Below are 257394 nucleotides of genomic sequence, written 5' to 3'. Positions count from 1 at the left end.
TCCATAGGAATCATTAAAAACGACAGATCCTCTTCCTATATGGCACTCTTGCCATCCTTCTTTATCCGTACTGTCTTTTTGCGGACAATTATAAGTAGGATTTTTGGTCATGATTAAATTGTAAGAGGGAAATAAAGTCACAATAAACTGAGTATTATTATTTTTGAAGATAATTATGGTCCGATTTTTAACATGCATACAGGAAGGATGGTTACTAATGCATAAGGGTTGATGATCAAATGGTAATATGAGATTATCAATTCTTTGTCCTTCTTCATAGGGTTTAATTGGCAACCAATTATCAATTGGTCCAGGGAATATATGGGTCTTATTCAGATATATATGAAAGAATGGATCTTTCCAAGTTAACACTCTAAGTAATGGGGGGTTAGGTATATAGGCCCAGTAAGTGTAATTACTGGCAGCTTCCTCATTACTTACGATCACCATCATTAGAAGTTGTAGAAGACCCCATCTCTTCATTCTGGGGTTTAATCCTCTTCGCAGGTAACCAAATTTGTTCTCCATTTTCTGAAATGATAAGAGCATAGCCTCACCCCCATACTTTAATCTGTCTTTTTTCCATTCATTGCTTAAAATATCTTTCCAGAATATTGGTTGATCTTCATTTCCTGCGTCCTCTGTAGATATTTGACATTTTCCAAAGTGACATTGTGGGGTGTCAATGAATTATAAACATTAAGAAAATTTAAAGTAAATAAAGCTTTTGTCAATTGATCTTTTGGTGTTATAATACCATTATTTCCCCCTTTTTGTTTTAAAAGCATAGTTTTTAGGGTATGATGGCTGCGTTCAACTATGGTTTGACTGTAGGATTATAAGGAATGCTGGTAACATGTTTAATACTATATTTTAAACAGAGAGATTCAAAAGATTTACTAATGTAAGAAGGTATATTATCAGTTTTAATTTTCAGAGGGCATTTCATTACAGCAAAAGTAGACCATAAATGTGAACGAACATGATGAAAGTGTTCACCACTTTTGTGCAGTAGCCCACATAAAATGAGAATGAGTGTCAATATAAGCATGAACAAATTGTAGTTTACTAAAGGATGGTATGTGAGTAACATCCATTTGCCATAATTGATTAGGAGTCAGGCCTCTGGGATTAGTTCCAGCCTGAAAAGGCACCGCTGTTAGTGGTCCATAAGTAGGACAAGTGCGAATAATTTCTTGTGCCTGTAGTTTTGTTAACTTTTGATATGTATTTCGCAGGCCTTTAGCATTAATGTGAGTTAAAACATGGTAATCACGAGCACTTTGTAAACACCCTACTAATAAATCAGTTCAAGCATTGTTTGCTGTCATAGGACCAGGCAAAGGGGTATGAGAGCGTATATGAGTAATGTAAATAGGATGCTGTCTTAACCTAATGAGATGTTGTAAGTCAGCAAAAAGTTGAGATAACTCATCAGTAGCAAAGATATGAGCTGTTTCAATATGCTTGACAGTAAAACATACGTATTCAGAGTCAGAGAAAATGTTCAAGGGCTCTCAAAACTTTTGTAAAACTTTAACGATGGCTGAAAGCTCTGTGTGCTGAGTAGACGAATATGGAGTCTGCTAAACCTGTTCTTCTTGAGATGTAACATATGCTGCTTTTCTATTACTATTACCATCAGTAAAAATTGTACAAGATGGTTGGGCTATGCACATAGCCCTGAGAAGCACTGCAAAAGTCTATTGTTTGTTTTTTTTACAGATAGAGGAATGCAGCTGGCTTGATTTGTTTAAGAAGACACTAAAGAAAGTCTTAGCAAGTTTTAAAACAAAGTGATACCAATACAGCTGGACATTAATTTTTTGCAACAAATTAGCAGTGTTTGGGATTGCTGCATACTACAGTGTTGTTACTTTCATCTATGATAAGAAGTTGATTCTGTGACACACATTCTTTTATAATAATTAAAACTATAATTAACCACATCATACTTTTCTTTAATATTATGCTGAAATATTGGTAACTTTATATACTCTTAAGCATTTATAGAAATCTTTTACTCATACAACTTTAATTAACAGAGGGTTAAAGAAGAAAAAACTTGTTAATTTTATAACACTTTAAAATACCTTCTATTCAACTTATAATATATTAAAAGAACTTAATTATTACTTTAATTTTTCTTTCAAGGTAAAAGAACAAATCTTTTATAATTAGTTTGGAATAAAAGGTTACTTTTTAGGATTTGGATTTGAGAAAGCAGTTTTGAATGTTATGTTCTTTTAAAAGAGATAAAACTTTTTTTTCTTGGAACATCACGGAAATGATGAACACAAGAAGTACAAGAAATTATTTTAAAGCACAACAAGCTATTTTGATAAAGCAGACTTTCTTTGTATACTGATTAATGATTTGAGAGGTTTTGAGAAAGAACAAAATTTTTAACTTTGTATCAGTATACTACTTGATACTAAAACCTTTAAAATTTTATAGATAGACCCATCAAATCTTATTCAACTTTAACCATAAAAATTCCTTTTCCACGAACCTTCTGTACTTTCAGTATTCACTCAGGTTTTGTTATATATTTTACTCTTTCTTAATAACCAATCATTTTATCTTACGACAAAATTATCTTCTATTTCCTTAATAATAAAAACACATTCCATATAGCCCACATACGAAGTTATCAAGCAAACTTCTTATAATATAATACCATCAACACTAAACAAGCTTGTTAAAATAATGAACTTTTTTTCACTTTATAGACTTAGTAGCATGCAATATTAGAAACAGTTTCCTAGAAGCAAGTTGTCAAGGGAGGCTGGCTGCAGCCAAGCTTTTATGTTATAAAATTACCTTTTATTATTATTATTATTAATTCAGGTTTGTTTAATACTGATCTTTTGGAATTAGCCACTTAAACACTTTAATTTAAACAATGCTTCATAAGACTTTTTATAATTATTTATAACCATATAGACTATAATTATATTATTTTAAGATAAATTTTACCTTTACAGAACACATTTCTTTACTTAAAGTTACCACAATACTTTCTACAACTTGCCACATGCATTTAAGTTCCAAGAGTTTATGAAAATTAGCTATCCTACTTTAGGACAAAACACACATTTTTTGCAAAAAATTATTAAATTTTAGTTAGCATTCTCACAAACTTTTAACCTTCTTAATATTCATTTAATTTTTACATCCTTCATAATATCCTGTGAAGAAAAATAAGCTATTTATTTTAATCTAGGCAAGAACAATTTTTTATAAAAGGACTTATAGTAATTTTGTTAATCAAGACTTATGATTTTTATCATTGTAGAGATTTTATTAACATTTAAACTTAAGTATTAATATAAGTGCTTATTTCATTTTTGGCCATTTGAATAGAGCTCTTTTATAAATTTTTATTAATTTATATTACCATCCAGAGGTATCAAAATATACACTGATATTGAATGAACAGACAGACATAGAACAATCACAACACAATAACAGAAACATACAGTTTACAATTAACCCATAATTTTTACTTTATTGGTATAGCTGTTTTTGAGTTCTCCATTATATTACATCTTAGATTTCCCTTTTTAAGATTTCTTCTGGAATCCATGTTGCCTGTAATATGCAAGCTTGTGCTTGGAAACATTGTTATTAGTTTAGTTATGGTTAAGCATTGTTCAATGTATGGGGCGGGACAACCAGCCTGAACCTTTGGAAGGGTCCATTGTCCCTCACGTTTTAAAGCATGAGAAATGCTGTTTCATAACATCTGAGCATAGGGGCTATTAAGACCATCTTCTTGAATGGCTTTACAAAGGTGAGTAATGGTTTTATGATTCCAAGGAGCCCCAAAGGGAGGGGAAGTGTCACTGTGGTAATTCACAGGAAAGAAGTGAGGAGGAGTGAATGGGTGGTGGTTAAGGACAATTGCAGTAAGTAGAGCTGAAAGAGGAGGTGTAGAAGGCGCGGCAGTGAAAGAGTCAGTAAGCAAAGCTGAAAGGGGAATTGTAGTAGGTGTGGCAGTGAGAGAATTAGGCTCTGGCAGTTTCAGCCAGTGTCTAGCGGGGCACCTGTAAGGCAGCCATGAATAGCTAAAAGAGCGGGTATGAGACCAAAAGGGAAGGTTTTGCCTTCGTGGGCCTCAGCGGATTTGACTCGCCTGAGCAATTTAGCCCAAGTGACAGGATCCCATATTGCAGCGGTGGAAAGCCATGGGTTAAAACGGACAAGTATGTCCCAGTACTGACTTAATTCTTTTTCAGTGATCTTAATGCATTTGCTGGCTAAGAGGGCATGTAGGGGTCGGGCTTGAGGTGCTTTCTCTGATGAGGAAAGGTTCCCTATCTGGAGCTCACTCACCGATTACAAGAAGAGGCCTGGCCTCGCTGAGAAACGTTGGCTGGGGTCGAGAAGAGCTGCATGGAGTGGGGAGCAGGTGATCAGGCTGCCCCGCGATGGGCGCCAATTGTTGTTGTTACTGTGTTCTCTCCTCTGTGTACCCAACCCGGATGAGTGTGCCGGAGCTGAGGAATCACATATAATGAACACTCCGGGGACACAGGCTCGTGGCACAGGTCTGGTTTATTGAAAAAGTGCAGTAGTATATATGGGTGCGTGAGGGGAGGTTGGATGGTGTGTAAGAACTGGATTGGTTTGTTAATTTGATAAGGCTGATTGGCTCCAGAGGTTTTGTTACTGAGGACGGGGGCAGTCTAGGCGGGCTCAGTGGTTGTTTACTTGAGCACTTCAGCGCCATCTTTGAGGAGTGGGTCTTTTGTCTCACCCACACCTTCTAAGGTGAGTAATTAGTTGTTGCGTGTGGCTCTTTCTACACCCAAAAAGGAGCACAGAACCTAGTTGGCCTCTTTGGAGTTAGTAGGCAATATTTTCTGTGTGCTATTCCTGCTAGTTTTGAGTGGGCCCCAGAACAAAGGAGGAATCTGCAACATGTCCAGTCTTCATGCAAGCTGTTCTGTCACTTGGACCATATGTTGCAGCAGATCTAATGGCTCTTGAAATGCCAGTGGCAGATGAAGATGTTGTTTGAAGTATTTGGGAGGCCTAATAGGTGAATCACAGTGCAGACACTAGGATTTTGGAACAAAGTTACTATAATCCACTGAAAAGGCAATAACATGGAGATAAATACTCTCCTTTTGAATAAAGGATGCCCGAGATTGAGGTTTTGATATGGAGTTTTGATTTGGAGTTAGATGCTGGAGTCTGGAGCTGGAACCCTGGGAATTAAGCTCACAGAGGAAAGAGAAGGAATCTTCAGCAAGAGTGGACCTGAGCCAGGAGAAAGCAGAGGAATATAGACAGCTCCTTAGACACAGCAGAAACCCAAGGGGGAGAGATAGAGCCATTCACCTGATAGCCTACAGCTGACCTTGTGGAGAGAGACAAAGCCTAGAGAGCCTCATAGTCTACAGCTGACCTTGTGGAGAAAACAGAGGACCTGAGCCCAGAGAGAAGCAAGATCCGTGAAGAGCGGAACCCAGGAAGCCTGAACCATGGCAGACGTTGGCAGCCATCTTGCTCCAACATGTGGAAATAGATTTTGGTGAGGGAAGTAAGTTATGTTTTATGACCTGGTATCTGTAAGCTTCTACCCAAATAAATACCCTTTATATAATCAACAGATTTCTGGTATTTTGCATCAGCACCCTGTTCGACACATTGTATCCCCAATAAGGCACCATTCCCCCGCGTAATCAGTCAGCTACCCTGGTGGCTGATAGATCACATCAGACTACTTTCATTATGGAAATAACAGTATCTTATTCTTCCTGGAACAGTTACTAGTGGTGCAAGTTGGCCTTCCCTGCAGGCAAAGTTTATGCCAAAACTACTAGCTATGGATTTAGATTTCCTTATCCACCATCCCAGTAGTACATACAGCATTGTTCCTAATCAAGGTACTCACTTCACAGAAAAATGAAGGATGTCAATGCACCTATGCTCCTGGAATTCCTGCTCTTAATTTGGTTCTCATCATCCTGAAACAGCTAGCTTGATAAAGAGTGAAATGGCTTTTTGAAGAATCAGTTCTAGTGCAATTAGGTGGCAATCCCTTGCACAGTTGGGGCATGGTTTTCTATGAAGTTGTAAATGCTTTTCTCAGTGTCCATCATGTGGTTCCATTTCTCCTATAACTGGAATTCACAGGTAGGAATCAAACAGTAGAAATGGAGGCGGCACTGTCCATTACTATTGGAATTTATTATTGTATTTATCTGGACCTAGAATACAGTTTCAGGAGATGAGAATGGGTGATAAATTGAGAAGGGGTGAACTGCGATGGTACATTTTATAATTCAATTTGAGTAGTATTCAGATGATTGGGAAAACACTAATCCAGATGTTCCACTTAAGGGATTTTGATTGAAGTCTATATTCAGTTTTCATAAAGTAAAGGATATTACCCTTGATAATGTGGGTAAGCCTTATCTCAAGAGTCGAAGCTATTAAAAGCAAAAAAAAAAAAAAAAACAAAAACAACAATTCCCAGAGAAGAAATTCTATCGAGAACCGCAACATCAAGTCTTATTTGAATTTCTAACATGCTGGCCTCACCTAATGATATCGGTTCTATTTCTCTAGAACACCCTGATGGATAACTAGCCTATTTTTAATGTTCATTCTCTATCTTTCTACAGTCTATGAAAATCCTGTGCCATATTCACCTTCAAACTAAAATTATATCACTTTTATGACCTTGAAAATTAATAAATAGCCTCCTAACTACTTTCTCATTCTGCCATTATCAATCTATATTCCATTCTTGAGAGAGCAGTTCAAAATCTTCCAATATTTTTTACTTATTCACAGAGTAAAAACTCCAACTACTTTAGTCGCTTAAAGGATGAACCCAATTTCTTTTCATTAATTTCCTGACATATTTGCTGTCTTATCATGCCACTCAAGACCCAAAGCTTTTCTTTTATTCCTAGAACATGCTTATCACACTATTGCTACAAAGATTTTGCCTTTGATGCTCTCTCTGCCTGAAATACTGTATTCTCAGGTATCTGCCTGGTTTAACTCCTCCTTTTCACAACCATAAAATCCCTCCCTATGCTATTAAAAATTAATTTATTCTCTTCTTCCATTTCCTATCCTTTTCCTCCACCTTTATTTTCTTCATAGCATTTCTCATTATTTGATGTGCTTTTCATCCTATATATAAAGAAGTTTATCTTCTCTACTTGAAAGTAAGCTCCATGAGATCACAGATTTTGTCTGTTTTTATCACTACTGTATTCTTAGAGTCTACTAAGACACTAAGTGTCTAAATCTACTCAATAATTATTGTTCATTATTATACCTTGTCACACAATTCTTGAACATTCCACTAAGGGATCATAAAACTTTCTCAGACATTTTAATTTTGGGTTAACTGCCCTTCACTATATATTCTCCTATAATTCTATGTGTCCTTCTGTATTGCATGTATGATTCTCATTGTGGTTGATTGACCTGTCTCCCTTATATCAGTTTTAAACTGCTAAGTTTGTAGCAATGTTTGTCAACATGACACAGCTTAGCTATGTATTATGTGAAGGGTCCTTCACAGCCTGTAATTGAGGTGCCAGCTGCAGCTGCTGCAGTCTCATCTGAAGGCTTGACTAGAGAAGCATCCATTTCCAAACTCACTTGGTTATTGGCAGAACTCAGTTCCTTGCAGGTGGTTGGACTAAGGTCTCAGTTCCCTATTGGCTATTGGCCAGATTCTTCTCCCAGTTCCTTGCCACTTAGTCCTCTACCTATAGGCCACTTACTTCATTAAAGTGTGTGAGCTGAGCAGGCAAAAGAGGAGTCTGCTAGCAGAACTGACATATCAATCCTTGTCACAGAATTAATGTCCCTTCACCTTTTCTATATTCTATTGATTAGAAATGAATCACAAGTACAGCTCACACTCAAGAGGAGGGATTATATCCGGGCGAGAATACAAGAGGTGGGGATCATTGTGGACCATCTTTAATTCTGTCCACTACTCATTTATGAATTATAAGCATCTTGAGAGCATCATCTGTCATTTGTGTCCTTTAAGACATATTAGAAAAAGGAGATGTGCCTGGCAGTCTGAGATAAACTTCTTTCCCATTATGAAGGGAAGATAGATTATGTAACTACATGCTATAAGGCATGATATCAGATTATGGAAAAGCATTTGAATAAGTTAAAAATGCACATTTTATAAGGCATCTTAAATGACAAATGAATATCACAATGGCCTGATAAAGCTTCACCAAAGGAGACCTGCATTACACCAAACTGTCTACTTTCATTGATCAAGACCCTAGACTTTTGATTCAGAAAGAGGAAGGGAGAAATGATGTCTCTGCACTACAGAAAATAATTAGTGAAAAACAGAAAAATATTGCATGGAGTATTAGACATATTTGTAGCCTATTCAATGACAGGCTCAAGGCTGCTAACATTTAAGAAACCATTTTCTCTTGGATTTGCACAAAATAAGTAACATAAGTCCATTATAATTACCCACTAGAATCTTGAGCAAAATATATTTAGTGAACATTTAATACATAGAAGAGATTATAGAGACAGTCTCTGAAGACATTTATTACTGCTGCATATACAAACGACATTTAAAAAATTAGAATTGGAAAATTTCATCAACCTCATGTATCCTTAAGATCCAAACCATTGATGACCTGTCAGCCCAACCAAGAGCAGAGGCATTCATTTGTGAGCTTCTTATAATGACTTCTTCTGTTCTAGTCCGGGGAGGCCCTTTTTCCAAAAGATGAACATGAAAATCTATATTAGACACAGTGGATCTCTGTGCCACATGGGAGGTGAGTGCTGTTCCTCAGAAGAGTAAACTCAGATGAGAAAGCCCAGAGAAGGGTGGTGTGGTTCACTCCTCCACCAGTAAGAATTTAGGACTGTCCCTAAATGAACCTCAACCTGAGTGCTCTCAAAAAAAAATTTATAGCCATGTTTGGACAAATGATCCCAAAATTCTCTAGAACTTTTAAAATTATTTTATTCTTCAGTAGCTGTTTCCTGGCCTTACAATGTGACCTAGCCTCACAAGGGAAGCTGACTTAACCCCATGGCCACTGAGTTTCTGTAAAAACAAAAAAACCTTCTCCTGGAAGATGGAAGAGGGAAATTTTCTATTGCTTCTAGAAGGATATCTGGAAGTTGGATTTAGAGTTATATTAGTATTGTCACTTTCCTCAATCCTATGTTCCAAAGTGAGTGTTTGGCACACATAAAATCTCAGAAAAGCTACTGGAATTCCAAAATCACCTATATTCCTACCTTCAGCCTAAACCTCCACTGGAAATAAGAGTAAGATATGTAGAATTTTCATGTCCCCATTTGCATTTTGACAAATGTTCAGAAATTAAGTTTTTCTGAATAATCTTGCTCTCTTCAGTTAATCTGATTCTTGTTCATCTTTTTAAAAATAATTTAGGTAGAAGTTTTATCTCTGGAACAGAATTTCATTGAAAAGTTTAATCATAAAAAGTCCAGTTAGCTCAATGACTGCCAATGCCTATCCTTCCTCTATTGTCTGATGCTCCTCACTGGGCAAATGAATCTCTGTACTTATCCTCTCAGGAGATGAGGAAGATCTTTCCCATTGACTGACCTATGGCTGTGGTTCCCAACCTGATGCCCAGCCTATCATATGGTATTCCATGTGTCAATCTAGTATGTTTTACCATTTTTCAGCCTGCTTCTTTCTATACTCAAATGGAAGATATTCCGACATAGTGAAGGCATACTGAGCAGCTATTATGTATTGGGCACAGGGAATAAAAGTCCCTGCCTTCATTGTTCTGGCATTTACATTAAAGAATACAGAAAATGAACAAATGAAGGGGTAAACAAAACTGGTCAGATGATGATAAGTTATATGGAAACAATAAATAAGATAAGGAGAATGGGCATATCATGGGGGAGGTTTCTGGTGGATTTGCAATTTCATAGGCATCTAAGTGAGATCTTCATTGAAACTGAGTCATTTGAGCAGAGGTACATAATGAGGTGTGAATCTTGAGATACCTTAAGGAAGACTATCTAGGGGACAGGAAGTTCAAAGGCATTTATGTACTAGGGTGGTTGTAACCAAAGAACAGCAAATTCGATCATAAGAATGTAAGAAGATAGAGTGCCAGAGGGAAAATGGGGATCAGATCTGGAATGCCATTTTAAGAAGGACTTTGACATTTGTTCAATATGAACTTGGAATTCATCAGAGGGTTTTGATCTGATTTACTTTTTCCTAAGGCGGTTGTATTTTGCACTCTCTAATCCAGCAGCCACTAGGTATATAAGGTTATTTACATTTACATTAAATACATATCAAACCTATGAAAAACTCAGTATTTCAAGCACATATTTTATTAGGTAAATAGCCACAGTTTTCTAGTGTTTATCAAATTAAACAGTGTGGACATGTATTATTTCCATCATAAGAGCAAGTTCTGTGGAAGAGCACTGTATCTAAATCCTGTGGACTACAGACAAAGAGAGGAGAGGACAGAAGCAAGAAGACTGGCCAGCACACACTTGAAACAGTCAAGAGGAGTAAGGAAGATATGACAGCATGGAGACAATGAAGGTTGGATTCTGGACCAGTTCTGAAGGCAGAGATGACAGGGATTTCAGCTACAATGGAATAGGGGTGTGTGACAATGAGAAGAACTGATTAATCCTGAGATCCTTGATCTGAGGCAATGGGAAGTTGGAGCTGGCATTCACTGAGATGGTGAAGACTGCAGGAGGAACAGCTTAGAAGAGAAGATCACTACATCTGTTTTGGACTTGGTTAGTATTCAATGACTTATTTTTTTTAGACTTTTCTTGTCTTTATTTAATATTACAATTAAAAAATAGGAGGTCCCCATATACCCCCCACCCCCCTTACACCACTCCTCCCCCCATAACAACAACCTCCTTCATCATCATGAGACATTCATTGCATTTGGTGAATACATCTCTGAGCACTGCTGCACCTCATGGTCAATGGTCCACACCATAGCCCACACTCTCCCACAGTCCACCCAGTGGGCCATGGCAGGACAATGTCTGGTAACTGTCCCTGCAGCACCACCCAGGACAACTCCAAGTCCCGAAAATGCCCCCACATCACATCTCTTCCTCCCACTCCCTACCCCCAGCAGCCACCATGGCCACTTTCTCCACACCAATGCCACTATTTCTTCAATTACTAATCACAATAGTTCATGAATAGAATATCAGTAAGTCCACTCTAATCCATACTCTATTCCTCCATCTGTGGATCCTAGAATGGCTGTGTCCACTCCACATCTATATCAAGAGGGGGCTTAGATTCCACATGGATGCTGGATGCAATTCTCCTGCTTTCAGTTGTAGGCACTCTTGGCTCCCTGGTGTGGTGGTTGACCTTCTTCACATCCATGTGAAGAACTCACACACTCCCAGGAAGCCTATCCTGCATCAGATTATCCCCTTTAAGTGTCTTAAACAGGTAACCTTCCTTATTATATTTTTGAAAAAGTTTTCTCAGCATTATACTCTCAACCAAATACCTGACAATCTCATATGTTCATATGTTCCCACACCCTTCCCCCAATTTCTTGGGCAATATTACCCATCCTCCCATCCATAGCCCCTCTCAAGCCCGAAAAGCCCCACCCAAAGGTAACCCTATGCCACCATTTTATCCCTTCCTTGTACAAATATTACCTCCAGCTTATCATAGATTTCACCTATGTAGGTGTCAGCTTGCATCCTTCCTGTACCCCCAATTTCCTTTGACCTTATAATCCAGTCTCTAGCTCTCTGAGGCAGCTTGGTTTCCTTATTTCATATCATTGAGGTCATATAGTATTTCTCCTTCAATGCCTGGGTTGCTTCACTCAACATAAAGTTCTCCAGATTCATCCATGTTATCACATGTATTTGTAATGTATTCATTCTTAAAGCCAAGTAGTATTCCATTGTATGTATATATCACATTTTATTTATCCATTCATCTGTTGATGGGCATTTGGGTTGATTCCAACTTTTGGCAATAGTGAACAATGCTGCTATGAATATTGGTGTGCATATATCGGTTTGTGTCCTTGTTTTCAGTTCTAATGGCTATATACCCAGCAGTGGAATTGCTGGGTCATATGACAACTCTATGGCTAGTTTTTTGAGAAACCGTCAAACTGTCCTCCAGAATGGCTGGATCCTTCTGCATTCCCACCAGCAGTGGATGAGTGTTCCCATTCCTCCACATCCTCTCCAGCATTTGTAGCCTTCTGTTTTATTCAGAGCTGCCAATCTTATGGGAGTAAGATGGTATCTCCTTGTAGTTTTCATTTGCATTTCCCTAATAGCTAGGGATTTGGAGCATTTTTTCATGTGCTTTTTAGTCATTTGTATTTCTTCTTTGGAGAAGTGTCTGTTTAAATCTTTGTCCCATTTTTTAAATGGGTTGTTTTTCTATTTATTTTCAAGATATAGGAGTTCTTTGTATATGCAGGTTATAAGTCTCCTATCAGATATATGGTTAACAAATATTTTCTCCCATTGTGTAGGCTCCATTTTCACTTTCGTGACAAACTCCTTTGAGGTGTAGAAGGCTTTAATTTTGAGGAAGTCCCATTTATCTATTTGTTCTTTTGCTGCTCGTGCTTTTGGTGTGAAGTTGGTGAAGCCATTTCCTATTACAAGGTCCTGTAGATACTTCCCTACACTGTTTTCCAAAGTCTTTATGGTCTTGGGTCTTATATTTAGGTCTTTGATCCATCTTGAGTTGATTTTTGTATAAGGTGTGAGGTGGTAATCCTCTTTCATTCTTTTACATATGGATATCCAGTCCTCCAGGCACCATTTGTTGAATAGGTCATTCTCTCCCCAGTTGAGAGGGTTTGGTGGCTTTATTGAATATTATATGACTGTATATATGAGGATCTATATCAGAACTCTCAATTCGGTTCTGTTGGTCTGTGTGTCTCTCCTTGTGCCAATACCACACTGTTTTCACTACTGTAGCTTTGTAGTATGTTTTGAAATTTGGTAGTGTGATTCCTCCAATTTTGTTTTTCTTTTCAATATGTCTTTGGCTATTTGGGGCCTCTTTCCTTTCCAAATAAATTTCATAGTTAATTTTTCTAGTTCCTTAAAGAATGCTGTATTGATTTTTAATGGGATTGCATTGAATGTGTAGATCAGTTTTGGTAGGATAGACATCTTAATAATATTTAGTCTTCCTGCCCATGAACAGGAATATTCTTCCATTTATTTAGGTATTCCTTGATTTCCTTGAACAGTGTTGTGTAGTTCTCTGTGTATAAGTTTTTTACATATTTAGTTAAACTTATTCCTAGATACTTGATTTTTTTTACTTACTATTGTAAATGCTCTTTGTTTCTTGATTTCCTTCTGAGCTTGCTCATTATTGTTGTACAGAAATGCTACTGATTTTTTGTGCATTGATCTTATAACCTGCAACTTTACTAAAGTTATTTATGAGTTCTAGAAGCTTTGTTGTAGACCTCTAAGGGTTTTCTATATATAGGATCATGTCATCTGCAAATAATGAAATTTTGACTTCTTCCTTTCCAATCTGAATGCCTTTTATATCTTGTTCTTGACTCAGTGCTCAAGCAAGTACTTCTAAGACAATGTTAAATAGAAGAGGTGACAGTGGGCATCCTTGTCTTGTTCCTGATCTTAGAGGGAAAGATTTTAGGATTTCACCATTGTAATGATGTTGGCTATGGGTTTTTCATATATACTCTTTATCATGTTCAGAAAATTTCCTTGTATTCCAATCTTTTGGAGTGTTTTTTATCAAGAAAGAGTGCTGTATTTTGTCAAATGCTTTTTCTGCATCTATAGATATAATCATGTGATTTTTTTCCTTCAATCTGTTTATATGGTGTATTACATTGATTGATTTACTTATGTTGAACCATCCTTGCATACCCAGAATGAATCCCACTTGGTCATGGTGTATAATTCATTTAATGTGCTGTTGAATACGGTTAGCAAGTATTTTGTTAAGTATTTTTGTGTCTAGGTTCATTAGAGAAATTTGTCTGTAATTTTCCTTTCTAGTGGTGTCTTTGTTTGGCTTTGGTACTAGGGTAATGTTGGCGTCATAGAATGAGTTAAGTAATGTTCCTTCTGTTTTGATTTTTTGGAAGAGTTTCAGTAAGATTGGTATTAGTTCTTTCCGGAATGTTTTGTAGAAATCACCTGTGAAGCCGTCTGGCCCTGGGGTCTTCTTAGTTGGGAGGTTTTTAATGACTGCTTCTATCTCTTTACATGTGATTGGTTTGTTGAGATCTTCAATTTCTGCTTTCATCAATATAGGCTGCTTATGTGTTTCTAAGAATTTGTCCATTTCCTCTGAATTGTCATTTTTGTTGGAGTATAGTTTTTCAAAGTATCCTCTTATTATACTCTTTATTTCTGTGGGGTCAGTGGTGATATCTCCTTTCTCATTTCTTATTTTGTGCATTTGCATCTTCTCTCTTTTTTTCTTTGTTAGTCTCACTAAAGGTTTGTCAATTTTATTGATCTTCTCAAAGAATCAGCTCTTGGTCTTGTTTATCTTTTCAAGTGCTTTCTTATTTTCTATTTCATTTAGTTCTGCTCTTATCTTTGTTATATCCTTCCTTCTTCTTCCTGTGGGATTACTTTGTTGTTTTTTTTCTAATTCTTCCAAATGTGCAGTTAGTTCTTCAATTTTTGTGATGTATGAATTTATGGCTATAAATTTTCCTCTCAGTACTACTTTTGCTGCATTCCATAAATTTTGGTATGTTGTGTTATCATTATCATTTGTTTCAATGTAGTCATTGATATCTTTTGAGATTTCCTCTTTGACCCACTGTTTTTCTAAGAGTGTGCTGTTTAATTTCCATATCTTGGTGTGAAATCTGGGCCTCTGGCTCTTGCAGATTTCCAGCTTCACTCCACTGTGGTCAGAGATATTATTTTGTATGATTTTGATCTTTCTGAATTCATTAAACCTTTCTTTGTGGCCTAGCATATGGTCTATCTTGGAGAATGATCCATGTGCACTTGAGAAAAATGTATATCCTGCTGTGTTTGGGTATAATGATCTGTATATGTCTATTAGATCCAGCTCCTATAATATGCTTTTCAAATATTTTGTTTCTTTGGTGATTCTCTTTTGAGTTGTTCTGTCCAGAGTTGATAGTGGTGTATTAAAATCCCCCACTATAATTGTAGATGCATCTATTCTTTCACTTAGTTTTTCCAGCATTTGCCTCACGTATTTAGAGGTGCCCTTGTTAGAAGCATAAATATTTATGATTGTTCGTTCTTCTTCAGAGAGTGTCCCTTTCACTAATATGTAGTATCCTTCTTTGTCTCTCACAATTATTTTGCATTTAAAGTCTATTTTGTCTGATATTAATAATGCTACTTCTGCCTTTTTTGGTTATTGTTTCCTTGTAAGATTGTTTTCCAACCATTCACTTTCAGCCTCCATGAATTTCTGGGTCTAAGATGTGTCTCTTGTAGACAGTATATAAATGGGTCATATTTCCTTATCCAGTCTCCCAGTCTGAATCTTTTGATAGGTGAGTTTAATCCATTGACATTCAGTGCTATTACTTTCAAGGAATCATTTATGTTAGCCATATTTTGATTGGACTTGTGTTTGTCATATTTTGTTTGTTTGTTTTTTCTTCTCTTTTTGCCTTTTTTGTTGCTCTTACACTCTCCTCCAACTCTGCCTGTCCTGTTTTTTCCTTTCTTCCTGCAGAACTCCCTTTAGAATTTCTTGTTGGCATACTCTTTCAATTTCTGTTTATCTGTGAATATTTTGAACTCTCCATCATTTTTGAATGCTAGTTTAGCTGCGTAGAGTTTTCTTGGTTGGAATTTTTTTTTCCTTTAGTACCTTGACTATATCATACCACTGCCTTCTTGCCTCCATGGTTTCAGATGAGAAATCAGCACTTAATCTTATGGAGCTTCCCTTGTATGTGATGGTTTTATTTTCTCTTGCTGCTTTTAGAATTTTCTCTTTGTCTTGAGCATTGGATAATTTGACAAGTATATGTCTTGTGGTGTGCCTGTTGGGGTTTATGATGTTTAGGGTGTGTTGTGCTTCTTGGATATGTACATCTCTCTCTTTCAGTAGATTTCGGAAGTTTTCAGCCATTAATTTCTGCAACACTCCTTCTGATCCCTTTCCCTTCTCTTCTCCTTCTGGGATGCCTATAATACGTATGTTTGTGCATTTTGCATTGTCATTCAGGTCCTTAAGTCCTAGCTTGATTTTTTGTATCTTTTTATCGATCAATTCTACTATCTCTTTGATTTCCGATGTACTGTTTTCCACATCGCTAATTTTCTGCTCTGCCTCTTCTAATCTTCTGCTATTTGCTGGGAGTGTATTTTTGATTTCTTGAACTGTGGTGTTCATTCCCATCATATCTGTTATCTCTTTGCGTATGTCTGCAATTTTCCCTGCAAGTGTTGTCTTCATATTGTTAACCTCTTCCTTTACTTCATTAAATTTGTCTGTGATATATGTTCTGAGATCTTTAATTACTTGTACCAAGTTCTGCTCCCCTTCCTGGTTTTTAGTGTGTTCATTGGATTCAGCCATTGTTTTCTTGATTACTGGTTTGGTTTGTAGATTTTTGTTGTTGTCTGGTCATCATTTTTATCTTGACTGGTTTAATCAATTCCTTACCTTCTTTGTCTAGTCTTGGGGATTAATTAGTTGTTGTTTTTGCATAAGTGTTATATCTTCTCTTTGTCACTTTGTTCTTCTTATTCTAATTTCTTATTGCTGGCTGAGTTCACCTTGAAGGAAAGTATTAGGGCCAGGGAAAGGCAATTGTGTAAGAAAGGAAAATGTGTAAAGTAGTATTGGTAATAAATGTTAACAGAGCAACAATATGAGATCTGGGAGGATGGATATTAGATTCATGTAAGTTGTGTAGAGTTATAGCAGTAAGTAGAGTACCTATAATGAGGTAGTCGACTGAATATGGGAGGAATATGGTATGAATAAAAAAGCTAGTGTTTTCGTGAGAGAGGGAAAGAGAAAAGAAAGACAATAGTTTCAAGAGTGGATAAAAGACAGAAAACAAAACAAAGGTATTAAAAATTAAGAGTTAGACAATTTGGGGATCAAAGGAAGAGAGGTGGAATATAGGAGAGACAGTAGATGATGGACAGTATCAAGATGTGGGGGAAAGGGGATAGTGTAGGTAGCCAAAATCAATTCACACAGAAATGAGGCAGCAGAGGATGAGGAAACCCAGCAAATGTGAGGTGTTCCCTGCAGCACCTATTGTATAATTAAGATAAAATAAAATAAGAAGGAAATGAGGAACAAGAGAAAAGAGAGAAAAAAAATAAAGAAAGAGAGAAAGAAAAAGGGGGGGGTGGGTAAAGAAAAGGAGGGGAACAAGTAAGGAAAAGAAAAGAAGATATAGAACTCCAACAACAGCAACAACAAAAAAACCCTAAATAAATGAAAAAAAAAGACCTTGGGGGTTACAATGGGAGAAAATACTAGGAAATAATGCAATATTAGCCATCAGGACAATAAAAAATAAAAAATTAAAAATTAAAATTAAAATGAAAAAAAAACCCACAAACATTGAGGGCTAGGACAATCAAGGACCTCAGATGGGCCTCAGGGCGTGGTGGATTCAGGGATGGAAAGTCTGTGATATTGCAGACTCAAGAGGTGTGAGTCTCTGGAGTGTGGGCCACCAGGGTTTAGGGGACACAGACCTGGCAACCTGAAATCTGGTTAACAGGGGACCTGGGAGCACCGCAGTGCAACTCAGCTTCCAGGGATCCCCACAGCTGGGTGCCAGCCCTATGGGAGAGGTCACATCCGCAAACTCTGACCTATGTGTCTGAAACCTGCAATTCCCCCTCTCTCTAGGGTCTCTTCTGTGGCTGTATCACCAATTCGGCTTCAGGACACCTCCCGCCCTGCAAGCCTCCCAAAATAGCCAGTTGGGGGCACCTCTATATTGCAGCCAATTTAAGGACGCTGCAGATCCGCAGCCAGGCCTAGGGGCGGGGCTCTAGCCAGAAGCGCTGTATCAGTGTCCGAAACCAAAAATCCCATGCCTCGCAAAAGATTCCCCTAATCGGCTTCCAGACGCCTCCCACCCTGCAATCCCCCAAAATAGCCTCCTGGTGATGTCTCTTTACTGCAAGCAATTTAAGGCAGCTGCAGGTCAGCAGCCGGGTTTGGGGGCAAGGCTCTAGCCGGAAGTGTTATTATTTGTGTCAGAAATCAAAAATTCCCTGCCTCGCAAATAACTCCCGTCTGTTTCACCAAATTGGTTTGCAAAGGCCTCCTGCCTGTTAGCCCCTTAATAGCCCACTCAGGGCTTATGAATTTCTCAGTACTGTAGAGCCTCCAGGAATCGCCGCCGCAGTGCCAGTGCCCTGGTTCCGCCAATCCCAGGGGGGAGCATCCCACGCGCAGCCCCTAACTCCATGTAAGAGAGCCTCAATTTTATCTTTTACACGAATTTTCTCTGTTACTTTCCCATGAAATCAATGTCCAGACACCTCCTGCCCTGCAATATCCTGAAACAGCCTGGTCCTGAAGAATTTCTAACACTGCCCAACCGTTTCTTTGCAGGAGAGACTATCAGGTGCACTCACTCAACCACCATCTTGCCCCAGGTCAGTTCTCTTTTCTCTTGCTGATTTTAGAATTTTTTTCTTTGTCTTGAGCATTGGATAATTTAACAAGTATATGTCTTGGGGTAGGCCTGTTGGGATTTATGCTGTTTTAGGGTGTGTTGTGCTTTCTGGACATGTACATGCATCTCCCTCAATAGGTTTGGGAAGTTTTCAACCATTATTTCCTACAATGCCTCTTCTGTCCCCTTTCTCTTCTCTTTTCCTTCTGAGATGCCTATAATGCATATGTTTGCATGTTTTGCATTGTCATTCAGGTTCCTAAGTCCCTGATGGATTTTTTTCTATCTTTTTATTGATCAGATCTACTATCTGTTTGATTTCAGATATACTCTCTTGCACATCGCTAATTCTTTCCTCTGCTTCTTTGAGTCTGCTGTTATTTGCTGAGAGAATATTTTTGATTTCTTGAATTGTTCTGTTCATCACCATCATATTCATTATTTTTTTGTGTATGATTGCTATTTCTTCTGTATTCTCTCCAAGTGTTTTCTTCATATTCTTAATCTCTTCCTTTACCTCATCAAATTGGTCTCTAATATATGTTTTGAGAGCTTTAATTACTTATTTGATGTTCTGCTCCTCTTCCTGGTTTTCAGTTTGTTCATTGGATTGGGACATGTTTTCCTGATTATTAGTTTGGTTTGTAGTTTTTTGTTGCTGTCTGGTCATCATTTTATCTTGACAGGTTTAATCAGTTGCTTTGCTTTTTTGGCTAGTTTGGGGTTTAATTAGTTGTTGTTTTTGCATGCATGTTAAGTCTTCTCTTTGTCACTTTGTTCTTCTTATTCTGTTTCTTTGTTATTGGCTAAATTCACTTGAAGGAAAATATTAGGGCCAGAGAAAGCAAAAGGGGTAAGAAAATAAATTGAGTCATAGTAGTATTGATAGTAAATATTAACAGAAGAATCATGTGAGACCTAGGAGAATGGATATTAGACTCACATAATCTCTGTAGAGTTATAACAGTAAGAAAAGTAGAGTACCTATAATGAGACAGTAAACTGAATATGGGGAGGAATATAGTGTGAATTAAAAGGCCAGTGTATCCAGAACAGAGGGAAAGAGAAAAGAAAGACAATAACATAAAGAGTGAACGTAAGACAGAAAACAGAACAAAGATATTAGAAATAAAAAGTCAGAAAACTTGGGAGCCAAACAAAGAGAGGTGTAATGTAAGAGGAACAATAAATGATGGATGATAGAAAGATGTAGAGGAAAAGGGATAGTATAGTGTTGGTGACCAAAATCACTACACACAGAAAAGAGGAAATGGAAGATAAAGAAATACAGCAAATGTGAAGCATTCCCTGCAGCATGTTATATAAAAAAAATAAAAAAGAAGAGAAAGAAAGAAAAGGAAAAAAGGGGGGCAAAAGGAAGGGGGGAAGCAAGCAAGAAAAAGAAAAAGAGAAAAAAAAATGAAAGAAAAAAGGTCCTCAGGGGATAAAGAGGATGGAAAAACAAGAAGACAAACCAACAAAATACCAGACAAAGTTTCAAGCAAGGAATCCTCTTTGCAATTAAATAAAATGCTTAGAAATCTGACACTTCCCGTTTCTCCCTTCCTAACATCCCTCTCTCCCAGGGCAGCAGGAAAGCTGCCTGAGAGGTCCAGTAGGAGATTCAAGAGGGTCCTTGTTGAACCAACTCAGCACAGAAAACAATGACTCTTAATTTCTGGAGAGAAAGAACCCACACCCCACCAGGAACCCCAGGTATGCTATTGGAAGCTTGGAAAGCACCTCCTACAGTCCCTCTCCCTTATGTGTGTTACAGAAGAGCTAGTTGATTTTCTGACTCCACCTACTCCCAGACCAATTTTCCTATCCCAGGATGTTCAGGTAAATTGGGTTTTCTTAGCAGATTTGCCACACCTTTCTTCCCAGGCTCTCCCTAAGCCAGCTAGTATGTTCCTCCAAGTGAAAAAACAGGAGGGGGGAGGAACCAGAAAATTGAACCCACACTTGTTTGGCCCCTCTGCACCTCCCACCAAATCCTTCCCACTCACAGAGTCAGTCAAAATCTGGAGGGCTAGGGTAATCCTGGACCTCTGGGAGTGCTGGATTCAGGAAAGGGAAGTCCAGGATATTGCAGCCTCAGGGCATGTAGGTCTGCAGAATGTGAGTTAAGGGGGCTTAGGGAACACAGGCCTGAGAACCATACATTTGGGGATCTCAGGGTTTGGGGACGCTGCTGCACAACCAACAGTTTTCAGGAAACACTGCCACCACCAGACCTAGGGGGAAGGGTCCCGTCTCCCTACAACTTCTGACCTTTGTGTTAGTAACCCACAGTTCTACCTTTAGCAAGCACTACTTCTGTCACAGTCTCTCCAAATCAATTTCAATACACCTCCTTACTTGCAAGCCCCTGAAACAGCCCACTCTGGCAAGATTCCAACCCTACTCAGCCACTTCTTTGCAGGAGAGATTGTGAGGTGCACTCACTCAGATGCCATCTTGCCCTGCCTCCTGTCTTGATTATTTTGACTGCTTTTTCTTTTATATATAATTTACAAAAATATCATCAATTTCCCAAAAAAAGTAGGTGTTTTCATAAGATGCATTGAAACCATAGATCAAAATGTAGACATGGGATTTCTTTGCAAGACTGAATATTCCAATTCATGATCATAATAAGAATATCCAATTATTTAGGTGTTCTTTAATATTTTTAGTTAATATCAAATTTGTCTCCATAAATACATTGGTGTATCATTGTTGGTAAATTTATTCATAGATTGGTAATAATTTTGCTCATTCCTTGGTATCTTTTTCCTACATTTTTATTTTGAAATTTTAAATGTTCAGAAAAGTTGAAATAATAGTGCAATAAACCCCTATTACCTACCATCCTCAATTGTTAAAATACTAACAATTCTGCATGATTTCTATAGATCTATGTACTATCTATCCTCTTGTCTATCACCTTTCTGAGTATTTCTATGAATATGTGTCCCATTCATTCCCTCTCCTCTCTCAGGAAGTATCATAGAACTTTACAGTTGTTCCTCTATGTCTTCAATCAATTTCATTTTCCCATATATTGGTTTCTATGTACATCATTCTGTATAACTTGTTCATCACTACCCTCTAGTTAGCTAATCCTCATTTCAGCTGTGTCTAATGTGCTACTAAAACTGTCCTTTACATTACCTGAATGCTAATATTTAAAACATCCTATTTTTATTGAGTCCTCTGGAGGAGCTCATACTTATCTGGAATAAACAGCATTTTAGGACCTAAAGTTTATGGCAGAGAATTTTCTATTGAATTTTCAACTTGGGGAACACTCCAGCCTTTGTCTCCTTTTATTTGCAGTCTATTACTCTGTTGGTAGAAATAAAACAAATTAACACAATGATGTTCAGTCATGGGATTCAACAAATATTGTGAAGGTAAGGAGAACATAAGTCTTGGTTTGCCAGGGATATACTGTGTGTGCTTATTCGAGGGCCAGCAGTGTCTTATCCATACTAGAACTCTCTTTCACTTGGGCAAATGTTAGTGATCTTTAAAATATGAAAAAGTAATAATGAATGACTTATTCATACTATCAACTTTCTATAGGAGATAACTGGAAGTGATAACTTTCAATTATCACTTTTAATTTAGTCAATTGTTTTAAAATATTTATTAGCATTTTAGAATTTTCTACTTAAATCTATTCTATAGGTCCTATTAAACCACAACTTGTATTGTTGTTGTCATTACAAATGGGAATTTATCTTCTATTGTAATTTCTAATGAGTTTTCTGTATTATTTGAATATTTATTTGTATTTCTTTATTAAAATTATACCAGACATAGTGTAATTACCTTTTTAATAATAGTTTCTTTTTTTATCCAGGTGACAATTATATAATCTTATATATGATAAACGTTTTCTTACCTTCCTAATTGGTTTTTGAATTCCAATTGTCATCAGAGGTCATGAAGTTCTTAGATTGAAGAAACCAATATCTTTGCTGTACTAATTTTCGATTGTAAGTGAAATTAACTATAGCTTCATTGTTTTTTCTAGTAAGGAATCTAAGAGAAGTCTCAATATTTGTGTCAATACCAGGAAGGCAGAGGACATTTTGAGCTAGGGATGGGACAGGAGTTTTATTGAAACACTCAAATTGGATACACTCCAGAGCTCTGTTAACTGATTCGGCAAGAGAGTGAGTATGATCAGGGTGAGAATGGACCTCCACACATGCTCCTCTGCACTTTTCACTCCATGTCATTTTACAGAACAACGCAATATCATTGCTGAATCTGCAACTGCTCTGTCAACTTCTTATTTCTACAACAAAATGGTGTAAACACACTATGGTGATGGCAAATATAGTTCAATTAAATGATCTTCTTCTTCCAAACCTGCTCAATTCCTTACGATGATAAAAGACATTGCCATCATTCCTGCATTTGTTCAATCAGAAGTTCCCATCACCCCAATATGTAATAATTTACTAGGCCTTGTAAATTTTATGTCTTTAATAGTTTTCAAATCTCTCCCTTCCTTTCCATCTCATGTTACTGCAGGTCCCAAACAATGTATTTTGTATTTTACTTTTGCTAGGCTGGCTTTGGTTTGGTGTTTAAGAATTACTGGTTTTAATTTTCTGAATTATGGAAATCGCATCACAAATGATGAATAAGGGTAAGAGAAGAGAGATTGAAAACCAAAAGAAGAGAGTTGAGGCAAAACCTAAGGGAAGAGAATGTATTTGAATATTTGCATAATTCTATTGATGTGGTTTAAATTCCATGTATAGGACTATAAATTGATTACTCAATTACTTTGAAGAGAAACATTATTAGAGCATCAAATTTAAGGAACTAAGAAAGATAGGCTTTATAAAAAAGCCAGTAAATAAAATTCTAAATTTTCATCCTTTGTTGTGTTCATGGAAACCATGTTTGAGTCTTAATAGAGATACAAGCACTGAATTGACATACCCACCATTCTTTCTTATTTTAGTGTCATGGGTCACCCTAATTATCCATTTACTGAAGAATATTGACAAGGAAGTCTTTGCCATGCTCCTACAAATATCTCCTGCATGTGCAGATTAGTAGAGGAAACGTCTCCTCTGGTGAAATCCATGCTCCTTAGCAACTCACTCTCACCTAGACTATAATTTATAAGAATGACATTAAAATATTTAGTCTCTGCAAAAAGAATTAAGATTTAATTTTTCACAAAGGTCTTTACCTAATCCAGTCTCTGTCTCTGTTTCATTTTGTTCATTAAGGCCAAAATTATGATTTGTATAGAGATTAAGGAATAAATGAGAGAGATAACAGCTATTTTATAGACATTGAAATATTTAGTCTCTGCAAAAAGAATTAAGATTTAATTTTTCACAAAGGTCTTTACCTAATCCAGTCTCTGTCTCTGTTTCATTCTGTTCATTAAGGCCAAAATTATAATTTGTATAGAGATTAAAGAAAAAAATGAGAAAGATAACAGCTATTTTGTAGACATTCCTGGGGTGTGACCAAGGATCTGGTTTTCATCGTCTTAGAAACATGGTAGTTAGATAGTACATACCACTCAGTATTTCCTTTTATGTTTCTCAAAGTGAGGGCACTTTGAGAAACATAAAAATGCCTGGCATATAGTTGGAAAGCTAAGCCAAATGTAAAGATGATGACCAAGGGCTCCTTTGACCAGCTCAGAGAATCAGAACTTCAGAAAATCTAGGAAGGAAGAGTCAATGTGGCTATGGCCAGAGAAGTTGATAGATAACCTGTCCATAAGATAGACTCAGATATGGGCATCTGGCAGAGAGAGTAGAGCACAATCACTCAAATGGATATATTATCAAATGTTCTCTTTATAATGATACCAGTCTAAATTAGTTCAAATATTTGTGTCTGTACAAATCATTGCCCTAGGTTCTGAGTCCTTGCAAATGATATTGCTTAACTGCCTTTGATGATCTCAAAAATGTTTTCAAATATGAGAAATTACAGGAAAAATTCATTCTAAAATGAAATAGAGAACAAGATGGGCAATACAAATGATAAATTAGTATGCAGTAAAATTTCTGGAAAATTGTAGAATCAATTATCAAGTAAATGGTTTTTGAGGTCTTAGAAGGAGAAATTTTCATGTCTAGGACTCAATGTACAGCAATAACTATGTCATAACAAACTCCTCTGTTTGTTTGGCACAGCCTGGATGGACAACAGACATGCAATCAACCTTGTGTATTTTAAACTCTTCCAGGCTTTGAGGAGAATGAAGAAACATAAGGTTGAGTTAATGCAATCAGTTGGGCTAATTATTGAATGTTTATGATCAGAGTGAATTAACTGGCCAATGTTGGCCTATCTGATTGTTTTCTGTTAAGGATTCACAATCCTTGGTCTTTAACCCCATTTTGTTGCATGCTTCCTTGAATAAAGCTCAGAAAAATATGCTCATCAGCTTTGCAGATAATGAAAACCAGAGATACGGAGATACCTTGAAAGAGAGAAATCAGGATAATGAAAGACTTAAAATTTTGGTGTAGAGATTATCTAAGAGGTGTTATCTGAGAGATATTGGTAGTAGAGAAGACAACTGGAGGAGGAATATTCAAATATCTGAAAGGAATTCCTTTTAAAAACTGATTAGACCACTGGTTCACTAAAACTTTAGGATGTGTTCCAACTCCCTAGAAGTTCTTATTAAATATACAGTTTACTAGGGTCTACCTTAGAGGCTGTTACATTAAGTTTGTGATACAGCCCCCAAATCTGCGTTTTTAACATGCAAACCCTAAGATTCTGATACTCGTGGTTATGAGTCACTCTCTGATAAATAGAGGAGAAGATTTATTCTCATACATTGGAACTAAAACCAAGGAATGGCAACTATAGGGTATAGACTTGGTAGAACCATTAAGAACTACCCAAATGAATAAATTGCCCTGGGAAGAAGTGATCCTTCTGAGCAGATTCAAGCTCCATTTCAGGGTACCTTGGAAGGAATGTTGTCGGTAAGCTTTAATCTTACAGCTTTTTATAATGGTAAGTGTCTCTGGTGAAAAAAATATCAATATGCAGTAAGGAAAAATTGCTGAAATACTCATTAATTAGCTGACCAACCTTGTCCAGTAACTTCGTTGCCCTTCCAGACTACCCATTTCACACTCTCAGCTTCACCTCTAGAAGGTCAGAGAGAAGAATGGCGGGGGGGTGGAGTGGGGGATGGAACAGGGAGGAAAAAGAGAGGTGAATGAGGGAAATAGAGGATAAGGAGGAGCTATAAGGAATTCCAGCTCATTACTCAGAAAGCATGGGTTTAAAACAGAATAACTTAAAACCTTTATAGGTGACTATGCTCAGACTCACTATTATTCATTCAGCAAATTCCTTTTGAGCACCAACTATGTACTGGTGAGTCATCCTAGGAACGGCAGTTACTGTGTTGAATAATTTGTTTAATATATTTGAAAACAAACCAGCAAACATATGAAAAAATTAAGATGCTTTCAGAGAGTGGTAATTGTTCTAAAAGAAATTTAAACCAAGGGGTTCAATGGAAAGAGATGTGGAGAATTGGGAGTTTCTTTAATTAGAATGATGTCATGACACATTGTTGCAGTGGAGGGAGGGTGTATGATGGGTCTCTTTTGGAGCCATGGCCCTACTTGTCCAGGGAGTGACCTGGGAGAAGCCTAGAGAAGTACAGATTGAAGTTCCTGGTATTAGAGCAGCAAGGCCTGGGAGGTAGTGGCAGGAGCCTCCCCAGGGAACAGCCTGCCCTGCTCCCATGGCTGCCTTTGCCCAGCGAGGAGGAGGCCTGAACTGGGCCAGATTCTCCAAGGACCATTCTAGAAACCTAAAAGGTCAGCAATCATTTGGACTGCTCTGTTTGTGCATGGTGGTGAAGTCAGGGTGGAATGGGTCATCACAGAAAGTGTGGCAATGTTTCCATTTGTTGCTTCATGATGAACTCCTTGCTATTCGGGCAGAATTATATGGGTCTCCGACACTTCTCTCATAAGACTAAGACACTTTTTCCTTGAAAATTGAAGAGACCACTTGTTTGATCACAACACAACTCTCGATAAATTTAAAAAGATTGGAATTATACAAAGCACCTTCTCTGGCCATAATGGAATGAAACTGGAAATCGCTAATAGTCAGAGAACTGGAAAGTCCACAGACATACGGAAGTTAACACAAAGTTCCTATTGCTCAACCAGGAAGATGAGGGAGGAATCATGTCTCTGCATTTCATCATAACATTTGGTGAAAAGTTCAGGTAAATATTTCAAGGGGCACTGGACTTTTGTAACATGTTAGATAACCATCTCAAGGCTGTTAACACCAATTAAAATAGAGGATTTAAAAAAAATGGTTTGGCACATAATTTGAAACTGTTTTATTTGACACTTTTACCAAGTAAACATAAAGGGTATATTGTTCAGATTTATTCCTGATGCAATGTTGGGATGAGTGCCAAATACATGGAGTAATATAATCAGTCAGGATTCTGGCTTCAATCAGCCAGAAGGATGGTTTAAAAATGATCAGAGAACTTTAACACAAAACAATGTTATGTTCTGTGTTTGACTCTCAAATAGCAATTTAACAAACACAGGGTAGTAACATTAAAGAAAAGAACAACAGGGGCATAAGTAACATATTAGTGCATACTATTAAAGTTAAATGGCTATGAATTCCAACTAGAATGTTAAAAATTTAAGATGTTAATTTTAATCCACAGGGTTACCACCAAGAAAAACCACTAAAATACATAATGAAAAAATATGAGATTGGAATTAAAATGTTACAATAAAAAAATCACAAAATAAGTATGAGGAACAAAAATATAGAAAATATATTTAAAAACAAATAGGAAAATACCAGAAGTATGTGGCTACTTTCAGTATTAAAATGGAAATGCATTAAACACTCAAAATGAAAAATGAATTCATAGCATATATGAAAATGACTGATTCCCAGTGTGTTCTAATATTTTGGTTAAAGTATTGGTTGATATTAAAATAAAAATGATTCAGAAAGGGTAATATTTCTAAGAATAGTCTCAGATTTGTCCTTCACTCACCTGGGGATCATATGTGGGAATATTTAATTCTTCAGACAGAACGAATCTATGACACAAGAGTTAGTGAAATGGAATTTAATTAAAATTCAATGACTATAAATTTCCTTAGATACCAGATGAAAAACTTCATAATATCCCCTTAAATACCACTTTTCTTTTTCCCAAAGTGGCTCCCAAAGCAAAAATGGTGCTCCTTTAATACCGAGCCCTCTTTCTTACTCCCTTCTCCCATACACCTTCCACCATCTTCCCATTTTCCAAAGCATGTGAATTCTGTCTCTTGGATGATACAGCCCTACAACCCCTCACCCCTCAACCCAGGAACTTTTATTACGCAAGGATAAACATTCATTATTCACAAAAGATAAAACGTCATTCCATCCTAAGCTCCAAAATACATTCATTTAAAGCATCCCCTTCCTTGGGATAAATTCTAGATACTTTTCCCAAGCATATCAATATACATTGCTGAGAAATACTGGCTGTCTTCCTTCAATGGAACTAGGGATTGACACCAGAGACACTGCCCAAGTCTCTGAGACAGCAGGATCTTCTGCTAGTATTATCCAAGCATGACCAAGGTTGAAATATAAAGTTGACTTCAAGAAAACAAAGACTGAGCTAATATCTTACTCATATGAACTTGTGGATTGAAATTTTCATGCATTATACAATGAAACCTTTTCTAGCTCTCTGAGCCAGCACAATGGAGTGGTTTCTCCAGGACATGGTGAACCTCCTCACTGAGGCACAGCCCACATGAGTCCCCAAAGGATGTTTGGAAGGTACTTGGGCCACAGGTGAGCTCTTCAGGATTTATGTTTGGAGAAAATGAGAATTTTTCTTGTAGAGTAATATACACTACATTAAAAATAAAGATGTGTCTCTACTGTCATCATTTATTCCTGTGTCTCACCTGATCCTTTCACTGTGCTTCAAGGTGGACTTCAGGTTCGCCTCACACCTGGAGTCACAGCAAAGATTCATCCTGATCCAAGACTTCACAGGACAGGGAGCCAGGAGGGAGCACATCTCTGAAAATGCAGAATTCTCGGAGGGGGACAGAAACAGAGAGGGGGAAGGGTCCAGGGCACACTTGGCCTCCTTAACTTGGAAATAATGATGCCCACCTCATTTCATTTGGATGCTGTCCATGGAAAACTGAGTTTTAAAGAAAAACCGGAAGAGATGTAGAGGCCACTGTGGAAGGTTGTTGAGGGCATACAGTGACTTGCTAAATGTGTTGTGTACACAGCTGGTAGTTCACATCCTAATTCCGGGCCCCTTGATGAGAGACCTGGACAAAATCCAGCTAACTGGGAGATTCCAGGATTAGATGAAGCCATAAAACCAGATTGTTAGGAAAATTCTGAATGCTGAGAGAAGAGAGATGGCACCAGATCAGGAAACCCAGCCAAGGTTAAAGTGAGGGGACACCATATTCTAAGTTGTGTAACAAATGGAGGAATGGATGGGCAAGTAATAAAGACTAAGGACAATATGCAAAACCTGTGGCACTTTTGAGATAAAAGTTTAAACTATTAGACACATGCCACATAAATTCATCCTCTTCAATTCTGCCACGAACATAATTATCTCATTTTTATGAGTAAACACTAGTGGGCTGCTCTCCTTTTAAAATATATTATGTTATGTTATGATATCATTCTTATGTATAATATGCAGTCTGCCTTTTTAAGTTATCACATTAAAAGCCCTCAACCCTATATTTTAAAATTTTTCATGAATACCATGTTATACGTTCAATTTGTATGACTCCATAATATTCCATTGTATTTAAACATCATAGTTAACCTAACCATTCCCAGATCTATATTAAGTTATTTCCAAGTTTTCCTCTCATGAATTAAGCTGTGAAAAATCATACGTGATATAAACCATATTTTACCTTTTTGGAGAGTTACCATATGAAAGCTTTCTAAAAGTTTGGTAATTGGATCAGAGATACAAATACCTCAATATTTCTGGTTGCTTTACAGAAAATGGTGTCCAAAATCTATTATATATTTACATGCCAATGAGCTTCAGGCGAGGCACTGGTTTCATTGTACCATCTACAGATTACATAATCTTATTACAAAACAAGAAAAGGAGGAAAGAAAAATGCAATCAATGCAGATGTTTAAATGCTAATTTTTCTTTTAATTTAATACTTTCCATTTTAACTAAGACTGAAATTTTGAAAAATGCTCATTAGTTATTCACTGATATGTTAATGTGGTATAAGATATTTCAGTGTTTTAAATTACATATTATCAAGTAGGGGTCTCATGAGGAAGAAAAAGAAGAAAGTTAATTATTATCTGGAAGTTTCTAATCTATGAAATGACCAACAAAACTCTTCAAATAATTTAGGACAACGGGTTGCAGATTTTGAGGAGAATAATGAGTCCCACAAATAATTAATGATTTCTTTATAAATTACTGTAATAAACCGAAGAAAAAAGAAATCCAAATAAAAAGACGCCAATTCTATCTCACTTCATGAAACATGACTTTTAGGAATGGCCTCTCCCAGCACATTATTTGCTAACAGTTGAACAGGGCAGTCACAACATTGCTTAATGTTTTTCATAGCTCTGGTGAAAGCAGAGGGAAGAAGTGTGCTTATCGAAGTGCGGGAGGCAATGGATCTCAAAGATCATCGTATGAAGCTAAATGATGGTCACTTCATTCCTATATTGGGCTTTGGCACTGCTGCACCTGAAGAGGTAAGAGTACAGATTTAGGTTTAAGAGTAGAAATGGAAATAGCCCTAGGGAGGGTGGTTGTCCAGCTGGATTGTTGTAGAACCCAGTTCCTGTGCGACTCTGGAGATCCATTTCATCTCGGTTTTGTCTGGTTAGAGCCATTCTATTGATAAAGGGAGAAGGGCGACAATCTTCAGTAAGTGCTTTGGGGCCTCATACTGTGGTCACCTACTCATTAATCTGGTATGGCTGTTTAGAAGAAATAAAACTCAATAGTCAGGGAGCTTGGTGTCAGCCACCTGCGTTGAGATTGATTGCAATGAGGAACTTTCTGTACAACTTATAATTCAAGAAATCTTTCCTCCATCCAAGTACACATGGTCCAGAAATGTCCATATGTCAATAGTCTTGGACTTGAAAGTAGTGACGGATGGGAAATGCTGCAGTGGAGTAGGGTAGGTCGCTGAGTGCCAGGCAAGAAATAAGAAAACCTGGCATGAACACTATTTCCTTCCTCTTTGGACCTGGAAAACTCGGCCTAAAAGGGAAATACGACATCTTTCAGGGGAAATGCTATCTCACAAGGGCTAGTCTTCAATTCGCTATCCTCATTAATATACTTTAGGTGTAAAGGAAATAGGTAGAGTTGTTCCTCTCACCTGAGAGTAGGCAAAGTGGACACTTCACTAGATGGATGCTAGAAAACTTCCATCCCAAATTTTTCTTTCTGGCTATTTAACTGCATACCAAGATACAATTTGCTTAACATTTCAGTCTTATTTTTCTAAGCTGTAGTGTGGACAGAAAATTTTAAGAGACATTTTGACAAACAGCAGGCAGGACTTGTTTTCTTAATAGTGCAATGGGTTGTGAAGAAAGAGACAGACCATGGACAGCACGAGGCTTCAGCCTTGTCAGTCTCCAAGTGCTGGACACCAAAGGGAAGGCGCATGGTGGACCAGCCGTGGCACTTGGAGCTCAGTACCTAATTCTTTGTAACTGTAGAAAAATGAAAGGCACTTAACAACAAATGAAAGCAAAGAGTTGCTTCATTTCTTTTTTGTCCATTACCAAATGCACTTAAAAGTTTTTCTCCAAAGTTGGTAGATATTCTCTTAACTCAGATTTCCCCAGAATTGCATCATCTCCCATTGAACTGGCTTTGGCTTTCAGGTTTAAGTCTACTTCACTAATTCCTTACAAGATATAATTCATTTCTACTGTAAATCTATATCCTCCGAATGCATATTTTTACTTTTAATGTATAATGTCATGCAAATGGAGTGGTTACACAAAAGAATTACCATAGTAGACTGCTATACTTAGACTTGTCTTCTAAAAAGCTTGTCCTTGGCTAGACTAGGAATTTGGATTTGAGGAGATGTGTATCATTCCTCTAATTGACAAGGGTGGTTAAGTGTGTCTAAAATGTATAAATATTGAATTTATGCTGAATATATGCTCTCCTTTCAGGGGACTGAAATTTTTTTCTGAACTGGGCAGTGAGCCCAGGTTTACATAAGTAATCCTCCTATAAAAAGTTAGGGTATTGAGTCTGTAGTGAGCTTCATTGGTAAACAATATTTCTAAAGTGTTGTGAAAATTTGCTGCTAGAGACAGACAAAGGAGATACAACCCCAAGTACTGGTGCTCCTGAGGTCTATGGAGACACACAGATTCTATGGTCATCTCAGATGGCTCTGAAGTTCATTGCCTTGTCAGTGGGCCCTACTTTGGAATTTGTGCTCCTGATATGATGGAGTTGGACTCAGATGTTTCCTCTCCATGCATGTCTCTTCTGTCACTTTTACTGAACCTGTGATTGGTGCTGGGGTTTGTGTATGCTCAGGAGCTTTGAATCTTTGAACTGTCCATGTGCCATCTGGGCCCGGAACCTCAGCATGGTTGCAACACCTACTCTCCGGTTCGTTGGACATACCCAGGTCAGCTGATGGGGAGGTGAGAATGGTTAACCACCATACCAGAGAACTGAGAGTATCTACAACTACAAGCAGGAGAATAGCATCCATCAACCATGTGGGGTCTAAGCCCCTCTCAATTTATAGGTGGAGTGGGCTTCACCATCCCAGGGTCCACAAGATGGAGGCATATAATATGGATTGGAGTGGAGTTGCTGGTCATCTATTATAGAACTGTTGAGATTCTAGCAATGGAAGAAATTGTATCACTGATGGAGATTGTGGCCAAGGAGTTGCTGAGAACAGAAGAGGGAGGAAGAGGTGTGATATTGGACATTTTTGGTACTTACAGTTGTCCTGGACTCTATTGCAGGGACAGATGCAGACATTGTTTATCTTGCCATAACCCACTGGATGGACCGGGGAGAGTGTGCACTACAATGTAAACTATGGTCCATACAGTGTGGCAGTGTGGCAGGTTGTATTCACCAAATTCAGTGAATGTGCCTCACTGTTGAAAGGGGATATTGGTGTGAGAGGAGCAGCGGTGGGTGTGGGTGCGTGGGGTGGGGTGGAGAGAGGGGTATAGGTATATGGGAACCTCTTATTTTTAATTTAACATTTTGTGTGAACTATTTATCCTATTTCAAAAAGACCAAAAAAAGCTCATTCCAAAAAAAAAGAAAAAAATTAATTTATGGATGGAGTAATTAAGCATCTTCTCTATCTTCACTGAAGAGAACTCTTGACCTTTTTTGATTGGTTCCTCCTTACTTTGCCACAGGAACCATTTTCCTTTGCTGATTTGCTTTGTAGGCTTTCAATGTAATAAATCACGCTTATACACTAATGTTCAGTCCTGTGAGTACAGCAAATCGCTGAACCTGAGGTTGGTCTTGGGGAACTTCAAAGCTAATGAACAACAATTCCAATTCCCCAGGACTCATAGTCCCAAAGATGACCAACATTCAATACTAATCCTGAAAATCCTAGGAAAACTGGGACAAGCTGATCAACCTACATGCAAAACCAACACTGACCAGGGGAAAGATTGATTCTGGTGAAAGCCACTACTTGGGGCATGACTTCCAGTCAATCAAATGGATATCCAACTTCTGCCTTTGTTGCATCTCTAGGTTCCTAAGAGTAAAGCAGAAGAGTACGTCAGATTAGCTATTGATGCTGGGTTTTACCATATTGATTCTGCCTATGTATATGGCAGTGAAGAGGAGGTTGGACGAGCCATCCGAAGTAAATTTGCAGATGGGACTGTGAATAGAAGTGATATTTTCTATACCTCAAAGGTGTGCATCTATTCTGTGTTTGTTTTTGTGCATTTGTGAAGTATGATTTTATGTGGAAAAGACCTGATACTATTCATTGAGTAACTGTTTATTGAGTTATGCTCTTTCAAACAACTTTTATTCATACATTTGGGGGGGGGGTGGTTAATCACTGCTGTGTTCACATTTTGTGAGTTTACATCAAAATAAAATCTGGTAATTTTTCCAAGCCTCAGCCCAGGCAGTGGGATTTGGTGTGGATTACAGCTTTGAAAGATCTGTGATCAAATTACAGCTTTCCTTATCATCTATGTGACTTTGTAAAAATTTCTTAACCTTCTGAGGTTAACGTTCTTAGTTCTCACTTTGTCAATAAGAGAGAGCCATATAAGAGAGCTGTTTGAGTACTAAACAAGATATAACTGAAGTTTCTTTTATTTTGCCCACACATATTACCATGTTCAAACCAATTTTCCCCTTCAGGTATATACACAAATGGAATGCTAATATTCACCCACAGTGTTTTATGGGAATGGAACTCAATGAATTGTGGGAAAATGTTTTATATCTTCTTTAGAACATAAAAGAGATAATGGTTATTATTATTATTTGATAATGAATTTTACACCTTCTATTGCCCAGTAGATTTGCAGACAGTATAGTTGAAACAATAGAGTTTATTTGAATATGTCAAATTAAAAGAGAACACAAGATGAAAGGAAAATTTTTCCATGTATTCATTGAGTATTGAACCAGTAGAAAACTGTGTAAATATTAAATAGAGCAATCCAGTCCAGGAGTGGCTTTAATGCCCTTGCAAAATGCATGTGGGAAATTCCTTTTTATAAAACTTTAAATGGAACTCTCTTACCAAGGCTATTTTTCAACACCATGCACATCCTTTATACACAAAAAATCTCAATCCTCTAAATTGTTTTCTTGTGGTAATTTTTTCATTTCTTGTCCATATCCTTGATCTTTGTTCTCTAATGCAATACAAAATAGTCTATATCAGTCTTAGAATGTAGAAACCCACATAATTAAAGGGATATTTAGATTAGTAAAGGAGAAAGATTCTGAATAAAAACTAAAGATCAGTTCTATTCCTACTGATTACAGTCTAGGTTCATCAATGACCCAGATTTAGGTTAAAGTCAATAGTGATAGCAAGTAAGTTTACTTCTGAATATGCTAAACTAGTCACACTAGATCTGTTATCAATTTCCTGATCTCCTTTCAGCTAAAGTATTAATGCTACATATCCTTTCTTTTGGTTTCTGCAGCTTTGGTCCACTTTCCTTCGACCAGAGTTGGTCCGGCCAGCTTTGGAAAGATCACTAAAAAAACTTCAGATGGATTATGTCGACCTCTATATTATTCATTTTCCATTTGCTATGAAGGTTAGAAATTTGCATGATCAAAACAGTTTTACTTACTATAGCAGTACGATCTTCACCTTGCACAGATGGTTGAATTATCCTTTTTTTAGGAGGTTATGAAAGTAGGGAAGAATCCTAAATAATATTCCATGATTCACATTTTATTGAATAATCTTTATATACTTTGTTCCCTATTCCCTGCCTCCAAGAGATTAGAGTTCAACAACCTCAAAGTCTTTGCCTCAAAAACTTGAGCAAACAACTTGGCTTTGTCAAAGGCGCAGACCTGATTATGGCTCCTGAATTTCTTGGGGAAGTTCACAGACTTCATGCAGAAACTGCCTCATGTTGGCCTACAAGGCCTTTTCCACATCTCTCACCAGTTTAAAACAAAAAGTGTGTTTGTCATTATTCACTCTAGGTGAATATAAAAGTAGCAGCCTCCACAAGGACATGTAGGCCCTTGATCTAACTGTTGGCACGACTTCAAAGTCGGGTTTGTAGCCTGCTCTTAACTACCAATGACTGGGCATAAGGAGTCTAGATGAAAAGTAGCAGAAGCTAGTTTATGTAAAACTAAGTTTATTTGATTATACAAATGGGAGGTCCAAGGTGATACAAGGTTTAAGGAATCCAAGTTGTTTCCAGAAATGTCTATTTTTCTCCATCCCTTGTCTCTGCATTCGTTCAGTTCAATTTTATTATTGGCCCACAATGGCCAATATGACTTTGGGGGGCAGGTCAAGGCTTCTAGGGATTATTATAAGAAATGTGTCTTCTAAAAGTCATCCCTTACAACTCTATACACCCCCCAACTTTGCAACAATTACTACCTGAAAAGCTTTGCTCCATCTAACTCACAGAGCCTTAGTGGCCCAGCTCTAGATGTTCATGACACCTTGACTAAAGGCACAGGCATTATTTCGTGACTTACCTAAAATGACTCCTTATATTCCAGACTGGAGAGGAGCTTTTTCCAGTAGATGAAGATGGAAAATACATATTAGACACAGTGGATCTCTGTGCCATTTGGGAGGTGAGTGCTGTTCCTCAGAGAATTCAGTTCATACAAGGAAGCCAGGATAGGAAATCTGTTTCATTCATGCACTAGGAAGACTTCAGGAGTGTCACTAGATGGCCTTCCACCCAGTACTTTCAAATTACTGTCAAGAATTGATCAAATGATTCCAAAGTCCTCTTCAACGTCTAAAGTATACTGATTCTTTAGTAGGACTTTCCATCACATGAAAGAAGCTGACAACACCATGGCCATCAGGGAAGCAAACAGAAAAACCTTTTCTTAGAACGTGTAAGAGGGAAATGATCTATCCTTTCTAGATGGATGCAAACAACTTGGACAACAGATTTATAGTTATACTGATAATATCACTTTTACCATCATGTGCTGCCAAAAATATTGGCACATGCAAAATTACAGAAAAAAATATGGGAATTTGGAACATCAAGTGCAGCCCAATTCCAAGCCTTCTCTTCCACTGGGAATGAGAGTAAGACATGTTTACCTGTAGTGGACTTCCTCTCAGGTTTTGACAAACTGAAATTATTATTTTTTGAATAATCTTGCTATCTGCAGCTAATACGATTCTTGGGAATGTCTATTACCATAAACTAGGTCACAATTTCCCTTTTGGAACAGAATTCCTTTGATAATTTTAATCATTAGAACAACATGCCCTGATAACTCAAAAACTGCCAATGTTTTTCTCTTCCTCTAGTATCCTATACTCCTCCTTGGAAGACTGAATCTCTGTACTGCCCTGGCAGGAGATGAGAGAGATATTTCCCAGTGACTTTCCTTTTGCTCTGGCTACCTGTCCAGTGCCCACTCTACAATTTGTTATTCTATGTGCTGAACTAGTGGACATTTTACCATTTCTCAACATATTTCTTTTTGTAATCTAACCAAAGACTTTCTGACAATTTTGCTTTATTCTGTCTGCTATACATAGACTTGAAATTATGATATTCATCTATTAATCTATTATTGAAAAAATTATTTAGCAAACAGTTATTTTGTGTAGGGTATAGGGGCAAAAAATGTCCTTGCACTCATGATCCTACATTCAAGTCAGAGGAGATAGACAATAGCAAGGTGAAAGGTAAACATATGTTTGTCAGATAGTGGTAAATTATTTGGAGAGAAGTAGTGCAAGGTAAGGAGAATGGGGAGTTTCATGGAGAAGGGGGATTTATTATTTTATAGAGGCTTCTAGGTGAAATCCTCATTTAAATGGAGACTTTTGAGGAGAAATATGCAGAGGGGTGAGTCATGCAGATATCCAGGGGAAGCTAATCTGGGAAAGAAGACAGCAAGTTCAAAGACCCTTAGGTGGTAGAGTGCTTTGAGTATGAAAAGAGAGACTTTTCAGAAGACTGGAAGAAGACAGGATGGCTGTTGAAGTCAGAGAGTAAAGAGAGGACGAGCTCAAGGATAGCCTTTGGGAAGGGTTTTTATTTTTTTCAGTATGAGCTTTGAAGCCATTACAGGGTTTCATCTGATTTACTTTTAAGTAGGATCACCGTACATTTGCACTGACAACACAGTAGTGAAAAATCACATGAGGTTTTTAAAATTTACATTAATTGTAAATTATTAAGATAAAAAAATCAGTTCACCAATGTATTAGTCAGCCAAATGGGTGCTGATGAAAAATGCCAGAAATTAATTGGTTTTTATGAAGGGTATTTATTTGGGGTAGGAGCCTACAGATACCGGGCCATAAAGCATAAATTACTATCCTCACCAAAGTCTATTTTCACTTGTTGGAGAAAGATGGCTGCTGATGGCTGTGAGGGTTCAGTCTTCCTGGATTCCACCCTTCCAGGGTCTTGCTTCTCACTGGGTTCAAGGTACCTTTCTTCATGGGATAGCTTTTCTTTCCTCTGTGTGCTTATTTCCTGGGGCTCTAGGGTAAGTCTTCAGCACCAAACTCCAACCTCAAACCTCCAAAATCAGAAACCCCAAACTCTGTTCTTTGCTATGCCTCTTATCTGTGAGGCCGCACCCACCAACAGTGGTTAATTCAAGCATATTCCAATAACTATTTTTGAAATTCATAACCATATCAAACTGCTACAATCAATAACATGGTTTAATTGGAAAATGGCCACATTTGTCTAGTGGATTCTGTATTGGACAGGATGGATTTGGACTATTTACATCATGAGAGAAAGTTATAATGAAGAGCACTTTATCTAAATGCTGTGGACTAGAATATAGAAGGATAAGGCTGGAAGAAGGGAGAGCAGGTAAGGGGATGCTAAATATTCAAAAAGAGAAATGATGATATTATAGCAAAGAAATTGTGAAGGTTATAAGAATCAGTTGGGTTCTGGATGTATGATGAAAACAGAAATGACAGGGTTTTCTTCTGGAATGGATGAGGAATGTGAGACAAAGAGAAGAACTGATGAACATTAGGTCCTTGGCCTGGTCAAATAGAAAGGTGCAAAATTAGTTTACCAAAGAACTTTTGATGCAAAGTACCAAAACTGGGTTGGCTTTTATAAAGGGGATTTTTTTTGGAGTAAAATCTTACAGTTTCAAGGCCATAAAAAGTGAAATTCAAGTCACCATAAGAGGTGATTTCTCACCAAAGTCAGCTGCCTGTGGTGAAGCAAGATGACCACCAAATTCAGCCAAGGTCTGCACTTTTCCACAGCTGTGGACAAACACGGCAGAGGGCTTGTCTCTTACAGGGCCTTTCAGTCCTGGAGGTTCCGCTTTCTTCCTATGTTGGAGTTCCCTTTTCCTGTGTGTATTCATTTATATCAGACTTGGCAAGAGGGCAGACTCAACCTGAATCATGCCTCACTGATGTAGTCTAAGTTGAAAATGTCTCATACAAACCGGAATGAATTCAGTTCAGAAACGTAACTGTTCTCCTTTTGGGATTCATAAACGAATTTCAAACTGCCATAGGTGAAAATGGCATTCCCTGAGATGGAGAAGACTAGAAGAGGAAACAGGGTAGGGGAAATGATCATGAGTTATGTTTTGAACTTCTTCAGAATGATATGCCTATTCAGACATCCCGATACAGATGTTGGGTAGGCAGGGGAATCTAGAATTCTACAAATATCAACATCTTGGAAAGGTATGGCAAGAGATATCAAATTGGGAGTCTTGGGCACGTAGATGGTATTTAAAGCATGAATCTGGATAAGGTCATTGAGAAGGGAGAGAAGATAGAGAAGAGACAAGTTCTGAAGACTGCACCTAAAAGTTTCCAATATGATAGTTGAGAAAGATGAAACTCTGGGAAGAGAAGAGTTCAGGTAATTAGGAAACCACCAAAATAGTTCAATGACTGGAACCAAGTGATGAAAGTGTATTAAGGAAAAATTATCAACTGTGTCCAAATGCTGCTGCTAGGTCAAATGAGATAGGCATGATTAGATGTATCAAAGTGATGGAGAGAGCCTTTGTCAATGTTAAAGAGAGAAAGGGAGGGAAGGATTGGGAGCAGTGAGTATGGGCTTCTGTTTCCCTCATTATGCAACTGTTTCTCCTGTTTTCCATAGAAGGAAACAGTCATTCCTTTCTATTTAATTCATCACCTTCCATTTTTAAATTTTTACATTTTTCTTCTGTGACACAGTCAAAGTCAGTCAGCTTCATGGTCATTTCTTGACATCTCTTCTCCCTAACAGTTCTCTCAGCATTTCTTAATGTATAGTCAATTTTTCATATTCCTTCTTCACAATCTCTTCTTCCCAGGCCCTGGAGAAATGTAAGGATGCAGGACTGACCAAGTCCATTGGTGTGTCCAACTTTAACCACAAGCAGCTGGAGAAGATCTTGAAAAAGCCAGGGCTCAAGTACAAGCCTGTCTGCAACCAGGTGAGTAGCCTCCTTAGCCCACCTGGGGCTTACACCTTTCTGTTCTTCCTATGCTTCTTCTTGCACCTCTGCCAGATGCCTATGCATTCTCCTGCCCTACTCATCTTACCCTTGCATAACAGAATATTCTATAAAGCAGCTCATCAGTCTAGAAGGACAAGGACAGAACCCTTAATCATATCTCTACCTGGTAAAGTTTTAGTGAATGGGGTGGGGGGACTGAACATTTAATTATATGGAAGAATTTAGGGGAAAAACAAGGTCTAGGAGAGTTGGAAGAGTCAATAACAGCTTATGAAGGACCACGTGAGCTTTAAAGCATGAACAGAAATTGGTGGGTGAAAAGAATTTGGGAAAGATCTTTATAAGGAAATCCACTAAGCTTGGAAATGTGAGTATTAATGAAGGAAGAGTAAAATAACATCAGATAGGTGTTAAGGGATTGTGCTGAGTCTTGGGGCCTGGATCATTTGTCCCAGTTTTTGACCAAGGAAGCAAGACCATGGAAGCATACATATGGCAAAAATCAAGAAGAGTCCAGTTTGAGAGATGAAGTAACCAGTTTATGGTGAAGGTAAAGTTGGAGGAAACCAACTGTAAGGGGCCTTTAGTAAGAATATAGGCAAATCTTGTCTTGTCACTGACTAGATCTTGGTCTGGTTCTCCTCCCTGCTTTCTGCCATTAAAATTACTGTTTAAAAGTATCTATTCAGAGACTGGTTCCTTGGTCTAACTTACTTTTCATGAACTGGAACCTAGGAGTGGTAGAGGGTCCTAGATTGGAAAATATAATTACAACGTTCAAGAATATGTTTTTTATATGTAGTGATATAACACAATGGCTTTAAATAAAGAAACATTTAAAATTTTATTGGGTTCTAGCATTAACTTTGCCTCTAATTGTTATCAAAATTTTCAAAGAAAGTCAAATTTAAAGAATGATATAGTTAACCTACATATTTTACCCCAATATAAAAAGTGCTTTGCCACTTTTGTCAAAGGTATGTGTGTTGTTTGGAACTTTGGATACCCCAGAAAATCATGTTCTTAGAGTTGATCTTATTCTTGTGAGTGTGAACCTTTTGTCCGTAGGACCCTTGGAATCGGTGTTTTCAGTAGGGCATGTCCCAGGGTGGATCTTTTTTTTTTTTTATTTTTTTATTTTTTATTGACTTTGTAATAATATTACATTAAAAATATATATGTGAGGCCCCATTCAACCCCATCCCCCACCCCCCCTCTCCCCCCCGCCAACAACACTCGTTCCCATCATCATGACACATCCATTGGATTTGGTAAGTACATCTTTGGGCACCTCTGCACCTCATATACATTGGTTCACATCATGGCCCATACTCTCCTCTATTCCATCATGTAGGCCCTGTGAGGATTTACAATGTCCGGTGATTACCTCTGAAGCACCATCCAGGGCAGCTCCATGTCCCGAAGACGCCTCCACCTCTCATCTCTTCCTGCCTTTCCCCATACCCTTTGTCCATTATGTCCACTTTTCCCAATCCAATGCCACCTCTTCTATGTGGACACTGGATTGGTTGTGTCCATTGCACCTTTATGTCAAGAGGAGGCTCAGATTCCACCTGGATGCTGGATGCAATCCTCCCATTTTCAGTTGTAATCACTCTAGGCTCCATGGTGTGGTGGTTGTCCTTCTTCACCTCCATCTTAGCTGAGTGTGGTAAGTCCAATAAATCAGATTGTAGGTGCTGGAGTCTGTTGAGGCTCAGGATCTGGCTATCACATTGTCAGTCCAGAGATTCAAATCCCCTAAATATATCTTAAACCCCAACATTAACTGCACCTCCAGCACATTAGCATGAAAGTCTTATGAAGGGAGATCCCATCTGAGTCCAGATTCATCACACATAAACACCATTTCCAAAGAGGGGCCATCTGCCCTGGTAGTTAACCCCATCGGCCATGACCATAACTCCCATGGGTCTCTTTAGCCCTCAAAGGAACCAATATCTGGGGGTTGTATCTGCTTTATCTGTCTCTCTGACTCTGCTCAGTTGTGCATGAGGGCAAACCTTCTGCCAGCCTCCAGACTCTTTTTTAGAAACTCGTAGCCATATAAACTCATTTCTCCTTTCCATTTCCCCCTTACTTTAGGTCAAACAGCATTTTAAAGTCATGGTATTTTATGTAGACATGGATATTCTGCTGATCCGCATTGAACCTTCCGTATAAGGTCATTTTCCAGTTGCATCATCAGTTGGTAGTTGATAGTGGTCCCTCGTTGCCAGGGAGGCTCATCCCCGGGTGTCATGTCCCACGCTGGGGGGAAGGCATTGCATTTACATGCTGAGTTTGGCTTCGAGACTGGCCACATTTGAGTAACATGAAGGCTGACAGAAGGAAATTCCAGGGTGGATCTTAATCTTCTTACTGGAGCCCTCTATAAATGGGATGAACACAGAGGAAGAAAAACCACAGAAAGAAGTAACTGAAATCTGCAAAACCTGGGAAAGAAGAGAGAGAGAAGTAGACACTGCCATGTGCTTTTCCATGTGACAGAGGAGTCCACGCTCCCTGGCAGCCAGTCTTTGGGAATAAAGCATCACTTCATGATGCCTAGATTTGGACATTTTTCTCAGCCTCAAAACTGTAAGCTTTCAAGCTAATAAATTCCCATTTTTAAAGTCAATGCCTTTCATGGTATCTGCTTTGAGTAGTTCAGCAAACTAAAACAGATTTTGGTACCAGTAGAGTGGGGTGCTGCTATTAAAAAATACCAAAAATGTCAAAAGTGTTTGTAATTATGTAATGAGCAGGGGTTTGAAGAACTGGGAGATGCTTAAGAGAAAAGGCCTATATTTCTTTGAAGAAACTGTTGGTAGAAGTATGGACACTAAAGGTACTTCCTAAAGGCCTTCCTAAAGGTCTTAGACAGAACTGATGAATGTATAATTCCAAACTTGAAGAAAGGTAATCTTTGTTTTAAAGTGGCAGAGAACTTGGCAGAATTGTTTCTTGATATCAGCTAGAAGGCAAAATTTGAAGTGATGAACTTATGTATTTGACTGAGGAGATTTCCAAAGCGAATGTGGAAACTGAATCGGGTTTCTCCTTCATGCTTATAGTGAAATCTGATCTGAAAAAATAAGCTGAGAACTGAACTCCTGGGTACAAAAAAAAAAAAACGCAGAAAATTGATGGTTGGGAAAATTTTCAACTTCCATAAAGCAAGTCCCCAAAGAATAGTGCTCCATGTGAGAGTTTTACTGAACATGGAACCATGACAGCCATTTCAGTGAAAGTTAGGATTGGAAATGCAGGTATCCCGAAAGATTTTTTGTCTGATGATTTGGACTTCTGTGTACTACATATGAAACCAAATTTTTTGCAAGATCTGTATGAAAGGAATCACTGCCAACCTGGACTGAAAGTGACAGAAAAGGGGCACATTGAAAGAAAAATCATTTTGAGTGCAGGAGCACAGGACTATGCAAGCTAAGGTCTAGACCGAAGACATCTTCTCAAAGCAAGACAGAAAATTCACCCATGTGTGGAAAGGGTGAGGATGCATGGGCACTTGGAGAGGATGGGCTGTCTGCCCTGTTGTTCAGGAAGATTGTTACCACCCCAGTTTTCTCAGATGTCGGAGGGTTTGCAGAGAGTCCAGACACCACCTCAATGCTTGGCAAGGATGGATCTGAGAGCCTGGTCATCACTCCAATGCTTTAAGATATTGGAACCTTTATCCCAGTATTTGCTGAGAGCATGGCCGTGGTGCAAGTCTTTAGAAAGGGTGGCGCTCACACTCCATCAGGCCCACAGGACAAACCGTCCTTCCATACATGACTCTAAGACCTTGAAATCTAGGGGAGTATCCCCTGCAGGGTTTCAAAATTGTTTGGGATCTGTGACCCCTGTTTTTCTTCCAATTTCTCTCTATAGGAATGGAAAGACTTAGGCTATAACTGTCCCTTCATTGTGTATTGCAGGCATATAATAAGTTGTTCTCTAAGTATTACAAGTCCTCACATGGAAGGGAATTGTGTCCCAGGACAGATCAAACCTGTTAACTGATTTTTATAACTGTTTTTTTTTTTATTTTTAAAGAAGCTTTATATTACACAAATGCAACACAAAAAATATAGGATTTTGATCAGGTTTTATAGTGAACATTATCATTGAAATACTTTAAGGCTTTAGGGACATTGTGACAGAATGAATGCATTTTGCCTATTGAAAGAACACATAATTTTTTGATCTAGAGGGTGAAATGTGGTTGTTTGGAACTTTGGGTACCCCAGAAAATCATGCTCTTAAAGTTAAACCATTCCTATGGGTGCGAACCTATTGTAAGTAAGACCTTTTGAATAGGTTTCTTAATTGTGGCATGGCCTATGCTGGGTCTTAGTTTTCTTATTGAAGTGCTCTCTAAATGGGATGAATATAGAGAAAAAAGCCATGGAAGCAAGCAGCTGAAAGCATTGAACCCTGGGAGAAAACAGAGAGAACAGCAGACACTGCCATGTGCCTTGCCATATGACAGAGGAGCTCAGGATCCCTGGCAGCTGGTCTTTGGGAATAAAGCATCACCTAAATATGCCTTGATTTGGACATTTTTCTCAGCCTCAAAACTGTAAGCTTGTCAAGTCAATAAATTCCATAGTTAAAGACACCACATTTCATGATATCTGCTTTGAGCATCTTAGCAAGTTAATAATGTGTTTTTATATATGTAGGTACATATGCATCTGTATGTGTCATGTTTTGAACCTTTTCAAAGTAAGTTGTAGACATGACACTTCACCTTACATACGTCATGATATATCTCATTAGAAAGAAGATATTCTTCCACACACTCATAATTTTATTATTTTATCCCAGCAAACTAACAATAATTCTCTAAAAACATATACTATCAATTTCATATTAATATGAAATTGTTCTAATAATGCCATCTATGGTTCTTCTTTCTTTACCAGGATCCATTCCAGCTTGCATATTCCTCTTTAGTTTCTTTATGCTCTTTTCATCTGCAGTCACCACTCAGTCCTTTTTTTTTTTTATCTATTTTTTTTTAATTGACTTTGTAATAATATTACATTAAAAATATATATGTGAGGTCCCATTCAACCCCACCCCCCACCTCCCCTCTCCCCCCCCAACAACACTCGTTCCGATCATCATGACACATCCATTGGATTTGGTAAGTACATCTTTGGGCACCTCTGCACCTCATAGACAATGGTCCACATCATGGCCCATACTCTCCTCCATTCCATCCAGTGGGCCCTGTGAGGATCCACGATGTCCGGTGATCACCCCCGAGGCGCCATCCAGGGCAGCTCCACGTCCCAAATACGCCCCCACCTCTCATCTCTTCCTGCCCTTCCCCATACCCATCATCCACCATGTCCACTTTTCCCAATCCAATGCCACCTCTTCTATGTGGACATTGGATTGGTTGTGTCCATTGCACCTCTATGTCAAGAGTAGGCTCAGATTCCACATGGATGCTGGCTGCCATCCTCCCATTTTCAGTTGTAATCACTCTAGTCTCCATGGTGTGGTGATTGTCCTTCTTCAACTCCATCTTAGCTGAGTGTGGTAAGTCCAATAAATCAGATTGTAGGTGCTGGAGTCTGTTGAGGCTCAGGACCTGGCTATCACATTATCAGTCCAGAGATTCAAATCCCCTAACTATATCTTAAACCCCAACGTTAACTGCATCTCCAGCAGATTAGTATGAAAGTCTTATGAAGGGAGATCCCATCTGAGTCCAGATTCATCACACATAAACACCATTTCCAGAGAGGGGCCATCTGCCCTGGTAGTAAACCCCATCGGCCATGACCATAACTCTCATGGGTCTCTTTAGCCTTCATAGGAACCAATATCCGAGGGTTGTATCTGCTTTATCTGTCTCTCTGACTCTGCTCAGTTGTGCATGAGGGCAATCCTTCTGCCAGCCTCCAGACTCTTTTTTAGAAACTCGTAGCCATATAAACTCATTTCTCCTTTCCATTTCCCCCTTACTTTAGGTCAAACAGCATTTTAAAGTCATGTTATTTTATGTAGACATGGATATTCTGCTGATCCGCATTGAACCTTCCATATAAGGTCCTTTTCCAGTTGCATCATCAGTTGGTATTTGATAGTGGTCCCTCGTTGCCAGGGAGGCTCATCCCCGGGTGTCATGTCCCACGCTGGAGGGAAGGCATTGCATTTACATGCTGAGTTTGGCTTCGAGACTGGCCACATTTGAGTAACATGAAGGCTGACAGGAGGAAATTCCCAGGCACAATGTTGCTCTAGGCCTTGTTCTTATTTTAGGTTTATCAGCTCACAAGCATAGTCATTAGCATCAGGGGCTCACTGTTGAACCCTCACTCCCTCCCGGTCCCCGCCGCTGTACCTGGGAGACTATCGCTGCTCCCCTAGGGACCACGACAGAGCACCACTGGCCAGGAACCCAGTACCCCCCCTGCTGGGTTTTTAATTGTTGCCACTATGAGTATATCCAATCATTACCATGCACCCTGGACATATGTTCTGTCAGCTATATATCACCTGTCATTGGTATCCCATACCAGTATCCCTCCATTGCCATTGTTGAAACACTCTGTGATCCAGAACTCCCCGAAATTTGAAGCCCAATATAATGTCATGGTCCCTTACTAGGGAATGGCATATAGCGATGGGTTTAAAGGATAGATAAAGAACTTGGATAAAGTTAGATAAAGAACTTAGATAAAGAATGTTGACTTGAAAAAATTCCACATCCTATCCTTTTTTTTTTTCCCCCCCCCCCCTAATTATTCAGCATTTCTTCGTAGGAGTCCTAGACCACAGCAATGCATATATATAATATACAGCACTCCCATACATCCACCACAACACCTTTTTCCTTCCACAGCGATACTCTTACACCCTATTCACATCATATTTACTTAACGTGATGTACAGAGTCTGAGATATTAGCTTTCTAACATGGTAATATCTGTGCTTACATTATGGTGCATACTTTAGGATACACAGTTCTTTACATTTTTAGTTCTCCTATGTTTTACATTATGGTTTACATTATCAGTCTGTCGTCTCCTATATGTTATGGTGTAATATTACATGTTTTATATCCATCCTTGTGTACTCTCAAGAAACTCCTCCCTTGCCCCCCATTTACTTTGGTTCCACACATTTAACGTCCATTTTCCCTTCCACCTTGGTGCCCACAGTGACAGCCAACCTCCGTTTCCTGAGGGGCCACTTCCAGAGATAGATGGAATAGTGTTTAGGGCCTAACTTGCTCATCTGCCCCAATGCCCTGGGAGCCACCCTTTCTCTCGAGGGATACAGTTCCCTCTATTTGGTGGCATTAGTCCTCCCCAGGATGTGGGTCCACCCCCACTCTCACTACTTGGGATTCTACCCCATGGTGTCACCCACTCTGGCAGAATGAGCATTTAGACATTTCCCAGGAGCCCGTCCTGCATCAGACCCTCCCCTCCGAGCATTCTAAACAGGTAACCCTCTTTATTATATTTTGATATTATTTTCTCGGCATTTTACTCTCCACCACCTCCTAACCCTCTCCGGTGTTCGTATGCTACCCCTCCCTCCCCCCACTTTTGGGCAACATTACCCAACCGTCCCTCCCCAGCCACCCTCAAACCCGTAAAGCCCCAACCAAAGGCAACCCCTTGCCCCCATTTTATCTCTTCTTTGTGTTCATACTTACCACCATCTCGTCTTAAGTTCCACCCCTGCAGACATCGGCTCATATCCTTCCTCCACCCTCCGATTTCCTGTAAGCCTATCGTTCAGTCTCTTGCTATCTAGGGCAGCTTGTTTATTTCATATCATTGAGGTCATGTAGTATTTGTCCTTCAATGTCTGGGTTGCTTCACTCAACATAAGGTTCTCAAGATTCATCCATGTTATCACATGTGTTTGTAGTGTGTTTGTTCTTACAGCCGAGTAGTATTCCATTGTGTGTATATACCACATTTTATTGATCCACTCATCTGTTGATGGGCATTTGGGTTGATTCCAACTTTTGGCAATAGTGAACAATGCTGCTATGAACATTGGTGTACATATATCGGTTTGTGTCCTTGTTTTCAGTTCTGCTGGGTATATACCCAGCAGTGGTATTGCTGGGTCATATGGCAAATCTATGGCTAGTTTTTTGAGAAACCGCCATACTGTCCTCCAAAATGGTTGGATCCTTCTGCATTCCCACCAGCAGTGGATGAGTGTTCCCCTTCCTTCACATCCTCTCCAGCACTTGTATTCTTCTGTTTTTTTCATAGCTGCCAATCTTATGGGTGTAAGATGGTATCTCATTGTAGTTTTGATTTGCATTTCCCTGATAGCTAGAGATTTGGAACATTTTTTCATGTGCTTTCTTGCCATTTGTATTTCTTCTTCGGAGAAGTGTCTGTTTAAGTCTTTTTCCCATTTTTTAAATGGGTTGTTTATCTTTTTTATTTTCAAGATATAGGAGTTCTTTATATATGCAAGTTATAAGTTTCTTATCAGATATATGATTGCCAAATATTTTCTCCCACTGTGTGGGCTCCCTTTTTACTTTCTTGACAAACTCCTTTGAGGTGCAGAAGGCTTTAATTTTGAGGAAGTCCCATTTATCTATTAGTTCTTTTGCTGCTCATGCTTTTGGTGAGATATTCATAAATCCATTTCCTATTACAAGGTCCTGTAGATGTTTCCCTACACTGCTTTCTAAGGTTTTTATGGTCTTGGCTCTTATATTTAGGTCTTTGATCCATCTTGAGTTGATCTTTGTATAAGGTGTGAGATGGTAATCCTCTTTCATTTTTCTACATATGGCTATCCAGTTCTCCAGACACCATTTGTTGAATAGGCCACTGTCTCCCAATTGAGAGGGTTTGGTGGCTTTATCAAATATTATGTGGCTATATATGTGAGGTTCTATATCAGAGCTTTCAATTCGATTCCATTGGTCTATGTGTCTTTCCTTATGCCAATACCATGCTGTTTTCACCACCGTAGCTTTATAGTATGTTTTGAAGTCAGGTAGTGTGATTCCTCCAATTTCGTTTTTCTTTTTCAGTATGTCTTTGGCTATTCGGGGTCTCTTTCCTTTCCAAATAAATTTCATAGTGAGTTTTTCTAATTCCTTAAAGATTGCTGTGTTGATTTTTATTGGGATTGCATTGAATGTGTAGATCAGTTTTGGTAGGATAGACATCTTAATAATGTTCAGTCTTCCTATCCATGAACAAGGAATAGTCTTCCATTTATTTAGGTCTTCTTTGATTTCCTTGAACAATCTTGTATAATTCTCGTTGTATAAGTTCTTTACCTCTTTAGTTAAATTTATTCCTAAGTATTTGATTTTTTTATTTACTATTGTGAATGGTATTTGTTTCTTGATTTCCTCCTGATCTTGCTCATTATTGGTGTACAGAAATGCTACTGATTTTTGCGCATTGATCTTATAACCTGCGACTTTACTAAACTCATTTATGTGTTCTAGAATCTTCGTTGTAGATCTCTCAGGGTTTTCTATGTATAGGATCATGTCATCTGCAAATAATGAAATTTTGACTTCTTCCTTTCCAATTTGAATGCCTTTTATTTCTGGTTCTTGCCTCAGTGCTCGTGCAAGTACTTCTAAGACAATGTTAAATAGGAGCGGAGACAGTGGGCATCCTTGTCTTGTTCCTGAGTTTAGAGGGAAGGAGTCTAGGATTTCTCCATTGTAAACAATATTGGCTTTAGGTTTTTCATATATACTCTTTATCATGTTCAAAAAATTCCCTTGTATTCCAATCTTTTGGAGTGTTTTTATCAAGAAAGGGTGCTGTATTTTGTCAAATGCTTTTTCTGCATCAATAGATATAATCATGTGATTTTTTTCCTTCAATCTGTTTATATGGTGTATTACGTTGATTGATTTTTTTATGTTGAACCATCCTTGCATACCTGGGATGAATCCCACTTGGTCGTGGTGTATAATACGTTTAATGTATTGTTGAATACGATTAGCAAGTATTTTGTTAAGTATTTTTGCGTCTAGGTTCATCAGAGAAATTGGTCTGTAATTTTCCTTTCTTGTGATGTCTTTGTTTGGCTTTGGTACTAGGGTAATGTTGGCATCATAGAAGGAGTTGGGTAATGTTCTTTCCGTTTCGATGTTTTGGAATAGTTTCAGCAGGATTGGTGTCAGTTCTTTCCGGAATGTTTTGTAGAATTCACCTGTGAAGCCATCTGGCCCTGGGCTCTTCTTAGTTGGGAGATTTTTGATAACTGATTCTATCTCTCTGCTTGTGATTGGTTTGTTAAGATCATCAATTTCTTCTTTCGTCAATATGGGCTGCTTATGTGTTTCTAGGAATTTGTCCATTTCCTCTAGATTGTCATTTTTTTGGAATATAGTTTTTCAAAATATCCTCTTATGATAGTCTTTATTTCTGTTGGGTCAGTGGTGATATCGCCTTTCTCATTTCTTATTTTGTGTATTTGCATCTTCTCTCTTTTTTTCTTTGTTAGTGTTGCTAAAGGTTTGTCAATTTTGTTAATCTTCTCAAAAAACCAGCTCTTGGTCTTGTTTATCTGTTCAAGTGCTTTCTTATTTTCTATTTCATTTAGTTCTGCTCTTATCTTTGTTATTTCCTTCCTTCTTCTTCCTGTTGGGTTACTTTGTTGTTGTTTTTCTAATTCCTTCAAATGTGCAGTTAGTTCTTCGATTTTTGCTCTTTCTTCTTTTTTGATATCTGAATTTATGGCTATAAACTTCCCTCTCAGTACTGCTTTTGCTGCATCCCATAAATTTTGGTATGTTGTGTTATCATTATCATTTGTTTCAAGGTAGTCATTGATTTCTTTTGAGATTTCCTCTTTGACCCACTGTTTTTCTAAGAGTGTGCTGTTTAATTTCCAAATCGTGGTGTGAAATCTGGGCTTCTGTCCCTTGCAAATCTCCAGCTTGACTCCACTGTGGTCAGAGATAATGTTTTGTATGATTTCAATCTTTCTGAATTCGTTCAGCCTTTCTTTGTGGCCTAGCATATGATCTATCTTGGAGAATGATCCATGTGCGCTTGAGAAAAATGTATATCCTGCTGTGTTTGGGTGTAGCGATCTATATATGTCTATTAGATCGAGCTCCTCTAATATACTATTCAGATGTTTTGTTTCTTTGGTGATTCTCTTTTGAGATGTTCTGTCCAGAGTTGATAGTGGTGTATTAAAATCCCCCACTATAATTGTAGATGTATCTATTCTTTCACTTAGTTTTTCCAGCGTTTGCCTGACGTATTTAGAGGCACCCTTGTTAGGGGCATAGATATTTATGATTGTTCGATCTTCTTGACAGATTTTCCCTTTCACTAAAATGTAGTATCCTTCTTTGTCTCTCACAATTGTTTCACATTTAAAGTCTATTTTGTCTGATATTAATATAGCTACTCCTGCCTTTTTTTGGTTATTGTTAGCTTGTATGATTGTTTTCCAGCCATTCACTTTCAATCTCCATGCGTCTCTGGGTCTAAGATGTGTCTCTTGTAGACAGCATATGGATGGGTTATATTTCCTTATCCAATGTCCCAGTCTGAATCTTTTGATAGGTGAGTTTAATCCGTTGACATTCAGTGTTATTACTATCAAGGAATTATTTGTGTTAGCCATATTTTGATTGGATTTGTGTTTGTCATATTTTGTTTGTATATTTTTTTGGTCTTTTTTGTTGTTGTTGTTGGTCTTATACTCTCCTCCAACTTTGCCTTTCCTGTTTTTTCCTTTCTTCCTGCAGAACTCCCTTTAGAATTTCTTGAAGGGGAGGTTTCTTGTTGGTATACTCTTTCAGTTTCTGTTTGTCTGTGAATATTTTGAACTCTCCATCATGTTTGAATGCTAGTTTAGCTGGATAGAGTATTCTTGGTTGGAAGTTTTTTTCCTTTAGTACCTTGACTATATCATACCACTGTCTTCTTGCCTCCATGGTTTCAGAAGAGAAATCAGCACTTAATCTAATTGAGCTTCCCTTGTATGTGATGGTTTTCTTTTCTCTTGCTGCTTTTAGGATTTTCTCTTTGTCTTGAGCCTTGGATAATTTGATAAGTATATGTCTTGGGGTGGGCCTGTTGGGGTTTATGACTTGTGGAGTGCGCTGTGCTTCTTGGATATGGACATCTGTCTCTTTCAGTAGATTTGGGAAGTTTTCAGCCATTATTTCCTGCAACACTCCTTCTGACCCCTTTCCCTTCTCTTCACCTTCTGGAATGCCTATAATACGTATGTTTGAGCGTTTTGCATTGTCATTCAGGTCCCTAAATCCTAATTGGATTTTTTCTATCTTCTTATTGACCCCTTCTATTATCTGTTTGATTTCTGAGGTACTGTCTTCCACATCACTAATTCTCTGCTCTGTCTCTTCTAGTCTGCTGATATTTGCTGCAAGTGTATTTTTGATTTCTTGAACTGTGGTGTTCATTCCCATCATATCTGTTATGTTTTTGCGTATGTCTGCAATTTCCCCTCCAAGTGATGTCTTCATGTTGTTAACCTCTTTCATTACTGCATCAAATTTGTCGGTGATAAATGTTCTGAGTTCTTTCATTGCTTGTGCCAAGTTTTGCTCCCCTTCGTGATTATTGGTTTGTTGATTGGATTCAGTCATGTTTTCCTGATTATTGGTTTGGTTTGTAGATTTTTGTTGCTTTCTGGTCATCTCTTTATTTTGACGAATTTAATCAGTTCCTTAGCTTCTTTGTCTGCTTTTGGAGGTTAATTAGTTGTTATTTTTGCATAGGTGTTATATCTTCTCTTTGTCACTTTTTTCTTCTTACTCAAGTTACTTGTTGTTGGTTAAGTTCACTTTAGAAGAAAGTATTAGTGTTGGGGAAAGGCAATTGTGTCAGCAAGGGTAAAGTGTAAAGTGGTATTGGTAATGTATGTTAACAAAGCAAGAATATGAGATCTGGGAGGATGGAGGTTAGATTCATGTAGATTGTATAGAGTTATAGCTGTAGGTAGAGTATCTTTTATGAAGTAGATGACTGAATATAGGCGGAATATGGTATGAACTACAAAGCTATTGTTTTCATGAGAGAAGGAAAAAGAAAAGAAAGGTAATAGTTTCAAGAGTGGATAACAGACAGAAAACAGAACAAAGGTATTAGAAATTAAGAGTTAGACACTTTGTGGATCAAAGAATGGGAGGTGGGGGGTGGAATATAGGAGAGACAGTAGATGATAGTGGTTATCAAGATGCAGGGGAAGAGGGATAGTGTAGGTAGCCTAAATCAGTTCACACAGAAATGAGGCAGTGGAGGATGGGAAAACCCAGCAAATGTGAGGTGTTCCCTGTAGCACGTATTGTGTACTTGAATTAAAATAAAATAAGTGAAAAATGAGGGACAAGAGGGAAAGAGAGAACCGAAAAAAAAAAACACTAATTATAATAAAGAAAAAAAGAAAGACAAGAAGAAAGGAAGAAAGAAAAAGAGGATAGGCAAACGGTGGGGAACAGATAGGGGGGAGAGAGATACAGGTATACACGTGTCACAATTGCAACACTATCTAAAACAACAACCAAAAAAACCCCTAAATATCTGTATAAAAAAAAAAAAAAGGACTTTGGGGGAGACGCTAGGAGAAAAGACTAGGGGATAATGCAATATTAGCAATCAGGGCGTCAAAAAGAGTAAAAAATAAGATAAAGTGAAAATAAAAACAAAACAATATGAACCAATAAAGATAAAACGCAAACGTTAAGGTCCAGGGCACTCAAGGACCCCAGGTAGACCCCAGAGCGTGATGGATTCAGGGGTGGAAAGTCTGAGACACTGAAGACTCAAGAGGTGTGAGTCTGGGGTGTGGACCGCCAGAGTTCAGGGGACCCAGACCTGGCAAGCTCAAATCTGGTCCACAGAAAGCTTAGGAGCCCCGCAGTGCAACACAGCCCTCAGGGATCCCCGTAGCTGGGTGCCAGCCCTGTGGGGGAAGCCAGATCCGCGAATTTTATATTGAATTTCTGATCCCTGAAATTCACCTAACTCCTCGGGGTATCAGCCTTTGGACAGCTCCCTCCCTGTGCTCCCTCGCAACGGCCACTTGAGGGCGCCTCTACACCACGGCCAGTTCAATGACCCAGATCCCAAGCCCCGCCGGGTGGGGTGGGCTTCAGCTGGAAACGCCGAAAACAGACTCTAAGATCCGAAATCCCAAACTTCGCAAAATATCCCCCAATCAGCTTCCAGACGTGTCCTCCTCCCTCACTGCACCCTACAACAGTCTCCCAATTGTGTCCCCTTATTGTCCAAAATCCAATTTCGTTGCAGATCGGCAGCCGGACCTGTGGGGATGGGGCTCCAGGCGGAAGCGCTTTCCCCCCTGTCCCGCGACCAAAAACGTCGCCCGCTTCACAAGAAAACACCGTCTGTCTCCCCAAATCAATCTGCAAAGGAGTCTTGTCCCAACAATCCCTCACCAGCCAGCCCAGTATCCGCGAATTTCTCAGCACCGCAAAGCCTCTAGTAAAAGGAAAAAAAAAAAACAAAAACCCTGGCCACCGCGGCTCCGGAGCTTCAGGAGCGCCCGCTACCGCGGCTCCGCCCACCCAAGGAGGGAACTTCCCGCGCCCAGCTGGGACCTCCGTTTATATATTATAGACGTATCCTCTCTGTTACCTTCCCACCAAATTGACGTCCAGACACCTTCCAACCAGCAAAAATCCCCGAAACAGCGCGGTCCCAAAGAGCCTTCAACGCTGCCCAGCCGCCCCCTGCAGAGACACTACCAGGCAAGCTCACGCAGCCACCATCTTGCCGAAAAAACTCTCAGTCCTTTTTTTATCCCATAATACATTGACAGGTTTTCATTAAATATTGTTGATTTATCAGAGGTCCTGCCTTTGTGATACTGGGTAATTTGTTTCTCTAATACATAATTCTATGCAATAGAAGTTACCTCTGAAGATTTAATGATCTTCAGATTAAACATTTTGGGGAACAAAATATCATCAAGTTGCTAAATCCTTACAACTGCAGTCCATTAGGAAGCACATAATGACAGGTTGTCCTGTTATTAGTGAGGCTAGATTTAATCTCTATATTTCCTGGTAGGCAGAGCTACTCTATAACATGTTTTTCCCTTTGCAATTGCCAAATAATATTATGAGTGGTAATTTGGCATGAGGGGAATTTCATGATCCTCTATAACTTCTTTTTTTTCCTCTTTATTTTCTTTTAAATGTTACATTCAAAAAATATGAGGTCCCCATATACCCCCCACCCCACCCACACTACCTCTCCCACATCAACAAACTCTTCCATCATTGTGGCACATCCACTGCACCTGGCAAATACATTCTGGAGAACCACTGCAGCATATGAACAGTGGTCTACAACTTTTGACTTAGAGGTTGCTATCCCTGTTAAGATTTTTGCCTGAAATCATTATTTGATTGGAGTCTGCAAATCATAATTTCCTATTTTTATCACTGTAGCAGTCTGATATGGTTATGAATTCCAAAAATTGAAAGTGGACTATGTTTGTAACCTGGTCTGTACCTGGGCATGATTAAGTTATGATTTGGTCTTTGATTGGGCCACATCATTAGGGCTTTTAGTACCGATAAACAGCATGACAAAGGACAGTTGGGGTTTTGGATGTTGGAGTTTGATGCTGAAGCGTTAAGCTGGAGCCCTGGGAACTAAGTTCACAGAGAAAAGAGAAGCAAGTCCCAAGAAGAAGCAAGCCCTAGGAAGAGAGGAACCCTGAAGTCAGAGAAGCAAGACCCTAGAAGGGAGGAAACAAGGAAGCCTGAACCCTCACAGACGTTGGCAGCCATCTTGCTTCAACACATGAAGATAGACTTTGGTGAGGGAAGTAACTTATGCTTTATGGCCTGGTATCTGTAAGCTCCTCTCCCAAATAAATACTCTTTATAAAAACCAACCAATTTCTGGTATTTTGCATCAGCACTCCTTTGGCTGACTCAGCCATCACTGTTTATGCTTTTCTTAGCTTAGATTTTTCTATGTTAAAAAATTCGCTCATCAACTCAGTATAAGCCAAAATCATAATTATTAGATAAGGTAAATACTTATCTCTTTTCCTTTAATTATAAATATACTGAGGAGAATTGTAATAATCATGTTCAATGGTGATGACTCTCTCTCATCACTGTGAACTGATGGATTTCTACTGATTCAATGTGATAAAAAAAATGTATTAGTCAAATTCTATTCGAGCTCAGTGGTTTGAGTTTAAAAAAAACCCCAGCTATTGGGAGCAGATGTAACTCACTGGTTTGATCACCTGTTTGCCATGCAAGAAGTCCTGGTTTCAACCCTTGTACCTCCTAAAAAAAGAAAAAGAAAATTCCATTTGATGATCATATCTACCCAAATGTGGCCAATAAGCTCCCACTCCCAAAATGGTTTGCTTGTCTTTTATGCATGCCCTCATAAGTCATTGACTGATTTCTTCCTTTCTGTCACAATTTTATTTCCATAGCCCGAATGGTTCTTTCCCTACATCATATCCAGTAAAAGCCATTTTTTCTTGTAGAAGGTGATGGTATTTAGAATGAAGATCTGATCAATGGAGGTACTTCTCTGGAATATACACTGTTGACCTTTCCAGTGGAAATTGATAGAAATTTTACCTTTGTTCAACACATTAGTTCTTCTTCATACTTTCTGTTCATGTTTAACATGCAGTAGGTGTCTTCTTTGAATTTTACCCTTTCTTTCACTTTTTTTTTAAGATTTATTTTTAATTTATTTCTCTCCCCTTCCTCCCATGTCCATTCACTCTCTGTTCTGCGTTCGCTTGCATTATCAGGCAGCACTGGGAAACTGCATCTCTTTTCTATGGTTGGGTTGTCTTGCTTTGTCAGCTCTCTATGTGTGCAGCACCACTTCTGGCTGAGCTGCGTGTTTTTCACGTGGGGCCACTCTCCTTGCGGGGTGCACACCTTGCCCGTGGGGCCCCACTATGTGGGAGTGCAAGCACTCCATGCACACAGCAGCACTGTGCATGGGCCAGCTGAAAACACGGGTCAGGAGGCCCTGAGGATCAAACCAGGGATCCTCCATATGGTAGACAGATGCTCTATCAGTTGAGCCTCATCTGCTTCCCTCTTTCACATTTTAAAGTGATTTTTTTAAATATGCTCTAACACATTTCTGTGTTGGCTTTCCACAGGTAGAATGTCACCCGTATCTTAACCAGAGAAAACTGTTGGACTACTGCAAGTCAAAAGATATTGTGCTTGTTGCCTATTGTGCTCTGGGATCCCATCGATATGAAAAGTGGTAATGAAAATAGGGGATTTACCTAAAATCCCATTATAGATGAAATGTTTCAATCATACCAAACTCTGTTTCTTGGATATAGCTCTCAATTGTCTGTTTAAGTGATGAATAGGAACTTCCATGCCACTGACGACAACAGAAGCGGACAAAGAAACAACAGAAGCGGACAAAGAAACAAGACGCAGCAAATAGACACCAAGAACAGACAACCAGGGGAGGGGGGGAAATTAAATAAAATAAATAAATAAATCTTAAAAAAAAAAATGTTTGAGGGGAGGATGTAAACCAATGAATTGCTTCCTTTCTCAAAAAAAAAACTCTTAAAAAAAAAAAAAAACCCATAGCCCAGTCCATTGTGTTTACATTGTATGTATGTACATTTTATATAGTTTATTTAACAATACATATCTGCATTAAAATCAATCCGAAAGGCAATACCAAAGGTATAAACTTGAGCCATAATTTTAATAATTTTTAGCTGATTAATGCAATTCAAATAACATCTTCTATAAGCATTGCTTTATCTCTAAATAATGATAACATTATATAACTCCCAGCTATATGAGGCTACAAAAAAATTACCATTTGAAAATGTTTTGTAAATTTCTATTGAAATACTACACATTACACTTAATGATGAGAAGGAATAGTTCTCATTTAGAACCTGCAAGATTTCAACATCATCTTAGAAAAGTTAAAATGAAAGTGATCAAAATCTTCCCTTTCTTTCTTCCATGCAGTTCCTCTCCTTCCTCTATGGTTATTCCAGGAGAAGAAATATAACAAAAGGGAAGTAGGGAAAAAAACTCAAGGGCCTAGAACCATTTTTTACAAAGTCAAACACTTAAAAATGACCTCGAGGACATGATAAAACAAAGATTGCTGGACTCCACATCTGGGGCTCTGATTCAATGAATCTGGAATGAAGTCCTAGAATTTGCCTTTCTAATCATTTCCCAGGTTGTATAGTTTTGCTCCTCTAGTCACTATATTTTGAGAACTACTGGTCTAATACAGATCACCTTTTTCAGGTAGGAGCCTCCTAATAAATTGAATGCCTGGCAACAGATATTCAGTCTTTCTTTCTTCCAGGGTGGACCAGAACTCGCCTGTTCTCTTGGATGATCCAGTTCTTCGTGATATAGCAAAAAAGCACAAGCGAACCCCAGCCCTGATTGCCCTTCGCTACCAGATCCAGCGTGGGGTCGTGGTCCTGGCCAAGAGTTTCAATGAGAAGCGGATCAAAGAGAACATGCAGGTGAGGAGCAGCGCTGGGGCCTCAGGAGGCCTCTATGTTGTCCTCCCTTGTGTTCTGCTTTGTAAGCATCTCAACGCATCTCTGGGCCACATTGATTCCCTAACATTTCCTATGCATGCATGTTTCAATGTACAGTCCCAATAGTTTTCGCCTTCTTCCACAACATCAGGAGATGATTAGCTGAATGGGGAGAGAATTGGACAAGATTTGCGTTCTAGCTCTATCCCTGTAATATAATCTGTAGCCTTGGTGAAATGATGTCTCATTTTCTTCATTTCTAAAATAAAGGAATTACATTATGTGATCTTCTATATCAGAATCTCTGGGCTATATATCCCAGGACCTAGATGAGAGCTCTGAGCCAGAAGTTTTCACCAAACCAGACAGAATGGATAATCCCCCCGTGAATTTGCTTGTTTTCTGAGGTTTGTAGACCATACTCCTAATGACAGTCTCTTCCCTGAATACTACAAAAAGAGGTCCAATATAAAGAATATTCTTCTCTTCCCTGAATTTTAAACTTTCAATGAATTCATTTTTAAATAATTCTAAAATTAAAAAAACTAATTAAAAAATTCTAAACAGTATGAAATGATATCAAGTGAAAAGTAAGTCTCTTCTGATCTCTTCCTCAGTCCCTAATTGCTTTATCTTTCTTCTCATATCAGTACCTGTTGGTCTTTTCCTGTAACACTTCCAAGAGACATTCCTGAGTACATACTCTCTTCAATAATTCATGCAGAGTGTACAGAATGGTATACACTTTGTTTTTAAATATTGATATCAGAGACACAAATTTTAATTTTGATGTAAAAAAATATAAGCTTTCTATTTCAATTAAATGCTGTCAATTTGGGCATTCAGGTGAGTAAGACAACTTATTTGCCACAGCTTTCTAAAACTAGGAAATATATCATAAACACAAAATCTGTATAAGACATACATTTATACCTAAAATAATAACAATCAACTGAAAACCATAGAACCATTCATCTTACGAAATAGCACATTTTGCCAATCTGTTCCTTACTGCTCATATCTCCTTCCCTCAGTGGAATCCATATTCTAACATTTAGAATAATCATATGTTTTCTTGATTATTTTTATAGTTTTATACCTAAGAGACTGCCACTTAAGTTATCTCTCACTTTGACTTTCTTGAAATTTATATACGGGGAATCAAACTATATTCTTCTATAGCTTCCTTCATTTAGTTAACATTAAAAGTGAGAATCACCAGTGTAGATGCATGTAGCAGTGTTTGTTCATTTTATATCTACATAGTATTGCTTTTCATGAATATACTATAATGTAGTTATCAAAATATTTAGACCATTTCCATTGTTTCTGTGCTTATTTGTGGGAATTTTTGTCATTATGAATGATGCTTCTAGATACAGTTTTGCATGTGTCTCCTGCTACTTTTATACAAATGTATCCTTAGGATACATTCCTATATCCAAGAATCAAATTGCTGGGAAATACTTTAGGAAGACGTTCACATTTATTTGATTATATCAAATTATTTCCAAAGTGATTTTTCCTATCTATACATTTATGGGTCACATATACGATAACTCCTTGCTCTACTTTCTAGCCAACACACAATGTTCTTTACTTTTCAACTTCCTTACAGTTTGCAGGATATGCGATAACCCCTCCTTGAGGTTTTTTTTTTCCATGAGCACAAACAGAACTTAATTTGGTTTGTGTATCCTTTATTTAATTTACTTGTAGTAGACCATTATTGTATCATTAGCTGTAGGTTCGTAACCAACCACCCTAAGCTTAGAAACTGAAGTTGAAAAATATTAATATTTTTTAGATCATTACTGTGGATTCACAATTTAGGCTGGGATAAGCTGATATTTCTCCTGTTCTTGGCTAACAGTTAGAATAATCATATATTTCCTTAATTACTTTTATACTTAAGAACATGTGACTTAAGATACCTGTAATTTTTACTTTCTTGAAATTTATATAAGGGGAATCAAACTATATTCTTCTATAACTTCCTTCACTTAGGTAACATTAAGAGTGAGAATCATCCGTGTTGATGCAAGTGGCAGTGGTTTGTTCATTTTTACATCTATATTGTGTTGCCTTTTACGAATATACCATAATTTAGTTATCAAAAATTTAAACCGTTTATGTTGTTTCTTTGCTTATTTGTGGGAAAATTGCCATTATAAATGATGCTTCTAGACACATTTTTGCCTGTGTCTCCTGGAACATTTATACAAATGTATCCTTAGGATATATTCCTATATCTAGGAATCAAATTGCTGGGAAATGCAGTATGAAGAGGTTCACATGTATTTGATTATATCAAATTTTTTCCCAAGTGTTTTATCCTATATATACCTTTGTTGGCCACATATGAGATATCTCCTTGTTTTACTTTTTAGCCAACACACAATGTTCTTTACATTTCAACTTTTTTACAATCTGCAGGATATGTGATAATCCCTCATTGTGGGTTTTTTTTTTTATTTCCATGAGCACAAACAGAGCTGAGTTTGCCCATTTTTATTGGTTTATACCAATTATTTTATCATCAGGTGTAGCTTTGTAACTAACCACCCCTAAACTCAGATGTTTAAGGTGAAAAATACATTACTGTGAATTCACAATTTAGGCTGGGCCAAGCTGATATTTCACCTGTTATTGCTTTGGTTTCTCATTGTTTGTAATCAATTGCAGGGCAGTTAGGCTGCTCTGCTTTCTAAGATTGACTGCTCTTTTCAAGCATGATGCACCTCTCCTCCCCAGAGTTTTTCATCCTCTAGCCTACTTGCCAAGGCTCTACTTCATGACAGTAGTAGGTTTCCAAGAGACTGAAAAAAAACATGCAAAGACTTTTTAGGTCTGGAGTGAAGACGGACACACAATTGTTTCTCAAATTACATTGGCCAAAGTCAATATAAGGACAGATCAGGTTCAAGAGTGAAGAATTGAACACCATCTTCTGAAGGGAAGAGCTGCAAAGTCACACGGCAAAGTGTATGGATACAAGGAAATGTTAAGAATGGGGAGCATATTTACAATCAATCTACCAAATTCATATGTTCAGGACATTAATTCCTTGGCACAACACACATATTTGTTGAAGAAATTTCTCCAAATTTGTGCTTAGTTTTCATTTTCTTGATGGTATAGTTTCATGAACTAAATTTCTTACTTACTCTGTTGTAGTCAATTTCATCATGCATTTTATGTGTGGTTTGTGATGTGTCCTTTCCTACACTGATCATAGGAAATTCTTCATATTATTTGCTAAAGCATTGTTTTCTTTCCTTCAAAATTTGTGCCTTTTATTCTCTTGGAATTGATGTATTTAGTGCAAAGTGAAATTAGGATTAAATACATATCCAAATATATTTATGCATAGTATATTTATATATGAGTTTGCAGATGAGCGCATATGTGTATGGGTTTATATATTATATATATAATTAAAACTGATATCCAAATGTCTAGACAACAATTATTGAAAATTCCATAATTGTCCATTAATGTTCATTGTTAAGTCTATCAAAGGTCCCTACTTTATTTCTGGACTCTCTCTTCTCTCAGTTGGCCTATTTACATTTCAATACTGTATTAATTTGATGGAAAATAAGTCTTGCCATATGAAATAATAATAATTTTTCCTCTCTCCTTGTTTTTCACCAAGAATGCTAACCATTTTTAATGGTTTGTTCTTTTCTATGTAATTAAAACATCCCTAAGTTCTATAAAAATGTGTTAAATGCAGTGATATCATAGATCAGCTTGTAGAGAAATGACTTCTTTGCAATATTGAAAATTTCTGATCGAAGGTCATAATGATTTTCCAATTTTTAGGTGTTCTTTAATATCCTTCTTAAATACCAAATTTTCTCCAGAAATGCAATAGTGTATCCTTTTTCCTAGATTTATTCATAAATCAATAATAGTTATGCTAATTTTTTGATACCACTTCCTAAATTTTTATTTTGAAAATTTAGAAACGTTCATAAAAGTTGAAAGAAAAGTACAAAAAAACCCTAATAACTAAAGCCATCAGTTGTTAAAATATTAACACTTCTGCATGCTCTCTCTATACCTATCTACTATCTATCCTCCCTATCTATCACTACTTCTGAGTATAGCTGTGGATACAAGTCCCATTTGTTCTCTCTCCGCTGTCAGGAATTTTGAGTAGACATATGTTTGTCTTTATGTCAACCATATTTGAAAACAATCAGGGAGACAAGAAACTCTATAGAATGATTAAGAGATTATTAAAAGAATTCTCTAGAATTTCTAGAAATAAAATTCAGTATTAGTAATATAGAAAATAGCTCCAACAGCATGAAATGAGTATCAGTCAATGGGAAGGTAGAGCTGAAGAAGTTATCCAGAATGCTATTCATAGAAACCAATAGATGGGAAAATAAAAGTGGTTGACAGACACAGAGGATTGAGTGTAAGGACCAAGGATATGTCTAATCAAAGTTATCTTATAGAATACCAATGCCAATATTCATAATCCTGGGGATATTCATTTATAATGACTTGTTCCAGTAGTAGTTGTGCTAATTTTGTCCTCATTTTCTACTTAATTTTATTTCTGGAAGTCTTTTGAGACCTTCATTGAAGGTGGATTCTTAAGAGATAAGGGCACTACCAGTCCAGAATCAGAATCGCACGATATTAATTTGAAAGTTTAAGAAACTTTGAACCAATGAGCAGTATGTGTTCAGAGTCAAACATAGATAAAGACTGACTTGTGAATCCAAATTGCAGTGGTGATTTCACCCATCTTCCTTCAATAGTCATATTTGAAACAGACAGTTTTTGATGTAGTCCTCTGGGGGAGATCATGCTTATCTGGATTTTGCAGCATTATGGGATCTGATGTTTATGGGAGAGGATCTTCTATTAAATTTTCAACTTTGAGGACACACCAACATTTATCTCTTTTTATTTGCACCGTATTGCTCAGTCAGTAGAAACAAAACAAAATAAACACAATGATACTTAGCCATGTGGTTTGGTAAACATTTTCAAACTAGGGAGGCCATAAGTCTTATATTGTCAGGAATGTGCTATGTGTGCCTGTTCCTGGGACGACAGTGTTTTATCCATATTAGAATCCCTCTCATTCCCGTAAATATTAGGGAATTTTTGCATTATAAAAAAGTAAACATTAATTTATAACAAATGACATTTCTATACTATGGAGTTTTTCTATATGAGAAAAGTTATCTCTTTCCATTTATTCTCCCTTTTATATAATCTCTTACAGCATTTTATAATTTTCTTCTAAAATCCCTTATACATTTCCTGTTAAACTGATACCTAGGTAATGTATATTATTGTTATAAAAATGAGATATTTTCCTGCATTATAATTTCTAGTGGTTTTTGTGTAGTATCTGGATATTTATTGATTTTTGTTTATTAATTTTGTACCAGACATACTGTAATTTCTTTTGTTTATAATAGTGATTTCTTAGGTTTATCCATCTTGACAATTATATAGCCTAAGTGTGATGAATGTCTTTGTACTTCCCTCATAGGTTTTTGAATTTCAGTTGACTTCAGAGGACATGAAGGTCTTAGATGGACTAAACAGAAATGTTCGCTATATTGTTGCTAAATTGTAAGTTACCATAATTATCGCTTCATTTTTTTCTGATGAGGAAAGAATGAGAGTTCTAAAAATTTATCTCAAAACCAGAAAGACAGAAGGCAATTTGAAACAAGTATGAGACAGGAGCTTTCCTGAATCACTCAAACTGAATTCACTCCTGAAATAGTCAAGCAATGGTACTTACATGCTCCAAACTTGGCATATATACTTTTACCATTGCTAATTTTTGGTGTTATAGAGAAAAATTAAAATTAAAATAGGGAACTAATGCAAAAAGAACAGGGAAATGAGAAAAAATATAAGTCTTCACACCACCTATTTTAGTCATAATCTTTTGTTATTACTTTATATTAGGCATTGATATGATATAGTAATTTCCTTGGATATGGGGCCCGATCTTTTCACGTGTCTTTATATCCACTTATGAATCTGACACATATGTTGCAAGTACTTGCAACATTAATTAATTTATGAATTAACGAATTCATAAAATGGAAGTAAAATTTCCATCAGCAACCTGTATCATCTTTTTTAAAAAATTGTGTTGTGTATCATCTTAAAATACTTACTAGTGCTGATCATATAGGTAGACTATTTGCTCAAAACAAGGCCAAATGACTTTCTGCTTTCAGTGAGAATTCAAAAATTTTTTTTAAAAAATAAGAAATCCCATTGCTTATTTACAGATGTGGCTAAGGGAGATAAATATATTTGCCTAGTTCATCTCTGTGTGTTCAATTACAGGCATGGGGATAATTTGATTATTTATTTTTTAAAAGAGACATTGTTATAACAATCCTTTATGGATACTAGAAAGGTAGGCTTCATAAATAGCCAGGAAATAAAATTTTACATTTTTGCCCTAATGTCGTCTTCATAGAAACGATATTTGTATTTCCCCAGAAATATAATCAATGCATCCACATTTACCCACTGTTCTTTCTCCTTTTAGTGCCATTGACCACCCTGAGTATCCATTTTCTGAAGAATATTAACAAGGAGGCCCTTGCCATGCCTTCTTCCAGGAGCTCCTGTGTGTGGAGAATGATGCTGGAAATGTCTCAAATGCTATTGATTAGAGACATTGCTTCTGGTTAAATCCATCCTGCTTAGCAACTATCTCTAAATTAGAATCAAATCTATACAACAGCCTTAAATTCTTCTTGCTTTGTGAAAAAATTAAGGTTTAAATTTCCTTAAGATTTTTACCTATTCCATTTTCCATCTCTGTCTTTTTCCATCTCTAAGAGCCAAAAACATGATTTGCCTAATATCTGGAAAGAGGAATTGAGAAGGTGGTTTTATGGACATCCCTGGGGTGAGGCTGAGGGTGTGGTCTTTATCCTCTTAGGAAAGCAATAGTTAGCAGGCATGTATCAGTCAGTGTTTCCAGAGCACTTTGAGGACACGAAAACACATTGCATATACAGTCCAACACTGCAAGGGCTTCCTTTGAGAGCCAAGGGTCAGCGCTCTTGGAAGCTGGGAAGGAGACGTCACCGTGGGCCAAAGGCCAGAGAGGTAGGCAGGCAACCAGTCTGAAAGGATGGACTCAGATATGTGCGCAGGGCCAAGAGGTAAAGCACATTCTCTGATAGGGAAATATTAGCAAATGCACTTTTGATAATGTTATCTTGTACATAAAAGAAAATTTCCAACACAGTTTTCCTAAAAAGTCTGAGCTGAGGATCAGGCATGGAGCACTGTATGTTTCTAAGGAAAAATAATGACCCTTTGGGCTATGGAAAACATTAGCACCATATTTTTCAGATTCCCTTAGGTATTAGAAACAAATTCTTAATTTTATATACGTGGTCTTTTTAATAGTTTAAAACAAGAAGCAAAGCATACTTTAATAAGATAAAATATAAAATGGCTAATACATTTACAAAATTTGTTAATTTTTCGTAAACACACTTGCAAACATGTACATTTATTTTCCATTACTATTAAGTATACAAATTTAACCACCTAATCATGAGGAACCTAATTTTCATCTCAAAACACTTTATTTATTTATTTTAGTTTGCCTATTATTATTAGTAGTAGTAGTAGTAGTAGTAGTATTGGAATACTGAAAATGTTCTAAAAATGATTGAAATGATGAATGCACAACTATGTGATTATACTGGCACTGATATACCCTTTGGATGAACTTATGCTTTATTAATATATATCAATAAAACTGATTTGTTTAAAAAAATTGGCACAAAAGAAAACTTGCAGAAAAATTAAGATAAAATAAAATAAAAATTTGGTTCAATGATATGGGTTACTGGTCAAAGTTCTTTGAGATGACCACTGTTTAGGACGTGTGGTCATCTGAATCCTACATATAAACCTGCAACAATTGCTTTTTTTCTTGGCCTCTTTGTCACATCAGTGGGGCTTTCTAAAGCCATATTCTTCACCTGAACTAACCAACCAAGTCTCACTGCCCATAGGCTTTCTTGAATTGATTCAACTCTTAATTTAGAGGGGTTCAAAAATTTTGGAGTGCCCGAGAGCTAGTTCCTGTACTCTTTTCTATCATCACACAGTATCTTTATGATCTTAGATATTCATAGTTTAAATGCCATCTATAGGCTGAGAATCTTAAAATCAATGCCTTGTGCTCATCCCTTTACTCGCATTCCAGAGTGGAATTTCAAATTATCTACTGTAAATGCCTACATAAACATCAGTGAACTCCTCAAACTTAACATGCTTCAAACAAAACTCCTTTAGTCTCCCTTAGTCTCCGTGCAATCCTACTCCAGCTTCAAATTTCAGGTTTCAATAATTGGAAAATCAATTCTTTTAGTCATAAAGGCCAAAAATTAAAAAGTTAAAAAAAATTGTTTAGTCATTATATAGGTAATTTTATATCTCCATGATATCTCCAATTATCATGTCAAACACTTAAATACATGTTGTTGAAAAGATGTTCTGAACTGGTCATTACTATATACAGTCAATTGATCTTACGTGAAGATTGTACTCAATATTACGGTAGGCCTCATGCAATAATATGAGGCCCAAAGAAGAAAAAACTGAGGCTTCCCAGAGAAGGAGATACACTTTTGCCTCAAACCTAACACAATTCATGACTTTATTATTTAAAGTAAATCATAAATGTTATACATATCATGATATAATAATAAATAATATATGAAAGTATGTATATATATTTAGTGAGAGAGAGTGAATACCACTGATACTGATACCTATTTTGGTGCTGGGAATGGTTCCAGAGGGACCAAATCTTAAGGATGAGTTTTGTGAAATCATTCTGAGATTTTTGAAATTGTTTTAGTAAGTGATTAGATTTAAGGGTTTTAATGACTATTTTCACTGTTAAACAGGATACTGAAAGTCCGTAGAGTGATGTGGCAATAGAGATATGCAAAATGTCACCATTGCATATTCCTCATCAGGTTCTGGGTGACTAGGTATTTGATACTTTGGAAGATTTTTACCAAACTAGCAAATATAATGCAATTGACTTGTTGCTCCTCATTATGCTTATTGAGAAATTCCCTAATTGAGAAAGTAGGAAAAAAATAAGGTGAGTTTCAGAACTTTAACTTTCCAGTTCACGTACATAGAAATGAGCAAAGAGATTCTTCTATGTCTGCCTTGAAAGAAACCTTTATCTCCTATAATCACAGAGCTTGCATTTCAAAAAGCTAAAGCCATAATCTTACCCTGCAAATGTATTAATTAAAACACAAATTGAATTCCCAAAATGCTGGTAAAGTTAGAGCACTGATCAGGTAGGATTAGGATTCTGAAAATTGGTGTGGTGATATATGGGAATATCCTGATGTAGGTGGGCACTATGAACCCTTCAAATCTGCTGAATCATCTTTCCCAGTAGAAGCAGCCTTTCCACCCACATCCGGAGGTTAATCTAGATTTCCTTAATAAACTCTTGGCCCCTACTAAGGCAGTTGCCATTCAAAACATATCTGATTATCATTGGGACCTATCCCCATCACTTCTTCTTTCTTCAAGACCTATAATTAGACTGAAGTCCCAGCAAGCCCAAAGATAAGGTACATAATGTGACCCATGAAGTAATGTGCTACACACCAAAATAACTGCATGATTTCTCCAATTGATAGAGACAGAAATCTGGGGAATATGTGTGGGAAAAGACATTAAAAGTATGGAATAATTATGGTAGGAACATTTATTGATATAGGCTCATTAGCAGAAATTCAATATTCGATGTCATAGTTTGATGGTTTTGAAAGAGCTCTAACAGTTTGCTTGTTCGGTTGATTGGTAAAAACATGTTCCAAAAAATGGACTACATGAAATGAAGTTGAAATGCCACAACTGTCTTAATATACCATAGACTCAAGTATCCAGAGCGTTATAGAGATTGGAATATTAGGATGGATTAATGAGGATAGATCACCCAAGGATGCTGTGAGGAGTCCCAGCATCCTTGAAGAACTCTGTGGTCACTCTTCCCTGTAGGTAAAGAATTACAATGAGAATTTGTGCCACTGAACTTCGATCCCTTAATGCAATTAGATAATTGGATCCCAGTGTAGTAGGGGCAAAATAGTGGCAACTAATTGGTAAGGACAATATAGGCAAGGTTGCCATAATGGCCAGCAGATTCAAAGCAGTAGTCTGAATAGACTGACTTGCAGAGGCTTTTTGTGGCTAGTTGATCATGGTATCCCTAAAAGAGAAATATTTGCATGTTCTACTCATTCTTACTTGATCTATATAGGTGGAAGAGTTCTAGGACAAGTGAACAGAAGGTTTACTTGAATCACCAAATCAGAGAGTCACGGTCTCAAATACCAGACATGAGACAGCTTACAGGCACAAAACCCCTTGAATGAAAGGAGACTGGGTTCCCTTCAAGAAGGACTCTGCTATACTGCCACAAATTCTTACTGCTAATCTTGTTACCAGACAACCCCGAAGGGATATATGGTCTTTTGCCTGGATGAACTGTTCACTGAGAAAAAGAAATAATCAGATGTTTGGGTGAGTACTATACATTGGATCTGAAAAGGCAATAATCCAGGGGAATGGAAACTGTGGCCCACCAGACAGATGTCCACCAGGCTTATGAAGTTCAGGTGAACAATTATTTTTAACTCAGGTCTAGTTTAGTGGGTCGCTGAAGGCTTCCTGTGGTTTATTATGACATTTCAAAATGCATAGCTGGAATAGACATAGTAACCAGCAGAATTCTGACATTGCTTCTCTGACCTGTGAAGAATATTATGGTAAAAAAAAGGACAAATGGAAACCACTAGAACCTCCTCTGTCTAGGAATATATTAAACCAATAGCTTCCATGGAGGGATTGCAGAAATTAATTATCAAGTACTCAAAGGATGCAGGAAGAATGACTAACACCAATCACTATTTAATTTGCCTCTTTGGCCTGTGCAGAAAAGAGATGGATCTTGGAAAATGACAATGGATAATTGGAATTTTAATCAGGGGGTATATCCAATTGCTGCTGCTGTTCTAGATCTGGTTTCATTGTTTATGAAATCTGTACATTCCCTGGTACCTGATAGGCACTTATGGTATGGAAAATGCTTTTTTTCTCAATATCAGTTAGTAAAGAGCATCAGAAGCAGTCTGCTTTCCTTTGGCATAGCCAACAATACACCCTCCCACCACAGGGTATAAGAACTCCCTAGTCCTATCTCATAAATTAATCTGCAAGGGTCTTGGGCAACTTCCCTTTAAACACAATACTGGTCCATTGCATTGTTAACATTATGCTGATTGGTCCTAGTGAGCAGGAATTACTCCAGTCTTATTTATAAGATTGGTACATGACAGAGGGTTGGAAATAAATCTGAAAAAAATCAGGGGCCTTCTAGCTCAACGAAATTTCTAGGGGATCTGTAGTGTATGACATGTTAAGATATCCTTTCCAAGGTGAATGATAAGTTGTTGCATGTGACTCTTTCTACACCCAAAATGCACAGCATCTAGTTGCTCTCTTTGGAGTTTGGAGGAAATATTTTGTGTGTGCTGTCCCTGTGAGTTTTGAGTGGGCACCAAAACAAAAGTGGCCTCTGCAACACACCCAGTCTTCCATGCAAGCTGTTCTGTCACTTGGACCATATTTTCCAACAGCTATAATGGCTCTTGAAATATCAGTAGCAGATGAAGAGTTTGTTTGGAGCATTTGGGAGGCCCAATAGGTGAATCACAGTGAAGGTCCTAGGATTTTGGAGAAAAAGCCCTATAATCTACTGAAAAGGCAATAATCCAGGAGATAAATACTCTCCTTTTGAAGAACAACATTTGGCCTCCTAATGGGCTTTATTAGAAACTAAACGTTTGGAATTCCTAAGATGGGCTGAGATTCCTGTCACAAACAGGCTTTTATTTGCCCCAATTAGCTGAATAGTATACATGGTTGAATAGAAAAAGAAATGACCAGAGACATAACTATAAACCAATACAGTGATCTGGATGGATGGTGAGGAACTTAGAAGGAACATGATTGTAAAATTGGTGACAATGGGATCTGTGGAAAAAGCAGGTGGATAAATTTCTCTGAATGGACAAAAAACACAAATTTTTGACCCAGGGAAATGGTCACCAAAGGGTGACCTTAGCAGATGAGGATTTTCTTTTTGTATTAGTAAATAGTTACCCCATTCTGTGGATAGCAGTCCATCCCTCTCCCCATGCACTCCTACCATTGCCCAATAAGATCTTAAACGAAGTTTCCATAGTGAGAGGGATGGAGATTATGAATGGGATCAGTAACATGGGCTTCCAGTCACCAAGGCTGACCTGGCTATAGCTGCAGGTAAATGTGAAATTTTCCAGTAACAGAAACTGACCGTGTGAAGCAATTTGATATAGTTCTGAATTCCAAAAATAGATATTGGATTATGTTTGTAATCTGGTCTTTACCTGGGTGTGATTGAATTACGATTAGGGCTTTGATTGGCCATGATATTAGGGTGTTGATTCTCCACCCACGAAAGGGTGTGGGCTGACACATGAAAGACATGGCAAAGGACAGAGTTGGAGATTTTGATGTTGGAGTTTTGATTTGGAGTTTGCTGCTGGGGTCTTGAGCTGGAGCCCTGGGAAGTAAGTTCACAGAGGAAAGAGAAGCAATCCCTGGTAAGGGAGGACTTGAGCCAAAAGAACACAGAGGAATAGAGTCAGCTCATTAAACATGGCAGAAACCCCATGGGGAGAGACAGAGCCATTCACCTGATAGTCTACAGCTGACCTTGTGGAGAGAGGAAAAGCCTGGAATGCCTCATAGTCTACACCTAACCTTGTGGAGAAAACAGAGGACCTAAGCCCAGAGAGAAGCAAGACCTGGGAAGAGAGAAGCCCAGGAAGCCTGAACCCTGGCAGACGTCACCAGCTATCTTGCTCAAACACGTGGAAATAGACCTTGGTGAGGGAAATAATTTATGCTTTATGGCCTGTTATCTCTACGCTTCTACCCCAAATAAATGCCCATTATAAAAGCCAACAGTTTTCTGGTATTTTGCATCAGTAGTCACCCTTTGGCTGACTAATATGCATTGTATCCCCTATATGGCACCATTCCCCCAGGTAATAAGTCATCTACCCTGGTGGCAGCTAGATGAAATTAGACCACTTTCATCATGGAATGAGTAGCAGTTTATTATTCCTGGAACAGTAATTAGTGGTACCAACTTGCCTTCCCTGCAGGCAAAGTTCATGCCAAAACTACCATCTATGGATTTAGATTGTCTTATCCACCATCCCATATTCCATGCAGCATTGCTTCTCATCAAGGAACTCATTTCACAGAAAAAGGAAGGGTGTCAGTGGGCCCATGTTCCTGGAATTCTCTCTTCATACCATGTTTCTCATCCTCCTGAAACAGCTAGCAGGATAAAGGATGGAATGGCTTATTATGAAGAGTCTGTTCTAGCGCAGTTAGGTGGTAATACCTTGCACAGTTGGGGCATGGTTCTCTATGAAGGTGTATATGCTTTTAATCACTGTCCATCCTATGGTTCCATATCTCCTATAGCTAGGATTCACAAGTAGGAATCAAACAGTAGAAATGGAGGTGGCACTATCCAATATTACTGGAATTTATTGTTGTATTTATTCGGTTCTTCAATATGGTTTCAGGAGAGATATACAGGTGACAAATTGAGAAGGGGTGAACTGTCATGGTTAATTTTATAAATCAATTTTTCTAGCATTCAGCTGATTGGAAAAATACTAATCCAGATGTTGCACTTAAGGGATTTTGATTGAAGTCTACATTCAGTTGACATAAAGTAAAGGACATTACCCTTGATAATGTGGGTAAGCCTTATCCAAAGAGTCGAAGGCCTTAAAAACAAAAAATTGGATTCTCGGAGAAGAAGAAATTCTGTCTTGGACTACATCAAGTTGCTCTCTGAGTTTCTAACATGCTGGCCTTACCTAATTATATTGGTTCTGTTTCTCCGGAACACCCTGATGGATAATTAGCATATCTTAAATTTTCATTCTCTATCTATCTACAATCTATGAAAACGCTGGGCCATATTCACCTTCAAACTAAAATTTTATCACTTTTACGGCCTTCAAAATTAATAAATAACCTCCTATTTTGCCTCATTCTGCCTTTGTTAATCTATATTCCATTCCTGAGAGAACAGCTCTAAGTCTTCCAATGTTTTTTGCTCATTCACAGAGCAAAAACTCTAACCACTTCAGTGGCTTAAAGGATGTACCCAATTTATCTTTTCATTAACTTCCTGACATCTGTGCTATCTTGCTCATGCCACTCCAGCACCAATGCCTTCCTGCTATACCTAGAACAAGCTTATCATGCTATTGCTGCAGGAATTTTGCTTTTGATGCTCTCTCAGCCGAAAAACTGTATTATCTGATATCTGCATGGGTTCCCTCCTCCCTTTTGCAACTATAATGTCTCTCACTATGCTATTAAAAATTAATTTCCTCTCTCCTTCCATTTTCTATCCTTTTGACCCTCCTTTATTTTTCTTTTATAGAATTTCTCATCATTTATTATGCTCTTCATCCTACATATATTGAACTTAATCTCCTCTACTGGAAAGTAAGTTCCAAGAGGTTAGAAATTTTGTCTATTTTTATCACTACCATATTCTTAGAGTCTACTAGGATACTAACTGGATACACCTACTTAATAATTACTGTTGAATGTTATACCTTGTCACATGATTCTTGATCATTCCACTAAGGGATCATCTTAAAACTTTTTCTGACAAGTTGAGGTTGGGTTAACTGCCCCTCACTATATATTCTCCCATGATTCTATATGTATCTTTCTGTACTGCATGTATGATGCTCTCTTGTGGTTGAATTGACCTGTCTCCCTTATATCGGTGTTAACCTCCTAAGTTTGTAGCAATGTCTCTCAACATGACACAGCTTAGCTATGTATTATGTGAAGGGTCCTTCATAGCCTGTAATCAAGGTGCCAGCTGCAGCTGCTGCAGTCTCATCTGAAGGCTTGACTGGAGAAACAATCCACACTCACTGAGTTTTTGGCAGAACTCAGTTCCTTGCAAGTGGTTGGACTAAAGCTCTCAGTTCCCTGTTGGCTATTGGCCAGAGTCCTCTCCCAGTTCCTTGTCACTTAGACCTCTACTAATTGGCCACTTACCTCATCAAAATGTGTGAGCCGTGCAGGCAAAAGAGGAGTCTGCTAGCAGGATTGACATATCAATCTCGTAAACCTTATCACAGAATTAACGTCCCCTCACCTTTTCTATATTGTTATAATGAATCACAAGTACAGGCCACACTCAAGGGGAGAGATTATATCAGGGTGTGAATACAAGAGGTGAGAATCATTGTGGATCATCTTGAATTCTGTCCACTACTCACTTATGAATTGTGAGCATCTTGAGAGCATCATCTGTCATTGGTGTCCTTTAAGAAATATTAGAAAAAGGAGAAGTGCCTGGTAGCCTGAGATAAACATCTTTCCCATCATGAAGAGAAGATAGATTCTGTAACTACATGCTATAAGCCATGATATCAGATTACAGAAAAGAATTGGGATGAATTTTAAATGCAAATTTTATAAGGACTGCAGATGGAAAACTGAGTATGTATGTAAAAGCAAGTTATAAGAATGGAGCAAACTCTTTCCTTGTACAGATAATATTTGTTAGTATATTCCTTATTAGAAATTTTTTAAACTGAAAATCTCAAATCCCAGAGTTCAGAGTACATTGTGATCCTCCAAGGGATATTTAGGAAGATTCCACCTACATTTCATTTTTCTCCTGAGAGTATATCAGTTAAGCCCAATATCAAGGCCTCCTCCATAAAACTAACTTGTTCCTGGTAAACAGGTAGGCCATAGTGGATATTCACCCAGCAACAACACTTTACCCCATCTAGCCATGCCAGGGAACTTTTGCCATATCAACAAATCAGTTTCTTAGCAAAGTGCAATTTATTATGATTGACCAGGGGACCTTGGTGGTTGTTTGGCCATCTTGTTCATGATTCCAATAGCTTTATTCAGCTACTGTTCATCTGCTGTTGAAAGTGTGGTTCCCATCCTAGGATTATCAGTCTGGCTAAATGTGTGACATGCAATGCTGGACAGGTGAGAGGGGCAGAAGCTATAAATCATGTATACTCACAGCCTGGGTGAGCAGGACATTGCATCACACAAGGCCAGAGATTGAACTTGGGAACAGACTGAACAACCACTGCCTATAGGGATTGGGCTTAGTGATAGCAGGAAGGTGCAGTGAATCCAGGCTCCAGTGGTAGGGTGGGATAGGCTCCTTTGATAACTCCATGAGCTAGCAGGAAACTGATTTCTTCCCCCCCTAGAAAAATGAATTTCAGTAAATTCTTTGATGAGAAAAGAAATACAAGTGAAATGGTTCTAGGTCTATTCTCACTTGATATAATGTCCCTTTAAGCATGGTCACTCATAACATGTTTTGTTAAAAATTGAACAGTGTGGTTGGGGCTTCTCATTTGTAGTTAGGGCATCTATTTTACAGTTAGGGCATCTCTTTTGCAGTTAGGGAATTTCCTTGCAGTTCAGGTATTGCCTTGATGCTGTTCAAGAATCTGCTGTAGGAAAATGAAAGAAAGCAGTCCCTGTGTACTTTGAAGGTTGAGAAGCAATGGGTCTCAAATATTGTGTGCAAATAAACGATGGACACTTCATGACTGTACTGGGATTCGGCACCTATTCACCTGCAGAGGTAAGAGTACAGGGCTTAGGGTCAAGGTTGTGAAAGGAAAATAGTTTGTATGGGTGGTTTCCATACTAGCTGTCCTAGAGTCAGTTCCTGTGTGACACTAGGGAATCTTCTTTATCTCAGTAGCACCAGGTTAGAGCCAGTCCATGGATAAATTCTTCAGCCATTGCTTCAGTGACTCAGAGTTTGGTCACCTACAGATCATTCTGGACATGACTTTTCCTCATTTCCAACTTTTAGAAAAAATGAACCTCAGCAGTTAGGGCACATGCTGTCAGCTGTCTGCTTTAGACTGATTGCAATGAGTAGCTTCTCTGTACATTCCTGTAATTCAAGAACTATTTTCTCCTACCAAGTACAGTAAAGTCCATGTGGTAATTATCCCTGACCTTGGCATTCAGGACTCATATACACTTCAATAACCCCTTATGTAAACCTATATTCTAGAATTACATTTTTCCTCCTAATATATAATCCTGTCATGCGACTAAAATGACTGTGCAGAAAAGAATTAACGAAGCCATCCACTATCCTTAGAAGTTCCTGCTTACAAGTTTCACCACTGGCTGGCATGTGTGAACTTGAATTTCACGAAGTGTCCAACAGTCCTCTCATCAAGAATAGTGGTTGAATGTGTGTAAAGTGTTTGTACAAACAATGAAAGTTTATGCTGAATCTTCCTTCCTTCAGGGGGACTGGAAATTTGTTATATGTTAGACAGAGTGGGCTTATATGAGTAGCCTCCTCTAAACAGTTTGGGAACTAAGTCTGTAGCGAGCTTACCTGGTAGATAACATTTCCCATATTTTGTCAACGTTTGATACTGGAGGATTAAGTGTGTTCAAAGTGGCTCCACTGGAGGAGGAATCTTTGAATTCCATACCTGATTCCTGTGTACTTAGACATATGCACCTTTTCCCTTGGCTGATTTTGCTTTGTATCCTTGCATGGTAATAAATCATAGCTATGACAGCAACTAAGTCCTCTAAGAACTTCTAGTGAATTGCTGGACCTGAAGGTGGTCATGGGGACTTTCCATACCAATGAACTACCATTCCAGTTTTCCCGTACTGAAATGTGTTCCTGGGATACATGACTGCCCAATATAAACCTGAGAAAGTCCCAAACAAACTGGGAAATATTGTTCATCCTACATGGGTAGCTAACACAAGAAGTGAGGGAATAATTGATTCTGGTGAAGCCTGCCATTGGGACATGGCTATCTGTTAGTAAAATGAATCTCCAACTACTGCCCTCATTGCTCCTCTAGATACCTAAGAGTAAAGTAGAGGAGGCCACCAAAGTAGCTATTGATGCTGGGTATCGTCATATTGATGCTGCCTATGTGTACAAAATGAAGAAGAGGTTGGACGGGCCATCTGAAGTAAGATTACAGATGGCACTGTGAAGAGAGAAGACATATTCTGTACTTTAAAGGTGTGTGTATGTGTGTGTGTGTGAACATTTGTGAAATGTGATTGTGTGTAGACATGGAATGATATGATTAGTTGAGTAGATATTTTCTAAATTATATTAATTTGTATGACTTTTATTCACACATGTCTTATGGGTTTCTCCTATTTTGTGACTCTTCCTGAACTTAATCACTTTACTTTTCTGAGCCTAGACCAAAGCACTGGGGTTTGGCATGGAGTATAGCATCAGACAGACCTACAGTAACTTGATGATTTTTCTTATCATTTCTGAGACAGTATGATATTTGATGAATGTCAAAGGAAAAAGACAGAACAGGAAACAGTTGTGGTTCAAGTGATAAGGCCACCGCCTACCATATGGGAAGAACTGGGTTGAATCTCTGGGGCCTTCTGGTGAAAAAGAAGAAGAGAAAGCATGGCCATGCAGTGAGCCAAGTGCCCACAAATTGAGCCAAGAGTGCAAGTGGTGAGCCAAGTGCCCATATGGTGAGCTGAGTGCCCATGTGAGTGCATATGTGGCTAGCCAAGTGCCCATGTGGTAAGCCAATTACCTGCATGGTGAGCTGGTACCCATGCAAGTGAGTCACACAGCAAGATGTTGATGCAACAAAAGAGAGATGAAATAGAGAGTCAAGATGAAGCACAGCAGAAACCAGGAACTGAGGTGCTACAATTGAAAGGGAGCCTCTCTCCACATCACAGCTTCCCAGGTTCGAATCCTGGTGAATCCTAGAAGAGAAAGGCAAAATGAGAAGACAAAAAGAGAAATAGATAGATCACACAGTGAATGGACACAGATGGCAAAAACAGCAGGGCGGGGTAGGGAAAAGGGAAGAAAAAATAATAAAAAATAAATAAATAAAAAGGCTTATTAAAAAAGAAAAGAAAAAAAAGTCACAGCAATGTAAGAAAGCCGAGGGCGGGGCAAGATGGTGGTTGAGTGAGTGCACCTGATAGTCTCTCCTGCAAAGAAGCAGCTGGGCAGCGTTAGAAATTCTTCAGGACCAGGCTGTTTCAGGATTTTGCAGGGCAGGAGGTGTCTGGACATCGATTTCATGGGAAGGTAACAGAGAAAACTCATGTAAAAGATAAAACTGAGGCTCTCTTACACGAAGTTAGGGGCTGCGGGCAGGATGCTCCCACTTGGGGCGGGCGGAACTGTCGCACCGGTACTGCAGCGGCGATTCCTGGAGGCTCTGCAGTACTGGGGAATTCATAAGCCCTGAGCAGGCTATTAAGGGGCTAACAGGGCAGGAGGCCTTCGCAAACCGATTTGGTAAGACAGATGGGAGTTTTTTGCAAGGCGGGGAATTTTTGATTTCTGACACGAATAATAGGCCTTCCAGCTAGAGCCCCGCCTTCAAGGCCAGCCACTGATCTGCAGTGGCCTTAAATCGTGGGCAGTAAAGAGACGTCACCAGGAGACTATTTCGGGGGATTGCAGGGTGGGAGGCTCTGGAAGCCGATTAGGGGAATCTTTTTGGAAGCTTGGGATTTTCGGATTTGGACACTGATACAGCGCTTCCGGCTAGAGCCCCGCCCCCTAGGCCTGGCTGAGGATCTGCAGCGTCCTTAAATTAGCTGCAATACAGATGCACCCCCAACTGGCTGTTTCGGGGGCTTGCAGGGCGGGAGGTGTCCTGAAGTCAAATTGGTGATACAGCCTCAGAAGAGACCCTACGGAGAGGGGGAATTGCGGGTTTCAGATACATAGGTCAGAGTTTGCAGATGTGACCTCTCCCATAGGGCTGGCACTCAGCTGCGGGGATCCCTGAAGGCTGTGCTGCACTGCGGTGCTCCCAGGCTCCCTGTTAACCGGATTTGAGGTTGCCAGGTCTGTGTCCCCTAAACCCTGGTGGCCCACACCCCAGAGACTCACACCTCTAGAGTCTGCAATATCACAGACTTTCCATCCCTGAATCCACCACACCCTGAGGCCCATCTGAGCCCCTTGATTGTCCTAACCATCAGTGTTTGTGGTTTTTCTTTTTAATTTAATTTTAATTTTTAATTTTTAATTTTTTATTGTCCTGGTTGCTAATATTGCATTATTTCCTAGTCTTTCCTCCCATTGTATCCCCCAAGGTCTATTTTTTTCATTTATTTAGGGTTTTTTTGTTGTTGCTGTTGTTGGTGTTCTATGTCTTCTTTTCTTTTCCTTACTTGTTCTCCACCCTTTTCTTTACCCACCCCCCTTTTTCTTTTTCTTTCTTTCTTCTCTCTTTTTTTCTCTCTCTTTTCTCTTGTCCCTCATTTCCTTCTTATTTTATTTTATCTTAATTATACAATAGGTGCTGCAGGGAACACCTCACATTTGCTGGGTTTCCTCATCCTCCGTTGCCTCATTTCTGTGTGAATTGATTTTGGCTACCTACACTATCCCCTTTCCCCCACATCTTGATATCCTTCATTATCTACTGTCTCTCCTATATTCCACCTCCCTTTCTTTGACCTCCAAATTACCTAACTCTTAATTTTTAATACCTTTGTTTTGTTTTCTGTCTTTTTTACACTCTTGAAATTATTGCCTTTTTTTTCTCTTTCCCTATCTCATGAAAACACTAGCTTTTTAATTCATACCATATTCCTCCCATAATCAGCCGACTACCTCATTATAGGTACTCTACTTACTGCTATAACTCTACACAACTTACATGAATCTAATATCCATCCTTCCAGATCTCATATTGTTGCTCTGTTAACATTTATTACCAATACTAATATACACATTTTCCTTGCTTACAAAATTGTCTTTCCCTGGCCCTAATACTTTCCTTCAAAGTGAACTCAGCCAGCAATAAGAAATTAGAATAAGAAGAACAAAGTGACAAAGAAAAGATATAACACTTACGCAAAAACAACAGCTAATTAATCCCTAAGACTAGACGAAGAAGCTAATGAACTGATTAAACCTGTCAAGATAAAATGATGACCAGACAGCAACAAAAATCTACAAACCAAACCAGTAATCAGGAAAACATGGCTGAATCCAATGAACAAACTAAAAACCAGGAAGGGGAGCAGATCTTCGCACAAATAATTAAAGATCTCAGAACATATATCACAGACAAATTTAATGAAGTAAAGGAAGATGTTAACAACATGAAGACAACACGTGGAGGGGAAATTGCAGACATACGCAAAAAGATAACAGATATCATGGGAATGAACACCACAGTTCAAGAAATCAAAAATACATTCCCAGCAAATAGCAGCAGATTAGAAGAGGCAGAGCAGAGAATTAGCGATGTGGAAGAAAGTACATTGGAAATCAAACAGATAGTAGAATTGATCGATAAAAAGATAGAAAAAATCCAGCTAGGACTTAGGGACCTGAATGACAATGCAAAATGCACAAACATACGTATTACAGGCATCCCAGAAGGAGAAGAGAAGGGAAAGGGATCAGAAGGAGTACTGCAGGAAATAATGGCTGAAACTTCCCAAATCTAATGAAAGAGACAGATGTACATATCTAAGAAGCACAATGCACCCCAAACATCATAACCCCCAACAGGCCCATCCCAAGACATATACTTGTCAAATTATCCAATGCTCAAGACAAAGAGAAAATTCTAAAAGCAGCAAGAGAAAAGAAAATCATCACATACAAGGGAAGCTCCATAAGATTAAGTGCTGATTTCTCATATAAAACCATGGAGGAAAGAAGGCAATAGTATGATATAGTCAAGGTACTAAAAGAAAAAAATTTCCAACCAAGAATACTCTATCCAGCGAAAATAGCATTCAAAAATGGTGGAGAGTTCAAAATATTCACAGATAAACAGAAACTGAAAGAGTATGCCAACAAGAAACCTCCCCTTCAAGAAATTCTAAAGGGAGTTCTGCAGGAAGAAAGGAAAAACCAGGACACGCAGAGTTGGAGGAGAGTGTCAGAGCAACAAAAAAGACAAAAAGAGAAGAAAAAACAAACAACCAACCAAAATATGACAAACACAAGTCCAATCAAAATATGGCTAACATAAATAATTCCTTGAAAGTAATAACACTGAATGTCAATGGATTAAACTCACCTATCAAAAGATTCAGACTGGGACATTGGATAAGGAAATATGACCCATCTATATGCTGTCTACAGGAGACACATCTTAGACCCAGAGATTCATGGAGGCTGAAAGTGAATGGTTGGAAAACAATCTTACAAGCAAACAATAACCAAAAAAAGGCAGGAGTAGCTATATTAATATCAGACAAAATAGACTTTAAATGCAAAACAATTGTGAGAGACAAAGAAGAATACTACATATTAGTGAAAGGGACAACCTCAAGAAGAATGAACAATCATAAATATTTATGCTCCTAACAAGGGTGCCTCTAAATACATGAGGCAAATGCTGGAAAAACTAAGTGAAAGAATAGATACACCTACAGTTATAGGGGGGATTTTAATATACCACTATCAACTCTGGACAGAACATCTCAAAAGAGAATCACTAAAGAAACAAAATAGGGAAACGGACTTTGGCCCAGTGGTTAGGGCGTCCGTCTACCACATGGGAGGTCCGCGGTTCAAGCCCCGGGCCTCCTTGACCCGTGTGGAGCTGGCCCATGTGCAGTGCTGATGCGCGCAAGGAGTGCCGTGCCACACAGGGGTGTCCCCCGCATAGGGGAGCCCCACGCGCAAGGAGTGCACCCATAAGGAGAGCCGCCCAGCGCGAAGGAGGGAGCAGCCTGCCGAGGAATGGTGCCGCCCACACTTCCCATGCCGCTGACGACAACAGAAGCGGACTAAGAAACAAGACGCAGCAAAAAGACACAGAAAACAGACAACCGGGGGAGGGGAGGGGAATTAAATAAAATAAAAATAAATCTTTAAAAAAAAAAAAAAAGAAAAGAAACAAAATATTTGAACAGTATATTAGAGGAGCTGGATCTAATAGACATATACAGATCATTACACCAAACACAGCAGGATATACATTTTTCTCAAGTGCACATGGATCATTCTCCAAGATAGACCATATGCTAGGCCACAAAGAAAGGCTTAATGAATTCAGAAAGATCGAAATCATGCAAAATAATATCTCTGACCACAGTGGAGTGAAGCTGGAAATCTGCAAGGGCCAGAGGCCCAGATTTCACACAAAGATATGGAAATTAAACAGCACACTCTTAGAAAAACAGTGGGTCAAAGAGAAAATCTCAAAAGAAATCAATGACTACATTGAAACAAATGATAATGATAACACAACATACCAAAATTTATGGGACGCAGCAAAAGTAGTACCAAGAGGGAAATTTATAGCCATAAATTCATACATCAAAAAAGAAGAAAGAGCAAAAATTGAAGAGCTAACTGCAGATTTGGAGGAATTAGGAAAAAAATCAACAAAGTAATCCCACAGGAAGAAGAAGGAAGGAAATAACAAAGATAAGAGCAGAACTAAATGAAATAGAAAATAAGAAAGCACTTGAAAAGATAAACAAGACCAAGAGCTGATTTTTTGAGACGATCAATAAAATTGACAAACCTTTAGCGAGACTAACAAAGAAAAAAGGAGAGAAGATGCAAATACACAAAATAAGAAATGAGAAAGGAGATATCACCACTGACCCCACAGAAATAAAGACTATCATAAGAGGATATTTTGAAAAACTATATTCCAACAAAAATGACAATTTGGAGGAAATGGACAAATTCCTAGAAACACATAACCAGCCTATATTGATGAAAGAAGAAATTGAAGATTTCAACAAACCAATCACAATTAAAGAGATAGAATCAGTCATTAAAAACCTCCCAACTAAGAAGAGCCCAGAGCCAGACGGCTTCACAGGTGAATTCTCCAAAACACTCCGGAAAGAACTAACACCAATCCTGCTGAAAGTATTCCAAAAAATTGAAACAGAAGAAACATTGCCTAACTCATTCTATGATGCCAACATTACCCTAGTACCAAAGCCAAACAAAGACACCACAAGAAAGGAAAATTACAGACCAATTTCTCTAATGAACCTAGATGCAAAAGTACTTAACAAAATACTTGCTAATCGTATTCAACAACACGTTAAAAGAATTATACACCACGACCAAGTGGGATTCATTCCAGGTATACAAGGATGGTTCAACATAAGAAAATCAATCACTGTAATACACCATATAAACAGATTGAAGGAAAAAAATCACATGATTATATCTATAGATGCAGAAAATGCATTTGACAAAATACAGCACCCTTTCTTGATAAAAACACTCCAAAAGATCAGAATACAAGGAAACTTTTTGAACATGATAAAGAGTATATATGAAAAACCCACAGCCAACATCATTTATAATGCAGAAATCCTAAAATCCTTTCCTCTAAATTCAGGAATAAGACAAGGATGCCCACTCTCTCCCCTTCTATTTATCATTGTCCTAGAAGTACTTGCTCGAGCACTGAGGCAAGAACCAGATATAAAAGGCATTCAAATTGGAAAGGAAGAAGTCAAAATTTCATTATTTGCAGATGCCATGATCCTATACATAGAAAACCCTAAGAGGTCTACAAAAAGGCTTCTAGAACTCATTAATGAGTTTAGTAAAGTCGCAGGTTATAAGATCAATGCGCAAAAATCAGTAGCATTTCTGTACACCAATAATGAGCAAGATCAGGAGGAAATCAAGAAACAAATACCATTCACAATAGTAAATAAAAAATCAAATATTTAGGAATAAATTTAACTAAAGATGTAAAAAACTTATAACTGAGAACTATATAAGACTGTTCAAGGAAATCAAAGAAGACCTAAATAAATGGAAGAATATTCCCTGTTCATGGGCAGGAAGACTAAATATTATTAAGATGTCTATCCTACCAAAACTGATCTACACATTCAATGCAATCCCATTATAAATCAACACAGTCTTCTTTAAGGAACTAGAAAAACTAACTATGAAAATTATTTGGAAAAGAAAGAGGCCCCGAATAGCCAAAGACATATTGAAAAAGAAAAACGAAATTGGAGGAATCACACTACCTGACTTCAAAACATACTACAGAGCCACAGTAGTGAAAGCAGCATGGTATTGGCATAAGGAGAGACACACAGACCAATGGAATCGAATTGAAAGTTCTGATATAGAACCTCACATATATAGCCATATTATATTCGATAAAGCCACCAAACCCTCTCAACTGAGAGAGAATGGCCTATTCAACAAATGGTGCCTGGAGGACTGGATAGCCATATGTAGAAGAATGAAAGAGGATTACTATCTCACACCTTATACAAAGATCAACTCACGATGGATCAAAGACCTAAATATAAGAGCCAAGACCATAAAGACCTTGGAAAGCAGTGTAGGGAAACATCTACAAGACCTTGTAATAAGAAATGGCTTCATGAACATCACACCAAAAGCACAAGCAGCAAAAGAACAAATAGATAAATGGGATTTTCTCAAAATTAAAGCCTTCGCACCTCAAAGGGGTTTGTCAAGAAAGTAAAAAGGGAGCCTACACAATGGGAGAAAATATTTGGCAACCATATATCCAATAAGAGACTTATAACTTGCATATATGAAGAACTCCTTTATCTTGAAAATAAAAAGATAAACAACCCATTTAAAAAATGGGAAAAAGATTTAAACAGACACTTCTCCAAAGAACAAATACAAAGGGCTAAAAAATCACATGAAAAAATGCTCCAAATCTTTAGCTATCAGGGAAATGCAAATCAAAACTACAAGGAGATACCATCTTACTCCCATAAGATTGGCAGCTATGAAAAAAACAGAAGAATACAAATGCTGGAGAGGATGTGAAGAAATGGGAACACTCATCCACTGCTGGTGGGAATGCAGAAGGATCTAACCATTCTGGAGGACAGTTTGGCGGTTTCTCAAAAAACTAACCACAGGTTTGCCATATGACCCAGCAATTCCACTGCTGGGTGTATACCCAGCAGAACTGAAGGCAGCGACACAAACCGATATATGCACACCAATGTTCATAGCAGCATTGTTCACTATCGCCAAAAGTTGGAATCTACCCAAATGCCCATCAACAGATGAGTGGATCAATAAAATGTGGTATATATATACAATGGAATACTACTCGGCTTTAAAAACAAATACACTACAAACATACATGATAACATGGATGAATCTTGAGAATCTTATGTTGAGTGAAGCAACGCAGGCATTGAAGGACAAATACTACATGACCTCAATGATATGAAATAAGCAAGCTGCCTCAGAGAGCTAGAGACTGGAAGATAGGCTTACAGGAAATCGGGGGGTAGAGGAAGGATGTAGGCCGACATCTACATGGGTGAAATCTATGATAAGCTGGAGGTAAATATGTGTACAAGGAAGGGATAAAATGGGGGCATAGAGTTACCTTTGGGTGGGGCTTTAGGGGTTGAGGTGGGCTAGAGATGGGCAGATGGGTAATATTGCCCAAGAAATTGGGGGGAAGGAGGGGCAACATATGAACAAAGGAGATTGTCAGATGTTGGTTGAGAGTATAATGCTGAGAAAACCTTTTCAAAATATAATTAGGAAAGTTACCTGTTTAAGATACTCAAAGGGGATAATCTGATGGATGACAGACTCCTAGGGAATATCTGAACGCTCATTTTGCCAGAGTGGGCTATACCATTGGGTAGAGACCCATATAATGAGAGTGAAGGTAGACTCACAACCTGGGGAGGACTAATGCTATCAAATAGAGGGAACTGTATCTCTCAAGAGAAATGGTGGCTCCCAGGGCATTAGGGCAGTTGAGCAAGTCAAGCCCTCAACACTGTTGCAAGTATCTCTGAACATGGCTCCTCAAGAAATGAAGATTGACTGTCACTGTGGGCCCCAAGGGGAAGGGGAAATAGATATTGAATAGATGGAACCAAAGTAAATGTGAGGGCAAAAGAAGTGTTTCACAAGAGTACACAAGGATGGATATAAAACATGTAATATTACACCAAAAACATATAGGGGATGACAGACTAATAATGTAAACCATAATGTAAAACATAGGATAACTAAAAAACTTAGAAAACTGTATAGCCTAAAGTATAAACCACAACGTAAACACAAATGTTACCTTGTTTGAAAGCTATTGTCTCAATATCTGTACATCAGTTTCAGTAAATATGATATGAATAAGTTAAAAGATTATCACTGTGGAAGGGAAAAGATTTTATAATGGATATGTGGGAGTACTGTATATTGTATATATAAGTTACTGTAATCTAAGGCTCTTGTGAAGAGAGCTCAATAATTAGGAAAAAAGAATAGAAAAAGATAGGATGTAGAATTTTTCCAAATCAATATGTATTCTATATCTAACCTTTAAACTCATCACTATATTCCATTTTACTATTAAGAGAACCTGACATTATATTGGACTTCATTTTTTAGGAAGTTTTGGATCACAGAGTGGTTCAACAATGGCAGCAGAGGAATACTGGTATGGGATGTTATTGACAGGGGACATACGGTTGACAGGGAGTTATACAGGGCATGCATCCAAGGTGCATGGAAATGTTTGGATATACTCATAGTGGAAACAATTAAAAACGACAGCTGGGCGGGTACTGGGTTCCGGGCCGGGATGGGGGGGTCTCTGTCATGGTCCCTAGGGGAGCAGCAGTAGTCCCCCAGGTGCAACGGCAAGGACAAGGAAGGAACGAGGGTCCAACAGTGACCCCCTGATACTAATGACTTTGTTTGTGAGCCTATACACCTGAAATAAGAACAAGGCCTAGAGCAGCACTGTGCCTAAGAGTTCCCTCCTGACAGCCTCTGTGTTACTCAAAAGTGGCCAGTCTCAAAGCCAAACTCAGCATGTAAATGCAATGCCTTCCCCCCAGCGTGGAATATGACATCCGGGGGTGAGCCTCCCTGGCACCGAGGGATCACTACCAAGTACCAGCTGATGATGTATCTAGAAAATGACCCTGAATTAAAGGTTCAAAGCTGACCAACAGAATATCCCTGTCTACATATAATAACAGAAGTTAAAAATGCTGTTTGACCTAAAGTGAGGGGGAAATGGAAAGGACAAATGAGTTTATATGGCTATGAGTCTCTAAAAAAGAGTCTGGAGGTTGTCAGAAGGATTGCCCTTATGCACACCTGAGCAGAGTCTCAGAGACAGATAAAGTAGATACAACCCCAGGTATTGGTCCTTTTGAGGGCTAAAGAGACCCACAGGTTCTATGGTCATGGCAGATGGAGTTCACTGCCATGTCAGTTGGCCCTTCTTTGGAGCTGGTGTTTCTGCGTGATGGAGATGGACTCAGATGGGATCTCTTTTCACAAGCCTTTCATGCTACTTTACTGGAATTGTAGTTGGTGCTGGGGTTTAAGATATATCTAGGGGATTTGAATCTCTGGACTGACAATATGATAGCCAGGCCCTGAGCCTCAACAGACTTCAGCTCCTACACTCTGATTTATTGGACTTACCTCACTCAGTTAACATGGAGTTGAAGACTGTCAACCACCACACCATGGAGCCTAGAGTACCTACAACTGAAAGCAGGAGGATTGCATCCACTATCCATGTGGAATCTAAGCCCCCTCTTGACATAGATGTGGAATGGACACAACCAAGCCAAGGTCCATAGGAAGGAGGAATACAGTAAGGATTAGAGTGGACTTAATGATATTCTATTCATGAACTATTGTGGTTAATAATCGAGAAAATGTAGCATTGGTGTGGAAAAAGTGGCCATGGTGGCTGCTGGGCACAGGGAATGGGAGGAAGAGATGAGATGTGGAGGCATTTTCGGGACTTGGAGTTGTCCTGAGTGGTGCTGCAGGAACAATTGCCGGACATTGTATGTCCTCCCATGGCCCACTGGATGGAACATGGGACAGTGTGGGCTATGGTGTGGACCACAGGCCATGGGGTGCAACGATGCCCAGAGATGTACTCACCAGATACAATGGATGTGTCATGATGATGGGGGAGAGTGTTACTGTGGGGGGATTGGTGGGGTGGGGGCAGTGGGGGTGAATGGGGACCTCATATTTTTTTAATGTAATATTTAAAAAAAAATGAATAAATAAAATAAAATAAAAAAAGAAAACATATATCCTCACAAAAACATGTAAAAATAAAAAGTAAGAAAGCCAATAAGGTAGCTAAAAATAGATTGCTAAAGTTTCTCAAAATGTGTCAGCACATATTACCATGAAAAACCAACTTCCCGTCACTTACGCATGCAAAAGAAATAGAAAATATTCATCCTAATGGGTTTTATGAGGATGGACGTAGATAAATTGACAGAAAGTGCTTTTAAAACTGTATAAAACACAAATCAAATGGTGGACATTCTTTTTACTTGATAATGATTTTTACTTCTTGAGTTATTTCCTTCCACTGAGGAACATACTCAAAAAATAATAAGAGTTTCTTTTAATATGCCAGAGGAAAAGGAGACCCAAGAAAAAAGGAAACATTTTCTTTGAGGTAATCAAGTGTTCAAGTAGTAGAAAACTGTGTAAATATTGATTTGTGTAAACTACTCAAGATTTGACATTAAAGTCCTTGAAAAAATGCCTTTGGGAAACATTTTTGTTTAGTACCTTAATGGAACTCTTCCAGCATGGCTTTCTTACTGTTCATCATTTGCTATACTTGCAAGAATTCCCCTATCATTAATCTGTTTTACTTTGGCAAGATTTCCATCTCTTTTATATTTTGCTCATTTTCTTCTTCCTTTCAAAATTTTCCATATCACTTTTTATGTTGTAGAGAGCCATAAAATATAAAAGATATTAACAAAGGAATGGTATTCAGAATGAAACTCTAAGATTAGATCTATACATACTGAGTACATTCTAGGTTGATCAATGATCCAAGTATAGCTTATATTTAGTCAAAATGGCAAATAAGTTTCATTTGTGATTTTGCTCAACTAGTTGCACTCCATCTGCTTTCTCCTTCTTGATCTGATTCACCGAGTCAGGTGAAGTATTAATGCAGCCTGTCTTTTATTTGACCTCTGCAGATTTGGGTCATTTTCTTTAGACCAGAGTTGATCCAACCAGCCTTGAAAAGATCACTGAAGAAACTTCAGCTGTACTATGTGGACCTTTATATTATTAATTTCCCAACAGCTTTGACGGTTAGCAATTTGCATGATCAAACCATTTTCTTTCTCTACCAGCGCCTTTCAATCATTATGCTTTTTTAGGAGAATGCAGGGATTGTGAAATTGCATTATCCCTCGCTCTTGTATTGAATGTTTATATCCCTAAATTCCCTACACCAATATGCCTTCAAATGATCAGAGTACAGCAATTCAAAGCCGCTGCCTCAAAATCTTGAATAAATATCCCTGGCCAGGTCCAAGGCATAGACATGATTATGTCTCCTGAGTCCATTGTGGACCTTCATAGACACAGCTTTCATGTAGCTGTTGTGCACAATGAAACTGCCTCATGTTGGTCTACAAGGTGGTGTCCTCCTCTCTCACCAATTTCATGCTGAAAAGAGGTTTGTCATTGCTCACTCTGGGTTGGCCTAAAACTAGCAGGCTCCACAGGGCCCACCAGCCCTTGCTCTTATGGATGGCACCACTTCAATTAGGGCTTGGTAGCCTGCTCTTATCCAATGACTCTCTTGTAAGGATTCTTAAATAAAAGTAGCAGAAATCTGATTAAGCTACTTATGTAAAACTAAGAGGCTTTTTAATTATGCAAATGGGATATCCAAGATAATGCTAGATTTAACGAATCAATGTTGTTTTCAGAAATGTCTCATTTTTTCCTACTCTTATGTCTGAATTCTCTCATTTCAGCTTTATTTTTGTCCCGCATTTTCCATGGTGTCCAATATGCCCTTGAAGTAGGCCGAAGCTCATGGAGATTAATATTTGAGACTCTACCAGCCACCATATTATTCCCAAGAACAATCTAGATAGACTGTGTTCTGTGTCTTTACCTCTGGACCATCATGTGTCTAGGGGATGACAAAATGTGATCAGCAGTGTGGGCAAGGTTATAATGCATTTTAGGTGGAAATTAAGGCCACATAATGGACTACTTTCTCAGCTGAAGGAGAGGCATTTCCAAAATATTGGGGCAGACAAAAGTAACGCAAGTCCATTATAATTACCCATTAGAATCTTGGGCAAAATATATTTATTGAATATTTAATAGATGGAAGAGATTATAAAGCCACTCTCTGTAGACATTTATTACCTCTGCATATATGAACCACATTGAAAAAATTAGAACTGGAAAGTTTCACCAACCTCATGGATCCTTAAGATCCAAACCCTTGATGACCTGTCAGCACAACCAAGGGCAGAGATATTCATTTGTGAGCTCCCTACAATGATTCCTTCTGTTCTAGCCCAGGGAAGATCTTCTTCCAAAAGATGAACATGGAAAACCTATATTCGACACAGTGGATCTCTGTGAAACATGTGAGGTGAGTGCTCTTCCTCAGAAGAGTAAGCTCAGACAAGAAAGCCAAGAAAAGGGGGTGTGGCTCACTCTTCCAGCAGTAAGAATTTAGGACTGTCCCTAGATGAACCTCAACCTGAGTGCTCTCAAATTTAAGCCAAGTTTGGACAAAGGATCCCAAAATTCTCTAGAACCTCTAAAATGGTTTTATACTTTCATAGCAATTTCCTGGTCATACAATGTGACCTTCTTTCACAAGGGAAGTTGACACAACCCCATGGCCACTGAGATTCTGTATAGCAGAAAAACCTTCTCCTGGAGGATGGAAGAGGGAAATTTTCTATTGGTTCTAGAAGGGTACCTGAAATTGAAATTAGTTGTATTACTATTATCACTTTCATGAATCCTCTGTTCCCAAGACTAATGAGTGTTTGGCATACATAACATCTCAGAAAAGCTACTGAAATTGCAACATTTTCTGCATTTCTACCTTCAGCCTAAACCTCCACTGGAAATGAGAGTAAGACATGTATAATTTTTATGTCTCCACTTTCATTCTCACAAATGTTTAGAAATTAAGTTTTTCTGAACAATCTTTGCTCTTTACTTAATCTGATTCTTGCTCATCTTTATTAACATAACCTAAGTAGAATTTTAACCTCTGGAACAGAACTTCATTGATAAGTTTAATCGTAACTCCAGTTAACTCAATGACTGCCCATGCCTTTCCTTCCTCTATTGTCTGATGCTTCTCCTTGGGCAAATGATTCTCTGTACCAATCCTGGCAGGAGATGAGGAAGAGCTTTCCCACTTACTTAGCCACTGCTGTGGTTCCCAGCCTGGTGCCCAACCTATCATAAGCTATTCTGTGTGTCAATCTAGTGTGTTTTACCATTTCTCAGCCTCCTATTTTCTATACTCATACTGAAGGTATTCTGATATACCAAAGGTATAATGAGCAGCTATTATGTATGGGACATAGAGAATAAAAGTCTCTGTCCTCATTTTCCCATATTCATGTCAGAGAAGACAGAAAATGAACAAATGAAAAGATAAACACCACTGGTTAGATGGTGATAAGTTATGTGGAAACAGTAAAATAAGATGAGGAAAATGGGCATATCATGGGGGAGGTATCTGGTGGATTTGCAATTTCATAGGCATCTAAGTGAGACCTTCATTTAAAAGAGGTATACAATGAGATGTGAATCTTGACATACTTAAGGGAAGACTAACTAGGGATAGGGGACAGCAAATTCAATAGCCTTTGAGTGCTAGAGTGGTTATAACAAAAGAACAGCAAGATGGCTCATAGGACTTTAAGAGGATAGAGTGTCAGAGGGCAAATGGGGCATCAGATCTGGAAGGGCATTTTAGGAAGGATTTTGACTTTTATTCAATATGCATTTGGAAGCCATCAGTGGGTTTTGATCTGATTTACTTTTTCATAAGTTGGCTGTATTTTGCACACTCTAAACCAGCAGTCACTATCCATATAAGGTTATTTACATTTACATTAAATATAAATCAAAACTATGAAAAACTCAGTATTTCAAGCACATGTTTTATTTGTTAAATAGCCTAAATTTTCTAGTGTTTACCATATTAAACAGGGTGGACATGTACTATTTCCATCATAAGAGATAGTTCTGTTGAAGAGCACTGTATCTAAATCCTAAGGACTACAGACAATAGAGGAGAGGACAGAAGCAGGAAGACTGGCTAGGATACACTTGAAACAATCAAGAAGAGTAAAGATGATATGACATGTTCAAATGTTCCCCCCACCATCCCCACAATTTCTTGGGCCATCTGACCCATCCTCCCATCCCTAGCCTCCCTCAAGTCCACAAAGTTCCACCCAAAGGTATCCATATGCCCCCATTTTATCTCTTCCCTGTACAAATACCTACCTCCAGCGTATCATAGAATTCACCCATGTAGGTGTCAGTTCGCAATGTTCCTCAATCCCCAACTTCCTTTAAGTTTATCATCCATTCTTTAGCTCTCTGAGAGAGTGGTGCTCCAGAAGTATTCGCCAGGTGCAGTGGATGTGCCACGATGATGGAAGAGGTTGTTGATGTGGGAGGGCTGGGGTGGGTGGAATGAGGGGTATATGGGGAGCTCATTTTTTTAAATGTAACATTTAAAAGAAAATAAAGAAGAAAAAAAAAGATGATCTGACAGAATGGAGGCAAAGTATGTTGGATTTTGAACCGGTTCTGAAGGCAGCCATGACAGGGATTTCTGCTATAATGGAAGAGGGGTATGAGACAATGAGAAGAACTGATTAATCCTGATTTCCTTGATCTGAGCTAATGGGAGGGTGGAGCTGGCATTCATTGAGATGCAGATGTCTGCAGGAGGAACAGGTTAGGGGAGAAGAACAGTAGATCTGTTTTGGACTTGGTTAGTATTAGATGACTATTCAGACATTCCAACAGAGATAGGTACAAGATGAAGATATCAAGTTGTGAATCTGGGCAAATAGATGGGATTTAAAGCATGAATTGGATGAGATCACTTGAGAGTGAGAAAAGATAGAGAAGACATGAGTTCTGAAGCCTGAACCTAGAAGCTTCCAATTGAGACAGATGATGAAACCCAAGCAAGAGGAGATCTGAGGGATTAAGATGACCAAAAAATTATTTCAGTGCCTAGAATCAAAGTTGAAAGTGTTTTAAGGAAAACATTATCAGCTATGTCCAATGATGATGCTAGGTCAAAAGAGATAAGCAACATTGGATTTAGCAATTCATGATCTTGACAAAGACTGGGGGAAAATAAGTAGGAGTGCATATGCGAGTGTATAGAGAGAAAGGGAGGGGAAGAATTGGGAGCAGTGAGTATAAGCAGCTATTTCTCTCAATGTACAAGTCTTTCCTGTTTTGCCTAGAAGAAAATAGTCATTTCTTTCTATTTAATTCTTCTCCTTTCCCTCTTCAATTTTTACTTTCTTCTTTGAGACAATCAAACTCAGTCAGCTTCATCGTCATTTCTTGGCACTTATTCTTTCATCATTTCATGAATTTATCATAACAAGTCTTCACAACCTCTTCCTCCCAGGCCCTGGAGAAGTGTAAGGACGAGCACTGACCTAGTCTATTGGTGTGTCCAACTTTAACCACAAGCAGCTGGAGAAGATCCTGAACAAGCCAGGGCTCAAGTACAAGCCCGTCTGCAACTAGGTGAATAGACTGCTTAACCCATCGGAACCTTTGCTTTTTCTGTTCTTCACACACTTCTTCCTGCACTTCTGCCAGATGCCTACTTATCCTCCCTTCCTATTCATTTTACCTTTTGGACCAGAATATTCTAGAAAGCAGCTCATCTGTCTGGAAGGGCAGTGATAGAACCCTTAATTGTATCTATGCCTGGCAAAGTCTTAGTGAAAATCATAAGGAGACATTAGCACATAAGTATGTAAAAGAATTAAATGAAAGGAGAAGAGTTCAAGGAGGGCTGGAAGAGTTAACAACACCTTTAAGAGGAAGGTGGACTTTACCTGAGCTTTTAGGCATGACCAGAGATTGGGGGTGAAGGTGATTTGGAATGAATTGCCTTTAGTAAGGACATTCATTAAGCTTGAAAGTAGCTTAAGTCAAACCAAGAATGAGTCAAAATAAGATGGTTTTAAGGTTTGTCTTGAGCTTGGAAGCCATATTCCTTTGTTCTGATTCTTGACCCAGGAATCACCCATATGGCAAAAATTAACATGAAACTATTAAAGCAATCCATGGTTAAAGGATTAAGTAATCAGTTAATGTTGATGATAAAAGTGGAAGAAATCAAACCAAAGGGACTATTCTCACGTAGATAAGGCAGATTTTGCACCTACATCTAGTCCGGTTCTCCTCCCTGCTTCTACAATTAAATTAACTTTTAAAATATCTATACTCCAACTGGTTATTTGCTTTAACTTTACTTTAAAACTTGGATCCAAGAAGTGGTTGTAGGTACTAGATTGGACAATATACTTACAAAATTGAGTAATATCTTTTTGATATACAATATAGTGATATAAAACCATGGATTTATATAAATAAATAATTTATTAAGGGTCTAGCCTTAATTTTTTAAAGATGATCAAAAAAGTAAAATTTAAATATGATACAGCGAGTACGCAAATTTCCCTCTTTTATCATGTCTACTGAATGCTTTCAATTTAAATTGTACACTTGACACTTCACACACACCCCATACCTCAGGCTGCATAAGACTGAAAATATTCTCTGACATATGAACATTCTGTTGTAAGCAAATTAATAACAATTGCTTATATCATGTGTTATCCAATTCATATTCATATTCCCCATGTTAAATAAATCCTCCTGCAATTCTTTTATAAGCAGAATCCATTGTGGTTCACTTATTATATTTTACATTTATTTCAAATTTTTGATCTTCAAACTTCACTGAAAACTTTCTTATCTGATGATATTATGACAGTTTTTTTCTAATATCCTGAATTTATCAGATTGTTGCCTTGTGGTACTAGTTAACTTGTTGCTCTATTCGAAGTTTTGAAAAACAGAAGTTGCATCTGAAGACTTTAGTAGATTCAGTTTAAATATTTTTAGAAAGAAAATTTCACCAGGATGCTAAGTCCTTTAAAGTGCACTGAATCAGGTAGCACATAATAACAGATTGTGCTGCTAACAGTGGAGATAGATTTGATATCTTGGTTAAAGTACCGGTAGCCAGATCTACTCTATAACATATGTTTTTCCCTTTGCAATTGCCAACTAGTATGATCAGGGGTAATTTGGCATCAGTGAAAAACTTTCACCTAATATTTGATATCTATGTAAGATTTTTACCTAAAGTCATTATTTCATTGGGTTTTACAGTTCTAATTTTCTACTTTTATCACTCCTTTTACATTTCTTAGAGGACATTTTCCTCTATTAAAAATGTATTTCAGGGAACAGGTGTGGCTCAAACGGCTGAGTGCCGGCTTCTCAGATGGGAGCTCCTGGGTTTGGTCCCTGGTGCCTCTTTAAAAAAACAATTTGGGGGAGCCAATGTGGCTCAGTGGTTGAGTACAACCTTCCCACACAAAAGGTCCCAGGATCAATCCCCAGTCCTGGTACCGCAGGAAAAACAATTCCTTCAAATCAGGATAAATTACAATTATAATTACTAACAAGGGTAAGGATAATTTCTTTCCCTTTAATTATCGATATATGAAGGAGTACTGTAATAATCACAATTGATGAAGATAATTATATTTATATTCACCCTATTTCTTTCTCTTTCTCATCACTATGGACTCTTGGATTTTTATTGATTCAATATAATAAGAAACATAGTACTCAGTATTCCACTTGATGATCATATCGACCCAAATGTGGCCAATGCGATCCTCCCAAAATGCGTTGATTATCTTTTTCACATGACCTCATGAGTCTTGGGCTGATTTCTCCTTCTTAGCACAATCAGATGTCCAAAGATCAGATGGTTCTTTCCCTATCTCTAATCCAGAATTAGTCATTTCTCTAGGTTGAAGGCAATGATATTTATTTATTTTAATTGACTTTGTAATAATATTACATTAAAAATATATATATATGAGGTCCCATTTATTTATTTTAATTGACTTTGTAATAATATTACATTAAAAATATATATATATGAGGTCCCATTCAACCCCACCACCCCCACCCCACCTCTCCCCCCTCCCAGCAACACTCATTCCCATCATCATGACACATCCATTGCATTTGGTAAGTACATCTTTGGGCACCTCTGCACCTCATGGTCAATGGTCCACATCATGGCCCATACTCTCCCCCATTCCATCCAGTGGGCCCTGTGAGGATTTACAATGTCCGGTGATTGCCCCTGAAGCACCATCCAGGGCAGCTCCATGTCCCAGAGACGCCTCCACCTCTCATCTCTTCCTGCCTTTCCCCATACCCATCAGCCACCATGTCCACTTTTCCCAATCCAGTGCCACCTTTCTATGTGGACATTGGATTGGTTGTGTCCATTGCACTTCTATGTCAAGAGGAGGCTCAGATTCCACATGGATGCTGGATGCAATCCTCCCACTTTCAGTTAGAATGAAGATCTGGGCAATGGAGGTGTTTCTTCTCTGGAATATCACGGTTTTTGCTTTTCCAGGGGATAATGATATAAAATTGATCTTTCTTCAAGTCATTAGCTCATGTTGATATTTTCAGTTCATGTTTAACTTTGCAGGGTTTTGTTGAGCTTCTCTGACTTTTACCCTTCCTTTTACATTTTAATGTGTATTTTTCATGTAATCTAACACATTTCTATCCTGGTATCCCACAGGTAGAATGCCACCCGTATCTCAACCAGAGAAAACTGTTGGACTACTGCTAGTCCAAAAATATTGTGCTTGTTGCCTATAATGCTCTGAGATCTCAGTGAGATAAATGATGGTAATGAGAAGAGGAGATTTACCTAAAACCCCACTATAGATTAAACATTGTTAATCATCCCAAACTCTTTTTTCTGAAGATAACTCTCAGCTGTCTATTTAAAAGGTGGACAGGGACAGACATACCCCTCCTTTAAATCCCATAACTCTACACATTGCTTTTACGTTGTATTATATTATTATAGTTTATATAATAATACATATCTGCTTGAAAAACTAGACATAATAAAAAAGGTGAGCCAAAGGCATAATCTCAAGTTATGATTCTGAAAGTTCAAGTAACATCTTCCATAAACTTACTTGAGTTTTATATAACTCAAGGATAGAAAGAAATTATCATCTGAAAACATTTTATAACCCTCTATTGAAGTATTACCCATTATACTTGATGATGAGAATGAAGAGCAATCATTTGGAACTTGCAAGATTTTCAACAGTATGTTAGAAAAGTTAAAATAAAAATAATCAAAATCTTCCCTTTCTTTCTTCCATGTAATTTCTTGCCCTTCTTCTAGGGTTATTATACTGAGAGAAATATTTCCACAGAAGAGTAGAAAAGAAAAAGTCAAGAGCTTGGAACCATTGTTCTCAAAGTCAAACATACTTAAAAAAGACCTGGAGGACATGATATAACACAGGTGGCTGGACTCCACATCTGGGGCTCTGATTCAATAGATGGAGTTGGAAGTCATAGAATTTACATTTCTAATAAATTCACAGGTTGTATAGTACTGCTCCTCTATCGACCATATTTTGAGAACTACTGCTCTAACACAGATCCCCTTTCTGTTAGTAGCCTCCTAATAAATTGGATACCCAGCAACCGATATTCAGTCTTTCTACCTTCTTTCCATGGTGGGCCAGAACTTACCTGTTCTTTTGGATGATCCAGTTCTTTGTAATATAGCAAAATATTATAAGCGAACCCCAGCCCTGATTGCCCTTCGCTACCATATACAGAGTGAGGTCATGGTCCTGGCCAAAAGTTTCAATGAGAAGCGGATCAAAGAGAACATGCAGGTGATGAGCAGTGCTGGAGGCCTCAGGAGGCCTCTATATTGTCCTCATATATGTTCTGCTTTATAGGCATCTCATATGTGGCCTCATTTATTTCTCTAAATTTTCCCTTCATATATGAGCCATGAACCCTACCAATAGTTTTCTCCTTCTTCCACAACATCAGGAAAATGATACCAGGATGGAGAGAAGGTTAAATAAGAGTCTGAAATTTGGATTCTCACCATATCTCTGTAATTTTATCTGTAACCCTGGTCTAGTGACATCTAATTTTCTTCCTTTCTAAAATAAGGTTGTTTGATTAGGTGGTATTCGGATACTCTTGCCACACCTAATTTACAGCTTTGAGCCAGAGCTGACAACCTAACCAAACACAGTGGGTAATACCCAGCATATTTGCTGTCTTAAAAGTGAGAAGACCAATGTCCATATGACAATCTTCTCTTCCCTGAATTCCTACAGGAAGTGGTCCCATTCCTACAACAAAGTGAAATGTTCTTCTCATCTCTGATATTTTAAGCATTTAATGACTTATTTTTTAAAATTATGTTAAAAATTTAAACAATATAAAAAGCATAGAGTGAAAAGTAACTCACATCTTATCTGTTCTTCAGGATCTCAATTACCTTATGTTTCTTTCCATGTCAATATCAGTTGGCCTTTTCCTGTATCACTTCCAGAGACATTCCCTGAATATATACCCTCTTCAAAAATTAGTGAAGAATAGTATACATTTTGGTTTTTAATCTTTATTTCAGATACAAAATTTAATTTTGATGTGAAAAGATACAACTATAGCTTTCAATTATGTGTTCTCAATTTGAGCAGTGAGTTTAGAGGGTCATCTTGCTTGCCAAAAGTTATCTAAAAACATGAAATATACCATAAATGTAAAATATATCTATACATAGAATTATACCCAAAATAATAACAATCAACTGAAAATCCTACGACTTCCAGGTTATGAAATAGTTTATGTCTTCTGTGATCCTTACTGATTATATCTCATTCCCTCAGAAGTTTCCGTTTCCCAAGTTTTATAACAGTCCTTATCTCTCTTGATTAATTTACTACATGCAAGTATATCACTCAAGATGCCTGTCATTTTGACTTCTTTGAACTTTGTATATGTGGAATCAAACTGTATTCTTCTATAACTTGCTTCATTTAGTTAATGGTAAGCATGAAAACCATCCATATTATTTCATGTGGCTGTTCTTTGTTCAGTTCTACATCTGCATAGTGTTCCATCTGATGAATACACCATGATTTATCAAAACACTTAAGACCACATGCGATATTTTTTATTTGTGGTGTTTTTTTTGCCATTATGAATAATGCTTCTAGATACATTTTTCCATGTGTCTCCTGGTACAAGTCTATACTTTGTATATATTCTTAGATCTAGGAATGGAATTGCTGGAAAACATAGTAGGAGCAGGTTTAAATTCATTTGATTACATCGAACTTTTTCAAAAGTGATTTTTTGGGGGGCCACATATGCAATGTCTCCTTCCTCCTCATTCTAGCCAACACTCAATATTGTTAAATTTTCCATTTTTGGCCAGTCTGCAGGATAGGTGGATCCCCTCATTGTGAATTTTTCATTTTTCTGAATACTAATGGAACTACTTTACTGAGTTTTATTAGGTTGTGCATCTTTTACTTATAAAAGATTATTTTTGTCCCGTTAGCTAAACTTTGTTAACTAAACACTCCTAAAAATTAGGTGCTTAGGACTAAAAAAAAATTCCTTTAACTCATAACTTTGGATTCATGATTTATGCTTGACTCAATGAACAATTCTGTTCTTGCTTGTATTCACTTCTTAATACCGTTAAATTCAGAGCAGCCAGGCTCCTCTGCTTCTTGAGTTTGATAAGCATGATTTATCTCTCCTCCACAGAGTTTTTCATCCTCTAGCCAACTTAGCCCACAAGTTACATTATGACAGTGGCAGTTATCCATGGATGGAAGAAGTGCTTTTAAAGCCACATATTTGTTGAAATATCTTCTCCTCATTTGTGCTTAATTTTAATTTTCTTAATGATATATTAACATGAACCAAGTTCCTTCTCTACTGTAGTCAAATTCATCATGCTTTAAATGTGTGCTTTATGATTAGAGTGCACTTTCATACTTTGAGCACCAGAAATTATTCTTCTCTATTATTTATATTCTTTCCTTTCAAATTTACATCTTTTATTCACCTGGAATTGATTTTTAGTGCTATGTGAAATTAGAATTCAAATACCTACACAAGCAAGTATATGTGTATTTACATGTAAGTTATAAATATATATGTGTGTGTTTATATATAAGTATGTGTGTGTGCATGTGAAAATGGATATCCAAATGTCTGAACACCACTTATTGAAAATTTCCTATAGTCCTAGAAATATTCATTGCCCTCTCTATTATATATCAAGTATCCATAATCTGTTTCTGAACTCTCTCTTTTCCCCCTTGGCTTATTTACATTTGAGTACTATCTTAATTTCTATGGAAAATAAATCTTGCCATCCAAAATGATTGTCTTGATTACTTTGACTGCTTTTTCTTTTATATATAATTTACAATAACATTATCAATTTCAAAAAATTTAAGTTTTTCCATATGCTTTGTAACCAGAGATCAAAATGTAGACAAGGGACTTCTTTACAAGACTGAAAATTCCAATTCATGATCATAATAAGAATATCCAGTTATTTAGGTATTGTTTAATATTTTTAGTTAATACCAAATTCATCTCCATATATGTATTGGTGTATCAGTGTTGCTAAATTTATTCATAGATTGATAATTTTTCTTATTCCTTGGTAGCTTTTCCTAAATTTTTATGTTGAAATTTTAAATGTTCAGAAAAGTTGAAATAATAGTACAATAAACCCCTATTACCTACAGTCCTCAATTATTAAAATAGTAACACTTCTTCATGATTTCTATATATCTATCTACTATCTATCCTCTCATCTATCACCTTTCTGAGTATTTCTATGAATACATGTACCATTCATTCCCTCTACTCTATTAGGAATTCTGATTTGCAAAATCATAGAACTTTACACTTGTTCCTCTCTGTCTTCAATCACTTTTATTTTTCCATATATTGGTTTCTATGTACATCATTCTGGATAACTTTTTCATCACTACCTTCTAGTTAACTAATCCTCATTTCAACTGTGTCTAATGTGCTATTAAAGCTGTTTTTTATATTACCTCAATGCTAATATTTCAAACAGACTATTTTTGTTGAGTCCTAGGAGGACGTCATGTTTATCTGGATTATACAGTGTTTTATGGTCTAAAATTTATGGCAGAGTATTTTCTATTAAATTTTCAACTTGGAGAACATGCCAGCCTTTGACTCCTTTTATTTGCCCTCTATTGCTCAGTTGGTAGAAACAAAACAAATTAACACAATGATGCTCAGTCATGGGATTCAACAAATATTTTGAAGCTAAGCAGAATATTTGTCTTCATTTGCCAGGGAAATACTGTGTGTGCCTGCTCTAGGGACAGCAGTGTCTTATCAATACTAGAACTCCCTCTCACTTGGGCAAATGTTATTGAGCTTTGCAATACGAAAAAGTAATAATTAATGACATGTTCATACTATCAACTTTCTATCGGTTATAATTGAATTTCAATATAGTCAACTGTTTTAATATATTCTTTACTAGCATTTTAGAATTTTCTACTTAAATCCCTTCTATATGTCCTACTAAATCGAAATCTATGTTATTGTTGCTATTACAAATAGGAACTTTTCTTCTATTTTAATTTCTAAGGAGTTTTCTGTAGTATTTGAATATTTATTTTTATTTCTTTTCTAATATTATACCAGCATAGTGTAATTTCATTTTTAATAATATTTTCTTTGTTTTATCCAATTGACAATTATGTAATCTAATATATAAGAAACTTTTTTCTACTTTCCTAATAGGATTTTGAATTCCAGTTCTCACCAGATGTCATGAAGGTCTTAGATGGAATAAACCAAAATCTTGACTATACTAATTTTCAATTGTAAGTGAAATTAATTATTGCTTCATTATTTTTTCTAATAAGGCATCAAAGAGAACTCCGAAAATTTGTCTCAATACCAGGAAGGTAGAGGAAAGTCTGAGATAGGGACAGGACAGGAGATTTCCTGAAACATTCAAACCGAATATACTCCAGAGCTCTGTTAACTGATAAAGCAACAGGATGAGCATGGCCAGGGTCAGATTGGACATCCACATATGCTTTTTCGCATTTTCACTCCATGTCACTTTACAAAGCAACCCAATATCATAGCTTAATCTGCAACTTCTCTGCCAGCTTCTTATTTCTACAACAAAAAGGTGGAAATACACTATGGTACTTGCAAATATAGCTCAATTGAATGATCTTCTTCCAAACCTGCTCAATTCCTTATGATGATAAAAGGCATCTCTATCATTTATTCAATCAGAAAATCACATCACCCATTATGTGATAATTCTCTAGGTCTTGTAAGCTTTATGTCTTTAATAGTGTTCAAATCTCTCCCTTCTTTTCCACCTTATGTTACTGCAGGTCCCAAACACTGTCTTTTGTATTTGATTCTTGCAAGGTTGGCCTTGGTTTGGTGTTTAAGAACCATTGGTTTTAATTTTCTGCATTATGGAAATCCCAGTTCAAATGATGACTAAGTTAAGGAAAGAGAGATTTAAAACCAAAAGAAGAGTGTTGAGGCAAAACCTCCACTGCTAGAGATAATTTAGAGTCAATAGATACTTACTCTTCATTCATTCTCTAAGGTTCTAGGTTTATGCATGTGCAATCAAAATTATGGAAAGCTATTGAGAATTTAATCTATAATGAAAATCAAGTGATACTGCATGCTAAGGGCAATAATAATAATTACTCAAAACCTGTCATATAGTACTGATAATTTTTGGCAGTATAAAGAAAAAAGAAGAAAAAAAATATGGAAGTGGAAAAAGTACAGGAAATTGATAAGAAACAAGTAAGTCTCATGACCAAACAAATATTTACGTCATAATCATTTATCACTTTATTTCACATACTGTTATTATTATACAAAAATCACCTTTAGGGTATAATTACCTATTTGGATATGGGACCAAATATTTTATGTTTCATTTTATCCATTTATGAATCTTATATAGTATGTTGCATGTGGCAGTTAGTAAATAATTAATAAATTATTACAATGAAAGTGAAATTGCTACCAGTAATGTGTAGCATGCAAAATAGTTCTTAGTGCTGAGGATGTAGCTAGAATTATTTTCATCATCAGTCAGAATGAGTTTCTGCTTTAGGGAGAGTCCAAATTTTAAAAAAAACAGGAAATCTCTTTGTTGTGTCACAGAAGTAGCTAATGGAAGAGAATGTATTTGAATATTTGCAGTAGCCCATTGATGTGTGATAAATTCCTTGTATGGGAATATAAATTGATTACTCAATTACATTGAAGAGACATGTTATCAGACCATCAAGTTTGTGAAACTTGGAAAGGTAGGCTTTATCAAAAAGTCATTAAATAAAATTTTAAATTTTTACCCTATGTCATCTTCATGGAAACCATGTTTGTATCATAATAGAGATACAAACATTGAATTGACATACCCACCATTCTTTCTTATTTTAGTGTCATGGGCCACCATAGTTATCTGTTACTTGAAGAATATTAACAAGGAAGATTTTGCCATGCTCCTACGAAGATCTCCTGCATTTGCAGATAGATACTGGAAACGTCTCCTGTGGTGCAATCCATGCTACTTAGCAACTCACTCTCACCTAGACTCTAATCTACAGGAAAGGCATTCAAATCTTTAGTCTCTGTAAAAACAATAAAGATTTTATTTTACACAAAGATCTTTACCTAATCTAGTCTCTGTTAAAATCATGATTTTTCTAGAGATTAAGGAAAAAGCAAGAGAGATAACAGCTCTTTTCTAGACATTCTTGGGGTTAGACCAAGGGTCTGATTTTCATCCTCTTAGGAATGTAGTATTTCGCTGATATGTATCCCTCAGTGTTTCCTTAGCACTTTGAGGAACATGAAAATACCTGGCATATAGTTGGGAAGGTAAGGCAAATGGAAAGACCAACATTTCATGGGCTCCTTTGACCAGCTCAGAGGATCAGAACTCCAGAAAATCTGGGAAGGAAAAGTAACTGTGGCTGATGGCCAGAGAAGTTGATAGATAACCCTTCTGATAAAGTGGACTCAGATATGTGCATTTGGCAGAGAGAGTAGAGCACAATCACTATTATGGAAATATTATCAAATGTTCTCTTGATAATGATATCAGCTTAAATTAGTCCAAATATTTGGGTCTGTACAAATCATTGCCCTAGGTTCTGAGTCCTTGCAAATGATATTGCCTAACTGCCTTTGATGATCTGAAAAATGTTTTTAAATATGAGAAATTATAGGAAAAATTAATTCCAATTTGAAATAGAGAACAAGATGGACATTACAAATGATGTATTAGTATGCAGTAAAATTTCTGGAAAAAATTGTAGAATCAATTATCAAGTAAATGGTTTTTGAGGTCTTAGAAGGAGAAATTGTCATGTCTAGGACTCAATGTACACCTTAATACAGCAATACCTATGCCATAAAAACTCCTCTCTTTCTTTGGCATAACCTGGATGGACAACAGACATGCAATCAAACTTGTGTACTTTAAACTTTTCCAGGCTTTGAGGAGGATGAAGAAACATGGGCTTGAGTTAAGGCAATCAGTTGGGCTAATTATTGAATGTTTACAATCAAAGTGAATTAACTGACTAAAATGGCCTATCTGATTGTTTTCTGTAAAGATTCACAATCCTATGTCTTTAACCCCATTTTGTTGATCACTTCCTTTAATAAATACTTGAGAAAATATGCTCATCAACTTTCCAGATGATAAAAACCAGAAGATATGAGACTTACATTGAAAGAGAGAAACCAGGATACTGAAAGAATTAAAATTTTGGTGTAGAGATTATCTAAGAGGTGTTATCTGAGAGATGTTGGGAGTAGAAGAAAACTACTGAAGGAGGAATATTCAAATATCTGAAAGGATTTCCTCTTAAAGACTGATTAGACCAATGTTTGGTCTAATAATTATATTTTCTATTTAATGGTATTGTTGTGAGTTAAAATGTATGACACAAACTCAACATTCAATAAATATTAGCTTTTATCATCATTATTTTAAAGTGTTTTAATCATGGCTGAACATTTAGCTTCCCTTAAACTCTAATACTGTATGAGTTTAAGATGACCATGAGATTACCAAGTAACATGACTGGGAAAAAGGTGAATGTGACACCAATGTATTAGGCTTTAAAAAATTACATTAGAATTTAAAAATTTATTGAATTCCTATTCTGTGCTTGACACTAAGTTAAATACTAAAAATGCAACAGTAAACAAGAAGTTAAAACTGGTAAATCATTTACATTATTTCTGGTCTGGAACATGAATCATAAAGTTGTAAGTGTAGCTGTAGCTCAGGTACAGTTACACCCCAGTGACTAGCTCTGTGACATCAGGTTCTCCACACCAAGACTGGAATACCGATGACTCAGACAACTGTCTTTCCAGGGAGGCAGAAGAAATGTCGTGGAGAAGGAGTCAGGTTTTGGGTTCAGGCAATAGCTATGACAACAGCCTTATATGCTTAGCACTTGCTCACAATATCCCCCCCTTTGAATAAGGTGACTGAAGGCCAGTCACATAGCTAGGAAGTGGTACAGCCAGGCCTGAAAAAGGATTGTGGTCCAGGGTTGTCCATGCTCTTAACCACTGCACTGGCTGCTGGCGCCAAAAAAAGGTGGGTGCCATATTCCACACTATTCCTCTGTCCCTACTATACCTAAAAGCATCTGAGGATTCTGAATGGTGGAGAAAAGAAAGTGAAGTGTCCTGGGACCTAGACCTCAGGATTCAATTACCAACTGGGTAGTAGGTTTCCTGGGATTTTCTTTAGCCTCTATATGTTCCAGCCTGGGCAGTGGAGAAGCTCACAAACTGAAAACACCAATGGGCACAAACAACAAAGCAAGAAAACCAACAAAAGGAGGATAAGGCTGGATTAGGAAGCAGAACCATCATATATAGGTAGCAGGAATGTAAAATGGTACAATCACTTCAGAAAATGATATGGTTTTTCTTAACAAGGTAAACATAAACTTATCATAACTCAGGAATTCCACACTTTAGGTATTCACACAAGAGAAATAAAAACTTATGTTTACACAAAGACTTGTACACAAATATTCATAGCAGCATTAGTCATTATAACCCATAACTACAAACAATCCTCACGGCCATCAACTGTTGAGTAAAATAACAAAATGTGGTATATCCATACAAAGGAATATTATTTGGTAACAAAAAAGAATGGACTATTGCTACCCATAACAACCTACTGTGAAGCTCAAAATTATTTTGTTAAATGAAAGAAGCCAAACAAAAAAGACTACTTACTATATAATGACATTTACATGAAATATCTGGAAAGAACAGTACTCTATAAACAGAAAGTAGGTAAAAGTTTCCTTGGGTGTGGGGTTGGGAGCAGTTATTGCCTGCACATGGAAACTTTTTGGGAGTGATGGAAGGATTCCAAAATGGGATTGTGGGGATGATTGCACAACTGCATCAATCTTCTAATAATAAAACTCATCTAACAATTCCATTAAAATGCCCCAAAAATGCGATATGACTATCAATTTCACTTAGCATATAGAACTTTACATGCAACTCTGAATAATGATTTTGAGAGTTTGGGGATCATAAAATATAAGAACAAACTAGAATAACTTAAAACCACTATAAGTGACTATGCTCAGAGCTCAATATGATTCATTCAGCAATTTCCTTTTGAACATGAACTATGTACTAGGGAGTCATCCTAGGCTCGGCAATTGCAGTGTTGAAAAATTTGTACAATATATTTGAATACAAACCAGCAAATATATGAAAAAAAGAAAGATGCTTTCAGAGAGTGGTAATTGTTCTAAAGAAGTTTAAGCCAAGGGGTGCAATGGAAAGAGATGTGGAGAATCGGGAGCTTCTTTGATTAGAATGATGTCATGACACATTGTTGCAGGGGAGGGAGGGTGTATGATGAGTTCCCTTTTGGAGCTGAGGCCCCTGCTTGTCCAGGGAGTGACCTGGGATTAGCCCAGAGAACCACAGGTCGATCCTGGCATAGGAGCAGCAAGGCCTGGGAGGGAGTGGCAGGAGCCTCCCCAGGGCACAGCCTGCCCTGCTCCCACGGCTGCCTTTGCCCAGTGATGAGGAGGCCTGAACTGGGCCAGATTCTCCGAGGGCCATTCTAGAAACCTAAAAGGTCAGCAATCATTTGGACTGCTCTGTTTGTGCATGGTGGTGAAGTTGGGGTGGAATGGGTCATCACAGAAAGTGTGGCAGTGTTTCCCTTTGTTCCTTCATGATGAACTCCTTGCTATTCGGGCAGAATTACATGGGTCTTCAACTCTTCTCTCATAAGTCTAAGACATTCTTTCCTTGAAAATGGGAGAGACCACATGTTGGTTCACAACACAAGTCTCGATAAATTTAAAAAGATTGAATTTATACAAAGCACCTTCTCCGGCCATAATGGAATGAAACTGGAAATCACTAATAGGCAGAGAACTAGAAGCCACAGACATATGGAAATTAAATAACACAAAGTTCTTGTCTCTGCATTTCATCAAAATATTTGGTGAAAAGTTCAGGTGAATATTTCAAGGGGTACTGGACAATTTGCAACCTGTTAGATGCCAGTCTCAAGGCTGATAACACCAATTAAAATAGAGGGTTTTTAAAAAATGTTTTGGCACATAATTTGAAACTTTTATTTGACACTTTTTCTTAGTAATAAAACATAAAGGGTGTATTATTCAGATTTATACCTGACACAATGTTGGGATGAGGACCAAATTCATGGAATAATAGAATTAGGCAGGATTCCGGCTTTGGTCAGCCAGATAGATGGTTGAAAATGATCAGAGAAATTTAAAACCAAACAATGCTATGTTCTTTGTTTGACTCTCAAATATCAATTTAACAAATACAGGGTAGTCTCATTAAACAAATGAGCACTCGGGGCTATAGATAACATATTAGTACATACTATTAAAGCTAAATCAGTATGAATTCCAGCTAGAATGCTAAAAATTTAAGATGTTAATTTTAATCCTCAGGGATACCACTAAGAAAAACAAGTAAAATATATAATGAAAAAATATGAGATGGGAATTAAAATGGTACAATAGAAAATCACAATGGAAGTATGAGGATCAAAAATATAGAAAACCTATTTAAAAACAAATAGGAAAATATCATAAGTATGTGGCTACTTTCAGTACTTCAATGTAAATGCATTAAACTTTCAAATTGAAAGACCAATTGGTAACAAATATGAAAACGACTAATCCCCAGTGTGTCTGAATAATTTGATTAAAGTATTGGGTGATATTAAAATAAAAATGATTCAGAAAGGGTAATATTGCTAAGACTAGCCTCAGATTTCTCTTTATTCGCCTGGGATTCAATTGTGGGAATGTTTAATTCTTCAGACAGAACAGAATCTATGACTCAAGAGTTAGTGAAATGGAATTTACTTAAAATTCCATGGCTATTAATTTCCTTAGATACCAGATGAAAACCATCATAATATCCCCTTAAATACCTCTTTTCTTTTCCCAAAGTTGTTCCCAAGGCAAAAATGGTGCTCCTTTAACACTCAGTCCTCTTCCTTACTCCCTTCTCCCATATACCTTCCATCATCTCCCCATTTTCCAAAGCATATGAATTCTACCTCTTGGATGATTCAGCCCCACAGCCTTCACCCTTATCCCCCGAAAATTTTATTATGCAAGGGTATGCATTCATTGTTCACAAAAGACAAAACGTCATTCCATCCTAAACTCCAAAATACATTCATTTAAAGCATCCACTTCTTAGGGATAAATTCTCTTTCCAAGATCAATTTTTCCAAGCATCTCAATATACATTGCTGAGAAATATTGGCTGTCTTCCTTCAGTGGAACTAGGGATTGAGACCAGAGACACTTCCCAAGTCTCTGAGACAGCAGGGTCCTCAACTAACAGTATCCAAGCATGATCAAGGTTGAAATATAGGGCAGTGGACCTGGCCCAGTGTTAGGGCATCTGTCTACCACATGGGAGGTCTGCGGTTCAAACCCCCAGCCTCCTTGACCTGTATGGAGCTGGCCCAAGCGCAGTGCTGATGCGCGCAAGGAGTGCCGTGCCACGCAGGGGTGTCCCTGCATAGGGAAGCCCCATGCGCAAGGAGTGCACCCCGTAAGGAGAGCCGCCCAGTGCGAAAGAAAGTGCAGCCTGCCCAGGAATGGCACCGCACACACGGAGAGCTGACACAACAAGATGACGCAACAAAAAGAAACACAGATTCAAAGAAATAAAAATAAATAAATCTTTTAAAAAAAAGATTGAAATATAAAACTGACTTCAAGAAAACAAAGACTGAGCTAATATCTTACTCACCTGAACTTGTGGATGGAAATTTTCATGCACTATACAATTGAACTTTTTCTAGCTATCCAAGCTAGCACAATGGAGTGGTTTCTCCAGGACATGGTGAACCTCCTCACTGAGGCACAGCCCACATGAGTCCCCAAAGAATGTTTGGAAGGTACTTGGGCCACAGGTGAGCTCTTCAGGATTTATCTTCGAAGAAAATGAGAATTTTTCTTATGGAGCAATATAAACTGCTTTAAAAATAAAGATGTGTCTCTACTGTCATAATTATTTCTGTGTCTCACCTGATGCTTTCACTGTGCTTCAGGGTGGACTTCAGGTTTCCTTCATGCCTGGAGTCTCTTAAGTGTGTCACAGCAAAGGTTCATCCTGCAGCAAAACTTCACAGGACTGGGTGCCAGTAGGGGGCACATCTCTGAAAATGCAGAGGTGTATGAGGGGGACAGAAACAGAGTGGGGAAGGGAGCAGGGCACACTTGGCCACCTTGGCTTAGAAATAATGATCATCTCATTTCATTTGGATGCTGTGCATAGAAAACTGAGTTAAATAAAAACTGGAAGAGATGTAGATGACACTGTTGAAGGTTGTTGAGCACAACATTGACTTGCTATGTGTTATGTGTGCACACCAGGAAGTTCTCATTCTAAGTCTGGGCCACTTGGAGAGAGACCTAAATCTAGGCAACAGGGATATTCCAGGATTAGCTGAAGGTATAAATCCAGACTGTCAGGAAAAATCCTCAAAGCAAGAGAGAAGAGGAAGGTGCCAGTTTAGGAAACCCAGCCACGGTTAAAGTCAGGAGACCCCATATTCTAAATTGTATAACAAATTGAAGGGATGGGTGGGCAAGTAATAAAGATTGAGGACAACGAGCAAAACTTGTGGCACTTTTGAGATAAAAGTTTAAACTATTAGATATCTGCCATGTAAATTCAGGTAAATTCATCCTCTTCAATTCTGACAGGAACAGAATATCTCGTTTTATAAGTAAACACTTGGGGGATTGCCCTCCTTTTAAAACATTTTACGTTATGTTATGATATCATTCTGTATGTATAATATGCAGTCTGCCTGTTTAAGTTATCACATTAAAAGCCCTCAACCTTATATTTTAAATTTTTTCATAAATACCGTTTTATGTGTTTAATTTGTATGACTCCATAATTTCATTATATTCAAGCATCATAGTTAACCTAACCATTCCCAGATCTATAATAGTTTATTTCCAAATTTTTCCTCTTATGAATTCAGCTGAGAAAGATCATACATTATATAAACTATACTTTACATTTTTTGAGAGTTACTATATGATAGTTTTCTAAAAGTTTTGTAATTGGGTCAGAGATACAAATAACTCAAAGTCTCTGGTTGCTTAACAGAAAATGATGTCCAAATCTGTTATACATTTATATGCCAATGAGCTGAATGCGAGGCTCTGGATTTATCACACCATTTACAGATTACATAATCTTATTACAAAACAAGAAAAGGAGAAAAAAAATACAATCAATGCAAATGGATAAAGCTAATATTTCTTTTAATTTAATACTTTCTATTTTTAACTGAGACTGAAATTTTGAAAAATGCTCATTAGGTGTTCATTGATATGTGCATGTGTTGTAAGATATTTCAATGTTTTAAATTACATACTATCAAGTAGGGGCTTCATGAGGAAGAAAAAAGAAGAAAGTTAATCATTATCTGGAAGTTTCTAATCTCTGAAATGGCCAACAAATCTCTTCCAATAATTTAGGATAATGGATTGCAGATTTTGAAGAGTAATGAGTCCTGAAAATAATTACTATTTTCTTTATCAGTTACTATAATAAACTTAAGTATACTCTCTAAAAAAAAAAGAAATCCAAATGACATGATGCCAATTCTACCTCACTCCATGAAATGTAGACATAGACATGGCCCCTCCCAGCACATTATTTCCTAACAGCTGAACAGGGCAGTCAGAGCCCTGCTTAGAGTTGTCCATAACTCTGGTGAAAGTAGAGGCAAGAAGTGTGGTTACCAGGGTGTGGGAGGCGATGGATCTAAAATGTCATTGTGTGAAACTAAATGACGGTCACTTCTTTCATGTATTGGGATTCGGTACCAATGCACCTAAAGAGGTAACAGTATAGATTTGGGTTCAAGAGTGGAAATGGAAATAGCCCTAGGAAGGGTGGCTGTCCAGCAGGGTTGTCGAAGAACCCAGTTCTTGTGTGACTCAGGGGATTCATTTTGTCTTGGTTTCATCGGGTTAAAGCCATTCTATTGATAAAGGGAGAAGGGGGGCAATCTTCAGCCAGTGCTCTGGGGTCTCATACTGTGGTCACCTATACAGTATTTTGGGATGGCTGTCTAGAAGAAATAAATCTCAGTTAGTCAGGGAGCTTGATGTCAGCCACCCGCTTTGAGGCTGATTGCAATGAGGAAATCTTGGTACAATTTCTAATTCAAGAAATCTTTCCCGGGAAACGGACTTGGCCCAGTGGATAGGGTGTCTGCCTACCACATAGAGGTCCGTGGTTCAAACCCTGGGCCTCCTTGACCCATGTGGAGCTGGCCCATGCGCAGTGCTGATGCGCGCAAGGAGTGCCGTGCCACGCAGGGGTGTCTCCCGCGTAGGGGAGCCCCACGCGCAAGGAGTGCGCCCCGTAAGGAGAGCCACCCAGTGCGAAAGAAAGTGCAGCCTGCCCAGGAATGGTGCCGCCCACACTTCCTGTGCCGCTGACAACAACAGAAGTGGACAAAGAAACAAGACGCAGCAAATAGACACAAAGAACAGACAACCGGGGGCGGGCGGGGGGGGGGTGGATTAAATAAAATAAGTAAATCTTTAAAAAAAAAAAAAAGAAAGAAATCTTTCCCCTTCCAAGTACACTAGGTCCAGCAGAGAAGTCCGTGTGTTCAGGAGACGTGGACTTGAAAGTGTGTGCTAAATGACAGAAGGTAAATGCTGCTGTGGGGTAGGAAAGGTCGCAGAGCGCCAGGCAAGAAATAAGAGAACCTGGCCTGAGTACGATTTTCTTCCACTTTAGACCTAGAAAACTCTACCTAAAAGGGAAATACGACATCTTTCAGGAGAAATGCTGTCCTATAAGGGCAAGTCTTCATTGCCCTCATGAATATACTTTAGGCGTAAAGGAAATAGGCAGAGTTGTTCCTCTCACCTGAGAATCGGCATCCTCTAGTAGATGGATGTCAGAGAATTTGCATTAATATTTTTCTTTTGGACTACTTAACTGCATAAAGAGAGACAATATACTTAACCTTTCAGTCTCATTTTTCACAGCTGTAATGTGGATAGAAAATTTTAAGACATTTTTAAAAACAACAGGCTAGGCTTGTTTCCTAGGTAAATGCAACGGGGAGTGAAGAAAGAGACAGACCATGGACAGCACTGAGGCTTTAGCCTTGTGAGTCTCCACGTGCTGGACACCTAAGGAAAAGCGCATGGTGGAGCAGCAGCGGCATTTGGAGCTTAGAACCTAATTCCATGTAACTGTGTCAAAAAATGAAAGATACTTAATAGCAAATGAAAGCAAAATTAGCTTCATTTCTCTTTTGTCCATTGTCAAAAGTACTTTTCTCTCAAATGTTGATAGACAAATTCTTACCTCATTTTCTCCAGAATTATATCTTCTCCCAGTGAATTGGCTACGGCGTTCAGGCTCATGTCTACTTCACTAATCCCTTACAGGATGCGATTCATTTTTACAGTAAATTGTTATCCTCAGAGTGCATGTTTTTACTCCTCATGTGTAAATGTTTGTCATGCAGCTGGAGTGACTGTAGGAAGAATTAACATAGTAGACTGCTCAACTTAGACTTTTACTGAAAAGCTTGCCCTTAGCTAGAATCTAGGAATCAGGATTTTGGGAGACGTGTACCTTTTCTCTAATTGATAAGAGTGGTTAAGTGTCTAAAGTGTACGAGCAATGAGTTTATGCTGAATATCTGCTTTCCTTCCAGGGGACTGAAATTTTTTTCTGCACTAGGCAGAGTGGGCATATATGAGTAGTCCTTCTGAAAAAAGGCTGGGTACTTTTTTTTTTTAAAGATTTATTAATTTTTTTTTATTTCTATCCCCTTTTCTCTCCCCCCTCCCCAGTTGTCTGCTCTGTGTCCATTTGCTACGTGTTCTTCTGTGTCCACTTCTATTCTTGTCAGCAGCCCTGAGAACCTGTGTCTTTTTTGTTGCTTAATCTTGCTGCGTCAGTTTTCCATATATGTGGCACCATTCCTGGGCAGGCTGTGTTTTTTGCACACAGGGCAGCTCTCCTTATGGGGCACACGCCTTGTGCATGGGGCTCCCCTACATGGAGGACACCCTTGGATGGCACGACACTCCTTGCGTGCATTAGCACTGCATGTGAGCCAGCTCACCACACGGATCATGAGACCCTTGGTTTGAACCCTGGACCTCCCATATGGTAGGCTGATGCTCTATCAGTTGAGTCAAATCCACTTCCCAAGGCTGGGTACTGAGTCTGTAGTAAGCTTCACTGGTAGACAATATTTCCCAAGTTTTGTCAAATTTGATGCTAGGGGAATCAAGTGTGTTCTCTGTCTCCACTGGAAGAGGATCCTTGGAATTTTGTGATTGCTTCCTCCATACTTTGCCACATGAACCATTTCCCTTTCCTGATTTTGTTTTGTAGTCTTCAATGCAATAAATCATTCTTCTGAATGCACCTAATGTTCAGTCCTGTGAGAAATTCTAGCTAACGGCTAATCTGAAATTGGTCTTGGGGAACTTCCATGGTAGTGAACAATGATTTCAGTTTTCCCAGGACTCATGAGTCCCCGGGATGACCAACATTCAATATGAAACCCGAAAGTCCTAGACAAACAGGGACAAGTTGATCAACCTACATGCAAAACCAACACGACCAGGGGAATATTGATTCTGGAGAAAGCCACTACTTGTGGCATGACTTCCAGTCAATCAAATGGATCTCCAACTTCTGCCATTGTTGCTCCTATAGATTCCTAAGAGTAGTGCAGAGGAGGCCAACAAATAAGCCATTGATGCTGCCTATCTGTGTCCATAAATGCCTACAGCATGCTTAACAGGTAATCCAATAAAGGTCCCTCAACTGAATTTAAGGCAATCTAAGGGTTTCACACCCAGATGAATACATTAGTTTACAACTGTAGTCTTTCTCTTTTGGGAATTCATAAAACAATCTCAAACTGTCACAAGGCTATGTATGTAATATCCTTTGAGGTCAGGAGAGTGCACAAAACAGCAAGGGAAGGACAGTACAGGAGTGGGAGAAGTCACAAGCCTTACCTAAATGGCAGCTCTTACTTGGCACCCAAGAAGCCTTTTCTAATTCTTTATAGGGTGGCGGCCTCCTTCCTTTCCACCAAACATGCACGTTTCTATCTCTAGGACCACCGCTAGGAGGTATTTTCTCAAAGAGTGCCACAAGCAGTCAGCAACAATCACCAGGCTAACTACAATGACCAGATCACCCAATTGCTAGTATTTCAGAATCAATCACCAACTTGTTAGGATGTGGTGTTGTCAAGATCATCTGGTGGGAGCCTTATAGCCCTCCTACCAATCACAGGCTGCAACCATTGGTTTCTCATGCCGGGATAAAAACAATTAACAATCACTCTCACTTTGGGATCGTGAATGGCAGAAATGCCAGTACCTGACAGATACAACAGAAAGTGTCAGAAGCTAAACCCAATCTAGCCAACATTTGGCCATTCCATTCCAGGGAACTTTTCACCATATCAAAGAGTCAATTATTTAGCAAAGAGCAGTTCACTAAACCTAACCACAGGCCCTTGGTGTTTGCTTTAGCATCTTCTTCATGATGCCAATTGTCTTATTTGCCTCCTCTTCACTCTGCTTGTGAGAGAAGGGTCCCCATCCTAGGGTTATTAGAATGGTCAAATGCATGACACCCAACACTGGACACATGAGATGGGCAAGAGTGTAGTAATTAAATATACTCATAGCCTAGAGGAGTGGGAAACTGCATCATGCAAGGTCACATGGAGACTTCACTTGGAAACAGACTGAACAAGCAGTGGCTATGGGAGTAGAGCTGTGATAATAGATGGTAGGAGTGAATCAGTTTCCTATGAAAAGATGCAATTGCCTTTTTTAATAAACCCATGGTCTAACAGGAAAGTGAGGCCCACTACTCAGTAATAGGTAGGCAGCGTGCCCAGTACTGTAAGTACGGTAGATTGGCCAAAGGACTGGCCATACCCTTCTAAGCACAGTAGATAGGGGACTTGCAGTTATGTATTTGAGCCATGCTCACACAAACATATTTTTCCAGATGTCAAAGCATCACTAACATTGATTCCTAATGTCAGACCTTTTAGGACACAGGGAAACCTCATATTTACTCTTAAGACTTTGCAACTGGTGGGTAAGACCCACCACATTACAGCTGATAATCTCCCTTACTTAAAGTTAATGGAGTGTAGACATTAGCCATATTCACAAAAGGACTCACAACACCACCTAATTCAGTGCTTAATTGAAGATGACAAAAAAGACTAATGCCCCTGCCCCTTGGTGGATGGGATTCACAAATAAGAGGCATGGTAAAGGACAGATTTGAGGGTTTCTGATGGAGTTTCAATGTTGGAGTTTGATGCTGAAGACTTAATTAAGCTGGAGCCCTGGGAAGTAAGCTCACAGAGGAAAGAGAGGCAAGCCCCAGGAAGAAAGGAACCCAGAGAGAAGCAAGCCCCAGAAATATAGGAACCCGGGAGGCCTGGGCCCTCGCGGACGTCGGCAGCCATCTTGCTCCAAGTAGACTTTTGTGAGGGAGATAGCTTGTGCTTTGTGGCCTGGTGTCTGTAGGCTCCTGCCCCGGGTGAATACCTTTATAAAAATGAAAAAAAAATACAAAAGACTAATGCTTACAGTTTACCCTTTGTCAAGTTTGTACCACATACATCTCCTTATGCCACCAATAATCTCGAAATAAAGTTGATCACAAAATCATATTTGTGTTGAATATGATACACCTATCCTGTGCAAAGCCAGAAACACACTAACCCTTTCTCAAGAATGGGATGCAAATTTCTTTTGTGGTGTTCACTAGTCTTCTTGATATTCTGTTTCCTAAGTATTGTGTACATTTAAGCATTATGCTTGTAAGACATGGAGGGGACAGATATACACCTACATACACATATTTTGAAGAAAGCAGGAATTTATTGGCTGCTGGTTTCAAGGGTTGAAAGCTTGCTTCCTCCAGGGTAGACAGCCATGGGTCTGGCTGACATTTATTAGGTTCCTCCTCTCCCTTGTCATGGAGGGATGTCCTCTCCTTGCTTTTGTGTCTTCCAGTAATCAGGATTAAGACCTATTATCATTCAGTGAGGACACACCTTAATTAAAAATAACACTTTCTTGAGGTCTTTTTTACAATGCATTCATAACCACAGGAGTGTGGATTAAGATTGAGACAAAGTTTTTCCAAAGCACATAACTCAATCAACCACCATCCTCACCCTGAACCCTCAAAAGACTTGTTTTTCCCACATACAAAATACAATCATTCCATCACAACATCCCAAAAACCCTTAAGCCACTTTACAAGAATTCTAAGTACAAAGTCTCCTCAAAATCAGGTATAGTCATGATCGATCCTAAAATTCCTCTCTACCTGTGGCCCTGCGAAACCTAGACAACAAAATGCAATGCGGAGACATACATAGGGTAGACATGTCAATTCCAGAAAGGAGAAGCTGGAAGGAAAACAGGGATCAGGGGTCCCAAACACATCTGAAAGCCATAGGGACAAACTCCATTAGATCTAAAGGTATGAGAATCATGTGTGGATCAATGCTTTATCCTGTCAGTCTGCTAGAGTGGCAGCTCCATCCTTTCTAAGTGCTGGTGCAGAGGCCATGCTCTCCCTCAACGCTCAAGCTTACACCTCACACTCTCTGAGCACTGCAGTGTGGTCTTGCTTTGCACAAAAACTGGGGGGTGGTCCTCACCCTTTCTAAGCACTGGGGTGGTAGATGAACTATCTCTGGATATCTGGGCATAGAATCCACACTCTCTGAGTGCTGGGCTTTTGTCAAACTCACACACATTTTAGGGCAGGATATCGATGTGTGCCACATCCAAGCACAGGGTTTGACCCACACTTTTCACATGCATGGCTGGATCCTCTTTCTTGGCCCAAGGAGATGTTTTCCATCCAGACATCCTGCATCCATTGTTCTGCCCTAAACCCTCTGATTGCATAAAAGAAAATGTCCAAAACCTGTTATACATTTATATGCCAATGAGCTGCATGGCAGGTTCTGTTTTTATTGTACCATCTACAGATTGCATAACCTTATTATAAAGTTAAGAAAGAGGAAAACAAATAATACAACAAATGCAAATGGTTAAAGGCTAGTTTTCTTTAATAGTTTAGATTTGTGAGACTGAACTTCTGAAAAATGCTCATTAGCTGTTCATTGATAGGTGCGTGTGTTATAAGATATTTAAATGTTTTGAATTATGTCTTATCAAGAATGGGCTTCATGAGGAAGATAAAAGGAAAACTTAATTGCTCTCTGGAGGTTTCAGTCTATGAAATGGTCAACAAATCTCTTTAAATAATGTAGAATAATGGGTTGCAGATTCTGAAGAGAGTAATGAGTACCCCAAATAATTAATGATATATCAGTTTCTATGATAAAGTTAAGTACACTTAAATGAAACAAAAATGCAAATGACATGATGCCAATTCTACCTCACTCCATGAAACATGGCCACAAGCACATTATTTCCTAACAATTGAACAGGGTAGTCAGAGCATTGCTTCAAGTTGTCCATAACTCAGGTGAAAGTAGGGGGAAGAAGTGTGCTTACCAAAGGGTGAGAAGTGATTGATCTGAAACGTCATCATGTGCAACTAAACGATGGTCACTTCATTCCTGTACTGGGATTTGGCACCTATGCACCTAAAGAGGTAACAAGAGATTTGGGTGCAAGGGTAGAAATGGCAATAGTCCTAGGAAGGGTGGATGTCCAGCTGGGTTTTTATAGAACCCAGTTCCTGTGTGACTCTGGGAATCCATTCAGTTTCGCCAGGTTAGATCCATTCTACTGATGAAGGGAGAAGGGAGACAATCTTCAGCCAGTGCTTCAGGGTCTCATACTGTGATCACCTACACATTATTCTGGGCTTGGCTGTTTAGAAGAAATGAACCTCAGCAGCCAGGAAGCTTGATGTCAGCCACCTTCGTTGAGATTGATTGCAATGAGGAACTTTCTGAATGATTTATAATTCAAGAAATCTTTCCTCCTTCCAAGTACACATGGTTGAGGGAAGTCCATGTGTCAGGAGTCCTGGACTTGAAAGTGGGTGACACAAGGTAAATGCTGCTGTGGAGTAGGGTAGGTCACTGAGTGCCAGGCAAGAAATAAGAGAACCTGGCCTGAGTACCATTTCTTTCCCACTTTGGACCTGGAAAACTCGGACTAAAAGGAAAATATGATGTCTTTCTGGGGAAATGCCATCTCACAAGGGCAAGTCTTCAATTCATTGTCCTCATTAATATACTTTTGGTGTAAAGGAAATAGGTAGATTTGTTCCTCTCACCTGAGAGTAGGCAAAGTGTATACTTCACTGGATCGATGTCAGAAAATTTGCATTCCGAATTACTCTTTCTGACGACTTAACTGCATAACAAGGTACACTTTGCCTAACCTTTAGTCTCTTTTTTCTAAATTGTAATGTGAACAGAAAATTTTAAGAGATATTTTGAAAAACAGTGGGCAGGGCTTGTTTTACTAGTTGTACAATGAGGTGTGTAGAAAGAGACAGAACTGGACAGCACTGAGGCTTCAGCCTTGTGAGTCTCCACATGTTATATACCTATGGAAAAGCACTTGGTGGACCAGCAGTGGCATTTGAAGCTCAGTTCCTAATTCCTTGTAACTGTGTTGAATAAAGACATACTCAACAACAAATGAAAGCAAAGAGTTGCTTCATTTCTCTTTTGTTCATTACCAAATGCTCTTAAAAGTTTTTCTCCAGTGTTGGTAGATAAGCTCTTAACTAAAAGTTCCCCAGAATTGCATCTTCTCTCATTGAAACGGTTTTGACTTTCACTCTTGTTTACTTCACAAATCCCTTACAAGATACGATTCATTTCTACTGTAAATCTACATCTTCAGAATGCATATTTTTACTCCTAACATATAAATGTTCTGTCATGCAACTGGAGTGGCTGCAGGAAAGAACTGCCATAGTAGACTGCTATACTTAGACTTGTCTGCTAAAAGCTTGTCCTTGGCTGATCTAGGAACTTGGATTTTGGGAGATGTCTACCATTCCTCAGATTGGCAAGGGTAGTTAAGTGTGTCTAAAGTGTGCAAACAATGAATTTATGCTCAATATCTGCTTTCCTTCCAGGGGATTGAAATTCTTTTCCGCACTAGGCAGAGTGACCAGATGTGAGTAATCCTCCTGTAAAAAGTTAGGGTATTAAGTCTGTAGTGAGCTCCACTGGTAGACAATATTTCCAAAGTGTTGTCACAATTTGATGCTGGAGAGACAGCCAAAGGAGTACCCAGGTACTGGTGCTTCAGAGAACTACAGAGACACATAGTTTCATGGTCAGGACAGATGGCTCTGGAGTTCATTGCCTTTACAGTGGGCCCTACTTTGGAATTTGTGCTCTTGATTGTGATGGAGTTGGACTCAGATGTAACCTCTCTACACATACCTCTTCTGTCACTTGTACTGAACCTATGATTGGCACTGGGGTTTGTGTATGCTCAAGAGACTTGAATCTGTGGACTGTCCATGTGCCAACTCAGCCCTAAGCCTCAGCAGAGTTGTAAAATCTACTCTCTGGTTTGTTGGATGTACTCAGGTCAGCTGACAAGGAGGTGAGAATGGTCAACCACCACACCAGAGAACCGAGAGTGTCTACAACTATAAGCAGGAGAACCACATCCATCATCATGTGGGATCTAAGTCCCCTCTCGATTTAGAGGTGGAGTTGGCATCACAATCCCAGGGTGCACAAGATGGAGGAATATAATATGGATTGGAGTGGACTTGCTGGTAATCTACTATAGAACGGTTGTGACTCTAGCAATGGAAGAAATTGTATCATTGATATGGAGACAGTGGCCACAGGAGTTGCTAAGGGCAGGGGAGGGAGGAAGAAGTGTGATATGGGTACTTGGAATTGCCCTGAACAATATTGCGGGGACAGATGCAGGACATTGTTTATTCTGCCATAATTCATTGGATGGACCAGGGAGAGTGTGTACTGCAATGTAAACCTGGTCCATGCAGTGTGGCAGTGCTCCAGGGTATATTCATCAAATGCAATGAAATTGCCTCACTGAAGAAAGGGGATGTTGATGTGGAAGGATTGGGAGAGGGAACGCGTGGGAGGGTGGAGAGTGGTGTACATGGGAACCTCTTATGTTCTTAATGTAATGTACTGTGTGAACTATTTATCTTTAAGAAAAAGACAAAAAATAATTAATGCTGGAGAAATTAAGCATGTTCTCTGTCTCTACTGAAGAGAACTCTTGTACTTTATGATAGGTTCCTCCTTACTTTGCCACATGAACTATTTCTCTTTGCTGATTTTGCTTTGCAGACTTTCAATACAATAAATCGTACTTGTGAATAAAACTAATATTTAGACCTGTGAGTAGAACGAATTGCTGAACCTCAGGTTGATCTTGGGGAACTTCAATGCTAGTGAACAACAATTCCAATTTCCCAGGACTCATAGTCCCTAGAATGACCAACATTCAATACTAATCCTGAAAATCCTAGGAAAACTGGGACAAGTTGATCAACCTACATACAAAACCAACACAAGACCAGGGAAATGATTGATTGTGGTGACAGCCACCACTTGGGCATGACTTCCAGTCAATCCAATAGATCTCCAACTTTGGCCTTTGTTGCTTCTTTAGATTCCTAAGGGAAACATAGAGGAAGTCACCAAACTAGTTATTGATGTTGGGTTTCACCATATTGATTCTGCCTATTTTTATAAAAATGAAGAGGAGGTTGGACAATCCCTCTGAAGTAAGATTGCAGACTGTACTGTGAAAAGAGAAGATAAATTCTATACCTCGAAAGTGTGTGTCTATTTTGCATGTTTGTGTGTGTGCATTTGTTTGGGTTTTTTTTAAAGATTTATTTTTTATTTTATTTCTCCCCCTCCGCCTCCCCCCCCCCCATTGTCTGCTCTTTTGTTCCATTTGCTGTGTGCTCTTCTGTGTCTGATTGCATTGTCCATATTAATCCTTAAAAAAACCTAGAGAGGCTCTTTTTGGTTCATGTGTTTACTGCATGGGCCCTCATGTGTTCAGGAGATAAGAGACTGTGACTGTCAGCCTGTGGCAAGCTAACAACCCCTTTTTGGTAGAAATTAAGGCCATGTAAATAACTGCCTTTTCAGGTGTAGAAGAGACATTTCCAAAATATAAGGAGCAAATTAAATAGTTTAAGCCCGTTATGAGTCCACTCTGTAACTAAGAACAAAAAGGTATTTATTAAAACGTAATAGATATGAATTATAAAAAGTTTGTCTTCTAAAAGTCATTCCTTACAACTCTATACACCCACTGCTTTGTACCAATTAGTATCTGGAAAGCTTTGCTATACCTAACTCACAAAGCCTTAGTGTCCCAGCTCTCGATGTTCATGACACCATAACTAAAAGGCACAGGCATTATTTCATGATCTCCCTATACTCTAATGTATACTTATTCATCAGTAGCATTTTCCAACACGAAGCAGACCTTCCTTCATAAAAGAAGCTGATGACACCATGGGAAGCAAACAGAAAACCTTTTCCTGGAAAGTGAAAGAGGGAAATTATCTATCCCTTCTAGAAGGATGCAGCAACCTGGAGAACAGATTTATAGTTATATTGATAATATCACTTTTACCAACCAAGTGCTGCCAAAAATATCGGCACATGCAAAATTACAGAAAAACTGTCGGAATTAGGAGCATCAAGTACCCCCCAACTTCAAGTTATACTTCAACTGGGAATGAGAGTAAGACGTGTAAATTTAGTGAACTTCCTCACAGGTTTTCACAAGCTGAAATTAATTTTTTCTCAAAAATCTTGCTAACTTTAGCTAATATGATGCTTGGGTTGTATATTACCATAAACTAGTTCACAATTTCACTTCTGGAACAGAATTTCTTTGATAATTTTAATCAACAAGAACAACATGCCCTGGTAACTCAAAGACTGCCAATGTTTTACTCTTCTTCTAGTGTCCCTTGCTCTTCCTTGGAAAAGTGAATCTCTGTAACTGCCCTGGTAGGAGATAAAAGAGATAATTCCCAGTGACTTTACCATTGCTCTGGCTACCTGTCTAGTGCCCACCCTATGATTTGTTTTTCTGTATGCTGAACTAGTAGATATTTTACTATTTCTTAACCTATTTCTTTTTGTAATCTAACTGAAGACCTTCTGACAATTTTGCTTTATTCTGTCTGCTATACATAGACTTAAAATTACGACATTCATCTATGACTCTATTATTCAGCGCAATGGGACAAAAAACTCCTTGCCCTCATGATCCTACATTCAAGTTAGAGGGGACAGACAATAAGCAAGGTGAAAGGTAAACAAAAGTTGTCAGATGGTGATAAATTATGTGGAAAGAAGTAGTACACGGTAATGAGAAGGGGGAGTTTCACTGAGGAGGGGGATTTGTTATTTTATAGAGCCTTACAGGTGAAATCTTCATTTAAATGGAGACTTTTTTTTTAGATTTTTAAAAATTTATTTGTCTCCCCTCCCCCCAGCCCCCTCCAGCCCCCCAGTTGTCTGCTCTCTGTGTCCATTCACTGTGTGTTCTTCTGTGACCACTTCTGTCCTTATAAGCCGGCCCATTCTTGAGCAGACTGCACTCTCTTTCGCGCTGGGTGGCTCTTTGAGGAGAGGTATGCAGAGGGGTGAGTCATGCAGTGGCTCTTTGAGGAGAGGTTTGCAGAGGGGTGAGTCATACAGATATCCAGGAGAAGATAATCTGGGGAGAGGAGACAGCAAGTTCAAAGGCCCTTAGATGGTAGAATGCTTTGAATATGAAAATAGTGAGTTCTCAGAAGACTGGAAGAGGAAAGCATGGCAGTTGATGAAGTCAGAGGGCAAAGAGAGAACCAACTCAAGGAGAACCTTTAAGAAGGATTTTTATTTTTATTCAGTATGAGCTTGGAAGCCATTACAGGGTTTCATCTAATTTACTTTTCAGAAGAATCACCGTACCTTTGCACTATCTAACACAGTACAGAAAAATCACATGAGGCTATTTAAATTTACTTTAATTATAAATCATTAAGATTAAAAATCAGTTCATCAATGTATTAGTCAGCCAAAGGGGTGCTAATGGAAAATGTCAGAAATCGGTTGGTTTTTATAAAGGTTATTTATTTGGGGTAGGAGCCTACAGATACCATGTCATAAAGGATAAGTTACTTTCTTCACCAAAGTCTATTTTCACTTGTTGGAGCAAGATGGCTGCCGACAGCTGTGAGGGTTCAGGTTTACTGGATTCCTTCATTCCAGGGTCTTGCTTTGCTCTGGGTACAAGATTTCTTTCTTCCTGGGGCTGGCTTCTCTTTCCTCTATGAGCTTATTTCCCGGGACTCCAGCTTAAGGTTTTAGCATCAAACTCCAACATCAGAAACCCCCAACTCTGTTCTTTGCCGTGCCTTTTACCTGTGATTCCCAACTTGCCCAGGGCATGGGGACTCAACACCGTAATTATAACTCAGTCATGCCCAGGTACAGATCAGATTACAAGCATAATCCAATATCTATTTTTGGAATTCATAACAGTATCAAACTGCTACACTCCACCCTCTGAATTCCAAAAAGACATTACAATATTTTAAAAAAACCTTAAATCAGTAACAATGCAAGTACTAAATCATATCACAATCAATTTAAAGAAATACAGTTTAACTTGGGGTGAAGTCCGGTCTCCTACAGGCCTCTGAACTTACAAAACAATTTTTGTGTTTCTTATACACAAATGGACATAGACAAATATTTTCATTACAGTAAGGGGAAATTGGGAGAGAAACATGAGTCTCAGGTCCTCTATATTTCAGTAAATCTTCAGGGCATCCTCCATTAGGTTTCAATCTGAAAGTTATTCTTAAGATGATGGTTTCTTCTCCTTGTTGCCATATGGGGACCCATCCTTTCCCCAGTCTTGCCTAATGACCATTTTCTTGGTTCCACCCTCATCAAGCATTTCGGTGTTGACCAATATCTAGACCTCTTCCTCCAAGAGTGCTGGGGTGATTGCCACACCTCACCCAGTCTTTGGATTAGATCCCCCTAGTACAGTGATGTGAAGACAACATTTCCCCTAAACTTTGGCATGTAGGCTGAACACTCTCAGAGCAATGATTTGACCACCTGGCCTTCCCTAACCTTTGGGGGACAGGTCCACCCCTCTCAGATATGTGGGGTGCTGACCTTAACTGCCCTAATCCTTTGGGAATGTGCTCCACTCTCTCTGTACCCTGGGGCAGCAAAACTGTCCCAGAACATCGAACAGGATCATTCATCCTCTTCAACTGCTGGGACAAACTCACTGTCTCTGTACATATGGGAGGGTTCTTCTCTTGGCCAAGGTGTAGACTTAATCCCAGATCTCAGCTTCCATGGTTTTCCTCTTAAAGCTGTTTCTGCTTCAATCTCTCCTTTCTATGTCCTTTTTTTTTTTTTGATTTTAATTTTTTAATTTTTTTATTTTTATTGATTTTGTAAAAATATTACATTAAAAAAACATGAGGTCCCATTCAACCCCACCACCCCCACCGCACCCCTCCCCCCCCAGCAACACTCACTCCCATCATCATGACACATCCATTGCATTTGGTAAGTACATCTCTGGGTATCTCTGCACCTCATGGTCATTGGTCCACATCATGGCCCACACTCTCCCCCATTCCATCCAGTGGGCTCTGGGAGGATTTACAATGTCTGGTGATTGCCCCTGAAGCACCATCCAGGGCAACTCCAAGTCCCAAAGGCGCCTCTACATCTCATCTCTTCCTGCCATTCCCCATACCTATCAGCCACCATGTCCACTTTTCCCACTCCAATGCCACATTTTCTCTGTGGACCTTGGATTGGTTGTGTCCGTTGCACCTCTATGTCAAGAGGAGGCTCAGATTCCACATGGTTACTGGATGCAATCCTCCTGCTTTCAGTTGTAGGCACTCTAGGCTCCATGGTGTGGTGGTTGTCCTTCTTCAACTCCATCTATGTCCTTTTTATTCCAGGCTGACAGTGATTATGCTAATACAGCTCTCTCAAAAACTTTGTTGGTTTAGCATGCAGGAAGCAGGGTTCCAAACCATCAGGCAGTAAGACTTTGCACAGGTCTTTCCCAGATAACGGCATTTTCAATCTTGATTGACCATTCGTTTATCTGTAAAAAAAACAAACAAACAACAATAGACTTTTGCAGTGCTTTTCAGGGTTATATGCATAGCCCAACCATCTTGTACAGTATTTACTGATAGTAGTAGTAATGGAAAAGCAGCATACGTTACTTCTCAAAAAGAACAGGTTTGGCAGACTCCTTATTCATCTACTCAATGCACAGAGCTTTCAGCCATCATTAAGGTTTTACAAACGTTTCAATAACCCTTGAATATTGTCTCTGACTCCGAATATGTATGTTTAACTGTTGGTCATATTGAAACAGCTCATATTTTTATTACTGATGATTTGTCTCAACTTTTTGCCAACATTCAAGCCCTCATTCAGCAAAGAAATCAGCCCATATATATTACTCATATCCGGTCTCATTCTTCCCTTCCTGGTCCTCTAGCTACTCAAAATGCAAGAGCTGATTTATTAGTAGGATGTTTGCAAGATGATAGTAAATATCATGCATTAACTCATATTAACACTAAGGGACTTAGACATAAATTTCCTCAATTAACAAAACATCAAGCTCAAGAAATTATTCACACCTGTCCCACCTATGGACCCTTAACCACAGTGCCTTTTCAGGCTGGGACTAATCCCAGAGGCCTGGCTCCTAATCAACTGTGGCAGATGGATGTTATTCACATACCATCATTTAGTAAATTATGATATGTCCATGTCTGCATTGATACTTACTCTCATTTTTTGTGGGCTACTGCACAAAGTGGTGAATGTTTTCATCATGTTCGTTCACATTTATGGTCTGCTTTTGCTGTAATGAGATGCCCCTTGAAAATTAAAACTGATAATGGCCCTTCTTACACTAGTAAGTCTTTTGCTTCTTTTTGTTCTACGTATACCATAGAACATGTTACTGGTATTCCTTATAATCCTACAGGTCAAGCCATAGTTGAACGCAGCCATCATACCCTAAAAACTATGCTTTTAAAACAAAAAGGGGGAGATGATGGTATTATAACACCAAAAGATCAATTGGCAAAAGCTTTATTTACTTTAAATTTTCTTAATGGTTATAATTCATTGACACCTGTGAAATGTCACTTTGGAAAATGTCCAACATTTACAGTGGATGAAGGAAATGAAGATCAACCAATATTCTGGAAAGATATTTTAAGCAATGAATGGAAAAAAGGCAGGATTAAAGTATGGGGGCGAGGCTATGCTCTTGTCATTTCAGAAAATGGAGAACAAATTTGGTTACCTACAAAAAGGATTAAACCTCGGAATGAAGAGATGGTGTCTCCTACAACTTCTGATAATGGTGATTGTAAATAATGAGGAAGCTGCCAGTAATTACTTAGAGTGTTAACCTAGAAAGATCCATTCTTTCCTATATATCTGAATAAAACCCATATATTCCCTGGACCAATTGATAATCGGTTACCAATTAAACCCCATGAGGAAGGATAGAGAATTTATAATCTTGTATTACCATTTGATTATCAGCCCTTATGCATTGGTAACCATCCTTCCTGTATGTATGTTAAAAATCAGACCATGATTATCTTCAAAAATAAAAATACTTAGTCTATTGGAACTTTATTTCCCTCTTTCAATTTAATCATGACCAAAAATCCTACTTATGATCGTCCACAAAAAAGACAGTAGGGATAAAGGAGGATGGCAAGGGTGCTATATAGGAAGAGGATCTGTCGTTTTTAATGATTCCTATGGAATAGTGTGGGAAAGTGCCCCTATGGGGAGTCCCATTGAATATAATGACAGATTTATTTGGCATGGTCTAAATAGTAAAGGACAACAAAAAATAATTTTTACTAAAAATAATAGTGTTTGGAAATATAAAGGGAAATGGATCCCTTCTCCATGGTGTAACATTACATCTATACATAAACAAAAGAATTTGTGGAAAGTTTTTCTAGGAATAGCTCCTACTGTAGAATGGATTAGGAATAATAGTAAGAATGGTCAATATTTGCATTTAGATCAAATTCATCATTTTTAATCATGTGTAAGAGACCCTTATGTATTTGTGGTCAGAAAATTAACCATAACTGAGAATGCTCTATTTTATAAAAGTGGGGCCTTGCATACTTGTTTGTCTGAAAATATTTTACAGAATGAAGATTTCATTACAATGGCTTGAAGGCAGTGGGGAGTGTGGATCCCAGTGCAACTGAACTGAATTTGGCAATCATCACCTGAGAGTCAACTGCTGTTCCATATGGCTCGAGAAATCCTGAAGTGCTTGAAGCGATTTGTGGGACTAATAGCTGGCATATTAGGATTGATTGGTGTCATTGCAGCTGCCGCTATAGCTACCGTGGCCTTGCATGGGATGGTGCAGACTCAACAATACATGCATGAATGGCATAAGAATGCTAGGGACTTATGGCATAGTCAAGAACATACTGATGGAGAATTAAACAGTAGAGTTAATGATTTAGAATCAGCGGTTTTACATCTTGGAGATCAAGTATATAACTTAAATCTACTTAGGGAATTGAAATGTGATTGGAATGAAAGTAACTTTTGCATTACTCCACTTGCTTATAATAATTCTATGTTTGATTGGGAAAAGATTAAAAACATTTGATAGGTCATAAAGGTAATATGTCATTAGAAATAGAAGAATTACAGAAAAAGATATTAGAAATGTCTCATAATCAGATTTATGTAGCTGAAGATAAGGATATCTTTAATGATTTGATTTCTCATTTCAATAAATTTAATCCAGTAAATTGGTGGAAGTCTCAACATTTTTTGTCAGCATTAGGAATAGGACTTTGTGTGTTAATCTTGTTGCTCATTGTTGTCACTTGCCTGGGACGAGAAGTATGCCGAAGCCTGCACCATGTTGATGCAATGGGACAAGCTAATAATTTGGTACTTGCAAAAAATCTGATATAGTTCCCCATGGTCAGAGGGCTTGGCTGGTAGTCAATGATGGGTAAAACTCTCAGAGGAGGGCAACCTAAGACAGGCACAGACACCCTGACTAAAACAAAAAAGGGGAAATGTGGGAAACAAAGGCATGCTGTTTCCATGGTAGCAAGTTACTTTCTGACCACTGGGTCATGTTGTCCCTAGAGATATATGTGCAGGTGGCTAATCTCTCTGGGAAACATAACATTCCAGCAGAACCCAGACTTGATATCTCAAGTAACCTGGGCAACAAGATTAATGAATATATTTGTTTCAATAATATAATAGAATATTATGAGCTTTGGTAACTATCTAATTCACTGTGTTAGTAAAAATGTGGTAATGGTAATAGTTATCTAGAATAGTTCCTGCTTCTCATGACCCATTGGGGTATATAAGCAAAACCCTGAGACTAATAAATTTGTCTGATGAGCTTGAGGCTTCAATGCTCTTAGATCTCCTGATCCCAATCTCTCTTTGTCTTTCATTCCCAATACCCTTCGAGTCTGCGACTCCAACACTAAGGTATAATAAAAAGTCTCTTTAGCATCCATATTGCTATCAACAATCTCTTCAAAGTGATCTAGGCCTTTTCCATCAAGTATCACAGACTTCCTCCAAAAAATACCCCTTACTCATTTATAATACCATTTTAGCATTACAGTAATTGCAAAAGCACTTCCCCACTCCTTGGTACCAAATTCTGTATTAGTCAGTGAAAGGGGTGCTGATGGAAAATGCCAGAAATTGGTTGGTGTTTATAAAGGTTATTTATTTGGGGTAGGAGCTTACAGATACCAGGTCATAAAGCATAATTTACTTCCCTCACCAAAGTCTATTTTCACTTATTGGATCAAGGTGGCTGTGAGGTTTCAGGCTTCCTGGGTTTCTCCCTTCCAGGGTCTTGCTTCTCTCTCAGGTCTAGGTTCCTTTCTTCCTGGGGCTGGCTTCTCTTCCTCTGTGAGCTTACTTCCCAGGGCTCCAGGTCAAGGGTTTAGCACCAAACTCCAACCTCAGAACTCCAACATCAGAAACCCCCAACTCTGTTTTTTCCATGCCTTTTACCTGTTCATCCCCACCCACCAAGAAGTGGTGACTCAATGCCCTAATCATAACTCAGTCATACCCAGGTACAGGTCAGATTACAAGCATAATCCAATATATAATTTTGGAATTCATAACCATATCAAACTGCTACATTCGATAACATATTTTAATTGGAAAACAGCCACAATTGTCCAGTGGATACCATAATGGACAGGGTGGACTTGGATAATTTATATCATGAGAGAAACTTCTAATGAAGAGCACTGTATCTAAATGATGTGGACTAGAATCTAGAAGGATAGGACTTGGAGTAGGGAAAGCAGGTAAGGAGCCACTAAAATAATCAAGAAGAGAAATGATGGTTTTATATCAAAGATGCCAGGGAGATTGTAAGAATCAGTTGGACTCTGAATCTGTAATGAAAGCAGAATGGATGAGGGGCGTGAGACAATGAGAAGGACCGATTAACACTGAAGTCCTTGGCCTGGACAAATGGAAAGGTGGAATATTAGTTAACAGAAGAACTGTTGATGTAAAGTACCAAAAATGGGTTGGCTTTTTTAAAGGGGATTTATTTGGGGTAAAAGCTAATGGTTTCAAGGCTATGAAAAGCCCAATTCAAGTCACTATAAGAGGTGCTTTCTCCCCAAAGCCACCTGCCTTGTGGTGAAGTAAGATGGCCACCGATCTCTGCCAAGGTCTCCGCTTTTCCACAGCTGTGGGCAAACCCGACAGAGGGCTTGTCTCTTACTGGGCCTCCCAGTCCTAGTGGCTCTGCTTACTTCCTGGGTTCAGCTGAAAGCTGTCAGGCATATGGGTCATTTCGCCCTGAACCTCCTCTCTTTGAGCCTCTCCTTCTCTCACATGGTAGATCAAATATGGTGGAGTTTCCTTTTACTGTGTGTCTCTATTTCTATCAGACTTGGCAAGAGGGCAGAGACTCAACCTGAGTTATGCCTTGCTGATGTAGTTCAATTTCAAAATGTCTCATACACACAGGAATGAATTTAGTTCACAAACATAATTGTTCTCTTTTTGGGATTCATTAAAGAATGTCAAACTGCCATAGGTGGAAATGACGTTCTGTGAAATGGAGAAGACAGGAAGAGAAACAGGTTAGGGAAGACGATTAGAAGCTGTGTTTTGGAATTCTTCACTATGATATGCCTACTCAGACATCCCAATAGAGTTGTTGAGTAGGCAGAGGAATCTAGGATTCTACAAATATTAAAGTCTTGGAAAGATCTTGGAGGAGATATCAATTTAGGAGTCTGGGGCAAGTAGATCGTATTTAAAGCATGAATCTGAATGAGATCAATAAGGAGGGAGAGAAGATAGAGAACAGACAAGTTCTGAAGAGTGAACCTAAAGCTTCCAATATTACAATTGAGAAAGACAAAATTCTAGCAAGAGAAGAAGCCAGGCAATTAGGATAACCACCAAAATAGTTCAGTGCCTGGAAGCAAGTGATGAAAGTATATTAAGGAAAAAATTTTCAACTGTGTCCAATGCTGCTGCTAGGTCAAATGAGCTAGGCATAATTGGATGTAGCAATGGATGAGCTTGAGAAGCCTCTTTGGTAGAATAGTGTTGGGGAGAGCCTTTATCAATAATAAAGAGAACGGGAGGGAAGGATTGGGAGCAGTGAGTATAGGCTTCTATTTTCCTCATTATGCAATAGTCACTTCTGTTTTTCCATAGAAGGAAAAAGTCATTTCTTTCTACTCCTTCCCTTTTTCATTTTTTACATTTTTCTTCTGTGATACAGCCAAAGTCAGTCAGCTTCATGGTCATTTCTTGACACTTGTTCTCACTAACAGTTCTCTCAGCATTTCTTGATGTATAGTCAATTTTTCATATTCCTTCTTCACAATCTCTTTTTCCCAGGCCCTGGAGAAATGTAAGGATGCAGGACTGACCAAGTCCATTGGTGTGTCCAACTTTAACCACAAGCAGCTGAAGAGGACCCTGAACAAGTCAGGGCTCAAGTACAAGCCTGTCTGCAACCAGGTGAGTAACTTCCTTAACCCAGGAGGGGCTTACACTTTTCTGTTCTTCACATTCTTCTTTCTGCACCTCTGCCAGATGCCTGTACATTCTCCCCTCCTACACATCTTACCTTTACATAACAGAATAGTCTAGAAAGCAGCTTATCTGTCTAGAAGGACAGGGATAAAACCCTTATTGTAACTCTGCCTCATAAAGTTTTAGTGAAAAGGAGGGGGGTGGACTTAACATTTAATTATATGAAAGAATTTAGAGGAAAAAAAGAGATCAAGGAGGGCAGGTAGAGTTAATAACACCTTGAGGGAAGGTGAACATTTACCTGAGCTTTAAAGGATGACCAGAAATTTTTGGGTGAAATGATTTGGAATGAATCACCTTTAGTAAGAAAATCCACTAACTTGTAAGTGTGATTATTAACAAAGAAAGAGTGAAAAGAAGATCAGATAGGTGTTAAGGGCTTGTGCTCCATTTGGGGGCCTGAACACTTTGTCAAAAATCAACAAGAGTCCAGGTTTGAGAGATGAAGTAACCAGTTTACAGTGAAGATAAAGGTGGAGGAAACCAACTCTAAGAGGCCTTTAGTAAGAACATAGGCAGATCTTGTCACTGACTAGGTCTTGGTCTGGTTCTCCTCCCTGCTTTTTACCATTAAATTAACTGTTTAAAAGTATCTATTCTGAGACTGTTTCCTTGTTCTAATTTACTTTTTTTAAGAACGTGGAACCTAGGACTGGTAGAGTGTCCTAGATTGGGCAATATAATTACAAAGTTCAAGAATATGTTTTTTATATTTAGTGCTGTGTTCTAGCATTAACTTTGCCTCTAATTTTTATCAAAATGTTCAAAGTAAAATTTAAAATATGATATAGTTCACCTATATATTTTGCCCCTGATATAAAAAATGGTTTGCCAATCTTGCCAAAGTTACGTGTGGTTGTTTGAAACTTTGGTTACCCCAGAAATTCATGTTCTTAGAGTCGATCTATTCTCTGAGTGTGAACCTTTCATAAGTAGGACCTTTTGAGTAGGTTTATTCAGAAAGGGCTTGGACCAGGGAGGGTCTTAATTTTCTTACTGGAGTCCTTTATAAATATGATGAATACAGAGGAAGAAAAGCCACAGAAAAGAGCAACTGAAAGCAATGAAATTTGGGAGAGAAGGGAGAGACCAGCAGACACTGCCATGTGCTTTTCCATGTGACAGAGGAGTCCAAGCTTCCTGGCAGCCAGATTTTGGGGATAAAGCATCACTTCATGATGCCTAGATTTGGACATTTTTCTCAGTCTAAAAAATGTAAGCTTCTCAAGCAATAAATTCCCATTTTTAAAGTCAATGCATTTCATGGTATTTGAGTTGCTGAGTGGTTTGGTAAACTAAAACGGATTTTGTTACTAGTAAAGTGGGGTGCTGCTCTTAAAAAATAACAAAAATGTCAATTTTTGTAATTAGGTAAAGAGCAGGGGTGGAAAGAATTGTGAGGTGCTTGAGAGAAAAGTCCTAGATTTCTTAGAAGAAACTGTCAGTAGAAATATGGACACAAAAGTTACTTCCAATGAGGCCTTAGATAGAAATAATGAACTTTATTCCAAACTTGAAGAAAGGTGATCTTTGTTTTAAAATGCCAGAGAACTTGTCAGAATTGATTATTGATGTCAGAAAGAAGGCAGAATTTGAAGTGATGAACTTATGTATTTGACTGAGATTTCCAAACTAAATGTGGAATATGAAGCGGGTTTCCTTTTGCTGGTTATAGTAAAATGTGAGCAGAAAGGGATAAGCTGGGAACTGAACTCTTGGGTACAAAAAAAAACCAAAACAGAATATTGATGGTTGGGAAAATTCTGGACTTCCAGTAACTAAGTAAGTACCCAGGGAATAGTGCTCCATGTGAAGATTTATCTGAACATGGGACCACAAGAGCCATACAGTGAATGTCAGGACTGGAAATGCAGTTATCTAGAGAGTTCATTTGTCTGATGATTTGGACTCCTGTGTACCATTTGTGAAACCAAGATTTTGGCAAGATCTGTTTTAAAAGAATCACTGCCAGCCTGGACTGAAAGTGACAGAAAAGGGGCACAGCACATTGATGGAAAAATCATTTTGAGTGCAGGACCATGGAGGCTGAGGTCTGGACTGAAAACATCTTCTCAAACCGAGAGAGCAAACCCACCCATGGGTGGAAAGGGTGAGGATGCATGGGCACTTGGAGAGGATGGGCCTTCTGCCCTGTTGTACAGGAAAAGTGTTACCACCACAGTTTTTGCAGATGGCTGGGGGATTGAGGAGGGCCTGGACACCTCCTCCATGCTTGGCAAGGATGGAGCTTTGAGCCTGGTCATCACCCCAGTGCTTGAAGATGTTGGAGCCTTTACCTCAGTGTTTGGTGAGAGTATGGCCATGGTGCAAGTCCTTAGAGAAGGTGGAGCTACCACCCCATCAGGACCAGAGGACAAGCCGTCCTTCCATAGATGACTCTAAGACCTTGAAATCTAATGGATTATACCCTGCAGGGTTTCAAAATTGTTTGGGCCCTGTGACCCCTGTTTTCCTTCCAATTTCTCCCTATAGGAATGGAAATATTTATGCTATAACTGTCCCTTCATTGTGTACTGGAAGCAGATAACTTGTTCTCTAAGTTTCACAAGTCCACAGATGGAAGGGAGCTGTGCCCCAGGACAGATCACACCTGTAACTGATTTTTTTAAAACTTTTTTTTCTTTAAAGAAGCTTTAGTCTACACAAATGCAACACAAAAAAATATAGGATTTTGATCAAACTTTGTTGTTAACACTGTCACTGAAATGATTTAAGGGATATTATGACAGAATGAATGCATTTTCCATATGGAAAGAACATGTCATTTTGGGATCTAGAGGGTGAAATGTGGTTGTTTGGACCTTTGGGTACCCCAGAAAATCATGTTCTTAAAGCTACAACATTTCTGTGGGTATGAACCTATTTTAAGTAGGACCTTTTGAATAGGTTTCTTAATAGGGACATGCCCCAGGCTGGGTCTTCGATTTCTTATTGAAGTCCTCTGTAAATGGGATGAATACAGAGAAAAAAGGCATGGAAGCAAGCAGCTGAAAGCAATGAATCCTGGGAGTAAAGGGAGAGACCAGCAGTCACTGCCATGTGCCTTGCCATATGACAGAGGAGTTCAGGATCCCTGGCAGCTGGTCTATGGGAATAAAGCATGGGTTCATGATGCCTTGATTTGGACATTATTCTCAGCCTCAAAACTGTAGGTTTGTGAGCTAATAAACTCCCATTGTTAAAGTCAACGCACTTCACAGTATCTGAGCAGCTTAGCAAGCTTAGTAACATGTATATATATATATATGTAGGTACATATGTATCTATGTGCCATGTTTATTGAATTCTTTCAAAGTAAGCTGTAGACATGACACTTCACCCCTACATACCTCATGATACATCTCATAAGAATGAAGATATTCTCCCACTCATAATTTTTTTATCTCAGCAAACTAACAATAATTCTCTAATAACATATACTATCAATTTCATATTAATATTTCCCTATTTGTTCTAATAATGCCATCTATGGGTCTTCTTTTTTGACCAGGATCCATTTCAGCTTGCATATTCCTATTTATGTTCCTTGATGCTCTTTTCATCTGTAACCAACACTCCGTCCTTTCTTATCCCATGATACACTGACAGGTTTTCATTAAATATTGTAGATTTAGCAGAATTGCTGCCTTTGTGATACTGGTTTCTCTAGTACATAATTCTATGCAATAGAAGTTACATCTAAAGATTTAATGATCTTCAGATTAAACATTTTGGGGAACAAAATATCAAGTTGCTAAATCCTTACAACTGCAGTCCATTAGGAAGCACATAATGACAGGTTGTCCTGTTATTAGTGAGGCTAGATTTAATCTCTGCATTACCTGGTAGCCAGAGCTACTCTATAACATATGATTTTCCCTTTGCAATTACCAAGTTTTATAATGGGTGATAATTTGGCATGAGGGAAAACTCATTTTCTACAACTTTTGATGTAATGGTTGATATCCATGTAAGATTTTTGCCTGAAACCATTATTTAATTGGAGTATGCAAATCATAATTTCCTATTTTTATCACTGTAGCAATTTGATTTGGTTATGAATTACAAAAGTAGATACTAGATTATGTTTTTAACCTGGTCTGTACCTGGTCATGATTAATTATCATTAGGGCTTAGATTGGGTCACATCATTAGGGCACTGAGTACTGATAAACAGCATGGCAATGGACAGAGTTCAGGTTTTTGATGTTTGAATTTGATGCTGAAGCCTTAAACTGGAGATCCGGGAAGTAAGCTCACAGAGGAAAGAGAAACAAGCCCCAGGAAGATGCAAGCCCTGGGAAGAGAGAAACCCTGAACCCAGAGAGAAACAAAATCCTGGAAGGAAGGAACCCAGGAAGCCTGAAACCTCGCAGACATTGGCAGCCATCTTGCTCAAACACGAGAAAATAGACTTTGCTGAGGGAAGTAACTTATGCTTTATGGCTTGGTATCTGTAAGCTCCTTCCCCAAATAAATACCTTTTATAAAAACCAAAGCAATTTCTGGTATTTTTGCATCAGCACTCTTGGACTGACTAATAACATCACTGTTTATACTTTCCTTAGCTTAGATTTTTCTACATTGAAAAATTCATTCATCAACTCAGAATAAGCCAAAATCATAATTATTAGATAAGGCAAATACTTATCTCTTTTCCTTTAATTATAAATATACTGAGGAGTACTGTAATAATCATGTTCAATGGTGATGATTCTCTCACTCATCACTGTGGACTATCATGGATTTCTCCTGATTCAATGTGATAAGAAATGTAGTAGTCGAATTCCATTTGAGCTCAGTGGTTTGAGCTTTAAAAAAAAATTCAACTACCGGGAGCAGGTAACTCAGTGGTTTGAGTACCTGTTTCCCACATAAGAGGTCCCAGGTTCAATCCCTGGTGTCTCCTAAAAAAAAGAAAATAAGGAGAAAATTCCACTTGATGATCATATCTACTCAAATGAGGCCAATGAACCCCCACTCCCAAAATGGTGTGCTTGTCTTTTCACATGCCCTCTTAAGTCATTGACTGACTTTTTCTTTTCTGTCACAAATTGATTTCCATAGCTCAAATGGTTCTTTCCCTACCTCATATCAAGTATAAGTCATTTTTCCTTGTAGAAGGTGATGGCATTTAGAACGAAGATCTGGTCAATAGAGGTGCTTCTTCTATGGAACATCACAGTGTTGACCTTTCCAGGGGCAAGTGACAGAAATTTAGTTTGTTCAATTCATTATTTCTTCTTGATAATTTCTGTTCATGTTTAACATGAAGAGGGTTGCCTTCTTTGACTTTTACTCTTTCTTTCACATTTTAGTGTGATTTTTTTCATATACTCTAACACATTTCTGTCTTGGCATTCCACAGGTAGAATGTCACCCTTATCTTAACCAGAGAAAACTGTTGGACTACTGCAAGTCGAAAGACATTGTGCTTGTTGCCTATAGTGCTCTGGGATCCCATCGACATGAAAAGTGGTAATGAGAATAGGGGATTTACCTAAAATCCCAGTATAGATGAAACATTTTCAATCATATCAAGCTGTTTCCTGGATATAGCTCTCAATTGTGTGTTTACATGATAGGGATTTCAGAAACACTCCTTTAAAACCCATAACCCAGCACATTGTTTTACATTTTATGTATTATTAATAATACATATCTGCTTTGAAATCTAAACAATCCAAAAGGCAGTACCAAAGGCAAAAGCTTAAGTCATAATTTTAATAAATTTTTAGCTGATTAAAACAGTTCAAGAGCAGCTTCTATAAGCATTACTTTATCTATAAATAATAATATTATGTAACTCCCGGCTATATGAGGCTTGAAAAAAATTACCATTTGAAAATGTTTTGTTAATTTTTATTGAAATATTGCACATTATACTTAATGATGAGAATGAATAGTTCTCATTTAGAGCCTGCAAGAATTCAGCATCACGTTAGAAAAGTTAAAATGAACATGACCAAAATCTTCCCTTTCTTTCTTCCATGCAGTTTATTTTCCTTCTTCTAAGGTTTACCAAGAGAAGAATATAAACAAAGGAAAGTAGAAAAAACAATTCAAGGGCCTGGAACCATTTTTCAAAGAGTCAAACAATTAAAAATGACCTGGAGGACATGATAAAACACAGATTACTCGACTCCACATCTGGGGCTCTGATTCAATAAGTCTGGAATGAAGTCCTAGAATTTGCCTTTCTAATAATTTCCCAGGTTGTATAGTGTTGCTCCTCTAGTGACCATATTTTGAGAACTACTGGTCTAATACAGATCACCTTATTCAGTCAGGAGCCTCTAAAAAGTTGAATGCCTGGCAACAGCTACTCAGTCTTTCTGTCTTTCTTCCAGGGTGGACCAGAACTCACCTGTTCTCTTGGATTATCCAGTTCTTTGCAATATAGCAAAAAAGCACAAGCGAACCCCAGCCCTGACTGCCCTTCACTACCAGATACAGCGTGAGGTCGTGGTCCTGGCCAAGAGTTTAAATGAGAAGCAGAGTGAAGAGAACTTTCAGGTGATAAGTCACACTGGGGGCCTCAGGAGGCCTCTCTATTACCCTCACCATGTATTCTGCTTTGTAAGCATCTCAGCACATCTTTGGGCCACATTGATTTCCCTAACATTTCCTATTTAAATATATATCAATGTGCAGTCCCAATAGTTTTCTCCTTCTTCCACAACATCAGGAAACGATTAGCTGAATGGGGAGATAATTGGACAAGATTTGCATTCTAACCCTATCTCCATAATTGAATCTGTATCCTTGGTGAAATAATGTCTCATTTTCTTCATTTCTAAAATAAAGGAGTCGCATTATGTGATCCTCTATATCTGAATCTGTAGGTTATATTTGCCAGGACCTAGCTGAGACCTCTGAGCCTGAAGTTTTCACCAAACCAGACAGAATGGATAATCCCCCCTTGAATTTGCTTGTTTTCTGAGGTTTGTAGACCATACTCCCAATAACAATTTCCTCCCCGAATTCCTACAGAAAGGGGTCCATTGCAAAGAGTAATGGATTGTTCTTCTCATCCCTGAAATTTTAAACTTTTAATGAATTAATTTTTTAAATTATTCTAAAAGTTTAAAAACTAACAAAAAAAAATTCTAAATAGTATGAAATGATATCAAGTGAAAAGTAAGTATCTTCCAATCTCTTCCTCAGTCCCTAATTGCCTTATCTTTCTTCCCATATCAGTACCTGTTGGCCTTTCCCTGTAACACTTCTGAAGAGACATTCCTGAGTACATACTTTCTTTAGTAATTAGTGCAGAGTGCACAGAATGGTATACACTCTGTTTTTTAATTTTAATGTCAGAGACACAAATTTTATTTTTGATGTAAAAAGAAATAAGCTTTCTATTTAAATTATGTGCTGTCAATTTAAGCATTGAGTTGAGTAAGTTAATTTACTTGCCACATGCTTTCTAAAAATATGAAATATATCATAAACACAAAATCTGGTATAAGACATAGATTTAAACCTAAAATAATAACAATCAACTGAAAACCATTTGTGTTATGAAATAGTACATTTTGCTAATCTGATCCTTACAGATCATATCTCCTTCCCTCAGAGGAATCTGTTTCCTAACCTTGAGAATGATCATGTTTCTTTGATTATTTTTATAGTTTTATACCTAAGCGCATGTCACTTAAGGTATCCATCATTTTAACTTTCTTGAAATTTATCTAAGGGGAATCAAACTATATTCTTCCATAACTTCATTCATTTAGTTAACATTAAGAGTGAGAATCATCAGTTTTGCATATGTCAGTAGTTTGTTCATTTTTACATCTACATAGTATTGCCTTTTATAAATATACCATAAATTAGTTATCAAAATATTTACATAGAATCTTTAATTATTTGTGTGATTTTTGCCATTATGAACAATGCTTCTAAATACATTTTTACACAAGTCTCCTGGTACTATTATACAAGTGTATCTTTCGGATATATTCTTATATCTAAGACTCAAATTGCTGGGAAATACAATATGAAGAGGTTTACATTTATTTGATTATATAACATTTTTTCCAAAGTGATTTTTTTCTATCTTATACCTTTATGGGCCACATATGAGATATCCCCTTCCTCTACTTTCCAGCCAATACACAATGTTCTTTACTTTTCAACTGTTTTGCAATCTGCAGGATAGGTGATAACCCCTCATTGTGCATCTGGTTTTTTTTTTTAATTTCCATGAGAACAGGCAGAGTTTAATTTGCTCATTTCTATTAGTTTGTGCATCTTTTATTTAATTTGCTAGTAGGAGATCATTATTGTATCATCAGCAGTAGCTTTGTAACCAACTACCCTTAAACTTAGTTGCTTAAGGTGAAAAATATTAATATTTTTTAGCTCATTATTGTGGATTCACAGTTTAGGCTGGGCTAAGCTGATATTTCTCCTGTTCTTGGCTAGGGTTTCTCATTATTTGCAATCAAGTGCAGGGTGGCTAGACTGCTCTGATTCACAAAGTTAACTGTGCTCTTTTCCAGCATGATGCACCTCTCCTCCCCAGAGTTTTTCATCCTCTAGCCAACCAGCCAAGGCTTCACTTCATGATGGTAGCAAGGATCCAGGAGACTGAATAAAAACATGCAAAAAATTTTCAGGTCTAGTGTGAAAGTGGACACACAATTGCTTCTGACATTATGTTGGCCAAAGCCAATATAAGGACAGGCCTGGTTCAAAAGTGAAGAATTGAACTCCACTGCCTGAGAGGAAGAGCTGCAAAGTCACATGGCAAAGGGTAAGGATACAAGGAAATGTTAAGAATGCAAAGCATATTTACAATCAATCTACCAAATTCATATATTCAAGACATTAATTCTTTGGCGCACACACACATATTTGTTGAAGTAGTTACTCCCAATTTGTGCTTTGTTTTCATTTTATGGTATGGTATAGTTTCATGAACCAAAGTTCTTTCTTACTCTATGGTAATCAGTTTCATCACGCATTTAATGTGTGGTTTATCATTGTTGTGTCCTTTCATATACTGATCACAGGAAATTGTTCATATTATTTGCTAAAGAATTGTATTCCTTCCTTAAAATTTGTCTCTTTTATTTTCATGGAATTGATATTTTTAGTGCAAAGTGAAATTAGGATTCATCCATATCCAAATATATGTATGTGTGGTATGTTTATATATGTGTATGCACGTGTGTATATGTGTGTGGGTTTATATATTATACATATAATTAAAACTGATATCCAAATGTCTAGACACCAAATATTGAAAATCCCATATTTGTCCACTAATGTTCATTGTTAACTCTATCTAGGGTCCCTACTTTATTTCTGCACTCTCTCTTCTCTCAACTGGACTATTAACATTTATATACAGTCTTAATTTGATGGAAATAAGCCTTGCCATACAAAATAATAATAATTCTTCCTCTCTCCTTGTATTTCACTAAGAATTCTGATTATTTTTAACTGTTTGTTCTTTTCCATATAATTAAAATATCCCTAAGTCCCATAAAAATGTGAATTTTTGAATGAAATGCTGTGATAGCATAGATCAGATTGTAGAGAAGTGACTTCTTTGCAACATTGAAAATTCCAATCTATGGCCATAATGTCATTTTCCAACTTTTGGGTGTTCTTTAATATCTGTTAATAAATACCAAATTTTCGCCACAAATGCAAGTGTTTCCTTTTTCCTAGATTCATTCATAAATCAATAATAGTTATGCTAATTCTTTGAAACCATTTCCTAAATTTATAATTTGAAAATTTACATATATATATAAAAGTTGAAAGAAAAGCATAATAAAGCCCTATTAATTAAGCCATCAATTGTTAAAATATTAACACTTCTCAATGCTCTCTCTATACCTATCTACTATCTATACTCCAAAAAAGAAGGAAGGTCCAACAATGAGCCCTTGATACTAATGAATATGCTTGTGAGCCTGTGCACCTGAAATAAGAACAAGGCCTAGAGCTGCAAGGTGCCTAAGAGTTAGCTCCTGATAGCCTCCATGTTGCTCAAATGTGGCCAGTCTCAAAGCCAAACTCAGCATGTAAATGCATTGCCTGCCCCACAGTGTGGGACATGACTCCCGGGGATGAGCCTCCCTGGCGCCGAGGGATTACTACCAAGTACCAGCTGATGATGTAACTAGAAAATGACCTTGAATAAAAGGGTCAACTCAGACCAGCAGAATATCTCAATCTACATATAATACCAGGAGTTAAAAATGCTTTTTGACCTGAATCAAAGGGGGAAATGGAAAAGACAAGAGTTTATATGGCTATGAGTCTCCAAAAAGAGCCAGGAGGTTATCAGAGGGGTTGCCCTTATGCACACCTTAGCAGATTCCCAGAGACAGATAAAGTAGATACAACCCCAGATATTGGTTCTTCTGATGAGTCATGATAAGGAAAGTATGATGAGTCTGATGGTCATGATGAGGAAAGTATGAGAGTTCTAAAACTTTGTGTCAACACCAGAAAGACAGAAGCCAGTTTGAGATAAGGATGAGACAAGCTTTCCTGAAACACTCAAACTGGATTCACTCCTGAAATAGTCATGCAATGGTACTTACACATTCAAAACTTGGCATAGATATTTTACCATTGCTAATTTTTGGTGTTAAAGAGAAAAATTAAAATTAAAATAGGCAATCAATGCAAAAAGAACAGGGAAATGAGGGAAAAAAGGTAAGTCTTCACACAACCTATTTTAGTTATAATCATTTGTATCACTTTATATTATGCATTGTTATTACCCGAATGGTATTGTAATTTCCTTGGATATGGGGCCATATCTTTTCCCATGTCTTTGTATCCACTTGTGAATCTGACAAGTATGTTGCAAGTAGTAGACAGTTAGTAAATAATTAGTAAATAACCAATGAATTCATAAAATGGAAGTAAAATTGCCATCAATAACCTGTATCCTCTTTTTTTTAGTTTTGTTGTGTATCATTTAAAACTACTTATTTGTGCTGTGCTTATAGCTAGACTATTTGCTCAAAACAAGGCCGAATGAGTTTCTGCTTTCAGTGAAAATTCAAACCATTTCTTAAAAACAAGAAATCCCTTTGCTTATTTATAGATATAGCTAAGGGAGACTAATATACTTGAATATTTACAGTAGTACATTTCTGAGTGTTCAATTACAGGCATGGAGATAATTTGATTTATTTAATTATTTTTTAAAAGAGCCGTTGTTATAGCATGACTTTTATGGACATTAGAAAGGTAGGCTTCATAAATAGCCAGGAAATAAAATTTTATATTTTGGCCCTAATGTTGGCTTCATAGAAACCATGTTTTTATCTCCCCAGAAATATAATCATTGCCTCCACACTTACCCACCTTGTTTCTCCTTTTAGTGGCATTGACCACCCTGAGTATCCATTTTCTGAAGAATATTAACAAGGAGGCCCTTGTCATGCCTTCTTCCAGGAACTCCTGTGTGTGGAGAATGATGCTGGAAATGTCTCAAATGCTGTTGACTAGAGACATCGCTTCTGGTTAAATCCATCCTGCTTAGCAACTCACTCTAAATTAGAAATTAGAATCAAATCTATTGAAAAGGCATTAAATTCTTCTTGCTATGTGAAAAAATAAGATTTAATTTTCTTTAAGATTTTTACCTATTCCAGTTTCTGTCTCTTTTTTCCATCTATAAGAGCCAAAACCATGATTTGCCTAATATTGGGGAGGAGGAATTGAGAAAGTGGTTTTATAGACATTCCTGGGTTGAGCCTGAGGGTGTGGTCTTTATCCACTCAGGAAAACATTAGTTAGCAGGCAGGTATCAGTCAGGGATTCCTGAGCATTTTAAAGCACACGAAAACACATTGCATATAGTTGGAGAGGTGAGGCACACATCAAAAGGATAACCAACACTGCCAGAGCTCCCTTTGAGAGCCAAGGGTCAGCGCTCTAGGAAGCTGGGAAGGAGAGGTCACTATGGGCTGATGTCCACAGAGGTGGGTGGGCAACCAGTCTGAAAGGATGGACTCAGATACGTGTGTAGGGCCAAGGGGTAAAGCACATTCTCTGATAGGGAAATGTTAGAAAATGAACTTTTGATAATGTTATTTTGTACATAAAGGGAAATTTCCAACACTGTTTTACTAAAAAGTCTGAGCTGAGGATCAGGCATGAAGCACTGTATGTTTCTAAGGAACAGTCATGACTGCCTCGGCTGTGATAAGACAAGAAGATGTTTAGTACGATAATTTTCAGATTCCCTTAGGTATTAGAAACAAATTCTTTTTTTTTTTCCAAATTCTACTCAATTCATTCATTTTAAAAAAAATATTACATTCAGAAATATGAGGTCCCCATTCACTCCCACCGCCCCCACCCCACCACTCCCCCCACAGTAACACTCTCCCTCATCATCATGACACATCCATTGCATCTGGTGAGTACATCTCTGGGCTTCGCTGCACCCCATGGCCTGTGGTCCACACCATAGCCCACACTCTCCCGTGTTCCATCCAGTGGGCCATGGGACAAATGTCCGGCAATTGTCCCTGGAGCACCACCCAGGACAACTCCAAGTCCCGAAAATGCCTCCACATCTCATCTCTTCCTCCCATTCCCCGCACTCAGCAGCCACCATGGCCACTTTTTCCACACCAGTGCCACACTTTCTCGATTATTAATCACAATAGTTCATGAATAGAATATCATTAAGTCCACTCTAATCCTTACTGTATTCTTCCTTCCTGTGGACCTTGGCTTGGTTGTGTCCATTCCACATCTACATCAAGAGGGGGCTTAGATTCTATACTGATACTGGATGCAATCCTCCTGCTTTCAGTTGTAGGCACTCTAGGCTCCATGGTGTGGTGGTTGACAGTCTTCAACTCCATGTTAGCTGAGTGGGGTAAGTCCAATAAATCAGAGTGTAGGAGTTGAAGTCTGTTGAGGCTCAGGGCTATCATATTTTCAGTCCAGAGATTCAAATCCCCTAGATATATCTTAAACCCCAGCATCAACTACAATTCCAGTAAAGAAGCATGAAAGGCTTGTGAAAAGAGATCCCATCTGAGTCCATCTCCATCACGCAGAAACACCAGCTCCAAAGAAGGGCCAACCGACATGGCAGTGAACCCCATCTGCCATGACCATAGAACCTGTGGGTCTCTTTAGGCCTCAAAAGGACCAATACCTGGGGTTGTATCTACTTTATCTGTCTCTCAGACTCTCCTCAGGTGTGTATAAGGGCAATCCTTCTGATAACCTCCAGACTCTTTTTTAGAGACTCAAGAAACAAATTCTTAATTTTACATATTTGATCTTTTTCATTGTTTTAAACAAGAAGCAAAGTATACTTCTGTAAAATAAAAAAAATGGCTAATTCATTTAGTAAACCAAAGATATCTAAATTTCAAACATCTTTTAAAAACAATGTGTGCAAATTAGCACAAAACTTACAAACTTTGTTAACTTTTCATAAACACATTTGCAAAAATGCATTTATTTTCCATTTTTATTAAGTATAAAAATTTAATCACCTAATCATGAGGAACCAAATTTTCATCTCAAAACACTTTTATTGAAAACTTGGCACAGTTTGGTATGCCTATTATTATCTTTATTACTATTACTGGAATAATGAAAATGTTATAAAAATGATTGAAATGATGAATGCACACCTATATGATTATACTGGCAGTGATTATACCCTTTGGAGGGTTATTCTTTATTAGTATGTATCAATAAAATTGATTCATTTAAAAAAAAACTTGGCACAAAAGACAACCAGCAGAAAAAGTAAAATAAAAATTTGGTGTAATGATATGGGCTACTGGTCAAAGTTATTTGAGATGACCACTGTTTAGGACATGGATACGAATTCCCACATTTAGGCCTGCACAATTGCTTCTCTTCTTGGCCTCTTTGTCACATCAGTGGGGCTTTCTAAAGCCATATTCTTCACCTGAGCTAACCAACCAAGTCTCACTGCCCATAGTCTCTCTGGAAATGATTCAATTCTTAAATTAGAGGGGCCCCAAAATTTTGGAGTGCCCCAGAGCTAGTTCCTGCACCCTTTTCTATCATCACTCACTATCTTTATGACCTTAGGTAGTCATAGTTTAAACGACATCTATACATTGAGAACCTTGAAATCAAGTTCTCCTGCTCATCCCTTTAACCACATGCCTGACTGGAATATCAAATGATCTACTCTAAATGTCTACTTGAACATCAATGAACACCTCAAACTTAACATGCCTCAAACAAAACTCCTTTAGTCTCCTTTAGTTTCCCTATAATCCTGCTCCAGCTTCAAATTTCAAGTTTCAGTAATTCGAAACTAAATTCTTTTAGTCATAATGCCAAAAATTCTAGAGTTAAAAAAAATCGTATAGTCATTATATAGGTAATTTTATATCTCCATGATATGTCCAGTTATCATGCCAAACACTTAAATATATGTCACTGAAAAGATACTATGAACTGGTCATTAGCATATATAGTGATTTGATCTTACATGAAGGAGATTATAGTCAATATTGTGGTAGGCTCATCCAATAAGATGAGGCCCAAGGAGGAAAATACTGGGGCTTCCCAGAGAAGAAGATACTCTTCTGCCTCAAGACTAACACAATTCATGACCTTATTATCAAAGTAAATCATAAATGATATATATATAATGATATAATAGTAAATCATAAAGTGTGCGTATACATATATATATAGTGAGAGAGAGAGAATACCCCTGATACCTATTTTGGTGCTGAGAATGGTTTCAGAGAAGCCAAATCTTGAGGATGAGTTTTCTGAATTTGTTCTGAGGTTTTTGAAATTAGTTTCCTAATCTGATTAGATTTAAGGGTTTTAATGACTTTATTTTCAGTGTTAAACAGGATACTGAAGGTCCATATGGTGATGTGGCAATAGAGATATGCAAAATGTCACCACAGCATATTCCTCATCAGGTTCTGGGTGAGTAGGTATTTGATACTTGGCAACATTTTTTATCAAACTAGCCAATATAGTGAGATTGATTTGTTGCTCCTAATCATGTCTATTGAGAAATTCCCTGAGAAAGTAGGAAAATAATAGGCTGAGTTTCAGCACTTTAAATATCCAATTCATGTATGTATAAATGAGCAGAGAGATTCTACTATGTCTACCTTGAAAGAAACCTTTATCTCCTGTAATCACAGAGCTTGGATTTCAGAAAACTAAAGCCATAATCTTACCCTGGAAATGTATTAATTACAACACAAATTGAATTCCCAACATTGCTGGTAAAGAGAGAGCACTGATCAGGTGGGATTAGTTGGTATGGTGACATATGGGAATATCCCGATGTAGGTGGGGACTATGAACCCTTCAATTCTGCTGAGTCTTCTTTTCCAGTAGAAGCAGCCTTTCCACCCACATCAGGAGGCTAATCTAGCATTCCTTAACAAACTCTTGGCCCCTCCAGAGGTAGTTGCCACTCAAAACATTTCTGGTTGCCATTGGGACCTATCCCCATCACTTCTTCTTTTTTCAAGACCTATAGTTAGACTCAAGTCCCACCAGGCCCAAAGGTAAGGTACAAATTGTGACTCATGAAGTAATGTGCTATACACCAAAGTAACTGCATGATTTCCCCAATTGATACAGACAGAAATCTGGGGGATACGTGTGGGAAAGGACATTAAAAATGTGGGATAGTGATGGTAGGAACATTTATAAACATAGGCTCATTAAGCAGAATTTCAGTATTCAGTGTCATAGTGGGAGGGTTTTGAAAGAGCTCTAACAGTTCGCTTGCTTGGTTGATTGGTAAAACATGTTCCAAAAAGTGGACTACAATAAATGAAGATGAAATGCCAGAACTGCCTTAATATACCATAGAGTGAGGTATCCAGAGGGTTATAGAGATTGGAATATTAGGATGGATTAATAATGATAGATCATGCCATCCAACTTGGGAGCATCCAGAGGACATGACTTTCACACTTTCACAATGAGAAGGTAAATTTGTGAGCGGAACTCCAGCATCCTTGAAGAGGTCTGTGGTCGCTCTTCCCTGTAGGTAAAGAATTACAATGGGAGCTGTTGCCACTGAACAGGGACCCCTTAATGCAATTAAATAATTGGATCTCAGTGTAGCAGAGGCAAAATAGTGGCAACTAATTAGTAAGGACAATGTAGGCAATGCTGCCATAATGGGCAGCAGAGTCAAAGCAGTAGTCCAAATAGTCTGACTGCAGAGGCTTATTGTGGGTACTTGATCATGATTCCTTAAAAGAGACATATTTGGGTAGTCTACTAATTCTTACTTGATTTGTATAGGTGGAAGAGTTCTAGAACAAGTGAACAGAAGGCTTACTAATCTTGTTTCCACACTTCCCCAAAGGGATGTATGGTCTTTTACCTGGATGAAGTGTTCACTGAGGAAAAGAAATATTGGACTTTTGGGTGAGTACTATACACTGGATCTGAAAAGGCAATAATCCAGGAAAATGAAAACTGTAGTCCACCAGATGGAGGTAAACCAGACTTATGGAGGTCAGGTGAACAATTATTTTTAATTCAGGTCTAGTTCAGTGGTGCCCTGAAGTCTTCCTGTGGTTAACTACCAAGTTTCAAAATGCATAGCTGGAATAAACATAGCAACCTGCAGAATTCTAACATTGCTTCTCCGACCTTGGAGTGAAGAAAATTATGGTAAACAAAGGATAAATGGAAACCACTAGAACCACCTCTGTCTAAAATAACAGTAAACCAATAGCTTCACTGGAGGGATTGCAGAAATTAATTATCAAGTACTCAAAGGATGAGGGAGGAATGACTAACACCAATCACTATTTAATTTGCCTCTTTGGCCTGTGCAGAAAAGTGATGAATCTTGGAGAATGACAATAGATAATTTGAATTTTAATCAGGGAGTGTATCCAATTCCTGCTGTTGTTCTAGATGTGGTTTTAATGCTTACGAAAATTATAAATTCCCTGGTACCTGATAGGCACTTATGATCTGGAAAATGCTTTTTTTTCTCAATATCTGTTAGCTAACACCACCAGAAGCAGTCTGCTTTCAGCTGTCATAACCAGCAATACACCCTTACTCTTCCATCTCAGGGTATAAGAACTTCCTAGTCCTATGTCATGAGTTATTCTGCAGGGGTCTTGGTCAACTTCCCTTCCACAAAATATCATACCAGTCCATTACATTGTTGACATTATGCTGATTGGACCTAGTGAGCAGGAATTACTCCAGTCTTATTTATAAGATTGGTACATTAAAGAGGGTTGGAAATAAATCTGGAAAAAATCAGGGGCCTTCCACCTCAGTGAAATTTCTAGGGGTTCAGTAGTGTATGACTTGTTAAGATATCCCTTCTAAGGTGAGTGATAAGTAGTTGCATGTGGCTCTTTCTACACCCAAAAAGGGGTGGCCTTTTTGGCCTCTTTGGAGTTTGGAGGCAATATTTATGTGTGCTATTCCTGCGAGTTTTGAGTGGGCTGCAGAACAAAAGAGGGCTCTGCAACATGTCCAGTCTTCCATGCAAGCTGTTCTGTCACTAAGGCCATATGCTGCAGATCTAATGGCTCTTGAAATGCCAATGGCACATGAAGAGGTTGTTTGGAGTATTTAGGAGGCCCAATAGGTGAATCGTACTGCAGACTCTAGGATTTTGGAACAAAGTCCTATAACTCACTGAAAAGGCAATAAACCAGGAGATAAATATTCTCCTATTGAAGAAAAATTTTTGGCCTCCTAATGGGATTTATTAGTGACTAAATATGTGGGGTTACTAAAATGCACTGAGATTCTCATCATAACATAGCTTTTGTTTGAGCCAACTAGTTGAACATTTTACATGGTTAAATAGAAGAAGAAATGACCAGAGGCATAACTATAGACCAATCCAATGATTTGGATGGATGGTAGGAACTTAGAAGGAACATGATTGTAAAATTGGTGACAAGGGGATCTGTAGGAAAAGTAGGTGGATAAATTTCTCTGGGAAAAAAAACAAATTTTTGACCCATGTGAATGGTCACCAAAGGGTGACCTTAGCAGATGAGGATTTCTTTTTGTATCAGTAGATAGTATACCCCATTCTGTGGATCGCTGTCCATCTCTCTCTCCAGGCACTCCTATCATTGTCCAATAAGATCATAAAGTTTCCATAGTGACAGGGGTAGAGATTATTAATGGGATCAGTAACATGGGCTTCCACTCACCAAGGCTGACCTGTTTACAGCTACAGGTAAATGCGAATTTTCCAGCAATAGAGGCTGACATTGTGTAGCAGTTTGATAGTTCTGAATTCCAAAAATAGATATTGGATTATGTTTGTAAACTGGTCTATATCTGGGTGTGTTTGAATTACGATTAGGGCTTTGATTGGGCCATGTCAGTAGGGTGTTGAGTCTCCACCCTTTGGTGGGTGGGACTCACACATAAAAGACATGGCAAAGGACAGAGTTGGAGATTTTGATGTTGGAGTTTTGATTTGGAGTTTGATGCTGGGGTCCTGAGCTGGAGTCCCAGGAGTAAGCTCACAGAGGAAAGAGGAGCAAGCCCCAGGAAGAGAGGACCTGAGATAGGAGAACACAGAGGAATAGAGATGGCTCCTTAGACATGGCAGAAACCCCAGGGAGAGAGAAAGAGCCATTCATCTGATAGTCTACAACTGACCTTGTGGAGAGAGGCAAAGCCTAGAGAGCTTCACAGTCTACAGCTGACCCTGTGGAGAAAACAGTGAACCTGAGCCGAGAGAGAAGCAAGATCTGGGAAGAGAGGAACCCAGGAAGCCTGAACCCTGGCAGACATCAGCAGCCATCTTGCTCAAACATGTGGAAATAGACTTTGGTGAGGGACGTAAGTTATGCTATATGGCCTGGTATCTGTAAGCTCCTACCCCAAATAAATAACCCTTTATAAAAGTCAACAGATTTCTGGTATTTTGCATCAGCACCCCTTTGGTTGACTAATACACACTGTGTCCCCAATATGGCACCATTCCCCCAGGTAATCAGTCAGCTACCCTGGTGGCAGCTAGATCACATTAGACCACTTTAATCATGGAAAGAGCAGCATTTTATTCTTCCTGGAACAGTTACTAGAGGTACCAACTTGCATTCCCTGCAGGCAAAGTTCATGCCAAAATTACCATCTCTTTATTTAAGATTGCCTTATCCACTATTCCAGTATTCCATACAGCATTGATTCTAATTAAGGAACTCCACCTCACAGAAAAATGAAGGGTGTCAATGTGCCCACGCTCCTGGAGTTCCCTGCTCTTACCATGTTTCTCATCATCCTGAAATAGCTAGCTTGATAAAGGGTGGAATGACTTTTTGAAGAGTCAGTTCTAGTGCAGTTAGGTAACAATACCTTGCACAATTGGAGCATGGTTCTCTATGAAGGTGTATATGCTTAACATCAGGGTCCGTCATATGATTCCATTTCTCCTATAGCTAGGATTCACAGGTAGGAATCAGACAGTAGAAATGGAGGTAGCACTATCCACTATTACTGGAATTTATTGTTATATTTATTTGGACCTTTGGTATGGTTTCAGGAGATGGGTATGGGTGGCAAGTTAAGAAGAGGTGAACTGTCATGGTTAATTTTATATATCAACTTGTCTAGCATTCAGCTGATTGGAAAAATGCTAACCTAGATGTTTCACTTAAGGGATTTTGATTGAAGTCTACATTAGTTGACATAAAGTAAAGGACATTACCCTTGATAATGTGGGTAAGCTTTATCCAAAGAATCAAAGCCCATAAAAGCATAAAATCAGATTCCCAGCGTAGAAGAAATTCTGTCTCGGACCACAACATCGAGTCTTATCTGAGTTCCTAACATGCTGGCCTTACCTATTGATGTTGGTTCTGTTTCTCTGGAACACCCTGATGGACAACTTGCATATTTTTGATTTTCATTCTATCTATCTACAATTATGAAAATGCTGTGTCATAGTCACCTTCAAACTAAGTAATTTTATCACTTTTATGACCTTCAAAATTAAAAAATAGCCTCCTAACTATTTTGCCTCATTCTGCCATTGCCAATCTATATTCCATTCTTGAGAGAACAGCTCAAAGTCTTCCAAGGTTTTTTGCTCATTCAGAGTAAAAACTCTAACCACTTCAGTGGCTTAAAGGATGTACCCAATTTACCTTTTCATTAACTTCCTGACATCTTTACTATCTTGCGCATGCTACTCCAGCCCCAGTGCCTTCTTGCTATTCCTGGAACATGCTTATCATGCTATTGCTGCAGGGATTTTGCCTTTGATGCTCTCCCTGCCTGAAATAATGTATTCTCAGATATATGCATTGGTTACCTCCTCCCTTTCACAACCATAATATCCCTATGTAGCAGTTTGGTATAATTGACAAACTCCAAAAAGAAATATTGGATTATGCTTGTAATCTGATCTGTACCTGGGCATGCTAGAGTGATGATCAGAGTGTTGAGTCCCCACCCACAAGAGGAAGAAACCACAAGGGGTGGGGACTCGCAGATTAAAAGTATGGCAAAGAACAGAGTTGAGGGCTTTTAATGTTGGAGTTTTGATGTTGGAATTGATGCTGAGGACTTAAGCTGGATCCCTGGGAAGTAAGCTTCCAGAGGGAAGAGAAGCCAGCCCCAGGAAGAAAGGAACCTTGAACCCAGAGAAAAGGAAGCCACAGGAATGTATGAACCCAGGAAGCCTGAACCCTGGCAGCCATTTTGCTCCAAATAGACTTTGATGAGGGAAGTAACATGCTTTCTGGCCTGGTATCGGTAAGCTCCTACCCCAAATACATACCCATTATAAAAACCAACCAATTTCTGGTATTTTGCATCAGCACTCCTTTTGCTAATACACTCTCACTATGCTATTAAAAATTAATTTCCTCTCTTCTTCCATTTCCTATCCTTTTGCCCCTCCTTTTTCTTCATAGCACTTCTCATCATTTGATGTGCTCTTCATCCTATATGTATAGAAGTTTATCACCTCTACTGGAAAATAAGCTCCATGAGGTCACAGATTTTGTCTGCTTTTATCACTACTCTATTCTTAGAGTCTACTAAGAAAAGATACTAAGTGGCTACATCTACTCAATAATTATTTTTGAATGTTATAACTTGTCACACAATTCTTGATCATTCCACTAAGGGATCATCTTAAAACTTTCTCTGACAAGTTCAGGTTGGGTTAACTGCCCCTCACTATATATTCTCCTATGATTCTGTATGTGTCTTTCTGTATTGCATGTATGATGCTCTCTTGTGGTTGACTTGATCTGTCTCACTTCTATCAGTTTTAAGCTGCTACATTTGTAGCAATGTTTGTCATCATGACACAGTTTAGCAATGTATTATGTGAAGGGTCCTTCATAGCCTGTAATCAAGGTACCAGCTGCAACTGCTGCAGTCTCATCTGAAGGCTTGACTGGAAAAGCACCCACTTCTAAACTCACTTGGTTGTTGGCAGAACTCAGTTCCTTGCAAGTGGTTGGACTAAAGGTCTCAGTTCCCTCTTGGCTACTGGCCAGACTCCTCTCCCAGTTCCTTTCCACTTAGACTTCTACCAATTGGCCACTTGCTTCATCAAAGTGCACGACCAGAGTAGGTGAAAGAGGAGTCTGCTAGCAGGATTGAGATAGCAATCTTGAAAATTGTCACAGAATTAATGTCCCCTCACCTTTTCTATATTCTATTGATTAGAAATGAATCACAAGTACAGCCCACACTCAAGAGGAGGGATTATATTGGGGTGTGAATACAAGGGGTGGGAATCATTGTGGATCATCTTTCTGTCCACTAGTCACTTATGAATTATGAACATCTTGAGAGCATCATCTGCCATTGGTATCCTTTAAGAAATATAATAGGGAAGTGGACTTGACCCAATGGATAGGGCATCCGCCACACGGGAGTTCCGTGGTTCAAGCTCCGGGCCTCCTTGACCCATGTGGAGCTGACCCATGTGCAGTGCTGATGTGTGCAAGGAGTGCCCTGCCACACAGGGGTGTCCCCTTTGTAGGGCGAGCCCCATGCACAAGGAGTGCACCCCATAAGGAGAGCCATCCAATGCAAAAGAAAGTGCAGCCTGCCCAAGAATGGCACCGCATACACAGAGAGCTGACACAAGATGACGCAACAAAAAGAAACACAGTTTCCCAGTGCTGCTGATAAGGATAGAAGTTGTCACAGAAGAACACACAGCAAGTGGACACAGAGAGTGTTGGCCTCTGCTGCGGCACTGCAGGCGGGTCACTGCAGGCGAGTCGCTGCCGGGGATCGGGCCTACGCCACGGCCTGACCGGGGCGGCAGTGGGCGGCTCAAGGCTTGGGGGACGCGCGGTTCGATGGAGGAAAAACCACGGAGACGAGGTCTATGCGCAGGTCTGATTTTATTCGGGAAGTACATGGGGTTTTATAGTGTCATGGAGGCGGGGAGGTTGTGGGAGGGGCATGTCCGCGGGGCAGCTGAGGATTGGCTGCAGAGGCAAGGGCGGACCTGCGGTTTATGACGTAAGCCATTGATGGCAGAGGGGGTTGTTTCCGAGGTTGTGCCGGGGCGGATACGGGATGAGGGCGGTTGAAATGAGGCGGGGAGAACAGCGATCGGCTGGGAGGGGGAAGATAACAGTGGCTGGGAGGAGGGGCAGAGGGAGGCAGCAGCACAAACTGCTGCTGAGAAGGGCCATAATACAGGGAGGTTATGAGGAACAGGCGGGCAAAGTATAAGGAAGCGAAAGGCAGGGTGGGAGCAGGGGACAATTGCTCCCTCTTTCAAAAATAAGAACGCACAGGTTTTGTGGGATTGACATTTTGTAGGGAGGAAAGATGAGGGGGGTGAGAGGAGGGGAAATAGGAGAGAAAGGAACGAGGAGGGGCTACCGGCAGGGGGTGTGGGGGCACGAGGGGGGGCGTGAGCAGAGGGGAGGGCAGCTGAAATGCCCGATTCCCCATGCGGGGGGCAGAGAACCCGTACCCGCAGCTCGAGGCGACCACGATGGGCCCTATCGATGGCCGCCTCCTGCCACCTCCGTGAGCCACACCTGGGCGTGCCGGGCCTCCTCGGGAAGGGGATGGCTTTGGGAGAGGACTAGGACAGCTGTGGCCAAGAGCCTTTGCCGCTCTCGGTGCTGGCGAACGGACTTGCGGATACAGCAGGCGAGGCCTAGGAGGAGGAGGAGAAGGAGGAAAAGGAAGGCGTAGAGGAGGAGGCTGGAGGGTTGGAAAAGGGAGAGGAATTTTTGGAGCACGTCTCTAAGGAGGGAAGCTGAGAGGGTTGGGGGCTTGATGGATTTGAGGGTGAGGATGTGTTGCTGGAGGGAGTGGGTGTAGTTGAGGAAGGAGGTGTTGTAAGAGGAAAACATCCATTGGCATAGTGCAAGGCGGGCTCGACTGGGCGACTGGAGGCGTCATCTGCAATGACAAGAGGAGAAAAACCTCACGGGGGGGGTGAGGTGCGGAGAGGGGCCATCATTATGGCAGGGGGGAATCATCAGGGGGAAGGGGGTCGGGAGGTGGAAGGTCGGCAGGGCCGTGTGGAGTGAAGGGCTTAACAAGACGAGCAGGGATCCAGACAGGCTGGGGTGCAGATTCCGGGAAGACGCAGGCAAATCCTCGCCCTTGGGTGAGAAGGGGCGCTGGTCCGGTCCACTTGCTAGTGAGCGGGTCGCGCCAGAGGACGAGAGGGGCCGGAGTGGGCCGGTAAGAGGGCCCCCAGTGCTTGTGGACGGGCGAAAGCCCCTCAGAGTCAAAGGTCATCAGGTTGTGCTGGATGAGCACTTGCGTGACTGTTTCACGTGGGGTGAGGCGGGGTTGAGTCTCTCTAGTCTTCTGGACGAGGATCTTGAGGGTTTGGTGAATTCTTTCAACAAGTCCTTGGCCTTGCGGGTTGTATGCGATGCCGAAGTGGTGGGTGATGTTGTAGAGCTTCACAAACTCGGCAAAGGCGGCGCTGCGGTAGGCGGGGCCATTATCTGTCTTTATGTCCCAAGGGACTCCCATGAAGAGGATGGCTTCCCGGAGCGCTTGAGTGGCATACTTGGCAGACTCTCCCAGGAGGGCGACGGCGTAGCAGAGGTGCGAAAACGTATCGATGGCAACATGAAGGAACTTCCATCGGCCAAAGGAAGTGACATGTGTGACATCTAATTGCCATCTAGAGTTGGGCCGCAATCCGCGCGGGTTGACACCCTGGGGCTGGAGTGGCCCCAGGGGCAGCAAAGGTGCGAAGGAGCGGCACGCACGCACCAGATGTTTGCATGTCTCGATGGGAAGTTCTGGGAGGAGTCGATGGAGGGCGGGCGCACCAAGATGGAAGCGCGCATGCAAGGTCTTTGCCTGGTTGATAATGTCTCCTACGGCAGCTGCGGGGCTGAGGGCATTGATGGAAGCACCTTGGGCCGCTTGGTCAGCGAGATGGTTGCCGTGAGCCAAGGGGCCTGGGAGGCCTGAGTGGCTCCTAACATGGGCAATGAACCAGGGTTGTCGCTGCCTCTCTAAGAGGAGTTGAAGGTCAGCTAAGGCCAGGTTGATGTTCTGGTTGCCGATGCTAGCAGGCGGCAGGAAGGCCGCAAAGGCAAGGATACGAGAGACCTGCAGGCAGTAGAGACTGTCCGTGAAGATATTTACTGGCTGGTCCTGGAGGTATTGGAGAGCCAGAGTGACGGCTTTCAATTTGGCCACTTGGACAGAGCTGCTATGTTGGCGGGTGTGGCAGAGGGGTTGTGTGGAGTTGGGCTTGTAGAGGACTATAGCAAGGCAGTGCTTGGAGGCGTCAGTGAAGGCGATGGCAGCGTTGGGGAGTGGCTTGGAGGACGGGAATGGGAAATGGTCAGGAGCTGCAACGGGGAGCGCGCTGAGGCCTTGTATGAGGCGGTGCCGGGGGAAGTGATTATCGAATGGGCCGGAGAATAGGAGGAACAGTGCCTGCATATCTATGGAGTCCTTTAGCAAGTGAGTGACCTGCTGAGTTGTAAGGGGCCAAATGATGACATCTGGATGACGCCCGTAATGGTGGGTGGAGCGCTCAACAAGGGCGATGGCGAGCTGCGCGAACAGGACGGATTGGGGGGTGATTTTGCGAAGCTTGCTTTTGGCCAAATGGACCCACAGGAGTGGACCGTCCTGCCAGATGAGGCCAGTGGGGGTCCCACGGGTGGGAAGGACAAGTCCTGCAAATGGCTTGTCTGGGTCTATTCGCTGGAGCAAGCAGTCCATTAGGGCAGAGTTGACACAGCTCAGGGCGCACTCTGCTTCATACGACAGGGTGACCCTCTTTGTGGGTGCCTGTGATGGTGGGCCAGTGGTCTGAAGGAGCTGGAACAGAGGCTGCAGCTGATGTGTGGTGACTGGCAGTGACGGGCGCAGCCAGTTGAACTGGCCACAAAGCTGTTGGAGATCATGGAGCGTCATGGTTTTGGGGACGTTTATAAGCGGCACCATGGGCGTGACCATTTCCGAGATTTCAAAGCCCAAGAATTGAAACGGTGGGTGGAAAACGGCTTTCTCTATGTTGATCTGAAGACCGATATCTTTCAGATTGGAGAGAAGACTGGCAACTATAGCTTGTAGTTTTGGCTCGCTCGGATGGGCTACAAGGATGTCATCCATGTAATGCACGATAGTAGCCTCGGAGGTTAAGGGCTCAATAGCAGTAGCCACAAACAGCTGGCAGATGGCAGGGCTGTTCTTCATGCCCTGGGGGAGGACTTTCCACTGATACCATTTGGCAGGCCAGTGGTGGTTGGGCTGGGGAACAGTAAAGGCGAACCGTGGGCGGTCATCCGGATGCAGGGGGATAGAGAAGAAGCAGTCCTTGATGTCGAGGACTGCCACATACCAATCTCGCGGAAAGGCTGACGGGTGAGGCATGCCGGGCTGAGGAGAGCCCATGGGTTTGATGTGCTTGTTAACCTCTCGCAGGTCGTGGAGGAGGCGTGGCTTGCCAGATTTTTTGATGATGAAAAAAATGGGAGTATTGTATGGACTGGTGGAGGGCTCAACATGGCCAGCACGGAGCTGCTCTTCCACGAGGTCCTGAAGAATAGCTAGTTTCGGGGCAGTCATAGGCCATTGCTCCACCCAAATGGGTTCCTCTGTGTCCCATTGCAGAGGAACGGGTGCTGGAGGTCGAACGCGAGCAACGGCCAAAACTATTGGGGGGGCAGCGATGGCTGCGAAGTAAAAAGAACGGCGCCTGACTGGTGAAGAATGTCGCGCCCCCAAAGGACTTGCTTGATATCCCTGAGAACCAGGGGATGGAAGAACCCTGACCGTCCATCGGTGTCATGCCAGGCAAGATCTTCAGCCGCCTGTTGCGAGGAGGACTGGCCTGTGGCACCTACGATGACGGGTCCGGCTGTGAGTGGGAAGTCACGAGCTTGGGAGAGTGGGATGCAGGAGATTTCGGCGCCGGTGTCAAGAAGGCCGTCCATCCACTTTCCATTGACCTTGATGGTGAGGCGCGGCTGTGAAGCGGGCGACATGGGAACGGACCAGTGGATGCCTACGGGCGGGGCTGGCGCGGGGCGATTGGAGCCTCTTGATGGCGGGGCTGAGGCTTGCCCTGCTGCCCGTTTAAAGGCTGTCTCGGAACACGGCAATCGCGAGCCCAATGATACCCTTTTCCACAGCGCGGGCAGGGGGTGGAGGGCGGCCGGGCGGCAGGAACAGGGCGCGGTGGTGGCACCATAGGCTGGACTACAGGTTGCGGCGGAGCCGGAAGGTTGGGGCACTCCCGAGCGAAGTGGCCCAATTCGCCGCAGCGGAAGCAGGTGTTGGTTGTTTGGACTGCCGCGACAATAGCCGCTGCAAGCGCAGATGCTTGCCCAGAAACTCCGGAGCATGCGAGGACCCAGTCTTGGAGCGGCTTGTCACGAAGGGGATGAATGATGGCTTTGCAAGCTGGGTTAGCCCCCTCCTGCAGGATGTCCTTAACGAAGGACTCGCGGGCTGCATTGCCGACAACTTGCCTCTCTGCAGCGGCCTGCACACGAGCTACGAACTCGTTAAACGGCTCCTCGGGTTTTTGGAAAAGCTTCACGAGGGGCTCTGGGGCGGCCGCGGCGCACGAACGGAAGGCTCAAAAAACACAGTCACGGAGCTGGATGAAAAACCCAGGCGGGGTGGCAGTGTAGGCGCTGGGATCGCCGTAAGGGCCGAACCCGAGAAATGCGTTTGCAGGGTAATGCACACCCTGATGAGCATTGTCGGCAATCTGATTGTCGATCAGGACACCAAGATGGGCTCGCCAGTCAATGAATTGCCCGGGGGAGAGAACCGCTCGGGCTAGGGAGATCCAATCGTAAGGGATGCAGCAAGGGATGGTCATACGCTCAAGAAGGTCTTGGGCATGAGGGCTGGCAAGGCCATCCTCTTTTATCGCGTTGCGGAGCATTTGGATGTCTTTGGGAGAAAAGGGGACCCACGCTTGTGGGCTCTGCGGAGTGCGAGCGGGATTGAGGGGGAACATCTGAGCCAGAGGCGGAGTGGGGGAGGTGAGAAAGGCGGTGTTGTACGCTGGTGGAGGAGGATTCCCGATGCTCCCGCTATTGCTGGGGCAGGCGGGAGGTGAAGCGGGCCATGGAGGTGAGACATTGGCGGTGCCACTGGGCGCCGGCCAGGAGGGCGTGGCGGCAACGGTGTTTCTGATTGGCCAAGATGGCGGCACGGTGACGTCACGCCTGACATCACTTCTGGCCTCGGGCCAAGATGGAGGAGTGGCCACGTCATTTCCAGGTACAGGCCAAGATGGCACCAGAGGCTCTGCCGGTTTAGCCGAAAATGGCGATCGGCAGGCATCCGGGACGGGACCGGATGGCGACGAGACAGGAAGAGGTGGGTAAAGGCGGGAAGAGGGTGCCGAGGAAGAAGAAGGAGGAGGTGCGCCATGTTGGCATTGTTTGCAGGACGCGGTGGGGGGGGGAGAAGGCGGGGGGTCGCCATGTTGGTTGGGGTCCGGATCGGAGGCTGTGGGGGGATCCAGTTCGAGCGCGGCCTCTAGCTGGGCGGACAGAGAACGAGCATCGTCGTCTCCATCAGGATCGCAGGTGAGAGGGTGGCTAGGCTCACAGGCGAGAGCAGAGGCAGGGGAGGGCACACCTTGGAGACAGGCGCGGATAGCGACGAGGGTCAGGATAAGACTGGGGGGAAACTGCTTGCGATTGTGCTCCATAGCGGACGTCACTCGCTGAATTAAACGTTCATAGGTCTCTGGGCTCCAGAGAGCACAGGTGACGAGCCAAGGGTTAAAGGGTAGGAGAAGGTCCCAATACCGCTGTAGCTGACGGAGAGAGACCTTCACGTGGTGAGTCTCTAAGAGGGCAGCGAGCAGGCGGACTTGAGGAACCTGACGGGATGAGAGGGAGGCCCCCATCGTGGCAGAGGGCTCAGGAGGGGGGTGAAGGGAGCAATGCCGGAGAGTCCCTACCTTGAGCGGCGGCACGGGAGGACGGCGATGGGTCCCGTGCGAGGGGTCAGCAGCGGGCTGGCCAGACAAGGGGCCGTAGCTGGGGTCCCTGTTCAGGCGCCACCTGTTGGCCTCCGCTGCGGCACTGCAGGCGGGTCACTGCAGGCGAGTCGCTGCCGGGGATCGGGCCTACACCACGGCCTGACCGGGGCGGCAGCGGGCGGCTCAAGGCTTGGGGGACGCGCGGTTCGATGGAGGAAAAACCACGGAGACGAGGTCTATGCGCAGGTCTGATTTTATTCGGGAAGTACATGGGGTTTTATAGTGTCATGGAGGCGGGGAGGTTGTGGGAGGGGCATGTCCGTGGGGCAGCTGAGGATTGGCTGCAGAGGCAAGGGCGGACCTGCGGTTTATGACGTAAGCCATTGATGGCAGAGGGGGTTGTTTCCGAGGTTGTGCCGGGGCGGATACGGGATGAGGGCGGTTGAAATGAGGCGGGGAGAACAGCGATCGGCTGGGAGGGGGAAGATAACAGTGGCTGGGAGGAGGGGCAGAGGGAGGCAGCAGCACAAACTGCTGCTGAGAAGGGCCATAATACAGGGAGGTTACGAGGAACAGGCGGGCAAAGTATAAGGAAGCGAAAGGCAGGGTGGGAGCAGGGGACAAGAGAGCAGACAACTGGGGCGTTGGGGGGAGAGGATAGAAATAAATAAAAAATAAATCTTAAAAAATATATATATATATATATAACAAAAAGGAGAGGTGCCTGGCAGCCTGAGATAAACATCTTTCCCATTTAGAAGGGATAACAGATTCTATAACTACATGCTGTAAGCCTTGATATCAGATTATGGAAAAGTATTTGGATAAATTTTACCGGCAAATTTTATAAGGCCTCTTAAAAGACAAATAAATATCACATAGCCTAATAGAGCTTCACCAAAGAAGATCTGCATTACACCTACTTGTCTTCTTTCATTATGAAGATCCTAGACTTCTGATTCAGGAAAATGAAAGGAAAAATGATGTCTCTGCACTACAGAAAAGAATTAGTGAAAAACAGAAAAATATTGCATGGGGTATTAGGCATATTTGTAGCCTATTTAATGATAAGCTCGAGGCTGTTATCATTTAAGAAATTTAACTTTTTTTGTGCGTGTATTTACAGAAAATTGACCTAATCCTGTTTATTTCAAGTTTTCAGAAGGAAAATACAATGGGTATATCTATTAGACCTATGGCTAACACATGGTGGAACAATTCCCAATTTCATAGAATAAGAGAGTTAGAAAGGATTGTAGACTTGACTGGCCAGAATGACAGATTAAAAATTATAAGATAAATTTAAGACTACTATTATATTCTGTGCTAGACTCTAGAACACCAGTGGCACAAAACATGATTGGGGAAGCATGACATGATAGTCACATTAAAGAAAAGATCACAAAGGTGGTTTAACTAGCAGAAGTTCCTAACTAGGTGAGAGTATAATTTCACTAATATTCTTTTAGAACTGCATTAATAGAAGCTACAATAATGTGAGGACACCCTGGGGAAGTCACAGAGGCATCATAAAGGAGATGAGGCTGGATCGTAGGCTTTGATGATGAGTTATAATTTATGGACAAGACAGTGGCATCATAAACACTGTGACAAAAGACATCCCCTGAAAAATCTCCCCTCAGAAACAACTAATAAAAGGACAAATCCCACTTGCCTAGAGCCCTGGAGGATGACACAGAGAGAAGGGCTCCATTAATACTGAATCAAAGAAAAAGGGAAAACAAACATCAAAAAAAAAAAAAAAAAAGGTAGGGAATCTACAACATGGACCCGGATATCTGGACCGTTCCCCCTCACTCAGTCCTGCACAGCTTAAGAGTAACACAGAGGCAGCATGGCCCAGCTACCTCCTGCCATGGATGCAGACCATAGAGCCACTCAGAGCAGTGAGTTAGAACCCCACACATATCCAGACACAGGGATCCAAGTCTTCAGAGACCCAGCGTGGGACACAAGTATCTGACCAGCTAGTGCATAAATAAAGACCTTCAGGAAATAAAGAGACCACTGCAGAACTGTTGGCAAGAGGTCCATGCACTCAGCCCAATCTCTTCTCTTGATTTAGAGGTGGAGTGGACAACACCATCCCAAGGTCCTCAGGATGGAGGAATAAAACATGGATTAGAGTTGACATATATATTTTACTATAGAGGTATTGTGACTCCAAAAATGGAATAAGATCATTGATGTGGAGACACTGGCCACGGGAGTTGCTGAAGGCAGGGAGAGGGAACAAGAGGTATGATATGGGGGCATTTTGGGACTTGGAGTTGTCCTGAATGATATTGCAGGGACAGATGCAGGACATTATATATCCTACCATAACCTATGGAATGGATTGGGAGAGAGTGTAAACTACAACATATACTATAACCCATGCCATGTAGCAATGCTCCAAAATGTTCATCAAAAGCAATGAATGTTCCACACAAAATAAAGAAGTTGTCGATGTGGGAGGAGTGTGGAGTGTTGGGAGTGGGGTATATGAGAAACTTTTTTTTTCCTCATATTTTTTATTTTAACATTTTGTGTGATCCATGTGTCTTTTTAAAAAAAGATAATAAAAGATAAAAAAAGGTCAATACTATCTTACAATTGAATTTGCTGTATAAAAGAAATCACAAGTGAAATTGTCTCAACTGCTGAAAAGTGGGAAAACTTAGCAATGTTGTTACTGACAAAATTGTCTTAGTTGCTTAGTTAATAAATTAAAGGGCCCAATTTTTTTTAAAGTGGAAATTTACTAGAAACTGTAACTAAGAGTTAAGATTATATAGATGACTTTATATTACAAAACACCATCATGATACTATCTGAAGTTGCTATAAATGGGTGGATTTGTTCTAAAACCTACTACCGTGATGGTAATCTTAGACTAATTTACCTTTGTTTAGCCACACCCTTGCATATGCTTGCTATAGTAATGGAAATTATATATTAAACATACCTTAGATTATGGTTAGTTTGTGACTAGCTTACTAGCTTCATCTCTCCCTTAGACTTCAGCTATTGTGATAATTCTAAACCAGGGGTTATTAATCAGGGTCCATGGAAATATTTCAGGGGGCCCATGAGCTTGAATTGAAAATGAAAAAAAAAATTCTTATGGGGACATGTTAGTGCAGGTGTGATGTATTTATTAAATAATACACAATATAGTGTGGACTTAGTATGATTTTTATTTTGACATAGCATATTCTGAGTGCAATGGATAAATTCCTGCAAAAAGGTTGGTTAGGATGGTGGAGATGGCTTTATGATGCCATGGGAAAACTCAAATTTCTAAATGTTTGCTAAAAATGATTGTTTGAACAGATATTGAACTATGTTAGGTTATCAGGTATCGAAATTATGGGAGATTTGCAAAACATAATTCTGAATAACCCAAAATTTAATTTAAAGACATGCCAACATTCTGAGAAGGGGTCCATGGTTTTCACCTGACTGGCAAATGGGTCGTGGAACAAAAACAGTTAAGAACCTCTGTTCTAAACTGAGTTTGCCTTTGCTTATGGTTATTTCATGACAACTTCTGCCCTCCGCGGCACATTTAAGACACCACTGTCCCCCGTCCTTCCACTGGTATTAATGATCCTGCTTTTCCTCATGACTCTGGGTGTAGACTAGATTGCTGCCCAGTGGAATTCTCAACCCTTAGGTTTGGACATCCACTCTTCCAATCCAGTGGCCACCAAAGTCTGTTATCTCTGAGGACTGGGGAGTGGGGGCCTCCCATCTCGAGTGTTGATGTTCCTAAAATCAGCAAGTCTTGAGAAAAACCAAGTCTCCTTGAGACTTCGATGACCTCAGTGATTATATACTGGAATTAGGAACTACTCATCCTAGGTCAAAGTCAAATAAGGGAAATAAGCAAAGCTCTGAAGTAAAAGAAAATGTTGTTGTTTATTAAAGCGTTATGAACAATTTGGTTATAAGCCAATAAGAATAAAATTCTTGTGCAAAACTGCATGGTCACAGTAAAATTAGAGTAATTAGAAATAGCCTTCAATGGGATATTTTGACGATAATGTTATTTTATAGTTAAACTTATTTTGTAAGAGAATGAAAACTATAAGTAACTGTCTAACTCTCCATTTATGTCTATTTGCTTGGTATATATCTTCATACATCAGGATGGTAATATCAAATTAACAAATGGAAATTCTTAAAAGAGCTCTATTCGAATTGTTAAAAATTAAATATGCACTTATATATGTGAAAGAATAACCCTGGAGCCCAAATTATGCTAAGCAGGATAGAAAGGTCATATAGAAATTTGAATATAGAAACAACTGGGAATGGGAAAAAAATTTTCCTAAGCTCTTTGACCTACCCAGCCCCCAGGACCTTCTCTTTGCAAGTGCTATGAGGGAGGGCCAGGTGTGGCAGATTAAAACTCTAACTTCTATGCTAGGGAATTAAGAATCAGTTTGCCCTTTTAAACCTTTGTAACTGTCTTAAAATATGGGTGTTCAATAATCCTATACCAAATTTCAGTAAGTAAAGGAAAAGGCCTTGAAAACTATGGAAAGATCTTTTCTAAATTATTATTAAAATAAATTAAACAATTATGATATATTTCAGAACCTAGCAGTCAGTATACTTTTAAGATTATTCACAGTTTTGGAATTTTATTAAAGAAATTTTACTCCCCTGTAAAGGAGGAAAAAGAACATTCCCTGCATAAACTATAATGGCTTCAATTTTCTTTAGCTTGGATGTAATCTCCCTAGGTTTATAGAATACCAATTAACTAAATTAACATTATATGTATTAAATCTTTAAGATGATGAAAATTGTAAGTTCATGTTTAATGATATTAAGATAAAGGTAAATTTCATGGGTTGTCAACTATAATTTAATAAGTTTATTTAAAGGTAACTAGTTTATGCGGTTATGGTTATTTTTAAGGAGTTTATAAAAGCATCTTCTGAACGGAAGCCATTATTAATAATTCCAGGAAGCCATTATTAGAAACTTAGGTTGATACTAATAACAAAAAGTAACTTCATAACAGGGAAGTCTGTCAGAGGCCACCTCGATCTGTATATTAAAGTGGTGGTAAGGAAAGATTGTCTTGATTGCATTGGGAATCTTATATTTTCAAAAAATAATGGAGGAAGTAATTTTTCCTCTACTGCTAAAGTAAAATACCTGTTAATTAACGTCATCGTGGTAAAAATGTAGAAGTAAAAAGTACTAAAATAATTAAATTCATTTGATGTTATACATTGCATTTGAAGTGTTTAGAAAGTATATAAACATCAAAAGAGATAGACTTCAGTGTTGTCAAACTCTCTTGTGCATTCAAACCAGGATTTCAGTATACTGTCTGGTGCCTCTCCATTTGAGTTACTGGCTTGATCACTGCAACCCCCAAAACAATGAAAGTATCTACGACATCTCTGAACATGCTCTTGAAGTGGACAGAGAATGTATTGCAGCTTCAAACTCCTGCAGCAGCTGACAATGGCTCGATCTTGCCAGATGTACAATGGACACTGCCTCCAGACTGGCTCTGTTTCATGATGCTGAAGGGCGCTATGCACCAGGCCAGTGAAATAGTGGAGCCTACTTTCCTACCTTCTCTCTAGGGTCAACAGTGCTGCAGCATGCTGGTTGTGTGAGGGACATACCAAGTGGAGCAATAATTACCAGAGTAATATGAGTAGAACTGAAACAAACACAATTGGCATTATGGCCTGCTCCTATGGAGAGACAATATGTACGGTATTGCAAACCTGGATAGGTCTATTTACTGCAGTTCAAAAAGGAAACTGTGCATTGATTGGTATTAAGTAGTGCACCTATAGGCCTGAAGATTATGGATATCTTTTCTATTCTAGATCATATGCAGAGGGATACTGAACATGTTAAAAGTCCTGGTAAACTTAATTCATTTCCAAAGTAATTAATGAATGTGCCTATAAGACAAAAGAATGGCTCTCTTAAGTACTCTATTTTCTTGCCATATGCTTGTTTTGTTGTTGCTTATACTGTCTTTGTGAATTTTTGTCTAGGACAGTGCCTCTTCATACCTCTCCTAGCTGTCCTAAACATAATCACCACCAAGAAAACTGGGGTTGGCAATTTATACCAAACCCAGCAGGTCTACCACAATCTCTCCCTAGAGTTAACCAACAGCATAAAAGAACTCAAGGATGCATACTCTTTCCCATCAACTTTGGGAGGATGCAGCCTCTGAAGGCGCCTTGCCTTTCTCACTCTTGTGGTCCAGTGTGTCACAGCTGGCCCCCTTTTTGGGCCCACTTACCATCATCTTCTTTATCCTTTTAATAGGACCATGTATCTTCAAAATTCTAATTAAGTTTATTTCTTACAGAATCAACACCTTATTAGTCAAGCAGGGATTTCATCCAGCTCCAACCAGGGTGCCGGACTTATTTTCTGCGGTCACCCCTCGGGCTGAAGTGGGGTTTGCTGGCCTGGCGGGGGAGCAGCCACGGTAGGCCCAATTCCTAGCCACTGCCCCCATAATAGGGTGGCTGGTCAGACTCACCGCCACCCCTGAAGGGAGCTCGGCATGGGCGCAGAGTGCCCTCGGGTCTCCCCTTCTCGGCAGCCATGCTTCCGCGGCCGCCCCTCCTCCCGGATGGCGCCACACGATGCCTGTGGGGCGGCACCCTTCTTCTTCTTTCTCCCTGCGCAGGCGCAGGGCGGAAAATTCCAGTCTGCCCTTTTCCCTCCCCCCGACAGCAGCAACAGCCAGGCGTGGGCGGGAAACTCAAGTCTGCCCTCCACCCCAGCAACAGCAGCCACCAATCCCTAAACCCTGACCCTTCCCCCAGCAACAGCGACAGCCAATCCCTAATCACCGCCCCTCCCCCATCCAGTACCTCCCACTGACCTTTCGCCAGCAACCAATCAGAACAGGGCGTGGCTTCGACTAATCAGCCTTCCCCAGCCCCTATAAAACTGTTGCCTCTCCCTCAATAAAGTGGACTTGCGTGTTTACCTTGTCTCCGCGGTAGTTCTTCTGCCGTGCGCCCTCCAGTCCTGAGAGCCCCTGACAAGGGCCTGGCCTCCCTTGTCCCCAGTTCGTCGCCTGCTTCTCCGGGCGACCCCTTCGTCGCCGGCTTTGCCGGGTGACCCCGTCAGCCGAACCGCACAACCCCTGTGAGACCGACCCCACGTCTGCTGCCGGACCGACCCCTCGTCCCAAGTGGGACCGACCCCTCGTCCCAAGCGGGACCGACCCCTCGTCCGCAGCCAGACCCCACCTCTACCAACCAAGCAAGCCGCCGCAGTTGGCGCCCAACGTGGGGCAAGGCAACTCCACCACAGCCTCACTCCATAACCTGGCGGCCTCCCCCCCCCTTCTCAACTTGGGACTTCTCTCGTGCAACATTGCTGCTACCTGAGCCTTGGCTACCTCATATGATCCACGGCGGTCTGGGAGAATCGCTGGATAGCTTTCTCCTTCCATGTCGGGGGCTTATACCGACCCGCTATGATTAAGAGGAGCCTTGGATTTCTCGGGAGCGCGTGCTTGCGTGTCTGAAGTAACCCTCCCACAGCCCTACGCCCTCCTCTCTTCTCACCCCTATCTTTTCGCTCTGCATTGCTGCTCCTGAACCTTGGTGACCTCATACGATCCACGGCGGTCTGGGAGAATCGCTGGATGGCTTTCTCCTTCCATGTTGGGGGCTTATACCGACCCGCTATGATTAAGAGGTGCCAATAAAACTCTCAGGAGCGCGTGCCTGAGCACCTCCACCCCTGCCTTCACCTCTGCCTCCTCCCCTCCACGCTTGCTCCCCTTTGCCTTGCTCCACTGCTCGTCGTTCCGCCCTCCCCTCGTTGGGGCCTTCTCTTGGCCCGCGACCACCGTCGGAGCCCCACCAGCTCCGACCCCTCGTCTCACCGCACACCTCGGCTCCCATCGCCACGCTCTCAAGGTAAGGGCCCCTTTTCTTATCGGCTCCAAAAGACCATTAGCAATGGGTAACATCCTATCTGCTAAGGAAGCCCCGCAAATTCGGGCTCTCGCCGGTCTCCTAGACACTCACCAGTGTAAGATCTCTTTGAAACAGCCCCAAGTCTTCTGTAACCGTGGCCCCCCATGCCGCCATCGCTCTCAAGCAGCTCCAGCCCCGCTAAACGGCCCGCAACCCACTTTCCCCGGCCCGCAGCCTGCTTTCTAGCATCTAATCACATTTCTGCTTTTGCCTCCCCATACTTCTGTGGAGCTTCCTCCTGTCTCGACCTCACTCCTCTTCTCAGCCATCCAAAGCGTCCTTTCTCGTCCCCCACCCCCTCCTTTTTTTGCCTGAACCCCCACTGCATTGCAGATTGGGCCACCCCATGTCGGCCTGCCCCATTAACATCGGCCTCTCTCGCGCCCGTGAAGACTTTGGCCTTCTTGTTGTCCTCGCCTACGTCTCCACCACTCCTGACGCTGCCGCCACCACCGCCGCTGGTACCCTGATGCGACTTGTCCTCACAGCTGCGATCATCCAGACCATCACACAGTCTGCCTCTACCGCTCTTCGCCGCCAAGAAGAGATCAACTACCTGTAACGCGCTGTCATTCGGGACTTTTAACAGCAGATAGACCTTATAGCCGCCGAGATCAACAAGAATTGGACATTGGCCACCCTTGCTTACAATGGCAAGATACCGCCCCCCAAATTGTACATTTATATCCCCGTCCTACTCACCTCCTTCTTCGGCCCTGCTTCCCTCATTGCTTACTGCCTCTTGGGCCTCGGCTACTTGTTGCTGCTGCCATCCTGGCCCTTATTTGAAAAGAAGGGGGAAATGCGGTCACCCCTCGGGCTGAAGTGGGGTTTGCTGGCCTGGCGGGGGAGCAGCCATGGTAGGCCCAATTCCTAGCCGCTGCCCCCATAATAGGGTGGCTGGTTGGACTCACCGCCACCCCTGAAGGGAGCTTGGCATGGGCGCAGAGTGCCCTCGGGTCTCCCCTTCTCGGCAGCCATGCTTCCGCGGCCTCCCCTCCTCCCGGATGGCGCCACACGATGCCTGTGGGGTGGCACCCTTCTTCTTTCTCCCTGCGCAGGCGCAGGGCGGAAAACTCCAGTCTGCCCTTCTCCCTCCCCCCGACAGCAGCAACAGCCAGGCGTGGGCGGGAAACTCAAGTCTGCCCTCCACCCCAGCAACAGCAGCCACCAATCCCTAAACCCTGACCCTTCCCCCAGCAACAGCGACAGCCAATCCCTAATCACCGCCCCTCCCCCGTCCAGTACCTCCCACTGACCTTTCGCCAGCAACCAATCAGAACAGGGCGTGGCTTCGACCAATCAGCCTTCCCCAGCCCCTATAAAACTGTTGCCTCTCCCTCAATAAAGTGGACTTGCGTGTTTACCTTGTCTCCGCGGTAGTTTTTCTGCCGTGCGCCCTCCAGTCCTGAGAGCCCCTGACAAGGGCCTGGCCTCCCTTGTCCCCAGTTCGTCGCCTGCTTCTCCGGGCGACCCCTTTGTCGCCGGCTTTGCCGGGCGACCCCGTCAGCCGAACCACGCAACCCCTGTGAGACCGACCCCTCGTCTGCTGCCGGACCAACCCCTCGTCCCAAGTGGGACCGACCCCTCGTCCCAAGCGGGACCGACCCCTCATCCAAAGCTGGACCGACCCCTTGTCTGCAGCCAGACCCCACCTCTACCGACCGAGCAAGCCGCTGCAATTTTCCCTCAGCCACAGCAGAATAGCCAGAGAGTTTTACACCTTGTCAGGTAGGGTCTACTCCCCCTAACCAGTGGGAAGTACCTAAGAAGAATGACCATCACCCTTCAGTGTGCCCTTAAGAATACGGGTGTAAACTCTGAGGGCAGAGTTGAGGCAGGTTAGTATCGTGAAAGGGGGAAGGTGGCTGAGGCTGGCAGACAACATGGCTGGCAAACCACATGGCTGAGACACTGCCGAGAAACTTACTGAGGGATCTCGTGAGGTCCCAGCTATGAGAATCTCATTTGGAACCAGAGGGAAAGCCCCAGATACCCTTAAAAAGCCTCACCATTAGCCCCTGAGAGCTGACAAGTGGGGCAGCCAATCAGAACAGCAAAGAGCTGGGGCCCTGCACCCAACATTATAAAGGGAGAGGAGGAAAGACTATAAAAGCCTGACTCTTGGGACCGTGTGCTCAACTCATTGTACAGTAGGCCCATGGCCCACACCTCAGACTGTGTACTTTCCTTGTTTCTTAATAAACCCTTTACTCCCTTGCCTACCCTATGGCATGTCCTTAAATTCTTTTATGCAACATAAGCCAAGAACCCATAAGCTTAGAAACCAGAGCCATTTAGTAACAATACTATACAATCTATCCAAAGTTTATAATCACAAAGCTGTGCATTCATCACCACACACAAAAAAATTTCAGAACAATTTCATTACTCCAAAAAAAAAAACTCCACACCCTTTAGCAGTCACTTTTCAATCCCTCTAAACTTCCCCAGCCCTATATAGTCACTAATTTAATTTCATCTTTGTATAGAGATGTGATATATTGATCTTAAACTGCCTTTGGGGTTTTCTAGAGGGCCCCTGGAAGACTGTAAAGAATTTGTTTTCTCACATTATAAAAAGAGAGGTGCAAAAATTATTATGTGTGTAAGGTGCATGGAAAGTGTTGTCAAATTAAAAAAGGATTTCCTAACCTTCTGCTGGTTACATTTGTATGGGTGGAATGTAATTAATGTAAACACTTCAGAAATTGTACAAATTTCCTAGAGATCTGTCAATGTCTTCACTGTCCATGAGATGATATCTGCCTGGTATTAGCAGTAATTTCAGTTATTTTAAAATATTAGATATTAGACAGCATAATTTGTTATTCTTAAAGTAATGGTTGATGATCTCTCATCAGATTGTTTACTTTTGTAAAACAGATGTGAGTTAACCATGGCCATATTAAGTTTTAGGTCATTTAGAGAGAGATTTTATTCTGATGCTTCCCTAAAACATTTGAAATCAACTAGAGGCCAGCTGCTTCATCTTCAACAAAGAGAACTGTCTCAGAGACGCATGGAAAGGACTAGGCCATGTACTCTGGGGCACGTCTTCTAATGACATTGCTTAAATAATTTTGAGACTACACCATTGTACTGGGTCAAAAATCTCCAGAATTCTAGTGAAAAAGCTGATGGGTCATGCAATTGCTAACAAAAGATCAAACAGAATAAGGATTTTTTACCTAGGACTGAATGAACTGAGAAAGAATGATTAGGGTTTTTATTATTATTATTATTATTGCTGATGTTTTCAGGTTCTGTTTTCTAGATACAAGGAGTCCCTTACTCTTTTCCCTTAAGCTATCTGATCCCTCCAGGATTTGGAAACTCCTATTAGATATTCTTAATTTTATGGCAAAAATAATTTGCAAAGGCCCAATTAGAATCTGCCCTCTTTGTTAAAATATAAATGGAGACAGTTTACATAACCAAGGCTTTGACTAGAATGTCATGTTTGAGAAAGATGCTCATTTAATAGATTTGGCCAAAGACTTTTAAGGACCTGAGGTTGACCTTATGGAGTCAATGCTTACAAAACCCTCTTGGAAAAACTGGGCTGGTACCTGGCTCCAGTGCTTGACAGATAAGGATACTTTTGGCAAGCAAACTTCAAGAAAGAGGAATTCACCCAAATCTATAGATACTCTCAGTGAAAACTGGTGTCAAGTTTTTGGCTTGGCTTCCTAGCCTTGAGAGGCTTTTAAAAAGTCCAACCAGAAGTTCCTTGTGAAAACTACCAGAAAAGCAAATGTAAAAAGGCCTTTATGACAAATCACCATTCTTGCTACCCCTGTATAATCAGGTCAAATCTGATAAAATTAGTCTTATGATCAAGAATAATCTTTTTGGCATTATCTTTGATCAGAAGGAAGGTGGTTGTAGAGAGAAATTTGTATTTCAATAGAAAATGATAGCACACTCCAGTGAGTTAACAGATTCTGCTCCTGTTCATTGTCTGAAATAGTTTGCAGCCCTTTGTAAATTGCTGATAACTGGATCCTGAGATCTTGCATATATTAACTACCCTAAATGCCAGTCAGAAAGCTAACTTAGAATCTTTTGTACATCAGGCCTCAGACTGACAAAAGGAAATACCCCCAATCCCTTGACCTACTCTAATACTTCATTCCATCTTTTCATGCATAGCATCATACCTTCCCTAGGAACATCCAACCTGAAGGGAGTAGTTATACATTATCAAAGGTTAGGAAGCAGAGTTTTAATACCACATTCAATGCTCTTTAGGTCCTCGAGGTTGAGGTTCACAGCTTATCATCAGTGTTCTTGCAAAACAGATGGGCTTTAGATACCCTGACTTCCCATGAACAATGTCGCATTAATGTTAATAAATATGGCACAATGATAAATAATCTGAATATTTTAGAGGACCAAGTTAAAGTGTTTAATGATATGTTAGGCTCAAATATTTCAACAGTCAAGCCGATTTCCTGATTTACGTTCTTGGTTTAAAGGAATACAGGATAACCTGTACACTTCAGATTTATGCTTTAATTGTGATTATCAGTCTATACATAATTCTTTCTTTTTTTTTTTTTAAGATTTATTTATTTCCCCCCTTCCCCTCTTCCCACGCTGCTGTTTTTGCTGTGTTGTCTTCTCTTCTCAATTTTTCTCCTCTAGGATTCACCAGGATTCGATCCTGGGGACCTGTGATGGGGAGAGAGGTTCCCCGTCAACTGCTCCACCTCAGTTCCTGGTCTCTGCTGTGCTTCATCTTGACTCTCCCCTTGTCTCTCTTTTGAAGCGTCATCTTGCTGCATGACTCACTTGCGCAGGGTACTGACTCACGATGTGGGCACTGGCTTGCCATGCAGGCACGCTTTCTCTTCTTTCCTTTCACCAGGAGTCCCCAGGTATCAAACCCAGGTCCTCCCATATGGTAGGTGGAAGCTTCATCACTTGAGCCACATCCATTTCCCTGTAATTATTTCTTGTACAAACTGTGTTTCAGGATTCTATGCAAATTCCTTGTCACCCTCAAGACAGGTGGTTGCTCTTAAGATAGTTAATCAAAAGACAAATTAGATAGGAACCTGTCCCTAGTGCACTGAGACTAAAAATAAAATAGATACCTTGACTCAGAGAAAGGTCTATATCCATAATCCACTCAACTAAAGTAACCCTACGCCAAGTGTCTTAAATATAATTGAACAGCCACCCAATGAACCTCACTGCAATCAAGAAAGGAAACAAACATGAAAACTGAAAAGGAAAAGATGGAACAAAATGAGTAAGCATACTCAACTGCCTGACAAGAAGAGAAATCAATAGTGGTGACCAGAGTATTTTGGTCAATTTTCCAATGAGGTTATATGAAAAATGACCAAAAGGGGGATGTTAAGTAAAATAAAATGAGACACAGAGAGACCACTTTCTGTGAAAGCATTTTCCAGAAGACAAAAACTATGGACTTGCAGGGGCTTTCTGAGAAATGGAACAATGAACACAACAATGAACTGCAGATAAAACACACCACCTGGTGATAAACCCATTTCAGTCCAGGAGAGAGAGCGTATCAGATTGGATCTACCATACTAAACAATGTATATCTACTCCTCACTCTATAAGACTCCCCCATGTAAAATGTAAACTTAATGTCAGCCAATCAGAACATTTCCTTGCTTGCTTCTGTGTTCACCCTGTATAAACTTCCCCTTTCCACTCTCAGTGAGCTCCCTTCTACTTTCTGAATAGGATACTGCATCATTCATGAATCAGTCAATAAAGCTGTGAGATCTTAAAATATATGAAAATTTTTTCTTTTAATACTATAACTGTAATTTATACATTACTTGTGTGTATTAGGTGTTTAATCAACAGAACAAGCTTATGTGCTGGTAAATATTAGTACACCAATTTTAAATTTAAGACAACAGAGGGACATAGAAGTCAAGTAATTTGCCAAAGATTACAAAGGTGTAAATGATGAAGCTGGGGTTTGAATGTAGGCCATACAAAAAATGAACAGGTAATTTCCAAAAGAAGAAATTCCAAAAGCCAATACAAATTAATAATATAAATAAAAATCAAATCAACACTGAGTTTCTATTTTTCCCAGTCAAACTGGCAAAAATAAAATGATGACAATCAAACAAAAATACTCTCCAATACATGTCAAGTTTTTTGAAAAAGAGCCCTTTCAGTAAATGTTGGGGGGACTGTTAATTTAAGTAGACCGATGGGAGGCAATTTGATATTTCTTCAAAATCCTTAAAAATGTGCATATTAATTGATAAAATTTGAGTCTTTAGACACTGAACATTAGGAAAGTAGGGAGGAGTTCTTCTTTTTTCTCCTATGTTCTAAAAAATTAGAGACTTTATGTTGCTAAAGAAAAACTATTGGGATACAAATGTGGCTCAAGTGATAGGGCTTTGCCGACCATATGAGAGGACCCAGGTTCAATCCCTAGGGCCTCTGGGTGAAAAAAAAGAAGAGAAAGCATGCCTGTGCAACAAGCCAGTGCCCATGTGATGAGTCAAGTGCCTGTGCAGCAAGCCAAGTGTCCACATGGTGAGCCAGTGCCTGCACAAGTGAGTCATGCAGCAAGAGGATGACACAACAAAAAAGAGAGACAAAAGGGAGAGTCAAAGTGAAGCAAAGCAGAAACCAGGAACTGAGGTGGCACAGCTGACAGGGAGCCTCTCTCCACATCAGAGGTCCCCAAGATCGAATCACGGTGAATCCTAGAGGAGAAAAAATGAGAAGACAGAAAAAGAGAGAGAAATAGATATAGAAGATCACACAGAGAAAGGACACAGATAGTAAAAACAGCAGGGTGTGGGAGGGGGAGGGGAAAGGGGAAATAAATAAATAAATCTTAAAAAAACCAAAACTATCAATCATTTGGATTTCAGGGAAAAATTAAAATTTGCTTTAAAAACAATTTCCAGAAAGTATTGTGTCTTCTACTGGGTTACTTTTATCTTTTTGACCTCTTTCAGTCCCCAAATTCTCAATATTCTCACCATTTTGTAGCCAGCAGTGCCAAATCCCAAGACAGACAAAAAGTTTCTATAATTTAGCCTCATAGAATGGGGATGTGCAAAAAGCCATTGTTTTTTTAAAAATATCTGGGCTTAATTGGTCTTGTTATAATTCTACTTCCTTTAGTTTGTGCTTTGAAAGGAATGTTGTTTTTGAATAGCCATGATAAATGGTAAGAGTGGCTAAGGCTAGAGCCACATTGCATTCAAATAAAGATAATGTATTAAAAAACAATCCAAAAGGAAAACTTAAATGCAAAGCTGGACCCAACTTTCTAGTTTTTTTTTAAAAGATTTTTTATTTATCTATTCCTCCTACTCCATTGTTTGCTCTCTGTGTCCATTCACTGTGCGTTCTTTACTCTGCTTGTCTTCTCTTTAGGTGGCACTAGGAACTGATCCTGGGACCTTCCAGAATAGGACAGAGGTGCTAAATCTCCTGTACCACCTCAGCTCCCTGGTCTGCTGTATCTTTGTCTCTCCTCTGTGCCTCTTTTTGTTGCATCACCTTGCTGCTCCAGCTATTCACCTGGGCCAGCCTGCTGCATGGGCCAGCACTCCTGCATGGGCCAGCTCACCGCACAGGCCAGCTTGTCTTCACCAGGAGGCCCCAGGAATGGAACCCTAGATGTCCCATACAGAGATGTGAGCCAATCGTTTGAGCCACATCTACCTCCTCTTCTTTTTTTAACTTTTATCTGAGATAATATTAGACTTACATGAAGTTATAAGAAATGATAGAAATGATAGAGACATTTCATGTACCCAGTTTCCCCTAAGGTAACATCTGGCAAAACTATAGTACAATTTCACAACCAGGATATTGACAACCCACTGATCTTATTCAGCTTTTCTGTTATACTTGTACTCATTTGTGTCTCTGTGTGTGTTTAGTTCTATGAAATTTTATCACATATAGACTCATGTATCCACCATCAAAGTCAAGATACAGTACAGTTCCATCATCATAAAGAACCCTCATATCACTCTTTTATGTCTATAAGCATGTCTCTTCTGCTCCCAATTCTTCCTTAAATCTGGAAACCACTAATCAGTTCTCCATTCACATGATTTTGTTATTTCAAGAATATTATATAAAGGGAATCGTAAAGTATGTAACCTTTCAGGACTGGCTTTTTTTCACTCAGCCTATTTCCCTTGAGATTCATCCAAGGTGTTGTATGTAGCAATAGTTCATGTCTTTTCATTGCTGAGATTCTTCTCTTGAAGGACCAGTTTTATCATTCACTTGTAGAAGGACTAGTTTCTTTCGTCAATCCTTTCTTTCTCTCCATCTGTATTAGTCAGCCAAAGGGGAGCTAATGCAAAATACCAGAAATTGGTTGGTTTTTATAAAGGGTATTTATTTGGGGTAGGTATTACAGATACTAGGCCATAAGGCATAAGTTACTTCCCTCACCAAAGTCTTTCTTCACGTGTTAGAGCAAGATGGCTTCCGACTGCTGTGAGGGTTCAGGCTTCCTGGGTTCCTTCCTTCCAGGGTCTTGATTTTCTCTGGGTTCAAGTTTCCTTCTTCCCACGGCTTGCTTCTTCCTGGACTCAGTGTTCCTCTCTTCCTGGGGTTGGCTTCTCTTTCCTCTGTGAGCTTACTTTCCAGGGCTCCAGCTTAAGGCTTCAGCATCAATCTTCAACATCAAAACTCCAACACCAAAAACCCTTGCATCAAAAGCTCCAACTCTGCCCTTTGCCACGCCTTTTATCTGTGGGTCCCCACGCCCTAACGACATGGCACAATCAAAGCCCTAATCATAACTCAATCATGCCAGTAATAGACCAGATTACAAATATAACCCAATACCTATTTTTGGAATTCAAAACTATATCAAACTGCTACACCACATCTCTCTCTTCTTTCCCCTCTCCCCTCTTCCTTTTCAAGGCAGGATGAAGTAGTACATTTACAGAATTATCATTCAGAAAGTACAGAGTTCCCATATGCACCATCACACAGTTATCATATTATTAACACATTGCAATAATGTGGTAATTTTGTTCCAACTGTGCGGCTGGGGCGGCTTGCACCCTGATGCTGACGGGGGGGTTTGGAGGGGTCAGACTAGACCGCAGTGGCGTCCGATGCTACAGCAGACAGCATCAGAGGGGCTCTCAGGAGTGGAGGACGCACAGCAAGGGGAGGAAGAAAGCCGCGGAGACCAGGTCTGTGCGCAAGTCCGGTTTATTGCGGAAGGGGACACAGCTTTATAGGGCTAGGGACTGCATGGAGGGATTTGATAGGTGCGGGCGGGTACTGCTTCCTGATAGGTGATTGTAAGTGGTTGCTAGGCAGAGGGCTGGCTGAGAGGTTTGGAATAGGGGAGGGGAAAGGGGGAGTGAGAGCTGGCCGGATGTTGGGCTAGGCGGGAGATAAAAAGGGGGAGGGCAGCGCCGGCCAGCCGTTAGCAGCAAAGGCCTAGTCAGGCGTGGTCACTTTATCTAGGCCCAGTGGGCAGAGGCGGTATCACTTCTTGCCGCACCGTTTGCTACTGTGGCAAGCCGGGCACCCTTCCTCCCACATTTCCCCCTTTGTTTTTATTAAGCTCCTCCGAAAAGCTTGATTTGAGGAGGGAGGGGGACTGTGCCTGTCTTAGGTCGGGATTGCACCCAGCCGGGCAATGCCCATGCCACACAGGTGGCCAGTCTTACCCATCATGGGGAAGCGTGGCAGCAAAAGGCCGTGTCCCTGCCTTAGGTTGACTGGCGGGCCGATCCTGTTGCCCATCATTGGCTAACCAGTCCAGCGCCTCGATGGAATGTTGGCGGCCTTAGATAAACAGGGCGGGGGAGGGGAAAGGGTAAGGGTAAGGGGTTAGAATGGGCGGTGAGAAGGGGTAGGGGCAGGGGAGCTGGGGCTTGGGTGCATTGAGAGGCGGCTGGCCATTTGGGGAGGACAGCAATTAATGGAGACTCCTGGTGCGTCTTCGTCGGTGGTGCGGATTCGCTGGTACCGGACCTGGATGGGCTTACTAAGGACAGAGTTAACTTGATTTTTGACAAGCCGGACAATTCGCCTGATGATCCAGAGTCCTAGGGCTAATAGGAGGACAAGGGTGAGGAGCAGGCCTAGAAAGGGGAGAAAGTAAGAAAGGATTCCATTGGGCAGCCCCCAAGAGAAAGACTATCCGGCTTCACGTTCCTGCTTTCTCTTGCGGAGGCCTTCCCTAACTTGTGCGAGGTTATCTCGAATGAGGCCAGAGTGGTTAGCATAGAAGCAGCATTTTTCTCCTAACGCTGCGCAGAGCCCCCCTCTTTTAGGAGGAGGAGGTCTAGGCCCCTGTGGTTTTGGAGAACGACCTCAGACAGGGAGTTGAGAGATGTTTCAAGGTGGGCCATGGAAGTCTCAAGGCGGGCAATGTCTGCATCGACAGCTTGCCTAAGGGTTGAAAAGGAATTATCTTGGAGGCTGAGAGCTGCAGCTCCAGTGGCTGCGCCGGCAAGACCTAGAAGGGTGGCAATTGTGATGGCGGTGAAGACTTCCTGTTTCTGCTCGTGCTGCGGGGAGCTGAAGTGTTGCCAGGAGTCAAAGAATTGGTTATCAGTATAAAAGAGAACGCGGGGGGCAATGAGTATGAGCACACAGGTGTCGCTGGTGGAGTTAAGGGTTTGAACATTGAGACATGGAGTGAGGCCGGAGGAAGAACATAGCCATTTGGTATTATTAGGGGGAATTAGGAACTTAGCGGCTGCATTAGGGGTGTGAGTTAGGCTGCAGAGGGACTGCATGGAGGGGAGAACTTTGCCGCCGATTTTTATTATACAGAGTCCAGTCTGGGAAACTGATCGGAGGGTGAGTCCTCTTTTTGTTTGGTTCCAATTGCAAGAGGTACCAGTGGAGTCTGGGGAGGCGCGATAGGCGCTGTTGGTAGCTATGGCTTCATAGAAGGGAGCCACGGCAGAGAAGCAGAGCCAGCAACGTTGTGTAAGGTTGGGCTGGGATAAGTTTAAGGAGATAAATGATGCGTTGAGGAGGGCTACAAGAGGGCTGGGGGGTGGCAGGGTTTGGCGGTGGAGAGGATACCTAGTGATGGAAGGATTTAAGGTGGTAGCGGGAGGAGAAGGAGAAACAGAGGGAGGAGGGGGAGGCCGTGTGTGGGGAGGATTGAGAACTTGATTTGGGCCCACGGCGGCGGATTGTGTGCGGATTGAATTTTTCTTTATAATGAAAAAGGCACCGTAATCATAGTTGCTCATGTAAAGTCGGGCTCCCCAGGTGCGGCCCTGTAGCCAGCCTGCATTTTTAGGGTTTTTGACAGTGAGCGTAATGCTGCTCCAGTAGGGCTTAATGCTGCTCCTGTGACTTTTATCCTTAAAAGAAAGGGAGAGGTAGGGGTCCCTACTGGGAGCTCCCGACCATCTGTGGGCTATGGTTTTGCACCCCCAGGAGGGGCAGTAATAGTGCGCTGGGTCATAGCAGCCTCTGGCCATGGAAGGACAAATATAGAAGCCTGAGACTTCATGATTATAGGGGCCATCAAGGCCTGTAAGTGAGCTGTATCAACACCAGTGAGTCTTGTGTGTAATGTTTACAAGGGAACTGATGACAGGAAGGTTGGCAAGATTACATATGTGCACTGTGAAGGAGGGAGCACCCGCAGTAATGTTATTAGCGAGGAGCTTTTCCTGCTGCCAAAGAGAGTGTCCAGTTAAAGGGCCGATGGCTTATACTAGCCTGGTCCGTAGTGGAGGGGAGCAGAGCTAACATGAAAAGCAGGAGAGAGTGTAGATTTTTAGGTTTTTTGTTTGAAGCTAAGGCGCGGACAGCAAGCTGTACTAGCTGTCCAAGGAGGAGGGTGTCATGAGCTAGATCTGCGGCCATATTTAGCCTCTCCATCCGATGGGCGAGTGCTCTCATCATCCGTTGTTGGAACCTGCTGCTGGCCGGTGGCGGGTTTGACATTTTTTTCGGGGATCCAGAGCGGCTGGGAGGCATTTTCTGGAAAGACACAAGCAAACCCTCTGCCTTGGGTGAGAAGGGGACTGGGTCCCTGCCAATTGTTTGTTTCTGGGTCCTTCCAAAACACCATCGGGGCAACTGTTGGTGCGTAGGAGGGGCCCCAATGCTTATGGAGGGGGGAAAGACCGTTTTTATCAAAGGAGAGGAGGTTTATGTGAATGAGGCAGGCAGTGATAATGTCGCCTGGTTGACTATGTGGGCGTAGATTCTTCTCTTATTGAATTTGCACTTTGAGCTGGCGGTGGATGCATTCTACTATAGCCTGCCCCTGGGGGTTGTATGGAATGCCGAAGTGGTGAGTAATGTTGTAGAGCTGGAGAAATGCAGCGAATGAGGAGCTGCAATACCTAGGCCTATTATTGGTTTTAACATCCCAAGGAACCCCCATGAATAAGATGGCTTGCCGCAATGCTTTAATGCAATGCTTGGCTGTTTCTCCCGGTAAGGGGACAGCGTAGCAAAGGTGAGAAAAGGTGTCGACTGTGACATGGACATACTTGAGGCGCCCAAATGATGGCACATGGGTGACGTCTATTTGCCATCGGGAGTTTGGCTTGAGGCCACGGGGGTTGACCCCTTGTGGCTGCAACGGTCCAAGCGGCAAGAAGGGGGCGCATGTTTTACAGGCGCGCACCAAATGCTTGCAAGTTTCCTTGGGGAGGCCTGGCAAAAGACGTTGAAGTGAGACTGCTGAAAAGTGGAACTTAGAATGGAGAAGTTTGGCTTGATTGACCAAGTTTCCGACAGTGGCTATTGTATGGGTGGAGACGGTTTGGTCGGCAGCAGAATTACCCGTGGCTAGAGGCCCGGGAAGCCCTGAATGGCTGCGAATATGAGAAATGTACTATGGCTGTGTGCGGAGCTTGAGCTCTCGCTGCAAGGCATGGAGTGCTTGATCAATGGGCGTGTCACGTGGAAAGAAAACAGCGTGGGCAATAACTGAACAAACTTGCAGGGCGTACTATCAGTGAAGATGTTGACGGGCTCATTGCCGTGGTGTTGGAAGGCAGTGAGGATGGCTAGTAGCTCGCCCACCTGAACCGATCCGGGATGGGTTTGGCAGTAAACGGTTGGCAAGTCACGGCTGGGAGAGTAGGCAATATAAGTAAACTTGGTCTTAGAGGCGTCCGTGAAGACAGTAGTGGAGTTGGAGAGAGGCTTGGAGCCAGGGAAAGGGTGGTATAGTGGGGAGAGGGGGAGCCTTGTGAGGCCCTGGAGCAACTTGTGTGTGTGGGGGTAATGGCAGTTAAAGGTCCCGTGGAAGATTTCTAGAAGAATTTGAGCACGGGGGTTTTCGGAGAAAAGGGCAGTGGTGTGCTTATCAGTAAGGCATACATATTCAGAATCAGAGACAATATTCAAGGACTCTTAAAACATTTGTAAAACTTTAATGATGGCTCAAAGCTCTGTGCATTGAGCAGATGAATAAGGAGTTGGCTAAACCTGTTCTTTTTGGAAAGTAACACATGCTGTTTTTTTTTTTTTTATGCTGCTTTTTCATTACTATTACTATTAGTAAATACTGTACAAGATGGTTGGGCTATGCACATAGCCTTGAAAAGCACTGCAAAAGTTTATTGTTGGGTTCTTTACAGATAAAGGAATGCAGTTGGCTTGATTTGTGTAAGACACTAAAGAGAGTCTCAGCAAGTTTTAAAACAAAGTGATAGCAATACAGCTGGATTTTAACTTTTTGTAACAAACTAGCAGTATTTGGGATTGCTGCATACTAGTGTTGTTACTTTAATCTATGGTAAGGGGTTGTTTTTGTGACATATACTCTTTTATAATAATTAAAACTATAATTAACCATATTGTACTTTTCTTTAATATTATGCTGAAATATTGGTAACTTTATACACTTTTAAGCATTCATAGAAACTTTTTATCCATACGACTTTAATTAATAGAGGGTTTAAGGGAAGAAAAAGTTGTTAATTTTATAACACTGTAAAACACCTTTATTTAGCTTATAACATATTAAATGAACTTAATTATTACTTTAATTTTTCTTTTAAGGTAAAAGAACAAATCTCTTATAATTAGTTTGGAACAAAAGGCCACTGTTCAGGATTAGGTCTTGAGAAAGCAGTTTTGAACGTTATGTTCCTTTAAGAGATAAAGCTTTCTTTCTTGGAACACCGAGGAAACGATAAGCACAAGAAACATAAGACAGACTCTCTTTGTATACTGACTGAGGATAAGAACTTTTACTAAAACAGATTAATGGTGAGAGGCCTTGAGAAAGAACAAAAATTTTCAACTTTGCATCAGCATACTATCCGACACCAAAGCTTGTAAAATTTTATAGATAGACCCATTAAATTTTGTTTAACTTTAACTGTAAAAATTCTTTGTCCATTAATCTTCTGTAGTTTTAGCATTCACTCAGGTTTCGTCCTATACTCTACTTTTTCCAATAGTCAATTATTTTATTTCAGGACAAAATTATTTTGTTTCCTTAATAATAAAAACACATTCCATATAGCCTACATCAAAGTTATCAAACAAACCTCTTATAACAATACTGTGAACATTAAACAAGCTTGTTAAAATAATGAACTTTTCTTTAAATACTTAGTAGCACGCAATATTAGAAACAGTTTCCTAGAAGTAAGTTGGCAGAGGAGGCTGGTTGCTGCCAATCTTTCCTGTAATAAAATTACCTTTTATTATTATCATCATCAATTCAGTTTTATATATATTTAAGAATGACCTTTTGGAATTAGCCATTTAATACTTTAATGTAAACAATGTTTTATTAAACCTTTTATTTATAACCATATAGACTATTGAAGACAAATTTTATGTTTATAGAACACATTCCCTTACTTAAAGTTATCACAATACCTTTTACAGCTTGCCATCTGCAAATTAAGTTTCAAGAGTTCATGAAAAATTAGCTATTTTACTTTAGGACAAAATACGCCTTTTTGCAAAACTTATTACATTTCAGTTAGCATTTTCACAAACTTTTAACCTTTTTTAATATTCATTTAAGCTTTACATTCTTTATATTATCCTGTGAAAAATAAGTTATTTATTTTAATCTGGGCAAGAACAACCTTTTATGAAGATGTACAGTTAATCTTATCAATACTTACGATTTTTATTATTGTAGGTATTTTATTAACATTTAAGCTCATGTACTGATATAATAAACTTAAGTATTAATATAAGCGCTTATTTAATTTTTGGCCATTTGGATAGAGCTCTTTTATAAATTTTTATTAATTTATATTTACCATCCGGAGGTATCAAAATATACACTGACATTGAACGAACAGACAAACAGAACAATTACAACACAGTAACAGAAACATACAGTTTACAATTAACTCATAATTCTTAGTTTCTTAGTATAGCTGCTTTTAAATCCTCTGTTATATAGCACATTTTAGATTGTACCTTTCAAGATTTTCTCTGGAATCCATGCTGCCTGCAACACGAAAGCCTGTGCTCGGAAACATTCCTATCAGTTATCAGCAATTAGCTAAAATAACCCGAGCAGCAGTTAGGCAGACCATTAGCACACATTTTTGGATAATTACTGTAAGACTATAGTGAGACTTGAAGTTCAGGAGTAAACTATTGATTTAAAACTGAAAATTTCTTTTTAAACCTTGATAAAATTTTTGTACTAATTTTAATATCTTGGTTAAAGAAGTCCAATTAGAATTAGCATGGAAATAAAACAGAACACCAATGTTGCCATGTTTTTCTCTCATACCAGTGGATTAACTATTATTAGCCTTTACTAGCCCAGAGCTACATTGTCATGTAGATAGTAGGGAGCTTGAGGAGTTGTGAAAAGGGGTGGGTGTTTGCTGGAACAGAGTTGATTGCCTTATAAGCTTGTGTGGATTTTCGGGCTTGTGGCTGGCCTTGTTGATAGGCGGGGCCAATTTCAGATAGGTATCAGGGTCTGAGAGATTGGCAGTGGAAAGCTAGGGGTTGAAGGGGACCAGTAGATCCCAGTAAGCCTGGAGTTGTCTGCCCGAAACTTTACATTGGTGGCAGGCTAGTAGGCCAGCAAGTGCTCTGACTTGCGGCGCTTGGCGGGAAGATAGACGCCCGCCCATTTTTCTGCCGGGGGCCGATAACGGGGGTCCTTACCTTGAGAGCGTGGCGAAGGGGTGGGAGCGAGGTCCCACGGGGGTGAGGCAGCGGTCATGTCGGACCGGCCCCGGTCCCTGTTCGGGCGCCAGTTGCGGCTGGGGCGGCTTGCACCCTGATGCTGACGGGGGGGTTTGGAGGGGTCAGACTAGACCGCAGTGGCGTCTGATGCTACAGCAGACAGCATCAGAGGGGCTCTCAGGAGTGGAGGACACACGGCAAGGGGAGGAAGAAAGCCGCGGAGACCAGGTCTGTGCGCAAGTCCGGTTTATTGCGGAAGGGGACACAGCTTTATAGGGTTAGGGACTGCGTGGAGGGATTTGATAGGTGCGGGCGGGTACTGCTTCCTGATAGGTGATTGTAAGTGGCTGCTAGGCAGAGGGCTGGCTGAGAGGTTTGGAATAGGGGAGGGGAAAGGGGGAGTGAGAGCTGGCCGGATGTTGGGCTAGGCGGGAGATAAAAAGGGGGAGGGCAGCGCCGGCCAGCCGTTAGCAGCAAAGGCCTAGTCAGGCGTGGTCACTTTATCTAGGCCCAGTGGGCAGAGGCGGTATCACTTCTTGCCGCACCGTTTGCTACTGTGGCAAGCCGGGCGCCCTTCCTCCCACACAATTGATGAAACAATATTATATAATTAACCATAGTTCATATTTTACAGTAGGGTTTAACATTTGTGATGTACAGTTCTAAGGTTTTAAAAAATTTATTATAGCAATGTATATACAACCTAAAATTTACTCTTTTAAGCATATTCAAATATATAATTCAGTGGAGTTAATTACATTCACAATGTTGTGCTAACATCACCACAATCCATTACCACATCTTATCTATCCATCCACACAGAAACTCTGTAACATTTAAGCATTAACTCCCTGCGGTGGTTTGAAGCTAGTTACCCCAGAAAAACGTGTTCTTAAACTTATCCATTCTGTGGGTGTAAGCCCTTGTAAATAGGACCATTTGATGGTTACTTCAGTTAAGATGTGGACCAACTGAATCAGGATGGGCCTTAATCCTACTACTGACGGCCTAATAGGGAAGGCTACAGAAAGAGAAAGCCAGGCGAAGAAAGCAGAAGTCAGTGAGAACCCAGAGAAACCAGGAGAGGCTGCCATGTACCATTGCTATATGACAGAAAAGCCAAATACCAAGGATTACATGTAGTCAGCCCTAGAACGCTAGTTTTCTGGGAGAGAGCATCACCTTAATAATGCCTTGATTTTGGACTTCTCCTAGCTTCAAAGCCATGAGCCAATAATTTATGTTGTTTAAGCCAACCCACTGCATATTTGTGTTAGCAGCCACAAAATATAAACCCTCCACATTTCTTATCTCCACCTGGGCTCCTGATAACTGTATGAATTAGCTTATTTTAATTATTTCATATCAGTAAGCTTATACAATATTTGTCCTTTTGTGTCTGGCTTATTTCACTCAACATGATGTCTTCAGGGTTCATCTATGTTGTCTCATGTATCAGAACTTCACTCTTGTTTATGACTGAATAATGTCATTGTACATACATACCACATTTTGTTTGTCATTCATCTGTTGATGAACACTATGGTTACTTCCACCTTTTGACAATTGCAAATAATCATGTTAGGAACATCAGGGTAGCAAATATCTATTTGAGTTCCCACTTTCAATTCTTTTGGGTGTCTACCTAAAAGTGAGATTGCTGGGTCATATGGTAATTTTACACTTAACTTTCTGATGAACCACCAAAATGTTTCCCACAGTGCCTGCACCATTTTATACTTCCTCCAACAACGAACAAGTGTTCCTATTTCTCCACTTTCCGATACTTGTTATTTTCTGTTTTGTTTTGTTTCTTTTCATTTAAAAAAGTACCATTCTAGTGGTGTGAAATGGTATCCCATTATGGTTTTGATTTGTGTTTCTCTAATGGCTAAAGATGTTGAGCATCTTATCATGTGCATATGAGCCATTTATATGTTGTCCTTGGAGAAATGTCTATTAAAGTCTTTTACCCATTTTGAAATTGGGTTGTCTTTTTGTTGTTGAATTGTAGGTTTACTTTATATATTCTGGATATGTGGTTTCCAAATATTTCTCCCATTCTGTAGGTTATCTTTTTATTTTTACAATGTTGTCCTTTGGTGCACAAGTTTTAAATGTTGATGAAGTTCCATTTATCTATTTTCTATTTTGTTGCTAGTGCTTTTAATGTAAAGTGAACTACAAGGTCCTGAAGGTGCTTCCTTATATTTTCTTCTAGGATTTTTAAAAGCATTTTTCTTCTTATGTCTTTTATCCACTTTTGAATTAAGCTTTTTAATTGGATATACATTCTCTTAACATTTTCATTCTTTTACATATGGATATATAGTTTTCCCAGCACCATTTTATGGCGAGACCATTTTTTACCAGTTGAGTGGAGCTGTCACCTTGTCACAGACCAAACTACCAGAGATGTGAAGTTTTTTTTCTGAATACTCAGTTCAATTTCATTGGTCTGTCCTTGTGTCAGTTACCATGCTGTTTTTATTACTATAACCTTGTGTATTCAACTGTAGGCTGCATAGGCTTGTCTCTCTCCCTGGGGCTCATTTCTTTCTGGGCTCAACTGCTTTGTTCTCTTCACGAGGTCAGCTATAACCTATCAGGTGAATGACTCAACCCTCCCCAGGGATACAGTGCCAAAACCAATTCTATCCTCTGCCATGTCTTTTTCTGTGTATTTTCTTCCATCTTCTCCTTGATTGAGTGTCTGTATATAGCCCACAAAGGGGGCTGGGTAAGACTCAAACTGAGTCACCCTAATGACATGGTTGAATCAAAGTCCTAATCTTAACATAATTTCATCAAAGTCATCCCAGCTGAATTTACTACAATCAAAGGATATCACACCCAGAGGAACAGACCAGTTTACAAACCTAATTTATACCTTTTTGGAATTCATAATATCAAACTGCGACACCTTGTAATAAATTTTAATATTGGGAAGTGTGAGTCCTGCAATTTTGTTCTTTTCAAGACAGCTTTGTTTACTTGAGGCTACCAAATAGAGTCACACCAATATAAAGGCACCTCTATATTCATATAGTAGTTACGCTGCATCCTCTGGAATAGGGCCAAGGATGCACAATGGGAATGCAGGCCATCTCCACACTGCACTGGGAGGGGACAGGAGACCAGCCAGCAAGTGTGCCATGACTTTCTCCTATCAGGTTTAAGTTGCATTTTCTTGATTTGGTACTCATCCATTTATGACAACCCTTTACCATTTTCTGGAGTTTTGAGGATGATGACTTTGCCAGTTATTGCCAGTTCAAAGATTCTGTGGGATAAAGAATCCTGGAGTGCCTTATGCCACCTAGAAGTGAGACCACTGGGTCAACCAGCAGTAATCCCTTTCATTCTAGAAGGATATATTTGCTGGGCAGAGGATTTTGGGTTGATAGTTTTTCTTTCAGCTCTTGTGAAATATTGTGCCACTTCATTCTAGCTTCCCGGATTTCTGACAAGAAACCAATTATCATTTCTAAATAAGATGTGATTTATCTCTTGCTACTTTCCAGATCTTTTCTTTGTTTTATTTTTTGAAAGTCTAATTACATTATGTCTTGGTGTGGATTTATTTTAATTTTTCCTGTTTGTGGTTTGTTTAGCTTCTTGAATCTGTCAGTTTATGCCTCTAGCTGAATTTGGGAAGTTTCGAGTCATTATTTCTTTAGTACTTTTTCAGCCCTGCCCTCTTTCTTGTCCCTTCAAGGATTCTAATGATAAGAATATAGATCTTTTATTATAGTTACGCAAGTGTTTGAGGCTCTGTTAAAATTTTAAACTCTCTTTTTTTTTCTAGTGCTCAGATCAGGTAATTCAAATTGTTTTATCTTCTGGCTTCCTGGTTATTTACTCTCTGCTCTCCATTCTGCTGTTGAGACCATACTTTGAGTTTTTAATTTTGATTACTGTATTTTTCAGTTCTAAAATTTCCATTGGTTCTTCCTTAACTTTTATTTATTTGCTGAGACTTTCTTTTTCTTTAATAAGTCTATTTTTTTTTATTTGTTCTAAGTGTATTTGTAATTACTCATTCAAGCATTTTTATGATGGCTGCTTTAAGATAACTTTATAATTTCTGTCATCTTGATGTTGGCATCTGTTGATTATCTTATCTCCATTCCATTTGAGATCTTCATTTTTTGTATGATGAGTGGTTTTCACTGAAATCTGGACATTTTGATATCATTTTTAATTAAATTTAAACCTATTTGCAAGATACAATAAAATTGTATCTTGCAGAATATTCACAAAATAAAAGATAAAAGAATGACAACAGATTTTGCAACTTGGTACAAGTTGTGACTTAGCAGGCTAAACAACATGGAAGAAATCAGATACCTTCTCGTTCTTGAAATGTTCTCTATCACCAAGCAAAATTTAAAAAATCCACAGACCCTCTTGTTAATATTCATCAAGAAATGGATTATTTTGGTGATCAGAAAATCTAAAAAATAAAGAGAGAGTCTTCGTCAAGAACTGTGTTTCTAGGCTGGAGGAAGAGAGCTTTCTGTTACACTACCACCATTACAAAAATCAATGTGATTTTCTTTTTGGAAGAAGCGCAAATCCAATTAGTATATCTTAATCATGTACTATTGCATCACACTTCAATGAATACATTTTGGAAAACAAGCACAACTGCACACACAAACACAAATAAACCAATAAATTCCATTTCTGCAGGTATGTCATTTCACAAATTAAGGAGAAAAACTATTTGTGGTCATATTTTATACCCCTAGGAGGGCAGACATGGATACTTTCTCTTTTGGAACTATGCCCAGTTTGTTTTGATGTGTAAAGTTAATAAATGTTTCAAGGTGATGAACAAGGTGATAAGGATATCACTGTTCAATTTCTTTTGAACACTCAGAATTGATTTATCTGTGAATTTACTAGGTGAAAATTTATATATTAGTCCTAGAGATACTGACTATAAAATGAAGTAACTTCAACAGGGAGTTTCTCTTTTATCAAGGGACACCAAATATTTGAGATAGAAAATGCTAAATAATTGTATAATACTTATATTTATTATTGATTACTGATTGTTTCTTCACTCTCCCTTATCCTTACATATCTATCATTTTATGATATTCAAGCAACATAAATTGAATACCCATGAATAGAGTAGTTTAACAAAATCCTTCCCTCAATGATCTAACATTCTAATTTGGTAGACAGAAAATGAAACAAAAAAGATAAATTAATAAACTCAATGGTATGCTAACTAGAGATATGAGCAAAGAGTAAAAATAAAGTAGTGTAGAGGGAAAGGATGTGCTAGTCAGGGTTGCATTTTTAGATAAAGTGACAGACAAAGCATCACTGAAGTGACATCTGAATTAAGACTTAAAGGAGGTAAAGAAGTGAGCCATCTATCTATCTGGAATAAAAGCATTCTAGGTCAAGAGAAGAGCCAGTGCAAAGGCCCTGAGACAAGCCTGGCATGTGAGGAACAGTAGAAAGGTGACTGGGGCTTCACTGGAGGCAGGAAGGGAGTGAATGGTAGAAAATGGAGTCAGTGATGTAAGAGAAGCAGCAACATGTTGGGCCTTATGTATCTCTGTAAGGAATCTGGCCTTTACTCTGACTGATATCAAATAAAGGAGTAACCTGACCAGACCTACCTACCTTTTAGCTTTGTTCACTCTGGTTGCTGTGCTTGGGGATACAGTACAGAAGGGAGAACAGTTAGGAGCTAGTTACTTGACCAGGAAGACTTTGGGATGAACATATTGTGTGTGTGTGTGTTTGTAACTTGTGAGGTTGCAGACACCATCATGAGCTTGATTTTAGACATAATAGGTTTGAGCTTATTATCCAAGTGGACTTGGGTAGGCAGATATCCAAATCTTGGTCCAGTACATAGGCCTGAGCTGGATATTTTGAAATCACTGAGGAATGTAGGTGCAGACAGAAAAAAGAAGTCCAAGAATTGAGCTCTAGGCCACTCCAAAGCTTAGAGATCAAGGTTATAAGGAAAAACCTGCAAAGAAAATGAGGAAGAATGGCTTGGGAGGTAAAATGGGGCGGAGGGAGTGAGGAAAGATGGACCAGATCAGCAGTACAGAGAGAAAATAAGGAAGAAAGTAAAGAAAGTTTTTCTAGGAGAATAATGTGATCAGCTAGGTCAAATAAGATGAATGAGAACTGCTGTTGGTTTAAACAAAGAGGGGGTCATGGATAGCCTTGATTAGAAGAGTTTTGTTAGAGTGGAGAGAGCAAATACCTTACTGGTGTCGGCTCAAGAGAATGGTAAGAGAGAAATCGGAGGCAGCAAGTATTTACTTATTCAAGTTGTTTTACTGTAAAAGGAGAAATGTGATGGTACCTGGAGAGTGAAATAAACACGACAGGATTTTTGTTTTGTTTTATTTTGAATATGAAAGTGAATTTGATCTTGTAGAGAGGGAGAAACCAATGATGTCAGCACAGAATAAGATTTACTAGGTTTTTTGTTTTGAACAATGAGTAAGGCAAGGAGAGAGACGGGAAAAGGAGTTGAGGGGGTATACAAACATGATGTTGTTATTAACTTTGGAATTTAAGCAAGAATAATAAGGAAAGGCATCACATTAGAGGGTTGAGTGACAGTGAAAAGGTGGTAAGATTAATGGATTGTAGGCCTCAGAGTAATCAAAGGATTGTTGGAGATGGGGTATATAGAGAGTGAGCTGGACATGTGGGAGGTGTGAGAATTTAAAATTGAGTGACAAATAGTTAGGAACCAAAATCTTCAAAGAATAAGGGAAAGTGACCTAGGAATTGGTGAATGATTGCAACAAGGAGATATAATGGTGGGAAAGTCTGATGATATGAGATTCAGGGAAGGATGTTTTTAGGGAAGAAGGAGTAAGAATGGCCTGGATATACTAATGAGGGGATAATGAGAACTCCTGCTGTATATTCAGGCTTAGTGGTATACGGGTATGGTATGGATAACAGCCACAACCTGAAAAGACTGGTGGAAAGCAAAGCCATTAGGAGAAATCAGGTTTTAGTGAGAGCAAGAAGGGTAAATGGGGCATTTACAGAAGTTGAGGATAAGATAATTTTGCCAACAATTGATGTGAGTTCCAAAAAGAACAGAAAAGAGTGCTGAGACGATGTATAATAAGATACCAGATGATATATAATAAGCTAGAACCAGGAGTTCTAGGTTCTTTGTGGTGACTGAAATAAATTGTGACAAAAAGCATGATGGCTAGGGAGTTGTGGCCAGACTTATTGGGCAGAGGAAGGTTGGGGGTCTTTCCAAGAGCTCATAGAGCTCTGGGGCTCCCCCCAAGATTTCTACTGTTGAAGACCTTGAAGGGCAGTCTTGCTCTTTCCATGTTATGAGTCCTTTACCTACAAAGATGCATTAACAAGTCATTGAACAGGAAAAAAAAAAACCCTCTGTAAACTCTTGAGAATCACAGATTCTAAAACTATGAAGTGTAATTAAAAATTTATCTTCAGAAATGATACTTTTTCTGCCACTAGACTTCTCTACTCACCTCCAAACCCTTGGTACCAATCCTTTCTGTATTCCTTCTTGATTTTCTGAACCCTCTTAATCTTTAGTGAATTAGAGGGTGTGGGCTTTGTGATAGATATTTGGAAAAGATGAGGAATATTAAGATGTAGAATTGACAGGATAAGGTGGTTAATTAGATATGGGGATGAGGTTTGTGCCATAATATTGACATTTGTAACATTAGCAAAGAAGTTGAGAGAGAGAAAATAAAGACTTTACTTTTCAGTTTATTAAATTTTTAAATAATCACTTCAGGTATCATAATTATTATCTCATTTATTTTTATGCTCTTCCATGAGAATAGCTTTGTCATCATATAGAACACAAACCTGTTTTTCCTCGGGTCTAGAATGATACCTGTGCACTATGTTTTTACTATTTGAGTGTTACGTATTTCTAAATGTTTTGTTTTATAAATTTTATGTTTTAGAAAAGCTGAAGAACGTTGGAATGTTTCCTTACTATCATATTCCATGTTGACCATCTGCTATTTTCTGGGAGACACCCTCTCTACCTGAACGCTGTATTAAGTCTGAACAGAACAAAGAAGTAGAATTGTCCAGTTAGGTTACTGGAGACAGGAGAAGTTATAGAAATTGGGGAATTACTAATATGTAGATAGGAGTGAAGCTCCATGATGTGGCTACCTAGGGGGACAACCCAGGGAGAGCCCAGGCTTGAGGATGGAGCTTTGGTCTTACTCTGAGTCTGACCTGTACGCTTGCCTGGGCAGAATCTTGAACCTTGGAGTAAATCTCTGGTCTGAGGGCTTAAAGAAAAAAAAGTTTTCCAACAACTTTCCCAAGCAACAGACTTCATTCTGTGGATTGGGATAAATGGAATTCCTCCACTATGCTGCTCCCCAGAATCTATAATCGAACAAGTTACTTACCCAGCTGCTTCAAAATAGCGCATGTTTCTATTTAAGCCATCTAGAGTTTTCATATCCTCTGGTGTTAAACGGAAACCAAAAACCTATTGGAAATGTGAGGAGATCAGTTAATTTCCCTCAAGCAACTGCTCCTTCCTTCCCTAGTTTATGTAGGTTTTATGAGAGAGTTGTCATGGACCTGGAATTCATTCAACAAGAGTTATAGGCATTTATATAATCAGATAGTTGAGATTGGCACCTCTGCTCTGGCCTCAGAACCAGATCTTTTATTGGGTGGCTGTGAGTGTGGCAAAGGAATCCTAAAGATTTTTGATCCCACATCTCCCCTGATCCAATGCCTTCAGTTTACAGATAAGAAGACAAAGGATAATTTACCCAGAGACATACAGCTGGGGCAGAACCAGGATTGCGACCCAAGCCTGGCCCTCCATTTAGTGTTCTTTCCACAACACTCTCCCTCCCTTGCAGCAGCTGGACAGTTAAAGACAGCACATGTGGGATGCAAAGAGAAATCAGCATGGAGTAGACATGAGATAAGCTTTGCCAAAGTATATCTGCAGAGGTAATGCACAAATAACCACATACCAGGAGGACATTTTGTGCCTGCTGCCCACAGCCCTGCACTCTACCTGGAAGTTCTCTTTGATTCTCTTTTCATCAAAGCTCTTGGCCAGGACCACCACATCCCGCTGCAACTGGTAACGCAGTGCGACCTGGGCTGGAGTTCTCCTGTGCTTTTCGGCGATGGCTTTGAGTACTGGATCCTCCAGGAGAACTGGATTGTTCTTGGTTACCCTGGGAGGGAGACAGAGATGCTTAATGTCTGAGGCTGAATATCCATCTTACTGAGCCTGCTGATTTAGGCTAAGGATGGCTAATCCTCTAGAGTCTTCTTTATTACCCTCTGGATGCCTCAATATCTATTTGCTTCTTTTGTTATATCCAAAGAAGAAGTTTAGTACAGGAGGAAATGGAAACTCAGGTATTTTTTCACTTTTTAAAAATTTCTGAGAAATTCAGTAAAAGAGAGAGTCAGGAAGACAAAACTATTGTCTAAAGTAAAACCCAATAACCATCATTGTAATAGATAATTAACTCTTATATAGGAATTTGTTCAAAACATGCTTTCAATTAATTATCTCAGTTTTGTCATCAAGGTGCTAAATATTCAAGAGAAATAGCATTCCTCTTGAAGAGATAAGGAAACTAAAACTCAAAGAAATTGCTTTTTGTCTCATATCTCTCAACTAGTAAGCATCAGAATCATGGCTTGAGATCACTTTGTTACTCTTTAAAGGCAAACATTTTGAATTACATGAACACTTAAATTAATAACTTCATTAGTTAAAATGCTTTATTGAGACCTTATAATGGAGGTCTGTGTTAGGTAAAAGGTACACAAAAGTGAATTATTTCTGCTGCCTATCCTCGATTTCCCTCAGGTAGTTTGACAGACAACTCCAGAAGTTACCGTATCTATGATTAAAAATATCATGACTGTGGTAATGGACCTAGAGTAATGTTATGGAGATCATTACCATTCTTTGTTTGAGTCGGACCCCAGTGCACCATACGCAATCAAGGCAATGTTCTTGGACTTGCAGAACTCCAGCAGTTTGCTCTGGTTGTGGTAAGGGTGACATTCCACCTGCAGAGTACCAGCAGAAGTATTGGATTATAGGATGGCTAACACCAAATTTTATAGGGAATTTACCATGCCGTATTGCATGATATCAAAAATATTTAAGAGGACTGCAACATGGGTCAATTAACTGATGACCAATGAGTTGTGCCCATGACCTCCCAAAGGCCAAACTTTGGATTACAGCAATATTAAACAATTAGTTCAGTGCTTTTTTTTTTACCTTAAAAAAAAGGAGGTGCCAGAGATTGAACTCAGGACCTTGTACATGGGAAGCAGGGGCTCAACACACTGAGCTACATCTGCTCTCTAGTTCAGTGCTCTTGTAGGACAAGATTTAGATTACAAGGTGAACAAATATTCTAGTTTCTCAACCTGGCTACCATAGGGACATCTTTGGTTCTTCCTCATTTATTGCTTGTATATAATAAGCAGCAATTTCTGCCTTAATTTTTTTTTTTTTTAATCTTAGTGTTCCTTATATATGTCTCTCTTCTCCACTGCTGCTACCCTTGGGAACCAATAAATCTTCTCTCAAACTTGAATAACTTTTTTTCATTCTTGGCCATTCTTTAGCTCCAGAACCATTGTGATATCTTTGCATGATCCTTAAGATGCTCCCAAAACTGATCTTACTCTAAATTATTGTACCCAAGACTGTACCCAAGCTTTGGTCTTGTCCTACATGGAAAGAACATTTTTCTTGCCCTTTTGTCATCAAGTGGAAAAAATTACTAATTGTTATTAGTCAGAACTTACTCCATCCACACATTACCAGAGAGAGATTTCTGTGCAGTAAAAGGTATTCATGGTGCTAAAATCTCACTTTTCATTTTTCTCTTCTGTGCACCAGGAAAGAAATCAAGGACCTTTACTCAGATTTTTAACCATTTATTTTCTGCTCCCTTGTTCAGATGATATTTGGTCTAATGTTATTGTCCTAGCCAAGCAATGGGTGGTCCAGGGGTCAGCTCAGAAATGGGCTCTAGAGGTAAATGCACTTTTTGCTGCATGCTTTTCTTACTGCTTTGCATCTGACACTTGTGATTTCATAAAAGAAATGAGCAGAGATCTAAAGAGAAGAAACAAGATGCCTCACTTAGGCCCGTTTGAATTCCATTCTCTATCATGGCATGCAAGGAAGAGCCTGACTGGGATACTTGCTGGCTTGGTCATTAAGTGCAAATTAAATTTCTTTTTATTTTTTCCCTATGATCTCTCTTTTCTTTAAATGTTACATTCAAAAATATGAGGTTCCCATATATCCCCCACCCCTTCCCACTCCACTCCTCCCACATCAACAACCTCTTTCATCATTGTGGCACATTCATTGTATTTGATGAATACATTTTGGAGCACTGCTGCACCACATGGATAATAGTTTACATTGTAGTTTACACTCTTCCCCAGTCCATTCGGTGGGTTACGGCAGGATATATAATGTCCAGCATCTGTCCCTGCAATATCATTTAGGACAACTCCAAGTACCGAAAATGACCCCACATCTCTTCTTCCCTCTCCCTAGCATCAGCAGCTACCATGGCCACTTTCTCCACATCAATGCTATAATTTCTTCCATTACTAGTCACAATATTTCCATTGTAAATACCAGTAAGTCCACTCTAATCCATGTTTTATTCCTCCATCCTGTGGACCCTGGAATGGTGATGATCATTCCACCTCTATATCAAGAGGGGGCCTAGATTCCACATGGATGATGGATGCAATTCTCCTGCTTGCAGGTGTAGGCCCTCTTGCAAACTAACTTTCTATATAACTGCAGCTTAGATGTTTGCTATTTCAGTCATCAACTCTGAAGAGGAGAATGGGTGACTGGTAGGATCCTGAGATCAAAACTAAACCTTTACCCTGGAACACTTTACTTGAATTATTCTCTCACTGTTACCTGCTTGCTACACAAATCATAATTTTTTCTTCCAAATTCTACTCAATTTATTCATTTTTTTTAAAGATATTACATTAAAAAAATATGAGGCCCCCACTGCCCCCACCCCACGACTCCCCCCCCCCAATAACACTCTCCCGCATCATCATGTCACATCCATTGCGTCTGGTGAGTACATCTTCAGGCATCCCTGCACCCCATGTCCCGTGTTCCACACCATAGCCCACACTCTCCCGCGTTCCATCCAGTGGGCCATGGGAGGACATACAACATCCGGCAATTGTCCCTGGGGCACCACCCAGAACAACTCTAAGTCCCGAGAATGCCTCCACATCTCTTCTCTTCCTCCCCTTCCCCACACCCAGCAGCCACCATGACCACGTTTTCCACATCAATGCCATATTTTCTCGATTATTAACCACAATAGTTCATGAATAGAATATCATTAAGTCCACTCTGAACCTTACTGTATTCCTCCTTCCTATGGACCTTGGCTTGGTTGTGTCCATCCCACATCTATGTCAAGAGGGGGCTTAGATTCCACATGGATATTGGGTGCAATCCTCCTGCTTTCAGTTGTAGGCACTCTAGGCTCCATGGTGTGGTGGTTGACATTCTTCAGCTCCATGTTAACTGAGTGGAGTAAGTCCAATAAATCAGAGTGTAGGAGCTGAAGTCTGTTGAGGTCAGGGCCTGGCTATCATATTGTCAGTCCAGAGATTCAAATCCCCTAGATATATCTTAAACCCCAGCACCAACTACAATTCCAGTAAAGTAGCATGAAAGGCTTGTGAAAAGAGATCCCATCTGAGTCCAGCTCCATCACACAGAAACACCAGCTCCAAAGAAGGGCCCATCTGCCATGACCATAGAACCTGTGGGTCTCTTTAGTCCTCAAAAGGACCAATACCTGGGGCTGTATCTACTTTATCTGTCTCTGAGACTCTGCTCAGGTGTGCATAAGGGCAATCCTTCTGACAACCTCCAGACTCTTTTTTAGAGACTCATAGCCATATAAACTCATTTGTCCTTTCCATTTCCCCCTTAATTTAGGTCAAACAGCATTTTTAACTCCTATTATTATATGTAGACAGGGATATTCTGCTGGTCCGCGTTCAACCTTTAATTCAAGGTCATTTTCTAGTTGCACCATCAGCTGGTACTTGGTAGTGATCCCACGGTGCCAGGGAGGCTCATCCCAGGGTGTCATGTCCCATGCTGGGGGGAAGGCATTGCATTTACATGCTGAGTTTGGCTTCAAGACTGGCCACATGTGAGTAACACGGAGGCTGTCAGGAGGGAACTCCTAGGCACAGTGCTGCTCTAGGCCTTGTTCTTATTTCAGGCGTATAGGCTCACAAGCATAGTCATTAGTATCAGGGGCTCACTGTTGGGCACTCATTCCTTCCTGGTCCTTACCGTTGCACCTGGGGGACTGCCGCTACTCCCCTAGGGACCATGACAGAGGCCCCCCCAGCCAGTAACCCAGTACCCCCCAGCTATTGTTTTTAATTGTTTCCACTATAAGTATATCCAACCATTTCCATGCACCCTGGACATATGCCCTGTATAACTCCCTGTCAACCATATATCACCTGTCATTAACATCCCATTCCAGTATTCCTCCGCTGCCATTGTTGAAACACTCTGTGATCCAAAACTTCCTGAAAAGTGAAGCCCAATATAATGTCAGGTTTCCTCAATAGTAAAATGGAATATAGCGATGAGTTTAAAGGTTAGATATAGAATACATATTGATTTGGAAAAATTCTACATCCTATCTTTTTCTTTTCTTTTTTCCTAATTATTGAGCTTCTCTTCACAAGAGCCCTAGATCACAGTAATTCATATATACAATATATAGTACTCCCACACATCCACCGTAAAACCTTTTCCCTTCCACAGCGATACTCTTTTAACTTATTCATATCATATTTACTGAAACTGATGTACAGACTCCAAGACAATAGCTTTCAAACAAGGTGACACCTGTGCTTACATTGTGGTCCATACTTTAGGATATACAGTTTTCTAAGTTTTTTAGTTATCCTATGTTTTACATTATGGTTTACATTATTAGTCTGTCATCCCCTATATGTTTTTGGTGTAATATTACATGTTTTATATCCATCCTTGTGTACTCTCACGAAACTCCTCTCTTGCCCCCACATTTACCTTGGTTCCATCCATTCAACATACATTTTCCCCTCCCCTTGGGGCCCACAGCGACAGCCAATCTCCATTTCCCAAGGAGCCACGTCCAGAGATACTTGCAACAGTGTTCAGGGCCTGACTTGCTCAACTGTCCTAATGCCCTGGGAGCCACCCTTTCTCTCGAGAGATATGGTTCCCTCTATTTGATGGCATTAGTCCTCCCCAGGATGTGGGTCCACCCCCACTCTCACTTCTTGGGTCTCTACCCAATGGTACAACCCACCCTAGCAAAGTGAGCATTCAGATATTCCCCAGGAGTCCGTCCCGCGTCAGGCCATACCTCCGAGCATCCTAAATAGGTAACCCTCCTAATAATATTTTGATACGGTTTTCTCAGCATTTTACGCTCAACCAACACCTGACGCTCTCCTATATTCATATGTTGCCCCTCCCTCTCCCCAATTTTTTGGGCAATGTTACCCATCCGCCCATCCCCGGTCCCCCTCAAACTGGCAAAGGCAACCCCTTGCCCCCATTTTATCTCCTTTGTGCTCATACTTACCACCAACTCATCATAGATTCCACCCCTGCAGACGTCAGCTCACATCCTTCCTCCACCCCCCCCCCGATTTCCTGTAAACCTATCTTCCAGTCTCTAGCTCTCTGAGGCAGCTTATTTCATATCATTGAGGTCATGTAGTATTTGTCCTTCAATGCCTGGGTTGCTTCACTCAACATAAGGTTCTCAAGATTCATCCATGTTATCACATGTGTTTGTATTTGTTCTTACAGCCCAGTAGTATTCCATTGTATGTATATACCACATTTTATTGATTCACTCATCTGTTGATGGGCATTTGGGTTGATTCCAACTTTTGGCAATAGTGAACAATGCTGCTATAAACATTGGTGTGCATATATCAGTTTGTGTCCTTGTTTTCAGTTCTGCTGGGTATATACCCAGCAGTGGTATTGCTGGGTCATATGGCATATCTATGGTTAGTTTTTTGAGAAACCGCCAAACTGTCCTCCAGAATGGTTGGATCCTTCTGCATTCCCACCAGCAGTGGATGAGTGTTCCCCTTTCTTCACATCCTCTCCAGCATTTGTATTCTTCTATTTTTTTCAAAGCTGCCAATCTTATGGGAGTAAGATGGTATCTCATTGTAGTTTTGATTTGCATTTCCCTGATAGCTAGAGATTTGGAGCATTTTTTCATGTGCTTTTTAGCCATTTGTATTTCTTCTTTGGAGAAGTGTCTGTTTAAATCTTTTTCCCATTTTTTAAATGGGTTGTTTATCTTTTTATTTTCAAGATATAGGAGGTCTTTATATATGCAAGTTATAAATCTCTTATCAGATATATGGTTGTCAAATATTTTCTCCCATTGTGTGGGTTCCCTTTTTACTTTCTTGACAAACTCCTTTGAGGTGCAGAAGGATTTAATTTTGAGTAAGTCCCATTTATCTATTTGTTCTTTTGCTGCTCGTGCTTTTGGTGTGATGTTCATGAAGCCATTTCCTATTACAAGGTCCTGTAGCTGTTTCCCTACACTGCTTTCCAAGGTTTTTATGGTCTTGGCTCTTATATTTAGGTCTTTGATCCATCTTGAGTTGATCTTTGTATAAGGTGTGAGATGGTAATCCTCTTTCATTCTTCTACATATGGATATCCAGTTCTCCAGGCACCATTTGTTGAATAGGCCATTCTCTCCCAGTTGAGAGGGTTTGGTGGTTTTATCGAATATTATATGGCTATATATATATGAGGTTCTATATCAGAACTTTCAATTAGATTCCATTGGTCAATGTGTCTCTCCTTATGCCAATACCATGCTGTTTTTACTACTGTAGCTTTGTAGTATGTTTTGAAGTCAGGTAGTGCGATTCCTCCAATTTCATTTTTCTTTTTCAATATGTCTTTGGCTATTCAGGGCCTCTTTCCTTTCCAAATAAATTTCATAGTTAGTTTTTCTAGTTCCTTAAAGAAGGCTTGTTGATTTTTATTAGGATTGCATTGAATGTGTAGATCAGTTTTGGTAGGATAGACATCTTAATAATATTTAGTCTTCCTATGCATGAACAGGGAATATTCTTTCATTTATTTAGGTCTTCTTTGATTTCCTTGAACAGTCTTGTATAGTTGTCAGTGTATAAGCTTTTTACCTCTTTAGTTAAATTTATTCCTAAGTATTTGATTTTTTTATTTACTATTGTAAATGGTATTTGTTTCTTGATTTCCTCCTGATCTTGCTCATTACTGGTGTACAGAAATGCTACTGATTTTTGCGCATTGATCTTATAACCTGCGACTTTACTACACTCATTTATGAGTTCTAGAAGCTTTGTTGTAGACCTTCTCAGGGTTTTCTATGTATAGGATCATGTCATCTGCAAACAATGAAATTTTGACTTCTTCCTTTCCCATTTGAATGCCTTTTATATCTGGTTCTTGCCCCAGTACTGGAGCAAGTACTTCTAAGACAATGTTAAATAGAAGGGGAGACAGTGGGCATCCTTGTCTTGTTCCTTACTTTAGAGGGAAGGATTTTAGGAATTCTCCATTGTAAACAATGTTGGCTGTAGGTTTTACATATATACTCTTTATCATGTTCAAAAAATTTCCTTGTATTCCGATCTTTTGGAGTGTTTTTATCAAGAAAGGGTGCTGTATTTTGTCAAATGCTTTTTTTGCATCTTTAGATATAATCATTTGATTTTTTTCCTTCAGTCTGTTTATATGGTGTATTACATTGATTCATTTTCTTATGCTGAACCATCCTTGCATACCTGGAATGAATCCCACTTGGTCATGGTGTATAATTCGTTTACTGTGTTGTTGAATACAATTAGCAAGTATTTTGTTAAGTATTTTTGCATCTAGGTTCATTAGAGAAATTGGTCTGTAATTTTCCTTCTCTTGTGGTGTCTTTGTTTGGCTTTGGTACTAGGGTATTGTTGGCATCATAGAAGGAGTTAGGCAATGTTCCTTCTGTTTTGATTTTTTGGAAGAGTTTCAGTATGATTGGTGTTAGTTCTTTCCGGAATGTTTTGTAGAATTCACCTGTGAAGCTGTCTGGCCCTGGGCTCTTCGTAGTTGGGAGGTTTTTAATGACGGATTCTATCTCTTTACTTGTGATTTTTTGTTGAGATCATCAATTTCTTCTTTTGTCAGTATGGGCTGCTTATGTGTTTCTAGGAATTTGTCCATTTCCTCCAAATTGTCATTTTTGTTGGAATATAGTTTTTTAAAGTATCCTCTTATGATAGTCTTTATTTCTGTGGGGTCAGTGGTGATATCTCCTTTCTCATTTCTTATTTTGTGTATTTGCATCTTCTCTCCTTTTTTCTTTGTTAGTCTCACTAAAGGTTTGTCAATTTTGTTGATCTTCTAAAAAAAATCAGCTTTTCTTGTTTATCTTTTCAAGTGCTTTCTTATTTTCTATTTCATTTAGTTCTGCTCTTATCTTTGTTATTTCCTTCCTTCTTCTTCCTGTTGGATTACCTTGTTTTTTTTTTCCTAACTCCCCCAAATGTGCAGTTAATTCTTCAATTTTTGCTCTTTCTTTTTTTTTGATATATGAATTTATGGCTATAAATTTCCTTCTCAGTACTGCTTTTGCTGTATCCCATAAATTTTAGTATGTTGTGTTGTCATTATCATTTGTTTCAAGGTAGTCATTGATTTCTTTTGAGATTTTCTCTGTAACCCACTGTTTTTCTAAGAGTGTGCTGTTTAATTTCCATATCTTTGTGTGAAATCTGGGCCTCTGGCCCTTGCAGATTTCCAGCTTCACTCCACTGTGGTCAGAGATATTATTTTGCATGATTTCGATCTTTCTGAATTCATTAAGCCTTTCTTCGTGGCCTAGCATATGGTCTATCTTGGAGAATGATCTATGTGCGCTTGAGAAAAATGGATATCCTGCTGGGTTTGGGTGTAATGATCTATATATGTCTATTAGATCCAGCTCCTCTAATATACTGTTCAAATATTTTGTTTCTTTAGTGATTCTCTTTTGAGATGTTCTGTCCAGAGTTGATAGTGGTGTATTAAACCCCCCCCCCCCACTATAATTGTAGATGCATCTATTCTTTCATTTAGTTTTTCCAGCGTTTGCCTCGTATTTAGAGGCACCCTTGTTAGGAGCATAAATATTTATGATTGTTTGTTCTTCTTGTCAGATTGTCCCTTTCACTCATATGTAGTATACTTCTTTGTCTCTCACAATTGTTTCGCATTTAAAGTCTATTTTGTCTGATATTAATATAACTACTCCTGCCTTTTTTTGGTTATGGTTTGCTTGTATGATTGTTTTCCAGCCATTCACTTTCAGCCTCCATGAGTCTCTGGGTCTAAGACGTGTCTCTTGTAGACAGCATATAGATGGGTCATATTTCCTTATCCAATGTCCCAGTCTGAATCTTTTGATAGGTGAGTTTAATCCGTTGACATTCAGTGTTATTACTTTCAAGGAATTATTTGTGTTAGCCATATTTTGATTGGACTTGTGTTTGTCATATTTTGTTTGTTTGTTTTTCCCTTCTCTGTTTGTCTTTTTTGTTGCTCTTACACTCTCCTCCAACTCCGCCTGTCCTGTTCTTGCCTTTCTTCCTGGAGAACTCCCTTTAGAATTTCTTGAAGGGGAGGTTTCTTGTTGGCATACTCTTTCAATTTCTGTTTATCTGTGAATATTTTGAACTCCCCATCATTTTTGAATGCTAGTTTAGCTGGATAGAGTATTCTTGGTTGGAAATTTTTTCTTTTAGTACTTTGACTATATCATACCACTGCCTTCTTGCCTCCATGGTTTCAGATGAGAAATCAGCACTTAATCTTATGGAGCTTCCCTTGTATGTGATGGTTTTCTTTTCTCTTGCTGCTTTTAGAATTTTCTCTTTGTCTTGAGCATTGGATAATTTGACAAGTATATGTCTAGGGGTGGGGTTTATGACGATTGGGGTGTGCTGTGCTTCTTGGATATGTACATCTGTCTCTTTCAGTAGATTTGGGAAGTTTTCAGCCATTATTTCCTGCAACACTCCTTCTGACCCCTTTCCCTTCTCTTCTCCTTCTGGGATGCCTATAATACGTATGTTTGAGCATTTTGCATTGTCATTCAGGTCCCTAAGTCCTACCTGGATTTTTTCTATCTTTTTATCGAACAATTCTACTATCTGTTTGATTTCCGATTACTGTCTTCCACATTACTAATTCTCTACTCTGCCTCTTCTAATCTGCTGATATTTGCTGCAAGTGTATTTTTGATTTCTTAAACGGTGGTGTTCATTCCCATCATATCTTATCTTTTTGCGTATGTCTGCAATTTCCCCTCCAAGTGTTGTCTTCATGTTGTTAACCTCTTCCTTTACTTCATTAAATTTGTCTGTGATAAATGTTCTGAGATCTTTAATTGCTTGTGCGAAGTTCTGCTCCCCTTCCTGGTTTTTAGTTTGTTCATTGGATTCAGCCATGTTTTCCTGATTACTGGCTTGGTTAGTAGATTTTTGTTGCTGTCTGGTCATCGTTTTATCTTGACGGGTTTAATCAGTTCCTTAGCTTCTTTGTCTATTCTTGGGGATTCATTAGCTGTTGTGTTTGCGTAAGTGTTATATCTTCTCTTTGTCACTTTGTTCTTTTTATTCTAATTTCTTATTGTTGGTTGAGTTCACTTTAAAGGAAAGTATTAGGGCCGGGGAAAGGCAATTGTGTAAGCAAGGAAAAAGTGTAAAGTAGTACTGGTGATAAATGTTAACAGAGCAACAATATGAGATCTGGGAGGATGGATATTAGATTCATGTAAGTTGTGTAGAGTTATAGTAGTAGGTAGAGTACCTATAATGAGGTAGTCAACTGTATATGGGAGGAATATGGTATGAATTGAAAAGCTATTGTTTTCGTGAGAAAGGGAAAGAGAAAAGAAAGGCAATAGTTTCAAGAGTGGATAACAGACAGAAAACAAAACAAAGGTATTAGAAATTAAGAGTTAGACACTTTGGGGATCAAAAAAAGGGAGGTGGAATATAGGAGAGACAGTAGATGATGGGGGATATCAAGAGGTAGGGGAAAGGGGATAGTGTAGGTAGCCAAAATCAATTCACACAGAAATGAGGCAGCGGAGGATGAGGAAACCCAGCAAATGTGAGGTGTTCCCTGCAACACCTATTGTATAATTAAGATAAAATAAAATAAGAAGAAAATGAGGGACAAGAGAGAGAAAAGAAAAAAAAAGAGAAGAAAGGAAGAAAGAAAAAGGGGTGGGTAAAGGGCGGGGAACAAGTAGGGAAAAGAAAAAAAGATATAGAACAACCACAACAGCAACTACAACAAAACCCCCCCTAAATAACTGGAAAAAAAAAAAAGACTTTGGGGATACACTGGGAGAAAAGACTAGGAGATAATGCAATGTTAGCAATCAGGACATTAAAAAAAATAAAAAATAAAATAAAAATAAAAACAAAACAAAACTAAAAAGAAAAAATGCAAACATTGAGGGCTAGCACATTCAAGGACCTCAGATGGACCTCAAGGCATGATGGATTCAGGGATGGAAAGTCTGAGATATTGAAGACTTAAGAGATGTGAGTCTCTGGGGTGTGGGCCACCAGGGTTTAGGGGACTCAGACCTGGCAACCTCAAGTCTGGTTAACAGGGAGCCTGGGAGCACCGCAGTGCAACATAGCCTTCAGGGATCCCCGCAGCTGGGTGCCAGCCCTATGGGTGAGGTCACACCTGCAAACTCTATCTTATGTGTCTGAACTCCATGATTCACTCACTCACTGGGGTCTATTCTGTGGATGTATGACCAATTCGACTTCAGGATACCTCCCACCCTGTAAGCCCCCGCAACGGCCACTTGGGAGCACCTCTACACTGCAGCCAATTTAATGACACAGATCAGTAACCAGGCCCGGGGGTGGGGCTCCAGCCGGAAACGCCGATAACAGAGTCCAAAACCGAAATTCCCACACTTTGCAAAATAGTCCCCTAATCAGCTTCCGGACATCTCCCACCCTGCCAGACCCTGCAACAGCCTCCTGGTAGCGTCTCTTTATTGCTAGTAATTTAAGTCCGCTGCAGATTGGCAGCCGGGCTTGGAGGGAGGCAGGGCTCTAGGCAGAAGTGCTATTATTTGTGTCCGCAATCAAAAAATTCCCCGCTTTGCAATAAAAGTCCTGTTTGTCTCCCCAAATCGGTCTGCAAAGGCCTCCTGTCCTCTTAACCCCCCAATATCCCTCTCAGGGCTTATGAATTCCCCAGTACCGCAGAGCCTCCAGAAATTGCCGCCGCAGCGCCAGTGCTGCGGCTCCACCCACCCCAGGAGGGAGCGTCCCGCCCGCAGCTCCCACCTCCATGTAATAGAGTCTCAATTATATCTTATAGACGAATTTTCTCTGTTACCTTCCCACCAAATCGATGTCCAGACACCTCCTGCCCTGCAAAAATCCCGAAACAGCCTGGTCCCGAAGAACCTCCAACGCTGCCACAAATCATAATTAACTGCACTTTGGCTCAAGCTTTCCAAACCATTCTTCCTTAAGTCTTCACCAAAGGCTCCAGCTGAAACATTTTTCCTTTCTCTAAACTAGAGATTTCCAAAGTGGAGGTAAATATCCCGAGAGACACAATTACAAATCATTGTAATTAAGTAAGAAAATATTAGAACTCCTATTTGTATTTTTCAGCCAAAAATAAGAAAGAAATTAAGTTTTACTTATATTTAATACACAGATTGACTTTTGTTCTCACTCATTCCGGGCAAAGGGTGAGTCTTTCCCCAGGCAAATGTGTTGTCAGCCATTGCTTTATTTATTTGATTCCTTTCAGGAATTTCCAAGACATGGTTGTTAATGTGTTGCTCACATAAGTGGGCTTGTTTCATTGTGTAGACATTTTTCCTTACAACAGTTTTTGAGTTTAAGAAGTGCTTTTTTAAAAAAAAAAAAGATTTATCTCCCCCACTTTGTCTTTTCTCTGTGTCCATTTGCTGTGGGTTCTTCTGTGTTCTCTCGTATCTCATCAGGTGGCACTGCAGATGCGTGTCTCTTTTTCTTGCGTCATCTTACTGTGTCAGCTCCCTGGAGGCTCTCCTTGGGCCGGAGGGACATCCCTGCCTCCGCCAGCTCACCACAGGAGCCAGGAGGTCCCCTGTATGGAACCCTTGGCCCCCGATATGGTAGGCAAATGCTCTGTTGAGCCACATCCACTTCCCAAGAAGTATTTTTAATAATTAAAAGTACAACTCTGCCACTTTAATTGGCTGAAAAGCATCGATGCCAATTACAAATGCAAAAGTGGGAGGCGGGGGAGGCGCTGGGAGCAGGCAGTGCCCCTGGGTTAATGTGCTGTGATGATTTATTATTCTGTAAAGACTCACATTGAAGAGAACTTTATCGTGATTGTTTAATCTTGCAGGCCACTGTGCCAAGGGCAAGAAACAGCGGCCTCGAGGGAGGAGCGGCTCGGCGGCCCGCACCCCTGGAGGTAACCTTGGGCATCTTTCTGAGCTTCGCAGGCCCGGCATCCCCGCGGCCACCTCGAGCGCCCCGGGCGGCGGCTCCAGCTGGGGTCTGGCTCCGGCGCCTGCTTCCAGTGCGGCCGCACCCCGCCCGCCTGTGGCAGCCCCTGCCCGGGTGCTGGCCCAGCGACCCCGGCCGCGGAAGGGGCCCCTGCAGCGGGCATTGGGGTGGTAGGGTGCGGGGTGGGAGGGGCACTGGGCGCCGTTTCTGTGCGTCCCCACTGCCCTTGTCGCACAGTAGGTCCCCGTCCCGACGAGGCACCCTTCCTGGCGCGCCCACTCTGTGACCCACACTGACTACCCGGCGTCTCTTGTCCTCAGGCACCGCTGGGGGGCAGCCCAGAAATGTTCCCATTTTACTGAGCAGGGACCCGAATGATACCCAAGGTTACAACAGTTTTTAAAATAAGTTTGGCAGTGATTTTATGTGACATAGAGGCTCACTAGTTATTTCATGGCTCAGCCCCTCAAAGAGCTGTCAGACCGAAAGATGAATTACTCTTTTGTTTTAAATCTTCCATTTAAATATTCCACATTTGCCAGGCTTTTCTCTGATGAGAAGTGGTTGTCAGTGGTTTGCCAGCTTTAAACTTCCAGGGTCCTCCTAACACCATTTAGCAGCAGATTATACCCTGATCTGAATTTTAGGTCTTTTTCTAAAGGGGCATGGCTTTGGGACTGACTTTAACAACTTGGACAATGGTCTGTTCTCATGAAGCATCTGGTGTCCCAACTTAAAACACATGAGAGATGAGTGTCACCGGAGGCCTTGTTAAGATGAGGAAAGAGGAAGCTGAAGAGCAGAAGGCAGAAGGTGCCAGGGGATGGCGGAGGAGGCTACTCACCTGGTTGCAGACGGGCTTGTACTTGAGCCCTGGCTTGTTCAGGATCATCTCCAGCTGCTTGCGGTTAAAGTTGGACACACCAATGGACTTGGTCAGTCCTGCATCCTTACACTTCTCCAGGGCCTGGGAGGAAGAGGTTGGGAGGCATAATCTGTGTAACAGCCTAGAGCAGAGGAAGATATATACTAGCTTGCATTTATTCGTGGGGATACTCCTAGTGGCTGGAGAGTGGGAGAGAATATCAAATAACGGGAGAGGAAGTCCTCAAAGGTGTAGTTGTCAATAAATAAGATAGGAATTAACTGAGTAGAAGGAAAATGAAAAATAGGAAAAAATATTTTGAAAAGGGTGATAAGGTAGAGTGAGGGAAGAATGCAAGTGGCCAGGACCCACCTGAAGGAGCCAGCATGATCTTAGGTGAATACCTGGAAGAACTTGCCTGAGAAGGAAGTGGAGCCAGGAAGTGGAGCCAGGTGCAGCACAGGAAACAGGAAGAGAGACTTAGACCAGCTCACTGACTCCCTATTTTCTCCTTGATCTCAGTTTCTCTTATTGTCCACTTCATCCACTCTGTTCCAGGCACAAGTGTCCCCTTGTTGTTCCCTGAACGTGTCAGAGTCTCTCTTACCTTAAAAACCTTGCTTTGCCTTTTTTTCTGCCTGTAATACACTTCCTCCAGATATCCACATAATCTATTCCCTTGTCTTCTGCAAGGCTTTGCTCAAATGCCCCCAACTCAAAAAGGCCTGCCCTGCACACTCTGTTTTTGTTTACCTATGGCCCAAATCTAACCTGGTACTCCCAGTTTCCCTTACTCAGCTTTTCTTCCCTCTCCTCACTCCCACCCCAGTACCCCAGTACCTAGCACTCCACAGGGGCAGGGGACACAGAGAGACATTTGTTTTTTTCAGTCATGTTGTCTTAGTACCTAAAACAGGGTTTGACACTCAATAAATATTTGTTAAATGATTGAATGAATGAAATGTAAAAACAGAAGCAGAGGGACATTCAAGGACTTGTCTGAGTTGACACCAGTTCAGATATGCCTTTCCCAAATTCCTAGTTCATCCTCTTTCCCCCAGGGTGCAGAGATGGTCTCTCTGGAGCTGCACTCACCTCCCATGTGGTAAGGAGATCCACTGTGTCAAAAAGAAATTTTCCATGCATGTCCTTTGGGTACAAATCCTCCCCAGGCTGGAACACAGGAAAGGAGTGGTTTGGGTAAAGCTATATCGGGCCTCACACAAGCTGTTTGGAGTCTATAGGCCTTGAGGCTGATGGAATAATCCCTCCTTACTCTTGAAAGGATCAGTGAAGTTGGGCTAAAGGGAAAGGAAGTATATTTAGGAAGCACACTTTCTGGAAATGCTTTTAACTGCTAAAAGTTTAATAAATAGGAAATCTGGGACAGCCAGGACTCTGCCCTGGGGAGAGTGTAGAGTTCAGCCATGGCCCAAAGGGCTCTTTGGTCCAGACTCTTGTGGGATAATCCTTTCCTGTCCTTGCTTTCCACCCGGAGATGGTCATATGGCAGGGTGACTTGTCGGTATCCCAAGTGCTGAGTCTCATCCTCATTAAATTTCCTGTCCCTCAACTAACTCCAAATGGGGATAATCCCCAGACACCAGTGGTAATGGGGTTGAGATTCAAGAGCATGAAGCCTTAAATATATGGGTAGTGTGTCCACAAGACTGAGGCAAAGATGTCGAGACCAGTGAACTCTTGTCATTCTGGGGCTGGAATAGCAAACTGAGGTGGAAGCAGCTTCAGCAGAAAAATAATCTTAAAGTATTATATATGTTTCTTCTCATCCTCATAAACTATATTTTATGTTTAGCTTCTAATTTAGACAGCAATTACATTGATCACTAACACAAAATTACTTTTGCTAACCTTCAGAGGTACTGGGAAATGAATAATATAGAGATTCACATAGCTCAGCTGAAGTTTCTTCAGTGATTTTTCGAGGGCTGTTTGGACCAATTCTGGACGGAGAAAGGTGCTCCACAGCTGCAATGATGGAAAAGTGTAGAAGTTGTGTGTTATTTCAAGAGCTTTAGTAGAGATTAATAAAACAATAAATAACAATAAAAAACCCTCCATGTTAGATGGGAAGTGACAAGTTACACCCATGAAGTGCATAAGTTCTTTAGCATGATAGGCGGTTTTTATACAGAATTGAGACTATATAGAAAATACAAATATCCTACAACAGAAGTTCTCAGTCTTTAGCATATATAAAACATTCCTGGATTGCACTTCACATATCACAGTATCTAGAACTCCAAGTGAATATAATTAGGAAATTCTCTGTTGACTATATTAGATTTTCCAAAAGAATGTTAGGCTCATTAGGAACATTTTTTTGGGGGGGGAGGGTATTTAGAAATTTCATTTTAAGAATTTAAGGAAAAATAATCTAAAGGGAAATTAAACAAAATGATTAAGGTTAAGGAAACAAGGTAAGAGTAAGAAGGTAGTGCTCTTTCTCTATGAGGTCTCAGACCAGTCCTCTAGAAACGGAAAGAGTCGCTACTGGATCCATATTCCTAGAAGGAAAAGATGTCCATGGATAGACCTGCAGAGGATTCATTCAGCATGGGCCTCAACTCTGTTCTCAGGCCTTTTCACCCTAAATATGAATGACTTTTTTTTCCCTGGCAGTCATCATTCAAGGAACACTAGGGGAAAAAATTCCTGCTTCGTTAATTTTCCCATCTGACTCAAACATCTAGGTTTAAGTGGATATGAAGAATATTAGACTAAAATAGCTTAAGAGCTAAAAAAAATTACCTAAGTACTTTTACAAGCACTGATTTGATCCTTACATCAATTCTGAGGTATTAATATTCCTACTTCACAGGGAAGATAAATGTTTATTGGCCACCTAAAAGATTGAACTGTGAGGACTAATGCGTAGAGGTTAAGATCCTTTGACATTTGGTTAAGAAATTTTACAAAGTTACATTGATAAAATAATAAAGAGCTAAAATTTGATCCTACTTTTATCTGATTCCAAAGTTCACACACCTTGACTAAATCACATTACTGCAATACTATAGCTAAGAAAGAGTAAGTCACTTTTTCAGAACTTAAGTATTGTAGAGTTGGAAGAGCCAAATCCATCTCTGAGAATTTAAACATATAATGATAATAATAACAACAGCAAATATTTTTGCACATTTAAAATGTACCAAGGGAAGCGGATGTGGCTCAACTGATAAGAGTGTCTGCCTACCATATGGAAGGTATAGGGTTCAATACCCAGGGCCTCCTGGCCCAGGTGGTGAGCTGGCCCACGTGCAGTGCTGCCATGCGCAAGGAGTGCTGTGCCATGCAGGGGTGCCCTCCACATAGGGGTGCCCCACAAAAAAGGAGCACACCCCATGCGAAAAAAGTGCAGCCTGCCCAGGAGTGGCACCACACACACAGAGAGCTGACGCAGCAAGATGACACAACAAAAAGAGACACAGATTCCTGGTGCTGCCTGACAAGAATGGAAACAGACATAGAAGAACACACAGCAAATGGACACGGCAGACAACGGGGGAGAGGGGAGAGAAATAAATAAATCTTTAAAAAAAAAAAAAAGTACCAAATACCTTTCTAAGAGTTTTACATGTTATTTGGGGGGTGTATTTTTTTATTTTTTTAGAGAAGTTGTAGGTTTACAGAAAAATCATGCAGAAAATATACAGTTCTCACATACCACCATCCTATTATTAATACCTTGTATTAGTGTGGTACATTTGTTACAATAATGAAAGGATATTATTATAAGTATACTGTTAACTATAGCCTATGGTCTACCTTAGGTTTCACTGTGTTGTATGGGCCTATTTGTTAAAAAAAATTTTTTTTCTAGTAACATATATATAACCTAAAATTTTCCTTATTAGCCACATATTTTTTTGTTGTAATAGTCATGAAAACCCTGTAGGATAAATAATATTTGCTTTATTTTGTAGCTTTGTAAACTGAGTTTCAGTAGTTTGTCCAAAGTCACAAATTTAGAAAGTGACAGAGGCCAGATTCAAATACAGGGAATCTGACTACAGAACCCAAGTCCCTAACTGACATATTCCTAACCAGCCTTCCAATGGTGCAAGGTTTGAGAGTGAATGAAGATTAAACCAATGGGAAAAGAAATTTGCCAATGATGTGCCAGCTTATTCAGATACAGTTGCAACTACACACAGTACCTTTGAAGTGCAGAATATGTCCTGTCTCGTCACAGTGCCACTGTCAATCTTCTTCCGGATGGCCTGCCCAATCTCTTCTTCATTTTGGTACAAATAAGCAGAGTCAATATGGCGGTAGCCTACATCAATTGCAATCTTGATGGCCTTTTCTACTTCACTCTTAGGAACCTAGATGAGCATAAAAAGATAAGGACATACTTGATTGAGGAACAGATGGCCAATTCCATAAGCAGAGCTACTTCACAGAACCTAAGGCTTTTCCAAGACTCATGCTAAGAACTAGAGGTGATAAAGCTAAATGTTGAGTAATAACCAACAGTAAATGTTTAACAACTGACTCTCTGAAAAAAAAAAGTCCTGATTTGTAATATTTGCCAATTTCTATGCTGTAAATATTCTCAACATTGCTTACTAGGAAGAGATGTCCACAATCAACTGTTGTGTGTGCATGCAGGTTGGCTCCAGGACATCACTGGGTTTAACTCTCTACCTATAGAGTTACACTATCCATCAATATACATTAATAAATTAATTTTATTCTATAAGAGATTAAACTGGTTTCAACCCAGAAAGCCAATGCTAATAATTATGTATCAATGCAAGAAAGATGTAAATTTAGACATAATAAAATAGTGACTTACCTATCTGAACTTGGAGAAACACTTCAAATTACATTTGAGGAAGAACAAAAAGGTAAAAAATAAAACTTTTTTTCAATCAAAAATATATCATAATTAGTTCTTTTGTTGTTGCTGCTGCTAAGAAATTAGAACTAGTCCTTAGGTGTCACTTTCTCCTTCACAACCTTGTTGTTATTATTCTTGAAGTTCTCTTGAAGTCATCCATAATTTTTCCCTCTCCATTACCCTCCTCTCCCTTGCTCAGTAATTAAAATGTCTCTTGGGCATCTATTTTCATTTCTAAGTCCTGATTAGTTAACTGAGACCCATGGAGATTAAGTGACTGCCCCCAGTTAAAGAGCCAAGTAAAGATAAAACAGAACTGCATGCTAGTCTCCTTTCCTGCAATCCTCAGTATTAAACATGATATGCTTCCCATGTTGGAGAATCCTATAACTTTCTTTGAACAATTATAAATTAAACCACTGGAAATGTGTCCTTGTAAAATTGCAGGGTTTAATCTAAAAAACTTGTATGGAGTTTAGTATTTCCAGCAGAGGGAAAATTTCAAAGAACCTACACCTGGACAACAGGAGAGAGTAACAAAACAGACCTACTGCCTCAAATCACTGAAATAACATACTTCTGTCCCTCTTGATATGCTGCTGGTCCAAGTGTGGTCTGTGGACAAGTAGCATTGGAATCACTTGGTAACTCACTGGAAATGTGGATTTTCAAGTCCTATCCCAGACCTACTCAATCAGAATCTTTAGGGGTGGGGTACCAAATGTGCATTTTTAACAAGATCCCAGTTTATATACCCATTAAAATATGAAAAGCACCAACTTCATGTACAAAACATCCTATCTTGGAAAGAAACTTCTTGCCAGCAAGAAAAGTGAAATCTACCTGAATTTTCAAAATTCACAGTGACTGATTCTAATCAGGACCTATGTCTGCCATTCCTCCATCTCCAATATTATATGATTACCTGATCAGGGGCAGAGGTGCCAATTCCCAGGAGAGGCATGAAGTGTCCATCATTCAGTTTTACAGAAAGGGATCTAATTTGATTCATGATCTTTTACTCTTTTGGAGAAAGATATAGATTTTCTTCTTTATTAAGAGAAACCTGTAGAAGGAAAAAAATAGTCCAATTGCTATTTTTAAATAATAGATTTATTGAGATATAGTTTATACACCATAAACTCACCCCTTCAAAGTATACAATCCAATGACATTTAGTATATTCACAGTCGTGCAGCCATCACGTTTTAGAACATTTTCATCATCCTAAAAGAATTCCCATACTCATTAGGAACCATTCCCTATTCCCCTTCCCTCCAGTCCCAACAACCACTAATCTACTTTTGTCTCTGTAGATTTGCCTGTTCTGATATTCGTGACTGCCTTCTTTCGCTTAGCATAATCTTTTCAAGGTTCATCCATACATTCATGTCACAGCATGTATCAGTTCTTCATTCCTTTATATGGCTAAATAATATTTCATTGTGTGGATATTCTACATTATGTTTATCCATTCATCAGTTGACAGAAATTTGGGACTTTATGAAAAATGCCACTATGAATATTCATAAGCAGGCATTCAAACACTTGAGCTGCATCTCTCCCATAGTAAGTTTGAAATCAAGAAGTGTGCAAGCCCCCCACCTTTGGTCTTTCCCAAGATTATTTTGTCTATTCTATGTCATTGGTATTTCCATACAAATTTTAAGAATACCTTATTACATTCTGCAAAAAAGCCAGTTGAGATGTTGATAGGAATTGCTTTGAAACTATAGATCAACTTGGGGAATACTGCAATCTTAACAATATTGTCTTCTAATCCAGGCATTAGGGTGTCCTTTCCTTTATTTAGGTATTTACCTTTCTTCAGTGATGTTTTGAGGTTTTCAATGTACAAGTCTAGCACTTCTTTGTTATGTTCATTCCTAAACATGGTATTCTTTTTGATGTGTTCATTCCTAAACATGGTATTCTTTTTGATGTTATTGTAAATTGAATTGTTTTGTTAATTTCATTTCCAGATAATTCATCACAAGTGTATAGATATACAATTGATTTTTGTATGTTAGTCTGTATCCTGTAAACTTACTGAACTTCTTTGTAGGATTTTCTGTATTTACAACATCATGTCATCAACAGGTAGAGATAGGTTTACGTCTTCCTTTCCATAGTGTTAAATAGTGTCCCTCCAAAATTCATGCCCACTTGGAACCTTAGAATGTGACTGCATTTGGAAATAGCATCATTGCAGATGTAATTATTTAAGTTAAGGTGAAGTCAAACTAGATTGGGGGTGGCTCTAGAGCCAGTGACTCATGTCCTTATAAGAGGAGAGGATACAGAGAAACACACAAGGAAGAAGCCCGTGTTATGGTTGAGACAGAGATTAGAATCATTGATCAACAAGGCAACAGAAGACAAGGATTGTTGGGAGCCATCAGAAACTAGGAGAGGCAAGGAACAATTCTTCCCTAGAGCCTCTGGAAGGAGAATGGCACTGCTGACACCTTGACTTAGGACTTCTAGCTTCCAGCGCTTGAGGAAACAAATTTCTGTTTAACAGATTGTGGTCATCTGTTACTGCCACTTTAGGAAACTGATACTTTTCAATCTGGATCCCTTTTATTTCTCTTTCTTGCCTAAATTCCCTGGCTAAAACCTCCAGTCCCCATTGTTTAATAGAAATGGCAAGATAGAATCTTAGTCTTGTTTCTGATCTTAAGATAAAAACATTAAATCTTTCTCCAATAAATACGATGCTAGTTGTGGGGTTTATAAGATGCCATTTATCAGGTGAGGAAGTTCCCTTCCATTCCAAGTGCTGGATGTTTTTTGTTTATTGTTTTTTGTTTTTTAAATCATGAAAGGATGTTGGAGTTTGTAAAATGTTTTTTTTTTTAATCTATTGAAACTATCTGTGATCCTTTATTATAGCAATATGATGTATTATATTGATTGAGTCTTTTGGATGTTAAACCTATCTTGCATTTCTAGGATAAAGCTCACTTGGTCATGGTGTATACTTCTTTTTATATGTTGCTGGATTCAATTTGCTAGTATTTTATTGATGAATTTTTCAACTATATTAAGGATATTTGTAGTTTTTGGTCCTTGTAATATCTTTGTCTGGTTTTGGTATCTGGTAATAGTGGCCTCATAGAGTGAGTTGGGAAGTGTTCCCTCCTCTTCAGTTTTTTAAAAGATTGGTGTTAATTCTTCTATAAACATCTGGTAGAATTCACCAGGGACGCCATCTTAGTGAAGGCTCTTCATTGTGGGAAGTTTTTTTTTCTTTCTATTATTTACTTGTTATATGTCTATTCATTCTTGGATCAGTTTTGGTATTTTTTATATTTCTAGGAGATTGCTATGTTATCTGTATCTAAATTGTTGGTATAAATTTGTTGATAGTTGACTTAGTTTTCCAGAGTTGCTTTCACAAATACCACATAATGGATCAAGGCAAACACAGGAATTTACTGTCTCACAGTTTCAGAGGCTAGAAGGCTAGCTTCCCCCTGGGGTCGACAGGTCTCCAGTGCTGGCTTGCCACAATTCTTGAGGTTCCCTGGCCTGAATCCTTGCCTCTTGTTACATGGCAGTGTCCTCTCCTTTCCTGTTTCTATGACTTGTGGGTCTCTTTTCCAAGGCCTCCAATAAATTGGATTAAGACCCACCCTCATTTAATTGGGCCACACCGTAACTAAAAGCATTATCTTTAGGACACCCTGTTTACAATGGATTCATACAGATTAAGAACATGCCTAGGGAAGTGGTTGTGGCTCAACTGATAAAGTGTCTGCTTACCATAAAGGAGATCTGGGGTTCGGTACCGTGTGGTGAGCTGGTCCATGCACAGCGCTGCAGTGTGCAAGGAGTGCCATGCCATGCAGGGGTGACCCCCGCATAGGGATGCCCTATGCGCAAGGAGTGCACCCCACAAGAAGAGCCACCCAATGCAAAAAAAGCATAGCTCGCCTAGGAGTGGCACCACACACACAGAGCTGACACAGCAAGATGACGCAACAAAAAAAGAAGTGACAGTTTCCCAGTGCCACATGACAAGAGTGCAGGTGGATACAGAAGAACACACAGCAAAGAGACACAGAGCAGACAATATGGGGAAAGAGGAGAGAAATACATACATAAATCTTTAAAAAAAAAAAAAAAGAACATGCCTAAATTGGGGTACATAGTTCAATCTAATACAATAGGATAATATTTTTACTCATGTGAGGTGGGTTGTAATGTCCCTCTTTCATTCTTAATTTCAGTACTTCAGTATTTTCTCTCTCTTTTTATTTTCTCAGCCAGTCTTGCTAATTCCATCGTTTTGGGTTCATTGGTTTTCTCTATTCTCTACTCTATCCATTAATTATTATTTTAAATTGATTAGTATATAAAAATTAAAATTTTCTCAGTTTAAATTTAAAATATGGTACATAGCAATTAGACACAACATATATAAACAAAAGCTTTTTGAAATCTTCAATAACTTATTTTTTTTTAGGAGGTACTGGGGATCGAACCCAGTACCTTGTACATAGGAAACAGGTAATCAACCACTGAGCTACAACTGCTTTCCCTCAATAACTTTTTAGAGTATAAAGGGGTCCAAAGACCATTTTATAACTGCTACTTTAATGAAATGATAATTTCAAATTTATTTAAAATATTCCAGGTTATGGGAAAAATGTGAAAGGCTGCCAATTCATTTTATGAGCCAACATAACTTTGATAACAAAACCTGATAAATGAACCAAAAAAGAGAAAAAACTTTAGTTCAAGCAAACATTTACAAACATAGATGCATAATTTTAAATAAAAATATTAGCTAATAGAACCTAGGACTGTATCAAAATAATAACATATGCTAAGAATTCAACTTTTCTTTAGCCAGGAATTGACTAAAGTTATGAAGAGAAATTCAGAGAAGAGATCGAAATGGCCACAAAGATAATAGAAGATGTCTAATTCACTCGTAGTTAGGGAAAAGCAAATTAAAGTAGCAAATAAATTTCACTTTTTAGCCACCTACATGGCAAAATATAAATGGGCCATAGTATCTGTTGTGGGCAAGAGTCTGGCATCTACTGCTGCCAGAAATGTGACACTGATTTTAAAAAGCCATCTACCAACAGATTTCATATACCTTTTAACACAAAAATTAAAGCTGTCATGTAATGTTACATGTATAAGGAAGTTTCACATCACCTTGTTTAGTGCCAAAACTGGGAGCCAAGTGAACACTTACCCACGAGCTAATCTCTGAATAATTATAGTGTCTTGACCCATGTTACACTAGTGCACTTGGAGGAATTTCCAAGTACTAGATGTAGAAAGCTGTGCATCAGGACCCAGTTTTGTTAAACAAAGACCAAATAATTTTCATATGTTGTATTTATAGTATGTAAGTATATATATAAATATATATACTTAAGCATATGTTATATGAGCATGGAGAAATTTTGGAAAGTACATTATTAAGCTGCTAACAAGAATTACGGTGAGGAGCTGCTGATAAGAATGAACTAGAAAGGAGATGCTAGAAGGAGATCCTCCTACCAAAGAAAAATCTCCAATGACAAAGCATGTATAGACTGCACTTGTGCATTTATTTAAAATTATATATTGATAATTTGTATTCTTTATGTATATAAATAATTAAATATGTTCAGAAAATATCAAATTACAGAGACAAGAAGTGGTAGCATTCTCAATATAATCATTTAAACGACCAAAGATACATGCTTATAATTTATAGCTAGTTACCAGGAACGGGTTTTATACTGAGAGAGCAACAATCCCTGGCATCGGAGCATCATTCTCTTTAGTGCAGTGCCTTAACCAGGGACATGGAAAGATTTCAGAGGGTCCATGAGCGTGAACTGAACAAAATCAACTTATTATCTTTATTTTTCTCTAACCTCTAACTGAAACCTAGCATTTCCTTCACTTATAAAGGTATGCAATAAATAAATTACAGTAGTATTCATTTCATCTGACTGGCAAAGGGGTCCATGGAACAAAAAAGATTAAGAACCCCTGCTTTCGTGCTTACCTTTAGGTGGTGCTCTAGGATTAGGCCAATACTGAACAGGGAAATGTCAAGTTAACCAACAGGTACTGGAAAGATTCTTATTTGCTCATCTAACCTTTGATCTTTGCACTGCAAAACTTGTAACATGAATTGATGTTTGACTGCCGCTGTATTTTTATTTTTAATCCTACTTTGCTATGTCATTGTTATAGTCATAGGTCAAATTACATAGCATAATCAAAGCCAAAATGGTCAAAAACAATTTTAAGTATTAGGGAAAGAAAAAAAAAAAACACAAAAAACTATCCCTAATATTTCTTATAGCAATCACTAAGATTTCAGGAACGTTTCTGATATAGAAGTTCAGAATTTTTCCAGAAAACACATCCAGTTGGAGAATTTATATCAATAATGTGTAACATATATGTATCTATATAATAAAGATACAGTTAGGCTATAATTTATAAAATAAAAAATATGGATGTCTTGATACGAGCCAAGTGCATGGACAGTGTGAAAAACAAGTTATTTTATTGGTTAAATTTTCATCCCTGGCCTCCAAGAGGAACAAGACTGCTGAAGAGCCTTCATCCCATGCTTGCTTGCTTGCTTTCTTACTTCTAGCAATGTGCCAATTGGGATGAAGGAGTGTTGTAATCTCCAGGCCTTGCAAGACTCTGGGAAAATATGTATGGGAATCAGTCTATGTATTTTTTATTAGAGAAACTGTAGGTTTACAGAAAAATCCTGCATAAATTATAGAGTTCCCATATACCACTCTATCATTAACACCTTGCATTGTTGTGGTACAATGAAGACACATTTCAATAATTGCACTATTAATTATAGTCCCTGGTTTAATTTAGGGTTCACTGTTTGTGTTGTGCAATTCCATGGATTTTCAAACATATTTTATTCTACAAATATACAACTATGCACTTCATTGCTGTTAATTACGTTCACAATGTTCTGCTACTATCACCACCATCCTTTACCACAACTTTTCCATCATCCCAAATAGACCTGTACATTTGAAGCTTTAACTCCCTGTTCCCTACTCCCACACTGATCCCTGGTAACCTATATTCTAGACCCTGACTCTGAGTTTGCTATATTCTAGTTATTTCATGCCAGTGAGATCATACAACATTTGTCCGTTTGTGCCTGGCTTATTTCACTCAACAAGGTATCTGTAAGGTTCATCCTTGTTATAGCATACATCAGAACTTCATTCCTGGCTGAATAATATTCCATTTTATGTATATACCACATTTTGCTTATCCATTTATCAGTTGGATTGCTTAAGATGTATGTATCACTTCCTCACTTTCAGCTCTTTGTTTTCTGGACTGACTTTTGCCCTATCTGAAACTGCTCCCATTAAGTCTTTGGATCTTCTTGTCACTAAATCCAAATGCTTTTTCCAGTCCCTGATAAGACTGCCTGGACTCTCAGCGGGATTGACTGTGGCCCACTATTTAGGAATGGAATGTTGCTGTGACTGGAAGAGTGAAGACCTGGAAGGGTTAGGGGAGAAAATGCAAAGTCATGGATGCCACAGCAATGCACACGGAAGCCTCTCCTGGGCTCTCTCGTCTCTTCCAGATTCTACTGAACTTCAGCTTCTTGTTTCCCATGGCCTTTTCTCCCTCTGCCTGACTTTCATTCTGCTTAAAATGGGATTTTAATAGGATTAAGACATATATTGATTGGACTGGGCCACACCTTAACTGAAGTAACCTCATCAAAAGGTCCTACTTACAATGGGCTCACACCCACAGGAATGGATTACATTTAAGAACATGTTTTTCCGGGATATGTATAGCTTAATAATATATAATTATGCTATTATATATATATATATAACCATAATATATAATTTTTTTTCTTTAAAACCCTTATTTGGGGAGTAAATTGAGAAATTGTAAATAAAGCACAGAATGGGCCTGTGTACCTTTCAGCCGGGTACCCTCAGTGATGACACTTTTATTGCTAGAGGACAATATCAAAATCAGAAAGATGACATTCATACCATCTACAGAAATTATTCAGATTTCACCAGAGTTACAGGCACTTATTTATGTGTGTGTGTATAAATTGTTCTACGTAATTTTTTCCTATATGTAGATTTATATAACTACCAACAAATCAAGGAACAGAACTGTTACATAATCACAAAGATCTCTGAGTTCCTTTTAGAAAGAAAAAATCCACTTCTAAAAGCACTGTCAGCATATGCTGCTACAATAAAATTGAGATCAGAATTTCTTTTGACTCCTTAAATTTTACTCACGTTTTTGTGTGAATATATACTGTACACCTTTAATATGACCTAACAACACTTGTGTCTTTTCAACATGTTAGGTTCACCCCTTCCCCCCATTTTTTTTTTTTTTTGAGGTACAGAGCGGGGAATTGCACCTGGGACCTCATATGTGGGAAGCTGGCACTCAACCATTGAGCCAATTGGCTCCCCTGAGTTCAATTTTTTTTTTTTAATCAATTTAATGAAGAAAGCATATAATTCCTCCAAGGTGTACAATCAATGGTATTTGCTATAATTACATAGTTGTGCATTCATCACTTCAATCATTATTATAGCATTTTCATTATTTCAATATTAATAATAAGCAAAAAAAATCAGACAAAGAAACAAACAAGAAAACTCCCTACTTCTCAATCTCTCTATGCTTCTCCCACTGTACATAGCTGCTATTTCTGGCTATTTTTTTTTTTTAAGATTTATTTATTTATCCCCCCACCCCTTGCCACTTGCTTGATGTCTGCTCTCTGGGTCCATTCATTGTGCATTCTTCTGGGTCTGCTTATCTTCCTTTGTTGCGTCATCTTGCTGCACCAGCTCTCTACAGGCACGGGCCATCAGACCAGCTTGCCTTCACAAGGAGGTCCTGGGAAGTGAACCCTGGGCCTCTCATATAGTAGACGAGGGCCCAATCAGTTGAGCCACATCTGCTTCCCTCTTTCTGGCTATTCTATCCAAAGTATATATAATCAATGGCTTTTAGTATAATCACAATGTTGTATATTCATCATCCTAAAAATTCTAGAACAATTTCACTACTCCAAAAAGAAAGACTCTGAACCCCTTAATATACCTTCCTCAGACCTACAGAACAACTAATCTTTTTTGCTTGTTTGTTTTTTGTTTGTTTTTCTTTTTAGGAGGTAGTGGGAACCAAACCTGGGAACTCCCATGTGGGAAGCAGGTGCTCAACTGCTTGAGCCACATCCGCTCCCTGGCTCCATTTTTAATGCACCCTTAGTCTGTCTTGCTTACCAGCTAGAACAGAGCACAGCACATAGCTACCATTCAATAACATTACTGAAATGAATTATACCATTGTATTTATTTTATTTTATTTCATTTTTTTAAAGATTAATTTATTTGAGTTCAGATATTTTTGAAATATAAAACTTGGCTGTATTTTTCAAAGCTATCATTCTTAGAGAGATGCTGTGCTTAAAAAGTTGATTGTGTTGAATTAAAAAATGGTCATCTATGTTTTGCCCTTCAACTTTATGAAAAAATAATGTTTCTTCAGGAAGGCAAACAAAAAGGGTGGGGGGGAGCGGGCAAAACACTTAAATAGACATATCTCCAAAGAGAAAATATAGGTGGCTAAAATCCCACACACACAAAAAAAGCTCAATATCACCAGCTATTAGGGAAATGCAAATCAAAACTATAATGAGCTATAATCTCATCTCACAGAATGGCTATTACAAAAAAATAATAGAAAAGTTCCAGGAAGGTGGCAGACTAGAAAGACACAGTACTCTGCTCTCACAGAAAAACTGCTAAAGGACAGGCAGGAACAGCCTGGAAAAAAATATTCTAGGGTTTAGGACACCAGGGGAAGGCTGGACACAGCCCAGAAGTGAGAGGAACAAAGGAAAAGAATTGCAAGGGCAAAACTGGGCGAGTTAAACAGCCGCAGCTGTTACTGTTGGCACCCTCCCCACACTAAAAGCACTTCTGAATTCTCAGGCTCTGGGCCAGAGGCTAAAGACAAAGGGGGACCCAGGGATCTACCTCCCCAAGAAAGGGGAGACAGAGGGACACAGACTTAGGCCGACTCAGCTCTTGACCCACGGATTTGGTCTGCTGGGTCCCACCAGCCCTTCCACTGTTTGCCTTGGGAGCCAGCTTGGGACTAAACAGACCCAGGACTAAAGAGATCCAAGGCTCTCAATCTCCCTCTCTACTAACCAGGAATGATTGACTGTTCAGGACGCTGAGGGGAGTGGAATTTTTCCAACTAGGAAAAGGAAGGGGGATGCCAGCCAAGGTTGAAGAACTCTGAAAAAGTCTGAAATATGAGACTCTTAACCTCCAAGCAGGATCCCCATTATACTGATCCAGTCCACGCTGCAGCAAACACTGAACTGAGAGGGCAGCCAAAGCATGCCATCTACTGGCAGACCAAAGAAGCATATGAGAGGAAAGTAAAAGTAAATGAGAGGTTTTCTCCTACCTTTATAACCTCCCTCCCAAAGACCCTAGGAGGTCGGTCTGCAACCCATCAGTGGGTCCATAGCCCAGTTGTAAGCAACTAACAGGGACAATCCTAAAGACCCAGGTTAATCAAAGCAGAGCAGTAACACGCAGCCTCCTGACACTAAATCCCTATGTAAGAGAGAGAAATTGAGCATCTGAGTAAAGTATCCATCTTAATCAGATGCCTAGACATGAGCAAAAAATTATGAGCCATTCTTAGAAAATGTAAGAAATGCCCCCAAGAAAAGGAAAATACCAAAGGCCCAGAAAAGGCACAGGATTTGAGAACACTAATGAACAAGAAGCACACAAATTTCCAAAATCAAATTAATGAGTTGAAAGACAATATGGATAAAGAGATAAATGACATCAAGAAGACAGTGAGTGAGCACAAAGAATTTGAAAACCTGAATAGAAGAGTAACAGAGCTCATGGGAATGAAAGACATGGTAGGTGAGATCAAAAGCATAGATAGAAGAATAAGTGGTACCAAAGACAGAACAGCTGAACTTGAAGAGAGAAAAGAACAGAGAGAAAAGAATGAAAAAATTGAGCAGGGGCTCAGGGAATCGAATGACAACCCAAAACACAACAGTATACAGTATAGGTGTCATGGGGGTTCCAGAAGAAGAAGAGAAGGAAAAGGGGCAGAAAGTGCATTTGAGGAAATAATAGCTGAAAAATTTCCAACTCTCATTAAAGAAATGAATGTACAGGTCCAAGAAGTACAGCATACTCCAATCAGAATAAATGTGAATAGACCTACTCCAATACACATACTACTCAGAATGTCAAATTTCAAAGAGAAGAGAAAATCCTGAGAGCAGCAAGGGAGAAGCAAACCATCACATACAAGGGACGTCTAGTAAGACTTAATGCTGATTTCTCATCAGAAACCATGGAGGCAAGAAGACAATTATAATACTGAAAGAAAAACTTCCAACTGAGAAATTTTTATCCAACAAAACTGTCCTTCAAATACGAAAGTGAGTACAAAATATTCACAAACTAACAGAGTTCATAAAAAATGAATCCACTTTTAAAGGAATTATTAAAGAAGCCTTATAGCCTGACAGAGAAAGACAAGACAAAGAGGCTTGGAAGAGAGTATAGAAGAAAGAAAAGCACAAAGGATAACCAAAAGAGTAAAAAGACAGATGAAAATAAGATATGATGTATGAAAACCAAAGAAGAAAATGGTGGAATCAAAAAATGCATTTACAGTAATTGCATTAAATCTAAATGGATTAAACTCCCCAATCAAAAGATCTAGGCTGACAGAATGGATTAAAAAAATGAGCTATCCATATGTGGGTTACAAGAGACTTACCTTAGACACAGGGATACAAACCAGCTGAAAGTAAAATGATAGAAAAAGATACTCCATGTAAATAGTAACCAAAAAAGAGCAGGTGCAGCTATATTAATATCAGACAAAATGGACTTTAAATGCAAAAAAGTTATGGGATACAGAAGGCCATTATATATTAATAAAAATGAGCACTGGCCTGCTCCAAATTCACCTGGGAAGGGGATGAGGGGGCCAGGAAGGGTACCCAAAGTTTCTTTCATAGCTACCCAAAGCTGTGCTTTCTTAACTCAGCCCCTCTCCAGTCAATGCAGCCCTTTAACTGTCCTCCGCAGCTCTGAGAAATCTACTGTCTTTAAGTCTCCTCTGCCAACTTTGTCAAAGGCTGGTCAGAACAATGGCCTGCCTCAGCGCCAGGTCCCCAGCAATCTGAAGTAGCTAATCAAAAGCAATGATCAGTGATTGGCAGTGTACCAGCTTCCCACTTGCCCCTCTTTATCTCAGGGAAGTGGACTTTTTTTGTCCCTCTCTGGCACTAAGCTAGGAGTTCCACTCCATTGCTTCCTGCCTCTAGAGTGGGGGGTGGGCACTGGTAACCACCACAGAGGGAGCAATTTACTGGTATTTACCAGTCTTTTCCCACTCTTCCCTGGATATTATATGTGTTCTTCTGGGCACCAGAGTTTTGAAATTGTTGGTTCAGACAGTTGTTCTGGTGGAGGGAATGGATCTTCCTTCTCCAATCTTCCCCCTTAGCAAAAACTTGGTTTTTTTTTTTTGTTACAATTTTCTGGTCAATAGAGAATTTTGCTTAACTGTGAGAAGGAAATAATTATTTCTGCCAAAATGTCACCTGATTTACACAGGTTAAGTTTACAAAATAAATCTTTCCATGAGTCAAGAATGGCCTCTTCTGTTAAACAAATGGAACTGCCTTAAGTTACTAGACTGAAGAGTTTGTATTTTTCGAAAGGAGGAGCCAGGAAAAGCTTTACAAGATTTAACCACTTTATGGAGAAGCAAATACATCTGAATAATTGTTTTATGCACCTTTTTACTTTGTAACTCACCTTTGCAAATGTAGAGTTGCTATGCCAACTTCTCCCACACCAAAAGCAGAGCACTTTCTTAGAGATAGCCATATACCAATGTATCATGTATGCTTTATTTTTAAATGCTCCTCCACCAGGAAGATATAGCAATTATAAATATCTATGCACCTAACCAGGGAGCCCCAAAAGACATGAGACAAACTCTAGCAAAACCGAAGGGAGAAATAGGCATCTCTACAATAGTCGTTTGAGCTTTCAAGACAACACTCACATTATTAGATAGAACAACTAGACAGAAGATCAACAAGAAAATGGGGAACTTGAACAATATGATAAACAAGTTACACTTAACATATACAAAATGCTGCACCCAAACTCAGCAGTTACACATTCTTCTCAAGTACCCATGGATCTTTCTCAAGGTTAGACCACACATTTAAGTCACAATGCAGCTCTCAATAAATATAATAAGACTGAAATTATACAAAGCACCTTCTCAGGTCATAATGGAATGAAACTGGAAATCAATAATAGACAAGAAAGAGGTAAATTCCCAAATGTGTGAAGGCTAAACAACACAGTCCCAAATAATCAGTGGGTCAAAAAAGAAACTGCAAATGAAATCAGTAAATATATTGAGACAAATGAAAACAAGAACACAACATATCAAAATTTATGGGCTACAGCTAAGGCAGTCTTGAGGGGGAAATTTATAGCCCTACACACCTACATTAAAAAAGAAGAAAAAGCTAAAATAAAAATTCTCCCAACAAAGGAAGTCCAGGACCAGATGGTTTCATAGGTGAATTCTACCAAGCATTTCAAAAATAATTAACACCAATCATGTTTAAATTATTCCAAAAAATTGAAGAGGAGGGAAAATTACCTAACACATTTTAGGAAGCCGACATCACCCTAATACTGAACACTAAATACAAAAGCTGGGGCCATAAAACTACTAGAAGAAAATGTAGGAAACATCTTCAAGATCTTGTGGTAGGTGGTGGTTTCTTGGACCTTACATCCAAAGCATGCACAACAAAAGAAAAAATAGGTAAAATGGGACCTCCTCAAAATTAAATCCTTTTGCACCTCCCAGGACTTTGTCAAAGGGTGAAAAGAAAGCTGACTCAATGGGAGAAAATATTTGGAAATCACATGTCTGATAAGAGTTTAATACCCATCATATATAAAGAGATGCTACAACTCAACAACAAAAAGACAAATAACCTGATTTAAAAATGGGCAAGAGACTTGAATAGACATTTGTCCAAAGAAGAAATACAAATGGCAAAAAAAAAAAAACCATGAAAAATGTTCAACATCACTAAATGATTGGGAGATGCAAATCAAAACTATAATGAGATATCATTTCACACCTATCAAAATGGCACCAAAAGTGTTGGAGAGGATGTGGAGAGATCGGAACACTTATTCACTCTTGGTGCGAATGCAGAATAGTACAGGCACTGTGGAGGACTGTTCGGCAGTTCCTAAAGAAGTGAAACACAGATTTGCCACATGAACCTACAATACTACTGGGTATATACTCAGAAGAATTGAGAACAGTGACACAAACAGACATCTGCACACCGATGTTCATAGCAGCATTATTCACAATTGCCAAAAGCTGGAAACAACCCAGGTGTCCATCAACCAATGAACAGATAAACCGTAGCGTATTCACACAATGGGATATTATGCAGCTGTAAGAAGACATGAAATCATAAAGCATATGAAAACATAGATGAACCTCAAGGACATTATGTTGAGTGAAAGAAGCCAGACACATCAAATAATGTATGACTGCACTACTATGAATGAAACATATTGTGTTTCCATTTGTATGATTCCATTTGTATAAAATGTAAATATAAATCAATTTATAAAGATGAAAATAGATTAGTGGTTATGTAGGGCTGGAGAAAACATGCTAAGGTGTATGGAGCTTTTCTTTGTAGAGTAATAAAATGGTTTTAAAAATTTTTGTCGTGGTGAATGCACAAAATTGTGATTATAGTAAAAGCCAGTGATTATACACTTTGGATAGAGCATATGGTTTGTGTATATATCTCATTAAAACTGGTGACTAAATAAAGAATTGTACAAGAATAGCCAGAAATAGTTTCTATGTACAGTAGGGAAAACAGAGAGAGATCGAGAGGTGAAGAATTTTCTTTACTGATTTGTCTATTTTTTATTATTGAAATAATGAAAATACTCTAATAATGATTAAAGTGATGAATGCACAACTATGTCAGTATACCAAATACAACTGACTGTACACTTTGGATGAAGTGTATGCTTTATTAATATGTATCAATAAAATTGATTTGTTTAAAATAATAATTTATAGTAAAAAAAAAAAAAAACAGAAAACAAGTGATGAAGAGAACATGGAAAAATAGGAACACCCCCTTCACTGCTGGTGGCAATGCAGAAGGGTGAACAGTTTGGTGGTTCCTCAGGAAGCAAAATATAGAACTGCCATATGATCCAGCAATCCCTCCACTAAGGACAGAAAACAGGCTTCCAGAACTGAAAACAGTCACATGAATATCTGCACACCAATGTTCATAGTGGCGTTATTCACAATTGCCAAAAGATGGAAACAACCTAAGTGTCCATCAATCGAAGAATGGATAAAGAAAATGTGGTATATGCATACAATGGAATACTATGCTGCTTTAAGAACAAATGAAATTGGGACACATATGACAACATGGATGAACCTTGAGGACATTATACTTAGCGAAATAAGCCAGGCACAAAAGGACAAATATTGTATGGTCTCTTTAATACGAATTAAACACAAAGAATAAACACATGAAGTTAAAACAGTACAGATTACTAGGAGATAGAATAAGGGCTGAGAGGGGGTACCGATGCTTAATTGTATTAATATGTAGAATTTTTAATTAGCTTGACTGTGAAAGTGTGGAAATGGATATAGTTGTTGGTAAAACATAGTGAATATAACTAACACGGTTGATAAAGGGATTGTGGCTGAAAGTCATCTAGGGATGTAAATGTCAATTGATAGAAAGCTAAAGAATAATCTACGGACTGAATAACAGTGAAAGCAGAGGTGGATGACAATTGTGGTTAGTAGTACAAAGTCAAGAATGTTCTATGAACTAGAACAAATGTACATCACCACTACAAGGTGGTAATATGGTGATGCATGGGAAAAATACATTCAATGTAACTTACAGACTATAGTTAACAGCAATACTGTAATATTCTTGCATGTCAAAGAAGGAACTATATCAATGCTAACGGTCAATAATAGGGGGGTATGGGATTTTTTCTTTTGGACTAAGGAAAACACTCAAACTTTTACTGAGGTGATGACTGCACAACTTGTAATGAAAGTGAATGCCACTGAATGTATGCTTTGGATAGACTGTATAAGGCATGGGACTGTATAACACAGTGAACCATGTGGTTAAAGATGGACTGTGGTTAACAGTACACATATGAGAGTGTTTTCTCAAGAAATGAACAATACTAATACATGGTGTTACTAATAAAGGGCATATGGAAAAAAATAAACCACATGTACCCTATGGACCATAGTTAGTGGTAACAGTATGATGATATGCTCTCATAATCTGTGACAAATGTTCCACAAGCAATGTAAGGTGTTGGTGGAGAGGTGATGTATGGGCATTACACAAGATTGTTTTAAAAGCCCACAACTTCTCTAATAAATATATATATTTTTTAAAAACATGTATGTTTAAAATGTATATTAAAAATAATTTTAAAAAGCAGAGGCCCTATAGGCAGACAGCCTGGATTCAAATACCAGTTCCTCCTTTCACTATGTGAATTTAGGTAAGTTACTTAAAGTTTCTGAGCTACAGTTTTCTTATCTATAAGATAGGGATAATAAAAATAAATAAATAAACCTTAGTAGACCAGCCCTGACTGCTCATTTTATATAAAATAGACATTCCTTCCATTCTGGCCCCTCAAATCCCCTAGCTCCCTTACCTTGCTATATTTTTCTCCTTAGCCTTACCTATCACAAGCCACCAGAATTTGAGTTCCTCCAAATGCATGCCAGAACATGAGGCATGCAGTAGGAACTCAATGAAGATTTGTTAAGTGAAATCTTATGCCTTGGATTGTGGGCTTGGAGAGAAGAACAGTTGTTACAAGGGGTACCTGGCTTACAGTTTCTTAAACAAACTGCAGTTTAGTCAACTTTAAGAAACATGAAAACCCTCCATTAAGTTAAGTTAGCTGTTCTGCTTTATGAGAAATTTAAAGTATTTACTCAGTGCAGTTAATTCCCCTAGGTTCTAGATCAGTAAAGTATAAGTTATTCCTTTATTCTAAATGAGAGTACATGAGCCACTCAATAAATTCTACTAAACAATTTTCTAATCTTAATATTAATTTGCAAATAAGCCTCTGAAAACAAGGCTGTACTACTTTTTTCATATTACAATAAAGCCTCAGTAATAATAAGAGATAATAAGAGATAATAATATCTGAGATAAAAAATACAAATAGCCAAGAAACCAAAATGTCAACATACTGCAACTCTGAGACAGAGTCAAATTCAACAAGATCTTAGTGTAAGGAAACCTCCTTGAAACAACCCAAGATACTCCCCTCCAATCCAAGATGACAGATTTTATAGCAGAGATCACAATCTAGAGATACTCCTCAGTATGACATTCTTCCACCAAATATTTTAATGCTGTTAGTAAAAATAGAATTAGGAAAGCAGATGTGGCTCAATCAGTTGGGCACCCATCTATCACACTGGAGTCCCGGGTCCGGTTTCCTGTGCCTCCTAAAGAAGACAAGCAAGACAATGAGCTGATGCCAAGAGGAGACTCAATAACCAGGGAGCGGAGATGGCTCAAGTGATTGGGCGCCTCCCTCCAATATAGGAGGTCCTAGGTCCAGTTTCCGGTGCCTCCTAAAAAAAAAGATGGAGAGCGAGCACTAACTATGGTGGGGGAGTGAAATAAATAAATAAAATCTTTTTTAAAAAAAGAATTAGTTTAAAAAGAAAAAAGGATGATCTAAGTTTCCATCTACTCCCTGTATCTTTTGACAGAGAAGCAAAGATTAAATAAAAGCTTCAAAGGGGGAAAAGAAAAAGAGGAAACTAAGTGGGGAATACACCCAACTAGCTAAGAGCCAATTATTAGGCCCAGAAAATATTCAGTAATTAAAGATAGAATATTCCCTTTTTGTTAAAATTAAAGTTTTATTTACAGCCTTTCTTGAAAAAACTTAAATCCCATCCAACTTCACTCATTTTACTTCTAGGGAAATGAAATTGTGTGCTTTTAGGCATTTAATAGTATTGTTTTCTAATCTGTGTATATCTGCCTACATATATACATAACTGGAAGCACACTGTACCTACTGTTCTACAATTCTTAATGCCTACATAATATCTCATCATATGTACAGATCATGATTTATTTACCCAATTACCTATTGTTAAGATTTTTGTTTTTTCCTTACAAATAAAGCTGTAGGGAACATTTTTGCACGTCTTTTTTTGCTAAATCAAAAAGGAATAAACCAAAGTTTTAACCAAAACAAAATTTTTCTGTGTGTTTTAGCACTGATGCTATAATGAAAGTAAAAATGCTAAAATAGTTGATCCTCTCCATTTACTACAGAAATTTATAGGGGTTGTGACTCATTCATATCCCTTGTTTGTCTTTATTCTTCCTGTTATCAATTTTTTGTTGTTTTTATTAAGTGCTCCAGAGGATAAACAAGAAAAAACTTACTATACTCTTTAGCTAAATTAACAAAAAAAAATAGTAAAAATTTCCAAAAAGGAAGCAACCTTAAAACACATTACCTAGCAGCCCCTCTCAACCAAAGCATCCATTGTATATAATGAATTAACCTCTCTCCTCCTCATCTAGAACAGGGGTTCTTAACCAAGGGTCCCATCTGTGGGCAGATTTCAGGGCCGTCTGTGAGCGTGAACTGAAAAAAATCAACTTGTTACCTTTATTTTCTCTGACCTCTCACTGAAATCTAGCATTTCCTTCACTTATGAATATATGCAATAAATTTTATAGTATTCATTTCAGATCACATTACAGTTGTTGCACATCTCGAAAAATAGCTTACACTCATCCATACTTCAAAATTACAGTACCTATTAGACCTGACACTAGGTGAGTGTCATAAAACTATCTGCCCCTACATTCTGAGAAGGGGTCCATGGTTTTCACCTGACTGGCAAAGGAGTCTGTGGAACAAAAAAGATTAAGAATCCCTGATCTTGGTCCTGAGCCTCAACAGACTCCAGCACCTACAATCTGATCTATTGGACTTACCACACTCAGCTAAGATGGAGTTGAAGAAGGACAACCACCACACCATGGAGCCTAGAGTGATTACAACTGAAAGTGGGAGGATTGCATCCAGCATCCATGTGGAATCTGAGCCTCCTCTTGACATAGAGGTGCAATGGACACAACCAATCCAATGTCCACATAGAAGAGGTGGCATTGGATTGGGAAAAGTGGACATGGTGGACGATGGGTATGGGGAAAGGCAGGAAGAGATGAGAGGTGGAGGCGTCTTTGGGACATGGAGCTACCCTGGATGGTGCTTCAGAGGCAATCACCGGACATTGTAAATCCTCACAGGGCCCACTGGATGGAATGGGGGAGAGTATGGGCCATGACGTGGACCATTGACCATGAGGTGCAGAGGTGCCCAAAGCTGTACTTACCAAATCCAATGGATGTGTCATGATGAAGGGAGGGAGTGTTGCTGGGGGTGGGGGGGGAGAGGTGAGGTCGGGGGGTGGGGTTGAATGGGACCTCACATATATATTTTTAATGTAATATTATTACAAAGTCAATAAAATTAAAAAAAAATAAAAAATAAAAAAATTAAAAAATAATAATAAAAAAATAAAAAAAAAAGAAAATATGATTGTATTAGCATAAAAAAAAAAAAAAAAAGAATCCCTGATCTAGAGCCTACTAGCTATGCCTGGAAAACCTGAGAAAGTAAGTCACTCAAATTCTTTTCTTCAGTGTTTAATTCTTTCTCAGAAAAGAAAGGCCAAATATAAAGCCTGTTTCATTCTACTTATACTTAGTATAAAGCTACTATGACATTGTTTGCTTTTACATTCAACCAGGCTCACCGTGCTCCTAACTTCATTACTAGAAAGCACTATACTGCGATTGGGTTGGTTCTGAAGCCTAAGTAAACTTCTTCACAAAACTGTTTAATTGATTATTGATTAGATACAGTTTTCCTATACTAAAATGTAACTGAAGTAGAGCTATCTAATCGTACTTTTTGTGGCCTTCCACTGAAGCAAATCCTTTAAAATATAGTCGCAGTCTATTTACTGAGGGACTTCTCACGAACTAGAAATATTTTTACAAACCCATGACAGACAGGCACATGCTTATTTTATGTGCCAAATGAACATTAACACACGACAGAAAAGTAATTTTGTAACATATTTCATATCTACCGGAATGATTCAAATTCCCATAGGTCTGTAATCCAATAGGCATTTACTTCCTTCAAGTAGTGAAGGACCAAATTCCAGAAAGCTGTTCAGAGCTCAGCAAAACTATCCATTGTATTTCAGGTACACTAACATCAGAATAAAACCAAGGCTACCTCTTTTTAACAAACCAAATGGAAGATGATACAAGTCAGCATTATGCACAGGTAATTTCACTATGGAATAAAGTCCAACAGTTGCATAAGGTATTAGAGAAAAATGGCTCTTAGGAAAGAAAATCCAATGCACAAAATAATTCATACCAGCCTGTACAACAGAGGAAGTATTCCCAGTTCATCCTAACAGGTAGTTTCCAAACAAACCAGAATTTACTAAATTCTATGAAAAGTTCATTATCTGAACTGAACCTAAGAATATTTGTACACCTATATAGGTAGAAATTTTTATACAAAATGTTTCAATAGAAAACATCCAGGATTCCCAAAGCTCTTTGAAGGGACTTCCTAACCATTTTTATTCCATGTTACTGCTTCTCAATATGTCCATTAAATATGTAAATTTTTACATATTTTAATTTACAATATGTAAATTAAAAGCTGCTTTTCAAATGAATTTCAAGCACACTGTGTCACAACACAGTAAGAATCAATCTAAAATGCTACAAAATCCACCAAAAAATATCAGATTTAACAATAAAACTATTTCTTAAATCGGGTACATTTTTTCATGCGCATTCTCACTAGGAAATAAAAAACTTTCTTCCCTTTTCACTGGTAGTTTAACACTCGTGTAGTGTAAGATTGAAATTAAAATTAATACAACGGCATGCTATTTTGACAAATACTGAACAAAGTTGGAATTGCACACAAAGTACCACTCAAACTTCGTACAACGTTTAAGCGCAATTTAGCAACCAAGAATATTTTATCAACGCTTAGAAAACAAGATTAAAAAAAACAAAAAAAAAAAAAGGTCAATATTTCCATCTACGGCGTGCTCCCACACCCACCTCCCAAAAAAAAAACTCCCCGCACTCTCGCGGGTACTCAATTTGAAACCTCACTTTCAGATACAAATTAAAACCAGCTCTGCACATCCCTCTAACCCAACCCTCCCCTCCTCTCCAAGATCAATGGGCACTTGACAAAACTTTCTCCCGACTCCAGAACAAGAGGCCGCGCTCCCCCCGGGTGCGGGCTCAGGGCCGAGCTGGGCCGGGGGAAGGGAGCTGCGGCCGGAGGGGGTCGGCGGCGCGGGGAAGGGGGCGCAGGGGCCCTCCCGCGAGCTCGGCCCCGCGGAAACGCGAGCCGCCGCCTGTTACCTTGCCGTGCTCCTCACGCAGCCCCGCCACCTCCGCGGCCCGCAGCGGTGCGGAGGTCGAGGTGGGCCGGCGACGACTAGCCCGGGGCGGGGCCTCAAGGGCGGAGGCCCCGCTGGGTGGCCCGCCGGCTGGGCGGGACCGACGAGTCCCAGACTAGCGTTTTGGAGGCAGCGCGGCTGGCGGCAGCCCAGCGCCAGTGCGCGCGCCCTCACCCACTGCGCCGCCGCTGAGGAGGCCGCGCCTGCGCCGCCGCTGAGGAGGCCGCGCCTGCGCCGCAGTGTTGCTGCCCCGCTGCTGCTCGAGTCCAGGCTGCGTGTAGTCACACCGCACTCGCGCATGTCCCGGGACTCTGCTGGCTGGAAGTACATTCCCGCCAGGTGTGAAGCATCCTCCTCACTCTCCTGCTTCTTTATTTTTAAGAAAGCTTTAGATTACATAAATGTTACAACGAAAATACAGGGAATTCCCTTATACCTCCAGCCCCACCCTCTCGCACACTTTCCCCCATTAACATCCTTCCTTACTGTGGTACATTCGTTACAATTGATGAACACGTATTGAAGCATTGCTGCTAACTATTACAGTTGCACTTTGCACCATGCTGTTTTATAGGTTTTGACAAAATGTATAATGGCCTGTGTCCATCGTTGCAATATCATGCAGAACAATTACAATGTCCCAAAAATACACCATGTTACACCTATTCTTCCCCTCTTTCCCCTCAGAAACTCTGGTGTCCACTGTCGTTATATCAATTTTTACAAATTATTCCATTACTGGAATAATGACAAATCTACTTTAGTCCATGGTTGCATTCTCCCCTTATGTTTGTCCATTCCTCAATCTTGAGGATTTGGGGATGGTGATGCCCACTCTGCTTCTGGTTGAGGGTGGCTTTAGAGCCCATAGGGAAGATCAATGGAACTATCTTGCTCGCATTTATAAATACACTCTGTTTTTTGGGATGGACATTGTCTATCATCATCCTTTTGTTAGTTGTCCTGGGTGAGTCTGATGAACTGAAGAGTAGGTGTCGACTGGAACTCTGCCGAGATTCAGGGCTCAACCGACAAATGAATAGGCAGATGATATAAGTCTCTGGGACATACATTTAACAAGTGTAATGCTAATTATAGGTTCACATAAATGGGGCAGAAGAACCACATGTGGGAAAATTATAAATGAGTAAAACTCTGATACACTGGGGAGATAGGTTATCATAAATTCCAAAGTAAGGCCCATTGACAGAGTGCCAATTTCCTGTGGTTGTCTGCCCTGCCTATTGTGTCTAGATGTCTCTAGAGCCCCCAGGAACACCCCTGCTTGAGGCACCATTTACAGTGGCAGTCAGTGAGATCCTTCTGAGACATTCATAAGCATAACCTCTGGAATGACCTCCTGATAACTTTGAAATCTCTTAACCATAAAAACTCATTTGTATTTAATATTTCCTCCTTTTGGTCTAGTTCTTTTTACAAAAGCTTATCTAGTTGGCATGTGGTAATAATCCTTCAGTGCCAAGGAGGCTCATCCCCAGGAGTCATGTCCAATGCTGGAGGGAAGGTAGCAAGTTTATGTGCCTAGAGAAAGGCTACCTTTGAGCAACAAGAAGGCTTTCTGGAGGTAACAGTTAGAAAATATATATTACTAGGATAAGTTTCAATTTCACAACAGCAAGGTTTATAAGTACAAGCATCAATATCAAGGGCATGGCATATTGGTCCGCCCTCCTTTGCTAGGCACTGCTCATTTATTCTAGAGATTCTTGTCACTCTATTACAGAATGTTACAAGACTCCCCAGGATGGGAATTCAATATATGTCAGCTATTCTGGGGGGCTTCCTCCCACCGAGAAAACATCCCATGACCACATGAACACATTCATATTCCACAGAGGCATGCTCCAGGTGCACCCCCTCCCCACACACCCAACACCCTGTATCAATGATCCTCTTCTGTCACAATTGCAACCCTTCTGCAATCTAAAAACTCCCCCAAAACAAAGTAAAAAATAAAAATAAAAAATAGAAAAATAAAAATTTTTGCATCATGACATTCATCACCGTAAGATCTGTTACCTTTTATGTATATTGATACTTTTTTCTGTATGTTCACACAGTGTCTTTTTTTTTCACTTTAAGTTCAAAGAAACTCTAGGTTACAGAAAAGTCACATAGAAAATATAGGGGATTCCTATATACCCCACCTCTCCCCCTCTCAAACATTTTCCCCTACTAATAACATCTTATGTAAGTATGGTACATTTTTTACTATTGATGAACAAATAGTGAAGCACTGTTACTAACCATGGCCAATGGTTTACACTATGATTTTAATTTTACACCATACAGTTTTACGGGTTTTGGTAAAATATATAATGGCCTGTATTTGTCATTGCAAGATCATTTCCAATGCCCTGTAAATGCCCTATGTTCCACCTATTCTTGCATCCCACTCCTCTTGGAACCTATTATAACCATTAAGTTTCAATTTTTGAAGAATAAGGCTCATAATTATACCCACTGATATTGAGGACTTTATACACTGGTCTCTTTTTTTTATTAGGCACTGTCTATGTACTCAGGAGATTTTTGTCCCTCTATTTGAGAATGTAGCAGGACTCCCCAGGATGATAGTTTAATATTTTGTTATTTATTGTATGGGTCTCCACCCACTGGGATAATACCATATGATAAGATGAACACATTCATATTCCATAGAAGCATATGCCAGGTGCACCCTTTCCCACATATAGCCCCCCACCAACGCCCTGAACCAGTGACCCCCCTGCCTTATTTACCCAAAGAACACTCCCACCATTGTAGCTTCAACCACAGACCTAAAACTCCTCAGAGTTCACCTGTTCCTTACTCCAACCCTCCACCCAGTTCCATGAATAGTCCAATCCAACCCTCACATTCTAGCATCATCAACTCCATTCACATCCCTGTACTATCATCACCCTGCTCCACTGCCAAACCACCTCCTTCCACCTTATCATGGGTTTTGTCCATATTGAGCATTGGCTCACCACACTCTACTCCCTTTCTGTCTCCTGATAACCTATCTCTCAGCCTCTAGCTCTGTGTGTCTGCTCAATATGCTTAGGTCATATCAGTGAGGTCATATAATATTGGTCCTTTAGTGACTGGCTTACTTCACTCAACCTAAGGTCTTCAGTATTCATCCATGTTGTCATACGTGTCAATATTTCATTTCTTCTCTTTTTTGTGTGGAAATAAATTTTATTTTTAATTTTCATAAATATAAAGTTATAACATGTTAGATTGTTAATAAGACTTAGTTGATGTCTAGTTAACCTCATACAACATTAACTATTTTCCTTTCTTGAAAATATTTAAGAACATCCCCCTTTTTCCTATTAAAAATAGATTAAAAGTTATGTTATATGTAATGAGTTTCATGAAGAACATTCTACACATCCATGTGTTTTTTTTGACACTTGAAATATTTAGTTATATGCCAATTTAACCTTTCTCTCAGAGGAAAACACAAAAATGCACCATTAAAAAGACGGTCATCTATGATGACCAATTTAGCTATGTTTCCACAAACAAAACCTATTTCTCACAATTAGGAAGCAGAAAATAGTATACAATCAAATGGATCTATCTTGAAATCATTCATCTCTTTTGACAAAAGATTAGTGATTAAGTGTTGAAGATCAACATAACAAGTGACATTTTTTAAACCACTTAACTCTGGTTCAGAAAATAACAAATATAATTAATGTAAAATCAAAACAACCTATATGAATTCTGCATCCCATATTCCCTATTTTATAACAAAAAGTTAGATTTAATATTTAAGAGGAGGATTAGTGTGACACTATTACTGAAGGACAACAATGCCATCATCACAGCTCAAGAAGTATCCACAGGACCGAAAAAATTTGAACACTTTCTGTCCTCATTCATATCACACTGCCACACATCCCTGGAAATTCAGGTTAATAGGTTTTGCAGACCATTTCATATCCACTCTAGCATCATAATGTAAATGATGAAGCAATCTTGGTTTTCAATAAAAATCATAATATCATTTTTTTAAACTAAAAACAGAACTCTGTGTAAGAGAATGATCTAATAAGAAATTTCTGTATATAGATGATGTATGTAAAAAATATATATATATATTTACTGAGTATAACTTGAAGGTCTCAAATTATTTAAACTCAGAGTAAAGACAATTAGGCCACAGCAGCCATCTCCTCATTTGAGTCACTGGTTTTACCTTTTAGTTGCAACTCACCTAAATCTTTGTCTACAGTTACAATAGTTTTCCTCTTGCACTTCTTAGGAACTGCATCATTAGCAAAGATTTTTCTCATTTTAGTGCTTGGCAATTTCTTCAGATCAATATTCCATTTCCTAACAGTGCTCAGATTACCCTCATTATCAATGTCTGGACTCTCAAGGCCATTTCCTCCATACTGCTGCCGCTCACGTGCCATCGTTGCTTGATGATTGTCCCCTGGGAAGAGTGTCTCCTTCCCTGCCTGTCTTTGATGCTGTTATGTAATTCAATCTACTCCAGTTCCTTGCTGGATCAATTTTAAAAACCTTTCAATTAATTCACAAGTGTCTTTCTTTGAATAGTCTACTTTTCGTTCTTCAATTTTTCCTTTTTTTTTCTTGTTTGTGGGCCTCTCTCGTAATTTGAGTTGCTTTTCTACTATATGGATGGATGACTTTTTCCCCTTCCTGTACCTTTTCCTTTTGATGCCTTAGGCATGATGATGTCCTCGTGACCCTGGAGGGCGACTGAGCTCCAGACAGGGGCAACTGCACAGAACACAGTGGGTAATACTCTCAGAGAAGTTCCTGTCCAAACATGGACATGGACATGTGAAGCCAGAAAAGGCTGCGTGGGGCCCTACAGGAAAACTCATTCTTACAACTAAGTAATATTCCGTTTTATTTATATATGACATTTTGCTTACTCATTCATCTTTTGATGGACAGTTGGGTTGCTCCCAATTTTTGGCAATAGTGAATTATGCTGCTGTGAACATTGGTGTACATATATCCATTCATGTCCCTGGTTTCCATTCTTCCGGGTATATATCTAGTAGTGGGATTGCTGGATCATATGGCAACTCTATAGTTAGCTTCCTGAAGAACTACCATACTGTCCTACACAATGGCTGAACCATTCTACATTTCCACCAGCTATGGATGAGGTTTCTCTTTCTTCCACATCCTCACCAACACTTGTAGTTCTCTGTTCTGTTTTTTTAATAGCTGTCGGCCTAATAAGTATAAGATGATATCTCATTGTAGTTTTGCTTTGCATTTTCCTAATAGTAGTGATATCGAGCATCTTTTCATGTTCTTTTTAGCCATTTGTATTTCCTCTTTGGAAAAGTGTCTATTCAAATCTCTTGCCCATTTTTTAAATGGGTTGTCTTTTTATTTTTGAGATGTAGAATTTCTTTATATAAGCTGGATATTAGACTCTTATTGGAGAAGTGGTTCCCAAATATTTTCTCCTATTGAGTAGGCTGCCCTCTCACTTTCTTGCCAAACTCCTTTGAAGCAAAAATGTTTTTAGTTTTGAGGAGGTCCCATTTATCTATTTTTTCTTTTGTTGCTCATACTTCGTTTATGAAACCATTTCCTACTACAAGATCTCGTAGATGCTTCTAGGAGCTTATAGGAGTTTTGTGGGTTTTTTTTTGTTTTGTTTCTTCTAGGAGTTTTGTAGTCTTGATGCTTATATTTAGGTCTTTGAGCCATCTTAATTTAGTTTTTGTATAGGGTGTGTGGTGATGGTCCTCTCTCATTCTTTTGGATATGGATATCCAGGTCTCTCAGCACCATTTGTTGAAGATGCCATTCTGTCACAGTTGAGTGGGCTTGGTGACCTTGTCAAATATGAGTTGACTGATCTGATATCAGAACTCTCAGTTGGTTGGTATGTCTATCCTTGTGCCAATACCATGTGGTTTTGACCGCTGTAGCTTCGTAGTATGCTTTAAAGAGAGATAGAGTGATTCCTCCAGTCTCATCTTTCTTTTCAATATGTTTTTGGTTCTTCAGGGCCCCTTTTCCTTTCAAATAAATTTCATAATTGACTTTTCTAATTCAGTAAAAAAAAATGCTGTTACGATTTTTATTGGGATTGCATTAAATCTGTAAATCAATTTGGGTAGGACAGACATCTTAATGATGTGTAGTCTCCAATCCATGAACATGGAATATTATTCCCTTTATTTATATCTTCTTTGATTTCCTTTAACAATTTTGTACAGTTTTCTGTGTACAAGTCCTTTACATCTTTAGTTAAGTTTATTTCTAGATATTTGATTCTTTTTGCTACTATTGTAAATGGAATTTTTTTCTTGATTTCCTCCTCAGTTGCTCATTAGTATACAGAAATACTACTGATTTTTGCATGCTGATCTTATATCCTATCTCATTACTGAATTAGTTTATCAACTCTAGAAGCTTTGTTGTGGATTATTTGGGGCTTTCTACATAGAGGATCATGTCATCTACAAATAGTGAAATATTTGCTTCTTCCTTTCCAGTTTGGATGGCTTTTATATGTTTTTCTTGCCTCAGTGCTTAGCAAGTACTTCTAATACTATGTTAAATAAGAGTGAATACCGGCAAGAGGATGTGGCTCAACTGATAGAGCATCCATCTACCATATGGAGGGTCAAGGGTTTGATTCCCAGGGCCTCATGACCTGTGGTGAGCTGGCCGATGCACAGTGCTATGGTACACAAGGAGTGCCATGCCATGCTGGCCCCAGCATAGGGGTGCCCCACATACAAGGAGTGTGCCCCACAAGAAGAGCTGTCCTGTGTGAAAAAAACACAGCCTGCCCAGGAGTGGCACCACACACATGGAGAGCTGATTCAGCAAGGTAACACAATAAAAAAGAGACACAGTTTCTCAGTGCTGCCAGATAATCCAAGCAGATACAGAAAAGCACACAGAGAAGAGACAACAGGGGGGAAAGGGAGAGAAATGAATAAAAAATAAAATCTTAAAAAAAAAAAGAGTGACTACCATTATATCTTTTATTATTATTTTAAATATTTAAAAGTATTTATTTATTTATTTCCCCTCCTGAGATGATGCTCTTGTCTGTCTGCTCATTTTCTGCTTGCTGTGTCTGCTCGTTGTCTGTACATGGTCTCTGCTCATTGTGTTTGCTCATTGTCTCTGTTTGTCATGTCTGTCTGTTGTATGCTAGTCTTCTTTCAGAGGCACTGGGATCTAAACCCAGGACTTCCCCTGTGGGAGGTGGATGCCCAACCTTTTGAGCCACATTTCCTCCCAACTCTTTGTGTCTGCTCATTTTGCCTGCTTATTTGTCAGCTCATTGCACCTGCTCATCTTCTTTAGGAGGCACCAGGAACTGAATCCAGAACTTCCCATGTGGGAGGCAGGTACCTAACTGCTTGTGCCACATCTGCTTCCACATATTTTGATACTTACAACTTTTGCTTCAGTGAAAACCCTGTTCCCTAATGCTAGTCACTGAACAGTTTTTCTCCCTATACCAACCTTGAGTCCAGTCTTAATCAATCCAGATATATTATGTAGACATATGTTTTCATATCTCTTAGAAATTTCATGTATTGTTACTTTTAAAATTATTTTTATTTTTAACTGGTTTTTGTAATATATTTCGTATACTATAAATTCATCCATTTAATGTGTTCAATTCAATACTTTTTCTAATATTCAAAGATATTTGCAACCATCCCCATAGTTGATTTTAGGACATTTCTATTACCTCAAAAAGAAATCCAGTACCTTTTAGTCTTTCGCCCTTGTACTAGTCAGCCAAAGAGGTGCTGATGCAAAATACCAGAAATCTGTTTGCTTTTATAAAGGGTATTTATTTGGGGTAGAAGCTTTCAGTCAAAAAGCCATAGAGTAATTTACTTCCCTCACCAAAGTCTGTTGCCATGTGTTGGAGCAAGAAGGCTGCCAGTCTCTGCGAGGGTTCAGCCTTCCTCTTCCTCCTAAGACTCCATGGTCCTAGCTTCTTCCAATCTCAGCTGCAGGCTAGGATAGGGTCATCTCTCTTCCTGGGGCTTGTTTCTTTCTGGGCTTTCTCAACTGTTCAGGGCTCTGGTCTATTCAGCTGCAAACTATCAAGCGAATGGCTAGGTTCTCTCCTTGGGGCTCCAGCATCTAAAACAAAACTCTCTGTGTTCTCCTTCTCCATGTATTTACTTCCACGCATCCTTGATTGAGCATCCATTTATATATCCTACCAAGGGGGCCAGAGACTCAAACCAAGTTGCCTTAATGATGTGGTCAAATAAAAGCCCTAATCTTGATTTAATAAAATAAAAGTGAAACCTCTGAATCTAAAATAATATGTCCAGAGGAACAGACCAGTTTACAACCACAGTCCAATATCTATTTTTGGAATTCATAAATAATACCAAACTGCCACAGCCCTTATCACACATTGTCCCCTCACTCACTCACACTACAATCCTAGCAATAACTAAACCACTTTCTCTATAGATTTTAGCTGTTTTGAACATTTCATATGAAGGAAATAATATTTGGCCTATTGTAACTGGCACCTTTCTCTTAGCATAATGTTTTCCAAGTTTATTCAGGTTCTAGCATGTATCAGTACTTCATTCCTTTTTGTGACAGAATAATATTCTGTTGTATAGATATATTTCCTTTTATTTATCCATTCATTATTTGATGTACATTTGGTTTGTTTCCATCTTTTGGGCTGTTACGAATAATGCTGCTATGAACATTCCTTCATATACAGGTGTTTGTGTAGATACATGTTTTCATATCTCTTAGGTGTATACCTAAGAGTGGAGTTGTGGTGTTGCTGGGTCACATGGTAAGTGTATCACACATGGTTTCTCCAGTAAAACAGCACCAAGGAGATACATATAAATCACACATACATAAATATTAAAAGATTTATTATAGGAATTGGTTCACTCAACCATGGGGATGGGCAGGTCTGAATTTCACAGAGCAGGGTACAAGTTGGAAATTTGACTAATTCTCCAGAGAAACTACAAGTTGGGAACTCGGATGAAAATGAAGATGAATTTTCTCAGGAAAAGCTGGCTGGTTGAAATAGAGATAGAAATTCCTTTTTTCTGACTGCTGAGATCTTCTGTTCTTGCTTTGAGGCCTCCAAGTGGTTGGATAAGGAAACTCCTCCCATTGCTGAAGGCAATATCCTTTGATAATCACAGATGTAATCAGGCTCAGATGTAATCGACCAATTAATGATTTAAGTGTAATTAGTGAGGATGTGTTGATGTGGATGTGGTGTATTTATTAAATAATGCACAGTATAGTGTGGACCTAGTAAAGAGTCTGTGGTTTTCACATGACTGGCAAAGTGGTCCATGGAACAAAAAAGGTTTAAGAACCCCTGATTTAAAAGTTTGTTAATTTTAAAGTATCAATTTTTAATTGAAACAGAAAGAACATTACCCAACTCCTTCTATGATGCCAACATTACCCTAGTACCAAAGCCAAACAAAGACATCACAAGAAAGGAAAATTACAGACCAATTTCTCTAATGAACCTAGACGCAAAAATACTTAACAAAATACTTGCTAATCGTATTCAACAACACATTAAACGTATTATACACCACGACCAAGTGGGATTCATCCCAGGTATGCAAGGATGGTTCAACATAAGAAAATCAATCAACGTAATACACCATATAAACAGATTGAAGGAAAAAAATCACATGATTATATCTATTGATGCAGAAAAAGCATTTGACAAAATACAGCACCCTTTCTTGATAAAAACACTCCAAAAGATTGGAATACAAGAAAATTTTTGAACATGATAAAGAGTATATATGAAAAACCTAAAGCCAATATTGTTTACAATGGAGAAATCCTAGACTCCTTCCCTCTAAACTCAGGAACAAGACAAGGATGCCCACTGTCTCCGCTCCTATTTAACATTGTCTTAGAAGTACTTGCTCGAGCACTGAGGCAAGAACCAGAAATAAAAGCATTCAAATTGGAAAGGAAGAAGTCAAAATGTCATTATTTGCAGATGACATGATCCTATACATAGAAAACCCTGAGAGATCTACAACGAAGATTCTAGAACTCATAAATGAGTTTAGTAAAGTCGCAGGTTATAAGATCAATGCGCAAAAATCAGTAGCATTTCTGTACACCAATAATGAGCAAGATCAGGAGGAAATCAAGAAACAAATACCATTCACAATAGTAAATAAAAAAATCAAATACTTAGGAATAAATTTAACTAAAGAGGTAAAGAACTTATACACCGAGAACTATACAAGATTGTTCAAGGAAATCAAAGAAGACCAGAATAAATGGAAGACTATTCTTTGTTCATGGATAGGAAGACTGAATATTATTAAGATGTCTATCCTACCAAAACTGATCTACACATTCAATGCAATCCCAATAAAAATCAACGCAGCCTTCTTTAAGGAACTAGAAAAACTAACTATGAAATTTATTTGGAAAGGAAAGAGACCCCGAATAGCCAAAGACATACTGAAAAAGAAAAACGAAATTGGAGGAATCACACTACCTGACTTCAAAACATACTACAAAGCTACGGTGGTGAAAACAGCATGGTATTGGCATAAGGAGAGACACATAGACCAATGGAATCGAATTGAAAGCTCTGATATAGAACCTCACATATACAGCCACATAATATTCGATAAAGCCACCAAACCCTCTCAACTGGGAGAGAGTGGCCTATTCAACAAATGGTGTCTGGAGAACTGGATAGCCATATGTAGAAGAATGAAAGAGGATTACCATCTCACACCTTATACAAAGATCAACTCAAGATGGATCAAAGACCTAAATATAAGAGCCAAGACCATAAAAACCTTAGAAAGCAGTGTAGGGAAACATCTACAGGACCTTGTAATAGGAAATGGATTTATGAATATCTCACCAAAAGCACGAGCAGCAAAAGAACTAATAGATAAATGGGACTACCTCAAAATTAAAGCCTTCTGCACCTCAAAGGAGTTTGTCAAGAAAGTAAAAAGGGAGCCCACACAGTGGGAGAAAATATTTGGCAATCATATATCTGATAAGAAACTTATAACGTGCATATATAAAGAACTTCTATATCTTGAAAATAAAAAGATAAACAACCCATTTAAAAAATGGGAAAAAGACTTAAACAGACACTTCTCCAAAGAAGAAATACAAATGGCAAAAAAGCACATGAAAAAATGTTCCAAATCTCTAGCTATCAGGGAAATGCAAATCAAAACTACAATGAGATACCATCTTACACCCATAAGATTGGCAGCTATGAAAAAAACAGAAGAATACAAGTGCTGGAGAGGATGTGAAGGAAGGGGAACCCTCATCCACTGCTGGTGGGAATGCAGAAGGATCCAACCATTCTGGAGGACAGTATGGCGGTTTCTCAAAAAACTAGCCATAGATTTGCCATATGACCCAGCAATACCACTGCTGGGTATATACCCAGCAGAACTGAAAACAAGGACACAAACCGATATATGTACACCAATGTTCATAGCAGCATTGTTCACTATTGCCAAAAGTTGGAATCAACCCAAATGCCCATCAACAGATGAGTGGATCAATAAAATGTGGTATATACACACAATGGAATACTACTCGGCTATAAGAACAAACACACTACAAACACATGTGATAACATGGATGAATCTTGAGAACCTTATGTTGAGTGAAGCAACCCAGACATTGAAGGACAAATACTACATGACCTCAATGATATGAAATAAACAAGCTGCCCTAGATAGCAAGAGACTGAACGATAGGCTTACAGGAAATCGGAGGGTGGAGGAAGGATATGAGCCGATGTCTGCAGGGGTGGAATTTAAGATAAGATGGTGGTAAGTATGAACACAAAGAAGAGATAAAAGGGGGGCAAGGGGTTGCCTTTGGTTGGGGCTTTGGGGGTTTGAGGGTGGCTGGGGAGGGACGGATGGGTAACATTGCCCAAAAGTGGGGGGAGGGAGGGGTAGCATATGAACACAGGAGAGGGTCAGGTGTTGGTGGAGAGTAAAATGCCAAGAAAATCATATCAAAATATAATAAAGAGGGTTACCTGTTTAGAATGCTCGGAGGGGAGGTCTGATGCAGGACGGGCTCCTGGGGAATGTCTAAATGCTCATTCTGCCAGAGTGGGTGTCACCATGGGGTAGAAACCCAAGTAGTGAGAGTGGGGGTGGACCCACATCCTGGGGAGGACTAATGCCACCAAATAGAGGGAACTGTATCCCTCGAGAGAAAGGGTGGCTCCCAGGGCATTGGGGCAGTTGAGCAAGTTAGGCCCTGAACACTATTCCATCTATCTCTGGAAGTGGCTCCTCAGGAAACGGAGGTTGGCTGTCACTGTGGGCACCAAGGTGGAAGGGAAAATGGACGTTAAATGTGTGGAACCAAGGTAAATGGGGGATAAGAGAGGAGTTTCTTGAGAGTACACAAGGATGGATATAAAACATGTAATATTACACCATAACATATAGGAGATGACAGACTGATAATGTAAACCATAATGTAAAACATAGGATAACTAAGAATGTAAAGAACTGTGTATCCTAAAGTATGCACCATAATGTAAGCACAGATGTCACCTTGTTAGAAAGCTAATGTCTCAGACTCTGTACATCACGTTAAGTAAATATGATATGAATAGGGTGTAAGAGTATCGCTGTGGAAGGAAAAAGGTTTTGTGGTGGATGTATGGGAGTGCTGTATATTATATATATGCATTGCTGTGGTCTGGGACTCCTGTGAAGAGAAGCTGAATAATTAGGGGGGGGGGGGGAAAAAAAAAGATATGATGTAGAATTTTTTCAAGTCAACATTCTTTATCTAAGTTCTTTATCTAACTTTATCCAAGTTCTTTATCTAACCTTTAAATCCATCGCTATATGCCATTCCCTAGTAGGGGACCATGACATTATATTGGGCTTCATATTTCGGGGAGTTCTGGATCACAGAGTGTTTCAACAATGGCAATGGAGGGATACTGGTATGGGATACCAATGACAGGTGATATATGGCTGACAGGGAGCTGTACAGAACATATGTCCAGGGTACATGGTAATGTTTGGATATACTCATAGTGGCAACAATTAAAAACCACAGCAGGGGGGGTACTGGGTTCCTGGCCAGTGGTACTCTGTCGTGGTCCCTAGGGGAGCAGCGACAGTCTCCCAGGTACAGCGGCGGGGACCGGGAGGGAGTGAGGGTTCAACAGTGAGCCCCTGATGCTAATGACTATGCTTGTGAGCTGATAAGCCTAAAATAAGAACAAGGCCTAGAGCAACATTGTGCCTGGGAATTTCCTCCTGTCAGCCTTCATGTTACTCAAATGTGGCCAGTCTCGAAGCCAAACTCAGCATGTAAATGCAATGCCTTCCCCCCAGCGTAGGACATGACCCCCGGGGATGAGCCTCCCTGGCACCGAGGGACCACTATCAACTACCAACTGATGATGCAACTGGAAAATGACCTTATACGGAAGGTTCAATGCGGATCAGCAGAATATCCCTGTCTACATAAAATAACATGACTTTAAAATGCTGTTTGACCTAAAGTAAGTGGGAAATGGAAAGGAGAAATGAGTTTATATGGCTACGAGTTTCTAAAAAAGAGTCTGGAGGCTGGCAGAAGGATTGCCCTCATGCACAACTGAGCAGAGTCAGAGAGACAGATAAAGCAGATACAACCCCCAGATATTGGTTCCTTTGAGGGCTAAAGAGACCCATGGGAGTTATGGTCATGGCCGATGGGGTTAACTACCAGGTCAGATGGCCCCTCTTTGGAACTGGTGTTTATGTGTGATGAATCTGGACTCAGATGGGATCTTCCTTCATAAGACTTTCATGCTAATGTGCTGGAGGTGCAGTTAATGTTGGGGTTTAAGATATATTTAGGGGATTTGAATCTCTGGACTGGCAAGGTGATAGCCAGGTCCTGAGCCTCAACAGACTCCAGCACCTACAATCTGATTTATTGGGCTTACCACACTCAGCTAAGATGGAGTTGAAGAAGGACAACCACCACACCATGGAGCCTAGAGTGATTACAACTGAAAGTGGGAGAATTGCATCCAGCATCCAGGTGGAATCTGAGCCTCCTCTTGACATAGAGGTGCAATGGACACAACCAATCCAATGTCCACATAGAAGAGGTGGCATTGGATTGGGAAAAGTGGACATGGTGGCTGATGGGTATGGGGAAAGGCAGGAAGAGATGAGAGGTGGAGGTGTCTTTGGGACATGGAGCTGCCCTGGATGGTGCTTCAGAGGCAATCACCGGACATTGTAAATCCTCACAGGGCCCACTGGATGGAATGGAGGAGAGTATGGGCCATGATGTGGACCATTGACTATGAGGTGCAGAGGTGCCCAAAGATGTACTTACCAAATGCAATGGATGTGTCATGATGATGGGAATGAGTGTTGCTGGGGGGGGGGGGAGGGGGAGAGGTGGGGTGGGGGGGTGGGGTTGAATGGGACCTCACATATATATTTTTAATGTAATATTATTACAAAGTCAATAAAAAATTGGAAAATAAAATTTAAAAAAATAAATAAAATTAAAAAAAATAAAAATAAAAATAAAGTATCAATTTTTGATTTCATTAATTTTTTCTATTTAATTAATTTCTAATTTTTTATCTCCTTCCTTTTGTTTTAAGTTTCATGTGCTCTTCTTTTTCCAGTATCTTAAAGAATTAGATTAATGATCTGCAATCGTCTTTACATTGACATCTACCAACTTATGTTACAGGAATGCCTTAGCAGTGTCTTCAGTTTTCATGTTTATTCACCTCAAAGTGTTTCCTGAATTTCTTTTTGATTTCTTCTTTAACCCATTGGCTATTTAGGAGTGTATTTAAGTTCCAAATACATGTGTTTTTATAAATCTTTTTCCCTGCTCTTGATTTCTAATTTCTTTCCATTGTCGTCAGAGAACATATTTTGTATTATTTCTCCTGTTTTAACTTTATTGAGATTTGTTTTATTGTGTGTCATATTGTCTATCCTGGAAAAAATTCCATATGCAGTGGAAAGGAATTTATGTTCTGTTGTTGGGTGGAGAGTTCAATAGTTTTCTATTCAGTCTAGTTGGTTTATGTGTGGTTTAAGTCTTCTATTTCTCTCTAGTTACTCTATCTAATATTAAAAGTGGAGTATTTAGGTCTTCAACTATTTTTGTTAAATTGTTTATCTTCCCTTCATATCTGTCAATTTTTATTTCGCACATTTTGGTTGTCTGTTATTTGGTCCATATGTTTATAATTGTTATACCTTCCTGATGGATTGACCCTTTTGTTATTATAAATGTCCCTCTTTATCTGTAGGAACATTTTGTATGATATCAGTACAATCACTCCAGCTTTTTTGTAGTTGCCATTTGCCTGATATAGCTTTTTCTATTTTTTTCTATACTTTCCACCTATTTGCATCTTTGACTAAATTATGTCTCCTGTAGACAGTATATAGTTGAATCATTTTTCAATCCAGTCTTACAATCTCTGTCTTCTGGATAGATTTAGTCCATTAACAATTAAGTCCATTAACAAGATTATTAATGATATATTGGAATATATGTCTGTCGTTTTACTTTTTTCCCATGTATCTCATGGGGTTTTTTTCTTTCTTCATTTTTTTTTTCACTTTATTTTCTGAGAAGCTTTAGATTACAGAAAAGTGACATGGAAAAAATACAGGAGATTTCCATACACACCACTCCACCCCCATCTTCCCCTACCAATAACATCCTACCTAAGTATGGTATATTTGTTACAATTGATGAACAAATATCAAAGCATTGCTACTAACCATGGTCAGTGGTTTACATTATGGTTTACGTTTTGCATCATATACTTTTATAGGTTCTGACAAAATGTATAATGGCCTGTATCCATCATTGTAAGATCACACAGAATAATTCCAGTGCCCCAAAGATGCCCCATGTTCCATCAATTCCTCCCCTTCCCTTCCCTCAGAACCTATGGCAACCATTAAGTTTCAAATTTTGACCAATAAGGTTCTTAGTTACAAGCATTAAAATATATTTTTAAAAGTTTTTAAATTTTATTATTATCTTTAAAAGAAAAGATACATAGATCACACAAAATGTTACATTAAAAAATATAAGAGGTTCCCATATACCCCACTTCCCGTACACCCCACTCCTCCTCACATCAACAACTTCTTTCATTGGTGTGGTACATTCATTGCATTTGATGAATACATTTTGGAGCACTGCTACACAGCATGGATTATAGTTTACATTGTAGTTCATGTTGTAGTTCACGCTGTTTTTATTCCACTGTTCTTCCTTTAAATCTTTCTTTTGCATTAAGTGAATATTTTCTATTGTACCTTTTTAATTTATTGGTTTTTAAGGATTTTTTGAGTATTTTTTGGTGGTTGTTCTAGGTTGTACCATACATCTCATATCTGAATCACCTTCAATTTTGTACTAAATTAATCCCAGTGATTATGTCTGTGACAGTTTGAGATTATTTTACAAATCCCAAAAAGGGAAAAATTATGTTTGTAAGCTAATCTATTCTTCTGGGTGTGATACTGTTTGATTATATTGGATTCAGTTGAGGGGCTCTTGATTGAAGTATCTGTTAAGATTAAGGCTTTGATTCTACCATATCAGTAAAGTGTGACTCAAGTTGAGTCCCTGTCCCCTTGGTGGACTGATATAAATGGATACTCACTCAGAAAGACACACAGGAAGAGAGAGAGCTCTGTCATTTTTGATCCTGGGATACTGGGAGGAGATATGAGCCATTCACATGATAGCTTGCAATTGACCTTGGGAGAAGAGTCGAGACTGATACAGGAAGCCGTAAGAGACAAGCTCTATGCCAGCCTATAGCCGAGATTGAGAAAAAGCTGGGTCCGTGGAGCCTGAAGAGGAAGCCCAGGGAGGAAAGACCCAGGCTGAGATCAGCAACCATCTTGCTTCAATACATGGCAACTGACTTTGGTGAGAAGACATCCTTCAGTTGGACTCTTTAAGGCCTTGGAACTTATAAGCTTTAGCGCAAATAAATAACCTTTATAAAAGCCAACAGATTTTTGGTAATTTGCATTGGTATGCCTTTGGCAGACTAATACAATGTCTATATCTGTCTAGCTCTATTTATTCCCCCTCTTTGTGGTGTTATTGATATATTTCTATACCTATATATTACAAACCCAATGATGCACTGACACAATTATTTCTTTACCATTAATAGACATTTCCTTACACCACTACATCTTTTTGCCTACCCACTTCTTTTGTCTTGTTATTACCAAATGACATATATATTACATCTCTATATGTTATTGGCTGAGCAAGACATTACAGACATTGCTTTTATTTATACTGTCTTACATATAAAAAATTGTCTTTCCTGGTGCAATTAGTTTTTGTTTGTTTGTTTGTTTGTGATCTAGGGTCATTTGCTGTTCAGCTTGGAGAACTTCCTTAAGTATTTCTTATAAAGAAAGTCTACTAGCAACATGGTCTCTCAGATTTTGTTTATCTTGTTCTTTATTTCACATTCATTTGAAAAATAGTTTTACTGGATATATCATTCTTGGTTGGCAGTTTTTTTCTTTGAGCACTTTGAAAATGTTACCACACTGCCTTCTGGCCTCCATTGTTTCAACTAAGAAGTCAGCTGTTAATCTTAGTTAGAGTCTTCTGTAAATAATGTCATTTTTCTCTTGCTGCTTTCAAGATTTTAACCTTGTCTTTAACTTCAGCATTGTTATTACAATGTGTCTATTTGTTCATTGTGGGGAGCCCTGCAAAGCAGGGCTTTATTTTGTACCATAAGTGCAAAGCAGGGTCCCCAGAAGGCCTGCAAAGCAGGTGCCAAGGTTCACAAAAAGATTAGATTAAGAAATATGCAGGCAAAATTTCTGTAACAAACAGAACTTGCTGAGTTTTAAGAAAATTGGAATACTCAAAGGCTAATGAAAACAAAAGTAACCTTTGTATTTGTAGTGACCTAGAAACAAGAACTTCCCATGAGAACCAATGAATGTGCTGTTTGCACTTATGGTACAAAATAAAGTGAGCAAGCAACCCAGGTACTGAAGATAGCCATCAGCTCCTTCTGGTCCACCTGGCCACCACTATTTCTGTGTGTATGTGTGTTTCTTTCTTTCAGGCTTGCATCATCCCCTCCACAGGTACTGTTGAAGTTGAGTTGATCTCAGCAAGTGGGCGCCTGAACAGGGATTGGAAGCATGGAGGAAAGGAGCTTGAGTAAAGCAGGTGACCAGGTCATATCCTAGAGAAGGCATTCGGCCATGGCAAAACTGGTAAGGGAAAGGGATATAATGGCCAGGTGTAGAGCATGGGGAATAAAGAGTTTTCTCAAGGTGGTTTATACATGCAAATGCTTAAAGCCTTGCTATCCAATAGAGGTTCAAAAGTAACTACACAACAATTAGAGCAATTCTTAGATTTTGTTCAGCAGACCTGCCCTTAGTTTCCAGAGGAAAGGACCATAAATGCAGAAACTTGGCAAAAGGTTGGGCAACGGCTGTGGGACTGGTATACTGCTGAGGGCCCATAACACATCCCTGTGTTACTTTCACCTTGTTGGCTCTAATTTGAGATTCTCTAGATGCAGTTTGTGAGGTTGACAGAGGTGCTGCTGCCCCTCTCGTGTCCTCCTTGGCCTCCACAATCCATGGCTATGAGACTTTACAGCGGCCAGCAGCCCCTCCGGAGAAAGGGGAAGGAAGTGAGGGAGAAGATATTGAGGAAGGTCTTGAGTAACCCCCAGGTGCTGTGGTCTGCTAAAGTGTTAACTAAGATAAGGAAAATATTCTGGCAGCAACTGTGCAAACCCCCCTTATGCTGCCTGCATGATAATGCAGCTGTGGGCTAGTGGGGGATAATAAAATTAAGCCACTGGAAGAGGAGGAAAACATGGCAACATGGGTGTTCTGTTTTGTTTCCATGCTGGTTCTGATTGGGCCTATTTGGTCAAATTAATAAAATTAGTACAAAATTTTTATCAATGTGTAAAAAGAAATTTTTGGTTTTAAATCAATATCTTACTCCTGAACTTGAGTCTTAGTGTGGTCTTAAAGAGTAGTAATCCAAAAAATGTGTGTTAACTGGTTAAACTGCTAAATAAGAGCTTAACTGTGTTTATGCTGCTCAAGTTATCCTAGCTGGTTGCTGAGTACTAATAAAAGTGTTTCTAAGAACAAACTTGCATGTTATAGGCAACATGGATTCCAGAAGAAATCTTAAAATCAGTAAAATCTAAAATGTGAAATGATGGAGAGCTTAAAAACAGCTATACCAAGAAAGTAAGAATTATGAGTCAAATTGTAGACTTTATGTTTCTATTGGTGTGTTGTTATTGTTTTTGTGTTGGTCTGTTTGTACAATGTCAGTGTATATTTTGATACCTCCAGATGGTAATATAAATTGATAAATAAAAATTTCTAAAAGAACTCTATTGAAATGGCCAAAAATTAAGTAAGCACTTATATTAATACATAAGTTTAAATATTAATATGAACTCTACAATGACAAAAATTGTAAGTATTGATTAATGAAATTACTATAAGGCTCTTCATAAAAAATAGTTCTTGCCTAAATTGAAATGAATAGTTTATTTTTTTCACAGGATAAAATGAAAGATGTAGAACTTAAATGAATGTTAAAGAGGGTTAAAAGTTTGTGAGAATGCTGACAGAAATTTAATAAGTTTGTTCAAAAAAGTGTGTTTTGTCCTAAAAGAAGATGGCTAGTTTTCATAAAATCAAAATGGAGATATGCAGGACAAGACTTGAACGCATATGGCAAGTTGTAAAAGGTATTGTGGTAACATAAAGTAAAGAAATGTACTCTGTGAAAGTGAAATTTGTCTTAAAATAAAATAATCATAATCTATATAGTTATAAGAAGTTTGTAGAACATTGTTTGAATTAAAGTGTTTAAATGACTAATTCCAAGAAGTCATCATTAAACAGAAATTAAATTGATAATAATAACTAAAAGTAATTTTTTAACAGGAAAACTTGTTGGCAGCCAGCCTCCCATGCCAACTTGTATCTAAAGGATCGTTTCTGTTAAGAAATAAAAAGCATAACCTTGCAAAAATAACTAACAAGACTCTCTTGCCCCTGCTTCTGTGGATCGGCCTGTGAGGGCATGGCCTTGCAGGAGAATATCAAATAAATAACTCCTGACCCCTGTTTCTGTAAATGAGCCTGTGAAAACATGGCCTAGTAGGAAGGTATCAAATGAGTGCCTCTCACTCCCTCCTGCTTCTGTAAATCAGCCCACAACCTCGCAGCTACATTCCGCTTCTATAATCTGGCTTGCAAAATTTTGCCTAGCAATGCGTTAGCAAATGAACAAAAGTTATGCTGGTCCCACCTGAAATCCTATATAAACCTATGAAAACTGAAAAACGGGCTCAGAATTTGGAGATTGACTCTCCTCTGTGTCCGTACATAATAAATCTGTTCCTCCACTTCTCCTCAGAGTCGGTTTTAGGTCTTTCTGCCATTCAGAACTCCTGACTTTGCTGCAACATTTGGTTCCCTGATCGGGAAACCCAACCGCGATGGCCCTTTGAGCCTCCAGTTTGGGACTGGCGGGCACAGCCGGCAGAGATCTCCACACAAATAAGGCAGCTCCACCTGTCCCCTTGATGGTGCCTTCTTTGGGGAAAGGATCCCTGTGGCCTGCGTCCTCTGCCCTGGCCTCACTTGGTGGAGAGGTGGATTGAACAACATCAGGAGACGTCAGAAAGGTAAAGCCCCAGGGCTCTGAGCCCCAGTCAGGCCCATCTGCAGACGGAAGGGGAGACTGATCACCTCCCAAATTCTCGAGATTCAGATTCCAGGATAGGGCCGTCCCTTGGGTGGGACTGGGTAACTTCTGAGTGATTGAGTGAATGAATGGGGACTGTAGAGGCTTGCCTCTGCTGATCCAGTTTGTGGCTCCATGGCCTATGCTACAGAATCTGAGTGGGCCCCAACCTGCACTCCACGGCTACATCATACAGCCTAACGGTTAATCCAAACTCTACACAGACGCCTTAGCTAACATGAGCCTAAATTCTCACAAGGGACTCAGAAAGGCGGGCATCTGAGTGGCCTGGTGAGAGGCCCCCCTCCTTTGTTTGTCCTGTGACACCAGTTCAGGGATCGGATCATCACAATCCAAACTCACAGTCTTAGAGCATATGTTAAAAAAAACTCAAGAAAGGCTTTTCTGGGAATTATAGTGTCCATATGTCCCCCAGAACTCTCCAGACTCTGTGCAAAGTAGAGTGGCCTAAGTTTACTGTTAATTAGCCCTCGGAAAGAACCTAGGGGGGGCCGAAGTCCATGCAGTTTGGCAGGCAGTCACTAAAGCCCCTGGCCACCCTGATCAGTTCCCCTAGATTAATTCCTGGTTAAAAATTGCCCAAACCCTAGAGAAAATATTTGGCAACCATGTATCTGATAAGAAACTTATAACTTGCATATATAAAGAACTCCTATATCTTGAAAATAAAAAGATAAACAACCCATTTAAAAAATGGGAAAAAGACTTAAACAGACACTTCTCCAAAGAAGAAATACAAATGGCAAAAAAGCACATGAAAAAATGTTCCAAATCTCTAGCTATCAGGGAAATGCAAATCAAAACCACAATGAGATACCATCTTACACCCATAAGATTGGCAGCTATGAAAAAAACAGAAGAATACAAGTGCTGGAGAGGATGTGAAGAAAGGGGAACACTCATCCACTGCTGGTGGGAATGCAGAAGGATCCAACCATTCTGGAGGACAGTATGGCGGTTTCTCAAAAAACTAGCCATAGATTTGCCATATGACCCAGCAATACCACTGCTGGGTATATACCCAGCAGAACTGAAAACAAGGACACAAACTGATATATGTACACCAATGTTCATAGCAGCATTCTTCAGTATTGCCAAAAGTTGGAATCAACCCAAATGCCCATCAACAGATGAGTGGATCAATAAAATGTGGTATATACACACAATGGAATACCACTCGGCTGTAAGAACAAACACACTACAAACACATGTGATAACATGGATGAATCTTGAGAACCTTATGTTGAGTGAAGCAACCCAGACATTGAAGGACAAATACTACATGACCTCAATGATATGAAATAAACAAGCTGCCCTAGATAGCAAGAGACTAAATGATAGGCTTACAGGAAATCAGAGGGTGGAGGAAGGATGTGAGCCGATGTCTGCAGGGGTGGAATTTAAGACGAGATGGTGGTAAGTATGAACACAAAGAGATAAAAGGGGGGCAAGGGGTTGCCTTTGGTTGGGGCTTTGCGGGTTTGAGGGTGGCTGGGGAGGGGCGGATGGGTAACATTGCCCAAAAGTGGGGGGAGGGAGGGGTAGCATACGAACACAGGAGAGGGTCAGGTGTTGGTGGAGAGTAAAATGCCGAGAAAATCATATCAAAATATAATAAAGAGGGTTACCTGTTTAGAATGCTCGGAGGGGAAGGTCTGATGCAGGACGGGCTCCTGGGGAATGTCTAAATGCTCATTCTGCCAGAGTGAGTGACACCATGGGGTAGAAACCCAAGTAGTGAGAGTGGGGGTGGACCCACATCCTGGGGAGGAATAATGCCATCAAATAGAGGGAACTGTATCCCTCGAGAGAAAGGGTGGCTCCCAGGGCATTGGGGCAGTTGAGCAAGTTAGGCCCTGAACACTATTCCATCTATCTCTGGAAGTGGCTCCTCGGGAAACAGAGGTTGGCTGTCACTGTGGGCACCAAGGTGGAAGGAAAAATGGACGTTAAATGTGTGGAACCAAGGTAAATGGGGGGTAAGAGAGGAGTTTCGAGAGAGTACACAAGGATGGATATAAAACATGTAATATTACACCATAACATATAGGGGATGACAGACTGATAATGTAAACCATAATGTAAAACATAGGATAACTAAGAATGTAAAAAACTGTGTATCCTAAAGTAAGCACCACAATGTAAGCACAGATGTCACCTTGTTAGAAAGCTATTGTCTCAGACTCTGTACATCACGTTAAGTAAATATGATGTGAATAGGGTGTAAGAGTATTGCTGTGGAAGGGAAAAGGTTTTGTGGTGGATGTATGGGAGTGCTGTATATTATATATATGCATTGCTGTGGTCTAGGACTCCTGTGAAGAGAAGCTGAATAATTAGGGGGGGAAAAAAAAAAAAAAGAAAAAGATAGGATGTAGAATTTTTTGAAGTCAACATTCTTTATCTAAGTTCTTTATCTAACTTTATCCAAG

The 257394-nt window shown here is 39.5% G+C and overlaps 3 protein-coding genes and 2 pseudogenes across 7 annotated transcripts; 3 read left to right on the top strand and 2 right to left on the bottom strand.

The window, feature by feature from the left end:
- Positions 1-30112: 30112 nt before the first annotated feature.
- LOC101429786 (aldo-keto reductase family 1 member C23-like protein) lies at positions 30113-66307 on the top strand. Of its 2 annotated transcripts, XM_058282465.2 has the most exons (9): positions 30115-30458; positions 33493-33660; positions 34923-35039; positions 35977-36054; positions 39760-39882; positions 57055-57164; positions 58257-58422; positions 63968-64050; positions 64994-66307. In XM_058282465.2, the coding sequence occupies exons 1-9, from the start codon at positions 30312-30314 to the stop codon at positions 65034-65036; spliced, it is 1035 nt and encodes a 344-aa protein (XP_058138448.1). In that variant the 5' UTR covers positions 30115-30311; the 3' UTR covers positions 65037-66307. The 2 variants fall into 2 exon arrangements, with proteins under 2 accessions (XP_058138449.1, XP_058138448.1); XM_058282466.1 differs by lacking the exons at positions 57055-57164; positions 58257-58422; positions 63968-64050; positions 64994-66307 and adding an exon at positions 54183-57048 and having other exon boundaries at positions 30113-30458.
- An 8850-nt stretch (positions 66308-75157) lies between these two features.
- Positions 75158-101497, top strand: LOC101432560 (aldo-keto reductase family 1 member C1-like; annotated as a pseudogene).
- A 21643-nt stretch (positions 101498-123140) lies between these two features.
- Positions 123141-234313, bottom strand: LOC101433437 (dihydrodiol dehydrogenase 3-like). 4 transcript variants are annotated; one of them, XR_009182044.2, is made up of 11 exons: positions 234066-234299; positions 213297-213437; positions 211686-211853; positions 209377-209493; positions 208600-208677; positions 207484-207606; positions 193957-194066; positions 193048-193213; positions 192419-192501; positions 188343-188448; positions 123141-125415 (listed from the first exon to the last, which is right to left on the bottom strand). XR_009182044.2 is itself a non-coding variant. In XM_004477367.5 (10 exons), exons 2-10 carry the CDS (start codon positions 213381-213383, stop codon positions 188406-188408), a joined length of 975 nt encoding a protein of 324 aa, XP_004477424.1. In that variant the 5' UTR covers positions 213384-213437; positions 234066-234313; the 3' UTR covers positions 188171-188405. The 4 variants fall into 4 exon arrangements, 2 of the variants coding, with proteins under 2 accessions (XP_004477424.1, XP_023440115.1); XR_009182045.2 differs by lacking the exon at positions 123141-125415 and adding an exon at positions 177065-182506; XM_004477367.5 differs by lacking the exon at positions 123141-125415 and having other exon boundaries at positions 188171-188448; positions 234066-234313.
- LOC131272999 (aldo-keto reductase family 1 member C1-like) lies at positions 127624-140059 on the top strand. Its single transcript, XM_071210047.1, has 5 exons — positions 127624-127740; positions 131259-131381; positions 136825-136934; positions 137807-137972; positions 139964-140059. The coding sequence occupies exons 1-5, from the start codon at positions 127624-127626 to the stop codon at positions 140057-140059; spliced, it is 612 nt and encodes a 203-aa protein (XP_071066148.1).
- Positions 234314-238275: 3962 nt separating the features above from the next.
- On the bottom strand, positions 238276-240614 carry LOC101432999 (translation machinery-associated protein 16 pseudogene; annotated as a pseudogene).
- Between the last annotated feature and the right edge of the window lie 16780 nt (positions 240615-257394).

The sequence above is a fragment of the Dasypus novemcinctus genome, chromosome 20, assembly GCF_030445035.2.
Source record: "Dasypus novemcinctus isolate mDasNov1 chromosome 20, mDasNov1.1.hap2, whole genome shotgun sequence".
Classification (NCBI taxonomy): Eukaryota; Metazoa; Chordata; class Mammalia; order Cingulata; family Dasypodidae; genus Dasypus; species Dasypus novemcinctus.
This window is presented reverse-complemented; position numbering and strand designations above follow the sequence as displayed.

What these genes read in the sequence shown, in the direction of transcription:
- LOC101429786 (XM_058282465.2), top strand. Translation starts at nt 30,312, where the DNA reads ATGTTTTTCATAGCTCTGGTGAAAGCAGAGGGAAGAAGTGTGCTTATC. An exon ending in TCCCATCGATATGAAAAGTG is followed by an intron (nt 57,165 to 58,256) that starts GTAATGAAAATA and finishes TCTTTCTTCCAG; the next exon opens with GGTGGACCAGAACTCGCCTG. An exon ending in GGATCAAAGAGAACATGCAG is followed by an intron (nt 58,423 to 63,967) that starts GTGAGGAGCAGC and finishes CTTCCCTCATAG; the next exon opens with GTTTTTGAATTTCAGTTGAC.
- LOC131272999 (XM_071210047.1), top strand. Translation starts at nt 127,624, where the DNA reads ATGGCTCGAGAAATCCTGAAGTGCTTGAAGCGATTTGTGGGACTAATA. An exon ending in CCGTGGCCTTGCATGGGATG is followed by an intron (nt 127,741 to 131,258) that starts GTGCAGACTCAA and finishes TCTTTTTCCCAG; the next exon opens with GCCCTGGAGAAATGTAAGGA. An exon ending in TCCCATCGACATGAAAAGTG is followed by an intron (nt 136,935 to 137,806) that starts GTAATGAGAATA and finishes TCTTTCTTCCAG; the next exon opens with GGTGGACCAGAACTCACCTG.
- LOC101433437 (XM_004477367.5), bottom strand. Translation starts at nt 213,383, where the DNA reads ATGAATCAAATTAGATCCCTTTCTGTAAAACTGAATGATGGACACTTC. An exon ending in ATCTCCTTACCACATGGGAG is followed by an intron (nt 207,607 to 208,599) that starts GTGAGTGCAGCT and finishes TCTTCCTCCCAG; the next exon opens with GCCCTGGAGAAGTGTAAGGA. An exon ending in CGCTATTTTGAAGCAGCTGG is followed by an intron (nt 188,449 to 192,418) that starts GTAAGTAACTTG and finishes TTTATTTTTTAG; the next exon opens with ATTTTCTGATCACCAAAATA.